This window comes from Melitaea cinxia, chromosome 8, assembly GCF_905220565.1.
Source record: "Melitaea cinxia chromosome 8, ilMelCinx1.1, whole genome shotgun sequence".
Classification (NCBI taxonomy): Eukaryota; Metazoa; Arthropoda; class Insecta; order Lepidoptera; family Nymphalidae; genus Melitaea; species Melitaea cinxia.
In genome coordinates, this window is record NC_059401.1 from 14,981,560 (window position 1) to 15,269,917 (window position 288,358).

At 32.0% G+C, this 288,358-nt stretch overlaps 4 protein-coding genes and 1 non-coding gene across 5 annotated transcripts; 2 read left to right on the forward strand and 3 right to left on the reverse strand.

Moving 5' to 3' along the window:
* Nucleotides 1–2,458: 2,458 nt before the first annotated feature.
* LOC123656071 (ATP-binding cassette sub-family G member 1-like) lies at nucleotides 2,459–31,201 on the forward strand. Its single transcript, XM_045591795.1, has 10 exons — nucleotides 2,459–2,609; nucleotides 23,351–23,468; nucleotides 25,274–25,463; nucleotides 27,391–27,536; nucleotides 27,896–28,134; nucleotides 28,416–28,654; nucleotides 29,023–29,191; nucleotides 30,041–30,297; nucleotides 30,439–30,662; nucleotides 31,009–31,201. Exons 1-10 carry the CDS (start codon nucleotides 2,459–2,461, stop codon nucleotides 31,199–31,201), a joined length of 1,926 nt encoding a protein of 641 aa, XP_045447751.1.
* A 5,823-nt stretch (nucleotides 31,202–37,024) lies between these two features.
* Nucleotides 37,025–132,023, reverse strand: LOC123655897 (polypeptide N-acetylgalactosaminyltransferase 2). The gene is made up of 10 exons (XM_045591643.1): nucleotides 131,931–132,023; nucleotides 71,412–71,647; nucleotides 69,824–69,922; nucleotides 69,422–69,489; nucleotides 64,138–64,325; nucleotides 43,064–43,177; nucleotides 41,018–41,196; nucleotides 40,020–40,226; nucleotides 38,605–38,777; nucleotides 37,025–37,836 (listed from the first exon to the last, which is right to left on the reverse strand). Exons 1-10 carry the CDS (start codon nucleotides 132,021–132,023, stop codon nucleotides 37,565–37,567), a joined length of 1,629 nt encoding a protein of 542 aa, XP_045447599.1. The 3' UTR covers nucleotides 37,025–37,564.
* A 61,107-nt stretch (nucleotides 132,024–193,130) lies between these two features.
* Trnal-cag lies at nucleotides 193,131–193,214 on the forward strand. The gene has a single exon. It is a non-coding gene; the product is annotated as a tRNA-Leu (tRNA).
* Nucleotides 193,215–268,184: 74,970 nt separating this feature from the next.
* Nucleotides 268,185–271,035, reverse strand: LOC123656072. Its single transcript, XM_045591796.1, has 2 exons — nucleotides 269,179–271,035; nucleotides 268,185–268,196 (listed from the first exon to the last, which is right to left on the reverse strand). The coding sequence occupies exons 1-2, from the start codon at nucleotides 271,033–271,035 to the stop codon at nucleotides 268,185–268,187; spliced, it is 1,869 nt and encodes a 622-aa protein (XP_045447752.1).
* A 542-nt stretch (nucleotides 271,036–271,577) lies between these two features.
* On the reverse strand, nucleotides 271,578–272,615 carry LOC123656073. The gene has a single exon (XM_045591797.1). It carries the CDS (start codon nucleotides 272,613–272,615, stop codon nucleotides 271,578–271,580), a length of 1,038 nt encoding a protein of 345 aa, XP_045447753.1.
* Between the last annotated feature and the right edge of the window lie 15,743 nt (nucleotides 272,616–288,358).

Sequence of the window (288,358 nt, forward strand, 5' to 3'; positions counted from 1 at the left end):
AGCTTATAAACAATCAAACAAAAAATTATTGACCGACAAAATTGTCAACCGATGCTATACTAAAAATTTTATATGCCGATTATCCGCCAATTATCTGCAAATATTCCGCCAGTTATATGATATCTCATATTGGACCAGCATGGCTGATTAAGGCCGATACATTCTGCTATATGTAAAGGAATATCTATGCTTAATAACATTTTGAGGCTATGGTAACTAGGAAATAAGTGTACATATATGATAACTAGCAAATAAGTGTAAATATAGATATAGATAAGAAAAATAATAATTTTCAGAAATTAGAAAGGAATTATGTATTATGTGTGTATACTTCTCTATAAACAGAATTTATTAAGAAAAAAAAAACATTTTGAGGCTGTTTTAGTTTATGTTAGTTATTTTAATTATAATTTCCTTGTCAAATATTTGCAAAAAATAGCAGTGTAACGTGGCTAGTAATTTTTTAATGTTAGCTTATGAGCCAGTAGTTAAATAAGGTGAAAATATTATCTTTAACTGGGGTAGGGTACAGCAGTATATATCTTGGTTAAAATATGCAGCAGCCCGACTGGGGAAGTACCTCGACCTTGCAGAAGATCACAGCTAAATAATACTGTTTCATCATAACTATCGGGTTTTTATTAAAACAAGAATCCTCAAAATCGGTACACCCAGTGAAAAATTATGCGGTATAACACAGCGTAGGTCGACGAAAAAATTATCCACTAAATACGCATTATTAGATTTAACTTGAAAAGTACATATCCGATCTCAATTAAATTTAAATAGGATCACGTGAAACGCACTACCCTTCGATTTAAAAAAAAATCATCGAAATCGGTCCACCCAGTCAAAAGTTTTGAGGTAACATACATAAAAAAATACGATCGAATTGAGAATCTTCTCCTTTTTGGGAAGTTGGTTAAAAAATCTGCTTCGAATATTTCTATAGCGCTCGTAATTATAATATATAAATAATATAATAAATGATTACTCTAAGGTCAAAGGTAATGTGTTAAATTCGGTTGCGAAGATGCTTCAAACGTATTAATTAACATAATTTAAGTAATGACGATTTTTTAGACGCAGGCTATATTTTTAACCGACATAAAAAAAGGTTTTCAATTTGTTCTTCTCTCTTTTTTTTTGAAGTTGTATTTCTTTTGGTGCTTTAAAAATGATGTGAGTAAAATTTTACGATGCGCGCGGACACCGTCATAAAAAAACAGACACCTTGAAGTTAGCTATTTAACGAAGAAGAACCGGCTAGCTAGCCAATAAAGTATAACTTCTTACTTGCGTACATAAGTACACACACACTTTTTTTAGTTACTTTGTGTTACGTCATAAGTATTTATAATTTTTTTTATTCTCAAGTATGTGCTCGTCGTAAGGTTCGATTTCAATTTGAGCGCGATCTGACAAGTGGTTTTTGAGTTATCCCTAATTACGAGTATATGTATTATACTATACTTGTCATGTAAATTAATTATTATATTTGAGTCATTTAAATTCAAGTCGGTTTTTATTTGTTTAAGAACAATAACAATTATGTTGGTTTCTATTGCTATAGTAAAGATCTCTATCATTTGTTTTTGTACCTATTATGTACAGACAGAATGGTTACAACTTTATTACGTGTAAAGATATCGTTAACATTCTTAGTTAAGAATAAATTTTGGTTAAGTGTTTTTTTACGTTCACTATGTTAGTTTAAGGCACTATAAATATTTATATGAATGTTATTAAATGTGTAGAATCCGTCTGTTTGTTGAGTTGGTAACGTTATATTATTATCAGACGACCGTATTTGAATTTTTTATCTATGTTAAATTTATTAATTTCATGTTATACAGTACCAAAATTAGTCAAAGTCATCCTTTATTGACGAGCGATGGTAAATTGTGACGAAATTGCAATAATCGCGTCCCTGAATGTACGACTGCAAATTGCTTCCGATTAACGTTGATTAAGGGTTTAGATTTCGACAGAATCAGACGCGTGACTGTTTCACAGAATCAGGATTACATTTTAAGTAAAAAAAGAATTAATTTAATTTAAATAAAACATTCTTCTTATATATATATTATATATTTGTATCATGGTATATATTCATCGTTGGATACGTGTTGGCGCGTGTGATCCCCGCTTACGGCAAACATTTGTATCGGTCATATATCACCTACATTATCAGACGTTTGTGCTTGTATATTGTGCTAGTTTCCGGAAGTCAGGCACAGGAGAAAATCCTACTGTCGTTGAATAAGAAGCGTGTATGTTATTTTCGGATGTTATCTATAACACGAGCATTAGGTTGTTTATCTCAGGAACAGACGAACGTGTGCGTACGTTAAACATATTTATTTTTTGGTAATTTTTGCTTTCTAAATTTGAAATTTCAATTTGTTACAGATAAAAATTGTTGCACAGTTGAATAATGTCAAGGTGAAACAAAAACATGGAACCTATGGTAGCAATGGATACTCCCATAACCATAATACGAAACTCGCCTAAGGCGTTAGGATGTGCGCACTTATCTCATTTGCCTCAAAGACCTCCCATAAATCTCGGTTTTCAAGATTTGTCCTACACAGTCTCTAATGGAAAAGGTGAGTAATTTTTTATCTATGAATAAAATTAAGCTTTATACGCATTTAAAAAATATTTTGTTTATATGGGGAACAAGGTAATAAATACTTTTTCGTTTATTTTGATTGGTCTGTGCGTTGGCTTATATTTATACGAACATATATAACAAGGAATAAATTATATGATAGTGATGTAAAAATAATTTAAGAGATTTATTAATGTTGTTGTATTGTATACTTTGATAGTGTATTAAAAAAAATAGAAAAATATTAAAACAAATAAAATTAACAATTAATAATTTTCTTTAAAAAATAAATACAAAACAAAACGTGTTAAAAAAACTTCTACAAAAAGTTTTATGTTATTTTTTTTCTCAGTATCGTATGAAATTCGTAATTTTTCTGTGATTGCGATAAAACTGTTTCCGTTTATGATATAATTCGTGCAATATGACGAAAGCTTTAAAATTTGCGCAAAAAATAGTAAAACAGTAAATGATAAACATCTCTGTAAACTGATGTACCTTTAAAAAATTTGTTGCTAAATATTACATACATAAATTATGTTCATTTTTTGTTCATTATTCTTTAAATAATTAAATCATGAACAAAGCTGAGATTGTTACAAGTATTAACTTTACTTATATGACACATTAAAACTTTCGACGAAACAATGCAACACATTGCAATTTGAATAAAAACTACATTTTTTCGGAGGTTTCACGGAAAATAATAATCTTAACAATGGATCAATGGATTTCAAGTCAAATTAATTTTAATTTACGAGCTTTCTCTAGGTTTAGTTACGGGGTCCGTAAAATAACTCACTATAGATAGCACCGGGTTGCTCAGAACCGAATATAAAAATGCTCATATCGAAAATTTTGATCTAATAGGTACACCGTTCTATAGCTTAACTGGCTAGAGCACCGACACGTTCAGTCCGAGATGCAGGTTCGATCCCCGCTGGAACGGTCGATTTTTGATATGATATTAAAAATGATTAAAATTCCCTAGTGACACATTCACACAAAAATAATATAATACGAATAGAGTTAGGTACCTTTATATATAATATTTTTAAGTGAAGTTGTTGTTTCTCCTGCTTTGATTGTTTACTTAAGTTGGTAATGTTCATCAAACTTATATCCATATAGTAATTATGTATAAACGCTATTTATCTTTAAATAGCATCTGTTTAATATTTTCATATTTATTTATTATTTTATACAAAAGAAGTTTATCTCACAAACATTATATTTCTTATTTAAAGACCCATAAATTTTTTACCTTTCCATACTCAAATACAGTAACAGTTTGAATTAAGCTTATTAGTGCACACACATTTTGTAAATATCTTTAAAGAGAAATACTTTGCGGTTTTCGTAAGTAAGCGGCGATACAGTAAAATGCACGTTAGGTCAACGAACTCTCCTTAAAGCAGATCTATCCTGTGATCAGTTGCAAGGTTCATAGACAAGTAATTGCAGCTTGAAGCGTGCATTGGCCAATAGTTTCGAAAGTTGCGTAGTGATGTGACGACCTCTGTGCGAAGTTGTATCGATTAAAATTAATAAAAATAAATCGTGTAAGATTTCCATAGTAATACCTAATTCCAATGTATTTTAACTTAGATGTAGTATATATAACTAAAACATTGAATATAAATTAACTAATGATTGTAATATAACATATGACGAACGTATTAAGGACTTTGACATTATAAAAAAAAATTGTAAGAGATAACGCAGAATGAAAATAAGTATTGTTGTTTTTATTGACGTGACAACGTCTAATAAATCGATGAACGCCGGCTGCTTACACGAAAAAGGATGGCTCATTGTAGCGTTACGTTAATTGTCCCGTTACCCTCATTGTACGTTTGCGCCGCGTCGATCTCTTTCCACTCCATTGGCCTATGCCTAAACTATCGCCCGTATCAAATTTACAGACAACCATTTTTTATTATTATTGAAAAGCATTGTTATTATGTTATATTTTTTCTAGTTGTCTGTGCTTATTTTAAATATTATGTGTAGTTTTTGTATACTTATATTGTCATATATCATCTACCAATTTTAACGTGATCCGAAGCTGACGATGTTTTTTTTTTGTAAATATTTTTCGTTTTCTTATAATTTGTAATATTGATGTCCTATATGTATTAATTTAAAAAAAAAATTCGTGATTATGTACAGGAATTTTATAGGCTTTAGTCATTAGATGAGACTTGGTAATCTTTGATGACTTCATTTTAAACGTTCCATTGCAATCTAGACATGATCCACGAATATTCGGAACAAGGTCGTCGTATTATTTTTGTATGTTGTTCGGTTATTAGTAACTATCTTAGCACATTTTTTTTTGTAGTGACTATATATTAAGGTTAACTGCGGATGATAACCTTATTGGGTTACCTATCTATTATAATAATGTCATTGAAATCTATATGTTTGTATGTTTTGCATTATGACCAAACAAACACCCAGAACGGAGTTTTGCGTAAACAAGTATTGACGGATAAATATTTTTGACTAAAATGTAAATATGTTTTCAAGCGTCTGGTTTTAAAGTGCGTGTTCTATATCGGTTTTCATAAACGTATAAACATTTTAAAATATTAATTTGAAGTAAGATTTTTACACTATAAATCTTGAATCCATCCTCGTAATATATATGAAATAAATATAATTGGTGTAAAGACTAGCCCGTTGGCGCAGTTTGCGGTGCTTTCTGCTCCAGGGGTTGCGGGTTCGATTCCTGCCTGAGTCTATATATATATATATATATATATATATATATATATATATATATATATATATATATATATGTATTATTTCTATGTATATTTATAAAAAATACATATAATAGTCGGCTGCTACCTGTACACAAGCATTAAGTTGCTTACCGTAGGAACAGATAACCGTCTGTGTATATAATAAGATATTTATTTATTTAAAGACAGGTTGTAGTTAGTCCACAATGAACAGAAAAAAAGATCTATGCAACAACACAGTAATCAAACAATTAATACAATACAGACAAAGTATAATTACAAATAAGCAAACTAAAACATACTATTTTATAAAATATTTTAATATAGTGTTAAAAATAATTATTACAAATATCGATAGCAACGAGGAGTCCCTTCCTTATCTGTCGATATGCACGTGACTAGCGACCGTCCTGTGGTCTAAAACCGCTGCACGTGAGTGTACCGTGAAACCGAGGCATTGCCGATGCAATACACTGCTCTAGGGTATTCGTCGATTCATTACGTCAAGTACGACTTGAGTAACACATCTTTAAAACAATGAATGAAATCATTGAAACTTAGAATCTATACTTATATTATAAAGCTAAAGAGCTTGTTTGTTTATACGCGCGCTGTTGTGGGTAGTCTATTTACCATGGAACGCTAGGCTATATAATATCTTAGCACATTTTTTCCTCAAATTAACGCGGATAAAACCGCAGGGTGCAGTTAATATTATTATAAACTAAGATACCCTTCGAACTACATACATTCTTTTTCGTGTTTTTTTATTTTCTTTTATTCAAACTTTGTCCTGAACACAATGTACTCGAAAAATAAATAAATAACAGAATTATCAAGTTTGGTGCAGGCGGTCGAGAGTTATGCGCGTACAAATAGAACTTACATTGGAAATCTTATTTTTTATTTATCTACAATGCCCACATTTTATAACTCTGTTTGTACACAAGTGCACAGGAAATATTTGAGATTTGATTGTAGACAAGTGAACAGGAAGTATTCGAGATTTGGTTGTACACAAGAGAACAGGAAGTATTCGAGATTTGGTTGTACACAAGTGAACAGGAAGTATTCGAGATTTGGTTGTACACAAGTGAACAGGAAGTATTCGAGATTTGGTTGTACACAAGTGAACAGGAACTATTCGAGATTTGGTTGTACACAAGTGAACAGGAAGTATTCGAGATTTGGTTGTACACGAGTGAACAGGAACTATTCGAGATTTTGTTGTACACAAGTGAACAGGAACAATTCGAGACTTGGTTGTACACACGTGAACAGGAAGTATTCGAGATTTGGTTGTACACAAGTGAACAGGAACTATTCGAGATTTGGTTGTATACAAATGAACAGGAACTATTCGAGGTTTGGTTGTACACAAGTGAATAGGAACTATTCGAGGTTTGGTTGTACACAAGTGAACAGGAAGTATTCGAGGTTTGGTTGTACACAAGTGAACAGGAAGTATTCGAGGTTTGGTTGTACACAAGTGAACAGGAACTATTCGAGATTTGGTTGTATACAAATGAACAGGAACTATTCGAGGTTTGGTTGTACACAAGTGAACAGGAAACTATTCGAGATTTGGCTGTACAAAAGTTAACAGGAACTATTTGAGATCAAGATAATAAAGTGACAACTGTGACCATGGAATTAAATTTTCTCTTAAGTAATATCTGGTAACAAAATAATAAATTTTAAAGTTGAAATTGTCGCACAATATACGTAGCTGAAAATGTTTCTGTAGTAAGTATTTAGCATTGGCATAGTGGTATTATATAATGCTAAAAATAAAGCGATTTTCATGCGTGTAGGTTCTTCCTTACCGACTGTAATAGTTACCTATAGTTCCTCTCGCCCGTTAATAATCTCAGCGGATGTCATCCACGTAGGATGTCATCCACGTGGACGTTATTTATTTAGAACCATTTGATCAAGGTCATATCTGCTTATACAGTAATCTGCTTTATAAGGATTTATTGAAGTGTAGGTTTGTCATATCTGCCTACGTTACGCTTTAGCCTGTAATATCCTTATGATGGGCATAAGCCTCTTTCCTCATATAGGAGAAGGATCAGAGCTTTATCCACCACGCTGCTCCAATTCGGGTTGGTGGATATATTTTCTACAATGAGTAATGATCGCTATCAGGTGTATATGGTAGCAACCGGGACTGGCGGCTTAACGTGCTCTCCGAGGCACGGTGGGGAGACCCACAAGGATTGTACAAACGCCCAGACAACGGCAACTTTTCTATCGTAACTATTAAAAGGAAAACTAGCGAACTCGCCATAATAAATGCTACAGTAAATAATAAAGAGATCCCTAACAATATCGTGATTCGACACGTAACACACACATGTAAATATGCACACAATAGCTTGAAAGTTTGAAACGCACAATGCCAAATATATGAGGCATTATATTTGATAACAAGCACGCAATACAATCATTATCTTATTACGGGTATTAAACAATCCAATATTTTTTTTGCTCCTTACACAAGAGACCAAACGCATGTCACGAACAATTTAATAGTTTTAAACTTTGTTCGGGCAACGAAAATGCATTATGTATGCAATGAAAGGTTTCAAGCACGGAGTATTTCTGTGGTTTGTGGTTTCAAGGTTGAAGGAAGTCTGCTTTGAACAAATACTAGTTAACGAGTCTTTCTTTCTTAGTCAAATACTTGTGTTATTATTCTATTACACTAAGTAAAATATTTGGCATTGTACGTTTTAAATTTTTATTTAAAAAAAATACCAGAACGCAAATACTTTAAAAATAATAACGATGACGTACTGACTAAAATTAGCTGTTTTATTTAAAGAAAAATTCCAATAAATCTGAATTGTAATTATAATACAAAGGTCATGACTTCTTACTCGGTCTATCTTAAATATTGTACTTCAAATTAACTAAAGGTAACTTCTAGAAACATTTTATAACCTCCGATGCTTTTTTCCATTGATTTATCTATGTTAAATTAGCATCGAAGGAATGGTTATTCCAGAGATAGATAAAACCTAAAATCCAAATTTCTGCTCTATTTTAGTTTATTGAAGCTTACGAATGGTTTTTTTATGGTATCCAATTAAACAAATTTTGAAATTTGATTGAGTTCTGACGAGTAATTTATAGTTAGTTTTTGTTTATTTTATTAACTTACTAACCGACTTCAAAAAAGGAGGAGGTTACTCAATTCGACCGTATATATATATATATATATATATATATATATATATATATATATATATATATATATATATTTAATGTATCTTCGGGGATAACTCCGTCGTTTATGGACCGATTTTGATAATTCTTCTTTTGTTAGAAAGGATATATATAAGGAAATCAGGATCTGATGATGGGATCCTAGAGAAATCGAGGGAAACTCTCGAAAATCCGCATAACTTTTTACTGGGTGTACCGATTTTGATGATTTTTAATTTAATCGAAAGCCGATGTTTATTATGTAGTCACATTTATATTTCATCGAGATCTGATCACTTTAGGAGTAATCTTTGATAATGCGTATTTGTGTACTGCGTATTGTGTATATGCGTACTTGACTATTTTTTCATCTACCTACGTTGTATTACTTGTCAATATATTGAAGTCGGTATTTCTTCGTTTGCCTGCAAACACAATTATTTATTCTTAATGTACACCGAAATACAGATACATATAAAGAGAGATAAAATACATGATGAATAAAGGCGATCTTATCGCTACAGAGCGATTTCTTCCAGATAACTTTTGGGTACAGGACACGAAAAAGAAGCACCGGATAGAAGTGTGCACACAATAAGGAGGAGAAAAAAATCAATAATAAATAACGCCAAACAAATTGTTTACATATCGTGTATTTATATATTGTTATATATACCTTTTTCACTTATTTTATTTGTCACCTGGCCGTCTGCAAAGCAATATTCCTTTCATGATCAGGTTGTCTGGAAGAGATTGCTTTTTAAGCAACAAGATCGCCTGGTTGTACAATACATATGTGATTATAATTTTTTTAAACGAAGTTCTTTTCTTAAAATAAATAAATTTTGTATCATTAATTTTGTTTTATGTTTAAATGTGCAATAAAGTTTATTATAGTTATTACTTTTTGAGTTATTAATAATATTGGGTGTTTCATTGATTATGTTTTCGACTACCTGCGTTATTACTCGTCGTAAATTGAAGGCGGGTTTTTGCACACACAATTGTATTTAATGAGTTTTGACACGATTTTCATATGAATTCTGTCAATATCGCTAGTAAGATCAGATACAGGTAGATTACTATCGTACCCTTAGTGTTCCTGCAATACTGTGGCCAGATAAAAATAAGTCTCCATTTTTCTGGACCTATTTCTGTTTGTTATTCATCCGTCACAAATACTCGTTCATGTTCAGAGAGGTTTGCAAACGAGTGCGGAATTATTATTTGGAATATCGAATGAGTTTGAGTAATCGGAATTTATTTGTGTTTTTTTTTTCACCTGAAAATTTTGTAAGTATTCCTGAAGAATTATAGGAAGGTATTAATTTATTTATTTAGAAGGTACATAACACAATATTAAATATAAAAACATTTAATAAATACAAAGGTCATTTCGGACCACTCACCTTTTATAACTTATATATAAAATTCTCGGGTCACAATGTTAGTTAATACAGTGGCGTGCATAAAGTTTTTAGACAGGGTAGGCAGTCAAAAAAAATATGAACAGCCACACTGCAGCTACTTCCTGGCAATTTTTTCCTAATTTTTTTCAATTTTGTTGGGAATAGAGGCTTTTAGATAATTTCAAGAACAGACAAGTAAATTATTGGACACGTAAAGTGCATTTATACTTATAATGCAGGCATACAAATACACGTACAGCAACCAACTGATACTAATCAAACAAATCAGTTACTGGATAGACATAGTGACCTCATAAGGCCGGCACTCTAATAATTTCGTTTGTGTTAAACATAGGAAATCATTGATAACGAAATTGTATGTTTAATGAAAGCACTTGTTTATTCATAAAATAACGTAATTGTTATTTATGTGTTAAATCGATACGCCTGAACAATTTTTAATTTATCCGTAAAATCGAACGTGTTGAATTTCGATGCACTATTTACTTTCATCAAACACACATCTCTGTTACATATTTCACAAGTGAACTTATTCATCCCTAATATATTAATATTTTCACTAATAACAAGAACGCACAAACGAAAATTTAAAAGTGAATTGTCATAATATTACTCTGTGGAATGATTCGGATGGCTGATGCGATTATGCGACCGTGTCAAAAATCTTAATTATTGGTACAAACGGTATCGAATTCAAGACAATTTGATTTGACAGGTTATTCTTAGGCTGTGCCTCCTGTCATTGTTAAACCAACCAATGTTAAAAACACAACACTTTGTACGTATTCCATATGACGCGCGACATTATAAAATTGTAGGATTATATAATGTCCTATTGTCATTGCTAACATTTTGTTAGTGATTGTAGGCAGAAGTTTCATAAAAGGCCTGTCGTCGATTCACGCGAAGCGCTGATATCGCATACATATATAACGGCGGGTTTTTCAATTGAAGCGGATTTAAATTGAATTATGATTTATGTCTTTTTTAAAAATATGTAATTTTCTTGTTTTATATATCATTTTTAGTAACATGATAAGGTAGGCAGTGCCTTTCTGCGTATATGGAATGCACGCTACGGAGTTAACATAGTCTTCCGAAATGGCTGGACCGGTTTTTATGAAATTTCGTGTGCACATCGGGTAGATCTGAGAATCGGCTAACATCTATTTCTTATACTCCTAAGTTATAAGGGGGGGGGGGGATTAAAGGGATATGATATGGCAACACAACGTTTGCGGGGTCAGCTAGTAATCTATATATTAATAGGTGAAGTAAAAATTTTGTACCCCTTTTTACGAAAATTGTGCGGACGGAGGAGTATAAAATTTTGTACACTTATAGTTTATATAGAAAAGGAGCGCAGAGTGTTAATATTTTTTTTATATTATGTATATAAATATATTAAATAAATAAATAAATAAAACATTAAACACAATGAATTTAACACACATTCGCATTATACTTTTTTGTTGATTGTCAAAGTCTGTAGTCGAATTGAAAAATTAAAACAAGGTTTTCTTTAATTTAAAACTTTTAATTATGTTCGAATTTCGACCTCTATGCAACCATTAGTATAATTAAAAATACAGGAAAATATGCAAAACAGACACGTTATTTTGTATTTCTTACGTTTAGAATCGTGATTTTTTATGCGCCTGTCAAATTCAACAAAAATGTCAAAGTCAACTCTATAAATAAATATATTTTTATTACCATACATAAAGTTCAGATCCGTAATATTGAGCTTAAATTATTAAAATAAATGATGATTGAAGAATAAATGCTTCATTAATTTTTTACTCATATCTAAAAATAAAGTAATTAATCGTGTATATGTGTATATGATATTTCTGTATTATTATTTTACATCAAATTAGCTGCGCCCTTCTGTTTCACCCGTGTTCATCTGAGGAAAATCTGGCTCGGGATGGATATTTGTATTTTTACCCGACTGCCAAGGAAGGGTTATGTTTTTCGCGCGTATCTTGTATGTATGTATGTAATATTCTTTACTACCTCATATTTCCAGAACCACTGAACGGATTTACATAATTGAGGTATGGTTAGGTTCGTCTTAGCTGCCCAAGTGTTCTTAGATAGGTGACATTAAAAAAAATCAAACATGGCGGCTGCGCGAAGCCATTGTAGTTAATGAAAAACATTTTTTTTTCTCGAATACTACAATATGGGTATCAAATTGAAGGGCACAATACAAGGATTTTAAAAAGGTATATCATTACAAATATTTCTTTCCGGGTTGGACGTCTTTCCCTGTGGATCTCCCCACCGTGTTTCGAGCACGTTAAGCCGTCGGTCCCGGTTGTTATCATGTACACCTGACAGCGATCGTTACTCATAGTAGGGAACTTATCCGTCAACCCACTATGGCAGCGTGGTGGATTAGGCTCCAATCATTTTCCTACACGGAGAAAGGCGCCCAGCAGTGGTATGGGTGGTGGTATTATATCAATATTTAGAATTATGTAATCATCCTTGGTAAATCGGCTATCCAACACAAAAAGATTTTTTCAATTCGAAACAGTAGTTCCTGAGATTAGCGCGTTTAAACAATCAAACTTTTCAGCTTTATATTATTAGAATAGATGTATGTATAGATTTGTTCGCAATAATTGAAACGTTCGGTTACTTCATATTCATCTGGGCGGTGGGTACACGGGCGCGGTAAATTCGGTTTTTCTCTTCTAAGTACAGATTTCGCGCGAATCCCGAGATAAAACGTAGCCTATATGTTCCACTAACTTCTCAATCTTCAAAGATTTGAATGGACAAACAGAAAGATAGACAGATAAAATTTTAAAATCGTTTATTTCTTACCATCTTGTAAATAAATATATGCAGTCGAAAAAAAACACTAATTTTTAAATCACAGACAGTCACACACAGACACACAGGCTTCAGGCAGACAGTCTTGTTTTATTTAAATGTATAGATATATATATATATATATATATATATTATTTGAAATTGTAAATATAAGCAATAATTTTTTATACGTTTGTCCGGATTTAGCTAAAATAAAGTCCTTTTGTAGTAGGTCTATAGATTATTAGATTTTATTCTTAACTAGTTTATTTTTGAGATATAATGTCACCCCTCTCCCATCCCGCAGTATAATTGTGGGGTTTCTTATATATGCGCTCGCTTAATCACATACTCACATACACATTTATCATTCATCACATATACACAATACGTAAACACTCACACACACACCCACAAAGACACACGCACAAAATTAAATTTTTTATATTGTCTGATATTGATTAAGCTTCGGTCGATGACTCGGTCGGGTACTCAGAGTTACACGGGACACCACCCAGTACAGGGGCCCTTGTGACTTGTTTGTTAAATGACGGTGTATTATTATCAATAAACTATTGTATTTTTTGTATTTTGTATCTATATTGTCAATGTTTAATTACCCCTCAAGTTGTAGAGAGATAGTAGGGTAAGATTACTATAGAAATAGACTAAAAATATTCAAAATAATCGAATTTGTGACATACAAAAATATAAAGGTAACGGAAAAAGGTGTAGGCCTTCTTCTTTTATAAACACACTGTCGACCTCTGTCCGTCCATATTTTTTTACACGAGGAGTAATCATCATTATATCATACAATAAAACCTTCACCGAAACACGCTGCTTCTTATGGTGTAAGTATTATTGCGTAGTTTTCGCAGTAAAACCGAACAAAAAAAAAACCGACACTCCTTTTGTTTGTATATATTTATTATAATAGAGCAAAAAAAAATATTAATTATAATTCTTCAATAACAATTACAACTTTTGTATAATGTGACGCACTTGAAACAAGATGGCGCACTCAAGAGCTTAGAGAGATAGCTTATAAGATCCAAGAGCGGTGCCTGGAGTGGCTTGGCCTTGGTCCGTCGTTGTCTTGATATGTCTGTCCCTGAACTAAATTTCCCTGACGTCCAAGAAAGCGATGGTTAGACTTCCTGAAACAGGTCATGAGAGCCAATGGTCTAACCGATAATGATGCTAAAGATTGCGCATAAAGAAGGAGCGCTAGTTCGAAAGCAGACCCTGGCGATAACAGATGAGATTAATAATGCCAACCAAAAGAAGAATAATAAAACATTTAAAGTAAAACTTTTTTAAGCACGCTTGACTTGGGGAGTAAGCTGGTGAATGCGTGACGAGAGCGTTACGAAAAGTGTGAACGGAAGTTGAGAGAGATATAAGTTAGTGAAGATAGAAAGAGAGAGAAAGAGTTACGTATATTACTATAGGTGCAACTATAGAAGTTTTACTTCAGTCGTGTGGTCTAAAGCACGTTTGCAAGTTTTTATTGGCGCCTTATTAAGAAAAATAATTGTTTTATATATTGTAGCTTTTGTTATATCATGTAATATACATAATTGTAGATCTATCTATCACACATCACTTCAGCCTATGTCAGTCCACTGCTGGACATAAGCCTCCCCAAGTTCGCGCCAGACATTCCGGTTTTCTGCAATCCTCATCCAGCTTACACCGGCAATCTTACGTAGATCGTTGGTCCAACGGGCCGGAGGACGTCCCACACTGTGTTTGCCAAGACGCGGTCTCCACTCCAGGACCCGTCTACTCCAACGGCCATCGGTCCTGCGACACAGATGACCAGCCCACTGCCACTTCAACTTGCTAATTCTGTGGGCTATGTCGGTTACTTTCGTTCTCTCGCGGATAGTCTCATTTCTAATCCTATCTTTGAGAGAAAACCCAAGCATAGCCCGTTCCATTGCACTGATCTATCTATACTAATTATCTAATCTATCAAATTGAATAAATAATGATTTTAAAAAGTTTACTTATTTATGTGTATTTTTAATTGTTACTGTTTGTTACATGGTCGGTTGTTTGATTGGTTTATTTTACGTTTTCAATATTGTAAGTAATTTACGAACACCTCCAAATAAAATTGGACGATCTTTTAAATTCCGTTGATTCTCACTTTTATTATAATTTTCTTAAATGTTTTTAACGTCAGTTTTTTTTTTAAATTTACTTTTCATAATTGGTTTCTGACAATAATTTCTGAATTTAATCTCGAATATTCATTACTGTATGCTACATGGATTTTTAATTTGACTTATTTTGATGTTGACGATATTATTAGTAACTTAAGGACTCCTGTAAAAAAGTAGACAATTATCTAGATACCGATTTTTACTTTATAAATTTTGTATTTGTTGTTGGTGCTGACTTATGAATAAATAAAATAAAGATAAAATTACTAATTACTACTTATAATTAAATAATGACTAAATTAAAATTAATAATAGTTAAGTATGCTCTTAAATGGATTCAAACTTTAATAGACATAGTGCAAAATATTTTAATTATTTTAATATTCGTAATAATACGTTATGCATGTAGCCTTGACCTTATGAGACAAGGGGGTGACCGTGACTTTGTCTGCGTTAAATAATTACTTTGAGTATCCTATTTACTGACAATCACTTTCTGTAATAGTGCGTATGTCGTGTAGGCACCTAAACACCAGCAGTAGCGGATTCGATTCCCACCCGGGATAGAAACTTATTTGTAATATTTGTTTTCGGTCTGGATTTTTGTGCTTGTGAGACTCCTAACCGTGCTTCAGTGAGCACATAAAGCTATCTGTACCGATTGTTATCACATAATTAAGTTTGCTATCAAACGAAAAAAAGAAAGACTTCAATTACATCGACAAGTAACATACAACGTAAGAAGACGAAAACAATTTACAAACGCACTAGTCGTCACTACGATTTTCGAAGGTTTCCCTGGATTTCTCTGGGATCCCATCATCAGATCCTGGTTTCTTTACCATGGTACCATCCTCGGGATATCTTTTTTCCAACAAAATAGAATGATCGAAATCGGTTCATAAACGACGAAGTTATCCCCGAACATACATAAAATATATATATACGGTCGAATTGAATAACCTCCTCCTTTTTTGAAGTTTATAAAAAAACACCTGATAGCGATAGTTTCTCTTAGCAAGGAATATATCCGCCAACCCGGAGTGGAGTAGTCTGGTGGATTAAGCTCCGACCTTTCACCTACTATGCCCATGTTATAGGTTGAATCAAACCTATCTCAAAAAATGAAACAATTTTTTATTTTTTTTGCAAGAGACAATATTCATTGTTTCCATAATTATTATTGATGATAAAATCAAATCGTGATTAATATCTACTAATCATATTATTCCTTAACCCTTTCACCCTTTTCATATTTTATTTTTTGCGACTATAGCTTTGTGTTTATGCAATTGATTGAAATAAAATTCTTTTATAAGACGTAAAAAGGTAAAAACGAACGTACGAACTTATGAAATTTCAGTACACAGAAAGACTTACATTCATGTTTATATTAATTATAAGTAATTTACAAAATAAATTATATATACTCGTATTACAATAACAAATCTCAGACCTTGAATGTCGCTAATAATTACAAAATTGTATTATAATTACAAAAACACATTAGATTTCTTCTTTTTTTGACTTGTTGTTTTGTTAGTTGCGAGTTTCTTAACTTAGACCTTGAACTTGACCTGAACTGAATTGGTAGAAGCCTCTTTATCCATATAGGAGATGGCCGAAGAATAATCCACTACAATGCTATGCTGTAGGTAGGCAGGTAAATCATTTTTCTAGCATGAGCAATGGTCGCTATCAAGTGTTGCTCTATCCGTTCAATTCAAATATTCGACATTCAATTATATTTATTGGAATATTAATTGAATCTCTGTGTTGAATCTTTGGTTGGCTAATTAAATGCTCATCCTAAAACTGGAAGGTAACCTTGATTACGTTTGTCAAATTATGTATATGAGTCACAACTATATCTGGAAAAACTAAACAAAAGAAGGTTTAGATTGTTATGATTAAATTTTTTTCGAGTCCTAACTGTTTTGGCATTATTGTGCAAAATTTCGTCCTAACGAAGGAGGTCGCGAAGTCGATACTCGAGGCATATATTAATATTTATACAAATATGCGTTTGGGTTTTGGGAATATATCTATGTGTCTCTTTGCCGTGCCTCGGAGAACACATTAAATTATATGTTTCAGACTTCAGTCGCTCGATCGATCTCTACTAATATAACGCAAATCACCAAAAAATGTTTATGGATCATCATATCTGAGGAACAGAATAGTGGATCCCCTTTTCCTATACAAAGAAAAAGCTTATCCCAACAATGAGATGCTTATAGACGGGTTCAGTAATTGTATATTATTAAAATTATTTTGTTTTCATATGCCTTCACGTGTAATAATATTTTTTTATACTTCCAGTTTGAATTATTCTAATGCTAATTTTTATTTTTTGCACTTAACTGCTTCATCTGTTTAAGGATATATTTTTGTTATGATTTTACACTTTGCTTATTTTATTATCACGTTCTATAAATAAAATTAATATAACACTGGCTGACATCGTTTTTCGCTTCGGGTTGTAAGTTTGTTTACCACCTCGCCTTGACTCTTTTTTTTAGTTTTAAAAATATGTTAGTTAAATAATATTTCTATTAATTTCCTTGTTACGGAAGTTATTCGTTTTAAATATTATAATATAAATACTAGCATAATATTAACCTTTTTCAAGGTAGTGACCTCCAATTAAAAAAACTTGTTAGACAATGATGTGTAGCTATTAAAAATGCGATACATACATAGTGATTTGCAATTACAATTATCATTTCAATAGTACATCCATTGAATTAATCGTACAATTTGTACGAAATTGTTTTAAAATTAAAAAAACACGGTTAATTTTGTACTATTTAGGTCACTTAATTTGAATATGTAATGAAATTGTTTTAAAACAACTAAGTTTTCAGTAAACATGGACGCATAGCTATATGTACATGTTTATGTATTGTATAATTATTTATGTGATGTAAATGTGTGTTATATATACATAACAATGGGTTATATAATTGTCGTAAGCACAGGTTATTATGATAAACTACATTAGACAGAAACTCAAAAACATTGCAGGCAATAAAAAATAACAAACTATTCCATCAATCAACATTCTTTGTAATTTGCCTTTTAACAATTTTTTATACGAAGTTGATTTTTTATATTATATTATACTAATACTATATATTAGATGTTGTGTTGGAGCAGTGAAAAATGTTTGCATGGTAGTGCGAGATCCGGTATAAGGAATATATTATCCTCGTATAATCGATCTGTCTGACAGGCCTGACTAAATCAAAACAAATGAGGAGGAGGTTATTTAGTTGAGCATAAGCAACCATTTGTTTTTTCCTCCCTCATTGGACGTTATACTAACTTACATTCTTAATTTTTTTACTTTATTAATTTTTTTAGCGACCCACCCCGGCCTCGCACGATTACAAAAACTATCTATCTATTCCTCTGGAATCACTCTATTTACTAAAGAAAACCGTATCAAAATCCGTTGCGTAGTTTTAAAGGCATACAGGTAGCGGGAAGCGACTTTTTTATACTATGTAATGATTAACGAAGTTGGGGTAAATTGCACTGAACAACCTATCATTATCATATATATATGTTTTATCTTGCATATGTACTTGATCATTTTTTTAAAATTATATCTTATATATAAAATTCTCGTGTCACAATGTTAGTTAAAATACTCCTCCGAAATGGGTGGATAGATTTTTATGAAATTTTGTGTGCATATCGGGTAGGTCTGAGAATCGGCCATACATTTCATGCCATTTCATACCCCTAAGATATAAGGGGGGATTAAGGGGGTTAATAACATTATGGCGAAAAAATGTTTGCGGGGTCAGCTAGTATAGTATATATTTCTTATATATACCGGATCTTAGTCCATGGGTCATACATGGTCATACAGATATTTGTCATGGTCTGGACGGTCGACACATGATTTTTATCTCAAAGTATTTTTTTACTTATATTTTGTTGTTTTTACGTCCAAATCGCTAGATAATAGACGGGTATAATTCTCGATTGTTCTTAATACAATCAAAATACACATTAACTTAAATTTCAAATGGAATTGATTACACACATTTTTTTTTACAAACATGATGTATAATTATGATTTTAAAGTGCAATAAAGATATAAATTATAAGTACGTAATCCCATTATTTTCTTTTAATACAAAAGGATCTTAAGTAAAAACATTAGCATTCAACGGTGTGACGAAAATCATTGTTGATTTATTCGTACATCGGCGTTCGATATCGTATTTTGTTTCTCCAATGACAATTGTTTTAAATATAGATGTTTGTCATAGTTTCTGGATGAACCCGTATGCTTTATGTTTCTGTTTTATTATAATGATTATGTATATATAATGAAAAAGAAAATAAATTAGGTATCAAACATAAGATTTTTTAAATCTCCTTAGTTAATAAACGAAAATTTTTAAGATATACAGATTTTTTAAACACAAAAAGGTTATCAGTAACTAAAATAACTTTTTTTGTCACAGTAACTACGTCTGCTCCAGTGCTATTGACCTTTTTATGTAAATAATATTTAGTATGGTGTATTGTTTGCTGATAATGTTGTATTAATATTCAGAGTGAATAGAAAAAAAGGTATATGACGACAGCGACAACACATTATGTCATTGTACAAATTTTCATAACTCAAACGTATAAGGAATGTTTTAATTTATTACTAGCTAAGTTTTTTGGATTATCCGAAACGTCGGGCATGAAAAAAACTTAATAAATCGTGATAAAAATCCGAAAAAGTTGTTTAATTATAATGATTGAAATTCACGTAAACATTAGAAAACAATATGTGACTAAGTAAATAATATGGATAATTTCTCCAATGTCACGTGGAATGTACAAGACACGGATGATATTGTTAAGAGATGACTGTTGTCGCGGTTACAATCAATACATACCTATAATAAAAATGTAACGGATCGCTCTCTGTTCATAGAAGATTTTTGGGACTTTTATCATCGCATATAGAACAACATATAATAGAACATAAAACAATGATTGTTAGAATTTTTATCTGTTTGTCCGTGCTGTGCACGCTAATCTCAGAAACTGCTTATCCAATTTAGATGTCGTTTTCACTCATATATTGTGGTAAGCTTCACCTAATATTTAGTGTTTGAATATGTAATAACCCAAAACGCGGACGAAGTCGCAGGCACAACTAGTCTCAAATAAATTTTAAAGACCACAAAAATACTTAGTGATTTATAGTTAACCTTTAACTTATAATAACAAAATATATTAATATAATGATTTATTTCTTTTGATTAAATACAGAGGAAGTTATACTTGTCGCCTTGTAAAAAGATTTAGCTTCGTAGTCTATTCTTAAGGTTAAAATCCTAACCGATGTTAATACCGATTAATTGTTTTAAATATTACTCAGAAATGTCTATATCTTATTTTAACGGTTAAAATAAAACAAAGGAATAAAATAAAATTTTAAAATAAATAATTCAAAATCATATTGCTCGCTTCAGCCTGTAATATCTCACTGCTGGGTATAGGCCTCTTTCTCCATGTAGGAGAAGGACCAGAGCTTAATCCACCACGCTACTTCAATGGCGGATATATTTCCTATTATGAGTAACCGACAACGGACGGCTTAACCTGCTCTCCGAGTCACGGTGGGGAGACCAACAAAAACTGCACAAATACCCAGACCACGGCAAACATCTGTATGACCAATACGAAGGTTTGTCATGTGCGGGGATCGAACCCGCAACACCCACAAAACCAGTACTATGACCGTTACTCGTCGTCATGAACAAACAATATCATTTGTCATAAACATATTTAAAACGATGAGAAGTAACGCGAATGTACGAATTACTATTAAAAAATAATGCAGCATCAAATGTATCCACAGTTGCAGGTCTGGTTTTTGAACATTAACGATGTTTCGACATAATATGCAGAAACTTTATTATCATTATAGAATCGAAAATGCGCTTTTTCTTCACCGTTATTTGTTTGGCTGCATCTTATTCGTGTACACTAAAACTCATCAGTGAACTTAGAAACTGGCCATCAATTGATCACGTTTCGTGTAGGACCTATTTTTTATGCGTATGTACTAAATTGTCCTTTATTCAAAATAAGAATAAAAAATTACGTAATTCAAGTAGTTTTCAAAAGAACTTTTAAATTTTTATTTTACAAATTAAAATAATATTCGTTTAAATAAATTAACGATCCAATAGATATTCTAAGTTTATAAGTACTTTTTCTGCGAATGATCTCTAACAATGTAATGACGTCTTACTATTGTAAAGACTTCCCTTGACTTTTATTATTGTATAGAAATAGCCGCTAAAATTGCATTTAATTTTCATCTTTATTACATTAGGATATAGTTCATATTGTATTACAATTGATTCATATTTTAGAGTAATTTTGCAATGATGTGTATGTAAAAGAGTATTGATACTACTGACTGTGTACTATCATATTTTTAAAAAATGACAATGTTTCGAGAAATTTCTTTTTTCTTACGTAACTTCTTATTTAAATTTAGAGATAGTTTAGTGGTCGACATTCGGTCATAATTAATTTAAAGCAGGTTCTGTTGTCAAAGATTAAAGTTCTATAATAGTAAAAGAGTTTTTAACGGACTTCCAAAAAAGGAGGAGGATCTCAATTCGATTGTATTTTTTTAAATGTATTTTACTTCTGAACTTTTGACTGGGTATACCGATTTCGACAAAAAAATTTTTTATCAAAAGGTTGTGCGTGTCATGTGGTCCCATTTAAATTTATTTGAGATCTAACAACTACTTTTCGAGTTATATCTAATAATGCGTTTTTACTTGACTATTTTTTCGTCGACCTACGTTGTATTATACCGCATAACTTTGTACTGGGTGTACCGATATTGATGATTTTTATTAAATCGAAAGCTGATATTTATCACGTGGTCACATTTAAATTCCATCGAGATCTGATAACAACTTTTTGAATAATCTTTGATAACGCGTATTTACTTGGCTATTTTTTCGTCTACCTACGTTGTCGATGTAATTGACGTCGGTTTTTGTTCGTTTGCGAGCAAACAAAATTATTACAACAATAAACAAGAGAGTACATATGTGTGTGTGTGTGTCAAATACATGGTAGTGTGTGTAATGTTTTTTTATTAATTTAATGTATTTTTTATGCACAATTTTAATAAAATATTACTGAACTCTTCTCTATCTATACAAATAAATAAAGTTGGAGTGTCTGTTTGTAATATTAAAATAGCCGCTTTATACTTAATGCATATGGATGCATACACGTACATATACACCAAAATTTCATTTTTTACAATTTTTGTCTGTCTGTCCGTCTGTTTGTTCCGGCTAATCTCTCAATCGGCTGGACCGATTTCGACGAGAATTATACTGCCAGATAGCTGATGTAATAAGGAGTAACTTAGGCTAATTTTATTTTAAAAATTTTGTTTATATTGTATCTCAGCGAACTGAACAATATTTTTTTTTAATTCTACGCGGACGAAGTCGCGGGCACAGCTAATAAATTATAAGTGTGCGAAATTTCACACTCCGTCAGCGCAATTTTACGAAAATTAAAAGGGGTACAAAGTGTTTGCTTCACGTATTAATATATAGATATCACAACAATAGATTAATATATTCTAAAATTATTCATCATTTCAGTCTATCACAGTCCACTGCTGGACATAGGCCTCCACAAGTTCACGCCAAAAATGGCGTGAACTCGTGTGTTTTGCTCATAGTCACCACGCTGGGCAGGCGGGTTGGTGACCGCAGGGCTGGCTATCTCGCACCGAAGACGCTGCTGCCCGTCTTCGTCCTGTGTATTTCAAAGCCAGCAGTTGGATGGTTATCCGCCATCTGTTGGCCTTTTAAGTTCCAAGGTGGTAGGAAAACTGTGTTATCCCTTAGTCGGCTCTTACGAACCCACGGGAAGAGTGGGGTGGCTATATTCTTTACCGTAGCCACACTTCCATTCTAATACGTAAAGATAACAGTCATTAATTTCAATTTAGTTTTTATAGCGTAATTTTTATAAAGCTCTAAAAATATCTTTATGATTTGTTTTCAAATCAAATTCAAAGTCCAGGCTGAATATAAATACAAACGTAATCCTTATTTTATCCTAAAAACTGAAGTAATAAATGAAGTTAAATTTAAAATTACTACTAAAATTATTACGAAACTACTAAAATTATTACGAAAAAAAAAACTCAATTAATAATTTTCGTAAGCCTGAGATGTTAGTATAATCATTTGAATAAAAATAAAAAGGAAAATAAAAAGATGCATCTATTTTATGATACAAAATACAGATTATATTATTTTGTTACAGCTTCAAAACTTATATTAAGAGGAATCAATGGGGAGTTTAAGTCTGGACAGCTGACGGCGATCCTTGGCCCTTCCGGTGCTGGCAAGAGCACGTTGCTTAACATACTAGCAGGATATAGGTGATTTTAATGTTATCATACATATAACTCTTCTAACTGAGGTAGAGCACAGCAGGAATTTCCTGCTCAAAATCTGGAGCAGCCCGACTGGGGTAGTACCTCGACCTTACAGAAGATCACAGCTAAATAATACTGTTTTCAAGCAGTATTGTGTTCCTGTTGGTGAGTAAGGTGACCAGAGCTCCTGGGGGGATTGGGGATGGGGTCGGCAACGCGCTTGGGATGCTTCTGGTGTTGCAGGTGTCTATAAGCTACGGTAATCGCTTACCATCAGGTGAGCCGTACGCTTGTTTGCCGACCTAGTGTTATAAAAAAAAATGAAATTGAATTGTCTGTCTGTGATTTCAAAATAACTGTATATTTTTAATTCAAAGAAACGGTTTTAAATTTTTTGTTTGTTTGTATAGTTTTAATCGACATAAGAAGGTGCATGTTAGTTTGACTGTATATTCTCGTAATATGCAGCGTGCCTGTTGTATTATTTATTTCATGTTCAATTGTACATATATTAAAAATATAAGATAGGTAATTGACTAGCCCGTTAGCGCAGTCAGTCTCCCTGTTTTTCTGCCCCGGGTATATATATATATATATATATATATATATATATATATATATATATATATATATATATATATATATATATATATTTGTATACGTATTATTTTTATGTATATATATATTGAAAATAAAACATGTGCAGCTATATCAGTCATCTGTTCCTATAATACAAGCCGTAGGAACAGACGACCCTGTGTTTGTCTTTTAAAATATATATTTATACTTATTACATAATTATATCGCTCAATTTGAATACAGCTACAATAGTATGATTATAGTTTCATTATAGGTCTATTGATTAGTTACAATTATACCGACACTTTAGTTTCTTTGCATTCCTCGTAATAATTGACACGTGCAAAAAATTACAAGACTCTGTTATGTTCTAAGCATTTCCCGGTAGACTATTTATAATTCTTTTGTTTTTTTTTTTATACAACTAGTTCGGCGAACAAGCGTGCGGCTCACGTGATGGTAAGCGATTACCGTAGCTTGTAGACGTCTATAACACCAGATGCATTGCAAGCGCATTGCCGACTCTACCCCCAATCCTCCCAGGAGTTCTGGTCACCTAACTTACCACAGGAACACAACACTGCTTGAAATCAGTGTTATTTAGCAATGATCTTCTGTAAGGTCGAGGTAATTCCCCAGTCGGGATGCTCTGGATTTTGAGCAGGACCTTTCCTGCTGTGCCCTTAACTCAGTATAAAAATATAGTATTCTATAATCAATCTAGGTCTTAGATATTTATAATAGCTATTCACTTTACTCTTTAGTAACCTTTAAATAATAGAAAGGACGTAATCCATAAATATAATATAACTCCAAATACTACATTATTTTTTATTCTGAGCGTAAGAATCAGCCGTTAATCATTCTAAGCCCGACCTCCTTCATAGAACATAAAATACATATGAATTGTGAATTATATAAAACCACAGCCATTGATATGCTGTTATGTTCAATTTACTTTAAATAGTTGCAGATATACTCTATTAAGACCTGTTTATGCTCAGGAAATCTCAGTATCGCTGACTCTAATATGTATCTCATATCTCCATAACAATGTTTTTATTAGAGCGACCAAAGAAGCTAGATTTCTTGGATTTAGCCAAAATTTTCGTATGATTTACGTATGAAGTGTTTTTTGAGTGCTTGTAAAAATGTAGATCAAATTGCTAGTGTAAAATAATTTTTGAAACAAGCATAATAGGAATAATTTTATTTTTATCATATTAAAGGGTGAACGGCGCGTCGGGCCTCATAACCACGAATGGCGAATCGAGAGACTTAAAATTATTCAGAAAATTATCCAGATATATCATGCAAGATGATTTGCTGCAGCCTCTCATTACAGTGCAGGAAGCTATGACGATAGCCGCTGACTTGAAACTTGGAAATGACATGAACAAGGAGACTAAGACTATAATAGTCAGTATACTTGAACCATATACACAAAACACACACACAAATACATATATACGTATACAGGCGAGTGCACTGTCATATGCACACGCAGCCGCAAACGCGCACGTACATTAATTTGTACTCTCAATGTGCGTGCGTGTGTCAGCTCATCGTAAAAGTTCTGTATTTTTCAATAAGGCCATGTCGGTTATCTGTCTGCAAAGCTTCGCTATTACGCCTTTAAAGATGAGTGTTTAAATTACACCTACTGTTTTAATCGAATAAGTAGCAGCGTTATGTTTTTGTCTTCTAATATAAATATTGTATTATTTTAATGTTAAATTATTTTGCATCACTAAAAGGCAGTTTCTGTAATATATCAAAATAGAAAGTTCGGTAACCTTACAAAAATTGGAAATATAATTATAATTAAGACTAGGCTACGGTTATTACAACACTTAACAGTGGGGTTTCGTATTGATCTTATCCCAAGGCATGCAATAATTCACTTGACGTAAATGATTGTTTTGGTAGTTTCGAAACTATTGGCACATTGTATTTTAACAATAGTTAAGCGTTAACGTTAGTACTATATTAATAGACCCCTCTTTTATGGAAAAGGAAGGCAGATAAGAATGGAACTTAATACGTCTCGCTGCTCTACTGTGGAGAGGATTCATCTTATAATTTATGGTTCTAGGAAGTTTAATAAATTTATTAGATTATGTACACCTACCTAGGTGTAATTGAAAGTATTTATTTATTATTTATATGTTTCTATAGGTATGTATAATGTTTTCCCCTTCTTTTGTGTGTGTATCGTGTAGGCTTCGTTTAGGAAATATGCATACATTTTATTTATACGCTGTAATATATATTTTTTTGTATATCTTATAAACATTTCTGATAGTGAGTTCGATATGAAACGCCATCTATTGATGAGTAGTATAAAGTTTTGTGATTCGTATCGTACGATGTATTGCGTATCCGATGCTAATATTTTTTTATTTTAAATTATAAGTTTAAAAAAATGGTTAAAAATAGTAATAAAAAAAATATAGTTTGAACTATTTTGAAATAATTAACATAGAACTGTTTAAATAATCTATACTAATATTGTAAAGAGGGAAGATTTGATTATTTGTTTGCCTTGAATAGGCTTCGAAACTACTGAACTGATTTGAAAAATTCTTTCACTGTTGCGAAGTACACCATCGGCGGGTGACATATGCTATATTACATTTTCAAAAAAATTAGGGAAAAAAAATTTGAAATGTTTGTTAAATACCCGTGCGAAGCCAGGGCGGGATGCTAGTTTTTTTATATAATTCTAAACTAAAACAGGCGTCTTTTTTGTTTTTTATGCCTTTTATTACTAAAAATTAAACTAAAAAAGCAAACTAAAAAAATATTGTAATAATTGGAAGTGGTAACTAATTGGAATGAATTAATGTTCCGTATTGAACTAAAACAGATAGATAAAATTACTTAATTAAAAGATACTTCTCTACTCCGTTAATCAACTTCGATCCTTACTTGATATGAATTAGAAAGGATATGTACAAAATAAGTGACTCAAATTACAAGGGAAACGGTTCTATGGTTATAGCTTTTAATTTAAGGAAACCAAATATAGTTCTCCTACATGGGGAAAGAGGCCTATGCCCAGTAGTGGGATAATACAGGCTGAAGTACAGTGGTCGTAGCAACTGGCTGTAGTGTTAGCGGTTGGAGGTCTCAGTTATTATAAAAGTTTATACAGACTGTGCAATTTATTAGTAGACTAGCGTTTTTGCCTTCTTCTCTGTGCTTATTTTGTATTCTGCGATATAGAATTTCATTCTACTGGGGACAGTTGAGTGCAAGTCACTTTTTTACAAGTTACTATCCAAATACTAGTGGCCTATAATTTAAAAATATGCAGTAGAGTGATTAAGACTAATAATTTCAGGTAGAAGAAATAATTCATTTGTTAAGATTAAGCAAGGCGAGGAACACATCGAGCGAGCGATTATCTGGCGGTGAACGGAAGCGATTATCTATCGCTCTAGAGTTGCTCAACAATCCACCGGTTATCTTCCTCGATGAACCAACAACGTCAGTACTGTTATAGTTTTATGTAATTGAAATTTGTCTAATATATGACACAGTTCGTTGGTAAAGTTAAGATAATTTTGGCACTAATGATAACTAACTGAATTAAATTAAAGAAAGCTTTCTGATCATTTACATTTGTCTAGATTGTTCACCTTTTTTCCTGGGTTTATAGCTTTCCGTGGTTGTATAAATTTTTATTTCTTATAGCTTTTCTTAATAAAAAACCGCACTTATATAATTTAAATCCAATTCTTTGTTAATCCCGTAATTTAAGCGTCTTAATTTTAGATCTTACTAATATTTCACTATATAATGTACAAATACATGTAAAGCCTACAGTATCACGTTTTCAATTTCAGTGGTCTAGATGACGTAGCATCATCAACATGCGTGTCGCTTCTAAAACGAGTAGCCCGAGGTGGTCGAACAGTCATTTGTTCCTTACACACCCCATCTGCAAGAATATTCTCAGTATTTGACCATGTATACGTAGTCGCTGATGGTAAATGCGCGTATCAAGGAACTTCGGCCGGAGTTATACCATTTTTGAAGGAGCTACACTTACCTTGTCCGAAGACGTACAATCCAGCTGATTTCAGTAAGTCGTTAACGTTTCTTTGCAAAATACATAGTTGCGCTGTATCTGATCTGATCGCGTACTTAGCTATTATTTCAATCGTCAGAACAATTTTCTACTGTGTATATGTTTATTATTTGATTTTCATTTAGATAACCCCTTTGCAAGTAATGTTTATAGTTCTTTGTGACGGTTCTCTTATTCAGCAAACAATATGCATCTATTTAAGAAGACAATTTTAGTAGTTAATCTAACGAAGATAAGTCATTATATATAGGTGATTAATCCTGTAACATTTTCAGTTATAGAAGTATCAAGTGGAGAATATGGCTTTCATACAGATAAAATGGTGACTGCAATTGATAATGGCAGAAGTCAGAGGTGGAGGAACTATTCAATAGAAGATAACAACGAGGACGTAGAACTTGAAGAGTTAAACACAGGAGTGATAGAGAGACACAATTACAAGTACGAGAGTACACCATGTCAACAGTTCAATGTACTTTTACGACGGATGTTCCTGCAGACAATTAGGAATAAAGTATGTATGAAAATTTGGTACAGATTCTGATTTGGGTTACGAACTTAAACTAAACTTTAATAGAGATTTTAATTGGGAAATCGTTATTGACATTAAATTTTAGATTTGTAATAAATAGCCTATAAGATTTAATAAAAAAGGTTTTTCATACGTCAAGAATCAACTTCTTTTATTTTCGTGTTCATGTCCTAACATCCTGAAATAAGTGCACTCAATAAACACAAAAACTCTTTTACTTTCTCATACATTATAATAAATTGCAAGAAATAAATGTTTCTGTTATACTTATTGATGTTTTAGTACTAGTTTGGATTCTAAATCCGATAACTATTGTCAGCCTAGCTTAGATTTTATTTTCATTTTTTCAGGGCTATCTCTGGTTGCGAGTTGGACTCCACGTATTTCTGGGCGTGGTCGTTGGTGCATTATTTAATCAAATGGGTTACGATGCGTCCAAGGCTTTATTCAACTTCGGATTTTGCTATGCCTCGATCATCGTTATGTTGTATACGACAATGATGCCTGTACTACTAGCATGTATGTAATTACTCTTAATTTGACTGCGTTTGTGTACTATGTTATTTTTTTGTTTACTTATGACTCCTTATTCTTGAATTACAAAAACAATTACAGTATCTCTTGTGTGTTTTAGTTTATTTTGACAACGCGTTGACGCAGCGGTTACAGCACTGCCTGTTGCGCTGGCGATTGCGGGTTCGATCCCCGCTCACGACAGACATTTCTACTGTCCATATAGATGTTTGTCGTGATCTGGGTGTTTGCGTGTGTGTTCCCCCGACACGGGAGAAAACTCTACTGGGGACCGTTGAGTGTGAAGCGTTAACTTTGTAATCTTTCTTTCTTTTGACCTATTTATTTAGGTTTTAGCGTTAAATTTTTCAATTGAACTGCACTGAAGAGTATATTTTTGTAAAAGATATATTGTAAAGATTATTTTGAAAAATAATATTACTAAAACATAATTATGGTAATACTTATCCTGTTTACATACATTTTTAAAGTGTACTATTTAATATTATTTCTAACGATTGACGTTTTTCATTTTCTAAGTATACATTTATTGCATCGGCTATTGTTCTTTTAAGAATAATATTAGGAAAGGAATCTTTTGTTTTGCAAAATTTTTACTAATTTCGTATTTTGTTTTCATTGTCTCAGCTCTTATAATTTTATTTATTTATTTAATGAATGACCTTTTACGTAAATAAGACGCATAGCCTAAAAGGTTATTTAAATGTCAATAAACAAATTTAGGTAATTTTGTTATTGTTAATAAACAGAGACAATTAATAATTGATTGAATTATTAATCTACATTATGTGTTTCTATGTTTCTTTATTTTAGCAGTATCTTTTTTTTTTTCAGATCCATCAGAGGTGTTGCTCGTCAAGCGAGAATATTTTAATAGATGGTATGGCTTGAAGCCGTATTATGCAGCCTTAGTAGTCTCACGCATTCCAGCTACTATATTCTTCTGCCTAATTTACCTCGTTTTAGCCTATCCTATGACGTCACAGCCCATGGAACTATCCAGAGTGTCAATGTTCGTCACGACCTGTATTCTGGTGGCTTTAATATCAGAATCAATGGGGACGCTGATATCGTCGATGTTGAGTGTAGTGGTAATATTATTATTACCAATTATTTTTTTATTTATGAGTTTCTAATAGCAGTCAGCTTATCAAAGGCATCATTTAGTTTACAAGAAGTGCGATAATTTACTACTAAACAACTTCTATTTTAAGTAAAAAATGTTTTTTCAGAATTCAATGTTCGTTGGACCGGTGGCGGCAGTACCGCTGATGCTGTTGGCGGTATACGGTATGGGTAGTGGGGACGAAGCTCCTCCGCTCATCTGGCGGCTGGCTCGCTCCTGCTCCTTCATGAGGTACGGCCTCGAGGGCCTCGTAATAGCCATTTACGGACCTCCAAGAGACGATCTCATATGTCCTGAAGATGTTGCGTATTGTGAATACAAAAACGTGAAGTGAGTATGACTTAAAACTTATTTAATATATTTATTTTTTATATACAGATCGGATGAAAGTAAGAGAAAAATTGGTCAAATAGTAGAAGTAGCGTACGCACAGGTTAGGTTTTTAATTTCGCGATATAAGATACACGTTTTACGTACGCAAAATTATTTTGTACATAATAATATATCTTGTACATATCTTGTGCTTTTCTATCACTACTAACTCTTCAAGATCTGCGTGGATGGTCTTCACAAAGTTTCTGATTCAAATATACATTTATCGATTCATGGGTGCTCTGTAGTTGATAAAATTCATCTGTCTCTATAAAAAAACCTTACTATTTACGTAATATTTCAGGTACTTCGTGAAACTGATGGGAATGGCCGACGTATCGATTCCAATTGTTTTTAGTATGTTAGTAATTATGTTACTAGCTATGAACCTTGGAGCATACTACCTTTTGAGGCAGAGGTTATCTCCAAACTACGCCTTCAGAGCTATTAAGGTTATAGGAAGATTCATTAAATCTAGAATGAGTGTCGCGGTGTAGTTTTAATACTATTAATGTTTGCTGTACTTTAAGAAGATGTATTCTAAGTCCCAAGTTATAGCGGTTTAAGTTATACCATTTAAATTTTTTTAAATATTTTTGGCACCTACTCTTGATAGAGTAATTTGTCAGTATTCTTTTAAACAGCCCCCAGTAGGATTTTTTCCTGTGTCCTGGTCTCCAGAAACACACACAATACACGAGCACAAACACCCAGATCACGACAAACGTCTATATGGCCAATACAAATGTATGTCATATGCGGAGATCGAACCCGCGACCGCAAGAGTAACAACCCGTACTGTAATCGCGATGTGTCCTCAATGGTATGAAACTAATATTGTTTAATGTCAGTAAGAAATATAATGTGTCATTTTGTTTTATAATTATGACGTAGTTTAAAATTCTGAATAAATTTGGCTTACTGCATTTCCTGGATTTATTTATAAGGGTTTTTAGGTAACAAAGTAAAAGCTGCTGCTCTTTTGCCTTTATTTTTAACCCTTTATTATATCAATGAATAAAATTAAATAATAAAGATAAAAGAGGATATTTTGATATTTATACAGGAAAGAAATACTCTTGAAAGAGAGACGCGCTTTGTTTTGCATGTTTTTACTGTCTTTTCCTAAAAGTTAAAGTTGGAACGCATTACGTCTTTTCGTAAAATAATTAACGCGACAACTCACAGAACGGTACAAAGACTGCTTCACAATTCAATATCCATGTGTGTGTGAGTAAAAGCGCGTGGGCGCGTGTGTGTTTGTGTGTGTGTGACTGTGTGTGTATACACGACTACTACGACATATACGGATCATTATTGATATTTACGTGTCGAATTTTTTGCGTTTGTCACTCACCTAGTGCAGGGTAAGCGACGAGTCCTGTACTAAGACGAATTACTCTATTTGCTTTGACTTAATTTGGCATTGTTTTATTGACTTAGGATAGGGTATAAATTTAGCTAGTGACTTAATAATAAGAATAATTGTGATATTTAGATGTAAGTTTTTTAATTATACTTTTTATAAGCTTTATAAAAAAATACAGAAAAAAAAATAATACTGGATTTGTGTAGGAATGATATTTATTCAAATAAAATTATTATTATATCCGTTGAAGATAAAATCAATCTAAATTATATCAAAAATTAGTCTTCGGTTATTTTTTATTAATGTACAAATTTATTTAAAATCAAGTTTTAATTTTAAATTGTCGTAAATGGTGTTGAGACTGGTTTTTTTTATAACTGGTGTGTAATAAATATATTTTTAAATAATGTTTTTTATTTATTTTTATATAAAATAATTATTTATAATTTCAGGAATTCAGAAACACATGACACATGTGTACAAACATATCTGATTTAATAAAAATCTTTGTCATTTTGAAACCGCTACCGCATCAATCAAGATAGGCAATTAATTGGCCATTACATTTAATGGCTTAGTTAGAGCTGTGCCGAGGTATTTAAGGTAGGGCACAGCGGGGGATATCTTTTTTAAAATTTGGAGCAGCCCAATGGGGGACGTACGTTGGCTTTACAGAAGATCGGCTACGCAAATGTGGCTAAGCCGCTAAAAATAGTGTTGTATTCATGTGGTAAAGAAGTTAGCCAGAGCTGTTGGGAACTATCCACTTGCCATACGCTAGGAGGTCCATACGCTTTGTTTATAGTGCAAATAACATTAAAACTTGTTCTGTGGATGTAACACGTAATATTTAAGTAGGTTAACGATTTTTTTTTTCTATACAAAAATAGATAAAAAATGAATGAAACAAAACACATGTATGCAAAAATCATTTAATATTTAGTCAATTCGATATTCTCACTAAAATTAAATCACCATTTTATTAAAAATAAAATTAATTTTTCATAACGACTAGGACTAAATGAAGTATTAAGTCTTATAATACACGGATTCTTGTTTTCAGATATTTATCATATAGTTTATATCTATATCTTCTTACATATAAAATTTTCGTGTTACAATGTTAGTTAACATACTCCTCCGAAACCGCTCGACCGATTTTTATGAAATTTTGTGTGCATATTGGGTAGGTCTGAGAATCGGCCAACATTTATTTTTCATACCCCTAAGTTATAAGGGGGGGGGGGGGTATTAAGGGGGTTTATAACATGTATGGCAAAACAACCTTTGTGGGGTCAGCTAGTATGTATATATTGATTAAGACTCACAATACGCTGTCAGAAATTTCTGTAGTGACGTCATTCGCTTTTGACATTTATCAGAATTTTCTGACAATGTGTGGTCTCTAATTTGCATATATGCAAACTGCCATTTTATAAATTTTTCTTAGTCAGATATTGCTTTAGGATCTACGAAATTTACAACTGTCAAGATTTACAGTAATGGTGGTTTTTTAATGTGATGATTAATTCAGCAATAAATAATATGCTGTAAAAACTAACTAACTAACTTTTAGTGAAAAATTAACAAAATATGGCTGGATTTGAAGTTAGTTATGTGGCAATTTTTAATTATTTCATAATTTTATTAAGGAACATTTTCAACTGTTAAGTAACTTTTTATTCTTCCTATATATTTATATATAGACCTTATCTTTTTGCATTGTAAGGAGTTCTCTATGTGCCATAAGTGTAAATATTGACAATTGCGTCTGATCTTTAACATTTTTGCATTCTATCCTTGACAATAATTTTTATAATAATAAGTCATTAAATAGGAATATTATAATTAGATTGGCTGTAATAATTGTCGAGCAAGACGTAAAATAAAATTTTGTAAAGAATGAAATATTACGCTGCTTAGTATCTACTATTATTACGTTTTATTTTATTTATTTATTTATTTATCATTAATTCTTTAATTTATTAAACTAGTATTCATTATACGGCTATATTATATTAGTGTTACGTACGTGCTGTGTGGCTACGGCACTAAAGAATTTAGCCACCCCCTCTCTTCCCGTGGGTGTCGTAAGAGGCGACTAAGGGATAACACAGTTCCGCTACCATCTTGGAACTTAAGAAGCCGACCGATGGCGGGATAACCATCCAACTGCTGGCTTTGAAATGCACAGGCCGAAGACGGGCAGCAGCGTCTTCAGTGCGACAAAGCCAGTACTGCGGTCACCAACCCGCCTGCCCAGCGTGGTGACTATGGGCAAAACACATGAGTTCACGTTATTTTCGGCGTAAACTCGTCGAGGCCTATGTCCAGCAGTGGACTGTATAGGCTGTAATGATGATATATATATATATATATATATATATATATTGACAATACTTATTGTAGTCAAGTATACTATGGTTTAGAGACTACGTCAGAGCAGAGCAGATATGGAATGAAGTTCGACAATACGGTTAGAAAATAGTAGCTGTTCACCTATTGAGAATTCGTAAGTGTAATGTTTTCTATCCTTTGTACTGTTTGTTGGATTTTTTATTTTTATATAAAATTATAATTACGAGCATTTATAAAAAATGTATTACAAACTTCTTTTCTTGTTTCTTAGAACTCAGTAAAATTAAAAAAAAAAATATCTATAAATACTTACTATCATAAAAAATTGGACTGAATATATGGAACGTTAAGAATAAAAAATGTCAATTAATATTGTAAACTTAAACAAAAAATAATGTTATAACCATATAAACGTATACGTTTTATAAAATAATGCAATTGCGACAAAACTTTACGAGATAAATAATTGATTTTAAATTTATAGATCATTTCGATCATTTCCATATTTATTTATTTAGTACAAATTGAAATGGTATTTTTGGAATATTTTTAAATGTTAACAAATGTTATTGTTTATTCAAATTCTAAAAAAGTAATATGTAATTCATTTTTAAGTAAAAATAATAATCTAATTTTACAATATTTATAAGTTCGGATCACATTATCATCAAAAAAGAATTTTCGGATGTTCGTACCAGAAATTTTCCGACATAAGTAAAATGACACTTGAACGCTAAACGCGTTCGGGCGTTTTAACCTGGGAAAATTTCTGCTATTAGAACAAAACTTTTGATATGAATTAGGTTTAAAATTAAGAGAATGTCTCGCATAGCACATTCTTTTATAGGGTTTTTAAAATAAACAATACTTATATGAGATGGCAGTGCTGGGTTCTATGTAAATAGTTGATTGCAAATATATTTTTCAGTTACGTGGAAAAGTTTTGTACTTAATCTACATTTTTATTACTTTAAAATCTCTAATTATTCTAAAGTTTACTTTAAAATAGTTATTAGATAATTAGTGAATAATATTTAAGAAATGTCATATGTTGTTGATTACATTAATTTTTAAAATCGAATTAATGTCCAAGAATATACTCATAACAAATTATTTACATTAACATTTAAATAATAAAATATCTAAAAAATAAAACATAATAATATGAAATCGAATAAAATAATTAAAACATTTGTAAAAAATGCTAAAATAAATTTAGTTTAAATTAATTATAAAATATTTTTTTATTCTTAAAAATAATTTAGTTAACATTTTTATATTTAAAATTATATAAATAATGTCTATTGCGTAAAAAAAAACCTAATTCCTATTTACAATAACGTTGTACTGTAAGGCGAACGGAACGTTTATTTACAAAACATATAACACAAAAATATATTCGAGTGTTTTAAATTTGAATAATATCATTGAAATTACCAAATACTTTAAAATGAGTCAACGCAGCTATGATCGACCCATTCATAAATCTATAGTTATTGTTATATATGTGGTGGTTATTAATTTACTAAACTGGATTTTTATTTAATATTATAAATTATTTGAACGGCATAGACAAAAAATCGTGATAAAGCTTAAGAAAGCTTTATATTGAATTTACATAATGAAATTTGAGTATTTGTTTTATCATAATTTCGACATATATCTTGTGTATGGGGCTTAGAAATACACAAGAAAAACAAACATTTGTCATCATATAAATATTTGTCAATTGTGCCGATTGAACCGATCGATGTAACGGTTAGTTGTTGTAATCACTGCACCAACTAATTGTCATATACTAAGTATTTAAAAAAAAGATAAAAATTAACACGGGGTCAGAAATACCCCGTGATCATAAGTCATCGATAGCTGCGTTTATCTTTATTTTTTTTACTTCAAATCACTCAGCATTTATTCTGATTATTTATATACATTTTATCCACATTCCACATCCCCGGCACTTATATAATCTAATTATTTACATTATGGTAACTAAATTTTATAACCTTTATGTATATAAGGCGTTTGACTGCTAACTACGGCCTTTCAAATGGTGGGAGGGGTCCTGTGGGTGTTGTAGATCACCTTCACGCGAAAAAAGACAAACTCTTTTTGTAATTTTTCTTTATCTTAATATACATTCGAGCTAATCTTACAAGGTAGTTCTGCATAAACCCAATTAGCGTTAATGAAGCTATAATTTACGTCTCATCAAGGCCGGACCCATTATATGAAGGACCACAGTTAGTAATCGAACACCATATATATATAATAACATATAACATAATCACATGAATATGATTATATACAAATGTAGCTTTAAGTATACAAAGATTAATGTTTTAAGCAACTAAGTATTAGGAAACATATGATGAATATAAAGTGACAATGATGTAATATATATAAATTTATAACTTATGGTTTAATGATTATAATTAATATTTGAATACATATGGAATGCATATTTGTGATTAGAATTTTAATGTACTTAAAACTAAAAATTATTTTGTTCTTATTAATTATATAACTGATATTAAGTATGCCGTTTGATTATGATCAATATTCAAGGCACTTATTATATGTGTTAGGATCTGTGCCAAAGTAGTTTTTATGTGATTTTTAAGTCACACTTTTCATGTTCCTACAATTTATTGAAATATATAAAACGACTATTTTAATTTTTATATAATTAAAAAAAAAACCGAATAAATAACCGAATTGTTGAGTTTTACTATCATATTCTTGGAATGATGATTAAGGATATTTTAAGTTTAGACATATATTTATTTTTCCGAATTGAAATAATAAAAAAAAAATTTGAAATTAATATTTCAAAAGTAAATTCAATTAAATTTTCAGTACAGTTTAGTACCAATTCTTCAAAATTAAGTAAATTGTTGACGTCGTCAAACCGTTCCAAGTACAACGCAGATCTATCTAGACAAGCACTTAGAATGTTTAATAGTAGTAAGTTGTTCCAAATTCAAACTAAGTTCTATTTTCAAGAATGAAACTGTTGACTTCTCTTCGTGTCATTGTTCCGAGTAGAACGCACATCAACCCAGACTCGCAACTTAGAATGATCGATAGTAATAAGCGGCCGTATGCTTCAAATTTAAAATGCATTCGATTTTTAAAAAGTAAACTGTTGACTTATCTTATCATCGTCACACTGTTCCAAGTACAACGCGGGCCTGTCCGAGTCTAGGCACGCGCCGAGTTTGACGTGTCGTATAAGGGAGCCTTTACGTGTCCAGAGTTGGGAAGGGTCAGACGCATCGCAGGCGGCGAGTGCGGCGGTCATTTGGTCTTCTGCGACGGATACACAGAGACTATGGTGACGTATGAGACCGTTCTCGAAACGCCACTCTTGATTGCCACCGGTGTTGTGGCAGGGGTACATGCCTGAAATAAAAAAAAAACTTAAGTTATGTATACTAAAAGCATTTCAATATGATATTGTGTATGTCATAATGTAATAAATATTAATTACTTAACACTTGCCCTCAGCAGATTGAAATTATTTATAGGAGACCTAAAATAATCATAGTATAAATCTATAAAGACTAAGTTGATATTGTTGTGGGAATCGACCCCGACGCTACTACCTCAATATTTAAGATCACCTTAATACGAGGTAATAATAATAAAGGTAGCTGTTATTTTTTATGAAGGTGACCGTTGTGCACTTTTTGATGAGCACCAAACTTAAAATCTGCTGTGTGGTTACGGCATTAAAGAATACAGCCACCCCCTCTCTTTCCGTGGGTATCGTAAGAGGCGACTAAGGTATAAAACAGTTTCACTACCACCTTGGAACTTAAAAAGCCGACCGATGGCGGGATAACCATCCAACTACTGGCTTTGAAATACACAGGCCGAAGACGGGCAGCAGCGTCTTCGGTGCGACAAAGCCAGCCCTCCGATCACCAACCCGCCTGCCCAACATGGTGACTATGGCAAAACACATGAGTTCACCCCATTTTTGGCTCGAACTTGTGGAGGCCTATGTCCAGTAGTGGACTGCCATAGGCTGATGTGACGATGATATGATAAAACTTAAAATAATTGCATGCTGGACAAAGAGCATAAAAAATCGGGAAAATAGAATAGGAAAATGATTTTTACGTAATTTTATTTTCCAAGTAAAGTCGTTTGTTTTTCGTATCTTACCCAAAGTGCCGTCAACAAGGTGTCCCATGGTGTCAAGACACCTCGGTCCTTGTCTTATAGCAAAAGACGCTCCTCCTACAGCAGGAACTTGCAATTCTGGGTACACGTGTTCGAGATACCAACTGAATGGTTTGCAGTGCAACTTCTCTCGTATTGCAACACGTTCTGATATACTGTAAGGTGATATAACTTAAAGTTAGGTTCAAGTTTAAAAGTTTTTTATGTTCTAATGGAACAAAATATTGGTATTGATTTAGATTAAATTTTGTAGAGATATGAATTTTGAACAAAATAATCAGTGGCGCACCACAATCTTCTTTGATTTAATACTTATTCTTTTAAAATTATTTTTCGATACTTTTTGAGACACATTCGTGGGCTTTTTGTATATACTACAATTTAGGAAAATTGTACATAATAAGATTTAATCGAATAAAATATTTGTAAAAAAAGCTAGAAAAATTAATTTATTTAAAATCATTCAAATATTTTTTTATTCTTAAAATTAATTTAGTAAAAATTTGCATCGCACTAAATAAGTAATAATTATCACTTTACAAAATTACAAAAAAGTACGTGATACGTGATTTGAAATTAAACGAAAAACCGTCAATCATGTTGATGTTGTTTCAAAATTAAAGCCGTAGTATATATAATTTAAATAATTAATTAATTTACAAAAACAAAAGCAATAATATTTTTTTAAAATTGTTGATGCCGGTAGGACAAGCGATTATCTATAAAATGATATATTATTTATGTGAAGTAATTGTGAGGTTTTTTTTTTTTTTTCTAAAAAGAGAGGCAAACATCTTAACCTTAGCGTATATATGATATAAATAATGTCAATAACGTACAATAACGTTGTACTGTAAGGCGCCGTTCGTAACGTTTACTTAGAAAACATATAACACAAAAATATATTCGAGCTTTTTATATTTTTATAATAACATGATATTACCAAATTGTGGACTCTTTCTATATACTACAATTTAAAAAAAATTGTAGTAGACTCAAAATTTTTAATTTCAGAACAAAGGTAAATTAAGCTATTTGGGTTGTCTGGAAGAAATGGCTAAATAGCCATAAGTCCGCCCATTGTACTTCACAGACTATTTAGTCAAAAAACATTTGTTTTTTAAATGTGTTTAAAATGTAGTTGTGGTGTACAATAAAATATAAATAAATAAATAAATTCTTCTATAAATGACAAGCTAAAAACGTTACGGCCTAATCTGTTCCTCTTAAATATGTACTTTAATAAGGATACTTTTTCATGTAATGAGTGATCTAATCCTAATATGACCAAATTTTTTTTCAAAACATTACAATGTTAATTTAACCAACATATCCTGACTAAAAATTATAGCAATGTCATTGAAAGTTCATTTATTAATTAAAACATAAATACTCACTCTCCATAATTAACTTGTTTGGCAAGAGGTTGAGACCGGTAATAGAGTTCCTTGTAATCATCCATCCAGACTTCTGCGGCTCTTCTTGTGTTCCTAGCAAATACAGCGCCAGAGCCTCCCGGGAACGTGTACGGATGTCGTTTGCGGAACACGTGTCCGACGCGTGAGCATGGAACTATTTCCAGTGATCCACCACATTGCCAAACTCTGAAATAATTTACATTAATATAATTAGAAAATTTTATAATATAGAACCCAAAAAAATGTTTGGACAATGTCAAAATTGTTATATTATTTCATATTTAATTTCGCTACAAGCTAATAGATGGCGTTACGGGTCTTACCGAGTAATGTCACAAGATATAAATTCAAACCCATTCTGATTTATTGATTTTTTAACTTGTACAAAAAAATAATATCGGTATCTTTATTATATTATTATAACAGAACAACCATTAAATAGTATTTATGAAAATTTTAAGTAAGCTTGATAGAAATCAAAACAACACTAGGCATTTGATTGTGCTCTAGTTCGGAAGTCTTACTAGTGCTCCAATATTTATACGTTTCATTTAAATAATGCTCAGCGGGAAATATTTTGCCCACATTTCGCAGTAGCTCGACTGTACCTCACCCCGCCCTAAAAGTAGTGTATCTCAGCCTTAAAAAAGATCACATCTGAATCGTGCTCTAAAGTAGTAAGTATTGTGTTAGGCTATGGTATTCGATTACTATCACGTAAACCGTACGCTTGTTTGCTCTTTTATATCTAATATATAAAATTCTCGTGTCACAGTGTTGGTAACAATACTCCTCCGAAGCGGCTGGACCGATTTTTATGAAATTTTGTGTGCATATCAGGTAGGCCTGAGAATCGGTCGACATTTATTTTTCATACCCCTAAGTTATAAGGGGGTGGATATTAAGGGACGTTAATAACAAATATGGCAAAACAACGTTTGTGGGGTCGGCTAGTAGTATAATAAAAAAATACTTACCTAAACGAGATTTCCAAGTTTTCACCACCCCATACGTCCATCTTCATGTCGTATTTGCCTAACTTGTTGAAGTATTTTCTATCCATACTGAACAGTCCTCCAGCTATCATCGGGGTTCTTATCACTTGCGTTGGATCGCTGAGGCGAGTGCTGCGTTCAGCGTGTGATAGGTACTCCCACTGAGGAGACATCATTAAGAATTACGTAAATTAATTATAACTTTCATTTAATGGTTTTCAGTTGTGCCAGTGATTTAGCTTGTGTTCATTAGGACGTAGGAGGTGTGGCGCGAACTTGGGGAGGCCTATGTCCAGCAGTGGACTGCGATAGGCTGAAGTGATGAATTTCAATCAGGACAAAAAAAAAATTAAATTAAATACGATACTTTTTTAAAATCTAATCTCCAAAGATTCGTTATAAATATCTAGTTTAATAAGAATTATTATAACTAATAATATAAGTAATAGCTTAGTTACAGTTTTAATATCATGTATCAAGTTAGGAACGCTATACAAATTCACACGACATTCAATATTAGCACAGAGGTTCAGCGATTTTTAGATAGTAGAATATACTCTGATATTACAAAAGCGATCTATAATGGCATTCGACGATGCAATACTACTGTTAATTAAGCCGCAAACATCAATATCGTGGATATTATATCTACATGATCACGACTGAACATAACAATAACAGCACGATTTCGTCCACAGAATGACAAGACATAGTCATGTTGTGTTGGTAATAATAGGACTTGACTTTAATGATCATAATCATTGGGATTTGTCTTTTGGCATACGTTTCGATTATTCGATGCAGGTCGTGATAGCAAAACAAATAATTACTTTATCAATGGAAAAGTAAAATATTGCAATTCTATTTTACGTTGGCGACTTAAACTTAGTTCGGTTCAATATTCATTTTGTAATTCGCGTCATTATCTCTTTCATTCTTATTAAATTCCTTCTTCTCTTATCCATCTTCATTCTCAACCACCCTAACTACGTTGCTACTGTTGGAAGCCATTTATCCCAATGAATGTACTATTTATTTAACGGACTTCAAAAAAGGAGGAGGTTACTCAATTCGACCGTATATATATATATATATATATATATATATATATATATATATATATATATATATATATATATATATATTATGTGCTGTGTGGCTACGGCACTAAAGAATTTAGCCACCCCCTCTCTTCCCGTGGGTGTCGTAAGAAGCGACTAAGGGATAACAAGGTTCCACAACCACCTTGGAACTTAAGATGCCGACCGATGGCGGGATAACCATCCAACTGCTGGCTTTGAAATACACAGGCCGAAGACGGGCAGCAGCGTCTTCGGTGCGACAAAGCCAGTACTGCGGTCACCAACCCGCCTGCCCAGCGTGGTGACTATGGGCAAAACACATGAGTTCACGTTATTTTTGGCGTAAACTTGTGGAGGCCTATGTCCAGCAGTGGACTGTATAGGCTGTAATGATGATGATATATTAACGGTATATATTTTTTTGGAAAGGAGATATCCTAAGTGTGGTACCATGATAAGGAAACCAAGATCTGATCATCATCATGGGATCCCAGAGAAATCGAGGGAAACTCTCGAAAATCCGCATAACTTTTTCCTTGGTGTACCGATTTTGATGATTTTTAATTTTATCGAAAGGTGTGTTATATCATTAAATGTGGTCACATTTAAATTTCATCGAGATCTGATAACAAATTTTGGAGTAATCTTTGATAATGCGTATTTACTTGACTATTTTTTCGTCTACCTACGTTGTATTACCTACGATGTAATTTAAGTCGGTTCTTTTTTTTCATTCAATTATTGTTTTAAATCGTTCAATTATTGTTTTTAATATCTAATAATCCCTACTTTCCTTGAAACTGAAGTAATAATAGAGTCCATTATTATTTTTAATCTAAGTTTGGCTTAATAAGTATCACCATAATAACAATCTACTTTCATACATTCTAAAGTTCAATCAATGACAAAGTTCCGTTTAGTACTGCACATTCAAGAGGTGGCTCACCTTGAACACTAAGTTCCAGTCAAAACCTCCTCTCAGGTCCGCTGACGCTCCAATGTACTGGAACGTGTCCATGCTGATCACGTCGATGACAGGGCAGACCACACGAGTTGGATCCTTTAAAAGAAATAATTAGAATAACACACAAATCTGAAGATATGGTACTAATATGTACGTTTTTTTTATTTTTTTTTTATTTTTGTACTACCCACACTTTAGGAATTCTAAACATTTTTGAATATCATATCAAAAATGTTCAGAATTCCTGATATGGTACTAATTAGTATTATATGTATAACAAGTATTTGAGAGTTGACACCAGTAAAAGGAAATGTAATCTTTACTAGAACTTTACTAGTTAGAATTTCGTTACTAATGCTCAATATTGCTTTATTTTTTTTTGTGTACGCAATTTTTTTTTACAAATATTGGAATAATGTTTTTAACAAATATGGAAGTTTGTATTTCGCAATACATAATTTTTTAAGCATATAACTTTATAATATCTAGTCAAACAAATTATCGTGCTAGACAAATTAAATTGTCTGACTTATATATTTATCTCAAAGTGATTGGATCCTAATCAGACTGTAAATTTCCCATTGCTGGAGTTCTTCTCCATAAATTAGAAGTATGATAAATCATAGTGATTGTTTATGCTGTAACTTATCATTTGTCAGTCAAAATTACAATGTATACGTCAATTATATTGCTGCCGCTTATGAGCTACAAAAAGATTGACAGCAAAATAACATTTTTAATAATCATAGCAAAAAATTTACAAATCATGTCGGACGTAGTAATCTTGGTATGATTAAAAGAGATAGGTAGGTATGTAAAACTGTAGTATGACCAGTCGTACTTGACCAGGCTATTGCAGTGTGCGTGAAACGCGTATGGTTACTTCCATAACGGCGTAAAGGCTGTTCTCTGACGCGTAGGTATGATACAAAAATTTTAATTATATAGTGGAATTTTTTGGGTAACGACCTTGTTAAATCAAAATCAACAATTACTTGATTCAAATAAGCTCAAAAGCAATTGAATCGTCATTCATTCACTCATAAATTAGTAATATTTTTTTAATGAATTAATTGATACGACGCGTTGGCGCAGCGGTCACAGCACTGATTTGTGGCCATACAGATGTTTACCGTGATCTGGGTGTTTGTGCAGTCCTTGTGGGTCTCCCCACCGTGCCTCGGAGAGCACGTTAAGCCATCGATCCCGGTTGTTATCATGTACACCTGATAGCGATCGTTACTCATAGTAGGGGGAATATATATGCCAACCCGCATTGCAGCAGCGTGGTGGATTAAGTTCTGACCCTTCTCCTACATGGGGAAAGAGACCTATGCTCAGCAGTGGGATATTACAGGCTGAAGCGTATGGGGTAATTGTTTTTAAAGTGACTGATTCGAAATTATTGATGCGATGTCTTGCAGGTATGTTCTTAAAAAAAAAAAAAATCATACTCAGAGACTATTTGTTAAGGCAGCTTTACTTACCAATTCGAATGTTAAATAATAGTTAAAAAAAAAAACGAATTAAACTTTACATTTTCACTAAATAATAATATTTTTGTTAATTTACTTAACCATTAGATTATTGTAGATTGCATAAACAATAATAACTATAATTATGAATTGTGCTTAAAAAAGTGGATAAAAAAGCTTAGGTCAAATAATTAACTAAAGGTCAATTATTTTTCAAAGTCAAATCAATAATATTTGTACTAATTAATGTACACACGGATTTCATAAAATAAATATAATATATTCAAGAACGTTGGTAACAGGAGATAGTTGAAGGTAAGTGGGGGGGGGGGGGGGATTAAGCGGACGAAATCTGATATTATACATCTAAAAACTTAAACGAGAAAAACAAGCGCAACTATATGATACATTATTATATAAGAAGTTGAAAGTCAATATACTCGTAGTTCTAGGCTAATGCACAGTCGAGCAGAAATTGTCTAGTCGTTGTACGAATAATTAATTCTGCAATAGACGAGTAATGATGATGATATTATTATTTTTTTATGAGATGAGTAATATTTAAGCGACAATTGCGCAGATGTCTCTGCAATTGTAATTTGTGATGAATTTTATAATGAGGGTTTTGATTTTGGAACGATTTGCAAATATAGTTTTAACTGTCAAATTATTTTTAATTATTAAACTGACAAATTTATTTCATTTTAAAAGTTTTGTAAGATTTATTAAAATTGAAAAGAGCAAATTGTTGTTGAGATTTATATTTATAGTTAATTAACCGATTTTAAATACCAGTACTTAATTAACTGACTTTACAAAAAGGAGTAGAATCTTAATTCGACAGTACTTTTATAAGTAATGATACTATCGACAATTGTCCGTAAACAACTAGCTTTATGGTTTTGTTTTGCGAAAATGTTTATAGTGTGCTGTTTTTGTCTGTTAAAAGCTGTTAATGGTATAAAAAAGGATATTAGTATTAATACAAAACTTTAAATTAAACTTTTGAAACTACATTATTATCACATTGTTGCAATTTACATATTTTATTGTTACCATTATCTTAAAAATGTATCCATTATTTTTGAACACGTCGTATTGCGTAAATGTTTATTTTCACCTTGACAGCAAAAAGTATTTTTCGATTTTATTGACCTCGTATGAATACAATTAATCAATTTACAAAATATATTTTTGGTACCTTTAATAGTAACTTCAATTTATATGTGATCTTATTGCCTGATCTTAAATTATTAATTAGTATCGAAGCGCCTAACCTTCCATAGGTGAGAAAATAAACATTCAAATATTTTTGATGCAATATCTAATATATAAAATTCTTGTGTCGTCGTGTAGTTAAATTCCTTCGAAACGGACCGATTCTCATGAAATTTTGTGTGCATATTGGGTAGGTCTGAGAATCGAACATCTATTTTTCATCCCCCTAAATGATAAGGTTAGTCCACCCATATTTTTTTTTTAAATTTTCAGATAAATTATTTATTCTTTATTTTATTATGATTTAGCGTTGAAAAATACATACAACTCAAAATTTTCACCCTTATACCACCAACCCCTATTTTTAAATAGCGTTTAGCGGGCTAGACAACGTTTACCGAGTCAGCTAGTAGTATATGGGTTATTATGTACAATATAGGTAGATTTTTTATCGGAGGTTAAATTTATGTTAAACCCCGCTGTTTCTGTTAAAATTAACCTACCACCTTTAAGGTTAGAGTAACGCTTGGCTCCGGCGCTGCGGGAAGTGCAGCCTTTCCTCCGCGCCTCCGCGGCTTAAAAAAAAACACTCTAGAGGTAGGGCAGACCAAGACCACGTGGACAGTGGGGTGCTCCGATTCGGTTTTATTAATGTTACTAATTTTATTAGAATATTATGTCTGACGCGTTATTTTGTTTAAAAGTGTCGATTTGTCAGTCGTTAAAGGTCAGTTCGTATCGTATTTTGATCTTGCAGTAAAGATCGTTTTTACGTAAATATGTTCGAAAATAACACATGATGGTCGCAGTACGGAGCATGAGTACACTTACCGCAGCACCGGAATTAAGGTAAAGTCAGAAATAACAAAAATTTAACCTCCGATAAAAAATCTACCTATATTGTACATGATAGCCAAAACAAATAATTAACACACACATTTGTTGTCGTACTTATATTTTCAATGGAGAAAATTACACACAAATTATTAAACACAAACCAACCAGATACCCCGGATCAATTAAAAAGTAAAAGCATCACCACTATTTGAAAACCACTACCTATTATTTATTCCATTTTATATACTCAGACAGATATTTTTGTAATAATATAATGAGACAGTCGCTTTTTGTACAGTGTATTTTTATCTTGCTATATAGACATTATTACAGTATCAATCTTGCACGTACCCTCCAGACCTTAGCACGACCTCTCATCATTAAGGCAGCTCTAATAACGCTCTCAAGGACTCAAACAATCTCACAGTGCAAATTCTGAGGTACATCACACGTTGCTCTAATCTACGAGTATACTAATATTGTAAATCTGAAAAGTTAGTTTGTGTCTTAGTTTGTTTAAACGTACTAATGTCAAGATCTAAAGGTTCGAATTGAATAATTGTTTTATGTTAGATTTACCGAGGAAGACTATTGGCTATTTTTTTTTCTTGATGGACGCGGTTGAAACCGCGGGTCACTGCTATTTCGATATAAAACTGCATCCCCTGTTCTGTTGGTTTATCATCGGTTTTGTTTATACCTTAGAAAATGTGCTATTTGTAATAGCCGGTCAAAAAGATAACGTGGCACAGATTGACATCGCTATTTACATTATAGTTCTTTACGTTTCTTTTCTGAACTACCTTCATCAATGAATGAAGCCTTTTGGCTTCCATAACGTACGTACGTACGCAAAATGGACGTAAGTCCATTTTGAATTTTTGATAAATTTTTTGTTCGACTTTTTAAATAAATTTTTGGTACTTATTACTTTTGTCTAAGGCATCGTATCCTATATCCAAAATATGATTTTAAAGTCGATACTTTCCTTTTTTGTTTCACTGACAAGGGTGATTGATTGATTGGTTTAAAGGCTTTCAGTTGTGTTAGTGTGGCAACTGACAAGGTTAATATTCTTATCGCAGTCTGTCATGTCGAATATGTCTTTTGTTGTGAATGTTTATGTCAAGGTTACGACGACTCGCACTCGAATGTCATGGACCAAACCGGATTTGACACAGTGCTCGGTACAATGTTACGTGTGCTGATATTACGCAAGCGATTCAAGATGGTATTACAGAAAGTGATGAACTAAATTAGCGTGCACTAATTCGCTTGAGTAACGTTGGTGGAAAACGGTACTCTTATGTCACTTGTAATTAAGATATTGTATTACCAGCATGTTTCGCAGACGTTAATTTAATGTTGCCTCAATCTAGGAGGCAATTTATAATAAATTATCCGCAGAAATCTTTTCTATCTCTACTGTACCTATTATGAATACTAAAATAATATTTCTAGTAGGGCTATGTTAAGATTTTAAAATAATCTTTTTTGATACGTTTACTGATGTTTAGAAAAAAATACACAAATTGATATCTGTAAGAATTAAGGTTAAAGCGGCTGAACAATAAATATACTAATTATTTTATATGATTTTGACTGATTTTTTGTATAACTTTGGGTTTCCCTTTGGTATAAAATTATGCCGAGTTTTAAAAGTGCACAAACTATATATTCAGTATACTTTAAAAACATTATCTTTACATGTTGAAATCAGATAGTATTTAGTATGCGAGAAACATAATTATGTGGTATATGAGCATAAATTGAAGACAGTTTGACAAGGTCATATGCAGAAACCTAGCAATATTACTGCTGGAAATGAATTGCAATGTACATTTATATTATAAAGTGTCAGAATTTGATCGTATCTGTACATGTATCTAAACATAACTATAATTTTTCACAGTATTATTAATATAAATTTTTTAAAATTGTAGAAATTTACTTGTACTCGTACCATTCCCAAATTATAAGATAACTATTTAATTTTTAAATTTTTTAAAAGTAACAAAAATATTTACCGTCGCAAAAAGAACACATGTGAAGATGAAGTAACAATAAATATTTAATGGATAAAGAAAAAACTTATGGAAGAAAAATTCAACATGAAGATGAAGAGAAACTTCTGAAAAGTACCCTACAAGAAATTCCTTTTACCGAGAATATTAAATACTGTATAATGTATCGTATTTCATTCCCTCGCCGACTTAATCCTATACATTTCTGTGTTGGTTTCTTTATCGTAATGCATTGTCGTTCTATCGACTTTCAAATCACAACGATTCTAAATAAGTTTCACTTGAAAATGTAAGTGAAAGAAAAATGAAATATGCAAAAATAAAAAAAATAATTTTAAACAAAAAAAGGAGATGACATAACAGAACATTATCGGCTGCAAAACGTTCAAGCATAGACCGTATTAAAATCACATCTGTATCGGAGAATATTCTCGACCGACGGTCTCGAGGCCGTACTCACAATGATAGTGGACGATTACATGAGGGTGAAGGGATCATCCATTGCGCAATGTATCTTCCGTTCACTCCGCATGAGTAACTTGGTTTGTGGGTTTAGTCAAGAGCGAATATTCTAATAAGTTTCATATGTCACGACGATGACGATGTACGAATGACATCTGCCAATTATTATTTATCCTGATTTGTATCAATATTAACCTCAATCATTAGTAAGTTTCGTAATATGCCGTTGATTTGTGATAAAATTTGAAACTCTTTCTTATCACCGTATCTCGAAGAGTACGAGAATAGAGACAGACGAGAGACTCAGAGAGAGATGTAGAGTTGTCGGTCCCCATTCATATCACAGACACCTGATAGCGATCGTTACTCATATTATCTTCGACACTTCTCCTACAACGAGGAAGAAGTCTATGCTCAGAAGTGGAATCAACAAAAAACTTTGAATCGTGGAAGCTTGTATTGGATTAAAGTACTGAAATTAAGTGAATTGGATCACCCTGTAAATATCCCGTTGTTGGACAAAAGTCTTCTAATCGAGATTTAAAAGAAGTAAAATTTGTAAAGACGGGTGCAGATCTGCGAAATATAGTATGCAATGTAACACGCAATGTAAAAAATTGCCGTCCACATTCACATTTGTACCTGCCATAAGTGTGTCTAGGAATTTCATTCCAATTTGTCGAATATACGTGTCGAAAAAGCAGCTATCAATATTTATTTTACAGTTTGTGCTATGGATATCTTGGTCATTCCTTAATAATAATTTTACAGTTAATATTATATTGGTAATTTTGTTATGAAGAGAGCAAGTAGCAACCAGCCCAACCTAACTGGTGATGTTAAATAAAAATATTTCCAATATTTATCCTTCGTGTAAATAAAAACATAATTTTTCCTATAAGTCAGAATAATGAAATTATGTATCCGATAAAATACCGAAAAATCCTTACTGTATGTTCTGTTGAGCGAGTGGTTCGAATTAAAGTTTAAATTTGGCTTAGTATTTTGAAGTACTAGATTTCAAAAAAAATATTATGGAATATTGGTAAAGAAAGTCATCGCGAGAAACTTTGTTGCATCAGAAAAAGAAAACGAGCGTGCTTTAGACTATACTACTGAAGTAAAACTTCTTTAGCTCCATTTCTCTTATATTTCCTTCTCAACTTCCGTTCACCCCACCCGATGACACTTTTCGTAATGCTCTCTTCATACATTCACCACCCTACTCCCCAAGTCAAGCATGCGTAAAAAAACTTTTACTTCAAAGTTTGAGATGGTATTGTAATTGAGGGCAATGAAAATTAATTTTATATAGCATGTTGTTTTATTTTTATTTATGTCTCGTCCGATATTACTACGTTTTATAAACTTGGGCCATATCTTAAATGCACTGTACCTGTAACTCCTGTATGATGCAACAGACTTTCAAACTGAATCGGTTCTGCAACACGATCACGTCAAGGCGTTTCATCTCAAAATGCACAATAGACGTACAAAAATTTATATGTCACGTTACAACATAATTGCTTCTACGCAATTTATTGTACATACACTAAATTTATATTTATAACTAGCTGTGCCCGCGATGTCGTCCGCGTGGAATTTGACAAAAAAGTTATTGTTCAGTTCGCAGGGTTATAAAAATAAATAAATTTTTAAAATAAAGTTAGCCTAAGTTAATTTTTTTTTAATTACATCAGCTATCTGCCAGTGAAAGTCCAGTCAAAATCGGCCCATTCAGATTCATTCCATCTGATCCATTTCAGATATTAGCCGGAACAAACAGACATACAGACAGATAGACAGAAAGACAGATAGTCAGTCAGACAGACGGACAAAAGTTGCAAAAAATGTTTTTTGGTATATCTACCGTGTATACATCCACATGCATTTAGTAAAAAGCTGTTACTTTAATATTACAAACAGACACTCCAATTTTATTTATTTGTATAGATTATCGATAATTTTGAAATCATTCAATAAATTTTTAATGCTGGATCGCTCGATCGCTTCAGCCTGTAATTGTAATGTGTATGTGTATTAAAATGTGTAATTTTCCCCGTGTAGGGACGGGCAGTAGAATACGATTTCCTACGGCCCGGCAAGAAGGCCTGTCGTAAGAGCCGACAAAATTCTTGAGGTGGTAGGCTTCGGCCGTGGCTTAATTACCGCCCTCACCGGCAATCGCCGTGTTCCGGAGCGGATCCCAGAGCAGCCATTTGGGGGATGTGTCTGGGTAGTTGTGGCACTCTATGTGACCGATCCTGTCTGCTTATCATTGCCGCATCGGGTGCCTGGCTTCGGAGGGTAGCGGGATCCGAGGCACGGTGTCGCCGCTGGCCGACCGTAGGAAGTTGGGGGACCAAGTAGCAGGATAGCCACCTGTGAATGGCTGCCCCGCCACCTGACGAAAAATTCCAGAATGTTCTACCTTGCCGGTTGGCGACCGGAAGGGAGGACCAGGTAGCGATTCTGGGGGGGCTCGGGCGTCCCCGCGGTCTCCGCGTCAGGCTCCCTCCGTGCGGTGGTGTTGAGTCTGACACCTGGTAGGTAGGATGCCGCCTCGTCCAGTTCACGTTCCCCAGCACCTATTCACTCCCCATGAAAGCACACGAGAATAAAAAAAGGTATACACAGCGGCTGCACGTCCTCCCACTGAAAGTGCACCTCTCTAACATCCGTGGTCTGCACTCCAATCTCGAATCTGTCCACCACCACCTAGAAACAGAAAAACCGCCGCTGCTGTTCCTCACTGAGACGCAGATCAGATGTCCGGCTGACACGGCGTACCTCAGCTACCCCGGGTATTCTCTGGAGCACAGGTTCATACCTCGTGCCGGAGTCTGTGTGTACGTCCGTGATGACATTTGCATCAAGCGTCTTAGGCACCTTGAGACATCCAGTTACTCCATCCTATGGGTTCTGGTGGACACAGGACAGGAGAAAATCCTGTATGCCTGTATCTACCGTTTGCACAATGGAGACGTGGAGACAACTCAGTTATGTGACCATCTTACCCTAACGGCGGATAAGGCTCGAGAGCGTTACCCTTCGGCACAGTTAGTCATCCTGGGGGACTTCAACGCCCACCACCAGGAGTGGCTGTACCCATACCAGGTGACCGACCATGCTGGGAGAGAGGTGTGTAAACTAGCCTTGACGCTGGACCTCACCCAGCTTGTAAATTGTGCTACCAGGGTACCAGACGTAGACTCTCATACCGCCAACTGCTTAGACCTATTTTTAACAACTGATCCAGACAGTTACTCAATAACAGTTTCTGCACCACTGGGTACTTCTGACCACTGTCTGGTAAAATCAATATCCGTCTGTTGCCCACCTGAAGAATCCCCATGTGGCCCAAGACGGGTGTGGCAATATAAGGCAGCGGATTGGGATGAGATGCGTCACTTTTTCTCGTTCTATCCTTGGCGAGAGGCATGCTTTTCTTCTGATGATCCGCCGAGCTGAGCTGAAGCCATTACCGCGATTATTTGCCAGGGTATGGAATACTCTGACGTAGCGAAGAATGGAAAAGCTCGCCCAAGGTTTGATGTGGACTGCTATCGTGCAGAAGCCAAAAAGCGTTCGGCATACACTGCATGAAGCTCGAGCGCGCAAGTCTCCGAATTCTCGGAATTTTTCATGTAAAAGGACGTTACGCAGGGCTAGATTCAACCATATCAGCCGCATTGGGGTCAAACTAGCTTCTTACCCTTCGGGGAGCAAAGCGTTTTGGTCCATGGCAAAAGCCGTTGAATCTAACTTTTGTCGGCCGTCACTTCCACCATTGCTGAGGACTGATGGATCACTGGCCCACTCTGCGAAAGAGAAAGCGGATTTGTTTGCATCTCTTTTTGCTGAGAACTCGCGTCTGGATGTTGCAAAAGCTCCACCAATCTCAACTCGTGCTGACTGCATTATGGCAGGAGTACGCATACGCCAAAAAGAGATCCTTAAAATCCTGCAAACTCTAGACGTGGACAAGGCCAGCGGACCGGACGGTATACCAGCGATAGTCCTGCGTACATGTGCCCCTGAGTTGTCTCCACCTCTTACACGCCTGTACCGCCTGTCACTTAAGACTGGCAAAGTGCCAAAGTCTTGGAAGCTTGCCAACGTGCAGCCTGTGCCCAAAAAAGGTAGTCGTGCAGACCCTGTCAATTACCGTCCCATCTCGGTCACGTCCATACTCTGTAAGACTATGGAACGTGCACTGAACAACAAACTCTTGGCCCACTTGAAAGGTAACGATCTCCTCAGCGAGCGGCAGTACGGTTTCCGCCAGCACCGTTCGACTGGGGACCTTCTAGTGTATGCCACACATATATGGAGTGAGGCCATTGACAAACACGGCGAAGCACTTGCCGTGTCTCTCGATATCTCGAAGGCCTTTGATAGGGTTTGGCATGCGAGCCTTATAAGCAAGCTTCCTTCATATGGTATTCCACCTAGCCTTTGCACTTGGATTTCTGACTTCCTGAGCGAACGTTCAATACAAGTTGTCCTTGACGGGTACTCATCGGACCAAAAGGCTATCGACGCCGGTGTTCCTCAGGGATCAGTCTTGTCCGCTACCCTATTCCTGCTGCATATTAACGATCTGCTCGTCACCGGTACCTTTGGGTATGCTGACGACAGCACAGTGACGGAGAGATACTTTTCGAGAGCAAGGGCTAGTAAGGATGTTATCCAGTCTTGTCGAGAGGATATGGTCAGCCGCTTGAACGTCGCCCTCCAGGCAGTCTCCGAATGGGGCGATGCCAATCTGGTCACGTTCAACGCCACAAAAACACAGGCGTGTGTGTTCTCCTCTAAACGGAGCCCTTTACACCTGGCTCCGACTTTCCGGGACGTTTCTGTGGAAATTACCGACTCCCTACAGCTCCTCGGTGTAGAGCTATCGTCCAATCTGAACTTTGGGCAACACATCGAGTCCAAAGCAAAAACTGCAGCAAAAAAACTAGGTATTCTCTCTAAGGTCAGGCGTTACTTCACTCCAGAACAGTTGCTTCAACTATATCAAGCACAAGTTCGGTCTTGTATGGAGTATTGCTGCCATCTTTGGGATGGGTCCGCCAAATACCAACTGGCAACTTTGGACTCGGTGGAAAAACGAGCTAAGAGACTCATAGGTGACCCTACTCTGACAGACACTAAGTTGCAGAGTCTCGATCATCGGCGTAGGGTAGCTCGTCTGTCGGTGTTCTACAGAATATATTTCGGTGAGTGTGCGAAGGAATTGCACGATCTAATTCCTCCAACAACCTTCCGCCATCGGGACACTAGGCGCGGTCGATCGTTCCATCCTTATGTCATCGATATGCCACCTACGCGCACAAAACGCTTTGGCACTACTTTCCTGATGCGCACAGCTAAGGAATGGAACTCGTTGCCCGCGTCTGTGTTTCCCGAACGATACAATCTGGGTGCCTTCAAGGCCAAAGTGAATAGGCTGTTATTAGGCAGGCATGCTCCACCTTCGACCGCATCGTCACTTAACATCAGGTGAGATTGTGGTCAAATGCCTGCCTATTTGTCATAAAAAAAAAAAAAAATATCCCACTACTGGGCATAGGCCTCTTTCCCCATGTAGAAGGATCAGAGCTTAATCCACCACGCTACTCCAATGCGGATTGGTGGATTTTTTTTTCTATTAGGTAAGATAAAACTAGTGATGGAATTGACATCGATATCATATAACTTCGTGAAAACTACATTTAGTTTTACTTTTTAGAAATATCCAGGATGAATACAAGCGAGAGGCTTTACACTAAGCCACATATCCCCTCTACATACCATAGCTAATTTGAATACAAGAAAAAAAGTGTGTCTGTACTTATGTACGCACGTGAGGAGTTAGTCTTCATTGGCTGGCTAGCACGTTGCTAACTTGTTCTTCGTTGACTAGCTATCTTCAGGTCAGTTTTTAGCGACGGTGTGCGCGCGCATCGTATAAATATACTCTCATAATTATTCCCTAACGCGCCAAAAGACGTTCCTATAACTTCAAAATCATTGAAATAGAGAAGATAGCTTTGTCAAACTTATTCCTGTCGCTTGTATCTTATATGAATATAGGTATATATACAATATTCGAATACTGAGCATACTAATGACCTAGTTAAGAGTCATATTGTTAACATTGATCTTAATTGGCTAATTAATTGGGCAGTACGTACCGACTAATCAAGATCATAATTTTGTATATAAATTGTCTTTGAGCTTTATCTTATACGACTATAGTATTATTTATACACATAAATGTCATAGCCAGATACCAAGCCTAAAGCGAGTGTTCATAGTGGTCTTACTACCATTATCGATTTCATATACCTGAGTAGAAATTTTTTCGTCTTCCTTAGAAGGACCGGATCAGGCATGCCTGATCAGGACTAGATAAGACATGTAACGCAGATGATTGGTCTAGACCTGATCAGGATGAGATGAGATTTCCTGATCGGGTCCAGATCAGGAAATATCATCTCATCCTGATCAGCCGGTTCGGTCCGGTTCTTTTAAAAAAACACGAATGTATATTCTTGAAAAAATTGTTCAACAAAAAAAAGCGAACTGATATTATAAATATGTTACTTAACATAATTATGATGATATTTATTTCCGTTTATTTTTTCCAATTAATTTTTTATTTATATTTTTACTTTAAATATTAATTAATTTATTTATTTTTATGTTATTAATTAATTATTATTATTAATTAAATTTTATTTATTTACTTCTAATAATTAACTACTAATGAACTATTTCCTATTACTTACGACTGCTCCACTGTGTAGAAATGGACACCCTGCTAGACGTCCTGTGACGACTGTATATATACTAAGTGCCCTTAAAAAAATTAATAGCGCGATTCAGGCTCCAGTATGCCTTACCATACCTGATTATATTTTACATCAGACTATCCTGATCTGGACCGGACCAGGTCCTGATCCAGTATGCCTTACCATACTTGATTATATTTTACATCAGGCTATCCTTGTCTGGACTGGACCTGGTCCTGATAGAGCTTGTCGGATCAGGCATGCCTTATTCTATCCTGATCCGGTCCAGATACATGATCTAGTTGAGCCTGACCTTTTTTCTACTCGGGTACTTGGTTAGTTGCAAAATGACTTTTATTTTTTTTGTCTGATAGTAGGCGTTTACTGTAGCTTATGGACGCTTGCAATATCACAAATCACAAGCGCGTCGCTGACCCTAACCAAGCTTTTAACCAGGCCATGCTTGAGAGCGCTGGTTGCGTTATCCACCACAGAAACACCTATTTGAGAGCAATATTATTTGGATGTGAGGTGTAAACTTGGAGTACATTTCCAGTCGAGCTGTGCATGTTGTAAGAAAGATATTTCTTACTATGCCCTATCTTTCAAAATATATATTATGACCACGCGTTTGTGGAGTGATCAAAGCTTTGACCGCTGAGCTAACGGTTTCAATCCCAGTACTTGACAAGTACTTTTATAGGTAATTCTGATTTTTGTTGTGCTCTGCTGGGCGGTTACGTTTGTATGTAATGTGATTTTCTTCATCCGATTATAGAGTTATCACCCTACATGCAGTTGAGTGTGGAACTTTTATCAAAGCGTAATAGTATCCGAAGATTCGATAGGCTAAGGTATATTTAGCAAATAATGCACTGACACGAATTAAAACTAGTTTTATCTGGATACATCTAGTTTTAACGTGATACATCTGGTATTAACCGGATATCGAAAGTAAAAGACTGAAACAACCGAATGATTGACCAGCATTACAATATTACATGTAATAAATATGCTGAGATTACTAGGTTTATTACGCGACAAATTTTAAAGTTCTTACAAAATATTATTTAGTACCTAACAAAGCGATTACAAAATACATGAATTATTAACGTTTGTTGTGTGAAGTACATATATAGTGACTCTTGGAATGTAAATTTGTATGTTGTTATGTAAATTTATATTTTACAATGCATTACATACTACGAGTATATCTTTTTTGTCTGTGAGAAATAAATGTGAAGCAGTGATAAGGACTTTGTACTCTGTATAGTTCCTTATTTTTTTTTAATGTTAATGTTAATAGATAATATATCTCCTTGAAAACAAAAAAAACTGATTTCAATTAACATCGAAAAGTAATACAGCGTAGGTGGTTGAAAAATGGTCAATTGAATACGTTTTGTTAGGGATATCTCAAAAAGTACTCGCTAGAACTCGATCAAATTTAAACGGAACCATATTAGAAGCACCAACTTTCGTTAAAAAAGACAAATATTGGTACGTCGTGTACACACATAAAAGTACAGTCGAATTTTTAACCAACTCCTTTTTTGAATTGGTTAAAACTAACATCAATGAGAATTTATGTTTTTGTTTTGTTATTATAACTTGTTGGAAATCAATATAGATAAATAAATAAATTGAGGTTGGCCACGGGATAAAATTTCCTGCTCAAAATATGGAGCAGCCCAACTGGAGTACCTCGACCTTACAGAATGTCATGGGGTAGTACCTCGACCTTACAGAAGATCACAGCTAAATAATAGTGCTCCAAGGCAGTGTTGTGCTCCTGTGGTGAGTAAGGTGACCAGAGCCTACGCGCTTGCGATGCTTCTAGTGTTGCAGACGTCTATAAGCTACGGTAATTGATTACCATCAGGTGAACCGCACGCTTGGTTGCCGTATGTATATATATAAAAAGCCCCAAAGAATAATTTCTCACGTTTCTACAGGGAATAAATAAAACCATCGAATTATCTAGATCTAGACACATTCCTTGGAATCGAAGACGTTCAAATATTCGCATCAAGGCGACGTGTCGACAAACTCGTAAAGTTAGTTGTCCACTTTAAGGCACGAGTTTTTTTATATTTCATTACTAACGATTTTATTATATATTTGCTATTTAATCGTGAAATATTAGGTTCATTATCGTATAATAGAATTAACCTAAAGAGTAAGATAGTTCTTAAGAAAAAATGCTGGGTCAATAATACGAGTAGATTAACTAACTATAATGAGAAAAATGTCATCGAAAATCGACAAAAAAAAAAATTAAAAAATTAAATTAATTCAATTAAACTTTTAAATGATTTAGAGGAAAATATAGGAAACACAAAAGCTTATTTAAATAAACTACGCCAAAGGAAGTCTAAATCAGTAACATATGAGATCTTAAAAATTTATGGTCGCTAACATTATAATTTATATGTGAAATGTTACATTACGTTATGTCCATTAAGAGTGCAGTAACCATAACATACGTAATGGCGCCAAAATATAGGAAACTAAAAACAACTGACGATAAAAAATATAATAGTAAATATTATTTTATTTGATTATGCGTTAGCGCAACGGTCACAGATCCTCTTTTGTGTTTATCTATCACAAACAAACAATGAATCAAATTCTTCCTACTTATAATATTAGTGTAAATAAGAAAGACTGTAATTAATCGTCTGAATCTTGTTAATTAAAATAATTAAAACAGAAAGACGTAAACAAATAAAGGATAGCAGCTGTGTCCAATAGTTTCGTTCAAGGACCGTGACTTATAATGAAGCGTGCCCGTTTTAATATCCGCATTTATTACGACAGGAACTTGGCAGTCGCCAGACTTCCTAATGAAGTGGATAATGTGTTGAGGTATATTGAATTATACTTTGTTTACTGTTCTACAAATACATCACTTAATTGCAGATTTAAGGTATTAAGGTTATTTTTGTTAACATTTTTATATTAATATCTATATATCGTACTATAAAGGTTATAATTTGTGTAGTTAAGGATTCTAAATATCTAAATTAGTATTAAAATTGCGAGTATAAATCTTAATTGGAATGTAATTCTTACAAAAATTTAGAAAAAAAATCACATTTTCGTCGATTTTTTAATCCATTTGAATCAAGAGGTCAATAAATTATACGAAAGGGCATAAAGAAATTCAATGTTAATTTAAAAACGGCGTAAGAACAAGAGCTGAATGTTAATAAAAAGGGAACGTGTTCCCTGACCACAATAATAGTTTTTTTTTTATTATTGTATATAAATAAATAATAAATATTTTATAACATACACACACATTCGTCTGTTCCTATGGTAAGCAACTTAATGCTTGTGTTACAGGTAACGGCAGACTGTTATAACTATATATTTTTGTTTTAATAAAAATATACATAGAAATAATACATATATAAATATATAAATACAAATATTACAGCCAGACTCAGGCGGGAATCGAACCCGCAACCCGCGGCACAGAAAGCAGGGCCACTACAAACTGCACCAACGGGCTAGTCCAACGGGCAATTAAAATATTTACAAACAATGGATTAGCAGGTAAGGTTTGAGATTTTCATCATTAATTAAAAAAGTTTCTAAATAAGTAAGTATAATAAGGTGCAGAGATTATACCAAAAATGTTATCAATAAAAAAATCTTTAGTAATCATTAGTAAAAATCTTTAGAAAAAATATGACACAAAAAACAGAAGCAAACGATAAATTCGGTGTTTCAATTAAGTAAGGTTCGTTAACACAAGTACATCTGCTATGAGGCTATTAGCGATGCGGTAGATACGGAATCGTTGCCAACGTTTCGTTACTCAATATTACCCCGTAAATTACAACTACACTTTTTTTTCATTAATAGTGTAAAACATTAATGTCAAAAGACATTACTCTTTTTTTCCAACAATGAAATATAGTGTCTTGTTAAAGTTTATCCTGTAAATTAAAACTACGCTGTTTTTATTGTTAGTGTAAAATATTGGGGCTAAATTATATTTATAATCTTTTTTGGGCCACAAAAGTATAGATCTAAAATATATCTTCTATGTCTGTCTCATTGAATTTAATACAGTTTTATTAGTTTTATTGAGTATTTTAAATTCAATGACTGCCTCATGTAATTATGTACCGAACCTTCTTTTAACGATTGCGTCAAACTTTTTTTATAGTGAATAACAGTTAATATAATATTATAATCAATTGTTTATTACACAAAATTCGTGATTTAAGCAAAAGAAAAGTAGAAAACACACTTTATACACACAAAGACTTTTTACAAAAAAATTATAATTTTTTCGTTTTATGTAATTTTTGTGTTACAAAAAAATATTCAACGAACAGATGAGAGAACATATGTTTTGAAATAATTTTTACGTTTGATGCTATAAAAATACAGTCATATGTCTACGTTATACATGAGTTCGCGTTAATTTTGGCGCGAACTTGTCGAGGCCTATTTCCAGCAGTGGACTGCGATATGCTCGTCATTCTACGTTAAATCGACTCGCCTCCTATCGTACATAACAACAATATATAACATCATTATAAAACACCCTAATCTATGGCTTATGTTACATAGACAATCGGAAGGAAGCCACTGCATTCCGTATTGAGTGACTTATGATTATTTTGTCGGATGTATAGGAAAGTTCTACGTCTATTTGAATGTCTTTTACTTTTGATATATCTTGAAAACTACTGTTACATTTTTTTTTGTGTATATGGTAAGGTTTTATTTAAGTGTGTTAATATTTTCTTTCTAACTTTTGTCTATAACAATATTAATTGAATTTAGCTATAGGATACAGCAGGAAATAGTATGTTCAAAATCTGGAGCACAGGTAAGAAATTATGTACCTATTGTAAGGAAGGTAGCCAGAGCTCCTGGAGAGCGTCGGCAACGCGCTTACCAACGATAATACGTATTGTTACGATAATAATATAATTGTGTTTGCTCGCAAACGAAAAAAAAAACCGACTTTAATGACATCGACGAGTAATACAACGTAGATCGACGAAAAAATAGTCAAGCAACTACGCGTTATCAAAGATTACTCAAAAAGTAGTTATCAGGTCTCAATAAAATTTATATGTGACCACATGACAAACATCAGCTTTCGATTAAATTAAAAATTATTAAAATCGGTACACCCAGTAAAAAAATATTGCGGATTTTCAAGAGTTTCCCTCGATTTCTCTAGAATCCCATCATCAGATCCTGGTTTCCTTAACATGGTACTAAACTAGGGATATCTTCTTCCTAACAAAAAAAGAATTAACAAAATCGGTACACCCAGTAAAAAGTTATTGCGGATTTTCAAGAGTTTCCCTCGATTTTTCTGGGATCCCATCATCAAATCCTGGTTTCCTTATCATGGTACTAAACTAGGAATATCTCTTTTCCAACAAAAAAAGAATTATCAAAATCGGTACATCCAGTAGAAAGTTATGCGGTATAATACAACGTAGGTCGACGAAAAAAGCGTCAAGTAAAAACGCATTATTAGATATAACTCGAAAAATAGTTGTTAGACCTCAAATAAATTTAAATGGGACCAATTGACACACACCACCTTTCGATTAAAAAAAATTGTCGAAATCGGTCCACACGGTCAAAAGTTCTGATGTAACATACATTAAAAAATAAAAAAATAAAAAATACAGTCGAATTGAGAACCTCCTCCTTTTTTGGAAGTCGGTTAAAAAAGATTGCGTTTTCTAATATCTGTCTGTAATCCTCCCTTTCCGAATGAGCTGGAATGAATCTATTTTAGAGAACACACTTCTAAACGTTTATTTAAACGAAACGTTTCTTCTTTTGTTTATGTAAGTAAAATAATGTACTAAATGGGTGAAACACGCTTTGTATGCAAAATTCACCTCTCTCTAAGAGGCATTTAGCAATATTTAAACTATGTAATACATAGTACTTATCAATAAGTTGGAATGTCTAAAGCGTGCAGTCTCGTCTGCATACCGTATCGACGGCGTAATATATTATTACGTTGTTCGAATTACTTGTGGATGTTGGGACAGAGTTCAGCTCGTTTCATAGAATGTTAAATTATTATAAAATTGATAGAATATACTAGAATGCCTTAGTATGGATGTGTCTTTGTTATTAGATATTTGTGTATATTGGTGTTGTGAATATAATTTGTATTGAATTCATTAATAGTTGGTGGCAGGGTAAGAAAACATGGTTAGGATTCGATATGTTTTAAGGGAGATTATAAAATATTTATCTCTGTAAACGCGAAATCTATACAAATAAATAAAATTGGAGTGTCTGTTTGTAATATAGAAATAACCGCTTTTTACTAAATGCATATGGATGTATACGCGGTACACATACCAAAATTACATTTTTTACAATTTTTGTCTGTCTATCTTTTTTTTTTATATCACTAGGTCGGCCAACAAGCGTACGGCTCATCTGATGGTAAGAGATTACCGTAGCTTATAGACGCCAGCAATCGCTTACCATCAGGTGATCCGTACGCTTGTTTGCCGACTTAGTTATATGAAAAAAGAAGGAGAGGAAATATTGAAAGGTTAATATTCAGTTACACAGATATTGCACAAACGCAACAATCGTGGAAAAAAAATGTAATTTGAATTAAACATGTTGCTTAAATAACGATAACACATTGTTGAACTTTAGTGCAATTGATAAATACGTAACGACATTATGATTTTGAAAGAATTTAAGAGCTAACTAAAATAATTGCAACAGCACAGATCGAATGTAGGTGTTATGGTTCCTTTCACTTAAACGATACTTTAATTCAGATTGCTTAAGGCTTCTCGGATTGAGATTCTTTTTATATCTACTTAAAGAGATAAAGAATATACGACAATGGGCACTTTTTGGTAATTGACGAATGATTCGTTTGTAGTAACTAAAGGTGGTTCTAATGGTTCTAATCATCATCTTCATTTCAGCCTATCACAGTCCACTGTTGGACATAAGCCTCCACAAGTTCACGCCAAAAATGGTGTGACCTCATGTGTGTTACCCATAGTCACCACGCTGGGCAGGCGGGTTGGTGACCGCAGGGCTGGCTTTGTCGCACCGAAGACGCACCGTCTCTGGCCTGTGTATTTCAAATCCAACAGTTGGATGGTATCCTGCCAGCGGTCGGCTTTTTAAATTCCAAGGTGGTAGCGGAACTGTGTTATCCCTTAGTCGCCTCTTACGACAGCCACGGGAAGAGAGGGGGTGGCTATATTTTTCATTGCCGTAACCACACAGCAATGGAGCATGACTAAGCATGGGCATATACATGAGCATGGTTCTAAGGTCCTAGTTAATACTGTTAAGCTCAAATATGAGTATTAGTCCAGTCATTTTAGGTTTATCTGTGGAAAAATTCCCCGTTAGCTGAATTTTTGTATACCCTTTTATTACGGTGTGGCAATGAAGAAAGTTATAAAGGTCAAAAGGTTACGATAATCAGTTTTTCGCAAAATATCTCGCGACCCATTGCTAGGAGGTCAATAGAGGTCATTATTAAAAAAATTGTCGTAAAAATATCTAAAAAAATGTACCATGAATTTTTCTGTAAAATTAATCGTTTTCGGAGTAGGGCGCCGAGAAAGCTAAGATAAAAATGTATATAATTATAAACATTCAGCTCACTGGGATTTTTTTCGCTGATTGTTGTTTAAAATGCCTAAAACGACTGGACTATATCGTTTAAGATGAAATTGCAAAAAATAAAAACATTTTTTCAAACTTATGATAAAAAATATTAAATTTTTATTTTTTTACTTCTAATGTTTACGCGAATTTCATTCATTGTAATGAATCAACTTTTTTGCATTTTGTCGAGGTTTATTAATTTTTTTACATATCTGACGTTTCGGATACTTTACAGCAACTATGGTCAGGTAAACATTTAATGAGAAAAAAAATCTCATAATATAATAAGCTTTTAAGTAACTTCAAAAGGACAAAATTTATAATATTATCATATGGACGTGTTCTTTTCATCTTCAGTTTGCGTACTCTTGTTAGGTATTTAGCCTTCTCGAAATATCAAAAGAATTTCACACATCAATGTTAATCGTCGTAAATAGCAGAAGCAAAGGTTATGCAAAAGATTATAAGATGGCTGTAAACTTTATGTATATTACATATAATGTTAAATAAAAAATAGTCTTAGAAGAGTTTGAATTAAGAATTTTTTTAAGTCCAGATGTTTAAAGTAATGACTTCCAGTTTCGAAACAAATTTGACCTTACCTCTTTTATCCTCTGCAACAATGGTTCCAGCCAGTGTACGTTGCATTCGACGTGAGAATCGAGGAAGGTGAGGACGGGTGCGGTGGCTGCATCAGCTCCTCGGACTCGGGATCTCATGAGCCCTTCGCGTTTCGAGTTACGAATAACGTGGACCTTACGTATTGCTCGTAAAGCAGCGCCATCTTCCGCTGTAAAGTTTGGTTGAATTAGTTTCGGTTAATTGGTTATTTAGTTTTATTCCGTTCGTGTGGGATTTTCCGTTTGTTTCGCTGTGAATTGTTAAATTGAAACACTAAAAAACCTTTACATACGAAGGAAACATTTGTATAAACATCGTTATCACGCGGGTAATTGGATACGATAGTGTTGTCTAAAAAGGCGTTATTTCACGCAAAAAATAAAACCCTGTTCTGTGCTTAATTGATGTTCTAATCGGCAGATTTTTTGTAGCTTTAAAATGGCATATACTCTATGTGGTTTAGTGTTATTCTTTCTTGTACTCATAACTAACGTTTTATCTTAAATAAAACTTATGCTTAAAATTGCAATTTTTAACAATTTAATTTTAATTTAATCAATTAGATTTATTTCTTTCTATTAATAAAAATAAAAAATAAAATAACAAACAATAATAAGTAAAATTTAATTATTATTGAAAAGCTTAATACGCTATTAAATTACACTATTAAATTAAGAGCGTTATAATAGCGTTATATTGGTGGCATTATGTTTAGGTTGCCAGGACGAAATAATTGTATATTTAATAACTTTATTTTTATTTTAAGACATAATACAAAAATTTTATTTCAAAAAAATTTAAGCCACAACGTTAAGTGCGTAATCGTTTGTTGACTAGTTTAACTGAAAGCCAGGCGATTGCTTTTAATCTGGTCATTTGCATGGAAGGAGACAAATTTAAACAGCATTTTGTGTGTAGCTTTACTCGTCGGAATATAATCGAAAAAAAATATTGCTGATATGATACGGCATTTGCTTGCTTGTTAAATCAATACTATTACTATGGAATTACTTTGATTGATTGATTTCATTATTCGCTAAATATATTTTAGGTAAGTAAAATAAAACGGAATTTTTACAAGACTCATTTGGATAGGACACAGTGTTTTTTTTTTAATATAAATGAAAATACCATTGTAATTCTGCAGAACCCAAATCAAAAAAGCATATGTTTTATTAATTTAATTTTAATTTTTGGTCGCAAATCGCATTTATGTTACACTCTCGGTTCAGCCTGTAATAACCCACCGATGGGCATAGCCCACTTTCCCCACGTAGAAGAATGTTACTCTAAATGTTTTACTTATTATTCAATGTCTGTCTGTGTATATAGTTTCACTTATTAACTATGTCGTGCATTGTATGTAATTGTTGCAAGTATTTCTTACTTTTAAATTTCACACTATATCTTGCAAATGTAACGATTTATTGTCGCGATGTTATGTTGTTTTAAGTCACATATTAATTTTGTTACTGCTAAAGCATTCCGAATGCTTGGCTTTGTGTTGAGAGTGGGACGTGATTTTAAAAATGTCAGCACAATTATTCTCCTTTATAACTCTTTTGTAAGATCTATCTTGGAATACTGCTCAACTGTATGGAATCCATTTTACAAATGTTATGTTGCTCAATTGGAAAAAATTAATTATAAATTTATAAAATTTTTAAGTTACAAAGCTTCGCCGCATATTCAAGATATCCCGTATATTCCTTCTTTAGAAAATCGTCGATTGGAGAGAGACCAAATATTTTTATTTAAGTTACTTCGTAATTTTATTGATTCCCCTTATCTACTAAGTAATATATTATTTAGGTGTCCCAAAATAAATACACGTAATCAGTCCCTATTTTACGTGCCTAGAACTAGGACCAAATATACGCAGAATAATTTTACTTTTAGAGCATGTAAAATGTACAACCAATGTTTTCATCACATTGATTTTGCAACTTGTTCAGTGCAATCTTTAAGGAGTGAATTACGATATGCAATAAATTTTTAATTTTTAATTTATCATTAATTATTTACATAATTCATGAATTTTAGTTTGATTTTGTTATAAATTAATTTAATTATAATTTTATTATAGTATGATTATGGTATGATTAATTTTTAATGTTGTATATATCTGAATTTGTTATCTTTTAATTATTTATTATTTAATTGATGATTGTATGAAATGTTTCTATTCGTACATGTTTACCTAATTATTCAATTTACTACTGTTGAATTATTTATATTTCTGTGTGTATCGATTATTTCTTATTAATGTGTGCTTTTTAGCTTATTAATGAATTGTTTACTATTGGAAACTTTATTGGTTTATGTATTAGTTTTATAAGTTTTTTTTTTTTTTTTTGTATTATTGTACTGTTTGTTTCCAAAATAAAATAAAATAAAATAAAATAAAATGTATTATCCACGATAATTTGAAACGGTTATTATCACTATTGTATTAGTTTGTACGATTTTTTTTATTTTTGTGTTACCCACACATTAGGGATTCTAAACATTTTTTGAATATCATATCAAAAATTGACCGCTCCAGCGGAATTCGAACCCGCGTCTCCGACTGACCGTGTCGGCGCTCTAGCCAATTAAGCATTGGAACGATGTACCCGCCAGAGCGAAATTCTTGGTATGATGATTTTTATTTTCGGTTTAAGCGAACCGTGGCGCCGTCTATAGTGAGTCCGGTTTCGCTTAAACCGAAAATAAAAATCATCATATCAAGAATTTCGCTGTGGCGGGTACATCGTTCCATAGCTTAATTGGCTAGAGCGCCGACATGGTCAGTCGGAGACGCGGGTTCGAATCCCTGTGGAGCGGTCAATTTTTGATATGATATTCAAAAAAAAAATTGTATTAGTTGTTTATGCTCTTTTACCATACATTTTTGAATAATGATATACATGCGATAACTATTTCTTAGCCAGACAAGATTCAGAATCGATCAGCATTTAGATTATCTCGTTAAATTTTTTAACGATTTATTAAATATTGTGTTATAAATAAACGCTTCATACTCGGCGATTCAGCCTGTAATATCCCACTGCTGGGCATTGCCTCTTTCTCCATATTAGAGAAGGGTCAGAGCTTAGTCCAGCTCCTTCTTTTACGACTACTTTTACAATTACCTACCAATCAGATACGACAATCGTAACAAAGATAATTCGCATGTACTAAATCATTGCAATGACGCAAATGGCAATGAGATAGGACTGATTTCTCATAGAGATCTAAGTTGAGAGATTTATGAATAGATGTTTTGTCGTTACTTTTAACATAATGTGTGACTCTGAGTTAACAATACAACATGATTAAATATAATTTTACAGTATATTATGAACGACAATAGTCATAATTATAAAAAAAAAATGTTATGTCCATTATTTGAAAAAAAATATTTATGTGTGAAAAAATAAGTTTTTAATTAATTTACTTCAAACTTGTCGGAATGTCAAGTGGGATTTTTTAGTGAATACTAGAGTGTGTTTTGTTTTTCTGTTTACAAGTTTTATTATTGTAATATTGTCGGTCACAATGACTGCATTCAAATTGCAACTTGAATATACTAAAGTGTATTTAGTTTAAAAGGTTTGTTAATACATATACATGAACGCCTGTAACTAAAAATACACTAGTGGCTCTGAGAGGGGGGATAGAGAGAGGGGGGATGGAGATAGAGGGAAGAAGCAGGGAGAGAGAGTGTTAGATGAAGAGGAAGAATATCACAGTCTATAACTTTATGGTCTTAAGCAAAACCTCATTCAAATCTCAGCATATTATACTTCCCGTAACACGATTGTAATAGTGAATGATATGTGTAGTTTGATCGATGGCAATACGATTATCACAAATTGCTTTATCTATACAAATATTATAAAGCTGAAGAGTTTGTTTGTTTGTTTGTTTGAACGCGCTAATCTCAGCAACTACTGCTTCGATTTGAAAAATTCTCTCAGAGTTATATAGCTCATTTATTGAGGAAGGCTATAGACTATATATCGTAACGCTAAGGCCGATAGGAGCGGAGGACCAATGCATAATGTTTTAAATTTTTTTTTCCTTTTGAGAGCTTCCGCTGCGTGCCCTGCGTAAACAGTAAAAGTTTTGCAAAAATCATGCAAAGTCGCAGGCAGAAGCTTAGCTAATAGTCATAGCGGATTGTTCGAAATGGGTAAAATGATTTTGACGGGGCTTTCACTGCCCGGAGGCTTTTGTAACCTCTACTATTACATCGATCTACGTTATTATTAGATACATCCGCAAGCCAATGATACATTTAAACGAAAGTCTCAATTACATTTTACTCGCAGTATTTTAGGCCAATTAAAATGTATGTAATGAAGTAATTTATGTAGTAATTCAACTTTAATTTCGTTTATTTAATTTTCGTTTCGATAGCAAAAAATACAGTTCAAAGGTTCTAATCCCCTAGTAGAAAATGACTTATGTGTCGGGAGTTAAGTAACATACACAATACACATACACAAGCACCCGACCACGACAAAGTGTAATCAATACAAGTTTTTGACATGTTAAAGATTGAATACGCGATCGCTAGTATATTAGCCAGTTGCTGAAACTTCTGAGTTATGGTATCATTAAATTATTATCGACCATAAAAAGATTCAAATTTTTGTGGTTAAACTACGTTTAAAATACAATTTCGCATTTTCGTATTCAAAGTAAGCGAGGCGAAACGAAATAGCTTTTTAAACGCTTTGTTATATGAAAATTGTGGTATAATTCGCTCTCTAGTATGTCCCGGTGATAATGTATGTTTCTTACCCGCGGGTAACAATTTTGTATTATCTAATCGCTAAAGCAATGGAAACGTGGAATACGCAAAATGGCCCTTGCGTTTGGACCCATTATATTTTGAATAGAATACTAATTTCTCGACATTTACATTTCTATAGATTTTGATTTATGTAATAAAAAGAGTTTTTAAAGAGCATACAAATAAATTTTAATTTTGGTTAGAAGAATTTGTGATTTAATTGTATCTTATTTATTTCATCACTCAGTGTAATATAAAGATGTTTCGCTTTGGAAGATACGAAAGTTTGTACCTATTTTTGATACCTAGAGTGTCCATTGAACATCTTCTTTTCTGATCTACATTTAGGATAGCAAGGTAAGGAATAACATGGCACTGGTTTTTGCATTATAACAAAAAAAAAAAAAAAAAAACATTTTAACTTGAACTGTATTTTAAAATTCTTCTTTAATAAGGGACATTATTTGATTAATAATACTTACGATTGTCACTGAAGTCGTCGACTAAAATAATTTCTTTTATGAGATGTTCCGGACTTCGGTTCAGGACGCTGCAATCAAATAAATTTATTAATATATGTACGTTTCATTAATTCTTAATCTTGATGACATTCGATATTATATAAGTATCCCGATATTAAATTTTTTTAACAATACTTTTCTAATAAACTTTTTTTTATTTCCACAGTTCAAAAAAACTGGAAATCTCTGCCTCCTGCTCGGGGCGTAAGATGTATTTTCGATTCCCGCCCCGACTCTGGGCGTAATATATACATGTGTTAATCTAAAATACAGGTATCAAATTACCTAAGGAAACTAAGACCGTGTGTGTATGTTATAAACAAAACAATTAAAATGGCAGTTAAGTTTAAAGTTTTTACGTACCTCACTATGGTGCGCAATAGTGTCGACCGAGCTTCGTTGTGGAATGTGATAATAACACTAGTTTGTGGCAGGTCTTCGTCGTATTTCTTTAATCGGCACCTGTGAATAATCGCTAATAAATAATTCGCAACAGAACATTGTCTTAACTGTCTATAAAAATATAATTTAGTTAAAATATATTGGAAAAAAGGGTTGTGATGAATCTTTTGAATAAAATATTTAAAGAAATCAAAATTAACCGCCGAAATGTAATGCGCGCGTAACTCCTGAGCGACTGGATCAAATCGGATTTTTTTTTGCTCGTTATTGTCAAGTTTTTGTAAAAGAAAAAAAAAAGAAAAAAAAATTGAAATAGGTCAGCTAGCATTCCCAATTTTTTTCTTTGATTTTAAAACTAGAACACATGTGATAATTTTCTTACCAAACAGGCTTCTTTCAAAAAAGGAACATGGTTGAAATCAAAGTGGATACTGGTATTATCGCAAGTTATTCGTCAGACTCGCTGACATTTAGAGTTATAATTTGCTCTTATAAATCGCGTCGAGTTAATAATAATTCTCATTAATTTCGTCTGGTTTTAAATAGCCTTATTAGTCACAAAATAAGCTTCTAAGCGGATTTATAACATGACATTGGCCTGTTTTAATAATTAAAAAATATGTAGGCCTATACTGACCGCAACTAATTAACCTATAATATGTAATTATATTAATTATATTATTGATAATGTTACTTTAGACATACATTCAGCCTGTATCATCCCATGGCTGGGCATAGGCCTGTTTCTCCACGTAGGGAAGGATTGGAGTTTAATCCACCACGCTGCTCCACTGTGGGTTGGCGGATGTGTTCCCTACTATGAGTAATGATCGCTATCAGGTATTTATGATAACAACCGGGACCGACAGCTTAACGTGGTCTCCGAGGCATGGTGGGGTGACCCCTTAAGGACGGACGTTCAAAGCAGAAAGAATTATTTATACAATTACAAATATCCATCTTGAGCGGGATTCGAACCCGCAAACCGTCGGTGTTTTAAGCGACCACTCGCACCACTACACCAGAGCGGTTGTTACTTTAGATAAGTGATGACGAATTTTTCTTTTATTTCAAAAATGCTGCTACATTCATAGCTTCTTACAGTAAGTGTAGTAAGCAGCTTACATAAATAGCTTTTGTGCTGAATGAATCAATTTGATTTCTGGGTAAACGTCCTTTCATAGTATTGTTAGTTTTAAGCAAAACAATTCAGATAGAATTTTTATAAAAAATTTGAAAAATTGTCATTAAATAATGACCTTGATACATACTTTTCCTTGGGAAGAACATTTGCAAGTAAATAATAGGAAAATGATTTAAAATATTACAACTCTGATAAGCGAAAAAAAAAGTTTTCAAAAATTCATTCCCTAACTAAAGTTTCATCAGAAGTTAATATTATTGCTATATAGTTTATATATAAAAAATGCTGTCAGACATTTATCTGAAAGAAAGGATCTAGTTGCTTTGTATTTTTGTTTTTAAGTTAAAGTATCTTCCACAATGAAGTGTATATATATCTACCAATCTATTTATCTTTCTAACTCACATGGCATTTCTAGTGTCTGGGACGGCTCGGTTGCTGGGCAGATTGTCAGACGCTGCCTGATTGAATCGATTCCGCACGTATGGGTCGTTGTCCTTTGCGCCACCCGCGATATACCCCGTCTCATCGAAGTACCTCCCCGTGCTACCCGTGCCGTACTCCTCGGGAGAAGCGGGACTGCTCTCAGGCTCCTCAACATCTGAATGCTGCTTTATAAGCCTGAGAGCTATGTTTTCTTCCTGCAACAACAAATATAAAAATTAAAATACAATACAATACAAATACTCTTTATTGTACACTATCAGAGAAAAAAATTTACACCGAAAAAGAAAAAATAGACATGTACAAAAGGCGGTCTTATCGCTAAAAGAGCGATCTCTTCCAGACAAGCTCTAGCATGAAAAGGACATGACAAAAGAATTAGACGACATGGAGGTGTACCTACATAATATATACATAATTATAACATGTAAATATACATACATACACATATTACATATATATACATTATGATGTTTTATCTAGGTTTATTTTGTAATTTTAGTTTTCTACGCCAATCTCTCTGAAGAATTTTTGTAATTCTCTCATTCCTCAAAAGAAGTTTTGACACAAAAGTCGTTCATAAGGGATGTCTGAGGGGATGAGAGAGTATAGATTCATTAACTATAGGCGTGAGTAAAACCACGTGAAAGATTTAGTTACGTAGAAGAATCAAACAAAATAGTAATAAAAGGATACTAGAGTTAGGGTACAATGTCTTGCTTATTATAAAATCTGGATCAATTTAATAATGTATGCTCGTACATAATTAAAACGTCTCAAGCAATATCCACTGCTCTGTTGAGTTTTCAAACTTCGTACAATGTAAACAAGGTATAAAATAAAGCCAGCTTAATTATAATTTAACTATTCAGAGCTTTATTCTGAAACGTGCACTGGAGTGTTTTGTCCGTTGAGCTTTGGTTTAGTCTTTGTGACTTGTGATTGGGATTAGCTAATTGTAAAGACTGGTCTTGTTAACGCAATCGTCATAATATTTTTTTTAATTATCTGTCCGTATTTTTTAAAATGTTATTTATTAAAGTGTTATATATTTTTAATTTTATTTAAATGTAAGACGTAAATTAAATTAAGGTTATATATATATATATATATATATATACGATTGTTTTAGTATGTTCTGGCTGGATAGGCTTACGATATAATTTGCTGCTCAGTAACAAAACAACGCTTCAGTCTTATGACTAACATTAGAGTTAGAGTTAAGGCATCTTTTGACGTGACCGTCTCACGTAAGTGTTAAAGTAACGTGTACAAAACGTAAACACACCCCATTATATTTCAGCACATAGTATAATTGATATTTGGAATCTGTTCGATCTTCGTAAGATTGCCTGTGGTGGCTGGATGAGGATAGCAGAAAACCGGGATGTTTGGTACAAACTTGGGGAGGCCAGCAGTGGACTGCGATAGGCTGAAGTGAATGAATAATTAAAATGAATGCAATCTGTTCTGTGCATCACACCAAGCTTGGCGTGTATTTATTTTAATAAGCTATGGATTTAAATATTGCTCAACAAGTACCATAAAGAGAATTGATCGTTACAAAAAAATTGTGAAAAACTTAAGTCAATTCCTAATACGTACATTATTTATTTTTTCTCCTATATATCAAAACTAATGACTGAATATTTGAAAAAACTGTACCAACATCAAGTGTAACCCAATACAAATTAATAAAGAAACTTAAAATCCGAATGGATGAATAAAAAATATATTTTTAAATATATTAAATACTAGCTGTGCCCGCGTTTTCGTCCGCGTGGAATTAAAAAAAAAAGTTATTTTTCAGTTTGCAGAGTTATAAAATAAAAATAAAAATAAATTTCTAAAATAAAAATAGTCCAAGTTACTTCTTACTATATCAGCTATCTGCCAGTGAAAGTCCCGTCAAAATCTGTCTAGCCGTTTCAGAGATTAGCCGGAACAAACAGACAGACAGACAAAGATTATAAAAAATGTTATTTTTGTAAGTATATGTACCGTGTATACACCCATATGCATTTACTTAAAAGCGGTTATTTTAATATTACAAACAAACACTCCAATTTTATTTATCTGTATAGATATAGAGAGAGTATGAATTAATGGTAAGAATTCAAAAAACTTTCTAATGTTTAACAAGGTATATAAATATATTATATAAGGAAAGTGTGAGCTAGAAGTCAGAATTAAAAAAAAAAAAATCAACGCAATCTTTTTGCGATTAAAATACTCGTACGCAATTTAACAAGATACTGATAGATTTATGCGTTTTTAAGATTAGATCTCCTTGATTAGTTAATTGAATCTTGTTATCAACCGTTATGTAAATTGATCTAGTTGAAACTTGTATCAACATATTTAATATACACTACGTATGTAATGCTCGACTAACAGTAAAATAATTACAAACAGGATTCCTTTAAGCTGTTACGTCAATTACATTTATTTTGTACATATGAAATTGTCAATTTGTTTAAATGTACTGTTGTGTCCATCTAACTTGATATTTCATATTAGCATTTAGCTTTACTGCAATCTAAATTGACATTTCTTAACAATATTATAGGCTATGAGATGATAGGCTATAAAAAAGTAGCTCGGCTTGAACTTTTAAGAAATCACACTTACAATTAATCTGAATATAAAATACAACTTTAATTTAAGACAGTGTTAGGTTACTTTGGTTAGACTTAAAAGTGGTAGGTTAGGTTAGTGCCTAGCAAATTTAACAAACTCCATTTTAACGTGAAATTTATGTCAGATCCGTACGACATATTTGAGTAAGGTCCCTCTTCTTCTGAATAGGGTCGAAAAAGTCTTCCCGACATTTGCGTATAACTACTTCATATTATTTTACAATTTACAGCTTTTTATCTGGGGCTTCATCCGTGTAGATTTAGCGATTTTGGCTATTTTATTACGAACCGTTAAAACATAGCCTATGAGCTTGTCGCTCTTTGACAGTGTAGCATTTCTCTTGGTCAAAGAATTTTTCAAATCAATTAAGTAGGTTGAGTTTACCTATTATAAGCAAAAAAAAAAAAAATTAAATCTTTTTTCTTTATAGTCTTATTATAATATATTTATATATACTTAACGCGATATTCTTGTCATAGGTGTCTCCTAATTTCGAATGTAACTGTTATTTGAGTAAGGGGGACCATTATTCTACTTAATGGGGTCGAAAGGCCTCTGCCTAGCGGGTCCTTTCAAGAAAGTAAGATTTTTATATAATGCTTTTGAATTACTAAAAGCTCAGAAATTAGTTTAGATCAACATAATAATAATTTAACACGTTAATGTCTTGTTAGCCTTTATTTTTTTTACGTGGGGAAAATCCATCATAGATACCCTCCAGCGCGGGGGCGCCAGAGGGTTATGTCAGACTCCTACTGAGTAAAAAACCACCACGTGTGAGCAGTCGTCCGCCTGGGTGTGCCGAGATGGGGTCGCGCTAGCATTAGCCACCTCGCCCCGGAATGTCTCGATAGCCTAAACCAACTATCAATATGATATTTAATTCTTACGTATTTGGTTCATAGCTCTAGTAACTTACACGTTTATCTATTTTAAGTATAAATCAACGGTAAATTTAAATTTTGTTATAAATATCTAATTATTTTGTTAACCATCCAACTGTTGGCTTTGAAATACACAGGCCGAAGACGAGCAGCAGCGTCTTCGGCGCGATGAAGCCAGCCCTGTGGTCACCAACCCGCCTGCCCAGAGTGGTGACTATGGGCAAAACATATGAGTCAGGCCGTGTTTGGTGTGAACCTGGGGAGGTCTATGTCCAGCAGTGGACTGCGATAGGTTGAAGTGATGATGTTATGTAATATTGACGACCGCTCTGGTGTACGTACGTGTCGGCGGTGCCTAAACACCGACAGTCGCAGTTTCGATTCCCGGTCGGAGTGAATATTTGTGTTAATACAAATATTTATTTCCGGTCTGGTTGTTAGTCTTTGCGGGTCTCCTCACCGGGCCTTGGAGAGCACGTTAAGCTGTCAGTCCCAGTTTTTACTCATAGTTGGGAATACACCCGCCAACCCCCATTGCAGCAGCGTGGTGGATTAAGCTCTGACCCTTCTCTTACACAGAGAAAGAGGCTTATGTCTAACAGTGGGATATTACAGGCTGAAGTTTTAGCGTTATGTCATATTAGTTAAATATTAATAATAATAGAGTGTGAACAAATTGGGAAGAAGATTCATCTAAAGGTCAGGCAACATCATAATTATTAATTAATATACCTAATTTATACCTATCTAATTTACAAATTATATAAAACTTGAATTATTTGTTATTCATAATGTTATTAAGTGTTGAAAAATAACACATTTTTTTTAAATGAAATATAAAAATATATATTATTTGTATCAACGAAAAGGTTACATCTGAATACAATTTTAGACAACCTATTATAATTAATATATACATATAATAATCGCAGAGATTGATTTAAAATTAAAATATATAAGACATATTTTTTGAAATTTTTAAATCATTTTTGATATTGAAATGTTACCCATGTAAATCATTATTACACATTATAATAAAACAAAGTCGCTTCCCGCTGTCTGTATGCTTAGATCTTTAAAACGACGCAACGGATTTTGATGCGGTTTTCTTTAGTGAATAGAATAATTCCAGAGGAACTTTTATATGTATAATACATGCATAATATAGAAGAGGAACACTGATGGTTTTTGCAAACGCGCGAAGCCGCTAGTAAATAATAAAATAGTAATAAGCCAATGTCTGCTAATGTAAGATATTTGGAATTGACGAATTATATAAGCTTTTATCACATTCAAATTGATAAAATAAATTATCAATTAAAATAAATGTATATTTATCAGTAGTTATTTTTGATTCGTCATCAAAAAAAATTTGAATCATGAAATTGGATGGAACATTCATAATAATCATGGAGGCAGTATCAGTTACAGTTAGGTCTTGGTACATTGTTCATAAATGTAGTTTGATTATTTACTAAGCAGTATTAGATACTCTAAAGCAATTTAGTTTTGACGAAGTCAATGCCACGCGTATTAAGTCGCGGTTATACTAATATAACTTTTGTAAGAATACTCAAAGGAGACAATAAAATAACTTCATTCAAATTGCCTTGACACATTGTCATGTCTGCCACTGTTAAAGTGCTAATATTTTATTGATGTTAATAGTCTAGTTCTCAGCGTCAAGACCTTCTTGAGGTTTGTAACAAACTTGTTATTACGAAATGACCATCTCTGACGTCATTTTGGTTTGAGAAATAGCATTCGACTAGTAGAAACGTGGTTTATGAATCGTTGACATTGTTACTGATCTGATTATATGAGTCATATTGTGTCATGTTATGACTTTAGTTTACCAAAAAGTAAGTTCATTTACAAGTTACAAAGTTTAGTTTACAAAAAAGCTAGATTATACGAGACTTATATTCGGCCTTTTCTTTTAGGATTTGTCTAATTTGGCGTCAATTGCTGTCCGCGTCGGGAGCCCCACATTCCCGTGAGCTTCTGGCGGCGGGCTAGTGCATAAATGCATTCCCAGTTTAAAAAAAAAAAATACCTTACACCTAATATGCATACAGCGAATCCGCAAAGCCTTACCTATAAAACCTCAATACTGGGTAACCTTACCCATCACAGGATCTCTCAAAACTGCTTGATAGCAGTATTATTTAGCCCTGGTATTGTGTTATATTGAGGTACTTGCGCATCTCCTGAGTCTTGCATAAATAAAATTAAAACTATTTCAATAAAATATATTTATATTTTTTGCAGTTGTGCTGTGTGGCTACGGCACTAAAGAATTTAGCCACCCCCTCTCTTCCCGTGGGTGTCGTAAGAGGCGACTAAGGGATAACAAGGTTCCACAACCACCTTGGAACTTAAGAAGCCGACCGATGGCGGGATAACCATCCAACTGCTGGCTTTGAAATACACAGGCCGAAGACGGGCAGCAGCGTCTTCGGTGCGACAAAGCCAGTACTGCGGTCACCAACCCGCCTGCCCAGCGTGGTGACTATGGGCAAAACACATGAGTTCACGTTATTTTTGGCGTAAACTTGTGGAGGCCTATGTCCAGCAGTGGACTGTATAGGCTGTAATGATGATAATGATGATATTTTTTGCAGAAAACCGGAATGTCTGGCGCGAACTTGGGGAGACTTATGTCCAGCAGTGGACTGCAATAGGCTGACTGACTGACTGACTGACTGACAATAAAATACGAAGAAAACACGATGTCAAAAACCATGTCATTATGAAGGACATCCGGTTTCATTTTGTCGAGTAACAAAATATGTAATTGAGCATTTCGTGTTTGGTCATAGCTCTTAAAGAGCATTGTTTGTTTGTCCGAATAAAATGAAAGTGGTCGTTATGACTATGTTAGTAACGTAACATTATTACAAAATTGTAACATTATGGTGATCAAGATCAATCTGTGGCCTTGTTATATATCATTAAACAATTTTCAAATGCCGTTTCGATGTTAGAAGTTTGTATCGGCCACTCAAATACATGATCACTACATGTTCGTTATTGTTTTCTAAGTTTTCATATTTACTTACGGATTATTGTAAGTCGCTGGGATTAAACCATTTACCGTTATTTTATTACTAAATTTTAATAAAGTAAATAAGCAAATTTTAGCATCAACTAAACTTTTATTTTTATCTAAAATACATTAAACTGAACTTAGAACTTATAATAATATTGATACAGTGAAAACCCATTACGTAACACCAGTAAAGAATTTGATACGGATCTTTATAAAGCTGTGTGTAAAAGACGAGAAATTGTCTCTGATGTAATTCGATATGCCATTTTAGGTAATTTATATTTGTATTTTTAAAATTGCATTTAAAGTCGCGACGGTAATGTTTATGGTAATAAAATGAACATTTATTATTTCTTGTTTGAGTGAAAATTTTCGTATCAATAACAAAAGTAAACGACTTTATTGTATATAAGCTGTACGTATTTTTCGCGTTTTTACATTTTGACTTTCATTCTTGTTTCAAAGGGAAGAGTAATTTATTTATTTATTTATTTGTACAAAAATCCACAGCTACATTTTATGTTTCTTAAACCAATACAGATTATCGAAACAAAAGCCAATTTCGGATTTTACATTATTTAAATTACACAGTTAAGTTAGACAAATTTGAGTTGAGGTAGTAAAACACAGTTACAATAAAAATGAGAAACATATAAAATGTAAAATATCCATGGTCAATAATGTGCAGATGTGTATGTGTGATTTTGTGAGTGTGTATGCCTGTGTATTTGTATGTAAGTGGATGATAATAATATTTGCATAAAAACAATCCAGTGTTGTAGTTCTTAGTATGGTCACAGATAATGCCAAATATCAATCAAATCCAATGAGTAGTTTCCACGGCATGCGCGGTTAAGATACAGAGAGAAACAAAAAAGGTATAGTTTTTATAATGAAACCATTTTTTCGGATTTTATCGCTGTTTAACCATAGTCACGGGAGGAATGGTTGCTGTAAAGTATCCGAAACGTCGAGCATGTAAAAAACCAAATAAACTACGATAAAATCCGAAAAATTTGTTTCATTATAATGAGGGAAATTCGCGTAAACAACTATAGTTTTGTTTTTACTATCGATTATAAAATATCTTCCAAAACATATTTTACTCTTCAAGGAACTGTATTGAATATTGTTTAGTTTTATTATAAGTATAAAAATTAAAAAAAAACACACAACACATGAAACATATAAGTCAACTGAGGTAGGGCACAGCAGGAATTTCCTGCTCAAAATATGGAGCAGCCCGACTGGGGTAGTACCTCGACCTTACAGAAGACCACAGCTAAATAATACTGTTTTCAAGCAGTATTGTGTTCCTGTTGGTGAGTAAGGTGACCAGAGCTCCTGGGGGGGTTGGGGATTGGGTCGGCAACGCGCTTGCGATGCTTCTGGTGTTGCAAGCGTCTATAAGCTACGGTAATCGCTTACCATCAGGTGAGCCGTACGCTTGTTTGCCGACCTAGTGACATAAAAAAAAAAAAAAAAAAGCTGTAATAGTGCATACAACCGTAAGTGAAAATTAGTATATAATTTCTATCGTCACGTTACACGAACTTAACTTCACCTTCAACAGCTTTCAGTAAAAACTTGGTAATGTTTGAATTACATATAAGTTCTATATGAAATTCCCACATTCATAACACACGCAAGAACAGCATGAATGACACTTTGTTCTTGATTTCTCAATTTTACTGAGATAAAATTTTCTAATCTTGTAATTATTACTTGCACAATAGGAATACATGAATTAACAAGGTCGATTTTATTGCGATTATTAAAACAATACATAGGTTTCTATGTATAAGATATTTATATTTATATCATTGTAATTTAATTAGTTTTAGTAGATGTACCTAAAAATATAAAATTTATAGAATAGATATTTAATAATATTAAGAATATAAATTTCTAATTACAATTATATTGTTCAGTAACGACGCGTTAGAGCAGTGGCCATATGAATTTTCTGATGCACTAGGAATCGCAAGTTCGATGTCCACACGTGATTATTTTTTATTTATTTATTTATTTACAGAAAAAAAGATGCGATTTATGTGATAAACAGTGCCGCAAAAACAGGTAACAGTTTAATATGTGCAAGGCGATACAGATTGTTATGTATTTGTACCCTCCCCCCATTTATAAAAGTTAACCAGAAATAAAACACTTGTTATTTTTACCGTTTTCAATGTTTTATTAACGTTAATCTCGACAGCTTCGACATTTTCGTTAGTATCCAGTGCTAGTCCATTTTACGTGACACGACGAAATTATGCGAAATAATTATCATTAATATATGACCTGTATTTGCTTATACTATACATACTTCAAAATACAAATAAATTATATTTTAAATATATTATTATGACATACGAATACCACATAAATCTTACTAAGAACTCCTCTAGACACTTTGCAATGACCGATAAAATAATGATCTATTGCGTCTAACAGACAGCATTATCTAAATGTCATAGGAAATGACACTGAAAGCGTAAGTGCGGACCGAGCGAGCGTAACCGACACGGCATGTCTACTGGTCGTCATATTATGTTTGACTGTTGCATTTGTTTTTTTTTTTTAATTTAAGAATGTTATTACGAAACCGACGTTTTATTAAAAATGAACGCCGAAATTTATGTCGATGTGTCTGAGTTTATATAAACTACGAAACGACTGAATTAAATTGGATACTTTTTTGAAGTGAAACTTCTTTCGGGGCATGAAGGTCAAATTTTAACGGAGGAAACGGCAACGTTTTGATTAAACGGCAACGTTTTTGTTGATGGCGCTGGAATGGAAATCTAAAGCTTTAGATTTGTATAAATATAAACGAGACTTGAAAATTAGTTTGTCACAGAAGTTTCACTTCTGACATATGTATTTTGTACACACGTACTGTTTTTTATTTATCTTTATTGCTAAAACAAGATTTGTATAAAATAAAACTAAAAAATATATATTCATAAAAAAAATGTCGGTAAAGGTTCACAGGGTCATTTAGTATTAAATGAGTTAAAATTTGATGCATATTTGTTATCACTACAAAACAGGATACGGATACTTATATTGTAAAAAGTAGAGCAACGTATACTACTATTGTAAAGAGAAAATATTTGATTTTTTGTTTGTCTGTAAGTCAAAAACTACAGGTCCGATTTTATACTGAGTAATACAGGCTATAATATGTATTACAACAGAATAAAACGGAGCTATCAAAACAGAAAGCTGTATTAAAATAATACCTATACTATTAAAAAAAGAAGCTGAAAAGTTTATTTGTTGTTTGTTTAAACACGCTAATCTCAGGGACTACTTGTTCGAATTGAAAAATATACTTTTATGTTGGATAGCCCATTTATCGAGGAATATAATGAATTATTTTTTCCCTCAAAGTAACGCGGGTAAAACGGCAGGGCACAACTATGTTTTGAACAATTCCTATTCTGGGCCAGATTATATCATATTCGACTACTGCCATTTAAATCAGATTTTTAGCAGATAAGCTTTTATCATAGTACTAGCGACCCGCTCCGGCTTCGCACGGTTGCAAAAACAATTAGTGTTCCTCTACTATATTATGCATGTGTTATACATATAAACCCTCCTCTGGTATCACTCTATTTACTAAAGAAAACTGCATCAAAATACATTGCGTAGTTTTAAAGATCTAAGCATACAGACAGCGGAAACCAACTTTGTTTTAAACAATATTAAGTAATGAAACAACGCTCAGCTCAGAGCAGTATTTATCAAAAACAGTCGAAATCAGCTTACCAAACCAAACAAAACGGCCAAGTAATCAACCATCAGAATAATAGGTTGAATAAATAAACTTTTTTTTCGTTTTTTTTTTTTTTTTTTTTTTTCATAAAAAATAAGCCAATCTTTTAAAATGAGGTCGTATTATCTTTTATACTGAAAATTATACCTGTCTTACTAAACCTTGCAAATGTAAATAAAAATCGTATGTTTAGTTTGATTTTATTGGACTTATCGGTGACCCTAGTTTATAAGTTTTTTTTTTAAACATTTGGCCACATTAGATTTACTGCTTAAAAATATATTGCAATAACGCTTACGTAAACAAAAGGATATGATGTAGGTAACAGGATTTTTGATGTTTGTAGCCTAGAGTAAAAACTAACGGAAACTCGATACCGTGTTTACATTTTTAACCAATATTTTACTCACAGAAGTCACAGACAGCGTTACAGTTTTAACATATGAATAGAAGCACGCAATGAGTTTGGTCGTTTATTGTTTACACACATTCGTCACAGCTGTTAAAACGCCTCTTACAATGCCACCTGTGTAATATTGTATATTGTTGAAATAAACATTGTTTAAATTACGTTTTGTTTGTTGATTTAACAATATTGTATTCATTGAGATGTAATGGTGTTTATGATGTATGTAATGGTGTTTATGGAAACTATTGGTTTTGCATAATTTTGTATAATAAAAATTGACTAGTTTTTTTTTTTGGTGAGTACTGGGGCTGAATGCATTTATAAGTTATGGTAATCGCTTACCATCAAGTGAGCCGTATACTTATTTGCCGACATAGTAATAATTATAAAAAAATTGAGACCAATAGAGGTTACGAAGTCTAGGATTAGTTAGTACACAATAGCAATAAGAAGGTTTAAAATTCTTTACACTTATTTTCATACTAACAAGATTCAAATGATCACTAGTAGCAGAACCCGTAACAAATGAAAGAAAAAAAAAGGAAACAAGAACAATACGCTAAAGACAGCATCACACTGTGAGATCTTAACGTGCGATTATTATAATCGCGTTTTTCAGCGTAATATTGGATATGGAATTGGGTTGGTTTAAGAGTAAACAATGCTTTAACTAAGACGAAGACGATCCAAAGAAGTCAATAAAATTTATTGAAGAAAATAAATAAGTTTATGCATTTCAATACATTTCTGATAAGTTTTTTTTTTTGTATTCGTGGCACGACATTATTACAATCCACAGAGGAATATTTTTAAATACAAAAAAAATGAAACATATGTAATGGATAACACACAGATATACTAACGGTATATTAATATAGTTTTCACCCCAAGAATTGTAACAATAAAAAGACGCGCGTTTTAATTTCACAGTGTGCGCTCAGACTTACACATACGACCGAACTAATCCAATTGCATAAAACAAGTGAAAGCGTCCTTGAACCGAGATCCGGTTTTTATTTAAACAAATACAATACGATAATTGCTTACGATTAATGAAAAGAATAATGTAACTTACTACTTTTTTATTTTCGATTCGTCTCTTTCACTCCCGTGCTCTATCTCTTTTCTCGCACCCATTGTAAAAAGGTTATTAACATTTTATTTCCCAATATAAAATTTACGCCAGTCAAAAGAGTTTTTTTTTTGCAAGACAAATTGGACGATTATGAACTACTTTAGTAAGTTAGAATATAATAAAATTCCAAAGGCCTTTAAAACACTTATCGCTCACTCTCACTCACTTCAGCCTATCGCAGTCCACTGTTGGACATAGGCCTCCACAAGTTCGCGCCAAAAAATGGCATGAACTCATGTATGTTGCCCATACTCACCACGCTGGGCGGGTGGGTTGGTGACCTCAGGACTGGCTTTGTCGCACCGAAGACGCTGCTGCCCGTCATCGGCCTGTGTATTTCAAAGCCAGCATTTGGATGGTTATCCCGCCATCAGTCAGCTTTTTAAGTTCTAACTATTTTTATTTTTTGTCGCGAACTATTTTTATCAATTATTTTTTGGCGTCATTAACTTCCTCAATTGTTGAGAGCATAATGAAAAGGAACCATAAATTAAAATAATGAGATATAAAACTACTAGGTATATTAATATCAGTACACCTGTGACCATGAAACTTGCAAAAGTGTCAACATTTTAAGAACTCTTAACTAACATGATATACCTTATTTCACAAATAAATTACACAAATACTGCTCACTTGTATTTTTCATAGAAAATTTGGACTTTCAGACTTTAGACAATTTTGTTATAACTTCTGTGTTCTACAAAATTTTATAATATGATATGCTAGTATCATTATTATATGCAAGCATAGGAACGTGTTTTTATCATCTTAGTAGAGAATGGTTTATTAAGTAATGCTAATCTTACAAAGTAAGCTAATTGTACACTCTGTTCTGACATTGAAATGTACAAGCTGTGAAGTGTAATAACTAAACTTAGAAACAAAACGTTTTTTCTATTAATAATTATTTGTTTTTAGGAAATGTTTATTTTATTTTGTGTGGTGTCTCGCTGTCGGTTCTTAATTATTTAATAATTATCTGCACACAAATACGCTCTGTATGTCAATGTTATAAGTCTGTCACCAACATGAATGTTTTGTTTTAGATAAATTGTTTTTTAAGGCTTATAGATTTCAAAATGTCACAATGGATCATAGTAATGGAGTTGTGTTGTGCCTGGTTAGAATATATATCTATTTTTATATACAACTAGGTCGGCAAACAAGCTTTTGGCTCATCTAATGGTAAGCGATTACCGTAGCTTATAAACGCTTGCAACACCAGAAACATCGCAAGAGTGTTGCCGACCCTACCCCCAATCCCTCCAGAGCCCCTGGTCACCCTACTCACCACAGGAAAACAACACTGCTTGAAAGCAGTAATATTTAGTTGTGATCTTCTGTAAGATCAAGGTACTTCCCCAGTCGGGCTGCTCCAGATTTTGAAAGTGAACATTTGATATTATTTTTTTTTCATTTTGTAAGCAATTGCTGTAAACGTGATATTTGACCAGCGAGTTTCTCAAGCAAACTGGCCTTGTTCGATCGTTTACAAGGCTCTTGACAACACGAGGTTTTTACGCGGCGATAGTCGAGGCTTTACCATGTGACGTTTAACCAAATGAATAATTACGATAAGTCAATTAGCATATACACATCGAGTGATGATTTGATTAATCGCCTCTTGTATTGTGTTTTAGAAAAAGATTGTTTATCCTACGTCACTTTGTTTACTAAGCCACTAATTGCTAAAATACATTGATCCGTGAATAATTTTATACTAAGGATTTTAAAAGATTAAGCTAAGTAAAGCTTTATTATCTTATTTGTCGTATAAATGATAAGATAACAATTGCGATGACAATGCACCATTTCATCATTTCAAACGCAACACTTAACAATGCAGTTTTTCAACAAGCAACACAGCAGCATGGGTAATCTTCAACTATCGTACGAAATGTGAAGTGTTGTCAAGAAGATGGTTATGAGCAGAAGTAACTCTATTTAGTATAAATACTTTGTTTGCTCAAGAACCGTTTTGCAAACGTGACATATTTGAAAATGAGCGATTTGTTAGCAATACGAATAAGTCACATAATTTATATTCAACAATTAAAATAAACAGCGTTTTTATAAATAAACAGATTTTGTTTTTGTTATCGTCTTAGTTTTTCCTGAGACTAGTGTTGAAACAAAATAAATAGACTCTACCGCTCCGTTTTACTGTTAGGTATATTTTTGGAGTTTACTTCTTAAATCGATTTTCATATAAGGTATGAAAAAAATATGAGAAGTAAAATCTACTAAACGAATGACCTCGTTACGTTTTTCATAACGCCATCTATCGGGACCGAATAGAGTTCTGGTAGATGGCGTTATTTGATTCATTTATTTACCATATAATATAGTATTTATCTTTTTCTTAGAGTAGTAAGCCTTTTTTGTGACTATTTAGACATTCGATATGAAGGAGTAAACTCCAAAATTTTTTTAAAGATCTCTAATATTTCTATATGTCAATTTTATAAATAACAAAGAAAAAATGTGTTTCAATATAGGTTTACAACGATTCTCTAAGAGAGTGTTAATATTCGATTAACATCTGGTTTCATGTCAAGGTTATTTACGAAAAATAATAAATATTCATGAAAATTAACTAAATGACGTTGCTACGCTTTTGATGGCGGATTATTAATTTATTAATAGATATTATTCTTGAATATTTGAATGGAGCTTTGACGAATGATAATGAACGAATTTCTACTTTAAATATTTCTCGTCATCTTTCGTTATTATATAACCCACATATAACCAGACATAGGTCATGTCAGATTACATTATAGTCATTGAGATTTGTTTAAGTTATTTTATTTTAGAAAAGTTTAAGTGTGTTTTGATTTGATTTTAAAATATAATATTATATAATCATTTCATGGATTAATTATCATGGAAACTATTTCATTGCATAGGGAACTCTTATAAATAAAATTAACATATTTAAATCTTTTTAGGGTTCCGTACCTCAAAAGGAAAAAACGGAACCCTTATAGGATCACTTTGTTCTCCGTCTATCTGTCAAGACCCTTTTTCTCAGAAACGCGTGGAGGTATCAAGCTGACATTCATATCTAATACTCAAGCCTACTGTCCCTTGAAGATGGGAAAAAACCCCGTAATCCCGATCTCCCCGTAATCCCCGAATCTTGAAATTTGGTACGAAGCAACGTCTTACAGCACAAATAAAGGAAAAGTTACGAAAAGCATGATATATATTTCATCATTACAGCCTATACAGTCCACTGCTGGACACAGGCCTCCACAAGTTCGTGCCAAAAATGGCGTAAACTCATGTGTTTTGACCATAGTCACCACGCTGGGCAGGCTTTATCATTTAATAAAAATAAATAATTTAATAATTTTGTTTGTACGGCACCGTCGATGCGCGAGTCCAACTTGCACTTGGCCGTTTTTTTTGTTTCTGAAAGATGTCACGGTGTTATGGCACAAAAATTTCTTTAAGATTTTTTTTTGTTTATTTTTAGTTCTCAATAGATTCATAGGTTTGAGAATAGGTCGTAACATATACTTCGTACCGTTAGATGATTAGGATGTCCGTTTCGTTATGACCGAACAACGTTCTCCGAGTTGTATAGTAAAAAATAAAAGTTATAAGTACATATTAATTTAAATTGGATTTTCAAGAGCATTGTTGAATAAAGCACGTGGTTTTAGTATCATCGCTTTAATGAAATTTGTTAGTATAGCAAAGCATATTGCAAGTTCGACCACAAGTTATTATTTCTAACCAAACAACGTGTTCATCTGCATTTATCGCAAACTGTGCCTCCCTTGTGGTTGCAAGGACAGGCAAACTCGACTGTGATAACACATATTCTATTACCGAGTAAATTAACACTAATACTAGCTTCCATCCGCAACTTTGCCCGCACAAAACATGGAAAAACATTGTATACCTGTAATGCTGCAGGCCTGCTATGTTTTTGAAACATTTTTCCTTAGGGTTCCCCTATAGCCTGTAAGCCTTCCTTGAGATATGAGCCATTTGATAATAATATATTTTTTTATTCGAACCAATAGTTTCTCCAGTTTTAGTAGTTTTTAACCGACTTCAAAAAAGGAGGAGGTTTCTCAATTCGACCGTATATATATAGTTTTTATGTGTATTCGCGAATAGCTTCGTCGTTTATGAACTGGATTTGCTGATTCTTTTTTTTTGTTGGAAAATAGATATCCCAAAGGTGGCACCATGATAAGGAAACCAGAATCTAATGGTGGCATCCCAGAGAAATAAAGGGGAACCTTTGAAAACCGTAGTGGCGACTAGTGCTTTTGTTAATTTGTTTCGTCTATTTACGTTGTTATTACTTGTCGATGTAATTGAAGTTGTTTTTTTTTCGTTTATAGCAAACACAATTATATAACATAAATCTATATAATAAAACAGTCATCAATATAACGTTCTAAATTAAAAATAATTTTTAAAATTAGATCAGTACATTATCAGGTCAGATCGATTAAATAAACAAAATAAAGAATTTCAGATTCCCAATATTTGTACAGGTGCAGCATTAATTTAAATAATATAATAAATATTTTTAAAGCGATTGGGGTAATCTTCAAAAGCGCTCGAGTACGCAGTTTTTTTATCGTTATTCATTCACTATCTGAATTTATTTTGAGTGGATTGAGATTCCCCCGAGAGTGTAAATCCTATTTCGAACGTACGTCATATAAATTTGATATCTTATTCCTTTGAGAATACAAATGTGGGTATTTTTAAAGTTGCAGAGGTCAGTTATTTTTATCTAGTCTGACATGTGTGATTCTAATCTTATTTATGGATAGTTATCTCAATTTTATTTAAAAATACATTGAGGTATTAATTTTTTTTTTAATTTTCATTAACTAAGAGTTTCGTTTCGTTTTTTCAATTTGGACTTAGTCAAGTTGTCTTAAAAAAATTTAAAGTGCTAATATTATATAAAATCTAAAAATTTATACATCGTACTTGATACAGAAGACAGCTTGGGAAAGTATTTATAAAGAGAAAATAATTTATCTTGTTTATCTTTTTAATTCAATTTATAATTTTATCTATTAATTGATATTTCTTGAGATATCGGTATAATTATAAATGTCATTGTACACCACCAGTTAAGGAAACCTGCTGCACAAGGAAACTAGTTAAATACCTCCAAACGAGTATATTATAAACTCGAGATTAAAGCGTCGTAGTGGAATTAACTCAATGTAGGGCTGTTAATTTCCTATAAATTACAAATATACACATATTTTTTAATATTTACAAATCTCCCACCAGGGCGAGGAAATCAACAAGAATTTCTGATATCTTCTTCTTTTTTTTATATTAGTGTTGTTGTTATGAAGTGACATCGTATTTTTATATCGATAATCGTTAAAGCTTTACTTAAGTTCTATTATAATTTGATCAAAATCACGGTTTCGCCTGTAACATCTCGATGCTAAGTCTCTTTCTTCATATAGGAAAAGGATCGGATCTGAATCCACCACGCTACTCCACTGCCGGTTGGCGGATAGCTTACTACTACTGCTACTGTAATTACTCTAGAAAAGAAAAAAATTAACTCTCTCTGAATCTCTAATGAAGGTCGCGATAATTTACATATCCTCTTCAAAGGATATGTTAATGGAGTTGAAATGAGTCTTGTTTTCAAACAAAAAGTTCCTGTCAGAGTTATTTGTAATTAACGCGAGGTTGTCATTGATTTTCCGGGAACGAGATATTTCGTACAAACTATTGTAATGAAATTCGAAACAGTCCCTTTCTCTAACTTCACATGATTTTATCGAGTGAAAGTTTAACGAGAAATATTAATTTATTACGTTCTTAGACGTACGAGCCAAAGGTTGAATATGCTCCAAGACACGAATCTGTTACCGCTAGGTTACTTACCATTTATGTTTCTTTGTCGAAATATATTTTCGTGTCGTCCTAATAACCTTTTACTTGTATTTTATTACTTGGAAGTTTATTTTTAACTTTTTTAAAAATAGATTTATTTAATACAATCTCTTTGTTCAAAAATAGTATAATTGTTGCGTTTTTGGTTAGTTATAATACCTATGTTATTCATATTGTTGTAACTAAAAATAAAGTCTTTGTTCTGATGATTACCGTTCTAGTTAGTGTTCCAGTATACTTTCTTGAATTATTTTATCTGGCAACATCGTACCGCTCTTTGTTTTTCGTTAATGTTGTTAAAATTGTTTCTTGTTTTTTTTTTTTATATTCCTATATACGAACCTTGTCGTGGTAATGTCGAACCTAAAGAAAAGAATTGTCTAATTTAGTGCAGTCGAAGTTATAAACGTACATACAACAATTCCAATTTGTTAGATACATTTAAGATTTCTAAGCGTTATAGAGTAACCCTGCATTAGCCGAGCGTAGGGCGTTATCTCCTTATATTCTAGCTGGCTGAGAATGGAACGGATTTTGCAAACATATTTGAAAGTCACCGTCGTCTCTTCTGGTCACGATGGGTTCGATTTACTTAACAATTTTGCAAATTTTAGCCTTAGTGCGTTAACATAAATCTTATTTTAGATTGTATATAAAATATATCCGGAATTTTCTTTACTTAAATGTATTTTCAAATTCTTCTATAATAAGTCTGTCAACGTAATATTTATTACATCACGAAAGGGATAATTTTATCGATGTTCTATTTTATTGTTGTTCATATATTCAAAGAAGTAGGAAAGTACATGGCGTTAATTACTATTTTTTTTTAATATTTATAAGTGAAGGAAATTGACGGTTAGTTATAATGTGTGGGATAAGTAAAAGTTTACACATAGATGGATCAAATAACTATTATTTGTAAAAACATTGTCCCTACACGTAGATGACGCACAAAACTAATTATTTACCAAATTTCATATCATAAACAGTTTGAAGAATATAGAGCATTGATATTAAACGGAATTTCATTTTCATGATTCAATTATTTTTAATTATTGTAACGGTAACTTAGTTGACAAGATCTCGTTCCCATACAAATAATTGTTGTCCTCATGACTAGTACAGTTATTCATTGGCGCATTAATTTAAAAATATTGTATGAAAACGTATTAATTTACATTCTTTATCACAATGTATAGTACTTTTCAAACCCATTTACATGTTTTCAAGTTTTTTAATATTTAATTTTATTATTTACAAAAAAAAAATTACAAACGGTGTCCCCAAAATTGTTTTTAAAACTTCTGTCCACTAAGTTACGGCCAAAGTTCTAAAATAAAAACAAAGATGGCCATAGTAACCCTAAACATATCAATGAACATCATTACTTACTGTTTTTAAAAATCCTTACAAAATCTACAAAGAATAGTTGATCGACCCAGATACATTATGTTCTCAAGAGATCATTTAACACGTTTATTTGAAGAGCATTAAACTCATTCATCATTATTACATTTATGTATATTAATAACGAAAAAATAATTATGCGATAATCATTTCTCAGATGTCATCAATCACATCATGATTTATAACTCTGACCTATCACGTCAGTTTGTTTGTAAATGTCGATGAAAAGATGACACTGATTGCAGACATCACGATCACAACCGATTTAAAATATGTATGTACAATGTATTATGTTTAAAATATAATGTATACGAGACATAGTTTCATAAGAGTAAATGATACACAAATGTGTATACAGTGCCAACGTGGTTTCCCTTGCGCATTAAGTTTAAATTTTATTTTAAAGTTTTAAGGTTTTTTAAATTAAAATTTATTTTTAGGTTTTCCAACTGCTGGAAATAGGCCTTTTTCACCGTCTAGATTGTAGAAGAATGATCCAAGCTTAATCCACCACGCTGCTCCTACTATGAGTAACGATCAATATCAGATCTATATGATAACAATCAGGTCTGACAGATTTACGTGCACTGCGAGGCGAGGTGGGACGAAATAGACAACGTGACTATTGTCATAGAAGATAATATTGCATTGGTGGCTTTAGTTATGTTTGTGTTACTAATAGCTGTTTATATAAATATTATATAAAACTATTGATACATGAGTTTATTTATATAACATAATAATAACTAAACGTTGAAAATGACTTCAGTCAAGTTCTAGTTATTGTTACGTTTTTATTAATCAAATTTTCAACATTGTCCTCATGAAATAAATAAATTGAATTTTGTCGCTTCTTTTGCAAGAATATACGATGTATGATTAAGTAATAAATTTTATTAGGTAATACCTAATAATTTTGATAATGAGTTGGAAAAGTAGTCAGAACAACCGACTGTTGCTCTAACGGTTATGAGGTTGGTCCAAGATTTTTTTTTTATATCACTAGGTCGGCAAACAAGCGTACGGCTCACCTGATGGTAAGAGATTACCGTAGCTTAAGACGCCTGCAACACCAGAAGCATCGCAAGCGCTTTGCTAACCCACTCCCTAATCCCCCCAACACAATACTGCTTGAAAACAATATTATTTAGCTGTGATCTTCTGTAATGTCGAGGTACTACCCCAGTCGGGCTGCTCCATATTTTGAGCAGGAAATTCCTGCTGTGCCCTACCTCAGTTAACATAATCACACAATCACATTTAGTATACATCGTGCCAATGTTTGTCGTAATCGGGACGGCAGTGTTTGTATCGTATGTTTCATAATCAAAATACATGAAATACTAAATATCTACATAAATAATTGTGTTTGTTCGTAAACGAAATAAAACCGACTTCAATTACATTGACAAGTAATAAAACGTAGATAGATGAAAAAATACTCAGTTAAATACGAATCATTAGAGATAAAACAAAAATAATTATTAGATCTCAATCGCATTTAAAAGAAACTACATGACAAGCAGCACCTTTTGAGTATTAAAAAAATCACCAGACTTTGTACAAGTTATGAGGTTATAATAAAACTTAGGTAGACGAAAACATAGTCAAGTAAATACGTGTTATCAAAGATTACTCAAAAAGTACTCAACAAATTTAAATGAGACCACAAGACAAGCGCGAGCTTACGACTAAAATAAGAGTCATCATAATCAGTACACCCAGTAAAAAGTTCTGAAGTAACAGATATAAAAATATAAATTCGATTTGATAACCTCCTCCTTTTTTGAATCTCATTAAAAACATGTAAAAAAATAGTTAAATTTCAGTAGTCAATACACGCATAATTGAGATACTCTATCAAAACAAGCAGTTTTATTGGTAAATCGTTGTTATGTAAAGAAATATGTATTTAGTAGTTAAGCTTTTCAATATTAACATTAGCTTACAACATGGCTGGGGTAATTGGGGTAATTTTAGCTTAGAATTTCATTGCCCAATTGTGTGGGAATAATCTTTTACTATATTTCATAACAAAACAGTTTGAAGTGTAACTATTATTACTTGAATATTACTTTAGCTTGCAACTAGGCATGTCATGTTTTTAAAGAGTGATTCCTTCTATTTGTTTCTTCTTGTATCTTATCGGCACGTCTATAACATATTATATAGAATGAGAATCATGTCATGAATATTCTGTAATGTAATTGGATTGACACACTTCAACTGTTGACATGCAAGCACGATTAGGTGTCACTTTCAGAGATGTCACACAAAATTATTAGCTCAATATGGATTTTGTTTGTAAGTAACTTGAAATGTATGATAAACACATACGTTTGGTAAATCACGTGTTTCTTTATTCATTCATTAATGGCTTTCAACATTGACAAAATAGCTCGAATGATAACTTACACCAATGTCACCTAGAATAAAGAGACACGAACACTCGACGTTTATTTTGAAACGTAATTTAATTATTTTAAGCAACTTCTTAATAATTTCTGAATTTGTGTAATATGTCCGTCTGATATAATACACGTCATATAATATATACACGTATGATAATATTGTAAAAATCACTTGCTTACTTTTTTTTTTTCGAAAATTGTTACAGAGGCTTAAAACATAAATTTAAATAATAATAAAAAAAGTTTTTTCTTTTCTTTCTCTTATTTAAAATACAATAACAATAAATCATTACGCAGAAATATGTTTTAGTTAGCCTATAATTGCAATATACATATAACAAAAAAATATTAAGCTTTTAATTTTACATAAAAAAATGAAAAGTTATTAAATCGCCTTTGTACATCTTCTATTGTATCTTTCTTTATATGTGTCTGTATTTCGGTGTACATTAAGAATAAATAAATAAATAAATAAATGTTGGCTTCCTATTATAATAACAAAAAAAAAAATATATATATATTTTAATTTTTTGATGTAATTATATAATAAACTTATGTTATTATTTTATATAATTGGTTATTGTAAGTTTATTTTTAATTTTTGGTTCATAGATAACATCTGTATATTTTTTATTTACATGTAGTCTATTTAAAATTGTGTAAATCAATCAATTAAAACCGATATTGATGCCATGCATCCGTATTACAGATTTCGATCTGCTTATCTAAAAGCATCTCACACTTAAACAAAACCGACAGCTCATCCATTACTATCGTAATTTAAATACGTAACACTCTAACGACTCCCAATTTATTGTAAGTCTTTATCTTCAGTAGTTGTATAATAATACCGAGTGATGGGATTATGTCCGTTCATGTGCTCAGGCCTACATTAAGAATGTGCCGCATAACACACCTAGCACACGCCTATTGTAACTAGAAGTGATAGTAAAAGTAAGATATTATATGAATAAAAATGAATGTTGCTAAGCGCATAACTCGAGAATGGCTCTACCGATTCGGCTAATTTATTTTTTGTATATTCCTTAAGGCCCACGAAAGGTTTTAATACAAAAAAAAAAAAAAAAAAAAAAAAAAAAAACTATTAACTTTTGACAGAACGAAGTCTTTCCGGGCAGCTAATTTTTAAAAATATGTTTGATATTCTTTTGTGAAGTACAATGAGCTTTATAAAAATTATGATATCGACATCTTTTACGACAGTTTGGGTACTTTAAAAGCAAAAATGTTTTCAGTTTTCAATAATTAAATAAATCATTGGTTGTCAAATTATACTCTTTCTAAGGTAAGTATAAAACAAAACATCATTAGTGTTTATTTAAATCTTGTTATTTTGGAAATTAAGTTTATATATTATATATTTTTAATGTTGTGCATTCCTATAAATTAAACGAATATTACTAAACGCTAATATTTTTTAACTGTAGAAATAATCTAATGTGAATTTACTTGGTAAGCGAATTAAGTAAATAAATATTTTTGTACCTAAGCATATACTTATCTCTTTGTTGTTAAATATATGAGATTATTAGAATATTACAGTTTTGAAAACAAATAAATTGAGTTTGTTATTCGTTAACACTTACATTGACAACGTAATAGAAGTAGAGCAGCGGAATGTTAACGCCATCTCTTAGGACAAGATTTGAGACTATTATTTTACTTTCAAATTAATGATATGACACGTGTCATATTATTTTATCATTTTAATATAAAAAAAATAGAGGATAGTGTTTAAAAAAATATGATGAGCAAGGGCGTACAAAACATCAAAAATCATTACTTTAAGAATTGAAATTGAAATTGCTTTTGATAATTCCTTTTTATAACTAAGAAAATAAATATTATACACAAAACCACAACAACGAAGTAAAAAATTCCGACACGAAAAATAAAGAAGAAAAAAAAAATATTTAATATAGATTCACTTAGCTCATCCAGTAGCTTAATATATAACAAATTTGTTCTAGGTCAGTGACGTTCAAATCAAAATGAAAGTTTTATTACTTACGTAATTGTGTATTAGGAGTTACGACGGTAACTGTAACAGTGGGTTAAAACTTGTTACACGAATCGAAATTGAAAGATAATTAAAATGGTCGTAGTTGAGTATTTGATAGTGTGTTAATTACTTTGCAGCACAGGTTCTCAAACTTTTGATATATCAACCACTTTATTTCACATTGGGCAATTTATATTACAATAATACTAAAAATGTTATACTGAATAAATAAAATATAAATAAGTTAAAAATTACAAAATTATATTAAGTATAAAATATTTAAAATTATATCATCAATTTAAACTGAAGAGTAATAAAAGTCAGTCTTTTCAATTCATGTCTTTATTCCTCGTTAAAATTCGAAAGCATAAAAAAAATTATAAAATTCTCTAAAGTTTCGTGTATTTATGGAAATGCAATGAAAAATTAACAAAACAAGTGGTACTCACAATCTAGTGTGAGATTACATATATAAAAAAAACTTGAGGTACACATCATCGACTGTGGGACAGGATATACAAAAAAAAAACAGTGATACCCAGTATCTACTGTGGGATAGCAAAAACCTTGAGGTATCCGAGTTTTAGGAGTTATGTTTTCATCCACTGTGGGACACTAATGCTTGCTTTGAGAACCGGTGATTGAACACTATTTATTCAATTAAGTAGAGTGAACGATTAAGATCTAACGAGTTATCTCTTTCGTTTCAAGAAATTTAATTAGTATGCGTAAGAAACGTTTTAGATTACGTAATGGGATTACGTGAAAATATTATTTAATGGTTATTTATACTAATACCAAAAAACTGAAGAGAACCTACTGGTTCGAATTGAAATATTCTCGTCAGACCTTGATTAAATTAAAATTGGACCGCACGACAAGCACCAGTTTTTGATTAAAAAAAATGATCTAAAAAAATACAGTCAAATTGAGAACCTTCTCTATTTTTGAAATCGGTAAAGTTAAAAAAGTTAAGTAAAAATTAAAAAAGTCGGTAATGTATAAAAAAATCTGAACATTTTTTTTTTGAATATCATATCAAAAATTGACCGCTCCAGCGGGATTCGAACCCGCGTCTCCGACTGACCGTGTCGGCGCTCTAGCCAATTAAGCTATGGAACGATGTACCCGCTAGAGCGAAAATTTTTTGATATGATGATTTTTATTTTCGACCGCCGACACGGTCAGTCGGAGACGCGGGGTCGAATCCCGCTGGAGCGGTCAATTTTTGATATGATATTAAAAAAAAAAAAAAAAAAAATGTTTAGAATTCCTAATGTGTGGGTACACAAAAATAAAATCGTACGTATTAAAAAAATCTGGTTAACTGTTTTTTTGTGATCCCCACCTCGTTTTTTCCACCATCCGTGACATTGTTTACCTGAAAACAAAATTTAAAATATTAATACCACAGTACTAATGAAGTATATTGTCCAAAAAGTCAAATCAATCCGTCTTGATAAAATCTGTTTACTAAATGTCAGTAATACACATGATATAATAATATAACTTGATCTTTAGTTTTGTAAATAATCAAAATTTGTGTGTCCATGTTTATTATTTATTTAAATTTAATATTACGTATCGCAAAACTTATTGTGTAACTTGTATTGTTCTTAACTTTTACATAATATATGCATTGTTATGTTTGAGAGTATTACGTATTTTACAAAATACTAATTAGACGTATGAAATTTTTGGTTATAATTAAGTAGCTGATCCGGCTAGTGGTAAATTTGTATAAACGTATTTTGTTCCTGCATATATAGGTATATATTTTATTTTAATTTTAGAACGAAGTTCCTAATGGGGCGTTGCGGAGGGGTACCCCAGTCGGCATAAAACGTCCGTAGCGTTAAAAAAAGCGTAAGATTTTTATCTATAGTGATGTATGATGGCTATACAGTGTCTAATGTTTAGCCAACGTGATGACTGTTATTATAATTGTAGTTTTCTATAAATATTATATCATTTGATAATTATCATAAATTTTTATAAGTCATTGTAAATAAATGAGTTAAGATTGTACAGTAGTTTTTTTTTAATTTTTATCGATAAAAAAATCATAATAAAAAATTTAGACCCAAATAATTATTTTCTTTACACCTCGAATAGAACTTGAAATTAATATTTTATAATAAGGAACTTCGTTCTTATCTGGTGTCGTACGATACCACACTTTTTTTTTACAAATCTTGTCCTGACAATAACAATAACAAAACCTCCAATACAAAAGTCCTGACAATAACCTAAGTGCATAATTGTATATTATGTTAGTGTTATTATTGAAATTTATAAAGTCGTTTTATGTACTTAGTTGGTACGCCTTTAATGAATAAATAGATATATTTATTTTTCTTAATTTTTTCGTTTTTTTCACAACTTTTTAAACTTTAATCCCCCTTTTGGTTTTAGACTGTCCTCTTTCCCCCATATCAAATTTATTTTAGCAAAGTAAATTGAAATTTTCAGAATATTATCTTAAAATACAGGCATCATCATCATCATCATCATCATCATCATCATCAATTTGATTTTATTTTGAAAAATTAAGGAATGTTATACAAATTTCTAGACATGAATCAAGATTGCAAGGTGTTTTTTGGTTGTATTTTTTTTGACCCTCCCCCCTTGTAGTGACATTTCTTGATGTTTTCCGAATCCCTTCTCCCCTTTTCGAGCTTCACGTGATTAATGGTGACCTAACTATTATATATTCTTAAACATTGCATTCACTTTAAACTTAACTAATAATCCGACTTATATTAAGCTGGTATTTCTTATATCACCTTTTCGTTCAAGTGTATATTTTGTGTCAGTCAAAATTATTACAAATATTTATAAATTTACATTTCGATCGCATAACTTATACGGTAATGAAAATGGAAGTGTTTAAAAAAACACATGAATTATGTGATATAAATTTTAAAAGTCAAGGTCGAATGTTAAACTTTATTAGTGTTACGAAAGATTCGTTGTATTTTAATTTATTCAAAAATATATCAAGCAAATAACTAGTGCATATTTTTTTTTAATTTCAAAAATGATGCAGATTCTTTAACGATAAAGTGTTGTTATTGTTTTTTTTAAAAATACGGTATAATTATATATAAGTTATTATATTGTGTTACATAAGCATTCAAAAGGAGTTTGTTAATCCACTAGCAACGCCGCTCCCGCTTTGCAAGTTTGAAAAAAATATCAGTGTTCCTCTAATTAATCTAATTAATATTATGCGCGTATTATACAAATAAACCTTCCTCTGGACTCCCTCTATTTACTTAAGAAAACCGCACCAAAATCCGTTGCGTAGTTTTAAAGATATAAGCGTACAGACAGCGGTAAGCGACTTTGTTTTATACTGTGTAGTGATAATGTTGACGTTAGTAGATTTTTGAAAAAACATTCAGTACTTAAATGATTAAAATTAAGGGTAAGTTATTAGTAGTATTTCGCGATTATTCTTGAGAGGACGGTTGTTTTCATAAACACCTGTCAAAGCAAACTCTTAGAAAGGATAGAATAGAGATAACTGTCTTTATCTATAATATAAAAATGAGTCGCTGAATGTGTTGCTAAGCGCAAAACTCGAGAACGGTTGGACCGATTTCGCTAATTCTTTTTTTAAAATATTCCTTGAAGTACGAGGATGGTTCTTACGGAGAGAAAAATTCAAAAAAAAAATAATTTAAATTTCCTGAAAAAGTCTAAAAACAACACTTTTCTATACTCCCATACATAAGATTTGTGATAATACTTAAAAGTCAATTTGAACTTTAATACCATACGATAAAGTTTGTGTTAGGCGATACGAAGTTCGCCGGGTCAGCTAGTCTTTAATATATTTATGGTTACCTAAAGTTAATATACATATTTCGAAGATTTAACTTTATAAATCATCTCAAAAAATTATTACTATAATTTTAAGAATATTTAATGTGATTATTAAATTTCATTTATTGAAATTTTGTTATTATTTTTTATTTGTTCCAACCTTATTAGATGTCAAATTGATTTATTCATCAATTATTCTTTTATTAAATGTTACAATTAAAATGTTAATAACATCATTATACAACTAATCAGTCTATTTCAATTTTATTTAATAATAAATGCATAATTATTATTAATTAAGTAGGATGTTATGATCTCTTAACAGACTTTGTTCTTATCTGACAGCTTGATTTGTACAATTAATATGTAAACTAAATATATTTTTTACTAGCGACCCGCCCCGGCTTCGCACGGTTGCAAAAACTATCAGTGTTTTCAACTATATTATGCATATATTATAAATATAAACCTTCCTCTGGAATCACTCTATTTACTAAAGGAAACCGCATCAAAATCCGTTGCGTAGTTTTAAAGATCTAAGCATACAGACAGCGGAAGCGAAGGTTTTGTTTTATACTATGTATAATGGTTTTATATTTGAAAAGACAGCAAACTTGTTAGCCGAGTAGTGGATCATTAGAAACTGCATATATAAAAGTAATCATACAAACAACACATTATGTTTTTCGTTAATTTTGTTTTACGTTTCTTGTCACGCTATTTCGATAGATCAAGTTACGTCGTTTTTTTTTTAATTTAAAAGTGTACGTCCACGGGCTCAAAATGCCCATGCCTTTTTGTTAAACATGCATTATAATTATATTAATACCACAGGCGATTTGTCATACAAACTACAGATTGACAGTCCTGTGACTGCCTAATAAAACTAGGACGTGGTCCGACGCTGACGGTTTTTTTTTTCATGCCTTACAAATACTCTTTGATCACTCATTATTCATTCATAATTTCTGAACATTTTATTCATTTTCTTAATTTTTTTTATTCATTCTCTTTTTTCGTAAATTTTGTTTTACGTTTCTTGTCACGTTATTTCGATAGTTCATGATAGTTATGTATAATAAGATTACTAATTATGTAATCATGATAATTTAATCTGTTACGTTCACTGATCTAAGTTAATGACAATGGCAGGTCATTCTCGTAGAAATAATGGTGCGGATGAGATTTCTCAAGAAAGCGTTTAAGAGTTGTTGCATAATAGATGATGTTTATTGTTTTCTAAAACAACATTGTTCCGATACGATTTTGCGGTTCTTAAGCTTCAATAATGAAAGCTATTGGAAGCAATTGTCCGTGAAATTAGTACGTTAATTTAGCATAAATTATCACTAATTGTTGTACTTGTTAATTGTTGTACTTGTTAATTTTTAACCATCGAAAATAAACAGATGAATGACTTAAAATGAAGTTGCTTAAGGAATTTTTAGGTATATTTTTAATGTTTTATTTTTGCAAACAAAAGCACCGTCAGCATGGGACCACACCCTGGCTTTACTAGCCAGTCACAAGACTGTCGATCTGCCTCTAGGATATGATGTATTTGTACTAATAATTGTGTTTGCTAGAAAACTTAATACATACATATACACACACAGACATATATATATATATATATATATATATATATATATACATATATACGGTCGTATACGGTCGAATTGAGTAACCTCCTCCTTAATTGAAGTCGGTTAAAGAGCATGGGCATTTTAAAGCCTATGGATGTTAATAGTATAGTATATTTAATACATATTATGGTAAATTTAAATAAATAAAATGTTTTATTTATTTTAATTTATTTCACACGTTGAATCAATAATATTTAATAGTCAATAACATGTAGATGAATACCATAATTACATAAAAATAAATATATTAAATTTAATAATAAAAAGAACTTTCATATGTAATGCAACTACAAAATTTCATTAAACTAAAACTTTCTTATTAAAATTTAGTTTGTTTTTATTTCCTAGTGAAATTTAGAAATTGAAGCCAAGCGGCTATTATATTATGATAATTTTAAAATTTTAATTTAAAATTATTTTTGTTCAATAATTTATACCTTGGTCTCATTTAAAGATCAAGGTCCATTGGAAGCCAACCGAGTGTGGAAAAACCACAGACAGAAGAAAGATCTGCAATTTGCTTGCGATTATTACAGTATATAATAAATGTAGTGGGTAAGGTAAAGTTTACAGAGTAAGGAGGGCATTTCAATCCATATTCAAGTGTAGACACTTTTTGAAGTAGTAATTAGGGTCTAGACTTGTGAGTCTTCATTGTATACGGGATTCACACCCAATATGGCTCCGTATACTATATTTGAATTTTATATGTATAGAAAGCTTAATTTTATATACATAAAACTAAGTGACGGTTATTATGGTTACCTGAGGTAGACGATAATTTAACAGTAATATCAATAATAATTGTGTTTGCAAGCAAACGACGAAAAACCGACTTCAATTATATCGACAAGTAATACAACGTAGGTAGACGAAAAAATAGTTAAGTAAATACGCACTATCAAAGATTACTCCAAAAGTTGTAATCAGATCTCAATTAAATTTAAATGTGACCACATGATAAACATCGGCTTTCGATTAAATTAAAAATCATTAAAATCGGTGCGGTACACCCAGTAAAAAGTTATGCGGATTTTCGAGATTTTTCCTCGATTTCTCTGGGATTTTATCATCAAATCCTGGTTTTCTTATCACGGTACCAAACTAGGGATATCTCCTTTCCAACAAAAAAAGAATTATCAAAATCGGTTCATAAACGACGGAGTTATTCCCGAACATACAAAAAAATATATATATACGGCCGAATTGATACGTCGATTACGATACGGTCGATTGTAACCTCCTCCTTTGTTTGAAGTCGGTTAAAAACTGACAATACTTTAGAATATAGGGTTCAGTTTGTTTAATTGTCTGTATTATAGAATACGAGACTAAACTTATAATAAACTAGACAAGAATTTCTGGAGTCTGAATATTTATTATATCATTTATATACAGATATCGAAAAATATTTAAACAGTTCTGGGTGTAAGACGGTACGTATATAAGTTAATTAATTTATTTTTAGACCTAAGCGCCATATGTAATATTAAAAATAAGATAACTATATAAGTGGAAAATTACATCACAGAGCTGAATGTTATATGTTAAACAGTGCTTACATTCAAAAAGTGTATCAGTTGTTTAACGAGATTCAGTTTCTTCTAAGTGTCAATATTAATTAATACTAGCGGTCGCCAGTGGTCGGAATTCGACCACAATTAATTTAAATTATAAGTTTCACAGTGATTTTGCTTTTTGATCCAGGGTTGTTGGTTTATTTTCCGTCTCAAGTCTTTGGGTTATATGTATATTTAATATATTTTACATATAGTGATTAAAAAAGTACATCAAAATATGTATATCTGTCTAATGTTTTCTTAAACACAGGCATTAAATTGCCCATTTTAGGAATAGAAGACCGTTTGTTCAAGTTTAACCTTTATCCTCTCTAAATATAAAAGCCTCTAAAGTGGGCTGAAAGTACGCGTTTGAGATAAAAAATCACGTTAGCTTCAAACGCTAACTAATTCGATTTTGATTGACTGTTCGCAGTACAGAAAAATTAGTTTCTGGTTAAATTATTATTTGTTGTTTTTTAATACAAGCAACAACTATCATTGACTTAAATTTAATATAGATAATATATAGATTTACGGTTACGCAACAAGTTTTAAACATAATAAAGTCTGCCTAAGTGATAACAATAACTCGTTTTAATCACATGTGAAATCAAGCGAAAGTTATGAATTAGAAGCGTTGAAACAATTACGAATATAATTGCCGTATTTATTATATCATACTCGTTTTGGCACTTGCTTTATCAGATCTGTGCGGAGAAAGCTGCGCGCAAGGATTATATAGGTTCATAGCAATTTAAACTCTAATTCAATTAAATGAGGATTACTTTTTGTTGCACTTTATCGTCGGGAAATGTTGTTCGCTGTGTGTATTACTATATTACTATGTTCTAGTTTTCTAAGACGGGTAACGAGTGATTTCCCACGGCGAAGTCTTATTTTTACATCCGAGTCGTTGAGCTGCACTTATATTGTTTTGATTTCTTATCTTAGAATTTTATATGACGGTAACGTACGTCAATAAAATATGTGTAATTATATATTTTATACTTCAACTACCTATCTTGCCTTGCAAATTGCTAAAAAACTTAATCTTTTATTGAAAAATAAAATTTGGGTACGGACCCTCTAACTACATAGTCGTACTAGCTGACCTGGCGAACTTCGTATCACCTTATTTTTTTCTGAAATATAATAATAACATAATATATCAAAATAAAATATAGCCTATCTTTTAAGTTGGATCAAACTGCACACGGTGTGCAAATTTGACTAAAATCGGTTAAGTAGTTTAGGAGTCCATTGAGGACAAACATTGTGACACGAGATTTATATATATTAAGATGAAATATGATTTACGACCAATACTTATACATAGCAAATGTACACCAAAATACATTGTTGATACAATGTTTTGAGTATATATTAAACTATTGACAATACTAATAACTATCGGCAAATATGTTCCGTCATTCCATAGGAAACCTAGAATTTCTATACAATGATTCAAGCGATTCAAATGATTCAAGTATGCTTTAGCGGTCACATATATGCATACACGTACATATACTAGCGATTTCTGTTCGTCCATATTTTTTTTAGACGATAAATAATTACCAACATATCATAATATTAAAACCTTCTCCGAAACACGCTGCATCTTATGGTATAAGTATTATTCCGATCGGTTCAGTAGTATTCGCAGTATAACCGAAAAAAACCGGATCTCCATTTATTTGTATATATTAGAGATGCCACGAATAGTAATTTGGCCGAATACCGAATACCGAATGTTCGGCGAGGCTCTTGGCCGAAGCGCCGAACATTCGGCAGCCGAATATTCGGCCACACTTAGTACTTTTCGCGGGCGACAAGACACAACTCGTCACCGTACGAGTTTAAACTTACATCGCTGAAGTAATACGTACTTCACGGTCGTGTTACAACCTGCTTTATTTGTATACCTACTAAAATATAACATTATTTTAATGTTATTAATTACCATAAGAAATATCACCGTTGATTCGAGTAAAGTTAAATGAATCCAATTATAAGAAATCGCCTATTTGGAACTTTTATGTTTATAATGAAGACAATAAACTGGCAGTTTGTTTGTTGTGTCTGTTTCTTACCACTGGTAGATTTTAAATATTAATTTGTTAGTTCTTTTTTGGTTAAATAAATATGTTTGTGAGTAATATTTTGAGTTTTTTCATAATTTATTTGGTAATCTTTACTGTATTTTATCATAAATAAGGAAGTAAATCTGTTTATCACGATTTCACGTCCAAACTGCTGAACCGATTTTAATAAAATTTGGTACACAGATACTCTAGAGCCTTAGAAAGGACATGGGCTATAATTTATGCGAAGTCGCGGAAAAACAGTTCGTAGGAAATAAAAAAATTGCTATTCGGTATTCGGCCAAATGGTTAACCATATTCGGCCGAATACCGAATAGCGAAAAAAAGAGGCCGAATAGCCGAATACCGAATAATTGCCGAATATTCGTGGCATCTCTAGTATATATAGATAGATAATATGGATTCCGAACAATTGCGCAAAGTGGACATATCTTTTTTTTTTGATTCAGTAATTGCCAGGACAAGGTTATTCACACAAATGTACAAGAAAACTAAAAAAAAATAGCTAAATATTTAATAAAAAAATTAAAAAAAATTATGGCCGCAATCAATTCGCCCGATCAGCTAGTTTTTATTAAAAGTATAATTTATTACTATTAATTATTTGTAGGTTTTCAATTTAATTTCATTCTCATCCTAAACAAATATTAGTCTTCAAATTCCTTTTTACTTCAGGTGAATAAATTAGCACATTTTACATACGAGTACAATGTGTTTTAAGTCAACTCAGTTTGCAAAGTTGTGCGCGTTGAGCTTGTATAAATACAGTAACAAAATGTGCGTGTTCAGACTTAAGAGGTTCCAGGTAAGCGTGTTCTCACATTTGAAATGTATACTAAATTAAATAAACCCAAAACTCTACATCAAATGGTCAAGATTATTTTTTTTATTTTTGCTTCACATATAGTTTTTATATTTAGTTGAACTATTTAAACAAACTAGTGGTCGCCAAGATGTCAAAATTCGACCATAATTATAAAATTTAAATTAAAGAAAACCAAAAAAAAAAAAAAACATGAAAGTAAAGAACCTTTTTTAAAATTTTTCAATTTTACTACAGACTTTGACATTCAACTAAAGAGCATAACTATGCGTGTGTGTGTGTGTGTGTGTGTTGTGTGTGTCAAATACATGGTAGTGTGTGTAATGTTTTTTTTTATTGATTTTATATATTTTTATGCATAATTAAAAGAATAAATTAGCATTTTGTACTCCTTCTTTATATAAAATATAAGTGTACGAAATTTCATACGCCTCCGTCCGTGCAATTTTCGTGAAAACGGGTACAAAGTTTTTGCTTCACGTATTAATATTTTAGACTGAAGAGTTTGGTTAACAATAACGTTAGATGCTACTGGTTTTATTCGTAGTCGATACGATACTTTGATTTATGTGGTATGTTGTAGGCTTTAAAACATTATTGTTTGACTAATTGGAGTGACAGTTCTTTGAAATGTCAATCAAGTTAATAACAAAATCTAAATAAACGACGGTACTCATCCAACACGTGCTTATATAAATATATTAACATACTTTAACATTTCATAAAGGTTTAAAAAACGATTAGATAGTGGAGCATTAGCTGAATAATAAATTATTACGAGACAGTTACGTAACTCGCAAAACATAATTAAGATCAACTTTACAACTAAGTGAATTATTTTATAAGTGATAAATTTTAATTAACGACAAATGCATACACGCTCTCCTAGCACATAAATATAAAATATACATTGATCCCGATTTAGATTTCGATATTATTCCGAAAGCATAAACGCGTGCACGCACAAACACACCCACGTAGGTACGCACGCACGTATGCACGTGTACGCACTTACTCAAATACTCATACGTACAAAAACACACACTAAAACACACACAATAAAGTTTAATTGTGTTTCAATAATTTTAAACTTATAAATAACGAAATTTGTGTTTCCCTTATGGTAGATTGTCAAATAATGTTTTTATTTCAAATTCTGTAATATACCTGAACGAACTGAGTATAAAAATCTCTTTGCTTCACAACTTTCAGAAAACTGTGTCTACGGTCCATAGCTACAATACTCAATATTTAGAATGTACGATTAAAGACCTACATATTCAACATTAAAGACCTACTTAGTTCAAACATCCGTTCATATTTAAGGTTCATGAACGAATTTTTCGTAAACAACTATTTTTGTATCTTTATAAAAATAAAATTCTACAGTCTATACTCGATAGTCGGAATAGAATTGTAACACATAATTAAGACATTTGTGATAATATAAAAGAAAGAAAAAAAAAAAAATAAGTAAAACTAAATTATAAAAATAAGTAAAAGATGAAATATTATTGTGATTGTAAAAGATCACCACAAAAAAAAGTTGGAGAATAGTGACGTAAACTAACGTCCTTCGTGCTTTCACTGTTTGGGAACTATTTTACTTAGGGTACTTTCTACATTATTGGACAAAGTTTCTATTTCTATCTTAGAGTGCTTCTAACGTGTAATTATACGACTTGTAAGAACAATGTATTACTAATTTATACAAACGACTAATTAGTAATCTCTGTCTATGGTATATCTGTTCCTAAGGTAAGCAACTTATTGCTTGTATTATAGGTAACAGCCGACTGTTAAAGTTAAATATTTTTTTATAAATATATATAGCAATCATACATATATGAATATGTAAATACATAAATTACACCCAGACTCGGTATCGAACACGCAACCCGCGGAGCAGAAAGCTGGGCGACTACAAACCGCGCCAACGGACTAGTCAAAAAGTTAATTTGTTCTATAAACATTTTCTAATTTAAATTATGTAATTATGTAGAGTGCTATAAAAATGCCGATGTTATTAAATATCTTCTATTACTCTATAACGCGAACAGGTTATAGAATGACGTAGTAATGACATGACATATTTGTAAAGTCATAATTCAATATAGCCTTCCAAGGTCTAGTTTTATAAACTGTACATTTTGTATTTCAGAAATATATCAGCTAGAGTTTCACAATACTAAAAATTGTAATAAACTTTCGATATTAAATTTGGTTAATACTACTTTTTACAACGAAGTGGAATGTTGTACGTCCGTTCTAAGTGTCGCTAATAAATGTTCTGCGATACGAGTTACACAAGCTCTCTATCGGAAATGTGTGGAAGGCAATATTCCTGTTATACGATTTTGTTTATTTATTTTTGTTAACAATTTCAATGTTTATATATTTTTAACGTTTTAGATTTTTTTTTACTTTTTTATTATTATTTAAAAGTGAAATTAGCAAATTTAAAAAAAAAAAATTGAGTTTTTTTTTATCGATGAATATGAAATCATACCGATATTAATGTGTGTATGTATGTATGTATGTATAGGTATGTTTATGTATGTACTCTTATATGTAGTTTCATGCCTGTAATTATATCTATTTAAGTGTATGTATAGTTACATAATTATATGTGTTTACATATATTATTTTAAAGTACACCTCTATGCCGCTTTATTCTTATTCATGTCCTTTTTCTAAAGGTTCTCTAGAAGAGATCGCTCTTTAGCGATAAGACCACCTTTTGTACATTCCTTATTTTTTTTTGTTATTATTATTTTTCTCACTTGTTTCTTTTTCTTTTATCTTACTTGTATTGTTTTTGGTTGTACAATAAAGTATATTTGTATTGTATTGTATTAAATTTAGCATTTCCGTATCAAGTTATTTAAAATAAATAACCAGACTAAATTTACGCTTTTATCTTTCGCCTCCAAAATCCGACCCAAAGTAAAAGCAAAGAGTATGATGTAATTACAAAAGCTATCACAGATAGTAAACTCTCTTATTTTTTATTAATAAAGCGCTCCTAAACTGTCAGTTGCAGTCATGTTATCTGTCAGTTTTGTGTGACATTTGCTATTTGTTGTGTTTAAATTGACAATGTAACGGTTAGGTAATTGACAATTACTTAAAGAGTTTTTTCTAACATATTTTTTATCAATTATTAACTGTTGTTATTAATATAGCCTTAAAATGTCACAGTGAAAAATATTTTTTAATAATTTAAACCTTATAAACTCTATATTAATCTATAGCTTTAGAAAGAACCGGAAAAATTGGATATAAAAAAGTAAAGGTAAAGTTCAATAAGCATATTTAATTGAAGTCACATGAATATAGATAGTCGTAACATATTACAAACTAACATCCTTCCCCGGCTTCGCACGGGTCTTAACAAAAATTTCAAAATAATTTTTTGTTACTAATTTTTTTGAAAATATAATATAAGGCTAGGTCACCTGTGGATAGTGTAGCTTCCTAATAGTGGAATAATTTTTCGAATCGGTTCAGTAGTTTCGAAACATACTCAATGCAAACAAACAATCAAATATTTCCTCTTTATAATATACGTATAGATAATTATTATATTTTTATTTAATTTGTATTTTTTATTCTCGTGTTGGTTAATAATTTCAATACTAATCAATAATCAATAGCAAGGTTTAATGACAATAACAGCAAGTGATGGTTTTACGTACTCTCCGAGACGTGGCAAGAATATTGGGACAAGAATCAAGACAGACACGAAATCCACAAAAACGTGAAAGTGAAACAAATATTTGTATAAATACAAATAATACTTTGGGCGGTAATCGTAGCAGCGACCATCGATGTTAATGTTACTTTCGTCACCACTACACAACAACGATCATTAAATTCTAATACCCACATTAAGAAGTAATTGTAATTTTAATCTTAAGCTCGTTATTCTACTTCTTGCACAAGTTACAAAATGACATGAATATATGAAGCAATCCGTTTATAACATGCACTTCATTCGTATTATTTGTGGCGTTATATTATTCACTACCTGTGGCCGCGACTTCATCCGCGTGGTATTTAAAAAAATATTGTTCAGTTTGCAGAACAACAAAATAAATTTCTAAAATTAAACTAGCCTACTCGTTATTAAATCAGCTAAATGCCAGTTAAAGTCCCGTCAAAATCGGTCCAGCCGTTTCAGAGATTAGCCGGAACAAACAGACAGACAGACAAACAGTCGGACAAAAATAAAAAAAGTGTTATTTTGGTATATGTACCGTGTATACATCCATATGCATTTAGTAAGAAACGGTTATTTTAATATTACATTCACTCCAATTTTATTTATTTGTATAGATGACGTTGTGTTATATGCCATAGGATTCGTAATGTTTGAAAAGAAATGATTTTTTTCTATAAGGTGATCCAAACACTTAACGAACGTGAAAAATTATATCATTTACAAAAATTCAACAAATGAAAAAAAAAGTTAAGGTCCTAGTGTTATCCACCAACCTTAAGTTATCCACTATATTTAATTAACTCAAAATCCCAATGTTCATATCATTAACTGTCTTTCCGTCCTTGGCTTCAGTTGAAAAGATCAAACGATTTTCACTGTCCCGTCTTCTCCCATAAAAATTTTTCACTCAGAGATAACGTTGCATTCTCCTGACGAAAGAGTTTTTATTTATAATCAGCCTGTTTTTTGAGCTTATTCACAATCTTTCTTTTTTATATATTAGTACTAGCTGACCCTGCAAACGTTTCTTTGCCATATATGTTATTAACCCGCTTAATCCCCCCCCCCCCCCCCCTTATAACTTAGGGGTATGAAAAATAGATGTTGGCCGATTCTCAGACCTACCCGATAGACCCACAATATTTTATTAAAATCCGTCGAGCCGTTTCGGAGGAGTTCAATGTTTAACACCATGACACGAGAATTTTATATATTAGAAGAAGATTTTTTTTTTAATATCACTAAGTCGGCAAACAAGCGTACGGCTCACCTGATGGTAAGCGAATGTATGAGTATGAATGTATGAGTGAATGAGATGTAGACAATTGTACAATTATTGTACAATTGTCTACATCTCATTCACTGTAATTTTTTTTTAAACTGACATCATAACATCACCTCTAAATCTCTCTAAGATGATCGATACTCGAGCCCGGTAAAGAAAAACAAAGTGAAGAAATATCTCGTGTGTAGGAATAGTTTTCGGCAACGAAATGTTGAAAGAAAAACTTGACACAGATCTCAGACAAACCGGTTCAAGTGTTTATGAACAAATAAACAACGCCTAAAAATCTTAATAACATATTTTTGGCCATGTAAGAATATTGGAATTTTTCACGCGGGTAAGGTCTTTTTAGATATTTTTTTTAATAACCTAACAAACTAGTAGGTATGGCTAGCTAGAGTACGGTATGCTTGATGATAAGCGGTTACACGCAAGGGCATTGCCAAGCCAACCGCTAAGCTAAGCTGGCTACTTTAACCACCACAGGTACACAGCACTAACTTGAGAGCTTGAATAACACTTTATTTAGCTGTGATCGTCTACGAGATTAAGGTAGCTTAATGTAGGTCCCGGTTTTTATCATGTACACCTGACAGCGATCGTTACTACGTAGTAGGGAATATTTCCGTCAACTCGCATTGGTGTAGCGTGGTGGATTAAGCTCTGATCCTTCTCCTACATGGGAAAAGAGGTCTATGCCTATCATCAGTGGAAAATTACAGCCTGAAACGGACCTTAAGGAATAAATCCGCCGCTATATTTTACTTTATGAGTTCTAATGTTTGTTTATAGAAAATAATTTTCTGTATTAAAGTGTATATGTGTTGAAGAACTTAATAAATAAATGTAACCTACACAACAATAAACTTATACGTGAGACGACTCTCGGCTTACGTTCCACCCTAAGAGTCCTCAAGACACAAAATCTGCGTTGGATAACAAACACAAGATGGAAATTTGATTCCGTCTGCCGTAATAACCCATTTTAAATGTGACTTATAATTAAATGAAAGGAACCGTGAATCTTGTTACGAAATTCGAAATTCCACAGATATGTAGGGCGTGTTATAAAGTAAGGTGTTTGAGAGAAATTTTCGTTTGAAATTATGTCAAGAGAAGCAGAGAAGCAAAAAGCTTCAGAAAATCAAATTATCACGAGAGGTTTCAAAATAAATCTATTAAAAACTGGTAATTATTTAATATATACTAAATTAACTATTTAATATGTAAATGATAATAGTTTAAATTACAAATCATGAAATTAAACAATCATATTTACGGATAAATATATACATTTTGTAATGATTTGTTTAACGATTATGATAAATAGCATATCTTAATTACATAACAAAATATAACATACAATATTAAACACTAATGCTAATTGCTTTGATTAAAAATGTAAAATAAATATGTACCAACTTTTATACAAGAGTAACCGACCTATTCAGAACTAGTACCATTAACAGGGTTAAAGATAAGTAATAATGCGTTTAATGTACTACTTTCAATAAGGTTTTAACATCTAAATGTTAAAACCTTATTGAAATCCCAGTGACTAGCTCGAATTTAAATGGGTGGTAATGGACTCTCTTTCCGTATATTTCTTATATATATTGTTATGTTTCTAAATGGCATAAAACATTTTTAACAATTAAAACACTTTACGATATAAATTAAAACAACGCGAGCGAAGATTTTTAATATTAGGCTTAGATTTTCAAGTTTCGACCATACAGACACTTGTTTCCTAATGGCCGGCAACGAAACTAACGTTGGAGATATGTCCATAGACAATTGGTTTAAAATATATAAAAGAGAAAAAAAAATATCTTTTAACAAACACAAATAGTCATTTTTATGGTGGCCTGTGTTGTAATTTACTACTGCTTGAATAATTTATATTTCTGCGTGTAATTTATCGATTATTTCCTATTAATGTGTGCATTACATTTTAGTTGATTTATGAAATGCTTATTATTGGAAATTTTATATAATATTTATAATATAATAGATATAATATTTTTTTTAACAAACGTGTGACTAATACATTATAATCGTAACTATGACACAAACACATCAGGTTAAGGACGCGAAGCCACAGTGGAATTATTGATGTAATTTGTGTTCAACAATCCAAAAAATTAACTCTAATTTATGTTGGTCACAATGGTGATTTTAAAGTAATTACAAGTTATATAGCCGTCATGTAATACATTAACATTGTCATACATTCATTCATCAATATCATACCACTGCACTGGTTTGAATATCATTAAAAATAAAATGAATATATGTACACAAGTAAAAATAACTCAGGTTTGAAACTTTATTAATTTTGAACGACTGTGATTTGAGTTCGTTGTTCTGTTTATGAAAAATCAAAAATTGAAAGGTTAGAAATACGGGAGAAGGGTTTTAGAAAATGTCAAGTATCAAATTACACACATATTTATGTCACATGTATTTTGACATTAGTTATAATATGTTCTCTCTTTCAAACGAGATGGATATCGAAATACACAGATGGTGTATTTAAGACGTTGATTCTTATAATGAGAATTTTTTTAATGATATTTATATTGAGAAACTGTGGTTGTTAATAAGTATAAATTAATTATTGAATACTAGCGACCCGCTCACCACCAGATGAAATATCAAACTACTATTCAATATGAATTAGTATGTAGTATGTTATATTTTTAAATTATAAATTTATCTATCACCTTATTTTTTTGTGTTATTTTTCTTCTTCTTAATAAATACTTCTTGCACTGTTTGCTTCGCTATATAAAGCACTTACTCATGACCATGGATTGACTGGAAGAAATCTCTTTTAGAGATATGTCCACCTTTGCCATAAACCTTATTATTATTTTACGTTTCTAAACGTTTTTTTTTTGAGTACAATATATACACCAAGTAAATATACTTTACATACTACATTTAGTAATTGTAAAATATAAAATTATTAACAAACGTTATGTGTCTTTTTATCTTTAAATTTCTTCGATCTTGTTTATAAACCTAAAGTAAAAATGAAAAAATGAAAACTAAATTGTCGTCCTAAAAATATACAACAAGCAAACAAACAGTCTACCTTTTTAAGTTTATATTGATTTAAAATGACATTCAGCGATCAATGCAGTGCAGATAAAAATGAGTAAACATTGTCATTACCTACAGTTTATTACGATAGTAATTGCTATTAAACATAGACTGCAACTGGCACATCAACACATGTTTTGATATTTTTAACATATGATATGTAAAAAATGTTCCGTCTGTTATGTATATCTGCTACGTATAACAAGATCGAACACATTTCGAACAGAGTGCGTCTTTGTATTTAGAACTGATATTTTTATGTTATTTAGGGCTTGTTGGGTTAAGTTTTACTTAATCATGTTTTTGCTATAAAGTCGATTTGTAATACATACAAACACACACACACACACACACACACACACACACACTCATACAAATACAAAAGAGTTTTCTAAATTCTTTCAATCACCCAGATGTAATAATAAATATGTTTTATTGGTTGGTAAAATTTTAATTTTTTTTAATTATTTTTGAAATTACATGAAATATATATTGCCCTGAAAAACGTAAAATTATGAAAATTGAAATGGTAATTTTTAATCATTTTAGTGCTTAGCCCAAACATTCAATAATAAAAAAAACAAGGGTTTAAGTATTACGGGACAAAACTCGATACCCATTCGATTGCCTCATTGTGTTAACACAGCCTAAGTTAGTATTACGATATCGAGAACAAGTTAATATTCCATTGTCAATGTGAGCAGCTAAGACAATGAGACAATTTTCATTATTGAACACATTGTTCTTACATTTACTGATATTATTCACATTTTTTCCTGTGTTCGGAAACGTTTGTTCTGAGGCAATTATTACTTTCAATGGAAGTCATTCGAGTAAAATTGCACAGTATTAACTATTACTTAGTGATCGGTTTGGACAATTACTCTTTATTACAATACAAATTAATTAATAATGTTACGTGTCATGAGTTATAGTTTATAGCTTTGATAAACATTTAAAGTTAGACTAGATTGGCGTAGCCAATAATCTAACAAACTCTAGTTAAACAATATGAAAAGTTTAATTAAAAATATTTTACACTGCGAATAAGGTTTTCGTGGGCGCTTGTTTTCGTTTCGAGGTAAAATTACCTATACAACCTCTTTGAAGTGTGTATTATTTTTCGTAAAATTCTTTTTTTAAACAATATGTTTCTAATACAGATAATGTTCTGGTTCTAATTTTAACTAATATAAATTTTGAAGTAATTTAAATAAATTCATCCATTCATAAATACATCATCGCACATCTTTCTTACTATTTGATACTTATTTGTTTATTTATTCATTACCATAGATATATGAGCGGAGAAATATAGATTAGTTATGTAAAGATCAATTACAAATCAGCCTTGGAAAACTCATCAAGATCTCATTTCATAATTTTATTATGCGCTAATTTACACAATAGCGTATAGTTAATTGAATCTTTTATTATCTCTTCTGGAAATTTCTCAATGCGATTTCACGCTATCTATTTTGCACACTTTTCCTTTTAATTTCAATAAAGGTAAACAGTTATAGCCATAATTGGTAAGATAAGGCACTGGATAACTTTTTATAAATTTATCGTGGTATCATCTAACTATGATTGAACTACATAGCGGCGCCCTGCGGTTTTTCACATGTTAATTTGTGGAAAAATAGCTTTCCCGAGTAAATGGGCTATTCAACATAAATTTTATTTCAATTTGAACCTGTAGTTCCTGAATTTAGCGCGCTTAAACAAACAAACGCGCGCTTTAACTGAGGTAGGGCACAGCAGGAATTTCCTGCTCAAAATCTGGAGCAGCCCGACTGGGGTAGTACCTCGACATTACAGAAGATCACAGCAAAATAATACTGTTATCAAGCAGTGTTGTGTTCCTGTTGGTGAGTAAGGTGACCAGAGCTCCTGGGGGGTTGGGGATTGGGTCGGCAACGCGCTTGCGACGCCTCTGGTGTTGCAGGCGTCTATAAGCTACGGTAATCGCTTACCATCAGGTGAGCCGTACGCTTGTTTGCCGACCTAGTGACATAAAAAAAAAAAAAAAAAAAAAAAAAAAAACAAACAAATAAACAAACGAACTTTTCATATTTATAATATTAATTTTTATTATACTAATACATAAACTGTTGTATTGCCTAACTATAATTCAATTGAAACAGCCTAGAAGCGTCCCACAGCTGGGCAAGGGCCTCTATCTTATTGAAAAGCTTGATCCTTATTTTAATTTTATCGAAGTTTGCCATACTGACGTTATATCCTCATCAAGAATGTGTCATACAAGTAATCACAGTAACAACCGGGATTAAATGTTACATGTTCTAAAATGCAAGAGGAGGAAACCCGCTCAGCTAAAATCATGATTTAAAACAGTGAAGAACGAAAGAGCCAATATGAAAAAAAGTGGAACAAAATGAACAACAAATATTTGTGCAAACATAAAAATTTGTCCCGACCGTTAAACCCCGACCAAGAGCTAAAATGACCGACGTTGTTAACGAAGCTATCCTCATCAATACACCAGGCTGTCATAAAAAGAAAGTAAGAACGATCACTTAATTTTTAACGACTGCCAATCATTCACGATTCTAATAAGATTGAGTCGACCTGAGGTTACGCAATTAGATTTGCTATGGTTATATATTTCGGTCAGTCAATTGCTCCTACCTTCCGTTTTAATTTCTAAAATGTAATAACGGAAGTTTAAAAAACAGAAATTAAAAAAAAAAACTTATATAAATGTAAGTGTTTTGGGTGTTTTTTTTTTTATTTTCCTTAAAAAGTTACTTTTTGAAGTTGCGTTTTAATACATCAATTGCCAGGATCGTCAGATGACAAGCAACAACATCGCTTGACAAAATATGTTATTCATAGCAAGATAATCATGATTAGATGCATTCAAATAAATAAGATAATAATTGTATTTGCTGGCAAAAAAAAAACGACTTTAATTACATCGACAAGTCACATTACGTAGGTAGATGCAAAAATAGTCAAATAAATACGCATTATAAAGATTACTCAAAAGTTGTAATCAGATCTCGAAGAAATTTAAATGTGACCATATGATAAACATCAGCTTTATTTTCGATTAAATATCATCAAAATCGGTACACCCAGTAAAAAGTTATGCGGAATTTCGAGAGTTTCCCTCAATTTCTCTGGGATCCCTTCATCAGATCCTGATTTCCTTATCATGGGGAACACCGGGAATATTTTCTTTCTAACAAAAAAAGAATTATCAAAATGGGTTTATAAACGACGAAGTTATCCCCGCAAATACATAATAAATATACGGTCGAAGGAAGTAACCTCCACCTTTTTTGAAGTCGGTTAAAAAAACCTTCAACGATAATAATTCATGGTATAAACAGGAATTGAGGATGTAAAAAAATATATTAGATTTAATCTGTTGCCTCTCCTTTAGCAACTATGTTAGGTATTTTGTGCGCTGCAGCTATTTTTTTTTTCATAAATTTGAAGCTTTTTTTTAGATTGAAGGTACTTGAGGTACTTGCTTTTATAAATAACTTATAATATACCATATAGCAAGTTGATTCTATATATCTATAATAAAGAATAACTAGCTGGGCATCATGGGTTCGGACGCGTTAATTTGTGGGAAAAAACTAGCGTTAAGCCTTCCTCAGTAAATAGGTTATTCCCCTGAGTTTAGCGCGTTTAAACAACTTAAGTCTGTAATTCATTGATGTTAGTGCATAGTGTCATAGGTTAGTGATAATTTAAAACCAGTTTACCTACTTGCTACTTATGTACCAGCCTTATAAAAATATGCTATGGTAAAAATGATAGATTGTATATGCAACGATACAACCTTCAATGTTTTAGTGTTATTAATAGTACTATTTATGAACGCGTGCAATGTTACGTGTGTACTCGCGCGTACTTCCTTTTTTAAACTTTTTGAATTGAATTTTTTTTTCTAGCATTTTTTTTTCAAAGGAATGAACACGTAGTGCCTACTCGAAAATATATAGATCGTTATTTTTTTTAATACAATAATTACAAATATTTTCATAAACTGGTAAATCAAAATGTAAATTAAACATAATTAATTGGAAGAACAAATACACATATTATACACAGGATTGATAAAACCGAAGTAAAAATAAGAATAGTCTAGAATAATATATTTTGTTATTAATAATCTCTTTTTACTTGATTGTTTGGAAAAGATTGCTTAAAGCAATAACTGTACCTTTGCATGTTGTCAGTATATTATATATTTTATATCTATTTTTTTTTGTACGGCACGGCATTTTTTAAATATGAGAATGTGTTTTACTTCGTCGTCCGCAACAAAGTAATAAATAAATAAAAATAAAATCTATTAGAACTGTTCTCCTACACAGAAATATAAAATGTATACAGTTAAATGTTCACTTGTATCCTGTAAACAACGGTAAATTTATCGCTGACTTTCCCTTAACTCAAGTTTACCATATAATTGATAGAGTAAGATAGAGTTAGTGGGATCGTAACCGGAGGTCGCTTTCACGCAACATCGACTAGTTAATTGCATCGAAGTGGCCATTCAAGTTAATTATGTAGGAGAAAATTATTTATAATGTACATAATTAAATATCAAGGATAAACGCATTGCTTTGTTTTATTATACCTTTATATTCTGTAGCATAGTGATAACAAGAGTTAGTTGCAATACTTAAACAGAACTTCTGAGATGGAAAATAAAATATTGTAATCTAAAATATATTTTTTTACACTACTAGGTCGGCAAACAAGCGTACGGCTCACCTGAAGGTAAGCGATTACCGTAGACTACAGACGCAATACTACAAGCATGCAAGCGCGTTGCAGACCCTATCCCTAATACCCCAGGAACTCTGGGCAAACTCACCACAGAAATACAACACTGCTTCAGAGCAGTATTATTTAGCTGTGATCTTCTGGAAGATCGAGGGACTTCCCCGTTCGGGCTGCTCCAGATTTTAAAGCAGGAAATTTCCTGCTGTGCCCTACCTCAGTTATGATGTGTAAGCTATTTAATGGTTATCATTTAGTAAATAAACGACCTACGTGTGATACATTTAAATAAACATTATATATATGCGTTCATGATAATGTTCAAAGAATAGACTAACGGCCAGTTTTTTCAGCCTATTTTCTTGCTAGAGATAAAATTTTGACGTAAGCTCCATACAAAATTGCCTCAAAAATCCTTTGCTATGCAAAACCGAAGACAGAGATACAAAACGGACGTCACTTGCCCTCACCCTTTTTTACGTGGGGAAAATCCATCACGGATAGCCTCCAATGCGGGGGCGCCAGAGGGTTATGTCAGATTCCTACTGACTAAAAAACTACCACGTGTGAGCAGTCGTCCGCCTGACTTGCATGTCACCTACCCTAACAAAACAAAACATTCAAACACGTTATATGATGTTTTAAAGTCTATAAACTTCTTTAAAAAATGTATTAACCATTGGTAATATATTTTAAAGGTAAATTAATAGGATATTCCTTTGGTAAAAACGATTAAGCGGTAACTAAAACAGTCGGTCACGAAACAAAATGAAAATCACATACACAACTAGACCACGTTAAGAGGATGTCTATATTTAGAAATATATTATCTATAGGGAAAACAGTTGCACTTGTGGAAATATGACGAGCAAGTCTCAACAATGCTGACCTTAGTGAGAACGAGTGTTTTAGTTTGTCAGCTTTTCAACTTTGATTTTCAAGAGTTTTGCAGAGCTTGTGATAATTACATTTTGATCAACTATTTTAAAAGTACAAAGAGATAATTCTGATTTAATAAATTTGCATTCAATGTCTATTTAAGACCCATAGCTGAAGAGGTCTTAACTATAAAATATGTTTTTTTATACAACTGGGTTACTCTAGCTTATAGATGCCTGCAACAGTAGCACTGCAAGCCCATTGCCGACCTTACCCCCAATCCCCCTAAGAGCTTTGGTCACCTTATTCAATACTGTTCCTCTGGTGAGAGCAACGCTACTTAGCTGTGCCCTTCTGTAAGGTTGAAGTACTTTCCCAGTCGGGCTCTAGTTTTTAGCAGGATATTTCCGGCTGTGGCGATTTTAATAACGATTCAGAAAAACAAAAGTGTGTCTTTGTTTTTATGCATTATAAAAAAACAAAACAGTACATTTCAGTAAATTCGGCTACTCGATCGCTAAGCGTTACATTTCAAACCCACGCAAATTTCCTATTTCCGTAAATAATAGTATGGCCATTGTGTATGCTTGTTATTTAATTGCGTTTCTTTTTATATTTCGGAATACAGTTATATTTTCTTGAGTTATAAAATTAAAATGTACATATATTACGAATGTTTTAAATATTTCTGACTTATCTCATTTCACTATACGGTAATGTTTTTTAGTAGCACAATTTTTTTTTGTCAATTAAGTTCTTCTATGTAGCTATCAACAAACTTTAATGAATTGCCTCTTAATAATTGTGTTAAAAAGTTTGTTTGTCATGGATTGATTAATGTAATTAAATCGTTTATCCCTTTTACGTTACGTTTAAGTTTACATAATGAAAGATCTGTTAGTTGTGTAAGTCTTGATGCGCTCTGTTTGTTAATGAAGTAATAACGCTGTTTCGGTAAATGAGATGTTCCCTTTGATTTAGCAAATAATTTATTAACTGTTGAAAGTAGGTTTAAATTGGTTATACGAATTTGAAACGGTAAAATTTATATTATTTGGTGGTATTAATTGTGAGAAATTGTGACATTTTTTTGTTTGATGACGCAAAATTTGAAATTGCCAGTTCGATTTTTAAATTTCTGTAATGACAGTCTTTATTATTATTTATAGTTTTGTGTATATATATATTTTAATAGTAAAAGCGTTGACTGGTTTTTTTTCGTTTAATTTTTTTTTAATTTACTTTAAATCGTTTTGTCTGCCAGTTTCCCAATTCCTATTCTACTTCTTAGTACTCATGTATGTAGAACTAATATTGTCATTACTTGTATTCATATAAAAATAAATTTAAGAATAATATCTAATATTAAATCAACCATAATTGAGAATAATACAGACACGTAATAAACAAAGGCAAAAGTAAATTATTCATTAGGATTCCTCGTGAAGACGTGAGAAAATTGCGTCATGTACCCGAGATGCGTTTAAGAGAAATCCTCAAAGATCCTTTATTAAGCCTCGATCTTCGACGTGAATACAAATTATTATATAACTTAGACATAGCTTTACTTATAGACTCACTAACTATTTATTACTGAGCATATCGAAAGAGAACATAATTTTCCATAACATTTATTTACTTGTAAAATATATTATACGAGTATGTACCTACCTACTAGGAAGAACAGATGGAAAATCATCAACAAAATTATTTCAAGTTTCTTAAACATTAAAATAAGCCTTATACAATTGATCACAAATCTTACAAAGTTAGCTTTACTCTGGTGCTTAACTCTTACACACCAAAAGTAAGGAAGAATCATCTTATTTAAATGTCGACTCGACAAAACTCGCAATTTTACCTTCGCGAAGCACTTTTTTGCAGATTTAATATTTTTTTATTTTATTTTTGATTTAAGTTTAAAAATTACCAGAAGGTAATACTTACAACCTTATTTGTTACTGGCTATTATATGCAAAAAAAAAATACAATTTTTTATTCCAATTAACTGTGCTATAAATAACAACTTAACGCATTTATACTTTTAGTTATAGCTATAGCGTATAAGTTCTAAAAACAATTACAATTTCATTCGCTAATAAAAAATTATTGCATTTTAATTGGATTTAGAAACAAAGTATTCATTGCTTACGTTTAAGTACTTGCTGAATCGATTTTATAACAAAAATTGTATCTATATAGACTTTTTATATCACTTCAATGGTTTTCTTGGTAAAGTAATTTTTAAATAGTTATTGGTGTGTAATTTCGATTTTGGGGCGAATAGAAACGGTCGTTGACACGACGTTTTTAACAATGACAAAATGGCGATCGAACAAAAAAGCTAAATTTTAATTCATTCACGATATTTCTAAAAGTAGATTCGCAATCGAATACTTTCATTACCTTTTAGTTATCACAACGGTATCGTAATTTTTTACTTGAATATCTTTCGTTCCTGTCCGAAAAGATGAGCAATGGTAGATGGTTTTCGATTTCGACTACTGCACACACGTTTGCGAACACACAGATACACATGTGCGCACTTATGTAATAAGTATATGAAAATAATAAGTAATTTTTTACTATAATATACTCTGTATACATAGATATAATATTGTTATGTACACTTTTCAGATTAATTTAATTTCAATACTTTATTACATATTAATTAAAGAGACAGAGGTAAGAGACAGAGAAGATAAATAATTGTACCAATAAAAAAGTGGTACCTACTCTATAACCAGCCATTTTGTTACATTTATTACCATTAAACTAAAGATTACTTTGACCGTATAATACAACCATATATGTACACGGATTTGGAGAAATAAAACCAGTTAAAAGTACAAGGCTATTGCTTTCAAATTTGTTTCCTGGTTTACACATTCTCAAAATTATATACTAACATATTGACCCTTATGTTTTGAGTGATAGAGGTCGTCGGAAAGTACTTTGGATCCCGTTCGTGGTTTGAATATAAGTTGATGTTAAAACTTTCACGGTCGTGCTAAGAATATCTTTATAATCCAATGATTATCTATATTCCGCGTTTCACAACTTGTGTTGTCAATTGTAACAGATCTAGAGTTCTGTATCACTTACTTGTTCATAATGTATCTAAATCTAAATCATTTCTTAGTTATTCGAGTGTTAATGTCGAGAGTTTATTGTATAAGTTAGGTTATTAATTATTGTAATTGGCAAAATCGAAAATAAATGTTTTGTTAAGGACTAGGTGTGCTTTGCAGTATCACCCGTGTGCCTTTAACATGGGAATATCTGGACAGGAAAATAAACTTCAAAATTTGTAATTTTAGTAGACAGCTTATTTTGATCTACGTAAAAATGTCCTTAACAAATCTTTTTGACGTGACAACGTCTTATAAATCGATGAACGCCGGCTGCATGCACGAAAAAGGATAACCCCTTGTAGCGTTACGCTCATTATACGCTTGCGCCGTATCTATCTCTCTTACACTTGATTAGGCCAATCATGGGTCCGAGGAGATGTTTTGTTATGACGTTGTCACGTTAAGCTATCGTCCGTAGACCAACTTTACAGACAACTATTTTTTTTTCTCCTTAGTATACATATGAAATTTTTCTGTTATAATATAAAATCGATATAATTAATTTAGATTTTTGCTTTTTCCTTTTTGACCACGTAAAAAGGAAAAGTCATTGGTATACGAAAAAGTCGCAGTAGTTAGCTGCTGCACTAGCGAACGTTGGTTCAAGTCCGATCATGATAAATATTTATTACTGGTCATGACACACATGCTTATAATTGTGTTGAATGTGTAATGACATCTAAGAAACAGAATAAGATTGTATTGAAATTATTGAATGTAACATGTTTATTTATTTATTTATTAAACGTATCATGTATTTTTATTTCAGCAAATTTTTAAATATAAAACGCACGTTGTCATCATCATTACATAGTATAAAACAAAGTCGCTTCCCGCTGTCTGTATGCTTAGATCTTTAAAACTACGCAACGGATTTTGATGCGGTTTTCTTATGTAAATAGAGTGATTCCAGAGGAAGGTTTATATGTATAACGCATAGTCGAGGAACACTGATAGATTTAGAGGTTTCTAATTTGATGTCGTAAATAAATACATTTTTTGCGCATATATTATATTATTATATTTATTTTATATTTTATATTTAGTATCAGCATTGCACAAGTGCGAAGCCGAGGCGGGTCGCAACTCGCAAGTTACATATATAGGAATATAATTTCCTGTGATTACTTCAATATTTTATGACGTACAAAACAAACTAAATATAAATAATTATTCACTCTTCCGTGCGTAAACGATCCGGGAGCGGTAGAAACGATCGTGACTTCCTTTTAGAAATTGTTGCATTTATTACGCTTATGTTATAAAAATAATGATTATTTGTTTATTTATTTTTTTATTTTTTACTGCACAAAAGATTACCATTTTTTTTTTAAGTTAAGTATAAAAAATAGCGAAAGATTCGTTTGACGATTCGACTAAATTATTATATTGTTATCTATTGTGTCAATTTATGAGAGAATATCTATATCGTTAAAATACGAAGATAAGGTATATTTATTAGTTCAATTAATGTATTAATACAGACATAATTTAACCACAGACTTTAACAATAAACTAAAGAGTATATATGTGCGTGTATGTCAAATACATAGTAGTGTGTCTTATGTTTGTTTTTCATTGATTGGTTAGTTTAATTAATTAAATTAATAATTCATTGATTTAATCTATGTATTTTTTATGCATAATTATAAAAAAAAATAGCATTCTGTACTCCTCTATATATTCTATGAGTGTGCGAAATTTCATACCCCTTCGTCCGCGACATTTTTGTAAAACGGGGTACACAATTTTTATTTCACGTAATATAATATACAGATATCAATGCTACATAATCATAATTCAAGTTAGCTGTATTAGTTACGAACAACATATGAAAACTTTTTCGTAAAAAAAAGCAAAATCAATAAGAAAATTAATGAACATACAAAAAAGAAAATTAAAGGTAGGTAAAACAACTAAATTAAGATTGCCACAAGGGATTAAAAAAGGTAAAACACTTTTCTTGTTTGTTTACATTTTTTTTGCCTTTTTGTAACGGGTCAGTGACCTATTCTTTATACCAGGGATCGCATTACATTTATACTTAATTTTAAAGTTAAGTTTAGCAGTTGAACCGTAAAAAGTCTTCAAATAAACATACGTACATTCGATGTTATATTATTAGTTCAAATAGTTACCATATTGTTTTTGAATATTTTAATTATTATTACAAATATATAATATATGTATATGCTTGTAATAATATATATAGTTGTAATAATTAATATTAATTTTAAAAATTTAGAATAAAAAAATGTATATTAAAAATAATAAACACATTGAAAATAAAACTTAGCAAAAAGAAGTCAATTTAAGCATTTAACAAAAAAGGTCCATCATTGAACTAGCTTAGAACTTATGCCAGCCTGGTACCTTCGTAACAAAAAAAATGTGAATGTCAAACGTTAGTGAACATCTAAATTAGAAATATCCAAAGGAATTATTAACTTGTTTCGATCCGAAACAAACCCTTCGGCTATTTATATCCCTAACTTATGAATTACACCCTAAACAAACACCCTTATCGATCCAGTCCTGTAACGAAACACCCAAAACATTTTTCGTCCCTTTTCCACATATATGTTATAGTACTTCGAAACTGTATCTGTTTCACTTTTTCGTTCGTAAAGTCTGAAGCGAATTAACGTATAGGGCGATTAGGGAAAATAAAATGACAATAGAAAATGTATTGGTATGGAGCCTAATAGAGAATAATTAAAACAACATTTCAGGAGAATTACGTTGTCTCAATCTGATAACACTGACCTTTTCATCAGTAAATAAATATTACGTAGATAGTTATTATTAATCCGAATGTACTGTATATTTGTTTTAATCACAAAGCTCACTTAAATAATTATAACTCTCTGTTATTATTTAATTTGTTAAATGAAGGGTATAGTTATGATATAACAATTGATAGGCTTTCCCTAATCCCGTAACGAATGATAAGGGAATGCTAATTATATCTTTTAGTGACTAATTTTTATCTATTTTTTTACAAAATATCGTTTATCTTTTAGTTAATTCATCTTGTAATTCAAGAACAAACAGCTTTATTACCGGACACATGTTTAATGGAACGCTGCTGTGCTTGATAAGATAAACTTTGTAAACACTCATTATCTGCATTATACATAGATTAAATATTTTACAGAAGTACATTTTAAAATACTTATTCTGTAGAACCATAATATATTTATATGGATTATTAATGAGAAGGCTACTTAGGTTTACGAAGATATAAAATTGAGAATACTTGTAATGTAAAGTAGAAAAGTTTTTCTGTTACTTATTTTGCAGGAAAAGTCAATTTAGATTCTAAGCGGTAATTTAGTAAAACTTCTTAGAAATTGAATTATTTTAAATATACTTAATTTACGTGTAGATATTTAATTAAAATTTCCAAGTATTTTGTTCTTACCCACTCTAACACTCTCCTTTTTTAAATAATAATTATAAAAAAGTGTTTTCATTCGTTTATTAAACAGATAATGTTGTAGACATTTTTCTTAGTTTCAAAAAAATAAATAAATATTAATACTAATATTTTTTTATAGTTTAACATTCATGTTACTTTACTCTACATTCTACCGTCTATGTTAGTGTCGCGAGTTCAGTGAACAATTATGTCATACATATTTTAAACCCCACCAAAGAATTTGACCCACTTTTAGTAGAAGACGTGTGTTCTATACATTTTGTACTGAAAATACATGTAATATACCCTATTACATGTGTGTAAGTGGGCGTATTATATAAACATAAAAATGACCATTTGTTTCCCTTTTGGCAAACCATTATCCGGCATATTTCTTCTATTGCAGTATTTGAAACAAACTTTATCCAGATTTGCTTAGTAGCAGCAGTAGTAGTTAAACTCATAATATATTTATAACAATATTATGTATATTCACAAAAATATCGATTGTTTTTATAAACATAGTAATAATAATCGCCATATAGACACAAGAAGGAATGACAAAATTGTAACTCCCAAGATTCCGACTGCGAAAATTAAATGTCTTTTTGGGTAACGGTATTCGCATTTATTATAAAATCCCTGAAATTGTTTCGAATAGTTGGAGAATAAATTTAAACTTTGTATTAAAAAGGAAATTAAAAGCTAAATCTTACAGCATTACATAAATTATATTACTCAATTTGTATAAAACACAGTTTTTTTTTTAAAGTACATACGTAGTATCTTGCCGGTCCTTTTCTGCAGAATTCAAATACCGAACCAGTGATAGCGAAAGTTTAAAAAAAAAATGTAATATGACAATTCGAAAGCTATTTTTGGTTTTGATTTTGATTTCGATAAGTAACGTACTTTCATCTAAACTTACGCATTTTTAATAGTAGGTAGATTTTTTTTCAAACTTAAGAACAATCTTAAATAATAGCAATTGGGTAATATAACAAATAATTAAGGTAAAGAATGAGATTAGGATACTTAAATATTTCCAGTTGACTGAATCACTGTACGAAATAAATTTGAATATCGAATGAGTTCGATCGTGAAAATTTAAATTAGAACCGAATTGGCACATTATAATTAAAAAAAAAAAGTTTTCTAATATGAACAAAGAAAGAGAAGAAAAAAATTTTAATATTTATTTTATTAATTGTACGATTTAATGCGATACTCTGGTGTGTTTAGTTCTGTCAATAAATAATAAAAAAATAATAAATGTATGTATTGATGACTTAGCTATTAATTGCAGTCTCATTTATTATTTTTGTATCAAATTTACATTCTGATTTTGAATTCATCGATGAGTTTTCGAATGTAATTAATTTGATAATTTTATTTTGAAGTTATTTCAATTTAAAGGTCACCGCTAATATTACGGTCCGGTCACAAGTACAATCTGGATGTTCTATATCTTCTTTCACGTCTTAACAATTCGATTCGTTTTGCCGTGAGGCTTTTAGCGGTGTCAATTTGATAACCAATATTTCGCTAATTTCATTTAGGTTAAAGAAAGTCTTAATAATACTGCTAGTGGGCATAAAGTTTTAAAAGTTTCGATTTTGTTAAAAAAAGAAGATTCAAAAAGTGAATGTATATATTACGTGGTCGTTTAGCGTCAGTCTGTCAAGTGATAAGCGATAACAAGCGGAATATTGTGTTTAAAAATGAAAGTAACATGTAACAGCGCCAGTACATATATCTGGTGCCGTATGAAGAGTGGCAAGGAATCAAGGATGTAATATAACCGGATTTTTGTTAAAATTTGTCGTTTAATACATATATTGACACGTGACAACTATTTAAAAAGAAAAAATGCAGATTGATTTTTAATTTTGACACTCTTTAATTTTCCAGTTTAAAAAGTTTTTTTGAAGAGAATTTTATTCCAAGAATGATACATCTTGTTACTATGCAGAGCTGTATTTTACAGGTATCGGAACGGATAATGACCGCTCAGTGATAGAGCGATAATAGCTTTGCACATTGTGCAGAAAGAATACACAGAAAATATGTAGCTATGCTGTACCTATATCACTAAAATGTCGAAACGAAGTTGAAGGTCAGCGTTCAATAACAGACTAACAACACAACACAGATGAACAGAACCTGCACACTCTAACCAGATTATTATAAACCAAAATAAATATTTATGTAAATATGAAATACAACCAGTTAGTTAATCATTGTCTAGCTGTAGACGACCGTGATCATAAGTCAACCACTGGATTAATTAGCATTTAATTATTTGGTTGAATTGTAAGGGCTAGTCGTCCTAATGAAGGTTTGTTTTAATCACTCTGTGACTGAGTGTTAAAACCGTCTTTTAGCATAATGTTGTAATATTTATATGTGTCATCTGTAAGTGAAAACTGTCACCTGCATGCATTGTCTGACTTTAAAAAAAAACTGGGGTATATTGATTTAATAGACTTAAAAAATGAAGTTATCGGTTCAATTCGCCAATATTTTTTTTTTATTATTATATAATTAGTTTAACATACAAGCGTACGGTTCACTTGATGGTAAGCGATTACCGTAGCTTATAGATAGATGTTTGTAACACCAGAAGCATCGCAAGCGCGTTGCCCACCCTATTTCCAATTCCCCCCAGGAGCTCTGATCACCTTATTCACCAACAGAAACACAACACTGCTTGAAAGCAGTATTATTTAGCTGTCTAATAGTTTGTAAGGTCGAGGTACCCCAGTTGATCTGCTTCATATTTTGAGGAAGAAATATCCCGCTGTACCCTCAGCGACTTTTATTTGTTTTATATCTATTGATGATTTTTTTTTAATAGTCGAAAGTTGGTACTGGATGTGTGGTTTTATTTACATTTGACTAGGATTTGACGCGGAATTTAGAGCTGTCTCTACTAATGCGTATTTATTCGATGGTTTTTCACCTACCTTTTGGCTCATTACTTGAAGAGGCAAATCGAAAACGGTTATTTTTTGTTTGCGAGGCAATACGATTATGGTAATCTGTATAAGCTTACCAATATTTTATATGACTATTCACTTGTCAAAAAAGAGATTAAATTATAATATCTAATATTATAGTTATATTTAAGTAATGTGTTTGTTAAAAATGAAAAGAGTTTAAATAGGAAAACTTTTCCATTTTCAGCCGATTACGTTGAAGTCTTAGTGCTAATTGGAGGCTTAGGTTTTTTAACTCTATTTATGTCTTTGTTTTTTCATTTCTTGTCAGTAAAAGTCGCTTAATTAATAATCGCGGAATCATAAAAGTTTGTTGTGGTGAGACGAGTAATATTAGGAATATTTAAACGTTAATTTAAATCGCAGATTTTGGTTAACATAGTAACGCAATTTTAGTTAATGAAAATCAATAATACCTAACACGGTTCTATCAAATGAGACACGGGTTTATTAAATATATTGGTTAATCAAAACAACTAAATTTAAGAATTTTCATAATTCCGCTCATTTCCTACTCATTATCATAAAAAATAAAACACGATTTGCGTATAAAAATTATTAGAACAAGGATAATCACAATGATATTTAAAAATGTTTAGAACAAGGAATACAATTAAAATGTAAATTTTTGCCATAATTTTTTTTTGCATCAATTCTCGCATAACGAGTCTTCATAATTCCGGTCAATATATATAATAGGTTTTAATTATAAAATAAACTTGTGGCAAATTAAAGAGTTACAATAATTTTAAATAGGAATACATTTAAAAATGCAGAAGGAATTATAAACGTTTGTAACAGGTTCCATAATGATCATTGCTGACCGTCATATCGGATTTCTGATGATGTCATACGATTTGACACTGGGGACAAGAGTAAATGGCAAACAACCATTAAGTTTAATGATAAAATTAAGTAGACGGAAAAAATCGGCCTATTGTAGTTACATATAGTCAAAATTCTGATTATAATCGTCATACGTAAGTAGCGTTTGCTTAATTATAATTAGTTATATGTCCGTCTCTATCAATTTAGAATATTCACATAATTTATTAAAACACTTTAAAATACTTTTTTTATTTTATTTTTATAGCATTGTCTAAAATTAATTTTGTATGCACGCTGTTTTTTTAAATTGTAAATATTTACTGTAATGCAGGAAATAAAAGGCTTTTTTTATTTTTATTTTATTTATTTTTATACGTCCGTCTCTATGAAAACAGTGGTGTTAAGAACGTGACTCTACATATGTTACTTTCGATAACAGAAATTTACCAATGTGTGTTTGTAACTTTGTAAACCACAATTATGAAGGTTTACGTTAGAATGTCATTACTAGCTAAAATATATGACAAAGCATGAGACGAAAGTACACATTGATTTTCCAATGTAGCAACTATAATATAATATAAATATTTGATACAATGTTAATGAAAACAGTTGTTTTAGTACATGGAAATAAGTGACTGTAAAAAACTTACAGTAGTTACTAATCCTGTTTCACAACAGCTTAAAAGCATTTTTTATTTTATTTTGAGGTGTACATGATATATTAAAGTGTATTTTTTTCCATTAATGGTCACAGATTCGAGCCTTTTTAGATAATTGTTTCTGGCCGAGGCGTTTGTTCTTGTTGATCTCCGTAAGGTTGAATTCGCGTTACGGATTTGTTAAGCTAAAATCCGACAGCTTATTACAACAGACATATTAACACTAATCAGAACTTGAATTAACACTTAATTTTATTTATCTGTCACACATTGCCTTTTTTACAACTCAATTTTAATTGTACTAAATATGCTTACTTTCTCTGTACTTATGTACAAGTATTATTAATGAAGAATTATATTTTTGAAATAAAATTTCTTTACGTACCGCTTGATTTAGGAAGTGAGGTGGTGAATGCGTGATGAGACCGTTACGAAAAGTGTGATCGGGCGAGGCGAACGGAAGTTGAGAGGGAGATATAAGTTAGACGGAGCTAAAGAAGTTTTACTTCAGTCGTGTGGTTTAAAGCACACTCGTTTTTTTTTTAATAATCTTTATTTTATTTTGAACTCTAGGGCCAATTAGCTAGGCTAATTAACAGAGAAAAATTGCCAGCGTCGGATTACGTCCTAGTTTTTCTAGGTGCTCTGAGGACTGATGATATGAAGTTTGATCTTTTTTAATAATAATGAATCCCGAAAATGTATGCACGAGCATAACGTTTCAACGACTACACCTAATAGGATAATATTTTTTTTTTGTGTCGTTTAATTTAATACGTCCTATATTGGTCGATTGTCGCGTAAAAACTTCTGAATGGATTTCTAATGAAACTTGTTTCTGATTTGAATTACATACCAGGATACCTTTTATCTCAAAATTCAGTAGTTTTTTTTGGATGAGAGGAAGAACGTCAAAATGTCAAATGAATAAAGTCAGAGATTATTTGACATCTATATATGTATGTAGATAAATGAATGTTTGTCTGTATGTCCTTTATAGATTCGTCTGGCAATATTGAAAGCAATTATCCCTAAAGAAGAAGAACTACAATCTAAACTATGCATTTGATTATGTCATGGCTTTCAGCAAAGTGTTGTGCATAAGCCCACAAAGGTTTCTGAGTTGGTACGACCAAAAAAATAAATAAAAATAAAGCGTAGCAAACGCGTGCAGGGTGCAGCTAGTAACATATATATTCCAAAAAATGTATTAAACCCAAATTCTCGAGACTTACTACACATTTAATAAAAATTCTACTTGTAATACTTACATTAATTTGCTTCTCATTCACTATATTAGTATAATTACAATACACATAATTAATTTACACCCTAATTAACGCTTAATTTAAATTAATATTTCAAGAATACCTTAATTGCTATTTATGTTACTCCAGTAACGAAGTTCCGTTTTTTGATACAAGAGTAAGTAAAAAACAAGTTATTTAAATTTTTCGATAAAAGATCGACCAGGTATTTTTTAGTTTTTTACTCAATTAAGTTTGTTTTACTTTTATTGATATAAAGTGTCTGAATGCTTTAAAACAATTAAGTATATTTTTTGTAATGAATTTGATTATTGATGTATTAATTTCATCGCATAATCCTTCACCTAATCAAATAAAGGCTATGGTTTGATGAACTTTTATACACAATTCTGTTGAGATATCTTAAAAGCAAAATTACCAAAGTTTTTTTTATTATACCAATATATTTACATATAGCTTGTTAGGTACTTATTCTGATAAAAAAGTTTACCGCTGTTTATTGTTAAGTTATTTTCAGTATTTATTGCAGACATTGTAAATTTAAGGAATGTTTTATTTGTTATAAAATAATATTACTAATTATTAAATTATTTCTTACGCGTTTGAAATAGTTGATAAACTTTTTCAATTAAAGAAGGCGTAAAATGATATAAAAAAAATTCAAGACTCGTTTCAAGATAAACGTAACTTGAAAAAATATTATATCACGAAAATCACATTAAATACTGCAGTTTCGATCATGCGCACTGCAAACAACAGCTGATCCCATAAACAACCAACCTTAGTCTGTGCCGAATCAGGCTGCATGAAGTAAAACAGGACGAAAATCCAGGCTGTGCCCAGAAAAAACAGAATCTTCACGTTACGCCTCATTTTAGCACAAATACGCACGCTATTTTAATACACACTTTTTTTTATAGAAGTAGCGTTATTTTTTTTTACGCGGGTTTTCGTTTTAAGCAGCGCGCGGCCGCGCTGTCGGCAGCGCCGTGCGTACTGGAGCGCTTGTCGGTCAGATTACGACTGTCAGCCTTTGCCGGTCATGCGCATATCGTTCCACAGAAATAGAACGAGCTTGCACAGTAGTGATAATGTGTTACATTGTTTTTTTTTTTGTCTTTAATAAAGCTGTCGTAGATAGTGAAAGTTCTACTTGCAAATTATTCGATATTACTTTTTTATGTTTAGTTTTTTTTTTTCAGATGTTGTATATCTGTAAAGATGTATTTGTTATCCGTGATTATTTATGTTGGTAAATTTTCAAAATAATGTCTTTTTATTAATAAATAAATAAATAATTAATTAAATAAATAATAAGTATAAGCTTCTTAATATGTGTAATAACGATATTTTATCAGTGTTTTTGTTTTGATTAGGATCACAGATGTTTATAAAATAAAGCTACTACTATCTACGCTACATTACACTTATTGCTTGATAACCTTTAACGAAGTTTTGTGGTTTAATATAATTTTATAATTGTTTGCTTTAATTATTATTACCTAATTATACATTAGTCATTACTATAATGATTCATTAAGGAAACTGTGTGTATTTTATTTTACCTATATGTATTTTCACATTTTTTTTAAAGTACCTAATTACTTTGAGTTAAATTGAGTTAAAATAATTGTGTTTGCTCGCTAACGTAAAAAAACTGACTTAAATAAAATGTTCACATACACATACATGTTACATATGTTAACATGTATATTTTTTAACCGTTTTCAAAAAAGGAGGAGGTTCTCAATTCGATTGTATTTTTTTTTATGTATGTTACTTCAGAACTTTTGACTGGGTAGACCGATTTCGATGATATTTTTATATCAAACGGTGTAGCGTGTCATGTAGTCCCGATCTAACCAGTACTTTTCGAGCTATATCTGATAAGTAATAATGTGACTTACTACTTTTTCGTCGACATATGTTGTATTATACCGCATAACTTTTCACTGAGTATACCGATTTTGATGATTCTTATTATAATCGAAAGTAGATACTTGTCTTGTAGTCTCATTTAATCCCACCAAAAACATTTTCATGTAAAATGTTGCCAAGACGAGATCATATGGCTGGCACTGTCAAAAAGTTATCAGATCTCATGTAGAGCCAAGCTTCTAACTCTACACGCCCTAACTCAACAAGCCCTAACTTCACAAACTCTACACCTTAGTCAAAATATGTGGCTTAGCTCTACATGAGATCTGATAACTTTTTGACAGTGCGAGCCATATGATCTCGTGTTGGCAACATTTTACATGAAAATGTTTTTGGTGGGATTTCACTTCTTTTTGTAAGTTGCTTATGACAATATTATAATTGCATTTTACCTCCGACACATTTTATACCATAAATATCATCCAATCTTTACCATTTTCGGTTTAAGCACGCTGTTTTTGATTTTATGTTGAACTGATATGCAAACAGTGACCTCCGCCAAAACTTAAATACCAAAATTACAAAATGTAAATTTTCGACATAAAATAATAACCGATTTTTATTTTTTATGTATTTTATTATTATTATTTATAACAAGGAGTAACAAGGAGTCCCTATATCAATTTTCAGACCTCTAGCATCAAAATTTGCGGAAGTCTCATACAAACTTCCATCCCCTAGTTTAAGGGGTTGGGGGGTAAAAGTTCCAAGTAATAGAATTTTTTTTGTTTATGTACTAATACTTGCTTACGTACCAAATTTCAGCTTTCTTAGACTTCAGGAAGTACTCTAAGAATTTTGATGATCATCAGTGAGTGACGAAATCGGGGTTTTTTAGATATCAATAAAATCTAAAGTTTTTTTTTTTTTATTTTTATTTTTTTTTTTTTTAAATATATAGACTAGCGCTTGACTGCGATCTCACCTGAAGGCAAGTGCAGATGCAGCCTAAGGTGGTGCGCGCTTGCCTAGAAGATGCCTATTCACTCTTGATTTAAAGATACCCAAGTTATAGTTCGTTGGAAAAACGGAAGCCGGAAGGGCATTCCAAATTTTTGCGGTGCGTATTAGGAACGAGGAAGCAAATCGTTTAGTGCGAGATCGTGGGATTTCAACCACATAGCGGTGCAGATTCATGCGATGCCTTGCGGTTCGGTGGTAGAAAGGTGATGGTGGAACCAAATTGTATAGTTCTAAAAAGTAAAGTATAAGAGCTATGCAATTGAAACTTTATATGTTTAATAAGTCCACTAATGACATCATATCCTGAAAATTTTGTTTATCTAGTATAATCCAAAGCCAAGTTATGAGGGTTCAAAAAAGCGACGAAGCGCTTCGAGAAAAGATAGGTAGTGCTTTTCGTTTTTTTTTTTTGGATCGTCTTGGCACTACCGTGCCCCCAGATTCTAATTGAGATCTGATGACTACTTTTTGAGTATTCTTTGATACCGCGTATTTACTTGACTATTTTTACGTGTACGTACGTTGTATTACTTGTCGATGTAATTGAACTCGTGTTTTTTTTGTCGATTGCAAGTAATATAAATATTAATATAAAATAATATATAATTATTATATAATATACTTTTTTACTTTTTAGTAACCCGTGAATATCAAATCACTTGAAATTCAACAAATTCCTACAATTTAATAAACAAATTATTTATACAAAAAAAAACGCGATAAATAAACGAAACGTATCTTGGCAACAGTGGACAAAGAACTTGCCAAAAAAACCCGGACTTTTGTTATTGTCTTCAATATTGACAAAACTTTACGCGAGTGTTAATAACACTTTTTTTTTATTTTGACACCTCGGGTTTGACTTCTTTGTGTTTTTTGTCGTTTTTGTTTTACAAATATACACCAAGAAGATAATGTTTGTTCTATGTGTATATGTTACACTAATCGTGACTTCACCCGTGTTTATTTTAATATCACGATAGTCAGTCAATCAGTTAGTCAATTTAGCCTATAGCAGTCAACATCTGGACATAGGTCTCCCCAAGTTCGCGCCAGATATCCTGGTTTTCCGCAATCCTTACCTAGCCTACAACGGCAATCTTAAGTAGATCGTCGGTCTAGTGGTAATACTGCTTTTGCCAACACGCGGTCTCCACTCCAGGACAATATAGAAATATTTGTACAAACACAAATATCCGGCCCGCTCAGAGACACACATTAATACAAAATCTGCTTTTTCAGTCAGTCAAAGTTGTTTCAAAATTAAAGCCGTCACATATATATTTTGAATAATTAATTTACAAAAACATAAGCAATACTATTTTTTTTAGTTGCGGATGCTATAAAATGATATATAACTTAAGTGGAGTAATTGTGAGGTTTTTTTTGTAAAAAGGGAGAAAAACATCTTGGTTGGCGGTGCGGTGCGGTGCGGTGCGGTGCGGTGCGGTGCGGTGCGGTGCGGTGCGGTGCGGTGCGGTGCGGTGCGGTGCGGTGCGGTGCGGTGCGGTGCGGTGCGGTGCGGTGCGGTGCGGTGCGGTGCGGTGCGGTGCGGTGCGGTGCGGTGCGCGCTATGCGAATAGAACTGTGTTATTACCATGAGTCATTGTTGATAACTGTGACATCAGTCATGGAAGCCCATAATATGACAAGTATATATATTTAAGATAATTGCTTTTGGTTTTACAGGCATCTAGGTAATCACTTGTCATAAGGTACGGTACGCTTGTTTGCCAACCTAGTTTAATAAAAAAAAAAAAAAATGGTATAAGCGACAAAGGCATATAAAGAAGCTATTGGTGAAGCGATTTTTTTATAGGATATTCGGTTCAGCTTGCGTAAAACTTTAATTTATTATTTATTTACGCACGCTGATAATGTGTACCGACGTATATATTATAAATGTACCATTTATAATATCACACAATCAAACGAGATTAAGAGAAAAGTTTCTGTATATATTTTAATATGTATACCTACATATATATTGTGAAGAATTTATAATAAATGTCTATATATATACTCATCGAGAACAACGCTTGTAAACTTACTAAATAACTTTCACAGTTTTCATTAGTACCTACTCTAACCGACAAAAATTAAAAAAAAAAACTACATATTCACATATCTTGTTTGTTGAAGAAGGTTATGATGATATATAATTTTCAAGTCACTATGTCTACGTACTTCCGTATTTTTGAAGAATTCGTATTTTACTTACCTATTGCCCCATTCCCTTATAAAAGGTCTACTAGCGAAACGATCCGGTTTTGGTGGTTGGTGGTTGGTGGGGGTTGAATACAATGACCTTAGACTTTAGATCAAAGAAAAATCATTATGTGCATGAAATGCTTAGTGTAACTAAGGTATTTAATTAATTAAAAAAAATTAAACTTATTATTAAAACAATCAATTATTATAAATCGCTGTCTTGTAAAGAGTTCTGACTACTTAATAGCAGTATCATACGGCACTAATCTTCTATAAGGCTGAGCCGGTTGAGATATTTACCCAGTCGGGCTCGGGCAACTGTAGATTTTCGGTAAGTTTTTTACTGTGACTTCCCTCTATAGATATATACTTTCTGAGTATATCGTAGACAGACAGACGCAGCAGTGGTCTTTGTAGTATAATATGTTGTGACAATGTGAAGAGTAACCAATAGAGCTGCCAAACTTTTAAAATAAACATCCTTAAATCGATGAATCAAGTACCTTAGAGACCAAATCATAGAAGTCTCTAAATGTCCCACTGTGCTTTATTTACCAAGGAATAGTTGGTGAAAATAACTACCAGAATATAAACAATGTTGAGAATCACGTATTATTTTTTAATTTTTAAAATAAACCTTGTGAATATCAATATACGTATTATATAGGTGTATTTCTATAAAATAGTTTGGAAATTAAATTAACAATGTTGATATGAAAAGTCATAGACGTAATATACTAAAATTATGTCCATGTAAAAAGTATAACATACTTATCGCCATCTAGTGTTAAATTTTATAACAACTTCGAACTGTTTAAACTAACAGTAATGAAACGTTTCATCTACTAGTTAGTAGGTGGCGCTTAACAGTAAATTCCCATTGAAAATAATAATAGAGCACCACATTTTTGAAAATTCTTACGTTATTTTAAAATATTTTTATAATTTATTGTATTTTTACAATTATTATGCATTCCAATGTTCTTTGTTTAATAATATTTAGAGAAATAGAAACGAAGAACAGAGATTTTATTATCACATTTTTTATACCAACGTATTAAGTACCTACATACTGATATATCCTATGTATTCATTTGTAGGTCATATTTGTAAGGACTGAAGTACAAAATTACTATAACTTTTAAGTGGAACCTCTGAGATTTAATTTCAAAAAGTTTAGCTCACTTCAAATAAGGTGGAGTGGAAATTTAATTATACGGCCCTCAGTAATACCTACTGACACATGAGACGTATACATACTACCGAATATTTTAATCAAATTAAACTGGTATACCCTATATATGTATATTCTTAATAATTAAACTAATAAAAAATATATATGTTATCTTTTAATAATTATAAACATTACTGTAACTAGGTTTAATTTATTTTTATTGTTTTTAATATTTACCTAACATTATGTATAAAGCTATTGTATTTAAAACATTCGATTATCTGAACATTTTTGACTATTTATCTGATTTTTTTTTTTAAAACCGAAATTCTTAGGACAACAATTAGTCCAGTTTATCGAGTCTCATCTATATTAGGAATATATGTACGAGTATTATTACTATGACATATAATTTACGCGTCTATTCTTTATTTAAACTAAAATATTGTTATTCTATATTTAGCTTATTTGCTAATTCTTAGAATACTTATTCAATAAATTAATTAATTAATCCATAAAATTACGGCACAAAAATAATTTCTTAATCCACTGCAATTTTTACATTCCCAGGTAGAGAATGAGAGAGAACATGGTGAAAATGAAAAATATATGATTAACTTTTATCTGTACGATTTTTATTTTTGTGTTACCCACAATTAGGAATTCTAAACATTTTTGAATATCATATCAAAAATTGACCGCTCCAGCGGGATTCGAACCCGCGTCTTCGACATACCGTGTCGACGCTCTAGCCAATTAAGCTATGGAACGATATACTCGCCAGAGCGAAACTTTTGATATGATGATTTTTACTTTCGGTTTAAGCGAACCGTGGCGCCGTCTATAGTGAGTTCTTTACAGAGACTCGTAACTATTCAAAGTTTCATATTACAATGAAAATCTTTGACAGGAGACGACACCATGCTATTTTTAATATGTACGATTTTTATTTTTGTGTTACCCACAATTAGGAATTCTAAACATTTTTGAATATCATATCAAAAATTGACCGCTCCAGCGGGATTCGAACCCGCGTCTTCGACATACCGTGTCGACGCTCTAGCCAATTAAGCTATGGAACGATATACTCGCCAGAGCGAAACTTTTGATATGATGATTTTTACTTTCGGTTTAAGCGAACCGTGGCGCCGTCTATAGTGAGTTCTTTACAGAGACTCGTAACTATTCAAAGTTTCATATTACAATGAAAATCTTTGACAGGAGACGACACCATGCTATTTTTAATATGTACGATTTTTATTTTTGTGTTACCCACAATTAGGAATTCTAAACATTTTTGAATATCATATCAAAAATTGACCGCTCCAGCGGGATTCGAACCCGCGTCTTCGACATACCGTGTCGACGCTCTAGCCAATTAAGCTATGGAACGATATACTCGCCAGAGCGAAACTTTTGATATGATGATTTTTACTTTCGGTTTAAGCGAACCGTGGCGCCGTCTATAGTGAGTTCTTTACAGAGACTCGTAACTATTCAAAGTTTCATATTACAATGAAAATCTTTGACAGGAGACGACACCATGCTATTTTTAATATGTACGATTTTTATTTTTGTGTTACCCACAATTAGGAATTCTAAACATTTTTGAATATCATATCAAAAATTGACCGCTCCAGCGGGATTCGAACCCGCGTCTTCGACATACCGTGTCGACGCTCTAGCCAATTAAGCTATGGAACGATATACTCGCCAGAGCGAAACTTTTGATATGATGATTTTTACTTTCGGTTTAAGCGAACCGTGGCGCCGTCTATAGTGAGTTCTTTACAGAGACTCGTAACTATTCAAAGTTTCATATTACAATGAAAATCTTTGACAGGAGACGACACCATGCTATTTTTAATATGTACGATTTTTATTTTTGTGTTACCCACAATTAGGAATTCTAAACATTTTTGAATATCATATCAAAAATTGACCGCTCCAGCGGGATTCGAACCCGCGTCTTCGACATACCGTGTCGACGCTCTAGCCAATTAAGCTATGGAACGATATACTCGCCAGAGCGAAACTTTTGATATGATGATTTTTACTTTCGGTTTAAGCGAACCGTGGCGCCGTCTATAGTGAGTTCTTTACAGAGACTCGTAACTATTCAAAGTTTCATATTACAATGAAAATCTTTGACAGGAGACGACACCATGCTATTTTTAATATGTACGATTTTTATTTTTGTGTTACCCACAATTAGGAATTCTAAACATTTTTGAATATCATATCAAAAATTGTGGTAATGTGTGTGTGGTGTGTGGTAAATGGCTAATTGTGGGTAACACAAAAATAAAAATCGTACATATTAAAAATAGCATGGTGTCGTCTCCTGTCAAAGATTTTCATTGTAATATGAAACTTTGAATAGTTACGAGTCTCTGTAAAGAACTCACTATAGACGGCGCCACGGTTCGCTTAAACCGAAAGTAAAAATCATCATATCAAAAGTTTCGCTCTGGCGAGTATATCGTTCCATAGCTTAATTGGCTAGAGCGTCGACACGGTATGTCGAAGACGCGGGTTCGAATCCCGCTGGAGCGGTCAATTTTTGATATGATATTCAAAAATGTTTAGAATTCCTAATTGTGGGTAACACAAAAATAAAAATCGTACATATTAAAAATAGCATGGTGTCGTCTCCTGTCAAAGATTTTCATTGTAATATGAAACTTTGAATAGTTACGAGTCTCTGTAAAGAACTCACTATAGACGGCGCCACGGTTCGCTTAAACCGAAAGTAAAAATCATCATATCAAAAGTTTCGCTCTGGCGAGTATATCGTTCCATAGCTTAATTGGCTAGAGCGTCGACACGGTATGTCGAAGACGCGGGTTCGAATCCCGCTGGAGCGGTCAATTTTTGATATGATATTCAAAAATAACTTTTATCTGTTGGAGCGTTATCTGTTTGATAGCTTTAATGGCAACGGGTAAAACTGGCCCTAAATCGTGTAAAAGTTTAAACAACGAGCAAAATATAAAACAAATTGAAATTCATTACAAACCGCCTGAAACAAACCAGCCGAAAAATAAATTCGATTTTTAAATAGGAATATGCCAATTAACTTTGAAACGAGCGAAATCGAGCTAAAAATTATTCAGTCCATGAACAATTTCATTGCGTTAGTTTAAAAAAAAAAAAATACAAAATTTGTTTTTCGAACGTTTTCCCACCGTTCGTTCATTCATCCAATTCGTTCCTAGCTCCCCTGAGTTCGAGCTGCGAGCAGAAATCGCGTGAACCCCGTCGGGAGCGTACGTCCCGATTTCGTATGACAGCTCTCGAACTTACTTCGATAAAAATTTTCAGTTTTTGTTATTAATTCCGCTTTTGTGATATGGATTGATAGCTGCTGAGCATTATTTTTATCGGTAAGATTTTCATTTACAGTATTATTAGGTATATAGTATGAATTTAAACTAAACTTTCAAGTGATTCTGAATTATCTATATTTTTTTTTACAATATTTTATTCGCATGTCCTCAAAATAATCCAAGTAATTCAAATTATACGCCCGAAACGTGCATCGTAAAATTAAAAATATATATATTTTCGGTTTATTTACGATTACGAAAGTTACTTTGATGTCTTTAACCTAATTAATTTAAACGGTAGTGTTTGAAGTAAGTCTTACCGAAATAAAAAGAGAATGAAATTCTCAGTGAGAATAATTTTTGTGTAAATTTCGTGAATATGTTGTTGCAATATCTTCATTTTTAAATTGACTGAACATATTTTTCTTGAATGAATTAAAAGTTGACAATTTATTACGTTATGCAAAGGTATAAAACAGTTTAAATCACAAATCTGTTTTACTGCTAAATTGCTGCGAATATAATAAAAACTTCTGTTAATAAGTTAATCTGTTACGTTATAATGAAACAAAAAATATATTTAGAAACAACTTGATCAAGTTACCAATAAATATTGGAAATCACTAGTTCCTTTACAACAATGACTAGAACCAAAAAATGGGCATTACATTTACATCACTACTTCTATTTGAAATTTATTCATAACAAATAATTTAATGAAGAATTCTTCTAATAAATTAAGTTCTTAATATAAATAAAAGTAATAAGTTATTTAATTAATCGTAATGAAATTTGGAAGTAACTGTTTACCGCAGATATGCTCGTGAACTGCGGGCTCCCAAATAAACTCCGTAGCGTTCTAAACAGGGTCTAATATTGCACGAATGTTTATGACGGTATGCTGTTAATCCTAGAACGGGAAGGCAATAATGCGACTAGACATAATGTGACTGCATATAATGTGACAAGATGCAATGTCATACACGTAATATAATTAGTTATGATGTAACTACTCGTAGATATTTTCTAGACTTCAAGTATGACGAGACAAGATTACTTGTCTGTAACTGACGACTGTGTATGTATGTTTAAGATATTCATTTTTTAAGTAAGACTTCTTTACGCACGCGTGACTTGGGGAGTAAGCTGGTGAATGCGTGACGAGTGCGTCACGAAAAGTGTGATCGGGCGAGGCGAATGAAAGCTGAGAGCGAGATATATGTTAGTGAAGATAGAAAGAGAGAGAGTTACATTTCGTGTATTACTGTAGGGGCAACTAGAGAAGTTTTACTTCAGTCGTCTGGCCTAAAGCACACTCGTTTTTTATTTATTGAAGTTAACTACTTATGAAACGATATAAAAAATCCCGTGGTATGAAAAAAATATGGGCAGTGAATTCGTGCCAAACATTGAGAGTGAGATTTTACCGCGAAACGTCTCTCGCGAGAAAGGAATATATTATCACGATAATCGCCCTTCAGGAGTTAACTCCAGTCGGATCTAATACATAATTTTTTTTAATTTTAGAATCAAGATTTTTTCACTGCTCTGCTTTGCGTTGCTCTTTATGGCTGTGATTGCTGGACATAGTATGGAAGGAAAGAAATTATTTTTCATGTAGGAAGAAATAATAAAATAAATAAACACTCCACAGTCAACAGGCCCCAGTAAGATTTTCTCCTGTCAGGGGTCCGGAAACACAATACACAAGCACAAACGCCCAAACCCCGACAAACATCTACATGTCCAATAAAAATGTCTGTGTGGAGCGGGATAGAACTCGCGATCATCATCGCAACAGCCAGTGCTGTGACCGCTGCCCCAACGCGTCGTCAAAAAGTTAGGATAGGAGCTTAGTCTACTATGCTACTCCACTGCGGGTTGGCGGAGGATTTCACTACTAATCGAGAAACCGCTTTGGCGCAACGGTTACAGCCATGGATTGTACCTGTTGCGCTGGCGGTTGCGGGTTCGATCCCTGCACATGTCAACCGTGGTCTGGGTGTTTGTGCAGTCCTTGTGGGTCTCCCCACCGTGCCTCGGAGAGCACGCTAAGCCGTCGGTCCCGGTTGTTATCATGTACACTTGATAGCGATCGTTACTAGTAGTAGGGAATATATCCGCCAACCCGCATTGGTTGCTGTGTGGCTACGGCACTAAAGAATTTAGCCACCCCCTCTCTTCCCGTGGGTGTCGTAAGAGGCGACTAAGGGATAACAAGGTTCCACAACTACCTTGGAATAACCATCCAACTGCTGGCTTTGAAATACACAGGCCGAAGACGGGCAGCAGCGTCTTCGGTGCGACAAAGCCAGTACTGCGGTCACCAACCCGCCTGCCCAGCGTGGTGACTATGGGCAAAACACATGAGTTCACGTTATTTTTGGCGTCAACTTGTGGAGGCCTATGTCCAGCAGTGGACTGTATAGGCTGTAATGATGAACCCGCATTGGAGCAGCGTGGTGGATTAATTAGCTCTGATCCTTCTCCTACATGGGGAAAGAGGCCTATGCCCAGTAGTGGGATATTGCTGGCTGAAGCGAATCGAGAAACCATCACTATCAAATTTTTGTGATAACAACCGGGACCGACAATTTTGCGTGCTTTCCGAGGTTATGTTTTAACTTTCTACGACATTTAGCTACTGTTTCGATATTACCTGTTGTAGTATTATTATTTATCTATAAATACAAAAATGATTGTTTGTTTGTATGTCCTTTATAAAACCGTAAATTATGCATTTGATAATATCATGATTTTAAGCAAAGTGTTACGCATGAGCCCACAAACGTTTCTGAGTTGGTACGACTAAAAAAAAGCGTAGTAACACGGGCAGGGTTACAGCTAGTAATCTATATTTATTAAAACAAAATAAAATATACATTTTTTTTTTAAATATAGTAACCTAATCTCTATCTTATGAGTAAATCGATATCTTTAAATACGGCATAAGTCATACATAACTTAAACATACGAAAATAATCACGAGGCGCGAATCATACCCATGATCCAAGAACGAAAAGTAGTTTCACTGGCTAGAGGCTACCTTCGCCAGTGGTCTAGTTAAACTTATATTATTTTATTTAAATATATATATATATATGTCTATCGTATGTTTAAGTTCTGTATGACTTATGCCGTATTTAAAGATATCGATTTACTCATAAGATAGAGATTAGGTTACTATATATATATATATATATATATATGGGCAACTTTAGTCACTAGAATAGTAGTTAATCGTCAAAAACTTTTCATTGTCTGATGTAAATAATGTTAGATAATATCCTAAACATATTCTATAAGGCAATTTCTATAACGCTTCGGGGATTAATGTGTTTAGGTACTTTATAGACGTGGCTTAAAACTGTTGTGAAATTTAATCTCGTTGATAAACTCTTTATTAGCCAGTATTGTTCATGTATAGGGACAAACTGTAGAGTAATTGAACTGTATCTAATTATCCAAAAATATACATATATTTATAATTAATTCCAATAACAGTGTGTTTGTGCAATTCTCACACAGCAGAAGCGAAACTTCTATAAATTCATATGTATTTATTCTTTATCGCGACGCAATTTCGTTTCATCTGAAAGATAAATTTTATTTATTTATTTATTTATTTTATTTTCTTACATCTAATATTACAGGCATAACCCAATTCATTAGACATAGTAAAGGAGACAAAAAGCAAAAGGAAAAAAAATTAAACTACAATTAAAAAAGAATTAGCTGACTTGAACATAATACTAAAAATAAAACAATGTAACATTAATAAATGTAAAAACATTAAAGTCATTTCTCATAACATATTATATACAAAGTAACTTTTGCGAATTCACTCCATGAACAAGAAAAAAGGTCTTGTGTGTCAGCCACTTTAATTAAATTAATTAAAATGTTTACTTTGTTATTATATTAAGACATCAAAAAAAATGGACTAGGAACTGACTGAAAATGGGCTAGGAATTTTTTTTAGGCGGAACGTGATCTACAACTACAGAACTCCCCCCCCCCCCTTTGAAGGAACGCCGTTAGGATTTGAACACCTTATATATAGAACATGCTGACTTACAAATATACGTACGTATATATATATATATGTATATATATATATAGCTACGTGACGTGAGGTTTGTGCCTCAAAAATATTTTTTTAAACCGGAATAAGTTGTCCAAATTATTTCGTTAAAACAAATGAAAATATATTTTTAGCTTTATCACTTAGCTTTACAACGTGACCTTCATCGGAACCAATAAATGGGGTGTAGTGAAAGAATGCGTTGCTGGTAGTGCACGGGGTTCAGTTGTTTTATTTATATGAGGGAGAGTGCATCTGACGGCCGTGGGGCGAGGGATACAGATCACTTGATACACTAGCTACTTACTCGCGACTTTGTTCGATTATAATCATTTCGATTCTAATATCGAATTCAATTTGGTATTTAAATATTTATGATGCGTTATTCTTAGACAATAATGCCTCTGATTAATTAATTACCTGTATGTATGCATCATCCTAGAATATGTATTATTAAGTGGCGAATATAATTAACTTCAAACTTTGAAAAAACTTGTGGAAATACAAGAAAATCTAAAATATTTAAACGCTTGAGACTTTTGACCCTGATTTCCACGTCTATGTCCACCACCACGACCGCGACCATTTTCATGATCATGACCATAATCAAAAAACATTACTATGACTATGAACAATAACTGCGATTATGACTAATTAAGAATAAGACTCGGATTTATACGCAACACAAAAGTAATTACAATACGTGGTCAGGTTCAGAATCCCTCTTGTATAATTAATATGAAATTATCGCGTTTAAAACACAATTTTCCGCGTTCTGTACAAATAACGAATTACTTCTTCAATGAATAAGCTTCATTTTAACTTAAAACAATTATTTTTATATCTCTAGTACTTTTTACAACATCAATTCAATGAGACTTGATAATGAGGAAAGTACAAATGTCAGTAATCCGGCCCTTACATAAGCCTATTAATGTCCAACAGACGTAAAATCCTTCTTTTCTAACGGGAGATTAGAGTTTTTCTCTTTGAATTTACAAAAAAATACACTTATTTCGTTATAAGACTGCTTTTAGTAGACATTGCAGTATTTATTACGTTACAAAGTAATATTTCCTTTATAGAGTAAAGTACTCGTGTGTATAATAAAATCTCACAAACAATTTTATATAGCGGTGAAATAAAATTGAAAATCGACTTTCATAGTCAAAGAATATTACTTTTAAATTTTGTACAAGATTAAATAAATTTTATCATTTACTAGCTGACCCGGCGAACTTCGTATCGCCTAACACAAACTTTATCGTATGGTATTAAAGTTCAAATTGACTTTTAAGTATTATCACAAATCTTTTGTATGGGAGTATAGAAAAGTGTTGTTTTTAGACTTTTTCAGGAAATTTAATTTTTTTTTTTTTAGAATTTTTCTCTCCGTAAGAACCATCCTCGTACTTCAAGGAATATTTTAAAAAAAGAATTAGCGAAATCGGTCCAACCGTTCTCGAGTTTTGCGCTTAGCAACACATTCAGCGACTCATTTTTATATTATAGATAGATATGTGTGCTTAGTAACGCTTACTTCCGTATAGTAAATTAATGTATTTAATGTCGAAATTACTTTTTTAAAGAGTAACGATTGAGTTTTAAGCGAATTATTTTCAGCAGGATCTCATCGTCATCTATATTTCAGGTTGCTCATTACTATGCGATGACGAATGACGATTTCAAAACGTAAAAGTAAATTTAAAACCAAAAATCAGTTATCTCTATTCTGACTCAGCATTGTACTATGAGTCTCACTCAAACGAATCTAATTCACCTAAATATCCTCATAATAGTAAGTAAAATTATGAGTCCCCACTTGATTGAAATACAGATTCTGCAAAAAATCTTTTACTGTAAACTTCTACGACAAGTTAAGTCCTGGAAACATACATGTACAGAATATAGCTTAATTATAATGAAACAATTTTGTAGGACCTAGTGTCCATCCATCCTAGTCCTCCCGTGACCATGGTTGCTGTAAAGTATCCGAAACGTCGGGCATTTAAAAAAAAAAAATAAACCGCGATAAAATCCGAAAAAAGGTGTTTCAATATAATAAGTGAAAATCGCGTAAATATTAGAAAATAATATAATTTAATTTTATGTAGATATTAATATGGAAAATTATAATGTGTGTGGTACAAAAAGTCACATGAAAAAAATAAAAACATATAATATATAATAAAGGAAGACTCCTAATTTTAGAATGATCATAGGGCCTTGTTATTTTTTATGAAAAATACTTATAATATCAATATCGATATTTACACTCATAGTATTTAAGTTATTTGGCTAATGAAATATAGCTTTTAGCCTCAGCGCTATCTCACACACTACGGAATGCGTCAGGCACTGACTTCAAACTTCAAACAGATGAGTGGACAAAGTCTAAAGAATATCTATAATTTGTTTTATCTTCACTAAACTGTAATTCAGTTATTTTTTTTTTATATTTTCTTATTTATTATATCACATACGAATAAGGGTATTTAAGTTACGATAAATCGTTATCTTACGATAATCGTAACGTTATCCCCTAAGCACTTAATAGTTGAGAAATGTTTTGATTTATACATAAAAAAATAAATAATTAGAAGCACACTATCAGCCTATAATTCTTTTAATTCCTTAAGCTTGCACGATATTCTATCATCTTGACATAGGCTTTAGCGATTCATATTTCTTTAACAATGTTATATATGTCAGTGAATATATTTAAAGCAATCATATCAGCATTATAATAAAACCTTGAAAAAAAATGACGATCACACTTTTTGTAACGCTCTCGTCACGCATTCACCAGCTTACTCTCCGAGTCAAGCGTGCGTAAAGAAATATTACTTCGAAAATCTTTGTTTTGTGACAACGTGTTTTGTAAGCTTGCCTCAAAGAAAGAAGTGTGAGGAATTAAAATTATTACCGACGTTACGTGTCGCGTATTACAGAATTATGGTGATATTTTTCTAACTTTAAAATTAATAAAAAATTTAAGAGTATGGATATTTTTAATCTAGATAATTCACAGACCCCATACATCGCATAGATGTAATTTTTTTATACAGACAAATCTCACTCCATTACACAAATCAGTATGGAGGTGTCTGCGATTAAATTGCACGAAAAAACTTAAATGTTTCATTTTGTTAATACAGCTTTGCACTCGCGACTTTGTTTTATTTGATTAAAATGTTCTTACCTTTGCTTTATAATTATTGTTTCATTTCGTAATTATAAATATAACCTTATATTTATGAGATCACTGCAGGAAATATCTTCGATTGGAGAATTACCATGACGTTACGGTCGACGAGATTAGACGACCAGATTAATAATACACTTTATTGTACACCAAAAACAGAAATAGTACATAGCAAAGAGAGAAAGATTTCAAAAATATATCGTTAGGTACAAAAGGCCGCCTTATCGCTAAAGAGCGATCTCTTCTAGGCAACCTTAGGGCAAAGGAAATGGTATATATTTGCAATTTAATAATCTGTCGTATACAATAACACTTATAATTATTTTCATATAAATTATTAATTAATGTAACAAATATAAGGAACTAGTTTCTATTACGTACGTTACATTCATATTTTGAATAAGATACCAAATGAGACTATAGGCTAAAAATAATTTTTAATAAAAACAAAAACCGACTTCAAAAAGGAAACTAAAAAGTGAAAAATAAATTTACTTAGTACAAAGTAATTCGTATTTTGATTTAGTTAATCAGAAATGATTAAATAAATATTTTATAATTTTGAAGTCGGTGCCAAGTAAAACAATAACTACTCTAGTATCTACTCGTAAGTTGTATTCAGTTTTCTCTCATAATTTGTTTCATTGACTATTAGGTTGAATACTGTTATTATTCTGTTATATTAAAATATTTAGTTCTTAAGTTGTGAATTGTAAATATGTATAATATTTTGTATAAATAAAATTATATCGTATTTTCTGTTATTGTTTTGACATATCTAATAATATTTTTTGTACTTGTTTGTTGTGTGTGTGTGTTGTTTGTATTTGTTATTGTAGCCAGGTTGTTGTAGTATTTACTTGGCACCAACTTCAAAATTATAAAATATTTATTTAATCATTTCTGATTAACTAAATTAAAATACGAATTACTTTGTACTAAGTAAATTTATTTTTCACTTTTTAGTTTCCTTTTTGAAGTCGGTTTTTGTTTTTATTAAAAATTATTTTATTTTACAATTTTTAGTGATGGGTAGACCTAACAAGAATGCTTTTTCTCTTATGTCGGGGGTTCGGAAACATACACAATACACAAGCACAAACACCCAGATCATGACAAACATTTATATGGCCAATACAAATGTCTGTCGTGCGCGGGGATTGAACCCACTAACGCCAGCGCAACAGCCGGTGCTGTGACCGCTGTGCTAACGCGTCGACATACTATGAGTAAAGTTCGCTATCAGGTGTACGTAATAACAACCGGGACTGACAGCCTAGCGTGTAGCGAGGCTAGGTTGGGAGAACCACAAGGATTAACAACTAGACTGAAAATAAATGTTTGTATAAACATAAATATCCACTCCGAGCGGGAATAGAACCCGCGACCGTCGGTGTTTAGGCGCCGCTGACACGGCACATGCACCATTATATCAAAGCGGTCGTCAAACAGCAAAAGGTAACTGCTGTAAATTGTTGAGAAATTCCCTCGAGTGTTTATGGGCTCCATCATCAAACCTGGTCCTGCGACACAGATGATCACACAGCAGGTAATTGCTATAAATCGTTGAAAAGTTCCCTCGACTATCTTTCGTCTCCATCATCAGACTTTAATGGCACTTGTAACTCATATAGGTGCAAAGTTCTCATCAATAGAAACGAATTAAGTTCAAACAGCAGGTAATTGCTATAAATCGTTGAAAAGTTCCCTCGACTATCTTTCGTCTCCATCATCAGACTTTAATGGCACTTGTAACTCATATAGGTGCAAAGTTCTCATCAATAGAAACGAATTAAGTTCAAAAAGAAGGTAATTGCTATAAATTGTTGAAGAGTTCCTTCGACTATCTTTCTTCTCCATCATCAGATCGACTCCAGACCTTTATTAAATAGTAGTGCTTTATAGTGCTTAATGAAAACATGATTAAATTTACTAGTCACCCTTACGATTTTTGAAAGTTTCCCTCGATTTCTCTGGGATCCCATCATCAGATCCTGGTTTCCTTATCATGGTACGAAACTATGAATATCTCCTTTCCAAAAAAAAAAAGAATTATCAAAATCGGTTCATAAACGAAGAAGTTATCTCCGAACATACATAAAAAAAATATATATATACGGTCGAATTGAGTAACCTCCTCCTTTTTTTGAAGTCGGTTAATAAAAGGAGACAAAACATTTCATTTATTATAATTTGAGGGGTTTCAAAATTTAACGCGGAAGAAATTGTGGAAAAGGTTTTGTCTATATATAAGTTTAATTAAAGACATTTTTTTTTACAATTTCATGTTTTTTATTATCATAACTTAGGTTTTAAAGTATTCATAAATATTAGAAATGTGTTCTTAAATTTAGTAAGTCAATTCTTTATAAGTGACATCGCAACTGGTACACAGAGTAAGTTCCGCAGCTAATTCGAACACTTAAGAAAAGTTTGACTCCTCATACGTATCTGAATTATTGCTTAAGTTTTAAACAATGACAACACAAAGACCAAGTCTAGATATAAATTAGGTGGCCTGGAAGCTATCGAGAGGTAAGGCCTTATTGTACAGTTATCTTGTTTATTTACTTTTTTAATAAACAAAAAAAACTTATCTAACAGTAAGTTTTATCTGTACAAATAATTAAATTCTTTAAAAATATGTACAATGAAAGATAAAGGTACGTATACAGGATGTTCGACTCCTAACTATGTGCCTTCAAATGGCGGGTTCTGTAGGTGTAATTGATCACGTTATCATCATTCAGAAGTCAAACACTTATCAGATTTTACCTAACACTTAATTTTTTTCGCATCCTCTTTATTAAATGTTAAAACGTTAATAAAATCACACCGATAATCAAGAGAGCGTACACACAGTTGCCAACCAGACGGAACATTGTCCAATTAACGCGTAATTATTACCGCTTGACACTGTCGATATGCCGTGAAAGCTATTATTTGTGATATCACTGTGCGTAAAAACTGTTACGCCGTTTGAGTTGTTAATTTGTATAAAAAAACGTCAAAACGAAGTATCGAGTAGACTAAAATTGACACCGATTTTGTCATGTTATTTTTGTCATACTTCCTTAAATATTCCTATCTAAATAAAAATAAATGAATGAAAATGAATTGCCAAGCGCAAAAATCGAGAACAGCTGAACTAATTCTGCAGATTTTTTTTTGTTTTTCAATAATTGTAAAAGGCTTTTATAGACAGAAAAATTAACAAAACGTAGAAGCGCAGAATATTGTCTAAATTCAGAAAACATTACAATTATCTAAACTTTGCGTTTGACAGTTCGTAGTATAGGACAACGTCTGTCTCGTCAGCTTTTTAGAAATATAATTTTAGTTCCTGTTAACTAAAATAATAGCTTAATTGCATTCTTACATTACACATTAATATTGATAGTTTCCACTTAAGTAAAATTTGTGTTTAAAGTTTTTCTACGTCAATAAAATAAATAATTTGCGTTCTTGAGTTTATTGTTATTTTGAATATATATATATATATATATATATATATATAATAATCTTATAGTAATTAAATTTCTTAAGATAAAATTAAACTCCTTAAACCCTTACTCTTAAAAATGTTAATAAACAGCTGCTATATCTGGAAGTGCTATATTTACAGTATGGTACAAAAGAAAGGTAACTTACAATGAATCAATTTGCCAAAAATTCCCAAGAATTTCTAAAAATATTTACAATCTATCACCGATGTTTAGTGAATGTCATGTATGTCTATTACTGAGTTCGCTTGTAACTTATATTTAAGTAAAACTGTAAAAGTTATTCATAGTTCCCATAATCGTTTGAAATAAAAGCTTAAAATTGTTTTTATTACCAGTCGGGTGAAAGATTTATTTCAACAAATTGTAGCATAACTTTGACGAATGCTAATGACGGATTTGCATGTCTAAGACCTTTTAGTGCAAAATACCGCAATTTTAAATTTATACATTACTAATGACTTCGTCAAACAGGATGATATTTTCCAGATTTTAAAGTGTAAAATCAATTTCCTTACGCAATGTTTACCTGTGTTTACCTGCCATACTTATGTGCAAAATAGTTTTTATTATGTAAATACTTTCATGTATTTTTGTGATTAACATTTTAAACAGTTTTAGTCCTAAGTTTTAAGATAAAGAGATAAAAGTGTATTATTTTATTTATTTATTAGGAAGACATTATAAGTTTTGATGTACAAATAATAAACTGTACTAAATATATATGTAATATAATAATAATAATAACGTTTCAAATTTCTTGGTGATTCCCATGAACGCTATCTTCGTTCTGACAGTAATTTTCTTCTTGAAATTCCTTCCCATTCCTCTTCCTTTTATGATAAAAGATATGAGGACTTAGCCAGCATGGGGAAATTTATAAATTGTTTTAGATTCAAAATTAATTAATGTTAAGATACAAAAAAGCTGCATAAAATTATAGAAACCTTACAAAATATATTAAAAGTATAAAATAAGCTAGAATTTTATGCAGAAGTGTATTCTTCACGAAGTATTGAAAGCTGTGAGTGGTTGTAAGAACATCAACATATTGATAAAAATAGTAATCCTATATGTTAGAGATGTTAGAAAACAAAATACATGTCAGAAAAGCAAATAACACAAGCTTATGTTGTCTGGCTCTCTCTTGATCTTTTTCCGATGTTTATGGACATAACTTCGTTAATGAATGAAGAAATTATTTTCTTTGGTTATGAATTATTTTAGAAAAAATATGAAAGTATAATGTCTCATTGTTTATCGAAAATTTATTGCGTAGTTTCTTATATACATTTATAGTCTGTTTAATGAAACGTCGGTTATAAATTTCGAATAGAGAATCATTAAGAGCACAGATAATAAAGTACCCACAGTATCTACAGCCACAGATAAGATATAATAACTAGTATAATTTTATTTTGATATCATTACAACAGTTTGCTTGCTTTCTGCTTTTTTACTGAAGTTGACCGCTTATTATCTTTTACGCAAAGTGATTGCTGTTCGATCTTTCGCAATCTAGTAACGATCAGACTGGTATAATCCTATTATTATTAATTAAATAAAATGGTCACCGTAATTATCAAGTTTTTATTATATTAGTCTACCATGCCAAAAAAAAAATCCTTATACTACCAGTGAATATTTTTTAAAGATACAAATATTTATTGTTAAAAATATACTATGAGAAGTAATTAAATTCGAATTTGTAAGCATTAAAGAATAAAAGGTGACGCAAGTCATTTTAACAAGAAGTAGATGAAACCACAGGAGTGTTTTGTATATATTCCATATGTGGGTATAAAAATACATTAGAGCATAATATTTTCTAGGAAAAAAAATTTCAAGAGACAATTACTACCTTTGTAATGGCATATATTAGAACTACATAATTTTCTTATAAAAGAAACGCGTTGTATGAAAACTTAACACAAAGTTAAAAGCTTTCATTACGCTCTGTTTTTATTCATTATTAAAAATAATATTCAAGTTAAAAAAAATGAATAACGAGCTCTTTAATTACTCCCTTTTTAGAAATCGTTTTTAAATATCAATGACAATATTATACTCGTATAACAATATTAACTATATATTTCCTTTAAAATTGTTCGCCTTTCATTAAAATCTTATAATATCTTTTCTTGAATGTAGAATTTCATTAAATTCCGTCTTAGTATTTATGGCTAATTAAATTAGTACAAGAGTTATGTGAGAGGCGTCTAAGGAGGCTGGAGTGACCCTCAGGGCAACACGTTTGATATAAAGGAGGATAATTGACAAAAAAATAATTATATATTTTTGCTTTATACTAAGGAATTTCGTAAGAGTTGTTTTCTCAAAAATAATAATATGAATATTTTGTGCATATAAGAAGTCTCAACTAAAAATTTTACCTATAAATCAAGACTTTAGTGATTATAAATATAATTCTTTATTTCTTTTTTCGTTTATGGAAAGAGAACCTCTTGTTTAAATTTTTGTTTTTAAACGCTTACATAAATTTTTTATTTGACAGCTTCAGTATATCTCAAAAATATTTTGACAGTTTCAGTATATCTCAAAAATATTTTGACAGTTTCAGTATATCTCAAAAATATTTTGACAGTTTCAGTATATCTCAAAAATATTTATGAAAGTCATAAAAATCACACAAGTATTACTTATCTGTGTGTGTGTGTTTTTTTTTAATTTAAATATGCATACAGCGATAATTTTATTATGGTGACAGAATCAAAATGTCTGCGCTTCCCTACAGCATCTCTCATTAAGATATTGCGTTATACGCCGCTCTAGTAAGTACGCGTTAGTTTGATATAAAGAACAACACTTGAATTTTTTATATTTCGCGGAAAGTGTATTTATATTAATAAAATAAGTTTTAACTAATATATTATAAAATGAAGTTAATGAAGTTTTTGTTTAAACGTACTAATTCCCAATACGTACGAAACAGATTTTAGTAATTCGTTTTGACTTAGTAAGTAAATTTATGGAACACATGAGCGATGACGGAGTTATATAAGTTATACTAAACTATTTTTGACCACAGAAAAGAAAAAAAAGACAAGAGTTAACAGCCCTCCCTGCCACTGTAACGAATTAATTTTAAGCTTCAGACTCTATTCTCTACCGGACGAAGTATTCTGAGTACACTGTTCAGCTTTTATGCATTACTTACGCGTTGAGTTCCGTACGTTCGCATTATTAACTAGTAACGTAAAACTTGCTAGCTTAGCCACGTTAGCTACATCAAACCTAGCCAGCCATCTTCTGCAGGTTTTTACTCCTGAATCCCATGAAATTTTCGGGATGATAAGAAGTCTATTTTAATCCGAGTCCTTGGTATACGTGCATTGTATTCAGACGCGCTCCAGAAGTTTAATCCTAAAGGATTAAAAATTATCCTTCCATCCATCTTTATCGTCAGAAATATACACTTTAATTAAATGTATGAATTAAATGTATAGCTCATATGAAGACAGAAAGGAGAAATGGCAATTTGTTTAATTGGTTGAGGAAAAAGTCTTTTCATATTTTTTTGTAAAAAGTGGCAATAAAATCTTTTTTGTTATATAGTTTGTTACTGGCTGGTTTTGATATAGTGACAATGTGATATTTTAAAAATGAAATTAAAAAGTATAAAAAAAAACAGTTTCCCGCCACTTTTCATTTTTTTTTCTGTTCGCGAAAATTGGAAACGAAATGAAGAAAACCCAAACTGCGAACAAAAGTTCGTACGTTTATGGATCTAATGCAGGTTTAAGCGAGCAAAGATTCATTTCACTCTGGTCGCCCAGTTATGCATCCACTATATAGGTCTTGCACCCTCAGATTTCTGTCTGTTTCGATTTCTTCTGAATTCTTAAAGTCACAGTGTAAAGTTAACATCAGACAGGACTGTCAAAACTACTTTTTTCGGTTTTTTAATTAGCGGTACCATAATTTCTACAGCAACCGACTCGTGACATATGTAAAATCTTACCTTGAATGTCTATATAAAATACAAAGAAACTTTTTCCCCCGACCTTATATATCTTCGAGCTAATCGAAGAGTAAACTGCGGGTAGAGGTAAATTTTTGATTTGCTTGATTGTAGTTGAGACCCTCTTATATTGTGGTAGTTTTAAATGCTGGCTCATTTTTTTCTTAACTAATACCTCTGACTTCACTTTGGGCACAAAATGAGATAGCTATAACCTTACTATGTAATAATTAAATTCTGACCCTTCTAGTACACGGAGAAAGACGCATAAGCATTGGTATGTTATAGGAAATAAAAAAAATAGGCATAATTTTACTATTTTAGTAATTCGAGTAGTCGATCCGAGCAGTAATATAATTGTTACATCTTTGTATAGTTTATACGCATTAGGAAAGAGAAAAATATTATTTCAACCTGTAGAGTACACTCGAGAGGGAACCACACTTACACATTTTTTCAGTGCGTGCAACACACGTTATAATTACTGAAACACTTTGAGCAGACGCTTTTATATAAAACGAATATTAGTGCTTATAAAAATTATTAACCAACTGTCTGTATACATATATGTTCATCATCATCATTATTTCAGCCTATTGCAGTCCACTGCTGGTCATAGGCCTCCACAAGTTCGCGCCAAAAATGCGTGAACTCACGTGTGTTGCCCATAGCCACCACGCTGGGCAGGCGGGTTGGTGACCGCAGTACTTGGCTTTGTCGCACTGAAGACGCTGCTGCCCGTCTTCGGCCTGTGTGTTTCAAAGCCAGCGGTTAGGTGGTTATCCCGCCATCGGTCGGCTTCTTAAGTTCCAAGGGGGTAGTGGAACCTTGTTATCCCTTAGTCGCCTCTTACGACACCCACGGGAAGAGAGGGGGTGGCTATATTATTTGGTGCCGTAGCCACACAGCACATATATGTTACCAAATATAAATATCTTTATGTGCAAATACGCTCGCTTTTTCCTATGGTTAGGAACTTAATGCTTGTGATATGAGTTGCTTATGTAACTGCCGACTGCTATAGCTTAATATATATTTTGATAAATGTGTATAGAAATAATACATATATAAGTAAACCAACATGTGATACAGATTATTGAATATATTATACAGTTATTCCAAATTATTGCACAGCAATGATAAATTTGACAAACGGTAGAAATCGCAAAAACATTGTTTAATTGCAAATTTATTGTTAATTGCACTTATTTAAGATTTGTGTCACTGAAGCTTGGATGAAGTGCTAGTTGAAAACATTATACTATGCTTTATTACGTTAACAAACTTGATATATATAACACACTTTTTAATAAACTATTAAAGTTGTAAAGATTATGGATAGGGATTTTTTTATTAAGTATGTATATGTATTTAAATATAACCGTTACCTGCTATAGTAACGGTAGCCATGATCACGAATCTCCGAAATAAATTATCACTTAGATAAAAATAATGAAATTAATATAATCTTTGTAATTATAGCCAATGTTAAACTCAATTTATAACGATTTTAATAGACCACAATCTACATACAATGGAGCTATTTTCCTGCAAAAATTAATAATTAAAAAGCCAATTGTCTATCCCTTAGCTCCGCAAATTGTCCAACAGACAGAAGTTCATACAAATAACACACGCATATATAATTTACGATAGCACTCGTCATATTACGCGGCGTCTGGTCCATAGGTCCACAATGAAAAGAACGCACAATGCTGCCGTCGTTTTATCATTGTGGAATTCGCGAATACTAAACTTTGGTTTGCTTTTCGAATGACATCGATATCGGCTATGGTTTTCACCAACGATCTAATATTTTCGATAGGAATTTTTGATCTGACCTTTTTTTGATTGATATTCATTTCCTGTACCAGTAGTTTTTCCGTTCATGTATATAATGGGGTGATTTGACAAGAGATTGATTGATTTATACATAGAAAACAATTCTTGTTTTTTATGAACTTATTTATTTTATACTTTATTGTACACCACAAATATATTACAAACAAAGCATAAAGATAGTTACAGACAGTGAAGTACAATGGGAGGACTTATGGCTAATTAGCCATTTCTTCCAGACAACCCTTACTTATTGTTTAGATTTCAATGAGAAAAGGCGTATATAATATATATAGTAATAACGAGTGAAAACTCGGAGTGTGTGAACCGAATCAATAATTATAAACTTTTAAGCAAGTTATCTATTAAATGACACCTATGATAATTATAAAAAAAAAAAACTCGAGTCAAGCCGTTTGACCCGTTTACACTTAAATTGCGCGTTGATTTTATTATATTTCTGTCACTCATTTTATAAATACCCAATAAGAAAACTATAAGGCATAATTAAAAATTAAAAGTACTTACCTGCTATGTTCATCATCATCGATTCTATAAAACCCAAGAAAACATTTCATTTTTTACTCGTACTCAAACTCAAGATAATTGTAATTTTTAATTTATAAAACAAACTTACATCTTGTGTAGGCCCTTCTAAGTTTAGACATACTAGTGTGCTAATATCTCAATCACCGAGGGTCGAACTTCACACATCCACATGTACACACACATAAAAAATAAAATGTTCTCGGATGTGTTAGCTTTTGTTGTATTCACAAAAAATCGCACCCTACCTTTCAATAAACAAAGAAACTTCAAATTGGATCCTTGTTGAATCGATATTTGAATTTTTTATTATTTTGCTTTTGTACTTGATTGTTGCAGGGTTAATGTAATCGATTGTAATTGAATTTTCTATTCGATTCGAGGGTGTTACGTGAATCGGATTATAGACGTTTCGTATTCTATACAAAATTCGTAATTAGTGTTTTTATACTTTGATCAAGTTAACAATAGAATTGAAATTACAAGGCGGCCATTTTTTAATGAGTCGATTCCATTTTTAATGAGTTGATTCCATTTTTAATTGTATATTTATTGACTTTTAAAATAATAATTATAAAAGTTGAAGATTTCAACAAAAACTTTTTTGTGTATTATATATAAAATCATCATTTGCCTGTATTCCGTCCACGAAATTTATAACATTTTTTTTCATTGCGTCATATCCATACTGATGATATAGTACCATAACATAACTGATGTACATTAATGAATGGAATGAAATGATGGAATTAGTTACTTTTAATGACTGGCGAGAAATAACGCGTAATAAAAATGTGAAAAAAAACTTTGATATTCGTGAAAAACTGCAAATGCTATTCACCTTTGTATAAATGTCAGATTTTTGTTTGCACCTTTTTCTATGACTAAAATAATATCAATGTAATAATAATAACAGTCTTTGTCTTTTTCACTTTTTCATTTTTACTTTTTTATTGTATTTTATTTTAAATTCAGCTTCTTTGTCGTTTGTATCAAAGTATTTTATAAACCCAAAAATAACAGTATAATGTATCCTTAATACACTTTATCACAATTTACATAGGGACTACAATATGTTATCGTACATTTAGTGTTTCCTGTGGCTCTCGTTAGCGGAATGCGCTCGTTAAGGCGTATTTGTTTCGGTTTACGCTTACAGCTGAAATTCAGGTTAAGTCGGTAACTATTTCGTGAACAGTGTAAAGTTTTGTGGTTAAATTGTCTGGTTATTTTTTTTTTTGTAAGGCTTTTGTAAGTAAATAGAACAAGGAACACAAAGGAATAGTGTTAAGCGTACTCGTGAATAAGGTTTTAAGGCTGAAGACATTGTTCTGCGCGATTTTAATGTCTTTATTTTTAATTTTTCAACAAGATTTCGTGTTGAGCATTTTTTTAAACCATTACTATTTTAGGTAATTATGAAATCATAGTAATTATTATTGTAACATCCCACTATTGGGAAAAGGCCTCTCCCTCCATGCACAAGGGTTTATGTAAATGCCATTCATTGTATTTCTAGACTATGATTTCTTATAATTTAAAATTTGAAGTCCTGCCACAATCATGTAAAACTTACTTTTAACCGACTCCAAAAAAAGGAGGAAGTTACTCAATTCGCCTGTATTTTTTTTATGTATGTTACATCAGAACTTTTGACCGTGTGGACCGATTTCGACAACTCCGTTGTTTATGAACCGATTTTGATAATTCTTTTTTTGTTGGAAAGTAGATATCCCTAGTTTGGTACCATGATAAGGAAACTAGGATCTGATGATGGGATCCCAGAGAAATCGAGGAAAACTCTCGAAAATCCGCATAACTTTTTACTGGGTGTACCGATTTTGATGATGTTTAATTCAATCGAAAGCCGATGTTTATCATGTGGTCACATTTAAATTTCATCGAGATCTGATTACAACTTTTGGAGTAATCTTTTATTATGCGTATTTACTTGACTATTTTTTTCGTCTACCTACTTTGTATTACTTGTCGATATAATTGAAGTCGGTTTTTCTTCGTTTGCCTGCAAACATAATTATTATTGAAATAATTTTTAATTATTAGATATTATTCATTGAAATTTAATATAATATGAGTATAAAAAAATATAGTTATTTATTTTAATGTCATGTAATTAGTGCTTTCAACGAAATAATCGGTTATTAGAACTGCGTTAGAATGTAGTAGCTTAGATGCTTAATTTATAATTTAAATGTAAGCAGAGCTCCTGGCAGGCTAACATTGTCAGCAGTTTATAGGGTCTGCAGCGTCATCTTGGTGCTGCAGCTAAGCCATAAGCTATGGTTTCCGCTTACCATCATAATATTGGTATGAAGAGCAAATAGGATTTAAAAACATACAAAGCAAGGGGATTTTAGTAGAAGTAGAAGGTTTATTTAAATTTGATTCAGTTCATATATTTTTAAAATATTCATACATTTTTAATATACATTGTGATCGATTTCAATTGAGAGTACACACGAAACTAAATAAAAAAAAATATGATGTCACATTACCCTATCCTTAAATCAACGAAGTTTTAACATAGCATCCGAAAACCAGCTGCCGCGATGAAATGTTTACCGTATACGACAATTTACAAACGTTTGAAAATTTTTGAACAAAAACGTTAAAAACAGTGGAATCCCACGCATATTTGACCACGGCTTTATTTTTTCGTGAAATCACAAAATTCACGCTCGGCGTCTGTCGCGGCCATGAAATTTAAATCATCTGTTACTAGACTGATGTATGATACTTATATATTTCATCGAAAATGTAACGTTTTAAATTCAAGAGTCCAGTTGACGCGGCACGATATCGCGTGTACCGTATTATACTTTTTTAAAGGATTTTCGTCATGATTTAAAAACAGGGACCCATAAATCTCAATACGAGTTCGAAAATTAGTTTGTTTATATATTAGTTTGCTTCGAATTTGAAAATGGGTTACATATGTAATCTCCGCGCCCACTCGTGATATTTTTGTTGCGCGACCACTGCAGGGTTAAAAAGGATAATTTGAAAATGTTACAATTTTATTTAAATAGATTAACACTTGAAAATTATATTCTCTAGAAAATTTTGGTAGGATATTTTTACAATACCGCCTTTCATTTTACCCAAGATCGAACAAATGAACGAACAATTACAAAAAGTATAATCCTGACTCATACTTTAACTTGCTTTATAGGATATTTTTAAAATGTATTTGCATTATAAATTATATTTTGTAGCAAATGTAAATTTTGAGCTTAATTTACTTAAGTAAACGTGGCTTAGATTTCTAACGGATGGAAAAAATAGAGTATTTCAGAGTGATTATATGTATAGGCCTTTCTGGTAGCGCTCTCAGTCTCAAGTGTAACTTCTCATACGATTTCGGCTCTAGCTACTCGTAGCTGCACTATTTGGCTAACCGTATGTGCTTGGGAGAACAATGTTACTTAGCGTGCAGTGTTTTATAAACTACGTGGCTTTCTTATTGTCAGCAGTTTGTTTATTTTATATATTCATTAATCTAGGATTATTCTGAAATATAATTATGGATATTTTGGATAAATATTTATTTGAATTTGAAATTTTCATGGAAATTTCCACAAATTATATATGATACGAGTATGTATTAAATAATGTGATCGAACATTAAATTGTTATCCCCTAAAAACTTCATAGCACAATTTACGCTTTATTAGTCAACCAAACTTAACTATTTATGTCAATTAATGTATATTCAATATGTTTACACTGTCAAAAAAATATGACGTAACGATACTTTTCAATTTCGTCAGAGTTAGCTAAGCAACCACGACAGCTTTGAGCAATCAATCCTCAGGATTAATACGTTTTCCTTACTTTCACGCTACCAAAACTTTCTAGCATTTACACCAAGCCTATTTAACGCATACGTTGAAATATGCGAGTTGTTTTTATTATAATGAATTTAAAGTTTATATTTGTAAGATTATATTAATAGCTAGCTGTACCTTGGGCGCGTTGCTACGCTTTTTCTTGGTCATACCAACTCACAAACCTTTGTGGGCTTATGCACAACATTTTGCTGAATATCATGACATGTAATATTTCATGACGTGCATAGTTTACGATTCTACAAAGGACATACAGACAAACATTCATTTATATATATACAGAGATAAAGATGTAAGAATTAGTGGCACTGTATCTAATGCTAGACATGGGTTAGTTTATAATGATTGGAGTTTTTTTTTAAAGAACATCTGCGGAGATTCTTGCCAATTCCTTCTGTAAAATCTACATTGAGAGACGGTGGTACCTTCTTATTAGCCATAGTGTATTTAGTAGCAGAGCTCCTGGCAGGGTTACATTGTCAGCAGTTTATAGGGTCTGCAGCGTCATCTTGGTGCTGTAGCTAAGCCATAAGCTATGGTTTCCGCTTACCATCATAATATTGGTATGAAGAGCAAATAGGATTTAAAAAACATGCAAAGTAAGGGTGATGATATCAAATTATATTGATTTCAGTAGAAGTAGAAGGTTTATTTTAATTTGATTCAGTTCCATAGCTTTTTAAAATATTCATAGATTTTTAATATACATTGTCATCAATTTCAATTGAAAGTATTGTTCATACAAAACTAAATTTAAAAAATATGACGTCACATTACCCTATCCTTAAATCAACGAAGTTTTAACATAGCATCCGAAAACCAGCTGCCGCGATGAAATGTTTACCGTATACGACAATTTACAAACGTTTGAAAATTTTTGAACAAAAACGTTAAAAACAGTGGAATCCCACGCATATTTGTCCACGGCTTTATTTTTTCGTGAAATCACAAAATTCACGCTCGGCGTCTGTCGGGCCCATGAAATTTAAATCATCTGTTACTAGACTGATGTATGATACTTATATATTTCATCGAAAATTTAACGTTTTAAATTCAAGAGTCCAATTGACGCGGTACGATATCGCGTGTACCGTATTTATACTTCTTTTAAAGAATTTTTGTCGTGATTTAAAAACAGAGACCCATAAATCTCAATACGAGTTCGAAAATTAGTTTGTTTATATATTAGTTTGCTTCGAATTTGAAAATGGGTTACATATGTAATCCCCGCGCCCACTCGTGATATTTTTGTTGCGCGACCACTGCAGGGTTAAAAAGGATAATTTTAAAATGTTACAATTTTATTTAAATAGATTAACACTTGAAAATTATATTCTCTAAAAAAATTTGGTAGAATATTTTTACAATACTGCCTTTCATTTAACCTAAGATATTGGTTTCAATTCCTGAGTTCATATCACTGAACGAACATTTACATAAAGTATAATCCTGACTCATACTTTAACTTGCTTTATAAGATATTTTTAAAATGTATTTGCATTGTAGACTATATTTTGTAGCAAATGTAAATTGTGAGCTTAAGTAAACGTGGCTTAGATTTCTAACAGATGAAAAAAAAAAATAGTGTTTCAGAGTGATTACATGTGTAGGCCTTTCTGGTAGCGCTCTCAGTCTCAAGTGTAACTTCTCATACGATTTCGGCTCTAGCTACTCGTAGCTGCACTATTTGGCTAACCGTATGTGCTTGGGAGAACAATGTTACTTAGCATGCATTGTTTTATAAACTTCGTGGCTTTCTTATTGTCAGCAGTTTGTTTATTTTATATATTCATTAATCTAGGATTATTCTGAAATATAATTATGGAATATTTTGGATAAATATTTATTTGAATTTGAAATTTTCATGGAAATTTCCACAAATTATATATGATACGAGTATGTATTAAATAATGTGATCGAACATTAAATTGTTATCCCCTAAAAACTTCATAGCACAATTTACGCTTTATTAGTCAACCAAACTTAACTATTTATGTCAATTAATGTATATTCAATATGTTTACACTGTCAACAAAATATGACGTAACGATACTTTTCAATTTCGTCAGAGTTAGCTAAGCAACCACGACAGCTTTGAGCAATCAATCCTCAGGATTAATACGTTTTCCTTACTTTCACGTTACCAAAACTTTCTAGCATTTACACCAAGCCTATTTAACGCATACGTTGAAATATGCGAGTTGTTTTTATTATAATGAATTTAAATTTTATATTTTTAAGATTATATTAATAACTAGCTGTACCTTGGGCGCGATGCTACGCTTTTTCTTGGTCATACCAACTCAGAAACCTTTGTGGGCTTATGCACAACATTTTGCTGAATATCATGACATGTAGTAGTTCATGACGTGCATAGTTTACGATTCTACAAAGGACATACAGACAAACATTCATTTATATATGTACAGAGATAAAGATGCAGGAATTAGTGGCACTGTATCTAATACCATGGCTTAGTTTATATTGATTGGAATTTTTTCAAAGATTATCTGCGGAGATTCATGCCAATTCTTTCTGAAAAATCTACATTGAGAGACGGTGGTACTTTCTTATTAGCCTAGCTTATTTAGTGTATTTATCAAAGATTAATATAGTTTTTTACATTATAATTCAAAGCACTTTTGCAGCCTACTCAAATGAAGAAATTTTTTATATTTTTTATTCATTCCTATAAAACAAAGTCTACAAATTCGAAAAAAAATAATCAAAAAATTGTGCCTGAAAAGGCAATATTAAATAAATCTAAAGTTTTAATTACCTCGTAGATTAAATGGAGTTGAATTAGCGTAATATTTGCATCGAATTCGTATTGAAGCAGCGGAGGCATCTATTAATTGATAGCAATATGACGGTAGGTGTACATTAATTGACGGTAGGTGCATGTAACGTGTAACCAATCAATTTAAAGTGCAGCGAACGCCACGAATCGTTTTAAATAGCGGAACGTAGGCTTAAAAATACACGTGACGAGGGATTTCATCCCTTATTTATATTTCATTTAATCCTATATTGCCTTGAATATAATATTTGCGATTTGAGCGAACACTATAGCAGATTAACGGTACACTCGACATTTGTAAGGGTACGGTATACAGAAATTTAACGCAGTTTTTTTTTATTACACGTATTTGTGTATGCATACGTATGTATTTATTTTATATGTACGTGTAAATTTTATTATGTTTTTCTATTAGAATTTCAACGGTTTTGTATGAAATGCTGTGCCTTACCTCAGTAAAACTTAAATTTTTGATCTACGGTTATTCAGGTCGTTTAAATTTGAGAAAGATCGAAAAGTAGTTTTTGATTTATGCCTTATAATGCGTATTTCTTGACTACGAATCTCGATGTATATAATATGTTGTACCCAGTTTGTATGTATAAAGTCTATTTTGATGATCTTCTTATGATATTCTTATACATGTATGTTATAGAAGTCTGTTTTTTAGAACAACAGCAATTATGTATCTTTAAAAAACGCAGATAGAACGGAGTTCGTCTAAAGTAAATCATGTTGATTCCGTTTCAGTTGTGATCGGTACATCAATCGTACCGATGCGCGTGCGCATAAACAGTGTCTATAGAACTAGGGCTGACACACGCGTGTTTTGTTGAATGCATTCATTAATAACAGATGGCCTTATTATAACGTTTAAAATGCCTTATTACGTATTACTATTTGTAATAACATTTAAATAAAGTAATTAATATGATACGTATTAATGTTAAATAAATTTATACCAGGTATTGTCAATTTGATTTAAAAAATAAGTATCAGATATCTTTTAATGGTGTTAAAATTAAACTTAAGTTTATATTATTTTTAATATTTTTATTTTTATGTATAAACATATATGTATATAGTACGAGAAGTGTAGATTTTAAAATAATCTCTGTAAAACTAAAACTATTTCAAATTTCGTGTTGGATCTTATTAATACTTCTATTTTTTAATGAAAGTTGTTAATTACTATTTGCTGCGTTAGTTTGTCTATTATACAAAATTAACTAGAATTTTGGATAGTGAAGATTTATGATGTCTTGTTAATTCAAATCTGTAAGATTTGTTATTTTAGATAAAATTTATTCTAGTATATATTTTTTTATTATGATTTTTTTATCCGTAACAAAAAACTAAGTTACAAAATTATTTTAAAGCCTTTTTTATTTACAATGATATATAAAAATATATAATAATTATCGAATGATATAATAATAATAACAAACTGCAATAATAATAACAGTCATCACGTAAACTATACATAAAAATGTTACGCTTTTTTAATGTAACGGAGGTTTTTTTGCCGGCTAGGGTACCCCTCCGCAGCGCCCCATAAGGACCTTGGTTCCAAAAAAGATATTTATATATTTTTTTTTAAAACAATTAAACACATTAGTATATATGATTCAGACAACAATGTCAATGAAACTAATGATACATTTATAATGTATGGTATAGATATACTGTAACCCTATTCTGTTTACAGATAGTTCGACTGAATGAAGGTGTAAAAATAACACAACAGGCATTGAACCGCACAACTTTGTAGTCAATACCGCGTTCGTAAACAAAAAAGTAAAATATATTCTAAACAGTATACGTTTGACCGTTTAGGAAATTGCTTTACGAATACCAGATCATTTTATTTTTAGTGATGTTAAAAAAAGAAATTAACGGACAGTTGCAATTGCATGAAACGATTTTGAATATGCTTTGTTTTTCAAGTTTGTATCATAACTGAGTTAGGGTACAGGAAGAAATTTCCTGCTCAAAATGACCTGACACAGGAGCTAATCCTTGGGGCCACTGAGTCTTAAGTGAATAATAGAAGATCACAGCTAAATAATACTGTTTTCAAGCAGTGTTGTGTTCCTGTTGGTGAGTAAGGTGACCAGAGCTGGGGGAATCAGGGTTAAGGTCGGTAGCACGCTTGCGATGCTTCTAGTTTTGCAAGTCTATCATAATAAGTAATCGCTTACCATCAGGTGAGCCGTACGCTTGTTTGCCGACCTAGTTGTATAAAAAAAAATAGCTCTAGAAGGTACATTTTATTTTTCGAGATTTTTAATTCGTTGCGGTAAATTTAGGCTCAATTAAATCATGACGATAATTTCATAATCATTTTGGAGACATTACACAAAACTTCTAATTGGTTATTGTTAAAAGAAACTAAGAAACTTCGCCGCAATGTTGATAACGTTGAAAATAAACACGTAATGCTATCATCACTTGTTGTGTGTGAGAAAAGTTCTATCAAAGCATCTCACGCCTAGTCTATTGAACTCGATGCGTCTAAAAGTTTTATAGCAATACATGATATACAAACAACATATTTGCTTATCATAACAAGCTCTTACTTAATACAACTAGTACATGTCAAAATCAACCTTACACCACTGATTACCATTTTTTTTTAGTATCGCAGGGGAACTCATTTACGGGTGATATCCGGGTGTACGGGTCCTAGACCGTATGTCGGCTTCAGCACTAGGGGATGTAATACCGACCAAAACGCCTGCGGGAACCTTCAGCTGCTTTAATTCGAGGGTCCCGGATCAGCAGGCAACATGATCCCTCCAGCGACACGCCGCCAACGACGCCGTGTCTAGCAGGACCGGGTTCCCATCCCGGGTAGCATTAAGTAGCGCCTCCTATGCACCCCCGTTCGTCGCCTGCGGACGGAAGCCTCGTCGGCGGCCTCCTCTCTCATCCGTTCGTCATTCTCCTTCTGGGACATTACTGTCTCGCAGAAGGAGACCATCGCCTTCTCACCACCGATTACCATAGCTTATATATTCCTAGCCTATAGTCACTTTAAATAACAGTGGCACTGCAAGCGCGTTGTTGTGTTTTGACTGTCCCCAGGAGTCTCTTACTATGTTACTCACTCCAGGAACACAACACTACTAGGAAGCAGTGTTATTTTTCAGTGATCTCCTTTAAGGTCGAGGTACTTCCCCAGAAGAAAATATTTCCCGTGTACTGTGTGCCGTGTCTCCCTGCATACCTGCGTATACCTGCTTTACTCAAACTCAATATTGTTTTTTATTGAGTACTAGCTGACCCCGCAAACGTTGTTTTGTCATAACACAAAATTTTAAATATTTTTCTCAATTTGATCGCAGCACCAACTGTCGGGACAAACTGAAATTAAAATAGAATAATATTTAATATTTGATGCTGCGATGGTAATGCAGTCTACCGGATCCAATGTAAAACATTCCAAAATTAACAACTACTTATAAATGAAAAATTAGTTAAATAAACATTTTCCTGTGGACCAAATTGTGAATCTAAACCATCCCATCATGATTCACAACGGTTAGCAAATAATATGGATCTTCATTCGGTGTTAATACAATCGCAATAGATTTTATCTGAGACCAGTAAAAAATTATACCACGAATTCATACAAATATTATACCAAGCTAAGTAGTACCGATACTTACTCAAAATATATCTCATATATGATATTTCCCGTATTGGGATCAAAGAAAAATAAAATAGTATTTTGAATTTAATGTCTCTCTAAGTTATTAAAATATTTTAAATTATATAAGTTCTAACTATTTATGTTTGTGATAATTAAACTTATAGCTTTATAAAATCAAAGCCAAATTGAAGAAAGTTTATCAATCAATCGCAATATTTATTTAAGCTTTAGATTTGAAAGCTTCCAGAAATGGTATCAAAATTATTTATTTATAATATTATTTTAGTTTGTATATTTTTATTAATATCAAAGAAAAATTATCAATGTACTTGAAGTCTTTACAATCAATAATTATTATTAATTTATGATTACGGTAAATTCAAGAAATAAATTTTAAGAAATTTCTGTGATAAAGAAAACCAACTTAAATATATTTAAGTTGGTTTTCTCATTTTTATTAAAAAAGGAAATTAGCATTTATCTTTTCATACTATAAGTTCAAGGTAATTTTACGCTTATGTTGTCAATTAAAATCCAGATTTCAATTTTCACCGATTTATAAAACAGTTACGTTATTTTGACATTAGGACATCATCTTCAAATCCTAAAGTACCTACTTAAGTCATAATTCCTCACAACGAAAGTATCTGACAAGTATCCGACAGATTGAAAAGTACAGACAATATTCCTTCTACGCACGTTAACCCCCATTAAGATAAAACTGAAGAGCTTGATTTAATCTATGACTAATGCTCACTCAACTCGACACCACTTCCGTAACCTCTGCTCTAAGGTACGGACCCTTTTTAATTTGTTACATTAAAGCAGTCCATTTGAAATAGCAAATAAAATCCCTGTATTTATACAGAGTTGTCAATAAACGAAGGTCTATTATGCTTAAAATAAACATGGGGTATGAAATTGTACCGTTCGATAGTTTGTAATGAATTGATGTTGAAGACGTGACTTGTTTTGGAGGAGTGTATTTATAGATAGACATGGATAAATATATCAAAATGAAAAGTTTAAGAAATACTTAGTTAAATCTTATATATAAAATTATTGTTAGTGACCATACTCCTCCAAATCAGCTGGAGCAATTTTTATGAAATTTTGTGTACATATGGCAAAACTACTTTTGCGGGGTCAGCTAGTACTATACATAAATACAGTCAAAAACACGGTTCCTTTTTAAGAGTAACTGCGAAGTTTCTTACTAATCCTTCTCTGCAGAATCTACATCCCGTATCGTGATAGCTTCCTTTTAACGATAGTTAAAATTTTAATTTGTGAGATGACGATTCGAAGGTGCTTCCAAAGCCTATTTAGATAGTTATTTTTGATTTTATGAGTTAGTTGTTAAACATAATTACATAATTATCCAAGACATAGTACGTTAACTGAATATTAGGTCTATTTTGTTTTGGAGTGAGTTTGAGTGTCTTAATATTATGTTTCAAAAATTTGCTCAACAATTTTTGAGAAAATAAAAAGTTTAACATAGCTTAAGTGTACTTGTGAAAATTGTATAATATTCGTGCAACCAATTATGGTTACTTCTCTAAGCATACGATTAACGAGTTGGAGAAGTGTTCTTTGGAGTGTTCACTATTCAAACTGTTAAAATTTACTTTACGCCTTTTACATCTATACTAATAATAGTATAAAGCTGAAGACTGTATGTTTGTTTGTTTATTTAAATCTCAGGAGCTACTGGTTAAGAAAAAAAATTTTTTTTTTTGAATAGACCATGTCCAGGAAGTGTAAGAATATATGTTATATAATATTTATATTTATATTCATATTTATTTTTGTATTAATATAAAGTATTTTGTATTTACATTTTCGAACTAAGTGGCGGTTATAATAAGTTTACTTAATCTTATGCAATATTAGAATAAGTTGTTCTGGACGCGTAGCTGTGTTTTACCTGATAAGGGTAGTCGCTTTACCTAAGCTTAAAATAGTAAACTGCTTATCCTAGGTTAATGAGGTTAGAGGGATTAGACAAAATACTTTAACGATTTTCAACTACAGTATAAAATCAGAGATTTTAGAAATTTGAGTGATATTTTTTTATAATGCATCTAATAATAGGACCTGGGTGACCGAGCTTAGCTCGGTATTTTTAGTAAATCGTGTTTTTTGAAAATCATATTTAAATACGAATTACATATTGATAAAATATGAATAATTTTATTTTTTTTTAGAAAAAAAAAGAAAAAAAAAACGATAATCGATCTGGAATACGTGAGGATTCGAACCATGATCTTTTCGGCCGAGCGCGATCGGCCGATTTCCCCTGAGCTATTACAACTTTATTGACAGACGCGAAATTTACCTTCTTATTCTAACGATATTGTAGCCATTTTTTCATTGCCTAAAAACAGGGATAAAACGACATTTTCTAAAAATGAATCCTAGCTAGATTTATTTATCTCCCCCGTAATCCCCTGTATACTAAATTTCATGAAAATCGTTGGAGCCGTTTCCGAGATTCAGATTATATATATATATACAAGAATTGCTCGTTTAATAGTATAAGATATCAATAGGACATGTCAAATATCAATATTTCAATTATATTTGTATGAAAATAAATATAATAAAGTATTTGTTTTATTTTCGATCTGATTGATGTCCTCTACGTGTAAATTACATCGATGATGTAATAAGCAGTACAGATGATACCGTTGGGAGTCTTCGAGTCTTCACTTCGAAGATTTTGTATTGCTTGAAGACAAAAGTCTTCGAGCAATGAATCCTGCCTGTTTTAACATACAGGACTAGTACACAACTTTAAAGTTGCTCAACACGCAATGAGCTGATAAAAAAATTAAAATAAACACGTACCTTTGTTGCTGTAGGCATTTTTTTTAATATCAAGAATATACCTAAATATTTAAAACAATGTTGCTTAGATTGGAACAAAATTTTCTTGAAATCGAAATGAACCATTTTACTCACGTTCCGAGATCGTGGGTTTGGAATGTGCTTCTTATTTATTCAGTACTTTCAAGGCTCTGTAGAGCCTGTGAAAATTTTATTTTATGCTGTAAACGTTAGTTATTATCCTTAATTGAGACTTAGTCTATTTTTATTTTAAAAATTTATTTCTTTTGTAGCTATACCAGTCGGCTGTTACCTATAACACAAGCATTAAGTTGCTTACGGAACAGACGATCGTGTGTGTATTTTGTAGATATTTATTATTTATTTATTTATTATTTTATTTATTTTATAACACTGCGCAATGAACAATAACTTTTTTGTTAAATTCCACGCGGACGAAGTCTCGAGTACAGCTAGTATATATATATATATATATATATATATATATATATCTATATCTGCTGGTCTCAGATAAACATAGTCACACCATTTTTATGGAATGCATGTTTTGGAAAAAAAGTTATTGTTATCATGTCATAGGTACATTTAAATCGTCTATATATAGTCCACATTTATGTGTAAATATATATTTGTCTATTTTAGGATAAGCCCAAACATTAGATATTTGGAACTATGTACAACTACCCTCGAAACATTAGGAAACAGAACCCAAAATATTATCTGTAGTATCGCAGAAACAAATGATGTGTCAAGCATAATCCTGAAAAATAGTGACGCTAGTCTAAACTTTATATTATTATATTTATTTTTATATATACTATTCTATATATTTTTATATATTACTAGTATTATGTATTGAAGGTTTCATATCTGAGTAATTAATTACTGGAAAAGAGATCTATTTGCAGTGATTATGCATTTTGTTCAGGTGGTGTAAATCGCTTTTGCTGTAATGAAAATATTTTAGAGTGGAACTATCGTACTTGACGTCAATTTCAATTTATTTAACGAGATTTTACAGAAAATACCGTCTCTAGTTCTGGCCCGTCAGTACATTTTCTAAATTTTATTTTTATTTTTATAAAAAACACTGCGTTGAGAATTACAAAACCCAAGGTGTTTTGGCAAACACCTTGAATTATTTTTATCTATATAAAATATAAAATTACAATAGTTATAATAAATATTATCAATATCATGATTATTATGATATGACTTTAATATTATTTTTAGATATTAAAACGTAAATACTCTTTCAATATTGGAGTAATTTCAAGGCTTGCATAAAACACATAACGTATTTTAATTACATTTTTAAAATAGCCTATCGTTTAAATATTTTCTATCTCTTTCCCTCCAAAACAAAGAGGAAGAGAGATTGAAAGGAAATTAGATGCAATTTCATTGACTAGAAATGAGGATACCATTTCTGGAATCCAATTTAACTTCGATATCGAAATTTTATAGGTAAAATGGCCTTGTCTTGGAAATGGGAATGAATCTGCTTATAGACTTAGCTAGAATTCTTTCTAGCATTGATTATAAGACAATTTTTATAAATTCCACTCAATGAAATGAGTTTGCTATATTTAAACTATGTACGTTTGGTAACATAATTAAGGATCAAAACGAAGTTTATTTAAGTATTATTCAGTAAATTTGTGAATAAAAAAATACACATGGATGGTTATGATTAGTTACACATATATAGTCCTTTAAATAGTTTCTACTTTTCTCTAGTTTTAGTTCAATTCAGAGTAAATTTTATTCTGATTTCAAGTGTATATCAAAATCCTAAATATTTAAATACAATAATATATCAATAAATTTTTATTGACGGACTATTGTCAAAATGAATAAAACGATTTTTTAAATCTCTTTTTTTTGCTATCCAGCTTGTTTATTGAAGAAGCTCCTGGGGATTACCGACGTAACGCGCTTGCGATGCTTCTGGTGTTGCAGGCGTCTATAAGCTACGGTAATCGCTTACCATCAGGTGAGCCGTACGCTTGTTTGCCGACCTAGTGACATAAAAAAAAGAAGATTATTGGCTATAATACATAACGTTATGAAACTTTGGAGTAGAAAAATAACTATAAACCAAATTCCCTAACAAGCACTAAAGGTTACCTTTAATGACTATAGCTATAAAAGCTATACGTTTTACCTTTTAAGAAATGCATTCAATTTTTAAAAGAATTCCTTTGACGTTTTACAACATTATTAATATGAGCATCGTTCGAAACGTTAGACCTTTTGAGTACATTCTTTGTATTCTTAGCAATATTCCTCTCGAATTCCGTAACTTGATGAAATAATCGGAAATTGTTTCAAAGGATTTGAGAATTTCTTAATGCAAACAAACTCAGTAAAGCCGAGCACGAGAAGGATTCGCAGTGAACCGATCTATTTTCTCTCTTTTACTTTCAAACTTTGGAATTTTTGCGATGATATTGCAAAAAGATTCCTCCATATTAATAGTACTTAAGAACGTTCTGAAAGTTTTGGATAAGTTCAAATTAACTTTACTCATTATGCTCATGCACTACGACTATGTTGAATAGTAAAATAAGTATGGTTCCTTTTTGACTAATTTTTCTTTTTTTTGCTAAAACATACCATTTGTATTATATTAGACAGTGAGTTATAGTTAGGTCAGTTTCTAGCTATATAAGTGACTAAATAAATATTTACCAGTACAAATCTTGTTTAACTAAAATTTTAGCAGAATTCATCAATTTACAATTCTATTTCACCAAACAATCGGTCAGCGTTTTGTTACAATTTTAAACAGTTCGAGACATTTTAATTTCATCATTAATATTAAATTATTCATATGTACATTCTTGTGTTATCATTATTGTTAATATTTTTAACTTTTTACAACCATTTCAAGAAGGTTTGTCATACGTCTTAAGATCGACTCGTACATAAGTCTGTGGGCTTTAAGTCCGCCTTTTAAACGACGTATTATGTATAATTGTGTACTAAAATTAAATAAATAAATAAACTAATTACTCTCCTCTAGTACCACATCAACAAAAACTAATTGTCACATTATACCCCCCTTGCATTATTCATACGGTAATGTCCAATTGAGTTAAAAGAGTATAATACTAAACATTATGCGTTGGCACGTATGCGAGGGTCGAAAGTTGCATGAAGTTAACTCGTGAGATGATTAAATTAAAAATTTAAGAATGCACTTTTAGATACATAGGAACTTTAAGAGCCGTCCATAAAATAATGCTTACGAAAATTTACAGTTTTAGACCTCTTGTACCCTTGTGTAATATCAGTGTTCATAAATGAAAGAGATTTGTTAAGGGCCTGTTCCACCAGTTGTAGATAACTCTATTTGACGGATGACGATAAAAATAGACTTTGAAACTTCGAGGTGGAAAATACCAGTAGGATATATTTCTCCTCAATTAATAAATTGCAACTTTAGTATTATTATATGCGAATAGAAATATCTCATAAATTTAGTAGAATTCGATTTTTGAAGAGAATAATGAATCAAAAAAAAAAAAAAATACAGGCGGCTACTGTCATCCGTTAAATAGCGCTATTCACAACTGGTGAAACCGGCCTTAAGTGCTACAATTGTTTCAAATTAAGGATTATTATTAAGTATTTCGTCAGTCTTAAAAATTTAACGAAGGTTACAGTCTCGACCGCACTGATCAATCTCCTTCAGATTATATTCTTCATCTTTATGTGTCAATGCAGAAACTTTTTGTGTCCCTTTGTCGTTGTTGTAAACAATTGAAACGAATTAATAAATTTTATAAACAAAATTCATCCAACTCAATGTATCGTACATATGAATATTTTTATGTATTTTTAAAAGTTATCTCTCAGTTCGCAGAGTTATAAAATGAATGTATATCTGAAATTAAAATAGCCTAAGTTATTCCTTACTAGATCAGCTATCTCCCAGTGAAAGTCCCGTCAAAATCGGTCCAGCCGTTTGAGAGATTAGTCGGAACGTACAGACAGACAGACAGACGGACAAAAATTGTAAAAAAGCTATTTTGCTATATGATCCTTGTATACAATAATATGTATTAAGTAAAAAGCGGTTATTTTAATATTACAAATACACTCCAATTTTATTTTATTGTATAGATTTAAATTTTTTGCGTGTCGCGTTTAGGAATAATCAAGGGAATAATATTTAATCTCTTTTTTTTTTGTATTATTGCAATTTCCGAACGATGTGAAAAAAAATACCAAAATGTAAATGTCGCTTAACACTTCGTTTTATTCTAATAAAAAAACTAAAATTTCCAAATCGAATTAAACGTATACGAGACATTGCAAATATCGACAAAACGGTTGTCTGTCCGTCAGAATCGATGGCAAATGATAAGATCAGCGTTTCTATCCCCTCATCTAACGTTCTGCGGTGTGGTGTTACAAATCATCTGTTTATTTAGGGTTCTGCAGAGTCACAGAGAATTTCAATATAAAAGAAAAGTGCATGTAACAGTTGTACGCTCGCTTACTGTACCAGATTTATACCTTTTTTTTTGTAATTTATAATTATATTCTCTGTACCAAAAAGTTTATATGTGATTTTTCATTCCTATCATTTTCCTTTACACAATGTTTAAATGAAAAATTTAAATCCGTTTAATAAACCAGTGAATTAATTTGATGTGAATGAAATAACTTTTCAAGTTTATTTCATACTAGCTGTGCCTGCTACTTTATCCGCGTTTTGAGTATTTACATGTTCAACGCGATTCTCTAAATTAGCATAACTTTTTTATTTATGAACCGATTGACATGAAACAAACAGTAAATGTTAAGTGAAACTTATCACAATATATTAGTGAAAACCGCATCCAAATCGGTTAAGCCGTTTCTGAGATTAGCGTGCACAGACGCACAGACAAACAGACAAAAATTCTAAAAAATCCTTGTTTTGGGTACTATTGGCGTGTATAAAGGTCCCAACAATATTTTTCTCATATATCTTCCATGTAGAGACAGCGACCCGTTACATTTTTATTATATGTATTGATATATGTGTGTATCGCGTACATATATTTTGTCAAATAAAATGTACATCTGCCTAGAGTCAATAGCAAACGTTGCATGACAGATAGTACAATGAATGCCATCAAGTTACAATAAATAACAACAACAAGCGAACTTCGCCGTTATAATGTACATAAAGTTTTCCAATACTGAGACTAGAAAACCATTATTTTTAATATTTTTTAATTGTATATAAATAGTAAAATTCATTTACAATACATACGATTTCAATGATTTTTCATATTTTCACTAATTATTGAAATGGATTAATCGTTTTTATTTTTAAATAAATTTTAATTGCTTTCTCGTTTGTTTAGAAAAAAAAAACAAGTTTCATTAGGACGACTATCGTGTACCAATTTTTCAATTTATAAATTCATTTAATTAGAGCCAATTTTATAGTTTCAAAATATTTGTTTGAAGATAAAACAGAATCCGCATTAATTATGTTTAATTATAAAGACTTAGTCAGACTTTCGGACATAATTGCGTCGCACGCAACAGTCCGAGCCTTCAATCATTATTTAGTACTACGTTTGTTTTAAATGGTAAAAACGGTCACCGTAGGCTTTGCAATCGCCCTCCCCTTCTTAGGAGATCTGGCTACCTTAATCACTACAGGAATACAACACCTCTTGAGAACAGTATTATTTATCAGTCATATTGTGTAACTTTGCGATACTTCCATAGTCAGGCTTCTCCAATTCTTTAACAAGATATTTCCTGCTGTGCTCTATCTCATTATAAGCTATCTCCATACACACAACTTTGTCCATTTAAATTACATACTTCTACATGTAATTTATTTGGTATTTGTTAGTCTACAGAACTATCTGTGGTTTGGTCTGGTAGACGTTTGCCGGGATTTTGATTTGCATACTTCGAATTTTGCAACTGAATTCTAGTTCGGGTCTAAAATGAATTATTAGTTATAATTTTAAAAACGTTCCGAACGTAAATTAGTTGAATGCTTAAGTTCTATTACACCTCGCAGTATTATTATTACATACCTATAATTTTAATTTTTTTTGACGGTTGTCTTGACGTTCAAATATGTAGTAGGTAATTTTTTTAAATATATTTTTGACTAACTCTATGGCGCAATTTGTAGTGAGCCTGCTTTCTGCTCCGAGGGTTGTGGGTTCGATTGTCACCCCGAGTCTTGGTGTAATATAAATATTCTATATATTATTTATTAATATATTATTATATATCTATAATATTATTTATTTGTATATTTATTTATATATGTATTATTTATAATATTATAGCTTACTATAGGAACAGACGACCGTGTGTGTATTCTGTAGATATTTATTTATTTATTATATTTGAAAGCGCGTTGCCGACCCTATTTCCGATTCCCCCGAGGAGCTCTGGTCACCTTATTCACCAACAGGCAAAACAACACTGCTTGATAACAGTATTATTTAGCTGTGATGTTCAGTTTATCACTTAAGACTCAGTGGCCCTAAGGATTTACTCCTGTGTCAGGTGTCCAGAAACCCACAATACAGAAGTACAAAAGCCCAGATCACGACAAACATCTATATGGCCAATAAAAATGTTTACCACGTGCGGTGATCGAATACGCGACTGCAAGCCCAATAACCAATGCTGTATCGTCAAATGCTAAAGTTGCTATAATGATACAATAATGTAGTAGACAGCAGCAGTTTTTCATCGTCCTCCTCATGTCCTATGACCAGAAAGTCGCACATTTATTCAATACGTTTCACAAAATGCTTACATTAAATAAAACGCGCTAAGTACACTACCTCAAAGGTAGCGTCGAAACGTGTGCATATTATGACGATTACAACTCTTTAAATTTTTTGAATTGTTATATCTCAAGGAAAAAAAATCTTCTTAGGAAAAAAAATATTTAGATATTTTTTATAGATAATTATTTGATATACAATTTTTGTCTGCGCTAATTTTATGATAAAACTTACCGTTTTGCTGAAAATCGCGAAAACCCCGTTATTGTGACTTTTGAACCCCAGTAAATTTTTTTCCAGGTTTCGGATCGACGAGGGCTTTTCAAATCTTATTTAAAATAATGTTTTGAACAATTCTACCAATTTTCAGCCAAGTATGAATTTTTGTGATCTTGAATGTCTAAATTGACCGGACTAAACGTATTTGAGAAATATCGATACTAATATACCCGATCATCATAATTATGTTTTTAGTATCGTTTGAGTAAATTAGCTTACATAAAGTTTATTAATGTTAAGCCGTCTGTTATTTAATTTAAATCAAAGTTGTAAGTTTGTTCGGAATCGGAACCTGTGATTTAACTTCGAATTTCGAAGCAAGACTTCGGTAAAATATTCTTGTAAACTTTGTTCCTACTTAATACTGTCTCATTTGTTTGATCACAACATTGAGTGTTTAATTCATTAAACGACTTCTAAAACAAAAAGAGGTTCTCATTTCGATCGTATTATTTTTTATGTATGTTACTTTAGACTTTTGACTGGGTTGACCGATTTCGATGTTTTTTTTTTTTAATTACTTTCATAAATAAATTATTGATAAACAGATCGACTCGTAAATATATGTATTTCGTAATTATGTTTTGTTATTTATTTACTATTAGTTTTTATACATATATAATTTCATTTTCACGTAACTTAATATGACAGATTGCATTTTTTTTTCATTGTAAGGTTTTATTTGACTTACGACTTAATATAGGCGTGTTTTGTTTCAAATAATTGTAATTCTCAAATATACATATAAATATCTACGAGATCCCACAAAGCTGAGGTCACTGTCGTGAATCAGACTACTACATAAAGCTATATCGGTCCTGGTTTTCATTAAGAACCCCCGATTGTTACTCTGGATAGAGAGATTATTATCAATCCGCAATGGTAAATTATTATTTTCCATTATATTTATAGTGATGCGGTCACCAATCCGTCTGCCCAGCCTGTTGACTATGGGCAATACACATGAGTTCACGCCATTTTTGGCGCGAACTTGAAGAGGTTTATGTCCAGCAGTGGACTGTGATAAACTGAAGTGATGATAATTATAATGATGTTTATAGTATTAAACTTATCATATATCACATAAATCTACATATTAGCTTTGTCACATGGTTTCACAAGCGTTACTTTGAGGAAAAGAAATAACCTATAGGTAAGCTTTCTTGGTAAATGGATACAAAACAAAAAGAATTTTTCAATTCGAACTAGTTGTTCCTGAGCGTAGCACGTACAAATAAACAATAATTGTGTTTGCTCGCAAACGAAAAAAAAACCGACTTCAATTACATCGAAGAGTAATACAACGTAGATCGACGAAAAAATAGTAATACTTTGTTCGTATTCCATATAACGCAACATTATAAAATTGTAGAATTATATAATGTTCTACTGTTATTTCTAACATTTTGTTAGCGATTGTAGGCAGAAATTTCATAAAAGGCCCGTCGTCGATTCGCGCGAAGCGCTGACATCGCTTATTACGGCGGATTTTTTAGTTGAAGCGGATTTATATTGAATTACGGTTTATGTCTTTTTTATTAAAAATATGTAATGTTCATGTTTTCACACAGCTCCGATGCACGACTGGAGTTTACCCCTTCAGATCAACTGTCTAAATAGGCACAAAAAGGCTTACTAGTCTAAGAAATATATTATTACTATATCAAATTGTAAATAAATGAATGCAATAACGCCATCTATCGGAACCTAATTGCGTTATTAGAAAACGTCTGAACGCCATCTCTAACAAGGTCACTCGTTCAGTAGATTTTACTGTTCAATTTTTTCATTCCGGGGCCTTAAATGAAAATCGATTCTTAAGGAGAAAACTCCAAAAACAGTCAAGTAAATACGTCATATCAGATATAGCTCAAAAAGTTCGAGTCAAATCTCAATTATATTTAAATGGGATCACATAACGAGCACCACCTATCGATTAAAAAAAGAATCATCGATATCGGTCCACCCAGTAAAATAGTAATGAGGTTAATATAACGTTGGTCGACGTAAAATAGCCAAGTAAATACCCAGTATTAGCGATAACTCAAAAATTAAAAGCTCAAATATATTTATAACGAATAAACTGCTACTCTCTACTCTAGTGGAATATTTTAATTTGATCGATAGTGAACGAAGTAATTTCATTACATTTTGATAGATGGCGTTGTGGCAAAGTATTGAACATGACCACAGTCGTCTTAACATTGTCATGTAAATACGTGTCATCAAAGATTACTCAAAAATTGCTCATTATATCTCAATCATATTTAAAACGGACGACATGACAAGTATTAGCTTTTGATTTATACAAAAAAGATCAAAATCAGTGCACCCAATAAAAAGATATAACGTATAATACAACGTAGGGTGACGAAAAAACCGTCAAGTAAATACGCAATATTAGATATAACTCACAAATTACGAATCAAATCTCAATTAAATTTGAATGGGACCACGTGACGAATAGTAGCTTTTAATTTATATAAGAAACGTCAAAATCGGTGCACCCAGTAAAAAGTTATGAGGTATAATACAACGTAAGGTGACGAAAATAATGTCAAGTAAATACGCGTTATCAAAGATTAATCAAAAAGTAGTTATCAGATCTCGATAAAATTTATATGTGACCACATGATAAACATCAGCTTTCGATTAAAGTAAAAATTATCAAAATCGATACACCCAGTAAAAAGTTATTGCGGATTTTCAAGAGTTTCTCTCGATTTCTCTGGAATTCCATCATCAGATCCTAGTTTCCTTATCATGGTACCAAACTAGGGATATCCCCTTTCCAACAAAAAAAGAATTATCAAAATCGGTACACCCAGTAGAAAGTTATGTGGTATAATACAACGTAGGTCGACGAAAAAATCGTCAAGTAAAAACGCATTATTAGATATAATTCGAAAAGTAGTTGTTAGATCTCAAATAAATTTAAATGGGACCAATCGGCACACACCACCTTTCGATTAAAACAAAATTTGTCGAAATCGGTCTACCTGGTCAAAAGTTCTGATGTAACATACATAAAAAAAAAAAAAAAAAAAAAAAAAAAAAAAAAATACAGTCGAATTGAGAACCTCCTCCTTTTTTGGAAGTCGGTTAAAAAAAATAAACAAACATTTCAGCTCTATAATAGTATACCCATACTTTTATATAGAAGTAACCTTATAAAGGCTCTTACAGTTAAAATACATAAACATCAATTTGTAAATTAAAAAAAAAAAAACATGTAGATAAACCTACAAAATACAAAATAATATTTTTTTCATGCTCATGAACGTAACACTTCGAAATAAGGAGTATACTAGATCCTCTGAATGCGTAAATACATTTATATGTATACAATGTATGTATGAGTGAATCCTCTACAGTCTACGCAAACACAGAAAGCGTTAATTAAAAAATATATATTTTCAATTCAATTTGTACCACCCTATTCAGTCTTGATTAAACGACTGAGTTAAAAAAACCTACACCTTTATACAAAGGTGCGAACGCAGACGCGCCAAGTGTGAAACTGAAAAATATTGATGCAAAGCATGCTATACAAAACCGCTCGACTCAGTCAAAGGCCTCCGTTGATTCCGATTACCGGCTGTCATTACTATGTAGTTAGCTAAAACAAAATGTATACAAATCTCAAACGTCTACAAAGGTTGTTTTCCAGGCACCAGGTCTCTTGTTTGAAGGAGGCGGTGAGCATTGAAGCCCTACACAATAGCGCTGACGTCACATGCCTTCCTTTGATGAATAAACCTAAGCTAGGTACTATACGTCATTTGAATATCAACCTAATTTTTGTTGCAATAAGAATGATTTTTCTAAATTGATTTTCGGTTTAATAATTTGTTTATTAGCGCTGTGGATGATCCTTGAGATCGGTAAGATTATTTAGTAAGGTTAAAGCTGATTCTTAATTTTTTGAACAATCATCATTCATTCATTCAATCATTTCATTTTCAATCATTCATTTCATTTTTTTAATTAAATCCCCTTGTTTTTTAATCGACTTTATTTTCGTATTTTGGCACCGTGATAATAAATGTCATGGTGGCAATGTTATTTACTTTGCTAGTCTGTATGAATCCGTTTCGTTTCATTTTATACAAAAGTGGTAAAGCGTGCTGTTTACCTCGTTTAATACAATAGTAAACAACAGTAGAACAACGGGATTAACGGACTTTGCTGGAGGAGATAATGTTAATCAATGGTTTATTTTTTATTTACGATTAGATTAAAGTAAAAAAAAAAAACTATTATTGCAAATAAAAAGGTTTTATATTATATTTCTTTCGTCTATTTATTTCAAATATAAGAATTTTTTTTGACTATTTAAGAATAAAATAATTGAACATTATCATTATTAAAATGAAAGCAATAGACATAAAACCGTGTGAAACCAAAAAAGTCATCGCATCAAATAACGAATCACAGCGTAAAGATATGTATGGTAATTACGCAAACAGCAAATTCTATACTACAAATACGCATTTATTTGTTACACTTTATTGTAATAAATACTCAAGAATATAGACGTAATATTGCGTTAAATTTGTAGAAATATAAGAATTCCTTAGCTCTGCACACATTTTTATAGATTAAAGCTAAATAAGGTCTGTGTAGAAAATTGTTTGACCCAAGCAAACAGAGTTGAAAGAAGTCGTACATTTTCTAAAGTTAGTCTAAATCTATATTAATATATAAAGGAGAAAATATTTTATTTTAATTTATAACTTTAAAATGTGAAATTACATCGAGTAATAACAATACATTTTTAATGATAAATCATTGAAAATAAATATAAATAAATATGTTTTATTTACCCGATCCAAATTTCTTCGATAGGTAATTTAAAGTCTGTTTTCTAGGAAAAAGCTGATTGATACACAAAAAAAAATGGTATAAACATAACATTAAACATTACAGAAATTGAACTTGACACAAGTTTTTATAAGCGTTAAGTCGTCGGTCCCGGTTGTTATCATGTACACCTGATAGCGATCGTTACTCATGGTAGGAAATGTATCTACCAACTCGAGAGCAGCGTGGTGGATTAAGCTCTGATCCTTCTATTATCTGGGAAAAGAGACCTATGCCCAGCTGTGGGATAGTACCTATAGGCTGGAGCGTTATAATTATATACTAATGTCATTGACATTCATTTCAAATCGTTTCTAAGACTTTTGTCAACTTTTTACTGTATTATAAGGTATCATACGTCTCATTTCGTACAACTATTTTTAAAACTTTGAATACGAGTATCCGTAATAAATAATGGATTCAATTTATATGTATTTTGCTTTTGATATTTCCAAAGAGAAATGGCAGACTTCTTAACTCCATGATGTCAGAGTATTTATACTTTCAATAATATATTTGAGTCATTATTGCTCTCAAACTAAATTAAAAATAAAAAAACTTATCTGCTATCGTTCCTCAGGTATACCTCCGAACCATAAGCACAGCAAAGAAACAGTACCTTTAAAATTTTCTACCCTAGTTTCAGCATTGCCTATCAGAATCCTTTCATCAATCAGCTGGAGTGTACTGAACGATGTTTTTGTTTCAGCTCCGGCTTGACAATCGGCGCGATGAGCGAGCTAAGGGGGGGCAGGCGCATCCCCACCCCTATGCCTCCTCCCAAGGAGCATCCCAACCGGTGAGTAACAATAAACACAGCATAATAGACCTATACAAAATTTAGATAGTTTGAATACTCAATAACGTCTATTAGAACAGATGGTTAAATGGAATTAGATAGATCGCTTTCATAATTTAAAGTTACTCTGTAAATACTTCTAGTCTTGATTTGAGTTAAAATAAAACGTTGTTCTAAGATGATTTGAATGATAGATGACATAAAAACTACTAACTAAACTTTATTAAATTGTAATAAATAATAAATTTTTAGACCAAGTTCTGTAAGAACTTGCAAAAGTTAAAAAGTGAAATATTCTAGTTGGCAATGACATGAAAATTTAGACGTCGAAAAGAAATAAATACATGGAAAATAGCTTTCAATTTATTCACATGTATTACGTAATATAAACAAAGATGTATTTAAAACAATCGTTTATCATAATTTCATATGGAGTGCGACGTTAAGTAAACGATATGCTTGAAATTCAATAGTATCGTACAAAAAAATCTCCCAGATTCTGACACACGTGCGGGTTCGAGGATAATGTATGTTGTATATGGTCCCGATCTTGGCTGTATACATTTCATACAGCTTTGATAATATTTATTTTTTTGTCCTAATACGCTGAGGGAATTAAAAAATTGTGAACAGTTTCTAATTCATTCATAATATCCGTGGCTAAAAATATCAATCAGATTTTTAGTATACTTTTACTTTTGATTGTTTTTAAGGTTCCGTATCGCAATAGAAAAAAAGCGGAACCCTTATAGGATCACTTTGTTATCCGTTTGTTTGTCACGACACGTTTTCTCAGGAATGTGCAGAGGTATCAAGTTGAAATTATTATCAAATATTCAAGCCTAATGTCCCTTAGAGCTGTGAAAAAATTAAGCTTCTATAAGCCAACGCAATCAAAAGACAGCTATTTATGCTGCAAATTTTCGACACTCTCAAGGGAATCAAAACCTACAGGGTACTCCCGTGAACTCAGAATTTTGAAATTTGGTATGAAGCAACGTCTTATAGCACAGATAAAGGAAAAATTGCGAAAAGCATAAACTTTAGTTACATGTTATTCTTTATATACAATTAAAATTGAATGTTGCTAAGCGCATAACTCGAGAAGGGGTCGACCAATTCAGCTAATTAATTTTTTATATGTTCTTTAACGACCACGGAAGGTTTTATACTTTAAAAAAAATTCTATTAACTTTTCACAGAACGAAGTCTGTCCGGGCAGCTAGTAATAAAAATATTTCTTATAATTTTGTTGTATTATAACCCTCGGTGCGTGAGTTCGACTCGCACTTGGCCGATTTTTTATTAATATTTTGATCATTTACAAATAGTTGTAAAGTAAACTAATCAGCTTCTAAAGTGGGCAAAGATTTTCTCCTTTTACGAGTTACTCGCAGATAATCTTCTAATCAAGAAAAACGATAGATGTCCAGCAGAAATGTACCAGATCATATCTTATATATAAAATTCTCGTGTCACAATGTTAGTTAAAATACTTCTCCGAAACGGGTGGACAGATTTTTATGAAATTTTGTGTACATATCGGGTAGGTCTGAAAATCGGCCAACATCTATTTTTCACACCCCTAAGTTATAAGAGGGGGAGGGATTAAGGGGGTTAATAACATATGGCAAAACAACGTTTGCGGGGTGAGCCAGTTATGTAACAAACATCAAAATTCTGGGTTGTCTCGAAGAAATGGCTAATAAGTCATAAGTCCGCCCCATAATATATTTGTGGTGTACAACAAAGTATAAAATAAATAAAATTCACCGAAATTCACTTTAATGGACCAGAGTCACCGTCTTTAAATTTAGACGCAATAAAAAGTTATAATATAAAAAATATGTTTTTATTATAGTTATATTATTGAATAAGTAAATAATACAAAGAAATCATTCCATTCGGTCCAGAATTTCAGTATCTTCAATATCGAGAGTCGTAAAAAGTTTCTTGATAGACTCTGCCCATTCTAACTTTGGAATTGCTTCACCAGTCTTTACATTTGAATCGCTATAAAGGCTTGGATATTTATGGGAATTCAAACACTCAAACTTTTGTAAGAGAATTAAAGTTTTAAACGTAAACGGTCAAGTATTCAAAGGTAGCAATTGAGAATCTTTTACAAGTGATTGTATCTTTTGACTTTATAGATCGAAGTTCCTGAATAGGAGAGAATTGATTGGACTCCTTTGTGATGCTGTATAGTGTTGCATTTTCTAATTATTTTCCCATTATTTATATAAATATATACCTTCTTCTGTTGTTTCACATAAATCTTTAATCATTTCAAGAATGTGATTGATGGTGATTTGAATTTAAATTTTGTTCAACAGTTAATTGGTCGGTACCAATGTTCAGAATATAACGATTGTAGCATAGAATATATATACACAAGTATGCATGATAATATATTTAGTAGACAATAGTTATCTTGATTCATTGCTGTCATCAATGCGGCAAGTTAGAAATTTAGATATCAACACAGAGAAATTATAATTTTGATCATTATTTAAACCTGTTCGTTTAAACCCATTCTTTAATTAAACGGACTACTTTAAGATTTTGTCGTCTATAGGATTCAACTAAGAAAAGTACATTTGCCAGAATCGTAAGGGAATTTTACTAATCACAGCTTGAACAAAAACAAAGTCCTAACCACACAACGGACAGAATTCTTGTAACCAATCATCAAACATTTTGACAAATTAAAATTTGTATTCAACAAAAAAAAAAAAAAAAAAAACAACGATACAAAGATTATTCATGCAAAATTCGATCACTCCATAATTATTAGTAATGTATACGAAGCGTGTTTTCGTCTGACGTGACGTGAATGCGCATCACATTGATTGGTTCATGATATTGAAAGGGATCGAATACAATGTTACCTGGAACGTCGCCCTGTTGTATTAGGATGCGTGGTGAAACACGATTGCATCTATATCACTCAAATTAATATACTATGATTTGGTGTTTCATTAAGGTAGGTATGCCGTGTGGTGTTGGCCGAGCAGAATAGCACCACCCCCTTTCTTCCCGTTGGGGTCGTAAAGGGGGGCCGAGGGATAAACCTGGCTCAAAATCATCAGGGCCCTGGAGAAGGAAAATTTCATTTGAAACCCGGAATCGGGTCTCCGTCAAGCATTCATGGCACAGCTCTAAAATGCGAAAGACTCCTGGAGCCGAACTGGCTTCACACATATCGACTCGTTGTTCCTGTGGGCCTAGCCAGTGAGGTCGAGGGGGTGGCGCAGAGCTTAGGCAACTCTGCGTTTTCCTGAAGAGTGTCCTAGGCGACACAGTGTCTGTCTGACACTGTCTAAATCATCATAAAATAAAATAAATTATTCGAGTATGGGGTACATAACATTCATGATCTTATGTAAATTTTCTTCCATCGAAATACAAGCAAACGCGGCACCTTCCACATGAATTCAGCTATTATTAGTTCACAGTTCCTGCAATATAATACATTGCACCGCAACATTACAGCGTCATTGTATTCAAATGTTTTGTCAAAGGGAAAATCTATAAATATTATAAGCGCTAAAGTTTTGACGGGTGCTTTTCCTTTTTCCTCTGGGCAAAAAAAAAATGCCCGACAGTGGTTATAAGTGCAGACTAGAAGTTCCATTATTTACGAAATTGTTTTACTTTAAGATCTTAGTGTTTTCTCTCCAAACGACACAAATATGTAATTTGGCATAAGCAAAGATATTAATAATAATAATATTTAAAAATATTTATAGGTAATTTGTCGCCCACCCGTTAAGATGTAAGTTACTAGGCCTTTAGGAAAGGTTATCATCTCAGTTTCTCAGTTACTGTGTTATCACGAACACACACGGCGACAACCCTACGAATATAAATTGGTTAAAATTATTTGCATTCGGCTCTATTTAGATTTTAATTTAATATTTTACTAAATAAAATTATTGCCCTATATTAAAAGGCTTGTTAAATTTGCATTGACTCGCTCTGCGAAATAAATAGCGTATGAATTTTTGATGAAGTTTTTATTTAAAAGTGTTTAAATTTTTAAATAACTTTTTAAATAGAAATACAACAATATTTACCTTTTAAGTGTAACTGTACCTGAGCCTTGATTATAAAAAATAAATCCAGTATGAAGATGTATTTTTTTATATTAGTTTACAAAGTCGCGAATTCATTGTTGTTTTGAAGTCGTTACAAATATTAGTAGCATGCGTCGTCATTTACGTCTATTTATATAATAAAAAAAGTCAAATTTGTGACTACATACGGTGTACGTACGGTAAAGTAATGTACGGAATAGTACGTAACCTATATCATGAAAGAAATAACATTATAAATCATATACATATACAAAGGTTGTATAGACCAATACATAAACATTTCAAAACTGAAAGCGGATAGTCACGATAGATATCTAGTATTATGTGTCGTTATAATATATTTTTAGATAGCCACGATCACTACGCGTAAGGAAAATCAAAATCAAAATCCAAAACAGCTTTATTCACATAAGCCCCAAGAGCACTTTCGAATCGTCACTTTTCAAATTAAAACTTTAAAAATAAATTATTATTTTTGTAAAAGTAAAGCTACCACCGATTCGGAATGTAGATTCTGCAGAGAAGAATCGGAAGAAGAGAAACTCCGCAGTTACTATTTTGAAAAATAATATATAAACTGTGTTTTAGCTAATATAATTCCATAATTCAGCCTTAAATATAGATATATGCGTTATTATATCAGGTTTCGACGTGTATCCCCACAATACAATCTTGTAATACTACACGTCACTTGTACGAGTTTATTTAATAACCTATCGCTACCTTAAAATTTACTGTTTAAAATTTTGATTTAGGGCCTGTTTCGCCATTGTGGATGATGTTTATTCGTGACTTACGAATAGAGCAGGAGGTGAAATAGTCCATAAAAGGCCTGTTTCACCTAAATTTATAAACATCAATTTTTAGATTCACTGTTAGCCAAAAAATATTTCGTAAATAAAGTGGAAATTGATGGTAAAAAGAAAAAAAGTGTGTGTATTAGCTCCGACGCACAGCTGGAGTTTACTTTTTCAGATCGACTGTCTAAATAGGCACTGAATAGTCTAAGAAAAAGATTAATACCATATAAAATGGTAAATAAACGAATCAAATAACGCCAGCTATTGGAACCCAATAGGGTTAAAAAGTAAAAAATTTTTAGTTGTCCCTACAGTAATAAGCGAAACGTAACTCTCTCTCTTTCTATCTCCACTAACTTATATCTCACTCTCAACCTCCATTCGCCTCGCACGATCACACTTTTCGTAACGCTCTCGTCGCGCATTCACCAGCTTACTCCCCAAGTCAAGCAAGCGTAAAGAAGTTTTACTAAAAAAATATATGAACTCTACTAATAAAAAAGCAAATATAAAAATATACATACAAACAGCCAATTTACAGCAAAACATACTATTAACTAAAACTTTATAACCAGAAGCGTTTACAGAGGCTTACATAAAACATGACCAAAAGCACACCCCATACGGGCAGTTGAAAGTAAATATTTCCATATGAGTAATGTTAATGCGCTTAAAAAATTAATGCACCTCATACGAGTTCACCAAAGCCGTGCGTTTTTGATGACAGCGTATAATAAACATACGCACGTGTGATGTGGAACGTGGCGCAAGTAACAAGCTAAAGAAATAACAAAAAATAAAAGGCTGTCTACTTTATTGTCTAACATACCGATGTTTGCGCCCTTAACATGTAGCGAATCATCATTTCAGCCTATCGCAGTTCACTACTGGACCACTAGGCCTCCACAAATTTGCGCCAAAAATGGCGTGAACTCACGTGTGTTGCCCATAGTTACCACGCTCGGCAGGCGGGTTGGTGACCGCAGGACTAGCTTTGTCGCACCGAAGACGCTGTTGCGCGTCTTCGGCCTGTCTATTTCAAACATATAGCCAATGATAATAAATAAAAAAAGGAAACAAAAAGATTAGACCTATTGCGATCCTCTTAAAAACTGACTCTTAAGTACCTATAGTAATAAAGTGATACTGTAAGTCTCTTATGTTTCTATATCTTTGACAGTCGTCATATATATTATTATTATTTTTTGAAATGTTTAACACGTAATAAATAGTTGTAGAGTCGTGATTCTTCGACTATGACTACTATATACTAACTAGATAAATGAAGTAAAAAAATAAATCGCTGCTTTTATGAATTATACCACAGGCTGATACAGAAATAAAAAAAGTTAACAAACAGGCTACGCGGCATTGCGCTTCTTATAAATAATGTGTGAACTCCGAAAATACATAATTTTAATTTTTTTTTAATTTTTAATCTATTTGTAGCTTTGAGGAATAGTTAAATTGCATTAGCTTGGGTGTTTTTTTTTTGTTAAGTTTTGTATGAGTAAAGGTACTAATATATAAGACATAACTTTGGAGATACCAATCACTGTTACTAATTATGAATTTTGTTTTTATTTCCTTATAATTGCTATAAACACGTGACTATAAATACGTGCTATAAATACAAATTGATAAATGAATCTCATAATAAGAAAAAATATACAATAATATAAACTTCTTGATTAACGAAACTCCATTGGAAAAAAAAACGTATAAATTTCCAGGCCAAATACTTATTCGCCTTTTTTTCACCAACTGTCTATATCCCGAAATTTGGCCAATGTGACCTAATCAAGGACCCACCACGCTCGACCGAAATAGTAATCTAAAAATAGTTGTAACAAAAATGCGTCAGTAAATGGTAAGATGAAAACAAAAGAATTTTCAGTCTCGTGAACAAGAAGTTCGCAGTTAATGTCGAATAATCGAGCGCTGAAAAATGAAAATATTTTTTGAATAACTATAGCAATAAAAATAAAAGAAGGATGAAATAAAAAAATATATAGGCTATTTAAAAAATGGAAAACGAGTTTTTAGTGTAAAACATTTATATTTGACATTAATGTATAACTTTTTATACATACCATTTCAATCACATTACGATATTCATGGTAAAATAAAACAATGAGATATTTTGTTATCTTTTACCGAAAAATCTCTAATAGTTCAACGTCTAACGATATCCAATATATGTATTTTTCTGTGTAACCATTAAATTCTACATCACCAGCCAAAGATATTTCCACAACTTGTAAGTCGAGAAGTTTGTTTAAGAAATATTTGTATGCTCTTCATTGTAGAGTATATATATGTAAAATACTTGTATCTCCTTCCTTTTAGAGTATATGATAGCCTATCAGTAGCTTATGTTACAGATGAAATGTATCAGAAAACAGTAAAACATGTCCTGAATTATTCTGGAAAGGTATACGATAGCGTAAACGTTTATATACTCGACACAAATAATCCTTTGATTCGCGCCAAAAACCAACATCATCGTTCAACAGACGAGTATCCGTAACGAGCGGACAGACGAATAAATTGTTTACATGTACCTACATGTACATGTAGGTATATACATGTATTTGTCTGCATTTGTCGAGAATTTAAACGAGACATGACGCTTGTCTCTTCGAAATAATTTCGATTACATCAAAGTAATTTCGAACGTTTTTCCACTCCGCTATTATCAAGACTACTTAACATTTCAAAGATTCGCCGCTTCATCCAATGACCCCAGACTTGACGTCAGTTAAGTCTAAGTGTTGCCGGTCTTTTGAAACGCGCTTTGGGGGTAAATTTGAGTGCCATCTCTGCGAGGTAACCAAAGATATAAAGACAGCATGTGAAAATACGCTCAAGGAGACGAGCTTTTCTCGTTGATAAGTTTTCGCTTATGAATTTAGTTTTTAATCAAAAATATAATAACCATAGACTTACCATATACCGATAGGCATTTCAAATCCAATTAATATTTATACTAAATAAAGGGTAGTCCTAGGTTTATTATGTGTGTTTCTAACTGAATCAAAACAATCTGCCTGTAACATCCCATTGCGGGGCATAGACGAGACTGCTCGAGTATGTGTTATTTATTAATAATTAGATTTTAATCCACCAGGCTGCTCCACTGCAGGTTGGCGAATATATTCCCTACTATGAGTGACGATCGCTATCAGTTGTATATTCGAACAACCGGGACCGATAGCTTTACGTGCTCTCCGAGGCTACAATCTACAAGGGTAATACAAACAAATATGGGTACAAATACAAATATCCACTTCGAGCGGGAATTGAACCAACGACCATTGATGTTTATGCAGCACACCAAAGTTGTCGTATTTCTAATTATTATAAGTCTTTTAAGTAAAATGCCTCACATGTTAGGTTAAAAATATGAACACATTCAACATTCAGTCATTTCCAGTCTTTTATGATGTCTCATATTGCATTATCCATTGAAGCGATCATAATAGAAGCACTCTGGACAATGCATTGTATTATGAACAGAGATTCATATCCTTTTGAAATCTACTTTTAGTCATATTAATAGAATTGAATGAAAATTAATATAGGCTAATATTAGCCTGTTTTTGATTTATTTACTACAAGATGATCCAGGGAACTCATCTTTTTTTTGTACTAATCTTGTTCTGAAAATGACGATCAAAAACAAAGGAAATATCCAATTTATTACAGTCATTAGTATGTTATACATGCAACAGATTTCTGAATAATTATAAGCAAAATTAGATTGCTTTGTTTTATATTTGAGATATAAGAAATGTATAAGATTTAGGTCTTATTTCAGCGATTAATGATATTGATTATAAACTAAAACTTTTAACAGATACTATTTTAATGGTTAAAAAGAAATGTATAATCACCATCAAATCAACTTTATTCAAATAGGCTTCAAAAGCACCATCAAATCGTCACCTCACGAATTAAATATTTAATTATTATCAAAAGTGAAGCTATAGCTATCTGTCTATTTGTTCCGGTTAATCTTTGAAATGGCTGGACCGATTTTGACGGGACTTAGCAGATAGCTAATGTAATAAGGAGTAGGTAACTTAAGCTACTTTTATTTTAGATTTTTTTTATAACTCTGCGAACTAAATAATAACTTATTTTTGGTCAATTCCACGCGGACGAAGTTGCGGGCACAGCTAGGCTAGTTTTAAATAAAATAAACTGTGTTTTAATACAAAATTGGTAATATCTTGAATGGGACTAAGTCCACATTATATTATACATGAGACAGTTCTATCAGTTACCGCTAGAATAGAGTCCTAACTGTCTAATACTCGTGTGCCTATCATAGTAATGGAATTGTACTATGATCAATATTAAACGTATTTAATAATGTTTTATTTGTGTATCCTATTTTTGTAACGTCCTTCATCGTCAGGATGGCCGAGCGGTCTAAGGCGCTGCGTTCAGGTCGCAGTCCACTTCTGTGGGCGTGGGTTCGAATCCCACTTCTGACATGAAAATAGTTTTTTGTAAAGAATTAAATATATCTATCTCCCCTTTTTTATATTCATCTTTCAACTTTGCTATTGACATTTTTACGGGTAATTTTACACGGAATTATTTTTGTAGATTGATGAACATGATAGGATCTTAAGTTATATCATTAGAATGTGGGTTTTGCTTAATTTAACCGACTTCATGTCTGGATATTTTTATCGTAACTATTTAAACGGAATAATATTTTTTTAACTATATGTAAATAATCTTATAAATAAACCTCGTAGCTGAAAAAATTCTAAGGATAAGACGCTACATTCCGTAGTGCAGCGGTGCTGAACGAGATTTGCAACAAAATATGCCGCTTGATTTGAATGTACCAATCTAATCTGAAAAGTATAGAAAGTCAATGCGCATAATACTTCACACATCGTTTATACAAATATTATTTTTCTTTTTCGAAGCTCATTATTAGAATAAATTTAAACCAAACGAAGTCGGCTAGTGAAGTTATTTAGTGACCACGCTAAACATTAGACTCGTAACTACGAGATAATTAAAGGTTGACTCATTTCTTATCAAGAGGAACGCCGACAATTAATCTTTGAACCTTGTATAATTGGTAATGAATTCTTAAAACGAATTATTTTTTATTGATGTTTGAGACAATCAACGTATTGTCTTAGTGACCTTCTTTTACTGAAATTATTTATCTATACAAATAAATAAAATTGGAGTGTCTGTTTGTAATTTTAAAATAATCGGTTTTTACTAAATGCATATGGATGTATACACGGTACATATACCAAAATAACATTTTCTTACAATTTTTGTCTGCCTGTCTGTCGTTTTGTTTGTCCCGACTAATCTCTGAAACGGCTGGACCGATTTTGACGGGAGTTTTACTGGCAGATAGCTAGATATAATAAAAAGTAACTTAGGCTACTTTTATTCTATATTTTTTGTTAAATAATAAGTTATTTTGTTAAATTCCACGCGGACAAAGTCGCGGGCACAACTTGTATCAATTATAAATATTTTCAAATAGGTGACCCCATTGACGTCATCCTGTCTGCACATTACGTTTTCTGAAAATTTCCAATTTTCTGTTCAATTTTCTTGAGTTTTCATTCCGCTTCTAGCTATACAATTTTAGTGATAGTATAGATTTTAAATTAGACTGACCATTGTACTGGAACAAAATCTCATCTTTTTCTATCACATGATTGATAATTGTGTTTGCTTGCAAATAAACAAAAACCGACATCAATTACATTAATCTTACTGTGTACCAAAAAAAAAAGGCTAGTAAATGGGTCATGCACAAATTTTTACAGAAATTAGTCTAATTTTCAACTATAATTAAAAACAAAGTTTTGAAAATATTTAATACTCATAGTGAATACAGAATATATTTAGTTAGGCAGTGGACCTAAGTACATTGCAATTGAAAACAAGATTACATAGGATACAAGACTTGTGGTGTACATAAAGTCTATTCCTAATGTTCGTTTCTGAATTGTAAGCGTATTTGTTGTCTGAACTTGTTGTCTTTCTATAAATGTTGCTTTATTTATTGCTATTTGAGAATTCCGCATTAGAATTTAAGATGCACATACTTTACTTAATTCCTTTGAATTGTTGAATAACATGCAGGTACTATTTTGCAAAAATATAACTAATATAAATAGTTGTGAGTATGTTTATATCTTTGCAAATTTTTGAGGTTGCTTTCTTAATATTTACTATAAATACCCTTTGAGTTTTCTCTATTGTACTTATATTATTAAAGTCACTATTAAGGAAGTAAAAATGAAACCTAATTAGTTTCTATGTATCTTTACGAGGATAAACGCAGTAGTAAATAAGTCAACCTTCATAGGCATGTTGTTGTAAAAAATCCTAACTAAGATAGTAGGTGAGCTGAAGATGTCTGAATTCAAGAGTTATATTTTTCCCTTAGAACGTTTTGTATTATAAAAACCAACAGTAACGTCTCAGACATAATTTTGGCACACATGATATATTTATACATCTATACAAATAAATAAAATTGAAGTGTCAGTTCGTAATATTAAAATAACCGCTTTTTATTAAATTCATATGTACACGGTACATATACCAAAATTAACTTCTGCCTGTCTGTCTGTTTGTTCCGGCTAATCTCTGAAACAGCTAAACCGATTTTGGCGGGACTTTCACTGGCAGATAGCTTATGTAATAAGGACTAACTTAGGCTAGTTTTATTTTAATTTTTTTTGTGTTATGACTCTGCGAACTAAACAATAACTATTTTGGTAAATTCCACGCGGGCGAAGTCGGGTATAGCTACTCTTTAATAAATCGGCTCTCTGTTCATCGTGGTTGATTAAGCTTTAATTCTTATCCGTCGATAAAATTAATACTTGATTGCTAGAATGTAGTAAAATCTATTTAGAAAAAAAGTAGGATCGATCGAGCAAATAATATTTCCAAAAAAATTTTGGACAAAGCATATTCTGTCTTACTGTTTATACCTTAATGATTATTTTGGTTTAGTTCGTTAGAATATGGCAGCACGAAAAGTTGTTGAAACATTTATACAAAACCCAACGTTTTTAAATACGTCTCTTAACATCATCACGACTAAACATGCTGGCAGTCTAGTCTAACGAAGTATTCAACGGTTTAACACTTCACTTGGAGTTGATGCGAACTATTCAAAGAATTTTCCTCTTACAAATTCTAACACATAATGTTGGGTGTCTTTGTTTTTCACTCGACGTGCGGGAGTTTTAATTGACGGATTATGACTAGTCTTGGCTTTAGTAGGCTAGATATTCGCTTGCAAAATTTCATCCTTTCTTTCAGAGTGTAAGGTCGTGGACAGAATTAATAAAAGTTGTCAATTTTGAGTGGATAATCAAATTGTGAAGGAAAATATAAATATTCATTTAAACCTGACGCAAATTTGGCAATGACAAGATTTCTGCATTAGATGCGTTGACGCAGCGGTCACAGCGCTGGTTATGGATGATTTATTCATTAAATTTCGGGACATTTTGAGGAGTTTCGAAGTCGAACTTACTTTGTACTTCATATTTTCACCTGGTTTTATGACTTATTAACAATTCTGAACCACTAAGAAGTTGTTAATACAATTTTGTGCAGTATAACTCATTATGCAAATTACTATGTTTGTTGTTGGTAATTTTTAATTTCAGATTTATCGGCACTGTTGTTAACGCCATTGTCATGACGTGGTCTTGTTTAATATTCCATTTTCGTGTAAACCATAGAGTTATTGATGGTCAAAATTTAAAAACTAACATTATGCAAGTTATCGTAAACCCAGAACACTGACCATCAGTTTTACGACTATGAGGAAACGAATGTGTACCTAGAATTAGACTTACCGTTACCATGGATACAGAACCGCTTTTAAAATACATAAAGTTTTGTTTCGTAGAGCGTAACTTTTCTCAAAGTGCCATAAATAATACTGTTTAGCTTCCAAATGCATTTAAGGAAAACATAAGCTGCGGAATTATCACAGTATCTTTGCTATCTAATTTGATATACCCAGTAAAACTTTAGAAGACAACGAATTCTAAAACAGTATTAATTCCCGAGTACTAATCTGTTGGATCAGATAACTACGACAGATTGTCAGAAACTTCGTGATTGAAATCGAAAATTTCAATCTTGTCTGGAGTTCGCTGATGTGTTTCTGAATTGTGTTTATTTTTATAGGTCTTAATAAAAAGCTGTGAAACAGTCAACAATTTTACTTACCCATTTGTATGTTTAATAGCTATTTTTCTAAAGCTACAGAAGATAAAAAAATACATATTTTAAAGAGTTTTAGTAAAAATTTGTAGGACAGTAATTGTTTCCAGTGCATTCACTTTCACTAGCCCGTTGGCGCAGTTTGTAAAGACAAAACTTTCTGCTCCGGGGGTTGTGGGTTCGATTCCCACCCTGGGTGTAATATATATATTTATTTAAATATGTATTATTTATATGTAAGTTTATCGAAAAAAATAATAATATGTATCTATGCCAGTCTGCTGTTACCTATAACAAGCATTGAGTTGCTCACATTAGGAATAGACGACCGTATGTGTATTGTGTAGATGTTTGTTTATTTATTCACTAAAACTTTTGTAAGACATTTTTTTTGAGTCCATAGATAAGTAATTATACTAAAGGCATTACTTAAAACTTAAAAAAAATTGTCTGTAAAATCAACTCTCGTTTTGTATATAATTTTAGCATCATTGACATTTTAACTTAAACATTGACATTTTAACTTTTAACTGAGGTAGGGCACAGCAGGAATTTCCTGCTCAAAATATGGAGCAGCCCGACTGGGGTAGTACCTCGACCTTACAGAAGATCACAGCTAAATAATACTGTTTTCAAGCAGTATTGTGTTCCTGTTGGTGAGTAAGGTGACCAGAGCTCCTGGGGGGATTGGGGATCTGGTCGGCAACGCGCTTGCGATGCTTCTTGTGTTGCAGGTGTCTATAAGCTACGGTAATCGCTTACCATCAGGTGAGCCGTACGCTTGTTTGCCGACCTAGTGATATAAAAAAAAAAAAAAAATTTACCACAGCAGGAATTTCCTGTTAAAAATATGGACCAGCCCGACTGGGGTAGTACCTCGACCTTCTGGGGTAGTACCTCGACCTCCTGGGGTAGTACTTCGATGCTTCTGGTATTGTAGGCGTCTATAAGCTACGGTAATCTCTTACCATCAGGTGAGCTGTACGCTTGTTTGCCGACCTAGTGACATAAAAAAATGAGACGAGCTATCTTGAAAGTTAATAAATATGGTTTCGTTTCATATTAAGGATAATTCCATTTTCAAAAAATTGATAAGGCTTAAAACGGACAGATTATTAAATAAATAAGCAAATATCTTGTCGTATGTATATTGTTGCAAAAATAGGTACTAATATATTTTTTGTCAACTAAACCTTCAAAAAAATGGAATTGACAAACGCGTATTTGTAAGTAATCAATAAAAGTCTCAAGAGTATACAAAGTTTCGTAAAGAATACTGTCAAAACTAAGCAAACGTTGGCGTTGACGAATTCTTTCGATTATTTACTAAGTTTTTCCATTATTGTACTGAAATCTATTCCGTTTTGTAGACATTTCTTATTGATAGAAACATTTGAAAAGTTTTTTTGTTTAACATTCAATATCAATAATTTAAATTATATTAAAATTCATAATTTCAAGCGTGTTTTCTTAAGTGCAATATGTGATATTAGAGCCTGTGTTTTTTCCATTTCTGTATAAAAATCCGTGGATAAAGGAAAAGAAAAGGTGCTATGAAGGAGGAGAGTCAATTTGAATATAATCCGAATAGCCGTTACTGCATCACCATCCTTCAACCTTTTCTATCTAGTGGGAAGAATCTTAAGAAGACATTAAATTGTTACAAAGTATAAAATCATTCAATTGACGTGATTATCGTTTAAGATTAATATCGTAACGCCCGTAAGTTGACTATTGACGTCTCGAGCGACTTAAAATATAAGTGATTGGTAAACCCAAATAAGACAATTTTTTTCCTAGGATTCTTTTAGTAAAGCATTTGTTATAATAAGCCTCGTCTAATTGACAATGCGTATTTAACCTTGTTATTATCACTAGTGCTTGAAATTTCTGCAAATATTAATGTACTACTGTTCGGTTAGAATTTTTCTTGAAACAAGCGAATTATTGTCGCGGCAATATAGCGGTAAGGCGTCCGGTGTTTCCCTTTGATCCGCCATGTGGTTCCGGCGTGCGCACGTGCCAACATTGCGATGGTCAGTTATTGCTTTTCTGACTACATCGTATTCTTACAACGAACAGACGAACAAAAACGTTCAAGCCATTGTGAGCTCTGCTCTTTTGCATTACGAGCGGAGTTGGTTTAATATATTTATATAGCATTAGTAACGAAGTACGTGTATTCGATTTGTAAAATTGTTACATGGAAAAGTATGTCTTGAATCAATAATCTAAGGTGTATTATTGTATTTATCGTCCTGTATTTGATTTTATGGATAAGCTTGTAAGAGAAAATGAGTTATATATCGAGGGGATAGGAGTTATGTTTGCATACATTTTTATAGAAATGTGAGATCCATTTAGAGCTTTTAAAGTATCAATGAGTCGCAGGTTATGACTGCGTCGACAAGACATGTCTTTGTATTAAAGAGAATGTTGACATCGAGTTTGAAAATAGGAGTATTTAATCTTTTGACACTTCTTGCATTCAACATCTAAACATGGGTATCATAAATTTATAATTAAATACACAAAAAATGTGTGTGCCAGCGACTGGAGTTTAATCTTTAAGAAAGATAACTAATAATATGATTGACATTGAAAAGTCAAAATGGTTTTTTAAATTAATCAAATAATACTTAAATAAATTAATAAAACTCTAAAATAAAAATATAAATTGATATTGCTATTCGTATCGTCATAGCAAATGCTAATCTATACTAATATTATAAAGCTGAAGAGTTTGTTTGTCTGCATGAATGCTTACCTCAGGAACTGCTGGTCTGATTTGAAAAATTCTTTCAGTATTAGATAGCCCATTTGTCGAGGAAGGTCATAGGGTATTTTTCTTTAAATTAACGCATGTAAAACCGCGGGGTACAGTTAGTTTATTATTTATGTATTTTTTTGTAATATTATTATTTAGCTTGAAGCGCTGTCTAAGTCGTTGTTTCACACGATCTCACTCTTCATATTACTGTTTGTATACCGGGCCTTATTTCAAACTCCATTAAAACTTTATACTTACAACATACTTTGCAGAACTTACTTCCGTTACTGAGAGCTAAAATTCAACAATAAAGGAACACATGCGAACAATCATAATCATAAAGATGTAAATAATGTTCAAGATCAAAGCTGAAACGAGTCAGGTGGTTTATTACAAATATACAAATATGTGCCTTTGACTTGGTTCGTAATAAAAATAGGTAAAAAAACTTTTTAAGTTAAACGGTTTTATGTTAAACATACATTGCAATGTTTAAGATAAATGTACTAAAAACCAAAAAATAATAAAATAGATACAGTCGTGGGAATTATAAACATATGCATAGACTAGACTAAAATAAAACCGTGGGGCACGTCAATTGTCTACAAATTATCGACTTAATGTGCGATAGAAGAATCGTTTAATTCGTCGTTAAAATAGGCAGTTGGCCCGCAGACGGTGAGGAAATTACTTACTATTTTCTTGCTCATGGAAATTCCAATAGTTATACACTCCATGTAAATAAAAGAGATGTTTCAACTTGTAGACAATTGACGTGCCCCACGGTTTTATTTTAGTCTAGTCTATGCATATGTTTATAATTCCCACGACTGTATCTATTTTATTATTTTTTGGTTTTTAGTACATTTATCTTAAACATTGCAATGTATGTTTAACATAAAACCGTTTAACTTAAAAAGTTTTTTTACCTATTTTTATTTTCTAGTTTTTAGTTTTTATTTCGCATTCTGTTCAATTCATTTAGTGCTTCATTATTGCAAGGCCCATCTTAAATATTGAGGTTGTATAGTGCACTGTATTCTTCTTGTCAAGCCCTTTTATTTGATACCCATATTGGTGGGATTGATAAAAAATTGTTATCAGACATTTGGTAGCGGCGGCCAGCTTAGATTTCAATTTTGCATAGTAAATTGTATTCTACTTGTTGAGACCTTTCATTTGATACCCATGTTGATGGGATTGATAAAACCTAAGTTATCCGCCATTTTGTAGAGGCCGCCATCTTGGATTTTAATTTTATATAGTACATTGATTATACTGGTTGAGCACTTTCATTTGATACCCATATTGATGGGATCGATAAAACCTACGTTAGCCGCCATTTTGTAGCGGCCGCCATCTTGTATTTCAATTTTTTATAGTATATTGTATTCTGCTTGTTGAGCCCTTTCATTTGATACCCATATTGATGGGATTGATAAAACCTACGTTATCCGCCATTTTGTAGCGGCCGCCATCTTGGATTTCAATTTTTTATAGTATATTGTATTCTGCTTGTTGAGCCCTTTCATTTGATACCCATATTGATGGGATTAATAAAACATAAATTATCCGCCATTTTGTAGCGGCGGCCATCTTGAATTTATAATGATAATGAATAAACATAATTGTATTGTCACCAAAATCCAAAGTGTACACAAAATTTCAGATTAATCGGTTGACAGGAAGAGGGTGAAATTTGAATTACTAAATTTGACCCAAGAATAAATAATAAATAAAAAATAAAACAAACGGGGTGAGCTAAATAAAACCGTTTAAAAATATTTTCATTTATCGTTTTAATTATGACTGATATTTAATTTAGTTGATTAATCATTGTTGTATTAATTGTAATTTTTACATTATATTATATTTTAAGGTTTAAAGAAACACATAATTATTGCCGTTAAGTTTTTTTAATTTTTTTATTATACCTAATATACCTAAAGGAATCTGTGTAACTCGGAAATAAGTAGATATGTGCAGAATTATTTGTATTCTATGTACCTCGGTAAAAAGAGTATTATTTATTTCTTATTCTGTTTTTAGAATATTACATTAATTATAATTAATCTAAATTTAAAAAATATATATTTACGATTAAGTATCGTATTTAAACAATTTTGTAATAGTACTCAAACTTTGTACTGACTACTGATTAGTCTATAAGTTTTAATACTGAACAAAACTTCATTTCTCTGTAAATAGATGAAAAAATAGTCAAGTAAAGACGCACTATCAAATATTACTCCATAAGGCATCACCCGATCTCGATCTAAATGAAATGGGACCACAAGCATCAGCTTTCGATTAAAATAATAATCACCAAAATCACACTACCTTTCGATTTAAAACAATCATCGGTCCATCCATTCAAAAGTTTTAAGCTGACACACAAAAATACAATTGAGTTAAGAATCTCCTCCTTTTTTTAAGTTGGTTAAAAATAATAGAATAGTCATCGTATTTACAACAAATTTAGTTTACAATGCTTCAAAACATATATTTGAAGTTTCCATTATTAAATTTTCAGTACATGATTTTTTTAAATATAAACCTGGTTCGAATTCAAAACATCGATAGTCGGAAAACGTGCTTTCAATCATAAAGTTTAAATATGAATTGATTCTCGATAAATTAATTTTATACATTTAAAGCTGTGCCTTTGACGGCCTTTAACAGGATCATAATATAAACAAACCAAATTAACAACGTAGGTATTCTGATTGTTTGTTGTTTTAAATATCGAGATTATGATACTATATTTTTGAAATATAAATATTCACTAAAGAAAATTGCAAAATTTGATTAATTTGATCTAGACAGCAATTTGAGTGTAACCTTTTTGTAATTTATAATTTTTTTTTATAAAAATCATTGTAAAGTTACACATGTTTTGGCTTCCTATATAATTAAAAAAAAAAAAAACTAATTTTACATCATAAGGTTTTAAGCTTCAGTACAGGACAACCACTTTTAATTAAGTATATTATAGGATCGGACTCGAGAACTTGTTATTTTGTTTCAAAATTTCTTTTATCCAAGTCTGATTTGGCACAATCGTTCGGAAGATGTGTATGTCAAACATTAATTTTAATTTACATAGATTTTACATTATAAGTTTTAAGCTTTCATAGTCACTATAAATACCTTTACCTATATGGGACTTACCATTATTATCATTTACAATTTTTCCAATATTTCGTTGCGGTTGCTGACAAAATGGTCACGGGCAACTTACCCGCTGATAGGAAATTTCAAAATGACAATCACCGCAAACCCCGAGTACCCAAGTAAAGTATTAATTGAACATTATCCTGCCATCGGTACTTCATTTTCAAATTTTAGTCATTCTATTGTCCATTTTCGTTTGTACCATTTTTGCTTACTCCTTTTTTTATAGCTCAGTTCACGAATCACGAGCGATTTACTGACAATAGAGGGTATTTTTCAAAGGGCTCTATTTGAATGGTGGTAAATTACCCCCTACCCCCATGATTGCCCTTACGATATACCCCTACTCGAAAATTATTAAAAAAGTTTCACTATTGATACTATTGATATTACTGAAATTAAATAGTCTGTAATACCCCACTTTTGGGCTTCAGGATAAAACTTGAAATAAAATTAATTATGCCGGTCCATTTGGAGTTAATAGATAATTTGAATTGGAGAGTAGCTTTTCTAAATACCTCTCCAACGACTAACGACCGTTCTGGTGTAATGGTGCTTGTGCCGTGTCGGCGGCGCCTAAACACGGTCGCGGGTTTGATTTCCGCTCAGAGTGGATATTTGTGTTTATTCAATTATATTTATTTTCGGTCTGATTGTCAGTCCTTGTGAGTTAACATATCCGTCAACCCACATTGGAGCAGCGTAGTGGAATAAGCTCTGATCCTTCTCTTACATGGGGAAAGAGGCCTATGGCAGTGGGATATTACTGGCTGAAGCGTACAAATATTTTTTAGGATCAAGGATCTCGTATTTTAAAGTCGGTTAAAATAGTACTACCTAACTAGTTCCAACTCATAATTCATTCGCACTTATAAGTTGCAATAAAATAGTAGATAATATGACGTAACCCCAACTTATAGCTAGGGGGTATTTAATCGCCTTTTACTATCAAAATGCACTATTTAAGGCAGTATCCACGTATAGCGGAAATGGTGCTATACTATGCTTTATATTCTTAGACTGATTTAAATATAGAATAATAAAAAATGTGTTTTTATACTTACGTACGCTCGTAAGAAGTTATACTTCATCGGTTAGCTAACTTCACGTTGCTAACTTCTTTGTTGACTAGCTAATTTCAGGGTGTCGGTTTTTTGTGACGGTGTGCGCGCGCAGCGTAAATGTTACTCTTATCAATTTTCTCTAACACGCCAAAAGAAGTATAACTTCAGAATAATATCAATTAGATGACACGATGGCATTGGCTATTGCGCTGGTAGTTGTGGACTTGATCTCCGCTCACGCAAACTTTTGTATTGTCCCTACCGATGTTTGACATGGTCGGGGCGTTTATGCTTGTGTATTGTGTGTGATTTTGGGCCTCCGACAAAGGGATAAATCCTTCTGGGGGTTTCAAAATTGGCATACCTTTTATTGCACCATACTCTCACAAAAAGGAGTAATTTAGTTACTATATCCGTATTTGGCATAGCCGGAAAAAGAGCTGGATGCAGTCATATATTACTTTTTAATTTTATTCACGTTTTTACTTTTACTTACGCTTCAGCCTGTATTATCCCACTACTGGACATAGGCCTCTTTCCCCATGTAGGAGAAGGATCAGAGCTTATTACATCGCGCTGCTCCAATGCGGGTTGGCGGATATATTCCCTACTGTGAGTAACGATCGCTATCAGGTGTACATGATAACAACCGGGACCGACGGCTTAACGTGCTCTCCGAGGCACGGTTGGGAGACACCTTTACTTATTTAGCAAGTGATTAAAGCATAGTGGGGATTTGTGGCTCTTTTGGTGCTGCCCATGTTTATGAGTAGTGATTTGTCAGTTAATCATTTGTCAGTTTTCTGGTATACAGTATAGTACAACCTCCGTATTGAAGGTTATAAAATTTTACTAAAATGACAACATAAAATCAAAATGACCGAAATGATAGGAAAGTGTACTATTCTAAAGTTGGCTACTAACCTAGCTACTAAGCTGGCTACTGCCTACTAAGGAGTACTGATAAATCTAAAGTTAGCAAGACTGGGTTAGACGGTGTCTAACAGATAAAAGCTTATGGTGTATTTTTCTTTTTCACTATCGAATGCCATGCCATGCCATATCGAAAATATGAAAATTTAGTTTATTTCGTATTATGTGTTTTTGTGTTATCCACACATTGAGGAATTGTAAACATTTTTTAATATCATATCAAAAATCCGTTACAGCGGGAATCGAATCTATATATTCGCGAATACACATAAAAAAATCTTAATATATATAAATCTCGTGTCACAATGTTTGTCCTCAATGGACTCCTAAACTACTTAACCGATTTTAGTCAAATTTGCACACCGTGTGCAGTTTGATCCAACTTAAAAGATAGGCTATATTTTATTTTGATATATTATGTTATTATTATATTTCAGAAAAAAATAAGGTGATACGAAGTTCGCCAGGTCAGCTAGTATATCTATATATACGGTCGAATTGAGAAACCTCCTCCTTTTTTGAAGTCGTTTAAAAATACGTATAAAAATAGTAATATTAATACAATGGATGATTACCTTAACATAGGGGATAAATTGGGGAGTACGAGAACCATTTGATCGCGGTTAGGGTTGCATTGATAAGGTTCCAAAGTAAGTCCTAAAGGGACTGTCACTTGAATAATGCAGGTTTATGGTAAAAGCTTTGTCCGTTCGTATCGCCTGTTTTGCCTGTTTTATAAATTTCGTATTATTGTAAAGTTATAATTTAGTTTTAACAATTGTAAATAGAATTATATTTATTATTCGACATAATTTAGTAATATATCTAATATAAAATTACCTTATAAAATACCTATTTATTTGTGTTTAATACTACCTAAAATAAGTAACATTTTTGACAAATCAAAAATATTAGAAATCAAACATTTAGAGAACGGTGACATACAATTTTCCATTTTTAGCATCTGTAAAAGATATGAGAATATCGCTAGCGCCATCTCTTGACAGTTGTGTAAAATACGATGCACATGTGCAACAAAGTAGCTGGCGCGAGTTTTGGCAGATGGCATTGCTACAAAAATCGTGGTTCCATTTTTTATTACTAGGTGGCGGTACTCTGAGAAATATTATTTTTAAATTCTAATGTTCTATACTTTAAAAACTGTGTAATGAATAAAAAGAGTAAATTAAAGAATTTAATTATTGTAAGTAAATCAATGCGGTACCAAAAAAAGCAGTTCAAGACATTTTTTTAATTAAAAGCTGGTTGCTTGTCATGTGATCCCGTTTAAATTTAGGATTTGACAAATATTTTTTGAATTATTCCTAACAAAGCGTACTTAACTAATTGTGTTTTCAACTTTCCTTAAGCTATATTACTTTTCAATGTAAATTAGTCAGTCTTTTTTTTGTTTTTTATCAAACATAATTATTTTAAAACTATCAAAAGGGATTGTTATCGCAGAAATAATGCTTTAATTGAAGATTAGATGTTGCGTTTTAACATCTATTATGAGCTTGTGATACTATGTATCATCAACTTCGGTACCTTCTACTAAAGTGACTTCTGATATACGAAGCCGTCAGATTGCGTAGATAATTGCCAGGAACATAGAACAACAACTTATACGGAAATACCTAGTAACTTTCAGTTCTTGCTATTAGGTCACTAATCACCGTATAATTGGTTTAAAATTTTAATTCTTGATAAAATACCTTTTATCATTCATTTTATTCATCATTCATCATCATTTCATTCATTTCATCCTATGCAGTTTTTTTTTGGAATTTACTGGTTTAGAAATGATATTATGCCAGGGGTATGAAAAACGAGTGTGCTTTAGACCACACGACTGAAGTAAAACTTCTACACAATATGCCTGCACTGTATCTTAGGTATTCAAAACGTAACTGGCTATGACATAAAGAGAGAGCGAAAATGTGAATGCGAAATGGAATAAATATGTAAAGCAGTGGGATTTATTAACTTTCAGCATCGCTAAACGGCTGACATTAGGATTTACTTCTGTATCAGAGCTTCAGAAACACACAATAAATATAACCAAATTCACTAACTATGGAAAATACTTTTATAGCCTATACAAATATTTGGCAATATAGGATAACCAAACCTGCGCAAGGCATCGTCAACTCTCTTTTTGAATATTGTTTAAGTTTAGTCCAATGCAACATATATCACTTCCGTATGTATTCAGTTCAGCGGTTAAGATTCATCTATTATCCGGGGCGGCTGGCAGTCTCAGGGATAATAAATCAGTCGTTTCTATTGTGTACCATTGCATCAAGATCATGTCCGTACAGTGCATTAGGACTCGCTTATATTATTATAGTAGATACTGTAGATACTTGTGCTTATGGAACTGTCGCATCTTTGAGCGGTGTATTTTACTCATAACCTATGTATACATAACAATTATATACTACATACTTTGAAATTTTATTAAAATGTCAAGGAATAAGATTGTTTTCATTGTTAGGTCACGGAGTTACAAAATTATAATATTTAAAGTAACAAAATCAAACATATAAAGTATATTAATAAAGTTGTAATATTATTTCGAATTTTATACACGTGTTTACCTATAACCAATAAATAAGTATGTATTATAAAACGTAAAATTAACTTTTTTTTTTATCCGAAAAGGATAGATAAGCCTTCAAAAGTACTGAAATTGAATCGCCGTTTTGCCAGTACATAAGTATACATTTAAATGTATATTGTGAAGTTAATTATCTATAATTGATGTGAAGCTATACGACCTCCATAATTGGGGTCTATATATAGTATATAATATATACTCTGCTAAGAAGAATCAACAAGAATATTCCAATAGGTACGGAATCTATGCTAATTATAAAGAGGTAAAGTTTCTAACTTTGTTTGTTTGTAGGGTGTAATCTTCGCAAACACTGATCGGATTATGAAAATTCTTTCCCTAACAGAAAGCTACACTGTTCGGGAGTGACATAGGCTATATTTTATTTGATTGTACAAAAAATTCAGTGCAAAATAATAGTTTATGTAAATAACGTTGGAGGAATGCGGTCAAGATGAACGCTTTACCGGCGTGCGCTGGCTAAACGGTTTAGTATAATAAAATAAAACCCTATAAAATTTCTAAGCAATGGACCAGATGAACCTGATAAAACTTAGTACTAAAAAGTATACAACATAATTGCATTACAAAAATAACTAACGCAAAACGAAGTGGGCACGAGTCGGTTAGTAAATAATAAATAGAACTAATTAATTTAAGTTAGCATTATTTCAAAGAATAGAAAATGAATTTAAAACTTTATAATATTGGCCTATTATTTTAAAGTTTTAAAATTTAATCAACATAATTATACTAATTTAGAAGAATAAATACTTAGAAACAACAATTCCTAGAGTATACTCGTTTTTGTCTAGTTTTCAAGTCACACTAAGCAAATTTAAATAAAACAAAAATTATAAATATATTTATAAAACGAAAGTTGGAATCTGTTTTCTTTAATAGGGTTTCCAAATTTTTTTCATCGAAAGATAATCCAATAAATATAAAAATATTGAGTTCTAACTGCTAATAACCAATTCTCGAAAGGGTCAGATAATATTGAGCCTCGTAAAAGTGAACGATCGAGATAAAATCACGAAGATAACTCTATAATGTTACGTTTTCAAAAAATAATCCTGTTTCATATGAGATAAAATAAATGTAGCTAAAAATTTATGTATAACTTTTTTAAAACCCCTTTTGAGTTTTCAAAAGTCTAAAAATGTCTACGTACCGTTTTTAATAGCTGCTGATAGTTATCTAACACATTATATACCTGTTGCATAGCAATGCTATATTTTTTTGCAACAGATAGCTTTAAGTTAGTCATAAGATAAATTAGCAAACGTTATGTTATGTCAATTTTATATTGGCAAGAAAAAAACAGATATTTTCTATTTTAAAATAACTCACATCGCTTTTTATGGATTAACTGTAATACCATACTTTTTTACAAGGAAAAATAACATTATCAAAATTAATCAGAATCCCAAAGTTTATTATTCATTTCCTACCAACACACGTAGGAGTTCTATTAAAACGTTGCATATCAGCAAATATCATTCCAGCAATATTCATTGGAAATATCACATATTTTCCCAATACTTCATTCAATATGGAATCACATCGAGCTATATCAATTTGAAGCGAATTTCAACTATGATAGCTTACCAAATGTATTCAATCCCCAGAGGGCGCTATCTCATAACGTGCGTTGCGGAATAAAAATATACGAGGTCGAAGATCTTGGCAACCGCTGACGGCTTATGTACTCCTAGTACTTTTTTTATAATAGTAGGATTGATAAAGAAAGAAATCTTGTAATAATACGTATGTATATGCTACGCTTCAGCCATTAATATCCCACTGCTGGGCATAGACCTCTCCCCATGTAGGAGAAGGATCAGAGCTTAATCCACCGCGCTGCTCCATGCAGGTTGGCGGATAATAACAATACATAATTATTATATGTATTAAAATAGTATCCAAATTAATAAACGAACGATATGATCATATGAAAATGGTTTAAAAAATATATGACATTCTAAATTCCAGTGGCGTGCTTAAAGTAAACGCACAAACGAAAAATTCAAAGCGAATTAATTACTACTATTACGAAATTACTCTGTGGAATATTGCGATTAAGCGACCGTGTCAAAAGTCACAAGTATTGGTAAAAACGGTATCGAATTCAAGACAATTTGATTTGACAGGTTATTCTTAGGCTGTGCCTACTGTCATTGTTAAACCGACCAATGTTAAAAACACAATATTTTGTTCGTATTCCATATGACGCGCGACATTATAAAATATATATATATATATATATATATATATAATGTCCTACTTCTCTTTGCTAACATTTTGTTAGCGATTGTAGGCAGAAGTTTCATAAAAGGCCCGTCGTCGATTCACGCGAAGCGCTGATACCGCGTATATGACGGCGGGTTTTTTAATTGAAGCATTTAAGATTTTTGCAAAAAAAAGTAAATCTTTGTTTCTTAAACGTTTAAGAAATTCACATTTAATCATGATATGCCATAATTGTTTAAAAAAAAATATATGGTGTCATGGGACACCAGGTAGGAACGAAGTTCCTTCGGATAGTATAGAAGCAATACAATTTGAAAAAAAAAATGTTGAATTTTATATATATTTTCTAGTTCTTGAATTTTTTTTTTAAATTTTATTGACTGGTTTTTAATTAAAATTAGTGAAATTTAGTGTTTTAGAAAATAACAAATACCGTAAAATAAAATAAATCAAACAAAATAATAATAATAATAATAATTCAAACTATTAAGTGAAATAAAAAAAACATGTGTCTTTATTTATTTTTGTCAACAGTATAAAATTACATAAATAATTTAAAAAAAAGTTTACTAGTAATATTTTAGTTTTACAAACGTCATATTATACAGTCGTGTGACTGATAGTACGTCACTTTCGTTATATATTTTTCTTACGGTTTTAGTGTCACATTTTTTCAGTTCAGTCGCCCAGCCAAATGTCAAGCCAGCCGTAACGAACTTCGTTCCAAAATATACCATATACCATATCAGTCATCAGTAATTTTGTTAATATTTATATTATCGCGTATCCATATCAAAATAAACACAAAATCTGTTGAGCTTTCGAGAAGCAAAAACCAAAATTTAGCGTTATGTTGTGACAGATGTTCGTTGAAGTTATTTTTATCGTGAGGGTTGTTGCGATCCCTCTCAGCAGACGTCTTCAAAGTGTCAATTAGTGTAAAAACATTTTGCGGGTAAAATAGTTATTGTTGATGGAATGTGTTTAAATTGTCTAGGGCTGTAGATTTGATTAAATATTCATATATATATGATATTTTTGTCTTGATTTTTGTTAATTTTAACAATAAATTCTTAATACGAGTATGCTTCAAAAGCACTTTTGAACTGTACATTTACCAAAGTATAAAATATATTTTAATTCACATCAGCCTATCGCAGTCCGCTACTGCACATAGGCCTCGACAAGTTCGAGCCAAAAATGGCGTGAACTCATGTGTTTTGCCCATAGTTACCACGCTCGGCAGGAGGGTTGGTGATCGCAGTGCTGGCTTTGTCGCAAGTTGGATATTTATCCCACAGTCTGTCGGCTTTTTTAGTTCCAAGGTGGTAGTTGAACTGTGTTATCCCTTAGTCGCCATTTACGACACCCACGGGATGAGACGGCATGGTTATATTCTTTAATGCCGTAACCACACAGCAATATTTTTATTAATTAGTCATTATTGTTGCAAATATTAGTAATATGTACCTTTAACCTATTCAGGGTGTAGAATCCAAAATCTGGCAACAAACTCATAAAATATTGAATAATTAAAAATCAGAATAACAATGGTGTGATGTCGTGAGATTCAGGATGTCTGTTGGTCAAAGTCGGGTTACTGTTTCATTGTAAACGTTGCAATTGAAAAGTAAAAAAAAAAAAAACAAATTTAGATATTTCTTGGCAAATAGATAAAGTACCTACGTTAGTTAATATTATAAATTATTAAGCGAAATTTGCAAACGTAGATGAGTTGGTATGGAAGACTTATGTGTAATATAATGTAATAATATATGTGTAATATATATGTAATAATATCATTAGCTGCTGTAAGTAAATAATCTTAAAAAATATTTTTGTACTTTTCTTACATAGCTTAAAAAAGGACGTGAAATTATTTTTTCATTGACGTGTACGATGCTTTTAGAAAAATATTAAAAACAGTCCAGTTACAAAATATTTTAATTCTAATTAATGTAAATTTATAATTTATAAAATATATTATTTTGTAACTGTAGCAACCCTAACAATGAAAGTGACTGATTACTTAATTTATCAAATCTTAAACAGTTGAAATATTGTCGTCTGTTTTCTGTTAGGATTATTATTTCTGTGAGATGACTTACAATACTTCTAGAAGAAATATGCGGTACATAAGTTTATTATTTATTTATTTAATACTTAGTCAAATAATAATTAAAGGCTAAAGCTATTAAAAAAGTTGTGTAGAATGTCAGAGAATAGCGTCTTGTCAACGTTGTACTATTATAATATTTTTTGTACATTTCGAGATCCATGACCTTTTGAAAAAGTTTAACGTTATATCAATTTGTTAACCTAGTCTAAATATTAGCGTATTTATTTCTTAATCGGCAGTATTGCTTGTATATATAATTGGAGGTATTATTGCCATTATTATTATATTATGATACAACTTAATATTAAAGAACCATGTAATTTTCTTGGTCACGAAAGATATTCCTTTCATGTGGTACAATATGATGTTCAAAGCATGCGTTTACCGTAACATGTTACCGTAATAAAATTACACACAATTTTGTCTAACTATCGTAATCAACCAATTTCCTCACATGAGTTTAATGTCTTATAGTTAAATCGCTACACATTGGAAGCCTGTTTCATCTTAAAACCTTTTTATTTTCTTAGGCTGTAGGCAGGTATCGAATATAATTATATTGATTTTTAACGTTCTTACAATAACTGTGACAAAATATATTAGATTTGTTATATATACATTGGATATAGGTTGTTTTCAATTATTTAACCATTATAAATAAGTTATAATTTATCTCTATGACGTCCTTAGATTAAGTTAAAATCGAGATTACCTAAACAACCTAAGCATTACATAAAATTAATTTCATTTTTTCGATAATCGCGCATTGTTCATGCGATGATTGCTGAAATGCGTATTTATATTTTTTTTATCGTTAGGCCACTTTTAGATATAATTTTTAAATAATAACAAATAAAATCGTGTATCGAACTATGTAGTATAGAAGAGGATAATGATTTTAAAATCGTGTCTAAACGGCTCGACATGTTACACTGATACTTTCGGTCGAGCGAAGCGACTCTGATACACGCTAGGGTAACCCTAACACTTAATAAGTACGTCTTATCAGGATATTTTTGAGATAATTTTTTCAATTTAAATTCTGCACTTATGTCAATAACAATCTACTTAAAAAAAACTATTACAGATTCGATTCTGATATTGTAAAAAAAAGTTTAATTTTCAATTTCATAATTACAGAAATCATAGCCTAATAATAAGTCTAAATAGCTTGAAATCCAAAATTTACTGAAGCCTTTAACTATACGAATCATATAATATTAAACTAACCAACATACTTTATATTTTAATTGCACTTTTGCGTTTGTTTGGTGTCGCGTACAAATGCTGTTATTTTAATGTAGATTTATAGGAGAACAATCAGTATATTGACGAGGTTTAAGCAATCGGGATAGAATGGAAGATAGATGGCGCTGTACCAGCAACTACATGCTTATCCCTCGCGTCCGAAAATTAATATTATCTTTTTTTTCTAAATATAGATAATCCATGACAATACATATGAATAAAGATCACCGGGTCATATAATTAATAATGGGTAGGTGCAATATTCATAGCAAATGGTTGCAACAGTGGCAGACGCGCTTTTGTGCCGCGATCAATATAAATGTCAATAGGCCAAACAGATGTTTATCGTGTTCATATGTATGAGTCGATTTCTTCTCTAACGTACCGTTAAATATGACAGATCTTGGTTAAAGACAATCATAGTAAAATTCCGTTTCACGGTTTTTAATAGAACTGTCATTGATAGTTAAAGTTTTAAAATCTAAATCTAAAATTGCACTAAAGCATAGTCTACCTACATCACACGTGTAACCTTTGATAATACCTTACCTATATCGATATTATGGATATTATGGATGCACGCTTTATATTCAACACAGTATCTATCTTATTATTAGCGTATTAAAGTTTGAACCAGTAACTTTATTATTACACTAGCGTTTTACTAGAGTTTTGCTAGCGGGGATATTGTTTTGTCTGTTCCATTTTATCCTGTCAAAATATAGCCTACGTCTCTCGCTTATAGCGTAACATTGGTATCAGAATTTCGAAAATAAATCTGACAGATATTTAGTTTTTCAATTGGCAAAACAGACATATATGTACATTATAAAAATTAATAATTTTGGCCTTTGTTCTGTAAAAACCGTTCACGTATTTGTCTCAAATATAGAGAAATAAACCAATTCTAGTTTTATTATAGGTAAAGGACACACTGGAATTACAAACACATAGGTAACATTGGAATTGATTGCTAATAACATATGTAATATAACGTATGTATATAATGCTATTGTAAGTAACAACACGTGAATCGTACCTACGCCTCTTTATCGTTTTGCATTTAAACATGTTCTAAATATGTCTTGCGTTTGTTTCGTAATGTGAAATGTCAGAGCACGAGTTCAAGCGATGTTGAGGTCTCTAGAGAACCTCCTTAAACATACTTGTGAGTCTTGGGAATGTGATTATAAATATTATTATCGATCTTTAAATTTAGATTAAATTCTGTAGATTTAACTGGCTGTGCCCCACGGTTTTGTACGCATTAATTTGAGAAAAACTAGCCTATAGCCAGCCCTGCGGTCACCAACCCGCCTGCCCAGCGTGGTGACTATAGGCGAAACACATGAGTTCACGCCATTTTTGGCGCGAACTTGTGGAGGTCTATGTCCAGCAGTGAAATATGATAGGCTGAAGTATGTGTAGCCTATAGCCTTCCTTAATGAACGGGCCATCCAACGCAAACAATAATTTATCAATTCGAAACAGTACTCCCTGAGATTAGCGCGTTTAAAAAAAATCAGCTTAATGATATTAATATAGATATAATTGTGTTTGCTCGCAACGAAAAAAAACCGACTTCAATTACATCGACGAGTAAAATACAACGTATATCGACGAAAAAATTGTCAAGTAACTACGCGTTATCAAAGATTACTCAAAAAGTAGTTATCAGATCTCAATAAAATTTATATGTGACCACATGACAAACATCAGCTTTCGATTAAATTAAAAATTATTAAAATCGGTACACCCGAAATTCCACCCGATTTTCAAGAAGTTCCCTCGATTTCTCTGGGATCCCATAATCAGATCCTAGTTTCCTTATCATGGTACTAAACTTAGGATATCTCCTTTCCAACAAAAAGGAGTTATCAAAATCGGTACATCCAGTAGAAAGTTATGTGGTATAATACAACGTAGGTCGCCGAAAAAAAGCGTCAAGTAAAAACGCATTATTAGATATAGCTCGAAAAGTAGTTGTTAGATCTCAAATGGATTTAAATGGGACCAATTGGCACACACCACCTTTCGAATAAAAGAAAATTTGTCGAAATCGCTCCACCCAGTCAAAAGTTCTGATGTAACATACATAAAAAAAAAAAAAAAAAATACAGTCGAATTGAGAACCTCCTCCTTTTTTGGAAGTCGGTTAAAAATAGAAGGATTTGTACGTTTAATTCGAAAAACAAAGTTTAACTAGTTGCGTTGTGTTGATTGTCTATGGAAAATATAGTAGCTACAAAATATAGGCGCAATCAAGTCTAAATTACACATATAGACATGTTTAATCATGAGTATTAAGTGTAATAACAGAAAAATTAAAGCAGTTTTTTTTTCAAACATTCTTATGTTAACATTATTCGCTGTAAGATAGGTTCTTTAAAAGAAACTCCCAACTTTAGTCTTAACGAACTTTTTTCAAATAAAAGCATTAGCCTTTTGCTATACAAACTACTTACATTTTTTAACGAACAATATTACATCTTATTTTATTTTTTATTTTATTTTAATTGATTTGGAAAACAGACAGTGTACAGAGACTTAGTTTAAAGCTAATTACATAGAAAAGAAAATAAAAATAAACCATTAAAAACTTTTCACATATGGTTGCTACATAAAAAGCTAGAGTTTGTACGGAATGACTAATATAAAACAATTGCACACCGTTCAATTAAACATATTACAAGTTATATAGAAATTACGTTAATCCAGTGCCTTGTCAACACAAAACTTAAATTTGAAGCTATTACACAAAAGATTCATAAGTTTATATATACATTTAGTAAATAAAGACCAAGACCAACATACAGCTACAAAAAAAATGTAATCTCGTATAATAATCTAAATGTTTATTACGAAATACGCTTAAGTACTTATATTAATATCCGAAATGAGGAAATTTACGAAAACGCTTTAACGCTACAGCTATTTTGGTTCGTTCGTATTTTAATTTCGTGTCGCTCTAATATTACTCCATTTACATTAATATGTTAATGTATATCTATATATGTCTATATGTAAATGTGGAATTTGTAGTTATAGTAGTAGTATAAATACTTTATGGATTCTTTTTCGTAATAAATACATACGAATAATACTTATATCAAACCCAGACTCGGGGCGTCTATCGAACCTCAACGTCCTCCAGATCAGAAAACAAAGTCACTACACACTGTGCCGATGGGTATGTGTGTCATAGTATAAAAAAATATATCGTATACCTTATTTCCACTAGCAAGCGCCCTGTCTGTATGGTTGCCTGAATGAATTCGTTTCATAGCAATAAAACCAGTTTTTTTTTTATATAAATAGGTTGGCAAACAAGCGTACGGCTCACCTGATGGTAAGCGATTACCGTAGCTTATAGACGCCTGCAACACCAGAAGCGCGCTGCCGACACAATTCCCAATCCTTCCCAGGAGCTCTGATCACCTTACTCACAGGAAGACAATACTGATTTCGTTACTTTTACAAAATAATTAATGACTATTTATTAAAAAAATTATGTTTTTTTTTGTAAGAAGTTACAATCGTTTGTAAATGTGGATCCAATCTATAGGCATGTGTTACACGAACTGCAGCGTGTTACTACCTAAAAATTTTACGCACTCTATCAATCAAATAAAACAAGGTCTTATTTTTCCTCTTAAAATACATTTTTAAAACGTGAAAGTAAAATTATTTACACGTCACATCGACTTAAGAAGTAATTGCTAACTGTAATCAGTCGCCCGGAGTCTGCGACGGAATATTAATAAGAGGGCGTAGACAGCCGCGGGGTAGTCGACGTCTTTGCCCCGTGTGACCACAACAACCCTTACCATATGATCACACTGTAAACGCATTGTTATTTAAAGATTATATTGCCAATAATTTAATGGCTAAAAATATTATTCGGCCAAATATTATATTATTATTTCTTATATAATGATTGACAGTGTCTTTCAATAATTGTGTTTAATCGTAAACAGAACGAAAACCGACTTAAATTACATAGACAAGTAATAAAACGCAGTCAAGTAAATACACGTTATCAAAGATTACTTCAAAAGCAGTCATTAGATGTCGATTAAATTGACACTATGACATGACAAACGCCACCTTTATATATATTATATATAGTTAGTTATACGAAATTCACTAACGATTTCAAGAAAACTTCGATTACAGTTTAAAAGATCATTCACGGCTCAGTGCTAAAAGAAAAGATAAAAACGCAGGATGCAAGTCACTAGTCCGACTAATAACGCTCCAGCAGAATTCTTTAGGACGTTAGAAGTATTTAAATACCAAAATAAATAGAAGTATTTAATTAGCAAAATATAAATATTTTTAATGAGTATATAGAAGATGTTTGTGCGAGTTTTAGTAGTAATTCCGTGGAGAAAGTTCCAACCAAAAGTCGACAAACCGAACTATCTTTCGTCTAACGTGGTTACCGTTCAGGGACGCAACTCATTTCCTTGTTATATTTAATATCTTCATAGTCTGCTGTTTCAATTAGCTTTTGTACTTTGTTTGGAACTAAGTTTCAATATACTAGCTAGTTTGTATTTCTTTTACCGTGTGATTAAACTTTTCTTTCAAATTGTAAAGAAAAACTCTTTTTTTAACTAGGAAGAAAAAAAGGACTACTAGACTTCTTTTGTTAAAAGTAGATTTATTCTTCTAACTGTCAAACCTTGTGTGGCTACCGTAGTAAAGAATATAGTCACCCCCTCTCTTCAAGTGGGTGTCGTAAGAGACGACTAAGGGATAACACAGTTCCACTACCACCTTTGAACTTAATAAGCCGACCGATGGCGGGAAAGCCAATCCAACTGCTGGCTTTGAAATACACAGGCCGAAGATGTGCAGCAGCGTCTTCGGTGCGACAAAGCCAGCACTGCGATCACCAGCCCGCCTGCCCAGCGTGGTGACTATGGGCAAAACACATGAGTTCGCGCTATTTTTGGCGTGAATTTGTAAAGGCCTGTGTCCAGCAGTGGACTGCAATAGGTAGAAAGCGCCAATAATGCCAGCCTTTGGCACTTATTCAACTGCTTTGATTTTTTAAAGGCATTTAGTGACAGCAAATATATTTTAGATATTGACATGCTCCCCTCCTTCCCCTAAAAGCTATGCCCAAGGCGTTCATACACGTGACGGACAGGATATCTATGGCTAACGGTACCAGCTATCTTCGCAACCTTATGCTACATTTTGATAAATGTTTCTTTGTAACCAAAAAACAAATGAAAATATTCATTTCCGAAGCAATAGGGGGTACAGAAATAAAGTTATATTTTATAAAATCCGTCATTTCCGTGTCCCATCTCTGGCGATCGGATAAGAAAAGAAATAAAAGTTGAATTCGTTAGCGCATAAGCGTCATAAATAAAACAGGCGGGCAAACTTTGCGCCATTCGCCTTCTGAGGTCACGACAGCCTTATTCAGGACTGTAATTGTTTCAAATTGTATTCTGATTTTGATTTTTTGTTATTTTTACAAGAAATGATTATGAGATAGAATAACTCAGCCAATAACTACTATCAAACAGTACATTTATGAATCGAGATGAAACAACCACGCTTAAGCCTGTAATATCCCACTACTGGGCATAGGCCTCTTTCGCCATGTAGGAGAAGGATCAGAGCTTAATCCACCACGCTGGACTGGAGATGAAACAAATTATCTTGCAAATTATATTTAATTACATAGTACAAAACAAAGTCGCTTCCCGCTGTCTGTTAGATCTTTAAAACTACGCAACGGATTTTAATGCGATTTCCATTAGTAAATAGAGTAATTCCAGAGGAAGATTTATAAGTATAATACATGCATAATATAGTAGAGGAACACTGATAGTTTTTGCAACCGTGCGAAGCCGGGGCGGATCGCTAGTGTTAAATAATTCTAAAATACATTACAATGGATTGATAGATTGTGTTTATTTAAAATAAATGACACAAAACAAATATGTGATGAAATATGAAAAAAATATGAGATATAAAATTTACTGAACGAATGACCTCGACGAGAAACTTCTGTAACGCCATGTATCAGAATAATAAACCCAATAAGGTTCCGATAGATGGCGTTATTTGATTTATTTGTTTACCACTTGATATAGTATTAATCTTTTTCTTAGACTAGTAAGCCTTTTTTGTGCCTATTTCGATAGTCGATCTGAAGAGTACACTCCAGTCGTGCGTCGGAACTGACACACACTTTTTTCTCTGTTCTCTTTATTTTCTCTTTGACGACACACACACACTCTGATACATGAGTGTAAAGAAAATTTCGTTAAGGATGGGGCACAAGCAATAAAAAATTAATAAATAAAAAATTCTGTTATTAGCTTGGAGTTGGGCAAATGCCCCATCTTGCCCCACTGTGGTCCTATGCCCTTATAATGTATGTCATAAAAGTACTTGTATACTTATTACGCTATTATTTTTACTTTTTATAAAAAAAGTAAATCACTCTGTAAGTAAAGGTAAGTCAGAATAAGTCCGAGGCGATGCAATTTGTCGGCTCGGACGTTTGGGCGCTCTGCGCAGGAAATGAGCGTATTTGTCTTACCTGTATAGAATGGGGCGCCAGTGTTAGCTGTTTATAAATATTAGATATATATAATATAAATAATGTTTAATTTTTATTTATAGCATTGATTCAATTAAATAATGCTGTTTGTAATAATTTTTAAGAAACTTACAATATAATTACAGGTATAACTAGATAAGTTTGAAAAATGTTTAATAAATTAATTTTTTCTCGCATGCCAAGATGCCAACTGGGCGACTTAACATCAGTATCTGATTATCGTAAACTTAAATACAGTATAAAACTGTGGTAGCCCGTCTGAGAAAACTTACAGAAGACCACAGCTAAATATTATACTGCTTTCAAGCAGTGTCGTGTTCCCGTAGTCAATAAGATGAGCAGAGCTCCTGGAGGGAATTGGGGGTAAGGTTAGTAACACACATAATAACAGCTTGCGATGCTTCTGGTGCTACTGGTGTCTATAAGCTACGGTAATCGCTTATTATTACGTGAGCCGTACGCATGTTTACCAACCTTGACTAGTACTTAGTAAAATACAATACACTAGACAATCTATACAAACAAAAATAAATTTCTGAAATGTGTGTACACGCGTAATTTCCAAGTAACTGCACCAAATTAAATCATTTTTGATGTTTGTTAGTGTCAAGATATTATAAAAGAAAATTAATAAAAATACGTTACATTCACGAGAAAAAAAATCAGTACAAAGTTCATCGGGTCATTTTAAAGATAAATAACTAAAGAAAAACGCTTACACGTACAACCTACCCCTATTCAGGAGAAATATATTCATAAATTAACTTACTAACATTTATGAGTGTTAATTATTAAACGGGTCGATCGATAATGCTCATTTTTTTATGGTTGAAAGTATTTTTACGTGAAAATTTATGTGCTGCCAAGCTATTAACATTTATTTAATGCTTCCAGTGTTGAACTACATTTGCGGTTTTACATTTGGGTAACATTAATTTTATTATTTGGCTCCATTAAATAATGGAGTGGAATGTGCTGTGTGGCTACGGCACTAAAGAATTTAGCCACCCCCTCTCTTCCCGTGGGTGTCGTAAGAGGCGACTAAGGGATAACAAGGTTCCACAACCACCTTGGAACTTAAGAAGCCGACCGATGGCGGGATAACCATCCAACTGCTGGCTTTGAAATACACAGGCCGAAGACGGGCAGCAGCGTCTTCGGTACGACAAAGCCAGCCCTGCGGCTACCAACCCGCCTGCCCAGCGTGGTGACTATGGGCAAAACACATGAGTTCACGTTATTTTTGGCGTCAACTTGTGGAGGCCTATGTCCAGCAGTGGACTGTATAGGCTGTAATGATTAATGAAATAATGGGTATTTTTTTTATTTACAATTTTATCGAGGTAGGGTACAAAAGAAAATATTATGCCGATAATTTGGAACAGCCCAACTGGGGGATTTACCCAGGATTATTATATATAAGTATATATTGTTATTATGAGGATTTACCCCAGGGGGGGGGGGGGGGGATTACCCTAACCCAGAAGAACATAGCAAAATAACACTGCTCTTCAGTAGTGTTGTGTTCTTGTGGTGAGTAAGGTAGCCAGAGTTTGTCGGGATGTTCGGGGATAAGGTGGACAATGCGCTGGCAGTGGTCCTGGTGTTGCAGGCGTCCATAAGCTACAGTGTCCGTTTACCAGCAGGCGGATTTTAGTAATTAAACTGTTATATTATAGCTGTTATCAAAAAACTTCAAAAAAAAAAGTATCAAAAAATAATTTATGAGTAATGATGTATTTATTTTACAGATCAACGTTGAGGCTGGTTGGGTCGGATGCTTCTTACAAACTCAACCAATATGAGATGGAAGCTCTCAATGTGGTAAGGTTATTTCCATATATACATATAAGTTTGCTTGAATGAATGCATATTTTTACTAACCGTAAATATGTTATACCTATCGACAAATTTGAGACGTGTGTGTGTGTGTGTGTGTGTGTGTGTGTGTGTGTGTGTGTGTGTGTTTGTGTTTTTGGTGAGTCTTAATCACTACGACTTTAAGCTGGATATTTGGGAGACACTATAATTTATATTGATTTTAAATTGTTTTAAATTTCTAAATCCATAGGTATAATAAACGCAATTGTCCCAAATTCGGTCACAATTCATATCTACGTAGTGTAAATGTAACAAAATATATACCTTTATATTTTTGAAGTTGTGTATTTATCAGTGTATTTATTTACATCAATTACTAAGAGTTAAAGATAAAATCAAAGATTCATTGAGGTAAAACCTAGTATAAAAAGCAACACTCAGATTCATATGGTCTTATAGCATATTGTTAGAACTCCAAAAGTTGGATTTTCCCAATCTGTAATATTCTAATATATAAAATTCTCGTGTCACGGTGTTTGTAGTTAAACTCCTCCGAAACGGCTTGACCGATTCTCATGAAATTTTGTGAGCATATTGGGTAGGTTTGAGAATCGAACAAATATTTATTTAGATAAATTATTTTTTTTTAATTTTTTTTATGATACAACATTAAAAAATACATACAATCCTAAATTTTCAACCCTCTACGATCAACCCTTATTTTTAATAGCGTTTAGCAGCAATACAACGTTTGTCGAGTCAGCTCTATCGCTATCTATAGAAGATTATATATAATCTATAGAAGATTATTCAGTGTATAGTGATAATACACTACTACTTAATCACACATTTTAATTAAATTTCGTTTCTTTTTCTATTAGTTATTACTATAACCGATGTAGGTACACAATTGTTACTTAAAGTTTTTTTGCTAGTGTACTATATTATTTCTTGAATTGTCTAGCCCGCTATATGACACTCTCTCATGACCAATGGTTGAATGGACGAGATCTCTTCTAGGGATAAGTCCACCTTTACTATCCATACATGTTATTTTCTCTATATTCTTTTGATTGCAATATAGTATATATAAGTATATATTTTCTCTGTGTACATAATATTTAATATTTATTTTCCGCATTCGTCCCAAGAGATAGCAATGTTTATTTATCATCTTATTTGATCCCCTAACTTCGCTAATCCCATTATGTGATTATACAAAGGTTTACCTCACAGTATAACTGTAAACGTATATGGATATTATGTTAATTAATTTCTACTTTTAAATCAACGACTAAAGACGTTAACTATATTTAAATGTTATTCCTAATAAACCTATGTTATATTTCTATGTATTTATTATTTTGTACTGTATATATTGTTTTTGTGAATCGCGGTTCGGTGTTTCAAAGTTGATTAATGGTAATTTTTTGCACGTTATAAAAGTAAGCAGAGATTAAGATAATTTGTAATATGGTTTTTGTTATTTCAAGTCGATGCAAAAGCTCATCTGTCAGTTTTGCGCAACACATATGAACAACACATATTAACCAATCTCTATACATAACAACCAATACATATTAATCTGTATATTAATAGCTAACATAAAAAGCAAAAGAGTGTTTATATGTCTGTCATGATTTGGAAAAGCTACTCATACATTTATCAAGAAAAATTGTAGGCCATAAAACATCATGCGTCATTATCTTCAACTACAACTATCAACAACAACGCATTGGGCAGCGTAAAATTACATAATATAATGCAACGCCTATACAAAACAGATATAATCTCTGAATTGTCACAAGATAGGTAGTTGATATGCCTCTTAGGATTAGTTGTAACCGTTGATTGATATCGATATCAGGGCGAAAGCTTTGAATATATTTGAATGTAAATAACGCAAATCGATACTAGACCTAAATGGAAATTAGATAAGTGTTCTACGCACTGAGAGCGATGCGATACAATACGTAGTGACGTGAGGTATTACGGATCGATAGCGATTATGTTACTATTTTTTATCCAACTAGCTCGCCAAACAAGCGTACGGCTTACCTAGTGGTAAGTGATTACCGTAGCTTATATACGCTTGCAGCACCAGAAGCATCGCAAGCGCGTTGCCACCCTACCCCTAATCCTTCCTAGGAGCTCTGGTCACCTTAATCACCAACAGGAACACAACACTGTTTGAGAACAGTATTATTTAATTATTTTCTAACATTTTAAATTGAATCACTATCTGATTACGATGTGTGCATGGATGCGTTTGTGTAATTATTTTAATCATAATTAACACTGAGTCAAAATAAATGAATAAACAAATTATTACATAACAATAGATATACATTAATATATCACATTTAACACATAAACGCCTCCAAGTCACGAATAATACGCGACCGAAACAATGTTAATTGCATAAAAGCCATCTCTTGCTTATACGGTTTAGCCATTGTTTGAAATTTATGACAATTACCGGTGAGGCAGGCGCCGAGCCATATCAGTAGCGTATTTACTGTCTAGCACGGTAATTCTAAAAAGGTTATAGAGTAAGAAGTTCTAAGCTATAAGTGAATTTAAAACGTAATTTCTAGATGCAAGAAAATTTTACTTACTTTTTTGTAAGCGATTACCGTAGCTTATAGACACCTGCAAAACCAAAAGCATTGCCACAATCCCTAGCAGCTCTGCTCACCTTACCAACAGGAACACAAAACTGCTTGAAACCAGTACTATTTAGCTGTGATCTTTGGTAAGGTCGAGGTATACTACCCCAGATCAGCTGCTCCGTATTATGAGCAGGAAATTTCCTAATGTGCACTACCTCAGTTAAAACTTTTTTTATAGTTTAATGTGTTTCTTTATTTTCTTTGAAAATTTCATTTTTAAATTAGCTTTTATCAGCTATTAGCGTTAAGAAAACTGTTTATTAACTCTCCTAAGGTAACCGAATTGAATACTGAGATTATAAGTAACAGGTTTCCTTGTTCGTAACATGTTTGCTATGATATATAATCAAGATGATGACAGACAGACAAAATAAAAAATATATTATTAATTTGGCTTCAATATCGATTATAGAACTACTTCCTATAACAATATTTAACATATCTTCAATGCACACAATTAAATCTGTTACAGCTTAATTATAATTTTAAATCAATCCGCTGAGGTTACATTTTGCGTAAATTCCATTTTTTTTCCTAATAAAACTGGTAACAAACCCGTAAAACAATTCCTTTCTGTACTGAAAAGTGATTATCGTTGCTGATTTGTGCACAAAAGAGGCAATTCACGGTAAATTAGGCCCTTGTATTATTACCATACCAATTCAGGAACCAGTATTACCATCGTTCCATTTTTCCCCTACGCGTTTTATTACTTTGTACCAGGAAACAACGTGAATATAAAAAATCTTTCGTTACAGATTAAAAACTTCACACCTGTATTGATGAAGAAAAAAAAAACTTTGACAGTGTGACAAAACAGTCTACGTTCCTTATTGCGCGTTAAATGTTGACACCAAAGAGTCTGTTATTAAAAAGTTTTTAGGGAGAATTTGCCTCAGTTGTAGGCAGCCCTGTAAAGGTATCTCAAAGACCGATTATTCACGTTATCCCGTCGCTGTTTCCACCAGACAAATCTTGAATGGCTGTATGATGAATCATCAAGCATTGAAACAGATTACAAAGTTCTGTTGTCAAAGTGAACGTTCTGAAATTGTTTTTAGTAACTGTAAGGTCTAAAGATGCTTGAATTTAAAATTTTCGCTTCATATTTTTTGGGAACTATTATATATACTTTATTTATTTATATAGTTATATCCACGAATATAAATAAAACATTATGTTGAATCATAATTAAATTATTATATGTATCCCATTTTATCCCGGATTACACAACATTCTACAATATATTAATGTTATGAAGCAAGTGTATATAAGACTTACATCGTGTATGCTGTTGTGAGGACTAGACTGAAGCCGTCTGTAAATAATAATAAATAATAATTATATCTCTTTATGTACATATAGAAAAGCTCACAATTAATATAACAGTAAAATAAAACTTAGAACAGGCGGTCTTATCGCTAAACAGCGTTCTCCTTCGGATAGCTAATGTAGAGGAAATAAAGCGGGATGTCTCGTTGTTTTGGTAGCTTGATTTGCTACGCTATTTACTAACTCGATCGTAAGGCTTGATAGCTGTGTACACATCAGTAAAAATAATATTATTTTTAAGGCAGTAGATGCATATAAAAGTTTATTAATTTTTATTTTTAAATAACTAGCTGTTAATTAAAAATAAAAAATAAAATAAACAACGTTATATCATTTTTACTACGGTGAATTACGAAAGTGATAGCGTTCAATAACAAATCTTAATTATTTTTACTAAGCAATAGCCAATCATTTTAATTTCTAGTAAATTTACATCAATTATAATGTTAGGTAATCGAATTTTGGAGAATTCGAGCAGTTTTACCTTCCTCGAGTTCTGATTCTTATCTTTAATTGATATTTTCAGGCAATGCTTCTCTATTAGCTATATTTTATTGTTAGTTATATTTTATTATTAGCTATATTATATGTAATTTATTGCAAGACAGTCTATGCGATAATCTTCTTTAAGAAACGAGTTTCCAGTACCTGCAAATATCTTCTTTCGATCGAAATTTAAAAAAAATCTTGACTTAATTTTATTACTATAAAAATATACTCTATTTCTTTTACTGTTTTTAGTTTGACAATGGAAATTTTACTAATTTTACCTAATTTTTTACTATTAGGAGTCATTTATGATTAATAATAATCTACATAACAAAAACTTGAATTTAGATGGACAAACAAAAATAGAGTACGATTAAAACAAATTAATAGCGTAAAACAATTTATTGCACCCTCAATACCTACAACTTACCCTCCCTGATTCAAATTGCGAAATCAAAACATTAGTATAAAGGTGGAGAGTCATTCTGGAGACTAGATAATTTACACGATTAGACGCGATGAATCAGCTAATGTCTTCGGCCTGGAGCTGGGAGACGGCGCCATGCTACGATGTACCTCACTCATTGTATTAACGATCTAGACATTATTTAATAGAAAATATAATCACCAATTTGCAATAAGTCCTGGTAATCTGAATTTTGGTAAACTATTCATCGTTTAGTATTCTCTCACTTTTTTTCAGCTAATTAGCAAGCAATTTTAAGCAGTGAGCATGATGTGAAATGAGCAATACAAATAATATAAGACTTTGTTTTTGAATATTGATGTGATATAATGATTGAAATATATATATATATCTATTGGGTCCTTATCAATGAGTATTGTTTACCTCGTTAAAATCTATAGTATATTTATCTGTAATTATATATGATTATGTAATAGTAATATCACATTTGTTTTAACATTATACATATTTACAATTCACAATTTAAGAACTAAATATTTTATTATATTACATTGAATGTACCTAATATGCCATACAATTAAAAGTATTATCGACGAACAACAGCCAAGCACTTAAATTTAAAAATAGCTGTAATCCACGGTGGAATGACGTCTGAAGTCAAAATATTAAAATGTTATTTCTAATAATCATAAAATTGATAGACACAGTGCAACATAAATTCATCATTACAGCCTATACAGTCCACTGCTGGACACAGGCCTCCAGAAGTTCGTGCCAAAAATGGCGTAAACTCGTGCAACATAAATTACTGCTATATAATTAAAAAAGCAGTATATTCATACAAAGGAAACCCTATTACATAATTTCATTCTATTTTCAAAATATTTGTAAATAGCAACACATAAATAACTAATCAAGATTAACGATAAATTGCCTAATAGAATAATTATATCAGTCTATTAAACCTTAATCCACGTTTGACTCCTTCAAAAAATATATAAAAAAAGCACCCTAATGCATCGCAATCTTTGAATCGTGGGGTGCATAATTTATCATGCAGCCACTACCTCGGATCTCGAGCTATTTTTATTACATCACACGTTTCGTAAAGAATGAATTTCAAATGGTGTCGGAAGTTTGTGTTGGGGGAGTAAATCCTTGGCCCTACTTTTGGTTGGCGATAACGATCTTATTTCAACAGCGAGGAAGGAAGGCTTTCAAACGGTTGTTAGCTGATGGCCTTTTGTTATGTTTTCGAAAATATAATTTTAATTTTATTTCCTGGTTTTTTCTATTTGGATATTTTTAAGATTTGTGCTATGTCATAGTATAAATTTCAAAAAACACAAATCATACGTTGGTAATATGTATATTTTGTATTTAATTTTATTTATAAAAAGTACAAATAGCGACAATAATGTATTGCTTTATATGTTTACTTTCTAACACAGGTAAAATAAAAATAACATACGATTTTTTCTATATATTACAACAAAATCAATTTCCTATAACAATTTATTTTCTAATAACACTAAAAAATAGATCTTTTTTATTTACCTACGCAATTTAATATAAAAACTACTTTATAACTAAAACAAGTAAAGCTTTTAATGACAATCGTCTAAAATTTCATTACAATTTAAAAAAAAGTATTGTTAGTTTGTATTTTATAATAATTTCCGTTTCCTCTTTAAACTATTATCGAGTTCCTAGACTCGTGGTTATGCTAGAGGTGTCAGGGGGTGTAAAAATCTCGTAAGAAATATACCGGCAGTGTAAATCGACTACGAGAATGATGTATACGTTATGAATGATCATCGTGACGATCACTTTTAAATTTATAAAGGAAAAGCTTATGTAGCTTTGAATAGATATGAAGTGGATTTAATAGCTGACTTTGAATTTATTGATTCTTACGTCCGTTATGGTATGAAAGTCACATAAAAACCTACATTAACTGAGGTAGGGCGCTGCAGAAAATATCAAATTATCTGGAACAGCCCAACTGGGGAAGTACACCGACGTTACAGAAGGACACAGCTAAATAATACTGTTATCAAGCAGTATTGTGTTCCTGTTGGTGAGTAAGGTGACCAGAGCTCCTGGGGGGGATTGGGTATTGGGTCGGCAACGCGCTTGCGATGCTTCTGGTGTTGCAGGCGTCTATAAGCTACGGTAATCGTTTACCATCAGGTGAGCCGTACGCTTGTTTGCTGACCTAGTGACATAAAAAAAAAAATCTGCTTTCAAATGTATTATTTATAAGTATGTTTATCGAAAAAAAAAATATGTAGCTATATACCAGTTGGCTGTTACCTATAACACAAGCATTAAGTTGCTTACTTTAGGAACAGACGACCGTGTGTGTATTGTGTATATATTAAAAAAAAAAAAAAAAAAAAAAAAAAAAAAAAAAAAAAAAAAAAAAAAAAAACAGTGTTACGTTCCTGTGGTGAGTAAGGTGACCAATGTGTGGAGATTAGAGGTACCTTTAATCTCCCCACAAGAGCTCTGCTCAGCAACGCGCTTGTGATACTTTTGGTGCTGTAGGTGTCTATAAGCTACGGTAATTGCTTGCCATCGACTGAGCCTTACGCTTGTTTGCCGACCTAGTTGTATAAAAAAACAGCGGTTGCAGGTTTTTGTTTATGCTAATTGTTATGTTTTAGTTTTATCTATATTTATTATTGTTATGTTTTATTTATATATGACTTTCTTTGACCTTTTTGCATAGGAGAGGCAAACATACGAGCTGTTTCATACAACACTGATAACAAAGCAGAAATGTGTGGTACCATGATAAGGAAACCAGGATCTGATGATGGAATCCCAGAGAAATCGAGGGAAACCCTCGAAACTCGTAGTGACGACTAGTGCGTTTGTTAATTTTTTTCGTCTACTTACGTTGTATTACTTGTCGATGTAATTGAAGTCGGTTTTTTTTTTGTTTAAGAGCAAACACAATTATTATTATTATACTTATTTGAATTTCATTAATTTTGAGTATTTTGATACTTTATATAAATGGGATAATCTGTAATATCAGAGTACTAAAAGAATACTTATGAAGAATTTAACGCTAGTTAATACGTTGTAACAAAATAAAAAACCAAAATAAAAAATTACTTCATTTAAGTAGGCTTCAAAAGCAATTTTGAAACGTGCTTTTACGAATTCAAATAAAATTATATTTTAATTAATTAATTATTAAAAAAGAAGAAAGAAGTGAAGCTGCAAACGATGTAGATTCTACAGAGAAGAATCAGCAAGAAATTCCGCAGTTGCTCTTTAAAAAAACAAAATGTGTTTTAATACATTAAACACAGAGTTACGTAGTCCGCACATTCCTACCATTTATGTAATCCAGCACCAAGTTATAAGTATTATAAGTAATTATTTTATTTCAATTTATTTTATACTTCATTGTACACCACATTATTACAATACAAACAAAGCATAAATATAGTTACAGACAGTGTACTACAATGCTAAGGCAGCTATTAATTTCTTTTTAAAACAAACTTATGGCGTATTTTTTTATTCTGAAAATGACGTGATTACTTGTGGCATAAATACTCAAGATAAATAATGAATAGAAGAAATAAAAAAAATAAAATAGATTACTTCAATAAATATAAAAAATATCTTCTGTAATAATATTTTAGAAATCGCTTCTAACATAAATACTTCTTTATCCATATTTCATTTTGTTTTTGTAATAAATAGTTCTTTCTCCTTACAATTTTCGACTGTATCGTCTCGCTATAATGTTATGAATATTTCATATCTCTACGGCAAATTTCAATATATACGTACGTATATGTGTGAAGATCTATTGTAGCGATGACGGGAGCTTACATTGAAGATATTTTTCATATGAGATAGTCTTGCTCGTGTAGACTAATAAAAGATAATACAAGTTTCATTAATACCGGCAGTCATTTGTTCAGTAGATCGTAGCAAATACTTTTGTCTGTATACATGTTTCTGGTGTCTGGTGGTGGTCTGGTGTGTTATGTGTTATTGTGTGTTTGTTTACCTTTACGCTTAGGAGTTAAGAAATTATTCTCAGTTATTACCATAATCATGTCATTAGGAACAAAACTTCACTACATGTTTTAATTTATGTGCTTTGCTCTGCGGTTTGCCACGCATGTTTAAGGACAAAAGTTGGGTTTCTCGATAAATGGGCTATCCGACACAAAAAAAATCATTTCGAACTAGTAGTTCCTGAAATTTGCGCGTTTAAATCAAACGAACAAACAAACTTTTCAGCTTTGTTATATTATTAGTATAAATTTAAATTTATGTGTATGCCATGTCTATTAATGTATTTTTCATGCTAGAGCTTGTTTAAAAAAGATCACTCTTTTAGGGGTAAGACTTTTTGTAAATGTTTTTATTTTATTTTTATATTTTTATTATTTTTTTTTGATGTATAGTAAAGTATATTTGTATTATTTTAATTAAATAACAATTGGCATAAAGTGTTAAAACCGTGTGGAACTTCTAGTATTACACCTGTAACAATGTAGCCAGGGAGTTAAGTATTTACATAAACGCTTAAACAATGAACAAAGGCTTCCCGATCCACTTTGAACATCACTTCTCTTCTTCGGATGGATTATTTATACACTTTAATTGCATCAAAAGCGTTCCTTATGAAATTATTTTGGTGTAGTGTTGTATACCTCGCGACAAAGTGTTATGAGCAATAAAATCAATGTATGAGTAATTAGTTCATAAACTGTATTGTATGTTGTTAGTAGAAACAATTTGAGAGATTCAAATGTTTGTTACCAATTTTTGTAATGATTTGGATCATTGAAATTATTATATTTTTTAACTAAAATTTCTTATGTTTGTTAGAAACCGTCAAGCCGTGAATCAAAAATGTATTTACAAGTATTTTTTTAAATCGTCAAGATCCTACAGAAATCTATATATTAATATAGGAATCAAAAACTTTGTACCCCTTTTTACGAAAATTGCGTGGACGAAGGAGTATAAAATTTCACCCACTTATAGTTTAGAGTTAGAGAAGGAGTGCAATATGCTTATATTTTTTCAAAAAATATTTTAATAAAAAAAAAGAATTACACACCCTACCATATATTTGACACACACGTGACAATCATATTCAGAATAGATTATAGACTATAGATTAATATTCTTTGTCTTTACTGAATGTCAAACATAATAATCAATATGTTCAAACTAGCTTATCTATAATTTAAATTAATTATGGTCGAATTTCGACTCTGGGCGACCACTAGTATACTTTAAATATACCAGTGTTCGTTCAACGAATAAAACATTACAAGTCTGATTTCCGCAACATTTTCTCTTCTCATTACAGCGGGAACGCCGCAAATGATCAGGTTTTTCCGCAAATTCTTGCACATTCCCGCTTCCATTACCACAATTTGCGACACGTTTGCTTCACCGCATACCCTAAAAATCGATAGAACATCTATCAATATCCTAAATTTGACTATAACAACGTGTTTCCGGCTCGTGCCGTGGGGAGCAAAAATTAATAAGGGGAAGCGATTTTAACGACCAGACAAATTGACGCGGAACGATCATTTGTTGTGTTCGAACTTTGCGTCCTTATTCTAAGTTACGGATAAGAAGTTAAGCTACAGGCACGGTATTATCAGAACGATACTACAGTTTATGTTAATATCATTTTCGATCAACTTTGAGTCACATTTAGTCTCCTTTGCACTTCCAGGATAAGGTTATTTCATAGTATTGCTACTCCTTGTCTTATTATAATATTTCGTTAAAAGAATTCAACTTATAACTTTTCTATTCTTTTTAAAATTTCTGTCACTCTACTATTTTATTAAAAAAGTTTAATTGTCTTGGACTAATAAAAAGAAAATAGGACTTACTTACTAAATACTGACTGAATAACTGACTCATAATCAGTTTTGATTTTTTTATGATTGATAATATAGGTTAAGACCATAAAACGTTCTTATCTGGCCTATTTATTGCTATCTCTTAGTAAGTAAAGTCATGAACAAATCTATTGTATTTACAACCTAAGCATTATTGCTTGTAATTTTGATTCCAGAATAGAACAATATTTTACAGCAGATGTGTTCTATTCAACGGTGTTTCGTTTACAATATGCAGACTCAACATCTGTTAGACGAAACATTCACAAACTAGCCCCAGAGGTGGAATTTCTATTATTGCCACCAATGTAATATAATATATTCGAAAACTTTCCAATAGTTTTGAATTTTACAACAATGTTTCTAAATAATTTATTGACAATTTTGTTTGATATTCGTTTATATTATATTTTGTTTCAGTGATCCGTGTTTTAAAATGGTATTGTTATACGGACTCGGAATCCTAATATACACTTATAAATAAAGTAAAATGAAATATTATTTTTGTTATGTGAACCTCTTAAATGTTACTTTGTTCACGTGTATCATTTGCTGTAAGTTGTAAAGGTTGCCACTTAAGATTAGTTTATGGTACTTCAAATAAATAAATAAATATATAAATATAAACTCCTATGACTAACTCAGAGGTCCGGAAATACACACAATAAACAAGCACAAACGCCCAGACCAAGAAAAACATCAGTATGGCCAATACAATCGAGTGATTGAACCCGCAACCGCCAGTGCAATCGCCATAAACCAGTGCTGTGAGTTGTAACCGCTGCTTGGATGTTGGAGTGGTTCTTTATTATTTGTAAGAAACAGTGTTTGTTTTTATACCCAATTATTTGACTACGGCAAAGACAAAAGAAGGGTTATAATTTAAGCAGCCAATGTAATTGTATGTATGCATGTATGCATCTATGTATGTATCTTTATCTGTTCCCTCATAACTCTCAAACTACTTGTCATATTTAGACAAATGACCTATCATGCGAAGCGTCTTGATTATCCGCTGGTCATAGGATATGTACTGTGTGGCTACGGTACTAAAGAATATAGCCACCCCCTCTCTTCCCGTGGGTGTCGTAAGAGGCGACTAAGGGATAACACAGTTCCGCTACCACCTTGGAACTTAAAAAGCCGACTGGTGGCGGGATAACCATGCAACTGCTGGCTTTGAAATACACAGGCCGAAGACGGGCAGCAGCGTCTTCGATGCGACAAAGCCAGTACTGCGGTCACCAACCCGCCTGCCCAGCGCGGTGACTATGGGCAAAACACATGAGTTCACGTTATTTTTGGCGTAAACTTGTGGAGGCCTATGTCCAGCAGTGGACTGTATAGGCTGTAATGATGATGATAGGATATATGGTGTCACATTATATTGAACGTGGCACCCTCTAAAGCCATAAAGTAGGTACTATTTTTTTGTCGTAATCGGGTTTAGTTTTTAATTTTTTAAATCTTGTTACTGTCTTTATAATTGATACTTCTCATGTAGTTTATTTACGGTTCAAGTAAACAGGCAAACTTGACATACGTCTAAACAATGCATCGGCGTACGAGTTAAGAAAAGCAGGTACGAAAGGTAGACAGCCACAGTTCATCAAATTTTAGTTGAAGATTTATTGACGTCATTCGTTACTAGGATCATTCAATAACAATCTCATTTGCGGAAATAGAACACGAGTACGGTATTAGTGAGTGAGTTATGAGGTTATTGATACAAGTTTTATTCGTAAAATGGTGCATTTCCTTTTTTCTGTAGTAATAATGTATGTTGATTTGATTGATGATAGGAGTGAAGGATGTTTACTATTTATTTTCATTGCTTTGGAAATAAATAAAGAATTGTTATCAATTTTAATTATTATTTAAATTTTCTGTAAGTAGTGTAGTATTTATATAAGGTACTTTCTAATATTTAATTTAAAATTTTTTTTTTTCATTCATTACAGCCTATACAGTCCACTGCTGGACATAGGCCTCCACAAGTTTACGCCAAAAATAGCGTGAACTCATGTGTGTTGCCCATAGTCACCACGCTGGGCAGGCGGGTTGGTGACCGCAGTACTGGCTTTGTCGCACCGAAGACGCTGCTGCCCGTCTTCGGCCTGTGTATTCAAAGACAATTTTAAGAAATAACGAGATTAAAATCGAGGAAAATAGCTTATTAAGAATGTGTTAATACAGAGCATATTTTGGAAATGTTTCAATTAATTTTATAACAATTTTTAAAGTGAAACTTTTTTTTTCTATTTCTTTTCTTTGTTGTTTCATCTATCGCATGTCGCATTACAGCTGGCCGCGGAGAAGGGAAAAGTGCATGGCAGAGCAGCCAAGACCAATATGGCGGCGCGTTAAATGCCTAGAAACCGAAAAAAAGTTTCACTTGCATCGTGGTCATAAAACCACACATTTTTTTTCCAGAAAGTGTTAAGTATTTACAATCCACCCACATAGTATTTTCGTTAATAACCGCTCTAGTGTAGTGTTGCGTGTAAGTGCCTAACCACCGACGGTTTGAGTGTTCGATTCCCGCTCGGGATGGATATTTGCATTTATATAAATATTCCTTTTCACACAGCACGTTAAGCTCTCAGTCTCGACTGTTATCATAACCTGATAGCGATCATTACTCATGGTGGGGAATATAGACGCCAACCCAAAGTGGAGCAGCATGATGGATTAAACTTCTAATCCTTCTTCTAAATGGAGAAAGAGTCCTGTGCCCAGCAGTTGGATGCTACAAGGTGATTCGTGACCGTGAAATATTTTTCGTAAATCATAATCTGACTTTTATTAGAATATCAAAACAATTTCTAAGCATCGATAATGCGATCATAGTTGATATATATGTAAGTACCGACTAGTGCGGGTACTACGAAATAGTAAGTATTAAATTATTATGTTTAATGAAGGTAAATCAGTTCCGCATTAAATGTTAACTAGCAGCAAGTCTTTTCTTTGGTTCCTATATTTTTATATTATTAAATACTTAATATTTATCAATAGTCAACGTCATTGTTTATATATAGTAGAGATAGTAAAAACTTAAAAAAAAGTCTTATAAATTTTGACTGGCTTTACTAATCCTTATGAATCTTTGATCTTTAATATCAACACACGCACATTTGAAAACAAGTAAAGCAACAGAAACGTTTCGGGAGGTGTCGCAAAAAGCCGATAGAGATTCGATACAAAGCTTTCCACTTCTGCACTGTCCTTACTCCTTTGTACCGTAATGACGTACGTTGTATCGTTCACCACGTTTATTAGTACTGTAGATGTGAACTTGCTGGAAGCGACGAGATATACGGTAAAAACGTTAAACATTTTTGTTTCTGTATATACTTTATTTATTGTACATGGCAACCTCTATTGAGGTAGGGTACATCAGGAAATTTCCTGCTCAAAGTCTGGAGCAGCCTTACTGGGAAAGTGCCTCGATCTTACAGAAGATCACAGCAAAACAATATTGCTTTCAAGCAGTGTTGTGTTCCTGCGGTGAGTCAGATAACCAGAGCTAGGGGAAGTTGGGTGTAGTTATCTTCATATTTTTAACCTCAACGTATCTGCGGGTCCTTTATTTCTAATATTTAAAACGAAGGTGATCACATAACATTATGTCCGCTGTTCGTTCAATCGCTGTTTTTTTTTTATATAACTAGGTCAGCATACAAGCGTATGGCTCACCTGATGGTAAGCGATTACCGTAGTTTATAGACATCTGCAACACCAGAACTGCAAGCGCGTTGCCAACCCCATCACCAGTTCCCCCCAGGAGCTCTGGTCACCTTACTCACCAACAGAACACAATACTGCTTGAAAACAGTATTATTTAGCTGTGATCTTTTGTAAGGTCGAGGCTACTACCCCAGTCAGGCTGCTCCATATTTTGAGTAGAAAATTTCCTGCTGTGCCATATCTCAGTTAAAATTTGTTATCAAAACGATTATTTCAGTTAAGACATTAATATTCATCTCATTTTGTAATTTTTTTTATAATATATCAAAAAAAATTAATACCCTTATTAGGTAACCTTATTTTTTAATCTAATTATTGGATAGTGAACTCAATTCTGTACTACGACGTTTATTTTGAATTTTTTACTATAAAGGTGGCAATCAAGTTACGCTTCAGCCTTCAACCGCAATATCCCACTGCTGGGTATAGGCCTCCTTGCCCAGGTAGGAGAAGGATCAGAGTTTAATCCACCACGCTGCTCCAATGCGGGTTGGCGGATGATCAAGTTTACGCGAGCTGGCAATTCCAGAAGTTTTACAAACGCGTTACCGACCATAGTCCAGACTCTTTCCAGGAGCAAGGTAGATAGACAACTACCTTACTCACCACAATAATACATCAATACTTGAGAAAAGTGTCATTATACTGTGATCTTCTTTAAGGTTGAGATGTCCAGCGAGTTGGCCTGCTCCAAATTTTGATTAAGATGATGACTTAAGATGTTTCCTGACGTGCTCTATATTGTTTCATGGCGTGGAAAAATACTTTCAGTATTCTAATTATATCATCTAAACATAACTCAAACAATAATTTAATTCTCATAACTCATTTTTTACTTTATATAAAATAAAAGGAAAATGTATCAAAACACAATCAGTACCTCATCCACTCACGGTACCTCGTCGACAAATAATCACCTAGAGAAATTCACCCTCCGACATAGTCCCTTTGATCTCTGTTTTGGTTTCCAGTCGGGGGCTACATCGATGTTGGGTTTCAATTCGAGATCTCTTCAGTTTGAGAATAATTTCTGCTCGCAGTGCGGGCATGTCATGCAAATCCCTGTAATGACGGTTCTTTTAGGGTTACCATCCACTTGTATCTGGACATATCCGGATTTTTTTGTATTTGTTAAAAAATAAATCATTTTGAATTTTTTTTATTTTTTTCTGCGGTTAGTATGTTTTAAAAATTGTTTATAACCGTATTTTTATATTATTAAGTAGAATATGCCTGTTAACACTAATATTAATTAGAATAATTACAGTATACTACTATTTAACTTTGGCGATCATTTTGTTATTCGGTTTTTTTCCAATTTAAAAAAAAAACGTTTATTGTGAGGACTTTTTAAGGATGGTAACCCTGTCTGGAGTGTCATGTCTGTCATGAATATAGTATTTGTGATTACATGAGTAATTACATCTGCAAAGGGTTTTAAAATGCTTTTCTATTTTGTCTTTACTACTTTACGTTATTGTGTTTGGGATGAACTTATTCAGATGCAATTTTAAGTCACTAATTTTTGTATGAAAAATTCCTGCATTCATAATAAAATTGAGCTATTACTTAATAACTTAAATATTACTTTAAAATTAACGTTTTTGAATAAGCCATATATTTTTAACCAAATAATAAGAGTTCCAAAAAGGAGGTTCCAAAAGTTCTGGATTTGACTGTATTTTTTATGTATAACTCAGTACTTTTGATTGGGTGGATTGATTTTGATGATTTTTGTAATAATCAAAAGGTGGTGTGTGTCGTGTAGTTTCATTAAAATTTGATTGTGAGTTAACAACTTCTGTTTGAGTTATATGTAATAATGCGTATTTTTTTACTGGGTGTACCGATTTTGATCGTTTTTATGTTCATCAAAAGCTAATGCTTGTTTTGTGTTACTATTACCTTTTGACCGCCACGCCTCAAAACCATTCCCGTGCCCTGTACGCCAAGGCATAAAGTAAACAAAAATACCTACGAAAAAAATAGTGCTGCCAAGAGTCGTTATCGAGTACCACACAGTGACTTGTTTTTGCTGGTTTTTATGCAATAAATGATTACTTATATAATCTAGGAAGGTTTATTTTTTAATATTTTTCTTGTGTTATCTTGCACTCGTTATATATACTTACAACAACATAAATAAAAAACAAACATTACAAAAATAATCGTAGTAAAGCACAACACTCTTTTCTATCGCCATGACGTCATTGTCACGACTGGACGACTACGGCGCAGCTGGCCTACGGTTTTGAAACTATCTTTAGAGACGTGCCGTGTCGCACGCAAGGAAGCCGCAGGCTATATATCGATTTCGAATCGAATCGATATATACATGAAAAGTAATTTAGAAAAAAATTAACCGAATTCAAATTTGTAATTTTTTAACCGACTTCAAAAAAGGAGGAGGTTACTCAATTCGACCGATTCGATATATATTTTATATTTTTTTATTATTTATGTTCGGGGATAACTTTTTCGTTTATGAACCGATTTTGATAATTCTTTTTTTGTTGGAAAGAAGATAACCCCGGTGTAGTACCATGCTAAGGAAACCAGGATTTGATAATGAGATCTCGAAAATCTGCATAACTTTTACTGGGTGCACCGATTTTGATGATTTTTAATTTAATCGAAAGCCGATGTTTATCATGTAATCACATTTAAATTTCATCCAAACCCGATTACAACTTTTTGATTGATCTATGATAATGCGTATTTACTTGACTATTTTTTCGTCTACCTACGTTGTATTACTTGTCGATATAATTGAAGTTAGTTTTTTTCGTTTGCCTGCAAACACACTTATTATCTTATTAGATAATAGTTTATTATTTAAGGTTCATTAGAACAGTATTCCACTGTGCCCCGTTCCATAGTGCCCCATAAGGCCAACGTTTTAAACGAGTTTTATAAAAACTTAGGTTATTTTTTGAACTTTCCACACCATTGTCTCAAATGATTAAAATTAATGAAAAAAATAATATCACTTACCTATTCTTTAAACTTTTTTACTAAAAAGAAAGTACTTTGAAAAGAAATCTCAATGAATTGAACAAGAATAATTGTGTTTGCTCGAATACAACGTAGATCGACGAAAAATAGTCAAGTACGCGTAGTCAAAACGCGTTATCAAAGATTACTCAAAAAGTAGATATCAGATCTCAATGAAATTTATATGTGACCACATGATAAACATTAGCTTTCGATAAAATTAAAAATTATCAAAATCGGTACAACCAGTAAAAAGTTATTACGGATTTTCAAGAGTCCCTACGCGCTGTAATTGGTCGAAGCGTTACCACACGGATTAGTTTAGAATTCAAATTTTTATCGACACTGTTCCATAGTGCCCCGTGTTCCACTGTTCTCCAACTCAGTAGTTGATCCGATGAAGCAAATTAATATAATCGGTGCGGTCGATGCCAGCCTTAGTTTAAAAGAAATATTTACATGCGTTAAATATTTTTTTGTTTAGGTAGCAAATTGTACTAAAACAGTACTGAGTAAGTAGCAATATTTCAAATCACATATTTCACGACACACGACACGACATGGGTCTTAGAAAAAAAGCTTTTATGAGAGTGGGGGTTAGAGATGATATTGATGCTGCCAGATGATTTTGAGAATGAGAAAGAAAATCGTAATTTCGATCTTAACCTTAGATAAACAAAATGAAAAAAAATATTTTTTTTTTATTGTATATTATTAAAATCATCGACGCCTTCCAAAATGCGACGATGTTCTAAGGTATCGCTCGTCTTGCACTTCACTAGTTTTCTCACTATTCGCTTATGACGTCATCAGCGTGTCGTCTATACTTGACAACGGCGTGTAGAGAACGAATTAATGACTACGCGCTAGAGATGCGCCAGATTTGAGATATCAGATTTATTATGGCGATTTGATTGATTTGATTTTTTATTCATTCGCTATTTATGTGTTAGCTGATGATAGTTTTATGTTTTTTACCTTTTGTTTTATTCAAATATTAAATTATTTATAGAAAATATAACACGTTTGAGTTGAATTTTGAATAGCTAATTGCAAAAATGACTTGTAATTATGATTTTTTTAAAGTGCAATAAAGAATATATAACACAAGCATTAAGTTGCTTACTTTAGGAACAGATGACCGTGTGTGTATGTTGTAAATATTTATTTATTTATTATTTATTTATACCTCTCGCGTCACATCCCTAGCGGTCAACTATAGACGACTTCGGCGTTCTGGACATATCATTTACGTGGAATAAAAATGCATGTTTTTATTTCAATGTATCTCAGTACGTGTAGCTCTAAAAGATTTGTTTTTTATACTCAAATGTTGATGGGATATTCTATTTTCATAAATGTTGAATTAAAATACTAGAAATATTTTTTTAATAATTTTATTTAATATTTTTGTGGTCCGGGTTTTTTGTCACCTATAGACGTCGCTGGCGCACAGGACTCGCGAGCCCTTGTCAAGTATAGGTGACTACGGCGGTCAAAAGGTTAAGGACATCGGGATCTCTTAACTACTTTTTGAGTAATCTTTGATATTTTGATCTTTGATCTTTAATTCTGTCCACTACCTACGTTGTGTTACCTGTAATTGAAGTTAGTTTTTTTTTCGTAATGCATTTTTGATAAAAAAAAAAAATTCCTAACTGAGAACGCTTAAATCAAATTTGTGCTACTCTTACGGTGACACAGTATTAGGTCCATAAACTTCACAAATTGTTATAGCGGCTTGAGTCGCATTGTGCCCTTTTTAAAGTAAAACATTAAAATGTTCTAAATTTCTACGTTGGATTAATTGAATGAAAAATTTAATTTTTGCGGACAGCAAAACGAATGAAAAGTGGCGGGAAACTATTTTTTATTGTTTTATTTCATTTTTAAAATGTCACATTTTCGTGGTATCGAAACCAGGCAGTTACAACCGTAAAAATCTAGAAAATTAGTATTATCATTCTAATGCAATATTTACAAAAAAAATATTATAGTTTTACAGTTTAACCTTGATATTTTCATCATCCGTAATTTCTTAATCGATAAATTGAATGACTTGAAGAGTAAGTAAAAAGTTTTTCAAAGTATAAAAATTGAAAAGTCATAATTACAAATCTTATTTAAATTTGAAATTGGAATTGGGTGAAGGAAGAATTTTAAGGAATTATAAGGAAAGAAAAGTCATCATAATAATTGTTTTTTCTCAAAATAATAAACCCGTCTTTAATTTACATCTTACAAGTAATTTTTAAATACGCATTATTTGTAAACTTTATTAAAATTTAAACATTATTTCTAACTTGTAAATTACAAATAAGATCTTGCTCAAATTTAGGCGGCATCACATGACAAGTACGGTCTTTTGAATAAAATACGAGTTATCAAAATCGGTATAGCCAGTAAAAAGTTGTGAGCTAACACACATAATAAAGGAGTGTGCTTTAGACCACACGACTGAAGTAAAACTTACGAAATGTAACTGTTTCTCTTTATATCTTCACTAATCAGATCACAGTTTTCGTAACGCTCTCGACATAAAAACATTTACAGGTATTTGCAGTAAAATAAAGTTCTTTTGTATATCACTAGGTAAGACAAGGATTTATCCATTCATTTTTTTCGGAAATTATGTGTTAGTAAATAAAGCGTGGTTCACATTAACGCGCGTGGTCGCGTCTGGCGCGTAGCTGTTCAAATTGGATGCGAAATCAAATAATAAAACTCACTCATCTTGAGAGGGGACGATTTAGTGTAAATGTGTCTATTTATCTCTGCGACATCGCTTAAATTATATTACTACAAACAAATTAAAATGGCCACACAAAATAATTAAATACATTATACAAGATATGACTAAAATTATAAAGAAGATAGTTTTTTTATAGGTATGTATATGTTTAATTATTTTAATATTAATTATAATTTTTTTCTAACTTGTACACCAATGCTGACACGCTAGACCATTTCCTTTGCCCTAAGGTTGTCTGAAAGTGATCGCTTTTTAGCGATAAGGCCGCCCTTGTACCTAATAAATATATTTTTATTTTTTTTTCTTTGGTATGTATTATTTCTGTTTTTGGTGCCCAGTAAAGTGTATTATTATTTTTTTTTTGTTTTTTAAAATAGCAGTTACGGAATTTCTTACTAATTTTTCTTCGCAACATTCCTAATACGTTGTAGTTTCACTTTTAACTATAATATTATTATTAAAAATTTATTAGACTTTGATTTTAAATAACATACTTATTATATACGAATATCCGTTTAAAATATTTATATTTTAACTTTCAAAACCACACCGACGCCGCGTTGGCGCAACGGTCTAAGGATTGTGCCTGTTGCGCTGGCGATTGCGGGTTCGATCTCCGCACATGACAAACATTTGTATTGGCAATACAGGTGTTTGCCGTGGTCTGGGCGTTTGTGCAGTCCTTGTAGGTCTCCCCATCGTCCCTCGGAGAGCACGTTAAGCCGTCGGTCCCGGTTGTTATCATGTACACCTGATAGCGATCGTTACTCATAGTAGGGAATATATCCGCCAACCCGCATTGGAGCAGCGTGGTGGATTAAGCTCTGAAGCTTATTATAAACCACTCAACGGATTTCTATATTTAAGATATCGTTAAGTTCGTCTAGAATAAAAAACATAGCATCAACTTTTATAAATGGTACCATTTTTAATTGGAAAATAACGTTAAATAAATCTTAAAGTAAAAAACAACTTAATATGCTATAACTTTTACAATAACAAAACAAACCTGTGAAAATCAAAAACCTACCATACTCAAGGGTTTAATGACCGAAGTTTCAGAAAAAGGAAAAAAAAAAGAAAGAAATTATTCTTTCCAAGGAGGTCAAAATGACTGTTAAGAATGACTTGTGTCTTAGAATTCTTTGTAAGACTTGCAATCGCAAACAATGATCGCGTTACTGAGTAATCTTAGAGGCTTTGAAAGTCTTTTGCAGGGTATGGATGTTGCTTCAAAATGTTTGCGTTATTTTTCGTTTCTTGAAATTGTAATTGTAGTTATTTGTTGTTGAAGTATTTCTTTCTACAATTCGTTGTTGCATCGAGTAGTTTACTTTCTGCGAATATTTAAACGTAAATATGTTAATTTTTACGGATTTTACTCTATTAATAGCCCGAAAGTTCCGGTTAATTGCAAAAGGTTTGTGCTTTTAAAGAGAAAAGATTTATAGTAAAATTCGCTGTGTCCGTGACTTCGTCCGCGTGGAATTAAAAAAAAAAATGTTCAGTTCGCAGTTACAAAAAAAAAAAAAACTAAAATAAAAGTAGTCCAAGTTACTCTTCATTACATCAGCTATCTGCTAGTAAGGGTCGAGTCAAAATCGGCCAATAGTCATCGAAATAAGTCCACCCAGTAAAAAGTATGAGATCGGTTAAAAATTAGCAAGTAACAACTGACTTGTGTATGAAACATAAAATATTAATGGAAACAGTAGCTTAGGTTCAAAATATGATTAAACTCGATTATTGATCTTTCATTTCGGATTATTTTTCTACGTATATATCATGCTGATTTATCAGATAAAACAACATAAAAAAGAAACAATCGACAACATACAACTGAGCACCCTTCAAAACAATACTCAATTGAGACTCAGGTGCGTCTATAGCGAACTGCGAATCACTCACACGTCGTCACTCGGGTACACTAATCCTTAGCGTATGGTACAAGTTATATACCATACCTACAATAATTATTGAATAAAAAAAAAAAAATGTGTGTCAACTTCAACACGCATCGGTTCAGTAAAAGCCGGTATAGTATTACGTACCTATTGTCTTCTTCTTCTTCTTCTTCAGGGTTAATGGCTTTCGATAGTGCCAAATGAGCACAGATGATTTCACCAATGTCATGTAGAAAACGAATCTATTGTAATACACATTGCTACAGCGAAAAGCGGTGTAAATTGTCACTGTCAATGTCAATGTCACTGCCGTTTCGTTGTTTCACATGATTTCATTTCCAAAAACTAAATTAAATATTTATTATCTGTAGCTAAAGTCTAGAATGGTTCCTTTTTTAGTAAAAATTCAAAAGTATTTTAAAATACATCAATCATATTCATCATCTTAATCAAATTTAAACAGTAGATTTTAAATGCGCTGATGATGAGATTATATTTAAGCACATTTTCTACTTAAATATTTATAATTAATATTAATAAATCTTGAAGCAAACGAATGTAACTCTAAGTATAAAAATCCCAGTTAGATAGTGAAGTAAATACATTTTTTAATTAGTTACAACAATATCGCTTAAGCTTATAATTTGTATCACATTATTATCTCATATATTGAGATATGAAACATGAGGCTTCCATTCATGCACCGACTGCGCAAAAATACGCAATTATACACGCATGCATACCTATGCATAAATAAAAGCGTAGAGATAATTAAGTAAATTTATTTAGTGATAGTAATTTTTGGTGTACTAAGGCGCCGAAGTGTAAATTGTTCAAAGTGTTGCCATCGTTAAAATAACATTTTCTTATTTGATAATAATTTCATGGTATAATGGGTTTTTTATCTCAATGTCCTATAAAAAAAAATACTAAAATACAAAAATAAGTTATAAACTATGATGTATTTAAGTGTTAATTAGATTTTTTTGTTATAATATCTTCTAAACTAGAAACAGAAAAGAGTTATTTTTTTATTCGCAACGGGTTCTTAAGAACTTAATTTTTTTTTGTATTTATTGTAAAATATTTTCCACGTCAGTTGTACAGCGAATGGCTAACAATAAACACAGATGTACGTCATTTATATGTTTCAAAATGTTAAGGGTGTGTACTGTACGCATCACGCTGACACGTTTATCAATATCTGCGCCCTCATGTACCATTTTAATTAATGCTCAGGTGCAATTTTATGTACAATGTACTTTTATGAATTATACCAATATTGTATTATATGATCTGGTATTCTGGTGATAGAAAATGGCTGTACTCAGATTCGATACTAGTTAAAGTAATTTGTTAGGTCCGAAAGTTTGTCGTTGTCTGGACGCTTATGTGTTTCTAGACCCTTGACATTGGAATAAATCTCTTCTTGTTAATAGCTTTCAATAGTGCCAAATAAGCACAGATGATTTCGCCAATGTCACGATCTCTTTGGGGTCTATAAAATGTTAGAATTATATATCTTTAGTTAAGTAATGTGTTCTATCGATTTTTGGTTCGATTGTCGTTTGAGACAAATGTACAAACATTTATTGGTCATCATGTATAGGTTTTTGTCGACAGTCTGTACTTTTCTATGTTATGTATGTTTTCGGTGTCATAGGATTTTATTGTTATGAACCGTTGAGTGTGAGTAATTTATTAATCTAAGCGTGGAATAATTAATTCTTTTTTTAAATTTAAAATGTGCCTTTTATAAAGTAGTACACGCGTAGCATTTCCAAATTACTCGTACTCAACGTAGGCGTGTCAAATGTTTTTTTAAGGAGATAGAGGCCTGTTTATAAGCGACACCGAGTACGGATTAACAGTAGATTGGAAACGTGTCTGCGGCGCCATGCGGTGCCAATTATTGTCTGCTTCGCTCTCGATAGGGTACTATGTAGAAATATTTTTATTTTTATATTGCCTAAGTATGATGATCAATCAATATTTTTACCAAATTGATACTTTTGATTGCCGTTTTAAGTTTCCAATAATGTGCGTTAAAGAATTAATATTTAGTCTGCTTGCATTTTTTTTATTGTTATTTAGTCGTGAATTATTGCATTTTTTTCTATTTAAATTATTAGTACAACAGTAGGCCTAGTAGATTAGATAGATAGAACATGTGATTCGATACTAGAGTGTGAAAGAGTCGAATATAGGCTAGTATGATGACTTTTCAAAAACGCATTGCTTTTACCGACCTTTAAGAAAAATACTTGTAGAATAATGCCGTAGCTTTGGTGAATTTTTGGGGCATGTATATGCGCACTTTCCCATTCGAGCGCACGTGTTAGGGTTCAATTAAATAATGTAGCTTCACTTAGCTGTAGTTACTATAAAAAGATTTTGTACAATATATTAATCATAACTCGCATACAACAATATTTACAACGATAAATGATGGTGAAATTATTACAGACAAACAAAAAGCTTACATAAAAACAGTATAATATTCGTATGTATTAATTAGTTGCTTTTACAAAACATCGACGTTTGTACGATGTTCGTGAGCGAGTGGACAGTGACGGAGCGAGTGACGCGGAGCCGGCGACAGGTGCGAGCGATTATAAGGGGAAAATGTGCCGTGAAACATGCGTGGGAAAGATTTGTGAGGATATTACTTATTATAATGAAACGATTTTTTTTGGACTTTTCGTGGTTTATTAAGTCTTTTAAATGCCTGATGTTTCGGTTGCTTTACACGCAACCATGGTCACGGGAGGACTCCTGTGACCATGGTTGCTGTAAAGTCACAGGAGTCCTCCCGTGACCGTGATTGTTGTAAAGTCACAGGAGTCCTCCCGTGATATATTAACAAAATATCGTAAAATATCTGCATTACTTGTAACAAACGCTTTTGAATGATAGATAAGTTGAATATAACAGTCACTGTGTGTTACACATAGGTCTGGGGATGTCAAAATTTCAAAAGCACAAGGTACATAATTAAATCCACAACACAAAATACATTCATGTCATTAGTGCGAGAAGTCAGAAAATAGTTAGCAATTTACTATTTGTTTATACACGTCTCTCTTATTTCATGGTACAATAATAGGTCGTTCTCCGTTTGGTATAATGTAAATTAACCTTTTTTTAATCTTTCGATCTGAATCTGATTTAGCGATACTATTAATAAAAAATGATAATTTAAGGTATTTCTTAACTTTAATTCACACTACGTTTTATTTTTAAAGATGTATGTTATGTAATATGCACAATAAAGTATATTTCTTCTTCTTCTTCTTCTTCTACGTTCAATCTTATTAATTCTAAAAACATCTAATTCAATATTTATAAAATAATACAGATTAAATAAATGAATATTTAATCAAACGCCATATCCATACTAGCATCATTGAAAACGCGTAAAATATAAAAAAAAAAACATATTTTCATTACTGGTCGTTCGTACACGCTGTATACACGCGGAGGCTTTTATTTCGGCCAATCGAGCCGTAAAACCGCTCGGGCGGAATGTGTGCGATTTATATCTCGATGATACTCGTATGAGGTCGATTATAATTGATTAATTTTACTCGCTTTCCGCGCTTCCCGAATAATGTTGTTTCATTTTTACGAATGGTTTTTTGTTATTTTTTATTTTTATCTTTTGTGTCTGGATTCATTATTTTTGTAAATGATATATATGTTAAATACGAGAGTAATGAATCTGTGATGCAATTATAGTATTTTGGTTGTCATTGTATCAAAATTTAGTACATATATTAAAGTTTATTTTAGCTGTGCTTGGCTAGCCCGTTGCCGCAGTTTGTAGTGACCCTGCCTTCTGATCCGGGGGTTGTGGGTTCGATTCCCACCTCGAGTCTGGGTGTAATATATATTTTTATATATTTATATTATTATTTATATCTATATTTATCGAAAAAAATGCAGCAATCGGCTGTTACCTATAACAGAAGCATTATGTTGCTTACTTTAGGAAAAGATAACCGTGTGTGTATGTTGTAGTTATTTATTTATTTATTATAAATATGTTACTGAAAACCACATCCTTAATCAAAAATGGAAAATCGAAAACTCTACTTACAGATAGATAACTATTATAATTTATATAAGATATTAAATTAAAATGGTTATTTTTATTACTAAAATCTCGTGAAGAAGACATTCGTAAATAAAGTCGAAATATCAAGATACGCAAAATGAAAATAAAAAACATGGTAAATATCCCGTTTTAAATAATTTTAGTATCATAATTTAAACTTTTGAGTTTTATGTATATAATAAGTTCAACCTTGGCAATATTTTCTGATGGAAAGAGATCTGAAATCTAAGTTAAAATACCTTTGGTACCTTTGCTTAATTGAGTTTGGTTTTGTTTGATTTGATACTTTCACATTATCCATCAATTACTTTTTTTTATTAATTTATTGTACTGTGTGGCTACGGTACTAAAGAATATAGCCACCCCCTCTCTTCCCGTGGGTGTCGTAAGAGGCGACTAAGGGATAACACAGTTCCGCTACCACCATGGAACTTAAAAAGCCGACCGGTGGCGGGATAACCATCCAACTGCTGGCTTTAAAATACACAGGCCGAAGACGGGCAGCAGCGTCTTCGGTGCAACAAAGCCAGTACTGCGGTCACCAACCCGCCTGCCCAGCGTGGTGACTATGGGCAAAACACATGAGTTCACGTTATTTTTGGCGTAAACTTTTGGAGGCCTATGTCCAGCAGTGGACTGTATAGGCTGTAATGATGATCCATCAATTTGACTAGTTAAGATATAATACTGAAACGAAAGATGATGGCATAAGTCTTTTGACTGGTAAACAAACAAACTAATTGACGTAGTAAATAGCTTTTGTACATAAGAGGGAGAGAATAAGAGGCGACTAAGGGATAACACAGTTCCACCTCCACCTTGGAACTTAAAAAGCCGACCGATGGTGGAATAGCCATACAACTGCTGACTTTGAAATACACAGGCCGAAGACGGGCAGAAATGTCCTTGATGCGACTCAGCCAGCCCTGCGGTCATCAACCCACCTGCCCAGCGTGAAGACTATGGGCAACACACATGAGTTCACGCCATTTTTGGCGCGAATTTGTGGAGGCCTATGTCCAGCAGTAGACTGCGATAGGCTGAAGTGATGATGATGATAATGATGTAAATAGCCTTTGAATGTATGGCCAATATTATAATTAGTAGTAAACTTGAAGAATTTCTTTACCTAAATTTTCAAATTTTAAACATTTCCAGTACAACTTGAAAATTATTTTTCAAACACTGTGATCTCTTTAGTCCTCGGCTATACTACACAGACTTTATGCTAAGGTTACTTTAATATTTCTTACATTTACCTGTCATTTTATAAATAATTTATTATTTCTTGTTTTTGTTGGGTAAGAAAGGCTAAATCGTTTGCCAGTCATAGAAACATAGTAGTTTCTTTTAGGCATTAAATTAAACGCACAGATAATCAAAATTGATGACAAAATATTCGTTGTTGAGGTTCTAGTTGTTCTTGTTGTACATTTTTATAGACCAGCAAGAACTAATTGAGGTTTGTCATTTAATTTTTTTTTGTATAGGTTTAATTAATTGTAAATTATTATGAGATTGGTGTGCCAAAAATCCCTGAATGAAATAATATAACAATAAAAATAAGTACAAAATAAATTATTATCATTCGAGTCTTAAATGAAGCAAATCGCGTAAATCGCGTAATATGAAGATATAATACGAGTACCAGTAAATCAGATCAATATCAAAGTCGGAACAAACGGGCGCCGAAAATCCCCCAATATACCATCCTGTCCAATTATTGGTATAATCCACGGAGCTCTTTAAAAGCAATTAATATTCCATTGATCCCCAGTCCTGGACGTAATACGCCATGATGTTTCCTATATGTGGCACCTGAGATCGATTGATTTTAATGCCTTTCGTACGATCATTCAAGTTTTTCAGTTTTTCGTTTTTATGTCCTTTGAGGTTTTTTTTGGCGTTTATTTTCCTCGTTGGATTGGACAACGCCCATTGAAGGCATGTCCTTGGCTGTGACTTTGTTAATTTATTTGTATCTGTTTGACAGTTTTATAAATACAAATTAATGTCAAAAATTATTACGAAAATGTAACTCCTTAAAAAAATTGATCAAACATTTATCAAATTATATTTTAAGGAAATTCTCATATACTTGATAAGCTTTTTGTTCTATTATTCCAGGAAAAATATTATTAAAAAGTACAAAAGATGACTTATTTTTTTTTCACTTTGATTACGGACAACGGACAAAAGGAAAAATCTTAAAAGATCTTAATCTACTCAACGGTTTCCTACCGTCTCGAAATTGACATCGATATAAATTAATAATTATCTCACTAAAATGTCAATTATTTCAGGCGAACGAATTTCGTAACAAAATTCGTTTATTTCGTGTAAAGTGAAAATGAAACGAAAACTTGAAATTTATAATAAAAGCTATGAAAACTCAAAGAGACGCTAAATAAACACTTCGCAATGCCAAAAAATCTTACAAAAGGTGCCCAAAATGATATGATAGCTTCGATACTTCAGGTCTATTGTTATTGAAAACATCCTTATGGTGTTGGAAATAAGAGTGAAAGTTGTGGTGTATTGTCGAGACATGGGATAGTGACAGGTTTGTTCTTAATATCGTGGTCCACTCGAGTGCAGAGTCTACAGCCCTGCGCCCTGCAGTAAATTTATTCGAGGGTTTGCGTAGCCCTTACTATAGGTTTACTATCAAGCTCCACAAATTCTCCAAAATTTCTTTACGAACGCTTGACTGAGGTGTAAGCTGGTGAATGCGTGACGAGAGCGTTACGAAAAGTGTGGTCGGGCGAGGCGAACGGAAGTTGAGAGAGATATATGTTAATGAAGATAGAAAGAGAGAGTAACGTTTCGTAAGTTTCAGTCGTGTGGTCAAAATAAAGCACACTCGTTTTTAATCGACTTTCAAAAAAGGGGGAGTTCTCAAGTCGATTGTATTTTTGTTGTATTCTTTAATTTTTTTTTTTTGTATGTTACCTCAGAAATTTTGACTGGGTTGACCGATTTTGATAATTTTAATTTTAATAGAAAGTTGATGTTTATTTTATAGTCCCATATAAATATGATCGAGATCAGATGACAACTTTTTGAGTTATCTTTGATAACAAGCATTTTTACCTATTTTGTTATTATAAATTAAGACAGTTTTTTTTTTCGTTTCGTTAAAATTGTATAAAATAATTAGTCATAATGTTATTGAACAATAAAAATATGAATATTGATTTGTTTACATCTTAAAGATAATTGGGGTTCAAGCTCCTCGATCATTACCTCATTGTTTTTTTTCTGCTTTAAAAACGCTTTGAAAAAAAGTATTTGGGGAATAAGTTTACAATTATTTTGTGGTAAAATTGCTTCTGAGATACAACTTAGAACTTCTGTAATACAATTTGGACTACTTATGTAGGTTTTTGTGTACACAAATATATAATTTTGTGGTTTTATAATTACTAGTGGTCGCCCAGTGGTCGAAATTTAACCATAATTAAAAATTTAAATAAAATAACACAAAAAAATTATGGAAATAAAGAACTGTTTTTTAAATCTTTCAATTTGACTACAAACTGTGACAATCAACAGAAGAGTGCAATATGCGTGTGTATTAAATAAATGGTAGTGTGTGTTATTTATTTATTTCTTGATTTAATATATTATCATGCATAACTAAAAAAACTATTAGCATTCTGCACCCCTTCTCTATATAATAAGTCTACGAAGTTTTTGTTTTACGTATTTAATATGTATATAGATAATACGTTTTGAAGTTCTTGTTTACATGTACATAAAAATATGATAAATAAAACAAAAAGTTACTATTGGCGAAAACATCTTATCAAATAGTTACAGTTTACCTGAATACTTCTGCCAAATATACATATACTCGTATGTATATTTCGAAATCAAACAATTTTTATGAACTTAGTAATAATTTTTATACGTAAACTTTTTAAAGATTCCAATTTCGAACAGAATTTCTTTATTGCCAGTTATAAGATTTAAAAATTAAAATCTTTGGTAGAGGTCGAAAAGAGATCTGAATTTATTTCTCTCGCACGCGGCGCGTCTAATACAATCTGGGCCCCAGTCAGCTCAGTATGATTTGTTAAGTTGCAATTTTACTGACGAAACGCTTTAGTTCCCGTTTTAATCCTTTATTACTGCATTTTAGATTATAAAAATAAACTTTTAACACCCAGTGGGGCTTCATCTAAGCATCATCAATAATGATAAACTTCCCTTTAAATTTTCGTCTTCAATTTAACCTTCTTTGAAGAATGAAACGATTTTCGAAGCGTAGTTTATTGTAATACTGATCAAGATTATATGAAAAGTAAAATATATTTAAAATTAAATCATATCTACATATTCGAACATCTATTGTAAAAACAATTATTATTATCTATTATCTCACGTTACTAAGCTTATTATTATACCTACTTAGCAAACAAAAAAGGTGACAGACTGAAAATGTTTTGACCTATTTTTGATTTGATTTAGTTAAGCCAACAATTATCGTTTGCTCATATATATATGTAAGTATACATTATAATTATATAATAAGATTCATATTGATTTTCTAAACAATTTGAAAACCAACTTTAAATTTGATCCAATCAATCGTCTCAAAAGGGTCACACATGTATATAACTATTTATCAAAGCCCCAGATCAGACGGGGGTATTAAGACGTCGACACATAATTTTTCAATTTGCTCAGTTAAAACGCGTTAAGGAGATGGATTAATAAATCTCCCGCTCGCTTGGGGGAGATATCGAGTTAGCGTTCCTACGCACCCCTCGTTCCAGGAACTAAATGATATCAGACGATAGCAGCAACAAATAGTTAAGTTATTTTTTATATCGTCTTCCGTAAACGCTTGATTTAATTTAATTTTTTATTCTTAAGATTAGTTTTGAAAATGAGAATAATATGACGTCAATTATATAACTAAACGTCTTTGTAACTTTTATTATATAGCTCTATATATGCACGAAGTGTAACGCGTATAACCTTTTTTATTTCAAAATCAAAGTCAAAAATATCTTCAAAAGCACGTTCGAATCGTCACATTTTTTATTAATAAAATTAAATTAAATTTATTAAATTTTTATTTTAATTATTTTTAAAAGTGAAGCCACCACCGGTTCGGAATGTAAATTCTCCAGAGAAGAACAGGCAACCGAAGAAGTAAAGAAAAGGGTATATATATGGTATATGGAACAAAATTATTCAAAATCAGCCCCCTCGTTTACCTTGGTTTATAAAAGCAAGGATTGGTAGGAAGTACAGCACTACAGCATTCAAATTACGTTCAGGCCATTTTCCAATGCTTTAGGAGAAAAAAAATATTTTCGCTGATTATATTATTACAAACAGTTCATATTCATAGTTATCTGTAGTAATAATGATAATACATTTATATAATAACACACATTTATTTTAAATATTTATTACACTTTATTACAAATTATCACACGCTTAACACTAAGCTTTGACTATCTGTAACGTGGGAAACGTCATTTGATTTATCTTTAAAACAATATACCATCGAAGAATCTGGAACACCAATCCACTGTTTGCATACCATATCGTAAAAACTGCATCGTAAAAACTGCTACCCCAAGACATCAGCCCCTAATTCTTCCGATGTTTAAACTGCGACATTGTTGTTTAATTAAGCAGTTTATCTTGTTGATTGTGTTCTCGCCAATTATAAGTTCGCGTGTGTCTGACGTTGATTTGTTATGACAGTTTAGAGATCCTTAAATAATAATCTATTGTAACGTTTTTAGGCTGAAAATTAAACAAATCTGTTGCCGGATTCTGTCAAAAATAAAATATATACTTGCTACTACATATTTATGCTAAAGTATAATAAATATATAAAGTATATAAAGTGTATACATAATATAATACAATATATATAAAGTGTATACAATATTATAAAAGTGAGGAGATATTTTGTGTGTTTGATGCCTCAATACTTACGAAACGACAGAATTATTTTCGAATAACTATTTATTGATTTTTACACAATTATATTCGGTAGTCATTTGTTTTAGGTAAGTGTGTGGATTTGTAGATATTTTTGTGTTAGTTAAAATGAATTAAATGTTAACACTACAATTACTATTATTTTTAATTTATTATAAAGGTTGTAATAGGAAATGGAAATCAAACCATGTCGAATGCTTTAGTAAGACTGTTTTATTAATATGTTAATCACGTAATTTATATTTAGGTTTAGGATATATGTATATACGCTAATATAATATAATACGCTATAATGAGCTAATACACTACATTATATTTCTATATAAGTTTAAGACAATCCATATTAATACCAAGTAAATAAATAATATTAATAATTAACTAGCTCAAGAAGTAAATAACATTGTTGTATATAATAGTTTATATAATCATTTAATGTACATGACGAATAGGATTCGAGATTATAACTTATTTTCTAAGTTCAGTAATTAGTTGACGAGGTTCGTTCGTTTGTCATTAGTTAGGAAAGAAACTTCGTAATAAATGGGGAGATTGATAAATGGTCGGGGTGAACGACCTCTTGTTAGATTTGGTGGAGATATATTAACATTTTATTGATATATTACTGTAATGTTATATTATAACGTGATTGAGATAGAGAACAGTAGAAAATATCTTAATTAAAATCTATAGTATCTTAACCAGGACACACACACTTCAGCCTATCGCAGTCCACTGCTGGAAATAGGCCTCCCTAAGTTCGCGTCAGACATCCCGGTCTTCCGCAATCTTAACCAGAAAAGTACCTCAATTCGAAGACCACGTAATTACAATTCTGTCCTCAAACAGTATTGTGATCCCGTGGTAAGTAAGTAAGTAAGAGTAAGGTAGCCAAAATAAGTAAGTAATACGTTGGTGATGCTTTTGATGTTGTTGGTGCATATAGGCCACGGAGACCGCCACAAGACCAACCGTATCATTAGACCCGAGATTGCTTAGTAAAAACGTGTAAATTAAAACCAACACAGTCACAATTCTTCGCACATGAAAATCATCACTTAAAAACGACATTACATGGTCACTTTATGATTCTCTCATCTATAACATTACTGTCAATAATTTTTTAGTCGATTTAATATCAAGTTAATTATACCTGATCGTATGTAGTATAAAGTATATTGAAATTAATTCCCACTATTACAGTAAATTACTCAAATCTGACGGTTTTATCAGTGTATTTTATAATCCAGCGACAAGAAATTTAGATGTTCTAAGCTTCAAGGAACCTGCATTCTAATTTCTATAGTAGTTTTTACACGGAAGAGAAATAAACATACACCTATTCATCCTAACGAATCACTACCATTACATAGTATAAAACAAAGTCGCTTCCCGCTGTCTGTATGCTTAGATCTTTGAAACTACGCAACGGATTTTGATGCAGTTTTATTTCGTAAATAGAATGATTCCAGAAGAGGTTTATATGTATAATACATGCATAATATAGTAGAGAAACACTGATAGTTTTAGAAGTTTCTAATGTGATGTCGCAAAGAAACACATTTTTTTTGCGCTTACATTTTAAATATTATTATTTTATATTTAGTATCAGCATTGCACCCGTGCGAAACCGGAGCGGGTCGCTAGTTTATAATATTACAATGTATCTTATTAGGTATTATAAAGCATATTATTTTATATATTTAGACCCAGATATTACCACTATTAATGTGTATTTTTACAGAACAATAAATTTTACGAATAAACGGTTTACAATAATTAAGACAATACACGTCTGTGTGATGCCATGAATGAGGTATTAACGTTGAATTATCTTAATAGATAGTGAACGTACGGAATACCTAATGAAGATGCAGTTCAGTTCTGATCAGAATTGATTAAATGTTTATATTAATTAAGGTTCTAGTTTGACGAGTTTCGCTTGAACGGGATACAAACAGAGGGATATAGATATTAGATGCGTTAAAATAGGTTGAAATATAGAAAATCAATCATATTTGTGATATTTTTTGGTGTACTATGTTTTTATAATATACTGGCTGATTCGGCGAATTTGGTGGCGAATTGGATGATCAATTTTCTCTGTTTCCATTACTAACATGTACAAAATAACACGATAAATGCAGACTTTACGAGAGATGACCAACCTAGTCTTTTAACAACCAAAAAAAAAGAAAAAAGATTTGACTCTTATCCTAAAATATTGATCGATTTTTATTTATTATTTTTTTGGAACGAAGTTCCTTACGGCAGGTTTGACATTTGGCTGGGCGACCGAACTGAAAAAAATGTGATACTAAAACTGTAAGAAAAATATATAACGGAAGTGACGTAATACCAGTCACACGACTGTATAATATGACGTTTGTTAAACTAAAATATTACTAGTAAACTTTTTTGTTTTAAATTTTTTATGTAGTTTTATAGTGTCGACAAAAATAAATTAAGTCACATGTTTTTTTATTTCACTTAATATTTTGAATTATTATTATCATTCTTTTGTTTTATTTATTTTATTTTACGGTATTTGTTATTTTCTGAAATACTAAATTTCCTTAATACTTTTATATACTTAATAATAACCAATCAACAAAAAATAAAAAAATAAATAAAAATAAAAATTAATAACTAGAAAATATATATAAAATTGAAGATATTTTTTTTCAAATTGTGTTGCTTCTATACTATCTGAAAGAACTTCGTTCCTACCTGGTGTCCAATGACAACACATAATTTTTTATTTATTATTACCATACAAACATGTAACAAAAATACAAATTACACATTCACAAAAAAAAAACAATTAGGTTTACATAGGAATGTCGTTTAACAATCATTCGCAACACAAGAATCACAATAAAGTTCTTAATCAAAACAAAACAACATTACAGATCAGCAGATATGCGTTATGTGCATGCACATGTTGAACAGAATTTTCCGACATAGAAAGTTTTATTAAGATGCTATTCTTTATCGAAACTTTGATTGTAAGACCGTGACATTTTCATTAACATCTAGATGAATCAGTCCTTACATTTATGTATATAAAAAAAAAAAAAAACATTTCTACAAACAGAAAGACTCAGCGTAAAACTGCATGTAATTGATCGAAGACCGCGTGATTAGTTCGCGATGGGGGAGCTTAGGGCGTTAATATGTTTATCACGTTATTATGATTTAGGGAGATTTTGGGGATATTTGTGGAGAACACTATTATTGTTGTTTATTTTTAGTATTTTTATTTTTCGTGAATATTACATTTTTATATTTTTTTTTGTCTGTGAATTAGGAATATAAGTGTAGTTTATTAATGTAATGAACATGCCTTTTGACAAAAAAAAATGTCATAATATCATATGAGGCAGTTATTATATTAAAACGTATCTCTGCAATACTTTAGCATAGGAATTATAAATACATAAACACAAAATTAAATACGGCTGCCTAAAATTTCGTCTTTGTTCTTTTGAATCCGACTAAAGAACAGTCTCAGACGGGGAAGCCAAACCTCAGAAACATTTCTACAATGTTATTTGATGTGCTTTTGTGACCGCAAAGAGATATTCTTTAGTATTTGAGACAGCGCTTCGTACAAATGTGGATGGTTCAAAGGACAAACGTGTATTTTTACATGTGTTACGTTTAATTCACGGTGCATTTTTATTTAAATTGTTTCTGATTTTACTAGTTTTTACTTCTTATGTTGTTAATGTATACATAATAAATGATATGATAAGATAAAATAAAGTTTTGCCACAAAATATTTTAGTACGTACATTAAATCCTTATTTACTGAAATTCATTTGAACGTTAGGTGCTTTTAAAGTTATGATTTTTATATATTACTAGCTGTGGCCGCGACTTCGTCTGCATAGAATTCAACAAAATAGTTATTGTTCACTTCACTCAGTTAAAAAAAAGTAGCCTAAGTTGCTCCTTGTTTCATCAGCTATCTGCCAGTAAAAGTCCCGTCAAAATCGGTCCAGCCGTTTCAGAGATAAGCCGGAACAAACAGACAGATAAACAGACTAAAATTGTAAAAAAAGGTTACTTTGGTATATGTACCGTGTATACATCCATAAGCATTTAGTAAAAAGCGGTTATTTTAATATTACAAACAGACACTCCAATTTTATTTATTTGTATATATTTATGTTACTGACTGTCTGTTTGACACTACTTACTGTTGTCTGTGTTGACTGACTGTTACTTTATTTTGCACTACATATCTACCCACTGCTGTATAATATAGCATTTTAATAACTATGAATTTAAATAACATATATATTAATGCAGTTTTATTGGTAAATAGTATCTCTCTCTCTCTTTTTCTCTCCATACACACATAGTACGTACGCAGGTATATCATTAGATATATAATAATAATTATTTTTTAAAGACAAACAACTTCACTTCCTTGTATATTACAAAGTATCACAATCAAACATATGTCTAGTATTACATTACTTCATAATAATGTTTTACGAAGCCATTCATACTGTGGTTTTTAATGCATATTAATGTTTCCATTGACGTCGTATACAAAATAATTACAATGGAGTGGTATTTAGTGTTCTATCGTTAAATCTGTCGTAAACTTATTTTTTTAAAATATAGCTCATAAACGCTTAGATAAATTGCGGTTCTTACCGCTTCTATCCGCTATAAACCGGTTTCTGTCTGATAGAATAAGTTTTAAGCAGATGAGACAGGAATAAGTTTCAACATGTCAACTTGAAGCAGTTGAAGATTTCTTCATACAACATAATATATATAAATACACGTAGGTAATAATACTTCTACCATATTTTATTAGACCAATTTGAAAAATGATTATACTACTTTGGAACTTACAACAAATTAACTGAAGTGAACCAAAACAGTCTCTAAGTCCGTCTGTTGGGTAAAAACCTAACCCCCATTTGAGGCCAGAGTAGAAGTTTTATCTGTTACGTTTTCTTTCTAATATTATTTTCAAGTCTGAACCAAACCAGTAATGATCAAACTAATAAATTACTACAACAGAATAACATCATGTCTAATTGAAAGCGAATTCCAAATTTTAGTAAATATAGCTTAGAGTATTTTTAGTTCATTATAATTTTTTTAATTATAACTAAGTCGGAAAACAAGCATAGGGCTTACCTTATTGTAAACTGGTCGAGGTACTTCCCCAGTCGGTCTGCACCATATTTTGAGCAAGAAATTTCCTGCTGTATACTACTTCAGTTAAAGTATAATAAATACATACATATATTTTTTTAATTTTTAAAGGTATTTATTTTATTTATTCTTTGACAAGGCGACAGTGGAAGGTATTTTAATCATTCACCTTTCATTACGTCATAAAACTCGCTCGTAAAACTGCACTTTTCACTATAGATTTTTCATATTCGGTTTTTCATGTCCGTGTTCGGTAATAAAAGAAATTACTTAAAAAATTGCAGCTGTGAGAGGTTGGGGGTTGGTTATTCAGAAGAGGCTGAACACGGCTGTAAAAAACAAGTTATTGATAAGATGATATAAATTTTTTTAGAATTAATGCAATTCTAATCGAACCTACTTGTACCTTGATGCTCTTAGTGTTTTAAAAACTGTATACGCATATTTATTATATAGCACGTATTAATAGTTGTGTTATAAAATTTTCAGTCATTTAAAATAATTTTTCTAAAAAGTGATTTCTCATAAGCTTTTAATGTTACGAATGTACACTATCCCTTTAATACAATTATATAGACACATTAAACAAGAACAAACTAACACACACACACACGCACACACACCAACGCACACACACACACACACATACACACGTACATAAACGCAAGTACACTCATTTGTGCCCAAACCATAAATAAGAATAATTATGTATAATGTATTGTTTATTCTTTTTTCTTCTTTAAAAATAAAAAATAATAAATACTCCAAGATTCTAAACATCCGTGTGTCTTACACAAGGGTGAAAACAACGTTCAGCAGTGAATAAAATCTGGTAGCTCACTCCAGGGGTCGGCGGTTCGGTTCAGCAATAGAAGATTAATACAGGCTTCCTTTGTGTTTCCTTGACAAATAACGTGGGGACATTCCCTTGGCGTTGAACGTCGATGCATCATTATTACGGATTATTCATGCAGCCTGTAACACAATACTTCAGGATATAATGGCTTGTAAAAGGCTTTCAATGAATAATAAACATTGAAAAGTTTTACTGTATATTTAAAAATGTTTATTTTATTTTGAAGCACAGACTCTGATAAACGCTAAGAAATCAATATATGTATACATGTAAATAATAATGAACAGCCGAAATATATGTGTGAACGTAAATTTCGAACGACTGTACCAAATCGGTTAATTTTTTGTCTAATAAATCGATGAACGCCCCCGACATGCACGAAAAAAGATGAATCATTGTGGCGTAACGCTCATTGTTCCGTCACGTTCAGTAATAGTTCCTCAGTGATAGTATATGGAATATCGATTGGTCCATATGTCCGATGAGATGTTTTGTTGATTTTGTTGTTTGATGACTTTGTCACGTTACACTATCGTCCGTAAACCAACTTTTTGCTTCAGCCTGTAATATCCCACTACTAGGCATAGGCCTCTTTCCCCATGTAGGAAAAGGATCAGAGCTTAATCTACCACGCTGCTCCATTGCGGGTTGGCGGATATATTCCCTATTATGAGTAACGATCGCTATCAGGTGTACATGATAACAACCGAGACCGACGGCTTAACGTGCTCTCCGAGGCATGGTGGGGGGTACCCACAAGGACTGCACAAACACCCAGACCACGGCAAACATCTGTATGGCCGATACAAATGTTTGTCATGTGCGGGGATCGAACCGGCAACCGCCAGCGCAACAGCTACAATCCATGACTGTAACCACTACGCCAACGCGGCGTCTAACTTTACAGTCAACCAATTTTTTTTTTACAAATATAATGTAGGAGGTGGAAACCACAAATAATCCAACATATATGTCATTAATAAGTTTAGGATTAACGAAAAATGTGTGTTTTAATCCAATTTATTGTAAACCCAACTTATACAGAATTTATCTAAAGACAATACGGGCTAATTCAGATACTACATTGGTGTAATAAAGGCGTATCACTCTCTTCCTAATCGTTGTTTTTGACAGTTTTGAATATCTCCTAATTCAATCGGTTTATCTGGTCTTCTTGAGCTTTGTTACGTTATGTCAGTGTAACTGACAGTGGTTTTTTTGACCGTCAGCCAGGGGACTGTATCTTTTTACTGTAAAAGATAGACGCTAATAATTTTATAATCCTAATACCAGTTCTATGGCATAAATAATATTAATGAAGACAAACTCAAAATAAAATCATTTTAGTAATTTTTCAAAGATATCTAAGCTTAGTTTTTAAGAACATTTAGTATTTAAAACGCGTGATTTTTCATAGTAAATTTATAGAAGATTGTGTACAATTATAAATACGCGTAGTTTAAATGAAAAAAAATATATGATATTGATTTTTCGATTCGTTTTCGAGAATACGAAATCCATTAAGTCACGTCACTTGATTTTAGTATAACTCGATTATTTATTAAATTAATTAGTCACGAAATCGCTGCTTAATTTCGTTACAGACACTCGAAATAATTAGATACGGCTGTTCGTTAGTCACATACAACGTGACTCGTTAAAAATATTTTATAAGCTTGAGGATAATTTTGTTTATACTATAGTCTCTAATATGTAATTTCTTTGCGCCTATAAATAAAAAAAAATAACTAAGTAAAATTTTTTAAATTATCGATTTTTTAAAATTACAAGCAACATAAATATTGTTACATTATACGTGATACAGATTTATTAAAGTAAGCAAGAAAAAGAATCAATTTTTATCATTATTTAAATTTTAGTGTAAATATGAAATCAAATTAATATAATTTATATTTTAAAGTAGAAAATTTTTCGAACCCTTAAACAGTGTAAATTAGTACACCCTATACAAATGTCGCCTTCAATCATCAGACCTAGCCCCGCCCTAACATTGTACCACTTAACTCCCTCTGAAGTCTTGAGGTAAGAAGAGCTAATCTTCTCATTAACATGCTTCCCTTAAGGGTACTTGCCATTTCACATATTATGTGATAACGTTTTACATGTAATGCTAAGATATACTTTGATATCGAGTACTTTAAAGTAATTAATTTTCGAATGCATTTCTTTTATTAATAAAATATGAAGTAAGAATGTTTATTATGTGATTTTATGATGACACATTTTTTGAATAAGAAATTAAAAAATAATTTAACAAAGTAGCGCGCGGTTCGGACTACCTTAAGGTAAGCTGATCCATAGCCTATGAGCCCTTTCAATAGCAAAAGCATCACAAATGCGTTCTTTGCTCTACTCTAGATCCTCTATAGGAGCTCTAGCAATAAGGAAGGGACCCACTTATTACCACAGGAGCATAACCACTTGTGAACAGTATTACTTAGCTGTGGTTTTCTATAAGATACTTTCCTAGTTCACCTGATCTGAGTTTTGAGCAATTTACTACTGTGACACCTCAATATATTTTTTCGATTTAAATATAAAGTCAGTCTTATCTTTTCAAAATATCTTAGCATATGAAGTTGCACCTTTACGATCTCAAGATTCAGTCATATTGACGCTTTTAAATAAAATATAAGGGTTTTGATATTAATTTCGAGGGTTCACGTGTCTTAGCCCTCCACAGACATAAAAAAACTCGGGTTGTTAACGAGATCTTAAGTATTCATATAATAAAGCCGTCATAAGTGTCTTCTAGTATTTACACATTATAGGATTTATCAAAGGGCTCAAGAGGACGGAGAAAAGAATGATGTTGTATATGCTAGTTGAGACTGGCTAAAAGTAAAATTATATTAGTAAAAAAAAAATCCAAAACTTAACTTGAGTATGTTGAAATTGCTAGTTTTCAGTAAGCAGTTTTAAAATATCAACAGTTATATCCATCGTTTAAGAATTAACTTATAAAAATTTATTATTTCTGTATTCAGATTTATTACAATAAAGAACTCTAGACCCGATTAGATAGATAGATTTTAATTAATATTGTGAAAAAAATAAAAAATGCTATCAAACAATTTTGATTTGTTTCAATAATAATGTATATAAAATTAATACGTTTTAAAGAATTAAAAATAACAAAAAGAAAATGTATACAAAAAAAAACAACTTTCTAAAATACATTCCTCCTCTTTAATTATCTGTTCTTCACACAGATTCTTTTGTAAGTTGATTATATATAATATATTTTTATACACGGTTATCTGTTCCTACGGTAAGCAACTTAATGCTTTTTATAGGTGTCAGCTGACTGTTATAGCAACATACATTTTTTTGATAAACGTACATAAAATTAAGACATATGTAGAAAGCAGGGCAAGAATAAAATGTGTCAACGGACAATTCAATTTTAGAACGAAATTAAATGAAACAAAATGTCACAAAAACTTTTTTAAATATGCCAAAATGACCGATCATTATTCAACAGCGTTGCATGCTTAATGTTATTAAAAACGTATTCTAATTTAAAAAAAAAACTGCTATATATCAAAATAAGTACGAAATCATTAATTTGTTAAATGACTTTATTTGGTGTAAGTAAATAACATAATTTTGTTACTCTTTAATTAGGGATATGTAAAGAAATAAAGTGGCAACTCTAAGATATATTTTTTTATTATAATTTATTTATTTAGCTCTTGAAGATATTTTGAATATATACAATAAATTACTACTAAACAGACCGGAAATAATTTTTAGTATAAACACAAATATCCACACTCCGAGTGGGAATCGTAACCGCGACCGACACGGCAAACGCATTATTACACAAGAGCGGTCGTCTAAAGTCACCGTGTGATAAAGTAGTAATTTTAACAATTATCTGCCATTTTCACAACATTATTTAATTATAATTGATATAAAATAATATGTAATAAATCACTTAATAAAATATGTTTATCCATTACAATTCAACATCAAAAAACTTAGGAAGCAGACATTTATACTATCAGGACATTTTTAAAGTATAATGATTCGATAAAGTAATCAAAATCTTTCGACATCACTGCTCACTGACTTTTACCAAAAAGGATCAAAAACACCTGAAACAAAAGTAATGTTCGAGAAAGCTCGTCGTCAATACAAATAAATAAAATTTGAGTGTCTGTTTGTAATATTAAAATAGCCGCTTTTTACTAAATGCATATGGATGTATACACGGTACATGTACCAAAATAACATTTTTTACTTTTTTTGTCTGTCTGTCTATTTGTCTGTCTGTTTATTCCGGGTAATCTCTGAAACGGCTGATTTTGACGGGACTTTCACTGGCAGGTAGGGCTGATGTAGCAAGGAGTAATATAGGCTACCTTTATTTTTAACCGACTTCCAAAAAAGGAGGAGGTTCTCAATTCGACTGTATTTTTTTTTTTTTTTTTTTTTTTTTTATGTATGTTACATCAGAACTTTTGACCGGGTAGACCGATTTCGACAAATTTTGTTTTAATCGAAAGGTAGTGTGTGTCAATTGGTCCCATTTAAATTTATTTGAGATCTAACAACTACTTTTCGAGCTATATCTAATAATGCGTTTTTACTTGACGCTTTTTTCGTCGACCTACGTTGTATTATACCGTATAACTTTCTACTGGATGTACCGATTTTGATAATTCTTTTTTTGTTGGAAAGAGGATATCCCTAGTTTGGTACCGTGATAAGGAAACCAGGATCTGATGATGGGATCCCAGAGAAATCGAGGGAAACTCTGGAAAATCCGTAATAACTTTTTACTGGGTTTACCGATTTTGATAATTTTTAATTTAATCAAAAGCTGATGTTTATCATGTGGTCACATATAAATTTTATCGAGATATGATAAATACTTTTTGAGTAATCTTTGATAACGCGTAGTTGCTTGACTATTTTTTCGTCGATCTACGTTGTATTACTTGTCGATGTAATTGAAGTCGGTTTTTTTTCGTTTGCGAGCAAACACAATTATAGAAATTTATTTATCTTATAACTCTGTGAACTAAACAATAACTTTATTGCCTTGTTAAACTCCACGCGAACGAAGTCGCGGGCACGGCTAGTTTATCGTATAAAGTACCAACCATAGTTAGTTTTCTATAAATACTTTACGAGCACGCGAAAAAAACATTAACGCAAAGTGTAGGAACTGCATTTTCACTAACCGATTACTTCTTTACATCATTTATAATGTTATCTTACACAGTTGTGTGTAATTAGAATCTAATTTACTAATAACTTTCTTTTTTCGTTTTCAGACTACTTTTTGACTAAGTAGGAGTCGATTAAAAGAAATAATGTTTTTATATCTTTCCCCTTTTGATTAATGTTTTCAAATAATACGCTTATTATGTTTTTATTTAAACATAAATAACATTGAAATATAGTTATTATAGTTTTGGATTCGCCATCCTAAGTGAGTGAATGCACCTAGAAGCGATAGGTTGCAACGCGGAACGAATGGACCAAGGTTAAGAAGTCATTACACTTATAACAATTATATAGTCTATATAATTATATTTACAATGTATTAAGTTGTCGTATATGTTGTCCCGATAGTCCCGCAAATGACTCGAATTCTTATCAGCTAGCAGAATAAACAGTAACTATGAAAGATGCGTCAAACTGTTACAAATACTAAACGAAATAAAAACAAAATAAATTTAAATATTTAAATCACGAACAAGGAAGCAACTTTTCTAAGTTCTATCAAAAACTTGGAATCAAGACACCTGCATCCGATTTTATCTCTTTTATCCACGGCGTGTTTGTCTTTTCTTTTCTCTACCAATATTGACAGACAGACAAAGTTACCCGCTTCCAAAATGATTGTATCCCTAAATGTTTAAAAAATTATTTGTAAAACTAAAAATTGTTTCTTGGAAAATATTTTAAATTGACATAATATTCTTTGATATAGTCTTACTATTATTTTTTTAATAATTCCTTATTTTATTTATTTTTTATTTATTTACTCTTTATTGTACACCACCATATGCAAATACAAAATAATAATAATACAGACAACTTAAGAATGTGGTGTATAAGAGGTGCTTATTAGGTATTAGTAGGTTACATTTAAAAAAAATACTAGATTTACAGAGTACACTTTACACCATATATACTAAGGTTAGTTTTGAATTGTTTAATAACGCATCAATTTTGTTCTACTTAAAAACGGAAAGGTGATTACATTTTTATTCTTATTTATTGGTAAGTTAGTTCTATATATAAAACAAGTTTGAATATTCAAGTTTTAAACAATTATAACTCATGATGTAAACTGCTACTTATGGATTTATCGGTAGGACAAAATTCTTTCGTTCAAAAAAATTATTATTGTCACTTTTGCTTTTTAGGTAGGTACTTATGTAATATTGTTCTTCTTATACTTTTATGTCTGTAATAACGTCTTAATTAAATACAAATTGAATTTTTTATTTCTTGTTAAGTATCTTTAACTATTAAAAAAGTTAATAACACCATACTAAATTCACAGTCATATAAACGTGAATATATAAACATATAATACGGTAACTAAAGTAGGTAAGCAGAAGCACGAGAAGCGGTAAGAATAGTACTTAGTCTAGAACCTGTAGGTCAAGCAGTCAAGCACAACGTGAAAACTAAATTGCAGTCATTTAGAACACTCCTGTACCAAAGACACAGTTATATATTTATTTTACATTCAAATATAAGCTTAAATGTATATATTTATCTACGTGTATATATTATGTTTTATAAAGACGTGAACTTAAGGATTTACATAAATGTGAATTCTAAAAACACAATTAAAAAAAACATAATTCGGTTCAAAATTGACTTTTAAGTTTTTTTTAAATGTGTCTAAATTTTTTTAAATTATATCACAAATGTTTTAAGAAAATAAATTTTCCAATTAAGATTTACTTTGACGTCATATTTTAGTTTATATGATGTTAATAAGTTAATAATTCAAACATACAATAAGAATATACACTATTAGAAACCCATTCGTTAAAGAATTAGCGAGAAAAATACCAAACCATTTATCAAGCCCTACGTTTGAAAGCGGCAAAGAGATGAGACATGCAAATTGTGACGGAAAAACAGCTTACGGCAAAGGGATATCAAAGTAGGGATCGCTCTACGTAGAGACAGTCAGCGAAAATACTCTGCGCACGAAAGTAATGTTGGAAATGGAAAAGTGAACCGCAGATGTGGAAACCGTGCAATAATGTGAAGTAATTCGTTCACATGTTTTCGTGGACGCCTGTACGCTGGCTAAGCGACTTGAATACCTGATTCAGGAAGCTGGAAGCGATAGTGATAACATCACCTTGGATGACGAATGTTTTGAATGAACTTTAGAATTGCTTGTCTCGAGTATGATTTGAAACTGGGGCACTGGGCAATAGCTTGCTACTTTTCCACTGGACACAAATAGGGAAAAAGAATCCAGTTAATATTAAATTTATTTAAAAAAAAATTAGGATTTAAACCACCAATGAGTTTCGTAAGAGAAAAGGTAAACTTTTTTCGGATGAAATTATGTGACTCGTATGAGAAGTACCTAACTGTGACTGAAGAAGGGCACAGCAGGAAATATCCTGCTCAAAACTTGGAGCAGCCTGACTGGGGAAGTACCGCGACTTTACACAAGATCACAGCTAAATAATATTGTTTTTCTCCCACATTTTTTTATATTCCGACAGTCGATCAGAGAACTCAATTTAAAGGGGATTTTGTTTCGAAATGTGATACATGTTAAATTGAAACTAAAAAATTGACGGCTTTTTCAGAATAAATGGATAGCTGGTTATGTAGCTAAATTTGGTCAAATCCTTTAACTGTGGTATATATTTTGGTATATATCTCGTAGTTCCTAAATTGTCAAAAAACGGGCCTGTAATTATAATCGGAGTTTTATTTTATTTTACTTTATTTTGGAAACAAACGGTATTACATAAATATACAGGAATACACAACAAAATAGTATCACTTAACCAAAAATAGTTTCCGATATTAAAAAAGAACATATGACAAAGTTCAGAAGAGATGCTTCACAACAATAGTTCAATATCAAAAAACTTAATAATAATACTAAAAACATTACTATAAATTGATTAACAATCATTGAGAGAAAAAAAAGTAATAAATAAAGAAATTCAAAAATCATTACGGGCATTATGAAATAAATAAATAAATAAATAAAAAAACAGTTTAAAAAAAATCACAAATCAAATAATTAAGGATCAAGCTACAATTAAAATCATAATTAAATTAAAATCAAAAAATAAAATCAAATTAAGAAGAACATCACGAATATCATAACATCTGTCAAAGATACATTAAATCAAAGCATTCATCACATGCAATTTAAATTGATTGAGAGAGAGATGAAAAATGTCAATATTTATAAACAAATTATTGTACTGGGCACAACTTCTGTTAATAAACGCGTTTTTATAAAATTTTGTTCTTGTAGCTGGGATGTCAAATGTAATTTTATGTCTAGAATTTAAACGTGGACACTTAAAATTTAATTTTGAAACCAAATATGACGAGTCAATTACTTGGTTCACAATATTATACAACAGAACTTGATCCCGCTGAACACGCCGGTCAACGGCCGACATAGGTTTTATCATAACATTCAAATTTTCCGAAGAGATTGCTGTTATAGTCTTTAGGTACCTGTTGTGTATACGGTCGATTTTATAAATATGACACCCGTACTGAGGACTCCAAACAGTAGAAGCATACTCTAGAATAGGTCTAACAAAAGCATTATACAAAAGTGTGTGGGTGGAAGCATGCTTGAACTCCTTGGATATCCTGAGCACAAATCCCAACATACGATAGGCTTTGCTAGCTACATAATCGACGTGCTCATCAAAGAGTAATTTGGAGTCAATAATAACTCCAAGATCTCTTACCACATCAGCCCTCGATAACACTTCGCCATTCAGTTTATAGCAATAATTTATACAAAAACGCTTCCTACTAAAAGTTATTACATTGCATTTTTTCAAATTTATAAACAAAGAGTTCACTGAACAATAATTACTAAACCGAACTAGGTCATTCTGAAGGTCTATACAGTCATTGTTGTCTTTAATAATTTTGAAAATTTTATTGTCATCCGCGTATAATAAGAAATTGGAGCACTTAAAAGCTGAAGTAATGTCATTTATATATATGTTGAATAATAAAGGCCCAAGATGGGATCCTTGAGGTACCCCGGATGGCACTGGAATAAAAGATGAAGTAAATCCTTTTATAGTAACTGCTTGACTACGGTTAGCAAGGTACGACTCAATCCAACGCAGAAGGTCACCGTGCACACCGATGTATTTCAATTTATCAAGAAGAATCGAATGAGATATTTTATCGAAAGCCTTAGAAAAATCTGTGTACACGGCGTCAACCTGAAAACCTTTGTCCATTGCACATGAAATAAAATCAACGTATTCCAAAAGATTTGTCTCCGTTGATTTTCTATTAATAAATCCATGCTGCTGGGTAATGATCGTAGGTCTTATTATAGGTAGTATAATGTCGTATATAATCTTCTCAAACATCTTCGGAATGCAGCTTAACTTTGAAATAGGGCGGTAATTTTTTATGTTATGTTTATCACCGCTTTTAAGGATTGGTATGACATAAGATCTTTTCCATTGAGAAGGCATTACAGATGTTCGCAAAGATTTAGAAAAAAGACAATATATGGAAAACCTTAAGCTGTCAGAACAGCTCTTCAAAAATATAGCAGGTATCCCATCAGGGCCACTGCCTTTATTTAGACTTAAAGATTTTAAATATTTGTCCACCATCGACAAAGAAATATCAACAGAAAACAGGTTTAAACTGTTGTTGCAAGTATGAATATCGTAGTCGTTACTATTAGACGAAGAAATACCGGAATTTGACTCAAAGGATGAATAAAAATAGCTGTTAAAGAGGTTAGTAATCTCTTGTCCATCACTTGTAAAAAAATTATCCAGATAAAACATATCAGGCAATTCAGTATTTTGGCGTTTAGATTTTACAAATGTCCAAAAATATTTAGAATTTTTAGCAATGGTATTCTCAGCATGATCTATGTATTTCTTATAGCAATCGTTTTCAACCGTTTTTTGTCTCTTACGCAGCATCCTAAACGTACAATAGTCCCTATAGTTACCGTAAATTTTCCATTTTTTATGAAACTTTAACTTTTCCTTTATAACCTTGACGAGAGAAGAAGAATACCAGATAGGATATTTTCTATGCTCAAGTACAACCTTAGTAGGAACAAACGTATCAATAACTTTATTGATAATATTATAAAAAACTTCAACAGCACTTTCCATATCCAAGCAATTCAAACATTCCAGCCAATTAACCTCAGACAACTCTTTATTAATAATACTGTAGTCAGCTTTGTTAAAAAGCTTAACAACCCTCGGAACACCCGTAAGATAGTTAGACCTTAAATAAGTAAAATCAATATCCAGAGCCGGGTGATGTGAATCTTCTTTAACTAGTGGAAACTCACACTGTTTCACTAAAACACTGTTAGCATTACTTATTACCAAATCCAGATATCGATTATTAGAATTAGGAACTATGTTAAATTGGTTAAGATTATTTATGTGCAAAAAAGTCGATAGCGAGTTTACCTGAACATGTGAACCTTGTTGCAAATGAGATAGTTTAGTAGCGCCTGTATCATCAACAGACCAATTAGCGGGTGAAATATTAAAATCACCGACCAAAAGATAAAGATCTTTAGGGTGCAAAATGATTGATTCAGACACCTGTTCGTAAAACTTAAATTGGTCATCGCGTTGTAACAAGCACTGGGGGAAGTAGCAGCAATATACTCGAAAGTCTGTAGGCTTATTATTAGATTTAACGCCAATACAAATGGAAATTACATCCGATGAACAAGTTTTAGTAGACGGTTGGACAATAACATCCTTAACAGTCAATCCCTTTCGCACAGCAATCAGTACACCACCTCCCAGTTTTTCATTTCGAGATTCATAATCGCGATCACAACGGTACACTGAATATCTGGAGTCAAAGAGCTCGGAATCAAATACACTGGGCATCAACCATGTTTCAGTCAGGCAAATAACATCGTATTCGACATTAAGCACATGGGAAAAAAAGTAACTGGTTTTTGAACGAAGTCCACGAACATTTTGGTAATAAACAAAAAATTTGGAATCCATTAGAACAATTAATAACTATAAAGAAATAAAAAATAAAATGAAAAATAATGTATATGCATCAAAACTACAATTTTTCTTTATTAAAATATTGACCAGTAAATTATTCATTAAAAATAGTAATATATTACAAAATTTAGTAGTAAAATACATCCCATTGGTCCTAAAGTAAAATAGTACTTCCCAATTATTAAGTGAACAAATATGAAAATTGAGTAAAAAGACTAAAAAATATCTTTTATGCAAATCCAGCCCTGTGCAGGAACAATCAACAGTCAAAGTTAAATAAATAATAAAATTAAATAAATTCTTCCTCTCTCTCTCAAAATAAAAAATTAAAAAATATATATCAATAATACTTATCGAACAACAAAAAATACAGTAATATAAAATAACATAAATGTATACATTATCAATACCTATTACATCTTTTTTAAATCCTTTTCGGTTTGAATATGCAGTACAGAACTCGTGTCATTTTTACGTGCCATTATCGAACAGTTCTTAATCCATACATATCTATAGTTTTTATCTCGAGCTAGCTCCTTTGTTTTGCGAAGAAGCATTTTATTGGAACTAGTTAGGTGGTCATTAAAGTATATGCGATTGCTGTTACCCACAAAACCTATGTCACTGCATATTATGTTCTTTTTTTCTCTCAACCTCGCCAAAAAGTCATCTTTTTTATAACGACACAAAAAGCGAATAACGATCGGTCTAGGTTTTTTCGAATCGTTATTCTTAGGACTAACTCTGGTGACAAAATCAATATCCGCTTCGGCATAAGTGTTAATATCTACGACCTTCGAAATGTTGCTAATAACATTCAGTAAGTTTTCATTCTTTGTTTCCGGGACTCCAACAATCTCGATATTTGAACGACGTGCCCATTGTTCCTTTTTATTTATTTCTACCTGAAGCGAAGTGACGACACTTTGTAGGTCCAAGCAGTCAGACTTAACAGCTTGTAAAGGTTTAATTTTCGCTTCAACAGATTCTATCCTTTTGGTGACATGATCATATTTATCACTAAGAAACTGCATAGAACCGCGCAGTGTAGATATTTCCGCCCTTAACTCATCAAAGTTTTTTTGGAATGACGAAAAAGCTACTTCAAGTTCTGATTTTATTATGGCACGAATTTGTTCTATCGTGACCTGTGCAATACTTAAGTTTGGTTCAGTTATTGCAATTTTGTTTGTAACATTCGCGATACTCTTTTCTAACTTTTGTTTAGGGCGTTTAGTTACATAGCGGCAAGGTGTATCATCGTCATTATTACGTGGAGAACTGCCAACACAAGAAGGGCATTGCCACGACAGCCTCGTGCTATCGTCAGGATCCCAATTCGGTGATTTTGATGGCAGCGCACATGCAATGTGAAAGTTACGTTCACAGAATGTACATTTAAGAGGATCGTTATATTCACAAGCAGATTTCACGCAACAAGCAAACTCCATTGTAGGTCAATAAAATCTAATAATAAGATATATAAAGAAAAATTTAAAGACAATAATTCAAATACGCTGGGGTTTGAACTTGCAACAACACGATCGTTGCGTTAGGCGTGTTACTATATCCAATACACCAACGAAACGCTAACGGCTACCGGCGAATTAAACAGTCATATGCTCGATCAAGCAACTTACACAACGCAAAGGTCACCGACACACGACGTATACACGGTCACGAAGTCACTTTGAATTTTTGAATGCGACCAACGAATATACCGCAATATTATTGGAATACGACTAAAAATTTAGCACTATACTTTGATTAAACTTGCACAATCACTGACTGAGTAGTTAGATTAACTATTAACGTAGGATTAACTAGTAAACTCAAACTTTACACCAAATTTCTTTAATTATTAAGCTAACAGAAAAAGCGATACATCCTCCTCGAACTTTAACTATGCGGGTACTGTTACGAACATTTGTAAAATTAAATACTATAGTACAATTCAAGTTTAAATATTTTCTGTAATTTTTTTACGTTGTTGTCTTTTCTTACATCTCAATCAAATTTGTAGATTACTTTCATTTTATATGAAATTAAAAGTAGCATAGTGAGTGTTTTTAGGGTTTCGTACCTCAAAAGCAAAAAACGGAAACCTTATAGGATCACTTTGTTTTCCGTCTGTCTGTGAAGACCCTTTTTCTCAGAAACGCGTGGAGGTATCAAGCTGAAATTTATATCAGTACTCAAGTCTACTGTTCCTTAGAGCTCAAACTTCTAAGCCAACACAATCAAAAGATTCAGCCTTGCAATTTTTCGATACTCGCAAAGGAATCAAAACCTACAGGGTACTTGCTGTGAACTCAGAATGTTAAAATTTGGAACGAAGCAACATTATAGCACAAATAAAAAAAATTGCGAAAAGCATAAAATTTTAGTTACATCATATAATAAAATATTTTTAATAAGTTTGTTTGTACGGCACCAACAAAACGGCAAGTCCAACTCGCACTTGGCCCGTTTTTTTATATTTAAAATTACAAAAATTAAAATGTAATTTACTCTAGTAGGTTTTCTGACGGCTAGAACAGTATCTCTACCAAACGAAACACTTTTTTTTTCATTTAAACTTTGAGGTACTTAAAGGTTTAATGGCTTGATCTATATAATCAAAGTTCCTCACTAAAAGGTGACAGTTACAAATTATATAAACACTTTTAATAGTACGGGATTATTATTTTGTAACTCCAAATATTTAGATGACGTTGCAGACGCAATAGTTTTAAGCATAATCAAAAATATTCGAAATCGTATATATATAATTCTCGTGTGTGAATCACAATGTTAGTTACCCTACTCCTCCGAAATGGCTGGGGCCGATTTTTATGAAATTTTGTGTGCATATCATGCAGGCCTGAGAATTGGCTAACATCTATTTTTCACTCCCTAAGTTATGAGGGGAGGGGTGATTAAGGGGTTAATAACATATATGTCAAAACAACGTTTGCGAGGTCAGCTAGTATTTATATAGATGACAAAAGCTGGTGATAATTTCATGACATTTTTTTTTATTTAAAATAAAAACTCGCACCATTGAAGATGAAAAAGCAACGTAACAGAATGATTGTGCGGTTCAACAAAGGTTTTTCTATCTAGATACTGCGCTGTCAATCTATCGGTATTGTTAACTCGATTCGCTTTTCACCTTTCAAACGTAGCTTGTGTAGAGCATGGTATATCTTTTTTTGTCGAACGCTGGTCGATGGAAGAACAACTTTTCCTATAAATAAAATGTCTATGCGTTCGATGCGCCTTCGTAAATATGCAGACGAGAATATTTCACAACGTATACTAAAAAAATTAACATCAATAAGTTAATTAATTAGAAATTGAATAAAACAACAGTAAAGAAAATTATGAATTTCTTTTTGTGGTTTGGAATTTATAATACAGTTGATATTTTTTTCATGAAAATAAATAAAATCTTTAATATTTGAAAGCGTTTGTATGTTGCAAATATCTTGAAAATATATTAGTCAGTTATCATTTTCTATTAATAAAATGTATTAGAGTTGAGAAAACAAAAAAGACAGATCGCAACGATTATGAAACGGGTTGACATAGCTTAAATTATTTCGGTAGCTTTAAGCCGCCATGAAGTTTTTATACTCTTCTATTCTTCTTCTATTGACTTTCTATTTTTTTCAGATTTGCTTAAACAGTGAGTCAGGCATATTTTTAACCGACTTCCAAAAAAGGAGGAGGTTCTCAATTCGACTGTATTTTTTTTTTAATGTATGTTACATCAGAACTTTTGACCGGGTAGACCGATTTCGACAAATTTTGTTTTAATCGAAAGGTGGTGTGTGCCAATTGGTCCCATTTAAATTTATTTGAGATCTAACAACTACTTTTCGAGTTATATCTAATAATGCGTTTTTACTTGACGCTTTTTTCGTCGACCTACGTTGTATTATACCGCATAACTTTCTACTGGATGTACCGATTTTGATAATTCTTTTTTTGTTGGAAAGAAGATATCCATAGTTTAGTACTGTGATAAGGAAACCAGGATATGATGACGGGATCCCAGAGGAATCGAGGGAAACTCTTGAAAATCCGCAATAACTTTTTACTGGGTGTACCGATTTTGATAATTCTTTTTTTGTTGGAAAGAAGATATCCCTAGTTTAGTACCATGATAAGGAAACCAGGATCTGATGATAGAATCCCAGAGAAATCGAGGAAAACTCTTGAAAATCCGCAATAACTTTTTACTGGGTGTACCGATTTTGATAATTTTTAATTTAATCGAAAGCTGATGTTTGTCATGTGGTCACATATAAATTTTATTGAGATCTGATAACTACTTTTTGAGTAATCTTTGATAACGCGTAGTTACTTGACAATTTTTTCGTCGATATACGTTGTATTTTACTCGTCGATGTAATTGGAGTCGGTTTTTTTTCGTTTGCGAGCAAACACAATTTTTTATGGCCTATCCGATACTTTTGGAAAGTACATTTTTCTTGTAGTGATTTTTTTAAAGGTTTTTTTTTTTAAATCACTAGTTCGGCAAACAAGCGTACGGCTCACCTGATGGTAAGAGATTACTGTAGCTTATAGACGCCTGCAACACCAGAAACATCGCAAGCGCGTTGCCGACCCAATATCCAATCCCCCCCAGGTGGACCACCTTACTCACCAACAGGAACACAATACTGCATGAAAACCCCAGTCGGGCTGCTCCATATTTTGAGCAGGAAATTCCTGCTGTGTAATGAAGATAATATAATATAACCGACAAAGAAAAGAAAAATAAACTATTTACCTTTATAGTACTATTACAGGGAAAGAGGGGGAAAGAAAGAGAGAGAAAGAGCAGGAGAGAGAAGACAAAACAATCATATACGAAGTCTGTTTACGAAGTTCGGTTCAAAGTATTATCATTTTTCCTGTCCGAGGAGCTCAATCATGTTGATGTATTTTAACTTAGCGAGGTAATATTGCGAACATATTTTTGTACGTTCTTATCTGGGCTTAATTTAATTAGAGATTACGGTATATTGAAACTTAAATAAAATTAATATTTTACATAAGTGTAATTATAAAATTGTAACAAATATTAACGTTGTAATTAAATTTTATCTTTCAAATATTAGCTTTATAAATATTGTAATGATGATATTATAACGCCGCGTTGGCGCAACGGTTACAGCCATGGATTGTATCTGTTGCGCTGGCGGGTGCTGGTTTGATTCCCGCACATGACAAACATTTTTATTGGCCATACAGGTGTTTGCCGTGGTCTGGGTGTCTGTGCAGTCCTTGTGGGTCTCCCCACCGTGCCTCGGAGAGCACGTTAAGCCGTCGGTCCCGGTTGTTATCATGTACACCTGAGAGCGAAACACTTATTAACTTTTGTCCATCAGTATTCTACAATTTTTCGGAAATTTGTGCAACATAACGTGATGGGATGCAATACTAAATGCCACGACTAAATCTGTAGGAGTCATTTACGGGATTATCGGGACAACATATACGACAACTTATTACTTGTGGATCTCCCCACCGTGCCGTCGGTCCCGGTTGTTTTCATCTACGCCTGATAGCGATCGTTACTCATAGAGAATATATCCGCCAACCCGCATTGGAGCAGCGTGGTGGATTAAGCTCTGATCCTTCTCCTATGTTACACGGGGAAAGAGGCCTATGCCCAGTAGTAGGATATTACAGGCTGAAGCGATATTTTAAACGCCATTTTAAAAATTGTCATTAAGGTCTTAGGAGCCTATCCAACTAGTAATAAACTACAACTTTTGATCCAATATTGGGTGTGTGGCGAGTGGCGGCGGAGTTAAATGGCTAAAATGAAAAACAATTTGTTCGATCAATTTGTCAGATACTTTAATCTGACATTGGTAAAAAAGGTCCTAAGAGACGTATGTTTTTTTTTATATAACCGGGTCGGCAAACAAGTGTACGGCTCACTTGATGGCAATTTGTTACCGTAGCTTATAGACACTTGCAACACCAGAAGCATCGCAAGCGCAACATTGACGCTACCCTCGATTCCCCGCCACCTTTGGTTACCTTACTCACCACCGGGAAACAACACTGTTTAAAAGCAGTGTTATTTAGTCGGACTGCTTCAGATTTAGCGCAGGATATTCCCTGCTGTACCCTACAGTTAAGTGAAATGTCAGTTATATTACAAGTAAATCCGCGTGGAATGCTTGTTATATTATAAAACGACCGCTTGAGACTTCAAAGCGTAGATAACGTTCTATCACTGTATTTATCTAGATTTACTATATAACTATGCTTTGTGTTGGAAAGAGACAAGGCTTTGACTATTTCTACTTTAAAACTAAAGATAGCGTTACTGCTTCATTTTATACTTTTTATTTGTCATATTGCTCTTAAAATATATAGAAATACTAGCTGCCCCGCAAACGTTGTTTTGCTATAATTATATTAACCCCCTTCACCCCCCCCCCCCCTTATGACCTAGGGGTAAGAAAAATAGATGTTGGCCGATTCTCAGACCTACCGATACGATATGCACACAAAATTTTATAAAAATCGGTCCAACCCTTTCGGAGGAGTATTGTAACTAACATTGTGAGACGAGAATTTTATATATAAGATTACATTTAAGGTTGATGTCGAAGATGGTCTAATTAAACGCATCACACTTAAATCCCGATGGTTCAATTATATATTTTTTTCTCTCTCTTCAATTACTAATAATAAAATTGTGAAATAAAGGTTTTTAAGACAAAGTAAATAAATGTGAACATTAATTTATTATAAAAAATGTATTTTATTTTATTTTATTTATTTTATTTTTATTTGGGAAACATACAATTTTATATTACATTATTATATTATGACTAATTACAATAACTGAAATCAATAAAGTTTCCACTATTAACCGTATAGTATGTATATATATGTATATGTATGCGGTGTATATGTGCGTATATGAGTATAATATGTTTATGTGTATGTTACATAATATTTGTGCGCACCGTCCCACACTCCTTATTATTAGTCCTCTCTCCAAAGATTGCCTGGAAGAGATCGCTGTATTACCAATAAGGCCGACTGTTGCAACTGATGCAAACTTTATTTTTAAATATCATTTGTAATACTGTTAAAACCTTGTACTGGTGTGCGAAAGTGTAAATAAATAAATAAAGTTATTGATTAAACAGTGTTTGACTGGAAGCGGACCTATCAGTCGAAATAACAGGAAATTTATGGAAAATTTTAGATAAGAGAAGCGGCTGTCTCCGTTGGAAAATTTCCGTTAAACTTTACTTTTAAAAATATCAAACTGATAGTGATGTTTGGCTGTGACTCCACTTCATATTTTCAAAAGCAAAATAGTGTTTTTAGATATTAAAATGACACACATACACACACTGTACGACATACACTGTACGAGTAAGTGCTTGTAACTTTAAATTTAAAATACACTCTATTCAAATGTACTTTTAATTACAAGTCTTTAAGTAGAGTGAAGTATTCTTTGCTTATTCTTCTTCAGACTTGAATAATAATTTTACGAATCTTTGTTTTCAGTTACATCAAATATAAAATAAAATATATTTTAATTACCAGATTTTTTTAATACATCCCATACAGGAAAGTACCACGGGGCCAAGCCTGCCCCAGGCTTGGCCCAACTATGTAGAACTCTGGGCCAAGCCTGCAAGCCAGGCTTGTCCCAGTATTGGTAGAAGTCTGGGATGATAACGATGGGTCAGGCCTGAGCCAGGTTTGGTCGCCGGGACTGGGCCAGGCATGGTCACCGGGACTGGGCCAGGCTTGGTCGCCGGGACTGGGCCAGGCTTGGTCGCCGGGACTGGGCCAAGCCTGCAAGCCAGGCTTGTCCCAGTATTGGTAGAAGTCTGGGATGATAACGATGGGCCAGGCCTGGGCCAGGCTTGGTCGCCGGGACTGGGCCAGGCCTGGGCCAGGCTTGGTCGCCGGGACTGGGCCAGGCTAGGTTGCCGGGACTGGGCCAGGCTTGGTTGTCGAGACTGGGCCAGACTTTTAAGCCAGGCTTGGTCCAGTCTTGGTAGAAGTCTGGAATGATAACGATGGGCCAGGCTTGGGTGCCAGTATTAGGCCAGGTTTGGTTACCGGGACTGGGCCAGGTTTGGTTGCCGGGACTGAGCCGGGCTTGGCCCAGTCTTGGTAGAAGTCTGGAAGGATAACGATGGGCCAGGCTTGGGTGCCGGGACTTGACCAGGGTTGGTTGCCGGGACCGGGCCTGACTTGGTTGGCAAGATCGGGCCATGCCTAATTCCCAGGACTAGGCCATGCTTTATTGCCAATATTAGACCTCGCTTAACTACTTATTACTGCCCAAAAAATTAAATGCCGAATATTTTCCATTTATAAAAAAATGGGATTAATAATTGTAAACACATGTTGATAGTAACTATATTTTTATTATAATGATGCACTAGTTAAATTACATTCAAATACTTCACTGACTGTAATTAACAATACAATATAAATCATCATCATATATATTAATATAAATAATTGCTTGTTCTACCGGTGACAACTAAAAAATATTTTATTACTTTTTTTGTAAGTTAATTAATTATAAAATTTATGTATATAACGTAAACATGATGGACGGTCGGTAATTTTTTTTTCAATTTCAAATCAATTCACATAAATAATTTTTATAATTTTTAAACTGATAATTATTATTTACTGCGAACTATTCGCACAGGTATTATCTAGTAATATCTATTAACTAGTCGCATAGGTTTATACAGGTATTGCTAGTAATTAAAAAAAAACATTAACCAGTCAAATTACTCAAACTGTCATTAACGAATCGAATAAAATATAAAATTATTAAAAAACCATATAGGTATATATTAGTTTTCTTTGTTGCGCTGAGCGCGTCCACCCTCTCTGTCCTTTGCTCGGGATAAAAATGCACTTACTGCAGTTATCACTCCTATTTTTTCCTTAGATGATTGATATTTAGCCATTAAAAATTCTGGAACCATAAAATAATCATATAATTAATTCATATTTCACATTTAAAAAAGCTGTGTGTCTACGGCAGTAAAGAATATAGCCTTCCCGTGGGTGTCGTAAGTGGTGACTAAGGAATAGAAGTTCTACTACCACCTTGGAACTTAAAAAGCCGACCAATGGCGGGATAACCATCCAACTGCCGGCTTTGAAATACACAGGCCGAAGACGGGCAGCAGCGTCTTCGGTGTGACAAAGCCAGCCCTGCGGTCACCAACCCGCCTGCCCAGCGTGGTGACTATGGGCGACATACATGAGTTCACGCCATTTTTGTCGCGAACTTGTGGAGGCCTATGTCTCAGCAGTGGGCTGCGGTAGACTGAAGTGATGATAATGATGATTTAAAAAAAAAGCATTAACTTACGTTCCATAATTTTGAAAGTTTCAGTATCCCTAAAACTTTCTTTTCCTGCGCCTTTTATTTTGCGTCCACAACCGCTATATTTTAGTTGCCCTTCTTTTTTAATAATTTTCTCCATGATTTTAAAAATGTCATCTTCATATTTGGTAGATCCAGCCGAAACCATTTGAAATATTTCAGTCTATAAATATTGAATACTTTGTTTAATAAAATATAATTCAGTCGTAATTAACATTCACATTATTTTTTAGTAATGTGTAACTAATAATTTAATAATTTGTAAATAATTTTTCAATCTTTTGCTAACAATATTTTAATAATTTGTAAGTCTTTGTGAATAATATTTGGATAGTTTTTAAATACCAATGCTTTGCGTTTTTCCTCGTTATCTTTTAAAGATTTATCAAACTACAAATGTCGCAATGTCTTTGTATGGCAAGGCGTCGCCGATAATATTCCAAGCTCTTTGTTTACTCGGTGCATCTCCTGACTGCTGGACGACTTCTAATATTTTTTTAACTTGCTGTCCAATGGTGTAATTGACGCTTTTTTTTTTTACTTTAGACATTTCAGTGCAAATAATACGCTGCAAATATTTCGCAAGATCCTCGTAGTTTGTGATGCCTGGAAATTGTACAATAAATGATCGTGGTAATATATATTATTTTAAAATTAAACATGTATAATATTTTCGTAAAATAATTGACCAGTGCTTTTTTTAGCCTTTGATAATGGTAAAAAGTGAAAAAAATATATATTATAGTACGTTTTTTATTTCTTTACTTTTTACGTGATATTATAGCTCACTAACGAAGAGATTTTAAGCAATACAGTATTAACCCTTATCCAATTAAGCACCTTAAATAGGTTATGCATTTAATATAGATCAATATGGCCCTCAGCTCACAGCATGTAATTTAAATGAATAGTTTCGAAGATATTACAAATTTAAAATGCAGGGATATAGCGGTTGCGGCGGTACCGGGCGGGCGGCGCGGGCGCGTGCCCGTAAATAATAATAAAAGTAATAAGCGCGTCGAAGACCGCGCGCTTCGACCACCACACCAACTTTGTTATAAGCCGAGGTGCGACCTCTCTAGGAGACACCCTAAAATTTAGGGTGTCTCCTAGAGAGGCATTAGGTAAATTTTGAGGTTATAAGAAAAAAATGTAAATAAAAAATGTATATGTATATCTTTTTATTACCTACAACTTTGCCATTTACCTTATTTCCGTAAGACTTGTAGTTTAGCCAGAAATCGACATAAGCCGTTTTTATCCCCATAACCCCTCACTTCCCGACATTTATTTTTCCTTTCATTTTCTTTTCCAATCGGTTTCATCCTACTATAATTTTTTAGATTTCAAAAGCTAAATGTACTGGTCTATAAGTAAATATAATAATAACAATATTAATAAAAACAACAACAACATAATCCTTAATTATTAATATGTTTGTTCAATGTCAATTTGTAATTATCATGTGTAATTTCTAAAACGCGTATAATTTTTCAATTATTATTACATGATAACTAATTCAGGAAATATTAAGTAAGTAATACCTTTAGGTTCCATTATACTTTCACACGCAGCTTCATCGCTCTTATCAGGTTCCTTCTAAATTGTCGTTGGAAGGAATTACTACAAGAGCATAGGCTCAGTATTTAGATGAATCATAGATTCACTCTCAGTGCTCTCAACATCATTTGTTTTAAAGGATTTTTTAATCGGCGTGATCCTTTATTATAATCCTCTGAAACGCCAATAAATTATGTTACTACACGATTACTACTACACCGAGCACCATTACTTTTATTATTAGACTGAAATTCAATAACATTAGCGAAAACAAAATTACGTTGTACATTTTAAAACTTCTAAAAGATTAAATTCGATTTTGATATTTATTAAAAGGTTAATTACAAGATATTGCCTCGAGATAATTTTAATACTATAAATAAAATAATTTATGTGCGTAAATACTCACTAGCTTAGCTGATAATCTTGATTGGTTACTTTAACCATGTCATGAAAGGCCCAATTTCAAGTTCAACCCATTTATTCACCTTTTGTCTTCATCTTTTTTTGGTGGCCACAAACACATAGTTTCGTTCTCAGTAAGCCAAGAGATTAGTACTAACTCTATCATTTTTTATTGTTTAATTTAACAATTTAAATTTATTTATAACAATTTCCGTCATTATACAAGTAAAAAAAAATAATAGTAACCTAAAAGAAATTAAAAACGATGAGTGAAGCAAGCACGTTGCTCGACTGATTCAACACAACAGTAGCGTAGCGTATGTCGCAGCAAATATTTTGAAATAAAAATAGGTAAAAAAACTTTTTAAGTTAAACGGTTTTATGTTAAACATACATTGCAATGTTTAAGATAAATGTACTAAAAACCAAAAAATAATAAAATAGATACAGTCGTGGGAATTATAAACATATGCATAGACTAGACTAAAATAAAACCGTGGGGCACGTCAATTGTCTACAATCGTTGATTAAAATGTTTGTTTTGTAATGTTACACTATAATTAGGCAGTTGTTCAACCGACAAAGATGGACGTGTGATAAGTAGGGCTAGAATGTGGAAACAAGCTAGCAAGCTCGATTATAAGCGAGTTTTAGGGTTTCATAGTGGTGAGCGAGTAGTACTTTTATCATATGTTTTGTCGATTAAAGACAAACTACGAGCAGTGAAACGATTCCTCGCCAGCCAGCAGTGTGAATGTCCAACGATAAACTAGTTGAAACATCTCTTTTATTTACATGGAGTGTATAACTATTGGAATTTCCATGAGCAAGAAAATAGTAAGTAATTTCCTCACCGTCTGCGGGCCAACTGCCTATTTTAACGACGAATTAAACGATTCTTCTATCGCACATTAAGTCGATAATTTGTAGACAATTGACGTGCCCCACGGTTTTATTTTAGTCTAGTCTATGCATATGTTTATAATTCCCACGACTGTATCTATTTTATTATTTTTTGGTTTTTAGTACATTTATCTTAAACATTGCAATGTATGTTTAACATAAAACCGTTTAACTTAAAAAGTTTTTTTACCTATTTTTATTTTCTAGTTTTTAGTTTTTATTTCGCATTCTGTTTAATTCATTTAGTGCTTCATTATTGCAAGGCCCATCTTAAATATTGAGGTTGTATAGTGCACTGTATTCTTCTTGTCAAGCCCTTTTATTTGATACCCATATTGGTGGGATTGATAAAAAATTGTTATCAGACATTTGGTAGCGGCGGCCAGCTTAGATTTCAATTTTGCATAGTAAATTGTATTCTACTTGTTGAGACCTTTCATTTGATACCCATGTTGATGGGATTGATAAAACCTAAGTTATCCGCCATTTTGTAGAGGCCGCCATCTTGGATTTTAATTTTATATAGTACATTGATTATACTGGTTGAGCACTTTCATTTGATACCCATATTGATGGGATCGATAAAACCTACGTTATCCGCCATTTTGTAGCGGCCGCCATCTTGTATTTCAATTTTTTATAGTATATTGTATTCTGCTTGTTGAGCCCTTTCATTTGATACCCATATTGATGGGATTAATAAAACATAAATTATCCGCCATTTTGTAGCGGCGGCCATCTTGAATTTATAATGATAATGAATAAACATAATTGTATTGTCACCAAAATCCAAAGTGTATACAAAATTTCAGATTAATCGGTTGACAGGAAGAGGGTGAAATTTGAATTACTAAATTTGACCCAAGAATAAATAATAAATAAAAAATAAAACAAACGGGGTGAGCTAAATAAAACCGTTTAAAAATATGGCTGTCGTTTCACCGTTTGCGCAGGTACTATTGTAGACAAAAGTGCTAAGGCAAATGCTCCACGAACCTCTGCGGTTGCCCGTGAAATTCAAAATATATTATAAAATATATACAAGTATAAGTTTGTCAGCAAATGAATAATTGAATCGTGTATTAATAATAAAGAAACTCTCAATTATTATTTTCTTTTGAAAAATATGTAAAGACATCAAAAATCACATATATTATATTATATTATTTGTATTATTTTTTTATTGTACTCCTACACACTACACATTCTTGCACATACCAAGGTTGGCTGGTAGAAAATGCATTAGCGTTAAGCCCGCCTTTTGTACACATTTGTATTAGTGTATTTATTGTACAATAAAGAATTTAAATAAATAAACAAATAAATCATTCTTCTCTCGTCTCTTTAAAGTTGGCTGAAGTTGATGCATTATTTTGACACCAAATTAAACGTTAATAAAATAGACAAACGAATCCATTTCGTTCGTTATTGTACTCTAGGGCACGAGAACCGTGTGCGAGGGTGGAGAGGGACGCAAGGCGACAGTGCGCGCTTACGCAGACCCGAAAATCTGTTACTACGCAAGGTTTTGCGCATTCAAGGTCAAACACGACGCGACACGTGAACAGTTGCTTTGCTACTTGCTACACTTTCTATTGTCTCCGTGTATAGACATATTTATGTTGAGTATATCAATTTACGGCTTCTAGTAATTCTTAAATAATAATAATAAAGAAAAATAAACGACTTTTAACTGACTGTAAAAATTAATATTTTTTTCTATCAATTAAAAATTAAATCATTTCAGTATTTTAAATTATACAGTTAATTTATTTAGCTCATAGTTAAATTGTAGATTATCAATTTATGGAAAAAAACTCAATTTAAAGTTTTAAATAATTATATTAAGTTTTGAAGTAATTAAGACGTGAAAACTATTTTATCGATTACTTTGCAAATAAACTTAAATATGTACAACAATAGTCTAATATTATATTACTTTTATTTATTCTTATAATGCTCATATATCTATTTTAATATATTATAAGTTACAAAGCTTTGTTTTTATTTTTATAATATTATATATATCTCGGTTCAGGTTTATTTCTTAAACACATATTAATAGTTCCGACATTCCTTTTTTTGTTTTCATTTTTTATTTAGTTTTTAATTTAATTAACATTCCACAACAATAAGTATTTAATACTAGGTTGTTTTGTTTCGGATCTTCCAAAACTTCATTTTTATAATGTTAGCTAATTTTTTCTATTAAATTATTTTTTCATATAGTTTCATACGACACAAACTCAACAATAGAATATACAACTTTATCTGTTCGCACAACAGGTATTCGTAATCTACTATAAGCTATAATGACACGAGTTTCAAAACTATATTTTTATTTTTATAATGTTTGATTCGCATACTTATTTGATTCATTAGTTCTTAGTTCTATATAAAACAACAAACAAATATAACAATAGTCTTCCTTTATTTTAAAATTATTCCTTTTTTTCGGTTACATTATTAACCTTTTTACATTGCTTGGTGTTGTAAACATTTATTATTCGAATTTCGTTACAATGTGTTTTGGTCCAAGGTTGGGTATTCATTGGCATGGCCGAGGCTAGTTTAACCAGTCTTGACCCACGCTTGGATCTCCAATGAATGGACAAGACTAGGTTAGCCAGTGTTGGCCCAAGGTTGGCTGATTATTGGTATGGCCGAGGCTGGGTTAACCAGTCTTGGCCCATGCTTGGATCTCCAATGAATGGCCAAGGCTGGGTAACCCAGTCTTGGCCCAAGGATGGGTGATCATTGGCATGGCCGAGGCTGGGTTAACCAGTCTTGGCCCACGCTCGGATCTCCAATGAATGGCCAAGGCTGGGTTAGCCAGTCTTGGCCCAAGGATGGGTGATCATTGGCATGGCCGAGGCTGGGTCAGCCAGTCTTGGCCCAAGGTTGGATAATCATTGGCATGGCCGAGGCTGGGTTAAGCAGCCTGGCCCAGGCATGGGCCAATACTGGTACGCCGAAGCTAGGTTTCCCAGTAGTGGCCCAAGCCTGGCCCCTTTGTCAACTCTGGGGGTTTCCTGCTTGGGATGTTTTCCTTTTGTACCCGCGACGATTGCCAATATATGTTTATTGTATAACCCTAATAATCATTATTTACTCCTCATTTACATATATATTTATGAACGATCAATATTTCAAAACAATTAGAAAAATTAATTAATATGAAGATTTGTCTAATAAATATTATTAATCATCGATATACAAACATAAATAAACTAAAAGTATTCATTAAACCATTATTACTCGTAATTTAAATAATTGTCCAACAAAAATTTCACAAATAATTTGAAGATTAAGTAAAATAATCATATAGTTATGAATAAAAATGTGGTATATTATTATATTACCTGTTGAAGAGATAAAACACACTTAAAAATATAGGTTAAGAATGTCTCTTAAACTCGTGAGTGTAACGTACGTTAAGTGTAACAAAATTATGTGATTCTAAATTCAAGAGTAATAATTTTAAAAATGGAAAATAAAAAGAAAAGTGAAATTTTTCTTTCTTTTTTCCACCTTGCCTCTACCGCTCTACTCGTCAAATATAAATTTATAAATAGTGGTAAAAGAAAGGAACGTTCAAACGCTTAAATATTAAAATTAATACCCCTTTTCACAAATACGGAGCTAGAAATATTTTTCATAAATTTGTAATATACTCGCTCGCATAGATAGCTTTTTAGCGATAAGGCCGCCTTTTGTGCCTGATGATACTCTGTTTAAGTCCATAATATGTATTATTTCTGTTTTGGTGTACAATAAAGTGTATTGTTATGTTATGTTATGCTATACTAAAATGTAATATAACGTTGAAATAATTTACTTAAAGTATCAACAAATTATTTGAAATTCTAATTATTGTTAAAGGTGAAAGCTTCTACGCCGAAAATGGACCGCAACGGCTACTTCTTCTACGTGGCGTCAACCGCTAAGAAGAAAAAGATCAGCCTTATGCAGCCTAAGCCTCCACGTATGGCCTTCGAAGAAAAACGCCGTCCAGGGATTGCTGAAAGAATCCACAGTGTGGCTCGAACCGCCACTGAGAACGGACGTGGGGATTCTATGTCGCAGCGGGTCCCGACGGACGCGCCACGCGCGCGTTTATACTCGCAACTCGAAAGTTACCAGCCTAGATACCATACGATACGTGATAATAGTGATAAAAGAGTGGAAAGTGAGTGTAAGAAACGTAGGAGTGACCAGCGCAAGACCGGACACCAGGCTGTGAGGTGAGTTTTGTTTACTCTACCAGATAGTCTACCTGTTACTACTTGTTGAATGTTGCAGTATTTGTAGGGATGTTTTTGTTATGAATATTTATGATCCCTGCTGAAATAACATGATCCATATTTACGTATTAAAAACGTTACTGAATAAATATTAATAGTTTTTTTTTTTTGTAACATTTTAATATTTGTCTTTGTTTGGTATAATAAATAATATCTTCCAAATGGTTTAATTTTTACGCCATGTCATAGAAACATATTAGTTCGGATTTTTTTTTATTTCTATAAATAGTTCAACTTATACCATAGTAAAAATAATAACTTTGTAAACTTTAAACTGAATTTTGATATTAATAAAAAAAAAAATACATATTTGATATGAGTCTCCATTCTTATGAACAGAGTTATTTAAGCAATAGCTGCCACACTATGTGGTAGAATACATTGTATTTTACCTATGGGAAAAGTTTCATTGACAATATAAAGTAACTATAAAGTGTATCATAAATTGAGATAACTTATAAGTCTGATGATAGACTTTTGAGTCTGTTCGTATATAATAACATAATATTATGAACAATCTTGCTAGTGGTAATGTTGTAAGTAAAAAGTTTGTCAGAAAAGATGGATAGATATTGCAAACTTATTATGATAGATTCATTTAAGCAGTATGTAGAGATGAAAA

Bases quoted from the DNA above. Each gene is read 5' to 3' on its own strand.
- LOC123656071 (XM_045591795.1), top strand. From the start codon at position 2,459: ATGGAACCTATGGTAGCAATGGATACTCCCATAACCATAATACGAAAC. The intron at 27,537-27,895 runs GTCAGTACTGTT...TTTCAATTTCAG, and splicing joins TTCCTCGATGAACCAACAAC to TGGTCTAGATGACGTAGCAT. The intron at 29,192-30,040 runs GTATGTAATTAC...TTTTTTTTTCAG, and splicing joins GATGCCTGTACTACTAGCAT to ATCCATCAGAGGTGTTGCTC.
- LOC123655897 (XM_045591643.1), bottom strand. From the start codon at position 132,023: ATGAGGCGTAACGTGAAGATTCTGTTTTTTCTGGGCACAGCCTGGATT. The intron at 69,923-71,411 runs GTGAGTTAGAAA...GATTATTCACAG, and splicing joins CCAGACACTAGAAATGCCAT to GTGCCGATTAAAGAAATACG. The intron at 69,490-69,823 runs GTACGTAAAAAC...ATTTGATTGCAG, and splicing joins CTATTGCGCACCATAGTGAG to CGTCCTGAACCGAAGTCCGG.
- LOC123656072 (XM_045591796.1), bottom strand. From the start codon at position 271,035: ATGCCCAGTGTATTTGATTCCGAGCTCTTTGACTCCAGATATTCAGTG.
- LOC123656073 (XM_045591797.1), bottom strand. From the start codon at position 272,615: ATGGAGTTTGCTTGTTGCGTGAAATCTGCTTGTGAATATAACGATCCT.